Here is a 288,358-nt window from a genome sequence, read left to right on the forward strand (position 1 = left end):
TTGGCTTTTGAAAGCCAATAGAATTAGACTCTATTCAAGAGAGTCTATCCTATTGGCTTTCAAAAGCCATTAGAATAAAAGGGAGTAGCACAGCTAAGAAAAAGGGGAAAAAATGGCAGACTGCGTTGTTTGGTGACCCCCATGAAATGGTCATTTGACCCCAAATGGGGTCCCGACCCACAGGTTGAGAACCACTGGTCTACCTGATCCCCCATATACAGTCTATCCACTCTTGGGATTGGCATGGGGAAAGGACCCCCTGAGGGCACTGGGGAATCAGGATGAAATCCATCCCATGGACCACCCGGAAATGGGTGAATCTAGTGTTACTGTGGACTGCTTTCTTATACGCCATTTCAGCAAATGGCAATTGGTCAACCCAGTTCATCTGCTGGTATGAGACATAACACCACAGTTACCACTCAATCATCACATTGGCTCATTCAGGTGCTCCATTGCTGCTTGGATGGAAAGCTAAGCTGAGCCCCTGGGATGACCCGATTAAGCAAACAAGCTCCCTCCAAAAGCATGTGGTGAATTGCACCCCTTGGTCCAATATTATTTGCCAGGACACCATGTGCAAGTGGTACACATTGCCAATTTATGGGCAGACAGCAACCCGTTGCATGGGATGAAATGGTCTTGTTTCAAGAAGAGGTCAACCACTGTCCATATGACTATGCAACTGTGGCTTTCTGGTAGTTCTACAATGAAGTCTATGGCTATGTCTTCCCATGGTTGTGATGGGTCCACCATGTGCTGCAATAACCCAGTAATGGTGGCTTCCCCATGCAAGGCTTTGTAGTTGCACACACATGGCAGTCTCTTACGTATGTATCTATCTCCGCCTTCATCTGGGGCGACCAAAATTGGCGCTTCACCAGGTGCAGGGTTTTGAGCAACCTGAAATGGCCAGCTTGCTTGACATTGTAGTATTTCTGCAACACCTTCGGTCTTAATGCATGTGGGATGTACAGTCTGCTACCTTTCCATGCTAACCCCTCCCTTTGTGTCAGGAGGGCTCAATGTTCCAGAAGCCAGGAATTGATCTGGCTCTCTCTTTGTAGCTCCTGGACCAAATCATCTGCAGATTTTCGGGCAGTTACATGATCAGCTAATTGTGTGTAGGGAGGCATAATGGCCTGCACGACTTCCTCCCGTTGGCTGTTGTACTGGGGCTCATGTGACATAGCATCAGCCATGAAATTCTTATCCCCCTGGCACAAAACTGGAATCTTTGAAAATACTGCATCCATTGAACCTGCTTTGGGGACAGGCACCATGGTGTCTGTAAGGCCTCTAGGTTCTTGTGATCTGTCCAGACCTCAAACGGTTCTTTGGCTCCTTCTAAGAAACGTCACCAGATTGATAGTGCCCACCATACGGCAAATGCCTCCTTCTCCCATATCGCCCATGCCCGTTTCATTTCTATCAGCTTTCGGGAGGTGTACGCACAGGCTGCAGTATTCCTTGTCCATTCTTCTGTAGCAGAACCACCTCAACCATGACATTGCTAGCATCAGCCTGGACAACGAACAGCTGGTCAGGATTGGGGTGTTTCAAGATAGGGTCTCTTGCAAAGAGGGTCTTCAGGTCATCAAAGGCTCTTTGGCAGGCTACCGTCCACACCAGTAGCTGATCGGGGCATGGTTTGCCTGCCGTGTGTTTAGTTTTGAGCAGGTTCATCAAAGGTAGAGCCACTCTGCTGTCTATAGAAATTAGTAAACCCCAGAAAGTTCTGCAGCTGACGGCAGGTCCATGGTGCCTGCCATTCTAGTATGGCCCTGACTTTGGCAGGGTCCATCTCCACGCCTTCACCCAATATACAGTACCCCAGATAGTCCAGTCGGGTTTGGTGAAATCACACTTGGACAGCTTCATGTATAAGTGCGCCTTCAATAGTTTTTCTAATACTTGTCAGACTAGTTGAATGTGTTCCGCCATGTTGGTTGTGTAAATCAGGATGTCATCCAGGTACGTGAGAACCTCATGGTATAAATGCTCATGCAACACCTCATTAATCAGTTGCATGAACACTGCAGGGGCTCCCTGTAACCCAAACTGCATCACCTAGAATTGATAGTTCCCTAATGGGCAATTAAACACTGTCTTCCATTCATCTCCCTGCTTCACACAAACCCTATAATATGCCTTCCGTAAGTTCAGTTTGGTAAAAACCCTACTCTTCACTAGATGAGCCAACATGTCTTTCATCAGTGGCAGAAGGTACATGTTTTCTACACATACCCCGCTGATGCCACAATAATCCACACACAGGCATAGGGTCCAGTCCCGTCTTTGGTACGAGAGGAAAAAATGACAGAAGACATCAGTAAAAAAAAAAAAAAGGAGGAAAACTATGGAAATGATTACTGAAGTACTTAGAAATAAAATGAATTTGGGATAACCACAAATCAAGCAATGTCAGGTGTTTTCTTTTTTAAAAACTTGTTAATGCAATATTTTAGAAAAGATGTGTAGAAAAATAATACATAATACTAAACAAAAATAAGGGTAGGAATAGCCAACACTTTAATTAATTTTTAAATTATGAGTTGGCTTTTCTGCCAATCCTAGCCTATATACTGGTTTATATTAATTATAAATCTATGTGGTGTATGCCTGATCTGCAAATCTTATAAAAAGTCTTCATAATTGGTATTGATACAGGAGAAGGTATTGTTGCAGATAAGTAAGGTTTTGCTGCTTTACTCTCTTGCAAGTCTTACTGGACATTATTTCATAAAGAGGTAAATATCACATAATGGTATACCAATACTGTGAGAAAACTCTGCTGCACTGTTTCACTAGTTCAGGGCTTTTCAACCACTGGTACGGGTACCACCTGTGGTACATTGGCACCTAGCAGGTGGTACGCAAGCATCTTAGAAAAGTAGTGGAGGAGAGGAATGAGCTGAACCCATGGCAGTGCTGCACAAGCCTGAGTGAAAGATGGCTGGAGCTGCAGGGCTGTCAGGGCTCAGCGGAAGTGCCAGGATTGGCACTTCTTCAGGACTGTCAGGCTCCAGCTGGAGATCGGCGCTGATCATGGTGCTTCTGCTGAGCCCAAAAGAAGCGTCGATCAGCTGGAATGTTACAGCATCTCCAGGGTCTTGTGATTTACATTCAGATGCTTGGCAACTGATTCATATTTATGATGGTCACAGTGTCCCAGGGACATGTAAAGTGACCAAAACCTGCTGCGACCACCCAGCAGATGGGGGGAGTAAAAACCAAACACCCCCACCACACCCCCACTGCCAATCCTCAACAGAAATGCTCACAACAATGAAAATCTCAGACAAGAGGAAGAGCACCGCCGGGTGTCTAGCTCGGCTGTGGCTTGGGGGCACTATTTTCAGTGCTACTGTAACTTCAAACAGTCACTAAGTGAAATGTTGTAAGTCAAGGACTACCTGTACTTTATCACTTTTTTCCTTTTTTTTTTTTTGGTCATCAAGTTTTTGACACCTTGCTAGGCGACTGGTGGTACTTGGATATTGCCATATCCTAAAAGTGGTACAATAGGTGAAAAGGTTGAAAAGCCCTGCACTAGTAAAATGATAAGCTCATAATCCTTAATCAGATATGCAATCCTATCCCAAATTAAGTCCTTCTCCTAGAGGTACTTATGAATGTTATTTATTCATAAAATATATAAATAATAACAAATACACAATTCCCACTATTTTTCTTCCATTACAAATGTGTCCCTTTTTTTGAGTAATCAGAAAGCTTACAAGCCAGTATTGCTTCAATAGCATCTTCCTTGTTTTTAGAATTGGGTTTACTGAAGCAAAAAATACCAATATGTTTGATTTGTTCCAGCAACGGCACCTTATTCAAGAATAATTCCTTAATGCTTACTTTTTAACAGGAACTATTTCAAATTGAGAGTTAAAAACAATCACCCTATCAGATATAAAAGATGGAATGGGATCAATTTATCTCATTTTATATATGCCTTCATGAAATTATTAATCTTACTTAAGCATTCAAATACTGTAGGTCACTTCCAGTAAGCCAATTTTTTAGCTCTTAGGCAGCAAAATAAATTAGTAATATACTAATGGTACTGCTTTAGCAAGCTATTTGTTAGGAATATCTTTATAAATGAACAGTATATAATAGTTATAATAATAATTACTGGGATACATATATACTTCAAAATACACACACGTTTAGTACATTTCAATTGAAAATGCTTGTTATTTCTATTATTTCATGAAATTAACTAACATATGGATAATTTGTATTTTATAAAATTCAATTAGAAACTTAGTTATGCAGGGATACAGGTGTGGGAAAAGTAATCCAATAAATCAAGTTAATAAAATAATAATAATAATTGCTGTAAGATTAAAATCCATTCCAGCAAAATAAAAAGACCATTAATATAGGCAGTACTGACCAATTACAAATTTATTTTTCTATTCTTATTTGCAGATGGATACAGAATGACACAGTTCTTAGAAGAAACTGAAGCAAATTCTTTTGATGTGGGGTTAAAAAAGATCCAGTTGTTAAAACAATGTTCTGGAAGTTAGGTATCTACATTTTTAGAGCCAAATCACTCCATGAATAATGCCAGTTAATTCAGAAGATGAATTCAAATGTGTTTCAATTCATTTAATTCAAAAAGTAATGTAGGCATCTTCTCTCATAAATAAACTTTTAAAACTTTTTTAATGTATGTTTAATCAAATATTTAGTTGGGTTAGGATGATTTAAAACTTCCTGCAACATTGTATTTCTTTATAGGGTGATTGATATGTCATAATGCACTATAATACATTATTCTTTTTAATTTTCAATTTTTACAGTCTTTATGAGAGAAAAGTTCCCCTAATCCAAGGATAATTAATAGGATAGACTGGAATTCTTTCATATCATTGTACTCTTTCTCTCACCTTAATCAGTTTAAAGACCTTAATCTAAGGGCTGTTGACATGGAAAATTGTAGTCCTCCAGGGAAGCTCTTGCATTTTCTAATATGTTGAGGATTACAGTGATTTAGAGGTTATTCATGATTTCTGAATAGTGCATAATACTCATTTAGGAACAAAAGAGTTTGAAGGGAGGGAGGGAGGGAGGGAGGGAAGGAGAAGGAGGGACCATAATATGAGTTTTAATTTTCTTAGCAACACTATTTTATTGGACAAAAATGTATGAATTGAAAAATAGCTTATCTGAATGATCATATGTCTGTTATAGGTAGGAGTATATCATGCCATCTTCATTGTATTCCATTTTGTTTATTTAGCCTGAAGAATTTTCAGCATTCTATTGCAATTATGGTTAATTTTTACCAACTTTAGCACAGAAAATCCTTACTATGCTTATGATTGAGTTATGATTCAGATAACATTTTCTTAACTTGAGCATGTTTCTCCCGTTGCTGTTCATTTTTTTATTAAAGTTTAAACAGAGTATTCCATATTTGTATGTTTTTGAGAAGGCTATTTTAATATCATTACTGCTGTTTCAAAAATAAGATTGTCATGTCTGTTAACTAAATTATAAATTTCCAGTGGATATTTGTCACCTGATTTATTTTATACATTAAAAAGATAATCATCTAATATGTTTCTAAGCTGAAAAGATAGAACTTTACACACCTTAGAGTAAGAAAGAATGATCAGTTGAAGGAATATAATTTTGTCATTATGATGTGCACAATATTGCTAAGGCCTATTCTGCCCCTGTTTAAATGGATGCTTTTTAATTTATTTGTTATATTCTGGATTTTTCCTACCATTGCTTGAATCAATATAAATCAGACTGGACTTATTTTCCTGTCTAATACATTTCAATCAGTCTGATAAAATTTAATAGTTAATATTTTTGTGCAGACTTTTTTCTTAATCCTTCTCAATATTGATTCCTGAAACCTCCTTCCTCACCTCCATCTTCAATTATGAAAAGTGATAATTATCTGAGAATTATACATTCTAATAGTAAACTTTCACCTGATATATAACATACTTAGAAACCTCACCAAAACAGCTGCTATTTGCACAATATGAAAGTAGAGAAATAAGCCACTGGGATTATCTGTGACCATGTACATAGTATATAAAAAAGGTAAAAAGCTAATATTGCCAATCAGAAAACTTTAGAATGCTTAACACTCTACAATTTATAATATATTTCAACATGTAAACTGTTGGAATATTCATGAACAGGAAGAGTCATGTGGTAACTCAGTCAGCCAATGTGAAGAAAGTGCTACTGAGTCTGTGCAAAAGAGTATTGAGTTAGGAGCTGGATTTCCAGTCTCAAGGTTTTGTCTCTGATCTGTCTCTGTAAGAAGTCTTCAATTAAGCTATGTTGCTGTAAAGAAGAATGGTATTGTAAATATTTTTATATAAATATAAAGTTATTTGAATCAGCTAAATGCAGTCAACTGTGAGAGCTTCTGATTTATTTTTCACTAATTAGAGAAATTAAAATTCTCTAACAGGTTATGGGCCCAGAGCTTACTAAGGACTGCATTGTAATTTAAAGCTGGAAGAAATTGCCTGTGTTTAGAAAGTATAAGAACAAGGCAGAATTAGCAGAATGGCTGCAATGGAATTTAAGGAAAGCTGTGTGCCTCGTTTGGGCCAGAAGAATTACATTGTGTGGGCTGCAAAAATGGAATGTTTGCTGAAAGCAAAAGAGCTGTGCTATATTGTTGAAAATCCACCACAAGTATTTGCAGCTGCAGATCAGAAAAGCCATGATAGAGCCCTAGCTTATCTTATCTTGAATTTAGATGATGACCAATTTCTAAATGTTGCAAATTTAAAGATTGCAAAGGAGATGTGGTTGAAATTGAGAGCTGTGCACGTGAATGTTTCTGCTTACAACATAGTGCAATTGTCAAGAAAACTTTACAGAGCCTGTTTGCAACCAGGTGAATCTGTGGAACAGCATTTAAATAAAATGCAAAGTTTATTTTTGGACTTAGAACAACATGGGATTAAATTCCCTGAGTCCCAGAAGGTTTTATTGGTGTTGAACAGTTTAGATAAAACCTGGGACACAGTTTCTGCAATATTTGAGTGCAAAGAAGAGCAAGACTTAAAGTTTGAGGCTTTAAAGCAGTGGTTCTCAACCTTTCTAATGCCGTGACCCCATAATATAGTTGCCCATGTTGTGGTGACCCCAGGGGCGTGCCCAAGTGGGCGTGGCCACCACGTGGGTGTGCCCAAGTGGGTGTGCCCACCAAGTGGGTGTGGCCACCAAGTGGCCGTGGCCACCAAGTGGCCACAACCAAAATAGCTCTCAGAAAAACACATGTGGATATGTTTCTCAGGTGAAGGGATATGTTTCTCAGTTTCTCAGTGTGTAATAATTTCAGAGATATGCTACTTGTTATGAGAACATGTAAGCCAGTGACATTAAGTACCATATCCATGCAATTTGTTTTATGGTCCATTTTATAATCCCTTGTGTTCAGTTGCCAGAAAACTCTCGTGTTTTTTTTTTTTTTTTTTCCTGTACAAGGGATCTTGGAGACTATCCCTCTGGAATAGTTGGAAGGCCTGGAAATGGGAGACACTGTCTTTTGTAGTGTTTCTTCTCTGTCCTAAGCAGGTGGAGAAAGGAGAAGTTGGGTTCTTGGGAGCTCTGCTATAGGATGTCTCCCCAATCTACATGCTGGCTGGGGAATTCTGGGAATTGAAATGCACACATTTAAAGTTGCAGAGACTGAAAAGTACAACTATACATGAAGGGATTGGGAGAGCTCATTTGCCAGCATGAAAGAGTCATCATGATGCCAATGTTACTCTATTATAGATCTTCAACCTGGCCCAAGCAGAAGATGAGGTGGAGACCTGACCCAGATCCTGAAGGTCGAGTTCTGGATGGGGAGAAATAGACTTAAACTGAATCCCAGCAAGGATGCGTTTGTGGTTTGGTTTGGTTTTGTACCACATTGTCTGGACTCTGGTAGAATTCCATCCTAACTAGGCCAGGGGTTTTTTTGTGGTCCCTAGGCAATATTGCTCAGGTACTGCTGTTGCCTGTAAAATCTTTATTTTTTAAAGTGTCCCTTTTGACTTTTTTAGGTACAGGTAGTCCTCATTTAGTGAGGGCCTCATTTAGTGACCATTTGCAATTAAGGTTGTGATAAAAAGTAACTTTATGACCAATCATTGCATTTACAATTTTCACAGATATGCAAAGGAAAGCTGAAGTATGATCATAAGTATAATCACCGTTTCACTTAGCAACTGCTTCCCTTAGTGTACAAGGACTGGAAATATTCCCTGAGTTCCTTTTCTTTCTGATTTTTGATTATAGTCATCTTCCACAGCCTTATTCAAACATTGCCTTTCAGCCAGCAAGAGGCAGGAAGTGTATGTTTAATATTTATTGAGTAAATGGGAGGGGGACAAAGCATGAGAATGTTTATTGTGGTGTTTATTGCTATGCATAAGGGGGGATGGGGCGGGGGGGGGAATATTTTTTTTTCTTAAAGCAACACCACTGTCAAGCCCCACGGGGCTTGCCATTCACGGGGGGGGGTGACACACAACGGAGCCCGCAGCTGCCAACCGCTGTTCCAATGCTGGTCGCCACATCGGAGCAAGGAAGCCGCCAGCACCATCCCAGCCATCATGGTAGGGAGGGGGGATGGGGCTCCTGAGCGCCGACGAGGCAGCGCCCTGAGAGATGACCGGGCCGGGCTCGGCTTTCCCATGGCAAGAGGGGCCGCCAGGAAGAACCAGTTCTGAGAAAAAGAAGCGGAGGACCGAGGCGGCAAGGATGGTGACCATGTCTCTTCAGTCCGCCGCTGCCTCCTCCTCTTCCTCGGAGACTCGGAAGTTCACGCGGGCACTCAGCAAGCCGGGCACAGCTTCCGAGTTGCAGCAAAGTTTTTTGCTGCTTTCAGACAGACCCGCCAGGTGTGCGGGCGGGGCGGGGGTCTGGCCAACAATCTACAAGAGGGACAGGGCTGGGATGAGCGACTCGGGGTGGCTGCTGCCCCCTCATTCCAAGCAAGCAAGGGAGGAAGGGGCGCAGGAGTCTCTGAACCCACCGGAGGTAAGAAAACCACCCGCTCCGCTCGAGGGTCCTCCCGGATTCACCGCCCGCCCTTCACCGTCACTCACCACAAGAACGTAACCCCGCACCACTTCGGAGACAGCCCTCTACGCGGGTTTCCTTCTAGAAAGAGCCCCGCCAGGCACGAGCAACCCGTCCCCTCCCTTCCTTCCACTTTCCGCCCCGCTTCCCTCCGCAGCCCTCAGGGTTAGACCCAGCGCACCCCCTTCACCTCTGACCCTCCGCATTGGCCCTTGGCCCTCTTCCTTCGCCCAACCCCGGCCCAACTTCGGCTGGCTCCAAGCGGAAACTGCGCTGATCCCTTCTTCCCCCCACTCCGCCCCGGCCAGGGCAGCCCGAGAAATGGACCGAGCCTGCTCCAATTGAGCCAAGGTTTTTCTTTCGCCCCTTCTTTTCCCTTCGCTTCCGTAAAACCAGATCTCTCTCTTTCTCCCCCTTCCCTCCCCCGCCCTTCTCTCCCCGTTTCCCCTTTTAAAAAATAATAATTAAAGCAGGGCGAAGAATCAACGTGCTCAAAACTTACCGCTTTTGCTTGTTCTCTTTCTTGCTTTCTGCCACGTGCTCTGAAACCGAAACTTCCTAACTTTATATTGGAAAAAGCTGTGCATGTGCAAAGAGGAGGGAATAAAGAGCACAGCTAGGGAAAAGGGAAAAAAATGGCGGACAGTGCTGTTTGGCGACCCCCGTGAAATGGTCGTTCGACCCCAAATGGGGTCGCGACCCATAGGTTGAGAACCGCTGCTTTAAAGGCATGTTTGCTTAATGAAGAAGGAAAAAAACCATTTTAGAAGCAGCCATGAGGAGGAGAAATTCCTGAGGAGGGGGTCCAGACTGCAAGTCTCCAGAGGAGAAGAAACAAGCAGATCGGACCCGGACCAAATTGCAACAAAGGAGAGATTTTGCAAGAGAGCTTTACCAGTAAAGAATTGCTACATTTGTGGAGCCAGCACACATTTGCAAATGAACTGTTTGCAAAGGAACAATTTGCAGCAAAGGACATTTGTGCACGCAAAAAGGACTGTTTTGCAAAAGGAACATTTTGGTGTTGCAAACGTTTGCAATAGCAACAACAGAGACAAGTGGCTAATTGATAGTGGGGCAAGTCAAACAATTGTTAAAGACTCTGAATTATTTTGCAGGTTTGTTCCAGTAGCACAAGAAGCTGTGGCTTTGGCAAATGGCCAGAAAGCAAAAGTCATTGGAAGAGGCGATGTAAAAATTCCATATTTGGAATCAAAGTTTACCAATGTGCTTTGTGTACCTGAGATGGAACATAATTTGTTAAGTGTGTCTAATTTAGACAAACAAGGTTTTGAGGTCATTTTTGTAAATGGGAAATGTCTCATCAAAAGGAATGGGAATATTTGTGCAGAAGGCATAAAGGAAGATAATCTATATGTATTGCAGGGACAAAAGGTTCAATGTTCCCATATATTTAAGAATGTTGCAGAGCATGATTCATGTGTTCATCTTCTACATAGAAGACTTGGCCATGCAAGCTTTAAAGTTTTGCAGCAAATGCAAGATTTTGCAGAAGGGCTAAATTTGAAGGGATGCAAAACATATTTGGACTGTGCAGTATGCAAAGCATCGAAGTCAAAGGCATTCCCAGTTAGTAAATGTAGCACAAGACAAACAAAAAGAGTTCTAGAGCTGGTCCATGCAGATCTGGTGGGACCTATGCAAGCCAGTTTGGGAGGGGCAAAATATGCACTGGTAATTGTTGATGATTTTAGCAGGTATTCATTTTGCTATTTGCTTAGAGCAAAGACAGAGGTGCTACAACAATTCAAACAGTGGGTAAGTTTTGTAGAGAGAAGGTACAGACAACAAGTGTGTCAGTTGCAAACTGACAGAGGTACTGAATTTATGTCAACTAAATTCCAACAATGGTTGGGGCAGTTGGGGATAAGACACAGACGTACAAATCCTTACACAGCAGCAGAGAACGGTGTAGCTGAAAGAAGGAATGGTGTTTTGCAAACAATGAAAGATTCATTATTGGAGGATTCTGGTATGAGCAGGTCATATTGGGGAGAAGCCATATTGACTGCTAATTATATAGTTAACAGGCTGTGGAGTTCCTCAATTAATAATACTCCATATGCCATTCTATATGGGAGAAAGCCATCACTGGCACATTTGAGAATTTTTGGAAGTACTGCATGGGTACATATTCCAAAAGCAATCAGAATAAAGGGACAGCAAAAGGCAAGAAAGCTCAGGTTTGTGGGCTATGAGCCAGGGTCAAAAGGATATCGTTTTAGCGATGGAAGTAAAAGAATTATAATTTCAAGGTCTGCTAATTTCTCAGAACAAAATTGGGACAGAATTAATGCAAATTCTGGGTATGTCTCACTTAATGACGGTGATCTGTTTAGTGACAATAATTCATCTAATGATAAAAAAATCATTATTGAAGATGTCCATGTTCAGGGAGGAGAGGCTGAACAAGACATAAAGCCAGATACACTTGAGACACAGGAGCAGTTAATACCACGTAGGTCAGAGCGATGTAATAAAGGAATTCTGCCTGACAGGTATTCTGCCAGCAAGGTAAAGGTTTGCAATGTGTGGTATGAGCCAAGAAGTTATAAAGAGGTGTTGGCATTACCAAAAGCTGAACAAGAAAGATGGAAGGAGGCCATGGATAAAGAGATGAAATCCATGGGAGACCATGAAGTATTTAAATCAGTGACTTTGCCACAGGGAACCAAAGCTGTGGGTTGTAAATGGGTATATAAGAAAAAGGTATTGCCAAATAATGATATACAGTATAAGGCCAGGTTAGTGGCACAAGGTTTTTTCACTATTAAAGAATGTATTAAATAGGTCTGATGTCTCTTCCTGTCATGAAGGGAGGAGTGTTGGAATATTCATGAACAGGAAGAGTCATGTGGTAACTCAGTCAGCCAATGTGAAGAAAGTGCTACTGAGTCTGTGCAAAAAGAGTATTGAGTTAGGAGCTGGATTTCCAGTCTCTAGGTTTGTCTGGTCTGTCTCTGTAAGAAGTCTTCAGTTAAGCTATGTTGCTGTAAAGAAGAATGGTATTGTAAATATTTTTATATAAATATAAAGTTATTTGAATCAGCTAAATGCAGTCAACTGTGAGAGCTTCTGATTTATTTTTCACCAATTAGAGAAATTAAAATTCTCTAACATAAACCATATATATTAGGGAAAGCTGAATATAAAATGTGTGTATTAGAAGACCTACATGCAGTACATTAGAAGTGTGTATTAGAAGACCTACATGCAGTACAATTGTGTTATTTCATAGTAAAGTTAAGCAATATAATTCCATTAATATATTTTTCTCTGTTAATGAATGTTCTACTACACTGCACATATATTAAAATAAAAATAAGAACCTTTAAAGAAAATGAAAGTTGAAAGAATATTTTTATTTATCTTGATAATTCTTCAAGCAGAAATTCAACTGATCCAAATATAACGATGATTACTGGAATCATACCTGACAGCTTTCTGCCTGAATTATATTAATTTAGTTATTTTCTATTTGTTCAAGGATATATTTTTGATCTTATTTATTTAATATATGCAAAATATGTCATAAAATGCAGAAGAAATAGAAACTGAAGTAAACAATTATTGAGAGAAACTTCAACAACTTCAGATAATGTACATTGATGAAACCACACTTCTAGTTTGAAGGAAGAATTATTAAACCAATTCACTTCTTCAGGTGAAAGAAGTACAAATTTAGTCTACTACTCAGCATCTCTTTAAAAAAAAAAAAACCTAAGATCTGGGTGACTGTTCAAGTGCAGAGAACAAACCCTTGATATTGTCAAGGCCATAGTTTCCCAGTTGTAAGATATGACTGTGAAAGCTGCATCATTAGAAATGCTGAACAACAACGGCAGCAGCAGCAACCACAGATGCTTTCAATTGTTGTGCTATAGAAAACTGTTGAAAAAAAATTGCATCCAAAAAACCAGACCAACCAATCAACTAAACTGATATTAGAAAAAGCAAAATAAAACTGCTGATTAGAAATTCTTATATAGATATTATATCTTTTGAATATAAGGGCAAACTTGGAAAATTATAAGCTATGGAAAATAAGGTGAACTAGATGGCTTAAAAGTGGCTAGACGTTACTGATGATACAAGCATGCATTTATTTGAAGTCAAAGAAATTCCTAATAGATGAGCCTGATGAAGTGTTGTCCATTAGATTACAAAGAGTTGGAAAGGGATGAACAATAACAACCTTAACTATACTGGGATCATTTAATAAAACTGAATTTCTTACAATACTACAATATGTGATGTTATAATTGCATCACTGGTACATCTATGAAGTGATTAGTATAACCTCATAGCTTCCACCCCACCTAAGCTTATATTTAATTTGAAAAGCCACTTTGTCTGAAAGGAATGATATGTTTAAATCCAGTAGACTGTACAAAGCATTGTACGTTTGCTTGTAGCTAATGTTCTTGGATTTTATGTGCTTAATTTTCAAACTGCTGCTTTTTGAAGCATGATTGCAAATTGGAATTGTTCTAATATGTTTAATATAATCTTAAGCTTATTTTAAGTGAATGTATATTTAGCAATGTTCATATATTTTAAAAAATCCTCAGATGGATGGCTAAATAAAATAAAACAGACTTAAATTAGTTGAAGCAAGAGATGAATGGAAAGCAACTGTAATTTACAAATATATTTGTGCCTACTCCTTTTCAGTTAGCATAAGTGTGTAAGTATGCTTTTTATGCTTAAAAAGTATGTTGTGTAGTATGGTATTAGAATAATTTCTAACGAAGGCTGGCAGCCTGCAGCTTTTAGACAGGACAGAGGTCACAGGAAATAAGGTCACCCCTCACTTTAGAAGAATGCTCAGCATCATTTGACAAAGTTCAGCTTCCATTTCTAAACTAATGATTTTGACTTTCAAGCTGCAGTGTAAAAGTCTATGTGTAGCCACTTAAAATAGCATAATTGCAACTCTGAAAAATTGTATGTCCCAGAGGTTACATAAGTGCTGGTAAGGTATTATAGTGGTTGCTATAGCAATACCTTATATTTTATTGATTAACAGTAAATAGTCTTGAAAATCTGGTGGCAAAGAAGGGAACCTGCTGTTCCATTGTACACCTTGTTATCCAGGTGATGTGTTAATTAGTATTAATTAAAATCATATATTTTGCTAAAAAAAATAAGTTGCAGAATTAATATAAATGATTGTTATGTGAGGTTATTTTAATTGTTTAATAGTTTAATCTGATAGGAATAACATTTAAAAACAAAATTAATAAGATTCCCTTTAGAGTAGGGGATCCCAACCAGGGGTGCTCATACCCCCTGAGGGTGCAAGACGATATTCCAGGGGGTGCAAAAACTTGGGTTTTCAAAATTATAGTGTATATGCATAATTCATTGCCATTATTTTGATCTTTTGTAAGGGATGTGAGAATATATCAGAAGCGCTCTAGGGGTGTGGGGTATAGAAAAGGTTGGGAGCCGCTGTTTTAGAGGATATATTCTATAATATGCTAAAACAACACTGGAACACTGAGAATTTATTAATGGTCAACTAAACCTCTTCTTCACCAAAAACTTTGTAATTGTCATAATAGTAACATCCAAACACCATAAAACTTTAGTGTCATTGCTACTTATATCGGATGTTGAATAAATGTTCTCTTTATTGTTTAATGGTCTTTATATGCTATATTTCAAATGTTTCAGGGTACACTGTTATGCCAAAAGACTTTGCAAAACTCCTATCTGTTAACAGAAGGAAGGGAAATTCAGAAAATTCCTTTTAATCCTCCCCAGGTTCTTTGTTTCCAGTGATTGCAGCCAAACCAAAAGCAACACGATACAGCAAGGTTTATGGAATCATAGCTTGAATAGAGTTATCCCTAAAATACATTTCTTAGCATCAACAGAACTAATGACATACACCTTTCTGGCTAATATGACTTACCCAATTAATGTAAACAGAGAGATAGCAACCACCAATTATGTTATACTTTCTTGCATTGGAAAATAGAAATAGAAAGTGGGTTACAACTGTTGCTGGGTTGTTCTTGGTTATGTAATTTCATGTCTTCCATTAATTAGATTTTGATCTACTCCTAGATTTATGGCATTTTATCATTTGTTTGGTCCACTTTAGCATATTGTTTCACTCTCTATGCTTCTACTGTATGCATAGAAATGAACTATTTACACTTAATTAGATTGGCATATTTACCATAAAGTTTGTTAAACCTAATATCTATCACGATTACTTGTGAAAAGTATTTTCTAGGCAAGCCTGCAAAAAGCTTATATTCTTGTTCAAATATGAACTCTTTCAGGTTCAGCTGGCCCTTAGTTCCATGTTCCCGAAGTACCCTTTCAACAGAACTTGACACAGTATGTGTTCCAGCAATCTATATAAAGCTTCAGTTTGCTTTAAAAACTAGTTTAATATTTAGAATTCTACTATTTTATAAATAAGGGTAAGTCTCAGCCAAGATTTTTCAACAAAAGATTTTTACAATACTTTGTCTGCTGCACCTGTTCCTTTTCTATTGAAGATTCCTGCCTTTTTCTTATGGCTTCCTCTAGCCATAAAATGGGACACCTGAACCAAGATGTAGAAAAGTGGGCAACTCTACTGGACTGTGGCAGCTTATCTTAGATCAGTGGTGGTGAACCTATAGCACGCGTGCCAGAGGCTGCACTCAGAGCCCTCTCTGTGGGCACACATGCCATGCCCCGGAGATAGCAACTGTCTTCAACCAGCCACCTGCTAACTCACTGAGGTCCCATGTGACCATATGCATCCCAGCATGGCTGGTTTCCCTCTCCCCCCCCCATCTCTCCTGGCTTCGCATGCTCTCCTTTTCCCAGGCACGACCCATTGCATTGTCTCCTCAGCTGTTGGCCAGCCCTCCAGCTCAGAGGTGGCTTCTCTGAACTGGCAGTCGGCTGCGGAGCCCCAGAGTGTACTGGTCGAGGGGCCAGCAGGCTGTGGCTGCTGACAGACACTGTGAGCCCCCATGCCTCGCTGGCCTTTATGTGCGGGGCCTGACAATGTCAGGCAGCAGCTGCCCCGGCCCCTGCCTCACCTTGCCCTGTGACAATGGCACCCCTGCCCTGCTTCGCCTTGCCTCACCCCACAGGACGAGCCTCCTGCCCACTGCCCCACCTGTCAGAGACTCCTAGATCTCCCCCAACCCTGCCCTGCCCCCACAGGCATCCTCCCCACGAGCAACATCGAGGTGACCACACCCACCTTGGCCACACCTACCTAGTCTGCCATGACCACCACAGCCATGCCCACTCAGTGGGCCATGCCCACCTGACACCCGGCAATAAATTAGTGGGTTTTGGTTGCAGTTTGGGCACTCGGTCTCTAAAAGGTTCGCCATCACTGTCTTAGATAAATATTTGTTTGCTTTTAAACATATGCCTTTGTAATGCCAATTGTATTGATAGGTAATATAATATGGCCAATATATTACTATTATATGATATAAATGTTAATATGGACAAAATTCAAAATAGCTGCAAAATATATAACATTCAGTCTACGTATATGCAAGAATCAAGTATTCTCTTTAAGGTTGATAATATAAATAAAAAAGAATACCCTTCAGGAATGACAATTTTAATGTTCGAAACAATAATTGCAACATATTCACTCCTAGTTTTTATAATTTGACTTATATGCAAATAAATTATTATTGCCTTCCATCCATGCTTTTCATTGAATATTGAGTTTAAAAATTAAGATCCATGTATACAGTTATAGTTATATAACATCTACTATATGTTAATACACTGACAGAGGTCACTTGGGACCTACATCTCTATTTTTCTTTCTTATTCAGTTCCTATTGAAATACATGAAATCTATTCCAAGATAAAAAATAATAATGAATTCCTTCTATCCTGAGGTAGATTTCATGAAGGCAGATTTCAGTTGAATGTTAGAGGACACAGGAGAAACAATAAGAGCAGTTTGAGTATGGAATTAATTATCTAGAGAGAGTGAGTGCAAGCTCCCATTCACTGAATATGTTCAAGCTGAAGCTAGTCCATTATCTATCTGGATTGCCTTAATGTAGATGCCTGTGCTGATCAGGGAGTTGCATTTGATAGCCAAAAAATTCCTTTCCAAATCTAGGAGCATTAATTGTATTTAATTTAGAAGATTAAATATAAGTCTAAATTAAATTAAATCTATTAAGTTTGTGTCCTGGTTCTATGAACATGTCAATCAACCCTAAAATGTTACCATTGGCCTATACATCCCTGGTATCAAATTCATCATATAGGTGGATAATGTTGCTTTAGCCTTTTCACTTCAGACTACCTGGGTCCTTTATAATTATACTTTCATTTTCTTGTTTTGTTCCAAACCAATTCAATCATCCCATGTACCATACTAACATAATTTTTAAAGGTTTCAGAGCCTCTGATACGTGATGCAGAAAACATCACAATAGCTGAAATCTGTCAATTATTTATCCATGAAAGGCTCTGTAGAATCAGAATTGTTATACTCAGTAAATTTGACAGATAAGCTTCTATCTACCAAATTTTTAAATGAGAATTTAATTATTTGTAATCTGTGTTTTATTTTAATTTTTTAACATTTTATGTAATATACTCTTGAAACTATTACTAAGAAAATGCATTTAGTCATTTTTATTATTAGGATAAATAACAAATATTTTTGAAATAGTTAAAAATGCTTTGGGTTCTGAAAAAGTCTAGAGTTTCACTCTCGTTATTCCAACCTAGTCCTACTCCGCAACACAATGATTTATGCTGAACTAATTTGGGTGTGATCTCTGGGATTGTATTTGCCGAGATCCACCAGCCTTTGCAAACGCTTCAATAAAACTTGTTTTGTTTTCCAATACCTTTGAAGTAGAATTTATTCACTTTGAAAACAGCAACAGAATTTAAAAATATAAAAAGATACCAAATTAATCATTTTCTTCCACAAAAAACTGAGCAGTTATTGAGTGCTTCTGGCAAAATTATAGACAATGTAGCAGAATTCAGTTTGCATTTTGTAAGAAGCATATGCAATAGGAATAATAGTTCTGTTTCAAATATTCAGGCGTAAGAATATAATTTTCAATGAGTGCATGACTCTTATTTCAATGAGGCCCTTAAAACAGGAGGAGGAGGAGGAGGAGGAAGTGGAAGTGGAGGAGGAAGTGGAGGAGGAGGAGGGCCCCAATGCTGTAAATATAATATAGGTTTGAGTGATTTAGGCCTAATACAAGCACTACATCTCTTAGGCATTTGTTACAATAGAACAATTTCTGTAACAAAAGAGATACAATTACTTTAAGAATCACATTAACTTCATTACATTAAAAACTACCACTTTTTTCAGGCTTATATGAAAAGATAAAACACAAATCAGGTTTCATTAGGCGCATTAATATTTGGGTAGTTGTTACATTTAGCTCAAGGTGACAAACATACGATTCTCTCTTCACAACATTTTCCTCACTGTCTTGAGAGAAAATGACTAATGCAAAATCACTGAATGAGTTATCATGCATAAGGATAGACTAGAATATAGGTCTGATCACTTCTAGCTGAACATCCTAAGCCCTACACCAATATGTGTGTCTCTGTGTGTAGATATATTGTGTAAATATGATGACGTAACTATGATGTAAAATATATTATATAAATCAGATAAAATGTTTGTCCAATAAGCTGTGATCCACAGAGCAGCAGTGATATTATCATAAACCTTCTGAAAAGCTAATTAACAATTAGAGTGGAATACAAGTATTACTGCCATGGGCAATGAAAATAAGTATCTGGGAAAGAAAACTGTATGATTTTTATGTTGAACTTTCTTTTAAATATGATAAGTATTAGTTGTTATGTTAGGCCAGACATGTCAAACTCGCGATGTCACATGATGTCACGCAATGTATCTGGACGGTTTTGACATTGCCGGCAATGGGGTGGGCACGGCTTCTGGATGACACATCCAGCCCATGGGCTGGCAGTTTGACACCCCTGTGTTAGGCAATCAATCTTGTTATATTAATCAGAAAGTGTCCATGCAAACACTATGCTAAATATTGTGTTAAGTACCTTAAGATATTTGTTTTAAGTACCTCTCAGAAAATGAAGAGAGACTTGGAAAAGAGGTCATGGAGGAAAATGACTTGTCTTATATATAGGCAGTGTGTGAAACAAAATCCATATTCAAAATTCAAAGTATATTTCCCTTTCCTACAATTAATTTCAATACATAAATATTTTCTCACTTCACAGCTTTATGAACACAGCTCTCTATGAACAAGTGTTATATCAAAACTGTGCATAGTTGTGAGGCTCCTTCTCAAGAAGCCTACCCTGGACCCAGCTGATTTAAATAACTTCCGTCCAGTCTCCAATCTCCCCTTTTTGGGGAAGGTTGTAGAGAGAGTGGTGGCGCTCCAGCTCCGATGGTCTCTGGATAAAGCGGATTACCTAGACCCTTTTCAATCTGGCTTCAGGCCCGGCTTCAGCACAGAAACTGCTTTGGTTGCGCTGATGGATGATCTCTGGCGGGCCCGAGACAGGGATTATTCCTCTGTCTTGGTGCTACTTGACCTCTCAGCGGCTTTTGATGCCATCAATCATGGTATCCTTTTGCGACGACTTGGAGGGGTGGGAGTGGGAGGCACCGTTTTATGGTGGTTCTCCTCCTACCTCTCTGGCTGATCGCAATCGGTACTGGTGGGGGGGCAGAGGTCAATCCCGAGGCCCCTTGAATGCGGGGTGCCGCCGGGGTCGGTCCTCTCCCCCCTCCTATTTAACATTTACATGAAGCTGCTGGGTGAGATCATCAGACAGCACGGGGTGAGGTTTCATCAGTATGCTGATGATACCCAGCTATATATCTCTTCCCCAAGCTCTCTCAGTGAAGCGGCGGATGTGATGGGCTGTTGCCTTGAAGCCGTGAGGGTCTGGTTGGGGGTTAACAGACTCAGGCTCAATCCTGACAAGACCGAGTGGTTTGGATGTTGCCTCCCAAGGATCATGTTAACTGTCCAGTGTTGACTCTAGCAGGGGAAAATATACCCCCTTCAGAGCGGATTCGCAACTTGAGTGTCCTCCTTGATCCACAGCTGAAATTGGAACATCATTTGACGGCAGTGGCTGGGAGGACCTTTGCACAAGTTCGTCTGTTGCACCAGTTGCGACCCTACCTGGACCGGGAGGCTCTCCTTACAGTCACTCATGCCCTTGTCACCTCACGCCTGGACTACTGCAATGCACTCTACATGGGGCTACCCTTGAAAAGTATTCGGAGACTACAGTTGGTCCAGAATGCAACCGCACGAGTGATAGTGGGTGTTCCTCGGTACACCGTTACACCTATCCTCCGCGAGCTGCACTGGTTGCCTATTGGTCTCCGGGTCCAATTCAAGGTGTTGGTTATTACCTTTAAAGCTCTATATGGCTCAGGGTCAGGCTATTTGCGAGACCGCATACTACCTCATAGTTCCCTTCGTCCGGTTAGATCCCACAGGCTGGGCCTCCTTCAGGTCCCGTCGGCCAAGCAACGCCATTTGGCGGGGCCACAGGGGAGGGCTTTCTCTGTGATGGCACCCACGTCTTGGAACTAGCTCCCCCCGGAGATTAGGACCGCTCCCACCCTGTTGGCTTTTCTGGCAGGCCTGGGGTTTATAAAATCTGACCCCTGGATGAATGTTACTGTATTGTTTGTCTTGTTAAGTTATATTGTGTTTTTATTGTTAGCCGCCTGGAGTCCTGCGGGAGTGGGGCGGTCTATAAATTTTAATAAATAAATAAATAAATAAATAAACAAACAAACAAATTAGAGATCAGAATTGAGCTCATATAAAGAGAGTTTATAATGTTTTAGTGGAATTGATTCAGAGACGGAATTAGTTAAAGATTGTATGATAAAATGGGCTCAAAATTTTCAAGAGCCGATTTCATTAGATACATGGGAGGCCATTTGGGTTGGGAATGTGAAGTTTACTCAGGCTCAAAATCTACGAGAAAATTTTTATAAAATGTTTTATAGGTGGCATTTGGATCCACAAAAGTTGTCTCACATGTATCCTAATCTACAGCCTAAGTGTTGGAGATGTGGATTCTTGGATGCAACTTATTATCATATGTGGTGGACGTGCAGAAACATAAAAGCCTTTTGGATTAAGATTTGGTGGAACATTCAGAAGATTTTTAATGAAAGATAAAGTTTTCACCACAATTATTCTTGTTAGGCATTATTGTAGATTGTGATGTTAAAGAAACTATTTTAATGTTGAATCTTATTACGGCGGCAAGGTTATTGGTTGGACAATATTGGAAGAAAGATTCTTTGCCTACTATAGAAGAATGGTTGTTTAAAGTTTCTAATTTAGCAGAAATGACTAAAATTTCTGATTATTTGAAGGATCATTCACAAGAAAGATACATCTCGGTGTGGAGAAGATGGATAAATTTTGTACAGAATAAATATGGGATTAGAAAGTATTATTTAGTTTTTGAATAACTTAAAGCTTAAAGTGGGAATTATTTATATTGTTATTTATGTTTTTGCTTGAAATTTTTCTTTTGTATTTGAGTTAAAGTATTCTAGGGATTTTATTATTTGTATAGTTGGATAAGCTTAGCTAGAATTTGTTTACTTATTTTTTAACCCTGTAATCAGCTCTGGGAAGTGAGGGGGGAAGGGTTAGGGTGGGGGGGAGGTGGGGGGATATTGTATTGTATTAAAAAAAATGTATAAAACTTTTCAATAAAAAAGAAAAAAGAAAGTATTGTGCACAGTTAAAGTAACTGCAGACTTAGAAGATAGTGTCATTTGAGGTGGCAATGTTTTCCTTCCATTTATTCAACTTTATCTCTGACAAATAGCACACATGGGAAGTTCATATCTAGACTATTTTTATTTCTAAGAGAGTTATAGCCTTCTTTTTCTTGACTCCTGAACCAGTACACAGGGAGTGCTTCACGTTTGTCTCAGAACTTCAAGGTCATAGCTACAATTTGAGGAGATAAAAAGTATACAACTGAAACGCTTGCTTGGCATTGCAGAAAAAAAATTTTTTATAGTTTGTAAATGTGTAGCTCAAGTAATAAATGCTAATCATTTGAAGAAAATGCTCCTTAATTGCTTATAAAGCTAAAGCAATTTTAATAGCAGAATTGCATTCAATTCTACTATTTATTGGAGGAGTTTCTACAAGGCATTTTAATTTCCTTATCAAAAGTCATCTCCACCATTTTATATAAAAAAGCAGATTACATATTTAAAATTTTAAAAAGAATATGGAATATCTATAACATAGATAACTTAATGGCCAAAGATTTTAGAAATAACTCTTATTATTGTAAAGGTATGATAAAAGTCTCATTACACTTCATGAATTAACTATGTTATTGAAAAATGCCTATTTTTCTTCATAAACTGATAAAGATCTGAGAATTAAGAGAAACTCAGGGTATGTTTACACAATTTATCTGCTTTGTTACAAATTTTCCATGGCAAAATATATTACCTAATGCAATCAATACATATTTAGATGAATTTTAAGATTAAAAACTATGGTTGGCTTTAGATTAAAAGCCTTTCCCTACTGTTGAGTTGAAATGCTATCCACCATGTTTAAATACCAAAAACATAAACCAGAATAACATCTGTTATTCCTATTATCTGTGTCCTACCTCTGCTGCTTTTACATACTATGACTGCACGAAGATTAAAATTCCAGGAAAGAAGGAACCACACTTTCTCTCTCTTGATGCTGATGAATCAATAATATAATTATGCTTGATCATACTATTAGTTTTCTCACCCTCTGATAAGTTGAAGACAATGAAAAAGGGAAAGTTTAGAGAAAGTCATCATGCAAAAATATTATTGTATATTTTGTTCTGCATGAAATATTAGAAAAGAGGGAAGAACAACTTAAACCAACTTTTGTAATAACTATTTCATTCAAAATAGGAGCTATAATTTGTTTACAGTTTAAACCTAACCATATATGGCTGGATTGCCTTGGGCTTATCAAAATTATTTTAGACATTGTGGTAAGAAACAAGGAAGTTTTCTTTTGGCTTAGTACAACCTGTGAAACAAAGAAGTTTAGAATGTTCAGTAAGCCAGGATCTGATTATAGCCATTGTCTTCATCAGCATCATAAAGACTTTTATAAGTTGTCTACTTATGGAGACGTCCAAAGATGAAATGGCAAACTGAAGACGTCACTGCAAAACAGTGGAGCTGACAACAACAGGTAGTATATTTTATAACTTATTATGCCAGTCCTTATTTCATAGAATGCCTGAAGACTAATGTTTTGTTGGTTTTACTATGGTCTTATATATAAAAACAAGTTTGAATGATGGAATCTTGAATTTGTTTACAGATCTATTATTGTTATTTGCAGGGAAATCATTTTCTAATATGATTAAGATAAACAGAGGGAGAGAAAAGGAGAAGGAGAGATAGAATTCTGTAAGTGATTTATTGGTCTTAAAATTGTTGTTAAGGGCAATTCACGTTATGTGACCAATATCACTGTTTTAAAATATTTGCTTTTAAATTAGACAACTTGCACCTTTTTTATAGAAGTTCTTATTAGAGATAGCTAATTCAAGATGATGTCAGAGTGTATGGCCATTTACAGAGAAGAGGAAAAGAGTCAACTTTTATCATAGACTTCATGGCAATTGTATTTGTGATACATTGTATGCTATTCGTGTTATGATGCAACTGATACAAATTGCATATTTGGGTTATTTTTCTGATGAAATCATAACTCACAAAGTTTCTTTGTGCTATCTGTGTCACCGATCTTAATGGACAGAAGTTCAAATGGTTATATCTAAATAATATTCTTTACAATTAGAGGAACAGAAAGCAGATAAATACTGATTGTTTCCTGTTGCTCAGAGTTTACAAGGGGTTAGTTTCAAATTGCTTTATGAAGGGTTAAGGAATGAAAACTAAGAAGTATGAATGTATTCAGTTTTAGAATACAGTAACACAGGAATAAGATAATGGAGAATTAATTTCTAGTTTCAGGTGGCCATATTACAGTTAAGCTTGGCAGCGCATCCCCAAAATCAACTTCATTCCATCAATAAACTTACTATTTCCAAATTTTGTCTAATAAATTAACATAGGAGATTTTGCATAATCAGATATCATAGCACAGAAGCTATATATCATACATCTGCAACCAATTTATTTCTTAGTGATGAAGAATCTTGATTGTACCAAAGTATGCAAAAATAAATGAAAGAGAAATTGTGAAACCAATCATCTTATGCTGAAAACTGAGGTCATTTTTAAAGTTCAAGAACCTTTTCAAAAAAAAAAAGTGGAGAGGGTAAAATGAGTGTAATCTCTATAGGAAATGTCAATTTTATTCTCAGTAACTGCATTTAAAATATTAGGATTCTGGCAGAAATGGCAAAGAATGGTAAAAATAGAAAACAAAAAGAGGAAAATAGTCATACAGGGAAAAGATTAATATGTTGACATTAAATTATAGTTTGGTAAACTTATTTGCATGTGTTTGCATGTGTATAGGTATAGGATTTACAGTATATGGTCACCCATCTGAAGCAACTCTAGGCAGCTCACATGTGAGTATTTCTTTCTCTCACACACACACATACAAACACACACACACACACACACACACACATGCACACATTTATTTGTCAATATTTTAGTTCAATTATGCTTTTCAAGTATATGAAGCCCTCTGACCAACCTTAAATACCTCTTTTGCCAACACACAAAGCCCATTAAAGCTGATGGATAGCCAAAACTGGCCCTAAGTTCTGCCTTGGTTTACCTTCACAATAAGCAACCAAGTCACAATTTGTTAGGGTACCCTGATAAAGTGGGATCTCTCTATGAAAAGGAGGAAATCCTGAGACCCATGTTACATTCCTTTTTATAGTTAACACAACAAAGAAAAATGAAAGGGGAAAGTTGGTTGGACAAGATAAGAGTAACCCCTCCTAGCACAATAAATCAACTACAAAGCTTGAAGTTAGATAATCAGATTCCAGTTGACACTAAGAAACTTTTTCTTATCAGGAGATAGGATCCAGACATCCTTCTGTAAATTATTTTTTTCAGTTTAGGAATGTTAAAGGCTATCTAATCAATCCATACAAACCATGGGATAAAAGTTTTCCTACATTCCAATCTGTAATGAACTTGAACATTATTTTAAAAGAGAGAAAATAAGTCAAATTAAAATACAAAATAACTGTGTAAGTTAACAAAGTACAAAATCCATGTCATGTGCCCCTTAAAAATAATCAGACAATCAAAAATAGAACATAGGCTCCCATGAAGTTTAAATATATATATATATATATATATATATATATATATGCGCCAAATAGATAATATTAAATGACATAAATACATTATGTTAAAGATTAATGAAATTTCTAGTCTAAAACATATTAAGAATAACAGGTTGGAAATAACAGGTTACATTAATTAAGTGCCTGTATTTCTTATCTCTTCTCTTCAAAGATATTTACTTTATTAAAAGAAGAACGGCTATGGGAATGGGGTACACATTTAAAAATATTTAACTGTATCTAAATATTTATAGGATGATAGTGTCAGGCCAACAAATGTTTGTGATAGTGGTTATGGGAATATGGAGAGCATCAGAAGATAAAATAATTATTTAGCTTTGTTGAAATCTGATATTTTCACTACAACCACTTCATCAAATACACAATTTTGTTGCTAAAGCAATCTCTTTCTCTAATTATTCCTAAACTAGTTTGTGCTATAACCATTTTAAATACATTTAAAATAAGTAAAATTACAAAAGTCATAGAAGTAAATAGCTTTAGTAGACTAATTGAAATTCCAAAATGTTTTTACATAATAGAAGAGGCAGAGAAATGTGCTGGAGCAATATCTCTACTGGGTTATATTGCTAGATGGAATTATAGAGAACTTCCAGATGTACAAATTATATCAGATATTGACTAGTGATAGAGATTGCCCAGTGAGAGTTGGAAAGAAGAGATAGATACCATCTACAGTACAAACCTCTCATTTCGAAAATACAAATTCTAACTGTTAAAGTGAAAACTGTTTTGATCCTATGTGAGATAAAAAGGTTTCTTAGCCAGTAAAAATATGAATATTTGCATTCATTTTATATAATTTCATTTGGCCTAATAGATATATTGCTTTATATCCCTTTGGATTTCTTCATTAAGACTAAACTAAGCTATTGTTGTTTTCTACTAAAAATCAGGATAATGTGAGGTGCTTGTGTGTGTGTGTGTGTGTGTGTGTGTGTGTGTGTGTGTTGACTCCTGATGACTGCCTGAATTAGTCCCTGCAATTTTCTTGGCAAAATTTCAGAAATGTTTGCCATTGCCTCCTTCAGGGGGTTGAGAAAGAGGAACTGGCCCAAGGTCATCTGGGTGGCTTTGTATTTAAGGCAGGACTGGAACTCATGGTTTCTCAGTTTATATCCTGGCATCTACCTAATACGTACAAACAGATGATATGTTTTTCTTCAGTGAGGCAGTTCATATTTTCTCACAAAATCCTCAAGCACTTGCAAAGTTTAGAAGACACCCTCTGCATAGATGCAAGATGTGCCCAGTAGCTGAATAGAAGTAACAGAATAATCTTATTGGCAAGTATAGTGCATACAGTGGTATATGAGGGAGAGGAATGATATATAAAAAAAGATCAAGATGGAGGTTTCAACAGTGGTATAAAAACCCTGTCCTTTTTTGGTTGTTGTTCCTATATCAGCACTGCACGCAGATAGATAGTGCTGGGACTTTGAATGCATTGCCACTACCACTTCTTGACTTTTGCAAGCACTTCCTCATGGACACTGCTGCCTGCACAGAAGCCTTTTCCAGAGTTTCAGGCAAGGTAAGTGAAATAGACATAACAAAGCAATGTGGTTACTTTGCACTTAAAGGGGAGGATAATCATATCGCTATGCAAAACAGTAGAGCGTGCTTCACTCAAATAATTGAAATGAAATACTCCTTCAATTACTTGCACAATCTTGATAAATATATGTCAGTTAATACTATCTAGTACTAATTAATGCCTCTATGAGAGGACAGAGCATTTCTTCAAGTAAGATTACCTTTGCTGTAAAGCATATCCAACTGCCCTAATTCCCTTCACATGGTCATCTGATCACAATCTGGATGCTTGGAAACCTATTTGCACTTATTTGCCAAGGACCCCAAGACCATGTGTTGTCATTTGGAATCTTCCTTGCTGCCTTCCTTGGAAAGTCAATGCTTTCTGGCTGGATTTTAGCAGGGAGGATTTTCAGCCTGTTCCTGCAGGAGTCAGGATGCTGCACTAGATAGACCTTTGCTCTGTTCCCATGGGGCATGTTTCGGAAATTTTTTGTGTGTCTCCAGGTTGAAGTCCCATTGGAGCAGGAAAGAGCCAAGAGGAAAAGTTCAACAAAGCACAATCCACCCGCCTTTCCTTTCCTCCCCTATCCTTTTCTCTTCACACTCTGGTGAAGGCACTTGGCAACCAGCTTGCATTTATGACCATTTGTAGTATCCCATGGTCATGGTCATGCAATTGCAATTTGGGGCATCTTTTTTTTTTTTGCTATTTTCAGCATTTGTTTCCAATTTCTGGCAAAAAAAAAATGGCCATTGAGGAGGTTCACTTAACGGCCGTGGCTTTTGCTTAAGGACTTTAGTAGTCACTTATTAACTGCAGCATTTGCTTAACAACCATCATTAAAAAGGCCATAAAACCAGTTGCAGTCACATGGTGACACACTAACTGCCATGACTTATGACCACCATTCCAAGCTCAGTTATGGTCATAAATTGATGACTACCTGTACTGGTATCTAGAAATGAAGCAAAGATGGAGATTTATTAACATTTTAGAAATAAGGGCATCTTTAGAGATGCTTCACTCAAATACATTTTTGAAGCTTTGCAAACATTATTATGGTATTCAGTTTTTAAAATTTTAATTTATTAAATATAAATTTTCTATTATGTCTTTTCTCATTGAGGTCAAACATGCATATTGAATCACTCATATTCTGTTATAAGAAGAACTCAGTGGCATGCCTTATTTGAGGGGTAATTATTGCTTCTTTGGTCTCCTCTGTTAAATCCAATACCTTGGTTTTTAGAGATTAGTAATTAACTATTTTTTTTTGTTCAGTAATATAGTAATTTATTAGTGTTCCACAGCTCACCTTAAACTAATACAGCAAATCTGTAACATAGGTAGACTTAGTTGAGGGGTAATTATTTCTTCCTTGGTCTCCTCTGGCTGAGTCCAGTACCTTAGCTATTGTACCACATCAATGGATTGAATAGTTTAAACTAAGAAACTTAGGAACATAATTCTTAGTATTCATGAAACAAAATAAGACATAAACATAACAAACCCTAACAGAATTGAAGAGAGATGTCATTTTAAAGGAGCTTTGTCACCTGAATCAATAGGATAACGTCATCCTAATGGGACTTTCATCCTGGCAGCATCTCCTAGACCAGAGGTCCCCAGCCTTTTAGGCACCAGGGATTGGTTACGTGGGGAGCTTTTCCATGGATTGGAGAGAGCATGGTTTTGTGTGTTGACTGATCCCGTGGATGGGGCTTTGCTTGTTTGTGCGGCCTGGTTGCTGGTGTGCGGCAGCCTGGTACTGGTTCACAGATTGGGGGTTGGGGACCCCTGTTCTAGACCACCAGGGGAGATGATATTTTATACTAAAATTTGTTTTCATAGTAATAGTGCACATATGTTTATACTGCTTTGTTGAGGACATCTTTAGCAAGAATTGCATTTGAATTTAATGACCTATTCTGATTTATTTGGTCTTCTGACATATAGATTCTTCAAAATACACAAAAGAAATTTCTTGATTGGATACATCTAGATTTATTAGTAGCAGATATAAAAACTGTCTATGCAACCCAAACAATCAATGTGTCAAGATACAACAGCATTACGTTACATCAAAAGAGAAAGAGCAACATCCTAGTGTTCTATCAGAAAAGTTAGTGTTTGGTCTCAGACTTTATTCCTAATATCTTTATATGAATAAGGTCCATTGAACAAATGCATACTTACTTGCATAGTAATCATGTATAGCATTATGTGAGTTGTCCCACATGGTGATGCTAGGTGGCACATAACAACCAATAAAGTCTAAGATAAAATAGACAAATCCTTCCCAGATCACCTATATTATTAATCCTCTGAGTCAATCTGCTTCAACCCCTTCCTAGCCCAGTAAGGGATATAACAATGCAGTATGAAATAAGGATTTATAACAGGCTGATTTACTTCTAATATCAGAAAAAACATAATGAGGTATATTCTATATATTTTCAATGTCATATTTCAATCAAATAAATATTTTGTAGAATGTTAATGAGTTTTTTCTCCGAGGTTCGTTTTTTTTTCACTACTTTGCACATTTCTTTTACTTTTCTACTAACAGGATTATCTATATGCTACATGCTATCTTCCTTTATTGAATCCAGCAATAAATTGTTTCTATATACTAAGTAAATATCTCTTTCACTTCTGGAATAGAATTGACATAGTATCTACTTAAGAGTGTCCTTGTTTTTCCTGAGTAATCATCGGTGTTATTTCTAGTGGCCTAAAGAGATGTTCCAGATGTTTCATCTATTTCCTTTACAAGCTAATATAGACTTCTGTTTGTTAGCTTCAACTTTAGGAACTGACTGAAAACAGTTCAACTATTCTTTAACATATTCAGGCCAACAGAGATTGGAAGACCATTTGTTTGAAATGGTATAGGGTTTCCTGCTTGAGCATGGGGTTGGACTAGAAGACCTCCAAGGTTCCTTCCAACTCTGTTATTCTGTTTTTCTGTTATTATTATTATTACAAAAGTATTAAATAAATAATTTGGAACAAATGGTATATAATTGTTTAATCCTTAGTAGTAATTATTAGAACATGGTAATTAACTATACAATTCTGAAAAATAAAATCATGACTATTAATACTGTTCTAATTATTTCTTTGTTCAGTAGTGTAGTAATTTATTAGTGTTCCATATCTCATGTCAAACCACCCAACAGAACTGTAATAGAAGTAGACTTCTTTTTTTATTAATTTTTTTTTAATTTTTGATGTAAACATTATAAGAAAAAAAAATATAATACAATTTTGAAATCAGATAAATTCGTAACCATTGGTACGACCTGCCCACTCCCCCCAGGCTGCATCCACCCTCTCTTAAAACATTCCCTACTTCCCTCCTCTTTCTCACCTCCCATCCTACTCTCTTCCCCTCCCCCTCTCCTCTCACTGCCCTACTTCCTCTCTACACTTTCTCACCTCTCATCCCTATCAAACCCATGAGTGCAGCATAAGGGGAGTGCTCAGGCCGCACCCCTATAAGCAACCATTATCTATATAACACTTACCCCCCCACCACATTTCCTCCCTCCCACCCCCAACCCCCCTCCCTTCACTTTCCAGAGCAGAATACAGGGTTAATAATAAGAAAATTTATAATAATAAGAAAAAAGAAAAAAAAAGAAAAAAAGAAAAAAGAAAAAAAATAAATATCATAACTTAACCTTTAACTCCAATAACCTATAAGACAATTCTCTATAATATTTACTATAATATTCATTCATAAAATAAATGAAACTTTTTAGTTCCATACTTTTTCTGAATATAATCTATCCATCTTCTCCATACAGTAATATATCTTTCTTGTGTGTGATCCTTTAAATAAGCAGAAATTTTTGCCATTTCTGCAAAACTAGATACTTTAAATACCCATTCTTCTAAAGTAGGCAAAGAATCTTTCTTCCAGTATAAACCTATCAATAACCTTGCAGCAGTTAATAAATTCAACATCAAAATAGTTTCTTTATCATTTAAGTCCACAAAAATACCCAATAAAAATAGTTGAGGAGTGAACTTTATCTTCCTTCTAAAAATCTGGATTTTTAGAAGGAAGATAAAATGGAATGGGGTCTTAGATTGGAATGGGGTCTTAGATTCAACTATAGACAAAAGGAGCTCTTCTAAAACTTTTACCCAAACTAGATTACCTAAAACTTTTTTTGACTTGAAAGAAGAATTGGAGCTCATTGACATTTGGCAGGAAAGGAATATAAGTGATAGAGATTTCACTTTCTATTCGGATAGACATCAGTCATTTTCAAGAATTGACTTTTTTTTTTTATTACTAGTGACTTTCTTTCTAGAGTGAGGAAGGTGAAAATTTTCCCCAGAACTTTGTCAGATCACAGTCTGGTGTGGATGGAATTACATTTAGAAGATGGGAGCAGAAGACCTGGAGATTGAATGAGAATTTGTTTACTCGGGAAGAGTTTGTACAAAAATGTAAAGAGCATTTAAAGGACTTTTTTGCTATAAATATGAATAAGGGAACATCGATGTCCATGGTTTGGGACGCCAGTAAGGCTTATATGAGGGGAATTTTGATTCAATTGAATAAAGTTTTTAGGGAAAAAGAGTTACAAAGACGTAGAGAAATAGAAGAAGAGATTAAATTAAAAGAACAAGAGTTTGTTCTCAATCCAACTGATAATAATTTAAAGGTATCTATAAAGATGCTTAAGGAACAATTTAATATGCTGATGGCAGATCAGGTGGCTACCAATCTGTCGTATAGGAGACATAATACTTTTTGTAACGCGAATAAGCCTGGGAGGTGGTTGGCTTACCAGTTACGAAAGAAACAGAAAGCTAGAATTATAGAGAAAGTAAAATATAAAGGTATTGAGGTTTTTCAGCAAAATTTGATTAAAAAGAGTTTTTTAGATTTTTATACAAAATTATATTCAAGTGATAACATAAAGGGTGTGGATATAGATAAATATTTACAATCAACGCACTTTCCTAAACTTTCAGAGGAACAACAAAATGGGATGAATAGATTAATTACTGTGGAGGAAATTGGTTTAGCTATTAAGCAGTTAAAGGTTGGAAAGTCTCCGGGAACAGATGGATTGACCTTGAGGTATTATAAGACTTTATCTGAAGAAATGATGGAGCCATTAAAGGAACTTTTTAATAGTATTTTGTTGGGTACACAAGTTCCTCCTTCTTGGAAAAGAGCTTTTATATCACTGATTCCAAAGGAAGATCAGGATCTTACAGAGCCTAAGAATTATAGGCCAATTTCATTATTAAATGTTGATTATAAGATTTTTACAAAAATTTTGGCAAATAGATTAATGCAGGTTATGAAGGACTTGATTCATAGTGATCAAGCAGGATTTATAACAGGGCGATATATGAAATATAATGTTAGACAAATTATAAACTTAATTGAGTATTTGGATAAGAATAATCAGATTCCTGTGGCTTTTATTTTTTGGGACGCTGAAAAAGCCTTTGATCAATTAGATTGGCAATTTTTATTCTCATTGGTAGAGAAAATGAATTTTGGGGACAATTTTTTACATGCACTTAAAGCTATGTATCAGCAACAATCTGCACAAATTGTTGTAAATGGGGGACTGACTGAGAATTTTAGTATTGAAAAAGGGACAAGACAAGGATGCCCATTATCCCCATTGTTATTTGTTTTAACGTTGGAAATTTTATTGATTCAGATTCGAGAATCAAAGGTAGTCAAGGGCGTAAAGATAAGGAAGAATGAGTATCAATTGCGGGCTTTTGCGGATGATTTGGTTTTAATTTTGGAACAACCAAATCAAGCGATTGATTGTTTATTAGAACTTATAACACAGTATGGGAATGTTTCTGGTTTTAAAGTCAACAATTATAAGACTAAGATATTATCTAAGAATATGTTAGTTAAGGATAGGGAAAGTTTGGTTAAAGCTACAGGTTTCCAGGTGGTAAAAAAGGTTAAATATTTGGGAGTATATTTAACTGCTTCAAATGGAAAATTGTATAAGAATAATTATGAACCATTATGGGTAAAAGTACAAAAAGACTTAAAAGACTGGAGAAAATTGCAATTGTCATCGTTGGGGAGAATTTCAGCTGTAAAAATGAATGTTCTACCAAAGTTCCTTTTTTTGTTTCAGATGATACCTATTTTAAAAAAAGAGGCAAATTTGGATGAATGGCAAAAGGGCATCAACAATTTTATATGGGCCGGAAAGAAACCAAGGGTTAAGTTTAAGATATTACAGGATGCTCGAGAAAGAGGAGGACTTAAGGCACCTAACTTGAAATTATATTATGATGCAGCCGCCTTAACTTGGTTAAGTGATTGGCTTAATTTAACAAATAAGGATACTTTTTTTTTTGGAAGGTTGGGATTTAATATATGGTTGGCATGCATACCTGATTTTTAATAAGAAAGTTGATCGGACTTTTAAATCACATATTTTGAGGAATGCCCTACTTCGTGTTTGGAAAAAGTATTATTACAGATTAAATTATAAAATACCTATCTGGGGGATTCCCAGACATGCAATTGAAGGAACTTCTAAGGGGACAAATTTTGATAAAATCTCGTATAAAGAACTGTTAATTTGGTCTGGTTTGAATTGGTATTTGAAATCCCTAGACGTATTAAGGCAGGAAAATATCCTACAGTCATGGTTTCAATATTTACAAATAGTGGATAGATGGACTATAGATAAGAAAGAGGGAATAACATTAGAAGACAAACAATTGGTTATTCAGATTACAAATCAGAGTCAGGCTCATATAAAAAGAATTTATAATGTTTTACCAGAGTTAGACTTGGAAACAGAATTGGTTAAAGACTGTATGATTAAATGGGCTCAAAATATACAGGAACCGATTTCATTGGATTTATGGGAGACAATTTGGACTAGAAATGTTAAATTTACACAAGCTCAAAATTTGAGAGAAATTTTTTATAAAATGTTTTATAGATGGCATTTAGATCCTAAAAAATTATCTTGTATGTATCCTAACATACAGCCCATATGTTGGAGATGTGGCAATAAAGATGCGACATATTTTCATATTTGGTGGAATTGTAAAAAGGTAAAGGCATTTTGGATTATGATTTGGTGGAACATTCAGAAGTAGACTTCTTGAGAGTAATAAAAATAAGTACAGAAAAAGGCAATAGTTGTTATCAAAGACTAGCCATTGGACATATGAAATAATCATGAGGACAAAATTCCATATGCATTTTTCCTCCTTATATACAATAACTAGCTGCCTAAAGAATACTTTGATCTTTACTTTTCATATTTCAGCATTAAGAGTGTGGCAATGACAAAGAATAAAATAAAAACTCCTCTCCCATGGCATCCAGGAATCTGACTCCTCTCTAGAACTTTTTACTATAGGCACTTAATTCTAGGAAATTACAAAACTATTGAGCTATACTGCTTACAAAATTATATGTGAAATGACAACTGTATTAAAATGGGCCTCCAGACAAAAGGGCTTAAAACATTCGGTCAACTATTTATTTGTTTGTTTATTTATATTTCATATTTCTAAACCATCCATCTTCCTCAAGTCTCTGGTTGATGTACAATATAATAAATTATATAAGCATACAACTATGCTTACAAAACTCTTGGAATCCTTCAAGCCAGTGGTGGGATTCAGCTGGTTTGCACCACTTCGGCAGAACTGGTAACTAATTTTTTGTTGCCCAGAATGGACTTCCAGAAGTGGCATACACACAGAGAACCAGTTGTTCACATATTTGAATCCCACCACTGCTTCAAGCTCAATATGTGATGGTCTTTAGAAGTGGGCAGGACAGTTGTTGGTATGTCTAGGTGTATGTCTAGGTGTATTTCATGTGCTTTTGACTCATTTCATCCATATGATGCTAAATGGCATGTATATATCAGTAATCTATACATTATTATACTTAAATTATTATATTAACTTTTATTGTTTGCTATTTCTTTATGGTGGTATTGTTTTATTGTTGTTATATTGTAGATATTTTACTTAGTTTTTATACCTTGTGCAAGCCACTTAGAGTTTCTGGATTGCCTGAAGAGGGGAAACATAGAAATTAAATAAATTCAAGCACAACTTAAATATACCTAATCTGAAATAAAATTAAGAAATAACATCATGATGAATATCAGTAGTCAACATCATTGTGACTAACCATGGCACATGGAAAACTATGACTTGGAATGTAAGACTTAAACTATATATAACATGTATTAACATATGAACTGAATAAAAATAAACATGCTATATGTTATGAATATAAGAAGTAGAAGAATGTAACAGAACTGAATAAAGATTGTATATTATTAATAATGAAATGGCTAAATATAGGTTAAAAGATTAGAAAATTTTTGTGGGTGTTTATGAAAAAAAGAATTCAAAGATAGGTGAAAGCTTGCTTCTTCATTCATTAATTTCTTCAGTTTATAAGGCTGCCCATTCTAATCAGCCTACACAAACTTGAAAGTAATAGATCATGAAATAAATGTAGTTATAACAATAAAAATATTATAAGATTTTTGGAACAACCATCTCAATATTTATCTATACAGAGCAGTACTAACTTATTAATCCTCCAATTTAATTTGTAATTTTCTTCATGCAAAACATGCACCCTAAAACTCATATTTGGATTTCCCTTTGTAGGGTTCTGTAACTGGAACCAGAAAAAGAAATAAATTGTGTAACCTTGCCTAACTATTGCTATCTCGCTTTTGTAATCAACATTTGCTGTCAGGGACAAATTTCATGCAAGTGTGGGAAACATGCACAGATGTGATGCATTGAAGGAGGGAATAAGGAAGTTTACAGGAATGATTGATGTCTTCCTTATATTGTAATAACGCTGTTGCCTGATTTTCTTTGGATAACAAAGTTTATAAAGCAATGCTACTAACTTTCTTAGGTGTGGCAGTTCTGAATGCAACTTCTGCCAGTGTTCAGATTGTGTTCCCACCCAGGACTTATTTCGATCGAAAATAAAGTGCTGTACGTTTAAGAAGCCTCTGCTTGAGTTTTCATGATTGGTTTTTTATGATTTCCCTTGTTTTGCCAAGGGCCAATGACCTTACACCTTATTATTAGATCACAATTTTACATTGCATACTTTCTTATGCTGCCTGCAGCATGTTCTGAAAACTGAAGCATGGGCCTTCCTTTTTTGATTATTGATATATTACACTTATCCTTGCCATCTTAGCCATAAAGGTAGAGTTATCATTCTTCTTTAACATTTGTCTCTAGAATCCTGCAACAGCATGTATTATTTTGCTACTTTCTTGGCTGTTGCCTAGAAATTTCTATTTGTTGTATAGTCTTCCTGTTCTGTTGTTGTTTAATAACCAGCTTAATGATATACTGCAGCTCAGTGCACTATACATAATAAAATCAAATATTTTGGGAAGGAAGGTAATTTATAAAATATTAGTTATCTGTGATACTCATACTTAGACATAGACACATGCATACACACATAGATAGACAAAAACACACACAAAAAAGTCTACAACTTAATGCTACACATATGAATCCATGAATGCCTGGCACTGTACAATGCCAACAAGACACTAAACTCAGTGGCACTGTAGAAAACAGCACTGGAAGTCAACAAGACAACTCATACAAATGACTATTTGCAATAGTGCCAAGATGATCCATTGCTCTTACTGCTGTTCTGCATAAGCTTGAACCTTATCAGCCAGATAATCACAAGGATTGGATACAAGTTCAAGAGTAAAACTACCATCAGTCATCTCCTCTATAAGAATGACACCAAGTTGTATGTTAAGAGTGAACAAAACATTGACTCTCTGATCCACTTGGCATGGTATACAGTGAGGACATTATGATGTCACTGCAAGGAGGACATTGTGATGTCACTGTGTGGAGATGTGGGTGGATAGCAGTCAAGAGAGGAAAAGTAGTTAGCACTGATAAGTGGACTTAGCAGCAGGCAATATAGTAGACATACAAACCAATTATAAGGATCTTGGTATCCTATAGTCAAATGGGAACAATGAAAGCAAGGAAGAACATTTGATCTCGAGATTAGGAACCAGATTAGGCACCAAAAGATTTGAGTTCTAGTTTTCCTTAGGTCTGAAAGCCAGCTGGGTGACTTTGGGTTAGTCACACTCTTTTGGCCCAACCCACTTCACAGGATTGTGGGGAAAACAGTAGAAGTTTTAAGTATACTTGCCACCTTCAATTATTTATCAAAATAAGAAGGTTGGATAAAAATAAATAAAAAATAGCAATATCTCAATACCCAAAGGATAAGACAAGTCCTGAAGAACCAGATCAGTATGCCCTGCCAGTCATCAGAGACTCTGCCAGTATAGTGAACTGACCAAAGAAGGACATGGAAGTTGCCAATATGAAGACCTGGAAGCTCCTCAAATGTATGAAAGTTTCTACCCCAAATCCATCACCTAGAGACAGTACACCAGGTGGAAAGAGAACAGGCTAGATTTAGTGGATATCAAAATCACTGTACTGCACAAAATCCATAGCATCCAGGGTATATCACAAAGATGGCAACCAAAGAGATTAAGCAGAGGAAGTGCCATGAAATACAATATCCTTCATGGTATGCACCATCAACAGAGTTGACGTGGCAGACTTTTGGAAATCCTATCAGTAACTGGAAAAAAAATCTGGACTAAAAGGTAACTAGCCAATCAGCCCAACATCATGGTAGTAGGCAAGGAGCAGAAGACAATAGATGTAGCAGTGCCAAGTGACAGCAATATCAGGAAGAAGCAGTATGAGAAGCTGGAAAAATTACCAGGGCCTGAAGGAGGAGCTGAAGAGGATGTGGAAAGTGGACCAAAATGATCCCAGGTATGGTAAGAGCACTCGGGGCTGGGACAGTGGTTCCGACAGATCCCAGGAATAACATCGGAGGTCTCTGTCCAGAAGAGTGCAGTGCTAGGAACAGCTAAGATACTGCATAGAACCTTCAATCTCCCAGGCCTCTGGTAGAGGACCTGAGATTGAGGAAGACATAAACCACCCATTAGGGTGAGAAGAGGAATTTTTATGCATGCATAAATATACATGCATACATACCGTACATGCATTTATGTATGCATCAAATAGTTGATTTGCTAGATTCTGTTACATCATGCAAGAGTTTATATTTTTGTTTCAGTTGAGAAAGTATGTCTATTTCTTGGTAAGCTCAGGAAAGGAATGCAATTACTATATGCCATTGTGCTCTTTCTTTTGGTCAGCAATATCAGGGAGAAGTGTGAAATGGGGGACAGGTCAGACTGAGGAAAATGTTGTGATGTTGACACAGAAGTCCTATCTCTCTCCTTTGTGTGTCATAACTTTGTACACATGAGGTAGGAGTTGCAGCACATTTTGTTATAACTATTGGAACAGAGGTAGAAGTTTGTGATGTTGTAGAGGTTTTTGTTATGTCAAGCTACAATTAATACTATCAGGCTCAAAGCTGTAGTCCAATAGGTTTCAGAGATCCATTTTTCCGAATCCACTGGGCAAATCTAAATAGAAATAATTTGTTTCACATTCTGTTTTAAGTAGCATCAATTTGAGCTCCGGATAAGGGGAAAAAAAATAAATGTGAAAAAATAAAAGGACAATTGCTAGCTAATTTTTTTGTTTAAAAAGTAAACCACTCATGAGTAACTTTATCAAGGGAGTTAAACTGCACCATCTGGAAGCAACTGAAATTATATTTGCTGAGGAAACAAGTTTACACATAATGTTGAAAGACACCTGGTGTTAAATGCTTAATGTATTTGCTATAGGTAATACATTTTGTTATGTCTAAAATTGTAGATATGGGGAGAGCAGTTCTCTCTCCCTCCCCCCTCTGTGTCTCCTTCTCCTTCTCCCCCCCTTTCCCTAATCCCACAGAGAGGTTAATAACTGAACTTTGAATATTTCTCCTCCCTTCTTGCATGTAAGTAGCTGCTGTTAGGTGGAGGAGGGAGCAAGGTATTGTAGAGTGGCTGGGAAGCTCTCAGGGAACATTGAACTTGAAGATCACATGACCATTGCAGCATGGTAGTTGCACTGAAGTAGTAGTGCCCAGCAGCCCTGGAGTAGCCAGTTTCCCCAAATTTCATTCCCTTGGAAGTGATGGATCCTAGCATTCTGTAGGTTAGCACATTTGAGGTAATTATGTTGATGTATTTTGCTCTATTATGCAATGTTTTTTCCCAAATGAAGGTTACAATGTACCAAACAGACATGAGAGTTTTAGTAGTATATAGACGTTACAGTAATACAAATAGGATTCTAAGCTAAAGCCTCAAAGCAACATATACTGTACATGAAGAAGCACAACACAATACAGGCAAACTTTTCTTTATTATTATCCAGAATATGCTAGTAGAACAAAGACCTAATTCTAGTTTTTGTATTTGTTAAATCACAATATTCAGTTAAAGTGAGGAAAACCAGTCCATGCTTTGAGTCATGCAATCATTCTACCGAGTTGTGAACCAGACTTGTCCTTAAGGTTGTGATAACACTATCAAGGAGACAGAGTTAAAAGGAGAACAACTTCTTTATACATGGTTGCCATTAGCTCTGAAACTGCAAATGGCAATTCACATATTGCAATGAGTTTGGGAAATGATTTAGAAATTTTCTCTTGGCATCATTTGTTAAATAAAGATAATTAAAATTTAAAATAATATATCTCAAAAAGCTGTAATATTAAGACATTACATAGGTTGGTATGTTATGAGAAAAGCCATTGTGACCTCAACATTAAGATAAAAACTGATGTTTAAAGTGCATATTTTCTGTATATACTGGTACAGGAATAAATGAAGTATACAGTAGGAGCAGATTTTACTTCATTTTACCCCCTATAGTAGTCCATGAGAAAAAGGAACAGATGCTTTACTTTTTGATTTAGGTCTTTCTGCATCTTTGCTACAAAACAAATTATTATAGTAAAGATTTGTCCGATCCACTGCCTATCTTCACAAAAGTAATATATAAATGTTAAAATAAGGTGGAACAGGAAGTCTATGAACATTATTCACAGATTCTTGATAGTTTCAAGTCATAAGATTAAATAACTGCTCTCTTGCTTGGAACTCACATAGGAGCATTTAGGTGGGATTTAGTGCCCAGAAAGCCTTCCTCACCTTTTAATTAACTTTTATTATTGAATTTTAATCATATTTGCCTCTTTTTAAATTTTATATACTATTTTTTATGTTTAAATATTTTATTTGTACACTGTCCATAGATCCTCTGTGAAGGAAACGGGAGATTTAAAGTTTGATATATAAATAAATAAAATAAATATTTTAATTACCAAGACATTATGAGACTTGTCTTATAAAAATAAATGAGTGAAGAATAATATATAGAGTTACTGCTGTCCCTATACGAAGCAGACATAAACTGGATGTAATTACAAATTCATTATGTTTTGATCTATTAAAAGAAAAACAACTCCAACTCTGAAGTGAACTCTCTTCAAATATTTACTATATTTTCAGCAATTTGGAGCACTGCTATTTAAGTTATTTTTAGCATCCAACCCACTCAAAAGAAATGGATGGAATGCAATAAACATGGAATCCTCTTAGAAGCAGTGAGTTACATGAATTGATTTTCCTGAAGATCACGATGCTATAATGAGAAGAGATTGTGAAGGTGTTATACAGAGTTCCTTTTTACATGCTAATGCTCATGTTGTGATTACCTTTTCTTCTTCTCCTCCTCTTTTTGACATGGCAGCTTGAGAGGAGTTTAAACATAGCAATGTGCAGAATATTTAATGAGTAATTTAAAGCAAATGAATACAGTAGCAGCCAAAAAGAATGTAAGGTTGCTTTTGATGTCCACACCAGCTGATGACTGGAATTCCTGACAAAGACTTCAATCTATTTTTGCTTAGTAATGCTTCTCAACAGAATCAAGCTACGAACTTATCATTTGGTGAATCAAACTATTTTGGAGTTCATGTTAGGGCATAATTTTAAGCATATTATTTATACAATTAAATGATATGTGCCATTATAAGCTATTTAGTTTTTTTTGTGGGGGGGATGAAGGAAGGAACCTGGACATCATGGAAAGTACTGGAAAAAAGATTCTTTTCTTCAAACAGAATATACAATATATGAAATGGAAATTGTATACTAAAGGAAATAGTTCTCCAGATCACTCTTGTTCATGTTTTTCACATGAAAATATATATCTTTTATTTAATAAGGGATGCTGGCAGATGACTTTTAGCATGAGGGAGGGATTCCATAGATCCTATACAGGGTGACATATTTAAGAGAACTGAATCTAGTTCCAGCAAAATGATAAGAAACAAGGAAGAATATGAAAAGTCTTTTCTAGCTGTACCTGAAGAGCTCTGCAGCTTCAGTTTGGGCTCATTGTATTCAAAGCATATGCTCTGATATTGACTTATGACTCTTCTTCTTGTATTGGAAATATTTATGCCAATCATAAACACCAAAAAGTCATTTTTATCACCAATAGTATATGTGCAGAAAGGGATTTACCAGCCGATATATTACTCACTACTCTCTACATTGTTTGGACCACTTCCACATTTTGCTTAAAAAAACACCTTGGTAACTTTTTTCTAAGGTTTAAAGCAAGGCATTTTGGCTATATTTTCAGCATTATGATTTTGTTGAAGTATAGTAAAAGCTTCATTCATGAAACAATAGGCTACTAATAGGGAATCACAAACATCTAGATTCAATTCTGATTCATGAATAAAAACACTGTCCTTGTTTAATTGTACAGTAGGTCTTACAAATAAGAACATGAAGACAGGATGTATGCTTTTATGAAACAGCTCTATTTTTCCTGTCGTATATTCTATTTTTTCTTCTTAGGATATTTGTTAATTTCTTTGTAACAGTTTGAAATGGCTTGAATTGTCACAAATATAAGTGCTCTTTCTTTCCCCTCTTCTTCTTTTATTGAACATTTTAAAGAAAATACAAAGAAATATAAGAAAAACATGAAAAAGTGTAAAATAGAGATAAATAAATCAGGGATTTTAAAATGGCATAGAGATTATATATAGTATTCTAAAATATACTTCTCTGCTGTTCTCAGATACCTATAACATATATGTGGCTAGGTTTGTGCAGCAGTACTTAAAATATGTCAGATTAGCAACAAATTAACTTTAATGAGCATATAGACCAGTGGTTCTCAACCTGTGGGTCGGGACCCCATTTGGGGTTGAACGACCATTTCACGGGGGTCGCCAAACAACGCAGTCCGCCATTGAAAGCCAATTCTATTGGCTTTCAAAAGCCAATAGGAATTGTCCAGGCTGTCTCTGCCCTGCTGAGCCCACCAAAAGTCCCATTCTGCAAACGGTGCTGCACCAGTTGAGTAGTCCTCGACTTATGACCGGTTGAGTAGTCCTCGACTTATGACTGGTTGGGGGTTGCGGCATTAAAAAGGTTGAGAAACACTGATATAGACTGTTGTTGTAGAGTGTTTTGCGCTAGTTTATATTTTTTAATCCCAATGTATTGCTTTATAAAATTATTTTTAGTTTTTAAAGATTTTTTTAAAGGTTTTTATGGAATTTTAATACTTTTATTTTTTATGTTTTTTAATTTTTTTCTATCCCGCCCTCCTTATGCTGATCTTTGATTTTAATAAAGGTTGATTCATAGAAAGTTCTGTGATAAGGACACAGAATCGTAATGAAATTTAGGACCACTTTATAATGCCTTGGTAAAATCAGATTTGAAATATTTCATCTGGTTTTGGTCACCACAATATTAAAAAAAGGTGTTGAGATTCTAGAAAGAGTGCAGAGAAGAGCAACAAATATGATTAGAAGTCTGGAGGTTAAAACATATGGAGAATGGTTGCAGGAACAGGGTATGTCTAATTTAATGAAAATTAGGATGACAGCAGTATTCCAATTATCTGTCACAAAGAAGAGGGCGTCAACCTATTTTCCAAAGCACCTGAAAGCAGGACAAGAAGAAATCAAGGAGAGAAGCAACCTAGAACTAAGGTTTCTGACAAAACAATTAATCACTGGAATGAGTTGCCTCAGAAGTTGTGGGTGCTCCATCATTGGAGGTTTTTAAGAAGAGACTGGACAGCTACTTGTCTGGAATGGTTTAGGCCATGGGTCCCCAACCACAGGTCTGTGGACTGGTACCAGGCTGCGGCATGCCAGCAACCGGGCCACACAAACAAGCAAAGCCCCATCTGCGGGATGCAGGCAGCACACAAAAACAAGCCCCCTCTGGTCCACGGAAAAACCTCTCTCCCAAAAGGTTGGGGACCTCTGGTATAGGGTCTCCTACCTGAGCAGGGGTTTGGACTGGAAGACCTCCAAGATCCCTTCCTTCTCTCTTATTCTGTTCTGTTTTTCTGTTGTTATTATTATTATTACAAAACCATTAAATAAGGAGCAGTTATTTAATATTTTATAAACATGCATGGCCTACCCATAAAAATTAGAGGCACTTGAGTGAAGGTCAACTAAGTGTGAAACTAATAATCTCACACCTTCTGTTTTTGTTTTTTTCTCTAAAAAGGTAGCTTTTTAGTTACTTGAAAGCATCAACATCTGAAATAAAAGTGTAACTGCCAAAAAGTCAGTTCTCAAAGACATAGGTCATAGATTATTCCAGAAGCTTGACAATTCTAAAAAGCAGAGTTCATGCAAGGTCTAAAAGATATCCAACTTGTAAGTTACTGCTCAGCTGCTTGCCTAGGGCCAATAGCAGTTGGCCCCGAGTGAATACCTAGGTGTAAAAGTATGCAGTACATCAGAAACTGAGCTAGTGAAGTACTGCCCTCGGCTACATGCAGAACAGAAAGAGCAAGAGAAGACAGCAATGAATTTGGAAGGCTGAAGCATTTCTTCTCAATCTGTTTCCTTTTGCTGTTTTTGGTGTAAAGGTGTGCATTGGAAATAGGCAACAAAAATAATAAAAAAGAATAAACTGCAAAAGATTCTCCTTTGTCACCAAAGAAGAATAAAATCAGAGGTGTAGAGAACACATACATATATCTCAATGCTCAGTGAGAAATTGTGGAAAAATTAAATTTTAATAAAAACTAGGTACCATGAAAGAGTTTCCAAAATATGTTATTGTACCTTTTTGAGTTCAAATAACAATGCAGTAGTTTTTCCATGCAAAAAGTTGACTAGTGCAGTCTTTTTGTTATTTAGTTGGCGACATTTAGAATAGTGGTTTCTCCACAGCAGCTCTTATGTGATATTTTATAGACTTCTGTTTAAATTGGATCAAATTTACTACATTTGTTACAAAAAAGGTATTTTAGTAAAACTAGTTCTAAATGGGTGATGTATGACATTATACCTTCATTTCCTAATACAATACTAATATTTTGAGAGCCTCATCAAATAATATGTAGCAAACTGCTTCTTTAGTAGAGGCCCTTTTGGGTTGTGGTCTTATCTGTGAAGCAATTTTATCTGATAAAGGGTATGTCATTTTTGTACCAATGCTAGAGAGAGAGAGGGAGGAAGGGAGAACAAAGAAGGGGGAGGAGAGGTTTCTGCATAAGGAGCTATGTCTTTAAAAAACTATTTTTTACACTAATTTGTTGGAAAACTGGCATTTTCCCTCCTTAAAATAAATACAGAGACATAGTCAGTAAATTTAACTATTAAACAATATGTATGTAATGTAAATAAAATACATAAAATAATGAACTGTGCACATATAGCTGGACTGGGTTTCCTTTCTTATTCTGGACTTGTTCTGGAAGGCAAATATATGTCTATCCTGTTCTTTGAAAGATAATACAGTCTGAAGTACAATTCTTATTCAAATGAAAAAGTGTCAAAGTGAGTAGAACAGTGTGGGAAAGATTGATTCTATCTGAAATATGATGCATGAAATATAAGTAATGGGAAGATTAAAAGTAAGCATCTGGAATATGCAAGGAATTAATTATCTGTTTAAAAAGAGACCAGAATATATAATATTCTTTTACAAGGAACAACTCCCTTGAAGCAGCCTGAAATAGAGTTTTCTTCTTCCATATTTCCACCAGCTACAATTTTAATCACTATGAAACTCAATTTCCATCTAGCTGAAATGAAAATTGGATTGGGCAAAAAAAAAAAGTGCTATAGTGCTAGTATTGATAGATCACAAGCTTTTGTTCCACTTAATGTCCTTTTTTGCAAGTTATTTGCAGTACTAAGCCATCAAATATAACAAGAGAAACAAAGAATTCTGAGATAAACTTAATGATCAACAAAATTATGATGGCATAAATTTGTAGCCCAAGCCCATTTCATCACTGGCTTGGTGATTAATGTAATACCTAGGTATATGTATTTTTAATATAGAGAAAACAAATATGAGATTATACTAAACAAGATAAACTGAGATAGAAGCAGGGACATCGTAGTACCATGCAGAATTCACCTTAATGCAGTACTAAACAAAATAATATGAAATTCAGTATGTAAAATTTAAGGATATTGGGCATGACTAGTTCAATTAAAAATTAATTTTGTTTACTTTTATTATGTTTATTGTAGATGTATTTGTGTTTATTTATACTATTAGTTTTACTATAATTATTATATATATGGTAGTCCTTTGGATTGGAACAAAACAATTGGTTGTGCAGTTTATCTATGAACACCAAGTCTTGAAGCATAAAATCTAGTACAGTGGGGCCCCTGGAGGTCCATTTTTGTAGCCACTGACTGAGTTTCGTTCTGAAACTCAGATCATGGTTTTCTATCAGTTTTTGTTGGTGCCTGCCTTAAAAACTGGTTGAAGCTTCCTAGCACAGAGATCACCAGCAAGTTTTTCAGCTGCTGAAGCTTCTAGTTCCCTTGGCTGGATGTTACAGTGGCATGGTTTTTCACAATGGCTTTGTAAACTTGCATGGTTGACCTTGAGGGCTCTTCCCACAATCCAGTACACCTTAAAGAAATTGATGAGGCATATGGTGCCCATTCATTTTGATGACATGCTCTACTCATCTTATCTGGGATTTGCATAATCTAAGATCTCTAGACTGGAGACATGATCTTGCCAATGAATGTCAAGGATGGAAAAGGGAACGCACACGTGAAATTTCTCGTTGTTTGATATACCTTCAGTATAGAGTCTATGACTCACATATAGACACACATATAAAGAAGGGATAAACATATGTCTGTAAACTTTTAGCTTGTGGAGATATAAATGTGTAGAATGAGTGCACTAGTACAGAGCCACCCTAGTGCCTGGCTGGCCTTGTTGATCCTGGAATAAATTCCATTGCCAAAGACCCATCGCTCAAGATGATGCTTCCCAAGTATTTGAAGCTGTTTACATTTGTCAGTTGGGTGTCATTGAATTGAATATTTTACCTGGCCAAGTGTGATCAATCACACAAGAAATTTGTTTCTAATATAGAAACATTATGTGCATTTACAAAGAAACAGAGAAAATAATAATGATAATATACTAATAAAAGGGAGAAGTAAAGAATATAATACAAAAGATAAATAATAATACCACAGCCATACTGTACGGTTAATATGCATATACTTTGGAAAGAACTGCAAGAATTTGGGTGTTTAACAGAATGATGGCATGAGGGAAAAAACTGTCCTTGTGATTAGTTGTCTTGGCATACAATGCCCTATAGTGTCATCCTGAAGGAAGGCATTGAAACAGATGCTTAAAAGTTTATGAACCTACTTGAATTTTCAGTATTTGTGCATAAATATAACCTAAAATAACTGTTTTCCAACAACCAGAGATTCAGTTAAACAAATGAGTCAAAAACAGTATACTTGATCATTTATTTACTGAGATTGATCCAAGCTACATTCTTACAAATAGAGAAGAAGTGATAGAGGGAATCAAAATTACCAGAACCTTGGGTAAATGTGACCACGTCATACTGGAATTTAATATAATGCAAACACTAGCAATAGAAAACAATCCAACCAATGTCCTAAACTTCAAAAGAGCTGATTTTAACAAACTCGAGAACCTAGGAAACATCCCATGGATGAAAACCCTAAAGGGGAAAACAACCCAAGAAGCATGGGAAATCCTGAAAAATGCGATCACAAAAGCACAGACCAGCACAATACCACTGAGAAAGAAAAACAAGAAATCCAAGAAGAAACCAGCATGGCTGCACAAAGATCTCACTAACAAACTAAAAGACAAAAAAAAAAAAAAAAAAAAAAAAAACAAATACAAAAAATGGAAATGGGCACATAACTAAGGCTGATTATCAGCAGACAACCAGAACATGAAAAGAGGAAGTCAGGAAAGCAAAGGCTCAGAACGAACAAAGACTTGCAACAGAAATCAAGAACAATAAAAAAAGTTTCTTCCAACATATTAACAACAAGAAAAAAGTCATGGAAACTGTAGGCCCACTAAAGAGAGAAGGTGGCAATGAAATTATAGGCAACAGGGAGAAAGCAGAGCTGCTCAACTCATACTTTGTGTCAGTCTTCACACAAAAAGAAATTATAGCCCAACACACCAAAAAAAAAAAAAAACCACTACGAAAGACATAATAGAAACAAAAGTTAAAGTAAGCAAGAAAATGTAAGGGAACACCTATCCAACCTTGACGAATATAAATCACCAGGACCCGACAGACTACATCCCAGGGTTCTGAAAAAGCTGGCAGATGTTATCTCAGAACCATTACACCACATCTTTCATAAATCCTGGAGCACCAGGGAAGTACCTGAGGATTGGAAAAGGGCTGATGTGGTCCCTATCTTCAAGAAAGGAAAAAAAAAAAAAAACGGACCCAGGAAACTACAGACCAATCAGTTTAACATCAATACCTGGGAAGATCTTAGAAAAGATAATTAAAAAACAAATCTGCGAACAACTAGAAGCAAACAAGGTCATAACTAGTAGCCAGCACAGGTTTGTTAAAATCAGATCATGCCAAACCAATCTCATCTCATTCTTCGATAAAGTGACTATACTAGTAAACTAGCAAAACGCAATGGACATAGTATACTTAGATTTCAGTAAGGCATTTGACAAAGTAGACCACAACCTACTCCTTGGTAAGCTAGGAAAAGGTGGAATAGACAACATCACCACCAGATGGATCTGTAGCTGGCTGACAAACCGTACTCAATAAGTAGTCCTCAATGGCACTACATCCACATGGAGAGAAGTGAGCAGTGGTGTACCACAAGGTTCCGTCTTAGGCCCAGTACTCTTCAATATCTTCATAAATGACTTAGATGAGGGAATTGAAGGAGAACTCATTAAATTGCAGATGACATCAAACTGACAGGAATAGCCAACACCCCAGAAGACAAACTCAGGATCCAAAAAGATCTTGATAAACTTGAACAATGGGCCCTATCCAATAAAATGACTTTCAATGTGAAGAAAAGCAAAGTCTTAAATCTAGGCAGGAAAAAACAAAGGTACAAATACGATTGGGCAAGACCTGATCCTGGTGGATGATCACTTGACTATGAGCCAACAGTGTGCAGCAGCAACCAAAAAGCTAATACAATCTTCGGTTGTATAAACAGAGGCATAGAATCAAGATCACACAAAGTATTATTACCACTTTATAAAACCCTAGTAAGACCACACCTGGAATACTGCAGCCAATTTTGGTCACCATACCACAAAAAAGATGTTGAGAGTTTGTAAAAAATTCAGAGAAGAGCAACTAAGATGATCAAAGGCCTGGAGACTAAAACTTACGAAGAATGGCTACAAGAGTTGGGTTTGGCTAGTCTAAAGAAAGGAAGGAATAGGGGAGACATGATAGCATGTTCCAGTATCTGAGGGGCTGCCACAAGGCAGAGAGGATCAGGTTGTTCACCAAAGCACCAGAGAGAAGGAGGAGAAACAATGGTTGGAAACTGATAAGAAAGAAGCAACCTAGAATTAAGGAGAAACTTCCTGAGAGTGAGTACAATTAACAAGTGAAACAGCTTATCCCCAGAAATCTTGGTGGCTCCATCACTGGAAATTTTTAAGAAGAGACTAGACATTCACCTGAGACAGTATAGGTTCTCCTGCTTAAGCGGGGGGCTGGACTAGAAGACCTCCAAAGTCCCTTCCAGCTCTATTCTATTCTACACATTTGTGTGTGACAAAAGTACATGACCCTCTAGAATTATAATTTCATTAAAGAAAAATAATCAGGTGTTCAATCAATAAGATATTATTCAGGAATGAGTGTGGGAGGTCCTATCTCATATAAAGAACATAATTCTTGGTATTTACAATCAAAGTCTGACCTTTACAACACAGATATATGGAATTATATCATGACTTGAACAAAATTGTTGATGCTCACCAGGCAGGATAAACTTATTTCCAAAGAGTTTGGACTCTACCAGTCCACTATTAGGTTGATCCAGTACCAATGGAGGCAATTCAACACCATTATTACCCTCCCTAGGAGCAACTGACCATGATGATTATACCAAAAGCAAGCCATGCTACATTCTGGGAGATCTCAGAGAATACTAGGTAATGTCTAAGGAACTAAAGACCATTTTTGCATTGGTGGATGTCAGTGTTCATGAGACCATCACCAGGAGAACACTGGACAACAATGATGTGCATAGTAGAGTTGGAAGGAGAAAGACACTACTCTCCAAAAGGGACATTGCTGCCCATCTATAGGTTGCAAAATACTGTTTAAGTCAGAAGGTTATTGGAAGAATTGATAGAACTTTTGGAGAGCCCCAGAAAATGGTGTGCTGAACAGTGGCGTATTTTTTTCTCCCTGCCAACAAACAGCTGATTTTCCTGCCAAAGCCAGCTCTCTGGCAGCATGGTCCCCAGATTTGAACAGGAGTAACTAGGAGTGACCCAGAACAATCCTCAGACAATCATGTACTTGCCTATGAAGAGAAATCCAGAGGGCTCCAATTCTCAGGAAGAGTGGCTGGATTGGTTGGGTTGCCATCTTTTCCTGCAGTTGCTTGTATTTTTAGGTGTATCTTCTCCTTTTAATTTCACTTTTGAAGTCTAGTTGTTGATAGCCTGGTTGGATGCTGATTTGCCTTATACCCTTTTGCTTGCTTACAATCATAAACTTTTATTGTTTTATTTGGAGCTTTAAAATACTTTCTCTTTTGCCACAAGGAAGTCAGCAGTGGGAGGATTTTTTTCCTTTTTCTTTGAAGTGAAAGTGACTCAGTATGATCTATGCTGGATTTTTATTCTAAGGATTTCGTACTTTACTAGTTTTCCTAAAAGAACTCCGTTGCTACATTTTATTTTTGTATATATTGTTGCTTTTCATTTTTTTTTAAAGACAGGAATTTGTCCTTTTTAAAAATCTACTCTCTGTTCTGAGAGCTATTACCTCAGGTGTTTTTTTGTTTTGGGGGCTCTTTTTTTTTGGAACATCCATTTTCTTTGTCCTTGAAAGGGAATTGTTTACACATGGATGTGAAAACTTGACTAAGAGAGCAAAGCAACAATAAATTAAGGACTTTAAATATTATATACTATATTTTCTCTATAATATCTACAAAAGAGATATAAAAAAGAGATGGGACTCAGATGATTTTAATGTTAAAGCCTTCTTGGAAACTTTTGAAAAAGAGTTTGCCAACTTACAAGTTCTAAATGAAAAATAGGATAAAAGATTTGATGAATTTGTAACAATTGTAAATCAACCTAAAGAAAACATCCAGATAAAGACAACAGTAGTTAAATCAATCATGCAACTGGTAGGACTAGAGGTTTATTTATTGCTAACAAATATGAAAGAGTTTTGTTTGTAAACTAAAGATTTGTTAGAAAAGTCTGAAGGAGGCATTAATGAACTTGACCTTCTTAGAAAAGCTGATCGAGTTTGCAGAATGGAGACATCATATGCAGCTAGAGCAGAGGTCTCCAACCTTTCCGGGCTTGAGGACCGGAGGGAAGGAGAACAGCTTCAAAATTGGTGCGTGTGTGCCCGTGTGCTCACATGGGGTAACACACACTGGCGTGGCACTAGCAGCCCCGTTCCACATGCGGCATGCACTAGTGCCATGTGCATGCAGGAACGGCCATGCACTCCCATGGTGGCTAGTGGCCTGTTTGTGCATGTGCAAACAGGCCACACAAACCACTCAGGCTAGCGGCGCATGCACAAACAGGCTACAGACACCCACCCTGGGCTAGCATTCCCATTCATGCCCATGCGCAAACAGGCTGCGGGCAGTAGCACGAGTGGGGGGAAATGCACACCCACACGTGTGCACAGCGGCCAGCTGTTTCCATGCCGTGCTGGCCAAGAACCCACAGCCCCGGCCTGGGCCCATAGGTTGGGGACCCCTGAGCTAGAGAAGAGCTGTCAAGATACATTGCGTCCCAATTTGTTGAACAACAAGTATTATGGAAATACTCTTAATGGAAACCTTTTTGGGATAGTGAGAAGCAGTTGTCTGGAAAGATTCCACTCATAGTTTTAAAGAAATGCAAAGATGATATATTGAGGGTTGTTTTTATTATTAAGAATCAATTGATGATATTTGATCCTGGAAAGATCAGAGACAATGACTGTATTGGTTTATGAGAAAATAGAAGCCACTTGTGGACTTTCTGCAAGTTAAATACAATAATAGATTATTAACAGATGGCTTTGAGGTCTAGCTTTGCTGTTGGGACTACCTGTTAACTGTTTTTAAATAGCAGATAGATGGATGGTCAAATTGGTTGATAGGTTTCTTGCATTTGTATGTTTCAATGAAAAGCAAAAGTCAAAAACTATTCCTGCCTACAAACCTTATTCCATCAGATAGTTTTGACAGATGGTTTTGACTGCTTTGCTAGAACAAGTTGCCATCATTGATAGAACTATAAATTCTACATTATACCAGCAAATTCCACTTGAAAAGTCAGGGTATCTGTCAACTGAAATTCAAGTGAAAGTAGGTCATGAAGCAATAAAATGACCCAAAACAGAATAACAGAGTTGAAAGAGACCTTGCAGGTCTTATAGTCCAATCCCCTGCTCAAGCAGGAAACCCTATAACATTTAATGCAAATGTTGTTAATCGCTTCTTAAAAACCTCCAGTGTTGGAGCACCCACAACTTCTGGAGGCAAGTTGTTCCACTGATTAATTGTTCTGTCAGGAAATTTCTCCGTAGTTGTAGGTTGGCTGTCTCCTTGATTAGTTTCCATCCATTTCTTCATAGTTTCCATCCATTGCTTCATATGACCAAAGAGAGGTTAAAGTAGAATTGTTGGCTGAGCTGGGACAAAAATAGCTAGGGAAATGGACCTCTTGTCCATCAACAGGAATGCTGAGTTACCACCAGCTTACCAGGTACTTAGGAGCAGAGGGCACAGCACACAAGGAAACAACAGCCAATGACTTAATAGCCAGCCATCAATACTCCAATTAACAACTAAAAGTCACACATAACCAGACACTACATAAATACCATGCACAGAACAGTCCAGTGCACATGTAGAGAGAGAGAAGTTCCCTGAGGATGGCTTCAGCATGAATCCAAAAGCTTGGAAAACTAACTCTCTGGTCCGGGTGACCAACTCAGATTAGATCCTGCAAACTAGAATAAAGTTAAAATTTTGGAATGACCAAGTCAGAGTCATGACCTTAACCCTATAGAAATATTGTGGATTGATATGAAACTAGCAGTTCCATATGAGGAAGCCTACCATTATGCTTGCGTTGAAGCTTTTCTGTAAGGAGATATGGGCTAAAATTTCGCCAAACCAGAACTGATCAACAGTTACCAGAAATTTTTAGTTAGTTATTGTTGTTCAAGAGCAGGCACACCAGTTAATGAAAGCAAAGGCTCATATATTTTTGACACAAATATATAGTAGGATCCATATCATTAACAATGTTATGGTTGACTTTAGAACAAAGGCATATATTAAATGGTTGCTAATATCACCTCTACAACGTACATCCTCAAAGATTCTATTTTTATTTTGGACCTAATTTTATGAAGGCCATTCATCTTGTTTTTTGATCAATGGCAAATACCCTCTCACTTGAAACTTGGCTATATCTCCCCTGTAATTTTGCTGTTAAATTCTGGCTAAAACAATTACTCTGGAGTAAGTCCTTGACCTAGCTTACTCTCTTGGATAATTCTATTTTATCCTTGAAAGTATGCTATGAATGATAATAGAAATCATGTGAAGACTTGTGCTTTTTACCATATTTAATCCTAATTATTTTGTGAAATTTGCATAAAGTAATGATTAGTTGCAATTAACTTTTGAATTTTCTTGGAACATATTTTATTTATGATACCAGTTTATTTGATGTCATAAGGCACTTTAGAAATAATTAATAGTTAAAACATTTTAAACTTTCATCATTATTTTTTAACAGTTTAACCAATTTTTTAATTAATTTAGGAATGATCTCTGCCATTATGAAACGTGGGGAAAACAAATGAGTTGTAATAACAGTAACAACAATAATAAAACTTTTGATTTGATTACTGAATATGATATAGTTAAATTTAAAACAGACATAGCCCAATCATACTATCAAAAAACATCCTACTGAAATAAATGAAGTTTACGTGTACTAAACAGTATTTTTCGTTCGTCTTTATAAGACAGCAAAAACTTTTAACTACTCCTACATTCCCTAACTATTCTCACATTATCTAAACTGCATTCTCTGCAGTTTACAACTCGGCTCACAATTTTCAAAACATTAAAAATGCCGATGCCCTTCCGTTGGCTTCATATCCTCGATTGCGTTTGCGCACTTCCTAGCAAAGCGCACATCCCGACCGGTAACCCAGAACGCTTTCTTCAAACCCTCACGCAGGACTTCCTCGTTCCTGGACCTCAACACGTGACTGGTAGAGATCCTCCCCGTACAATGTTGCTTTAGTGAGGTGCCTAGGACATCTGACTCGTTTAGCTGAAGGTCAATTTCAAGGGAGCCGGCTCTTGGCGCAGCGAGAAATCAGCGTGACTCATACGTGGGAACGAGGCTTCATTGCTGCAGATCTTCACGTTCCACATGCCAATTGCCGCATCATCCCAGCGACGTCGCAGGAGGCGGGCGATTACCCGGAATGGCCCTGCCCTGCCTTCCCTTTCTTAGCGAATGATTGAATGGAAAGCATCTGTTTACCTCCACTAGAAAAGAGGGAGGAGTGGTGCTCTACCAGCCCACTCTTTGGCTTAACCTATCTTAGTCTTGGTCCGAAGGGAAGGGGGCGCTTCCAGATGACTTGTTTTAGTCAAGTGCCACTACAGTTGCAAAGATGGCTGTGCTAAGTTCGTTTCCGACCGAACTGAAGCGACTGCTGGAGAAAGATCCCTACTTGACTCCTTTTGAGCAAGACTTCCAGCGCAGGTAACTTAATCACCTGGGTCCCTTGCTCCACTGGAGTTCTGCTCGCCATTCCCACACCCCTTTCTAACACCCACCACCACTTTCACATTGTGAAATTTTTCCGTTTTTTGCCTATTGGGAGAAGCAAAAGAGTAACAAACAGTCGATTATCATACTCTGAAAGTTACATAATTGTCACATCTCTGTTGCTCCATAGTAAATTCTAGCCCTACCTTATAAATTAGGGGACTGCTTATTTGCAGCCCTATTGTGTGCATGCTACCAGAATTGATAACTTTTTACCAATCCTTATAATAACAGGCTGTTGTTCCATCTATATAATGTATGCAAGTTATTGCAGCTAGTTAAATGTATTTCCTTAATAGAGGGTGGGCAGTTGCATATGTGCTGCCTATGACAGTAGTACTTTGCATTTTCCTCCACTGAAAATAAGCTCTGTTGGTCACTTGTGGAATAATGTGTTTGACTCATGGCTCCCTGGCAGTTTTAGAAGAAAACAGTACAAAACAAAACTAGTTGTATTGCAGCGTACACTACGAGGATCAACATGGGAATCTTTAATTTTTGGGGTGAGAAGATAAGACCAAAGTCATATTATCAAGGAGTATATTGAGGTACCCTGTGCCCTGTACATACTTGTCCATTATTTACCCTTTTAGGATAGGTAATAGTGTACAGAGACCAGAAAAGGCGTAATCAAACACAATCCAACAAAATTAAATGTGATAGAAAAAAATGCTAACCTAGCTTAAACTTACAAGTGCTATTCAATATTTCATACTTTCCCATACTTTTCTGCTTTTACAAATCATTGTTAAGATATACATTCACTGCTTCATAACCTGACTTTTCTTTAAATTTCTCGTTTCTCTTTTCAAGATTTTGCCGACATTACCCCAAATAGTTTTACTCTAAATTCAAAATTTTTTCATTAATTTATTTTTGCAATTCAGTCCTTATATGACCAAACCACTTAGTATATTTTCATATAATGAAGTTGGCCAAGCCCATCCTAATTTCCACTTCTTTCAACAAACAAACTTCCTAACAGATCACGTGGAAATTAGTCTGCGGTGAGAATAATTTTATATTTTCAAGTAACAATCTTCCAAATTCCACAGAAAGGTCATTGGATACTGATTTCTATTATCTATTATGCTTTTGGTTATTCAAAGCTTGCACATAATACTTTTCAATAAGATAAGGTATAGATTATTTTACTTAATTGTACCTGTAGCACATAGAGCACACTGTCAGTAAAGACTGGTGGGTTTTGGCTAGTATACCATAAGCACATCCACAGTACAGTGTCATCTCATGCTGACAGCCTACTCTAGAGATTACTTTTCAAACCAACAGATTGTTAGCATCCCATCAACTGTGAGGCATGTGTAGTTTCCTGGCATACTGAGAGAATTGTTTTTGTAACATTGTTTAACAAAGAGTTTTAAGAACTCAGAGCTGTATCAATTCAATTGGCCTAAGATCTAGTGCTTCTGGTTCAGAAACCCTAGATCAGGGGTGTTAAACTAACAATATAATGTGACATGTCACGACGTGTTGTGACTTTTTTGCCATTGCCAGCAATGGGGTGGGCATGGTTTTGCTTTGATGCTTCCGGCCAGGCCGGCAGTTTGACACACCTGCCCTAGATCTTACTAATTAACATGAATCAATGATCTTTGAGAGTTTGCTGGGTTACAACTTAAAATAGCCAAATACATTGTGGTCGCTTATTGGATATGTTAGCACTTATAGTTAACCTTTGCTTGGATATGGTTCCTGAATTAAACATCAGATACTTAACTAAAAATTTAAAAAGTGAAGAAAGCTGCTATTTTGATAAACATGTTAGACATATAGTGTTGAATGAATTGTGGATATTTCAAGTCAATTTTCTGCAATTAAATCATAATTATGTTGCTTAGATTGGGTTTAATTAATATAATTATGGCTAGCTAATTTGTAACATGATGTAGGAGGAGGAATGGCAGAACCTGTGGGTGGAGTTTAATGAGAGATCAACCTAGAATCCCTATATAGCCACATGCAGACTAAGTCCAACTTGCTTTGAATGTTGTAATTCCTTATCTTGCTCTAAGCAGTGCTAATTGTTATTGAGAAGATTCCTGTACATAGGCTGTTTAGCAATATATCAATTTAATTGGACTTTGTGTACCTGATCTTTTGTATTTGACACTTGATGTATTTTACCAAAATAACCATGGGGTTTTGTATCTAATTTCATCACCCAAAAGATGATCATTACAAATTTTCCCAGAAACCTGGAGCTAGTGTAAGGGATGAATCTTCTTAAAAAATCAAGAATGGAAGGCTGCTTATCAGGCAAGGGATAAGACACATGTGCTTCTTTAAAACAAATTGGACCCAAGCTTATATTTTTGGGGAAATTTCTTTAAACTAGTATTTTCTAGAAAGTGATCTCTGTTAAAGATTAAAATATGGACTTTTCCCAGACAATAAGATTATAAAAATGGATAAATATTGGTAATAATGTAATATAGATTGTAGATAATAGGGGACTTGGAAGTCTTGATACATGACACTATTCTGTCTGAAAATGTGTTGATCTTCATCTTATAACTTTTCTACAATATGATAATTTTGTGGTGGTTATTTCTTCTGAACAAATGATGGATAAATCTATATGTAAAAACCAAGCATTTTTTTTTGTTATATAGTTGGGATCAAGTAGGGGAAGTAGGGGAATGTAATTGAGGCAGCTTTCTCTAATTTGGAATTCGGATGTGTTGGAATTTTGCATCTTTTAGAACAGAGGTCCCCAACCTATGGGCTGTGGCCCACTACCGGGCTGTGGCACGATCCTGGCATAGGGTGGCAGCACGAACCTTACACGGCAGCGGTGCGATCATTGCACCAGGATGGCATTGCTGCGGGCCGCGGCTCAAGCCTCGCACTGGTGGTAGCATGGCCGCGAGCCTGTCGGCGGTGGTGCTACAAGCCTCACACAGGTGCCGCTGTCATTGAGAGCCTCGCGTGCATACTCACAGCCCCGTTTGCATGGTGTGCATGCTTGCAGCTTGTTTGTACACACATATGCACGTGTGGCCACATTCACATTTGTGCATGTGTGTGTAAGGCCCTGTCCCTCCCTCTCCCACCGGGCCACCAATCCAAAAACTTGGATACTCCTGTTTTAGAGTTTATAGCCAGTATTTAAATGGTAAATAAAATAACATTGCAAAATATTCTAATTACTGGATTATTGACAGTGACAGATGAGCAAGCAATTGGGTTGATTTTCAGATTTAAATTTGATTCCCATTGGTATCTTTAAGTAATTCCCTTTATTTTTTTTTTAAAAATAAAGTATTAGAAGGGATGTATTTTGGAGTAGTGGAGTAGTAAAAATTGTCTCTTTGAGGGAAGTACTATTGTTTGATATGGGAAATTAAGCTAAAAAAGGGCCATATACTTCAAAGAAGGACATTTTTCAAAGAAGGTACTGTGCTAATCTTTTAGCAAAAAGATAAAAATCTTGTAACTTCTCAGAAACTAGATGTGTATTTTAAACAATTGTCTTAAATGAGAATGCTTTTTCCTTCCCTAGTGTGCTCTTTTCAGGCACAGTTGTTCACAATTTCCCATAGTTAATATCAGAGATATTTTAGTAGTACATTGGGATGCTATGTTTTGCAAACGTAGATTGCAGCATGTTTAAATGCAGCATTGAAAGAACTTGTCTTAATTTCTGCTGGTGCTAAACTAAGTGAGGTTTGTTTATTTAGAAAGTATATTTGTAGCTTGATCCTTTTATAGCTTTGGGTGGCTGAAGTTATCAGAGAATTAAAATGGTATTTTCCAGTTATTTGTCTAAAGATTTCACAGAAAAAAGGAGCTGTAGTAAGAAATGCTCAAGGGAAAGATAAGATAAATTTATCTGCAACTTTATACCTGTTCCCCACTCCTCTGATACTTGGGCTGCAGCTTGTGTAGTCTTCAAGTGAACATCTCATTTTTTCAGCTCTGATTCAGCTAAAGGACATTTGTCCTTGGAGAGATTCTGTTGCTGTTCTTAGAGAGATTTTGTTGGTTCTTCTTGATCTCTCAGAACAGTGGGCAATGCTTACTTCTAAATTGGTAGAGATATTTGAGAATACAAGGCATAGCACTCATACTCTTAGATAGATTTCATATGGCAGGGGTCCCCAACCCCTAGGCTGTGGACTAGTCCCAATCTGTAGCATGCCAGAAACTGGTCCGCACAAACAAGTCAAGCTCCATCCATGGGATGCAGGCAGCATGCGAAATCATTGTCCCCCCCCCCCCCCGCAGAAGAACCTTTCTCCACAGAACTGTTCCCTGGTGCCAAAAGGTTGGGGGCCACTGTCATATGGTGTCTCTCTGGAGATAGGTGTTCCTTGAAACAGGTCATTCAGTGGTGTATGTGTATATATAAATGTGTCTGTGTGAGGGGTAGAAAGGATATTATTTCAAAGAGTGATAGTTCTGTCTATTCTGAATTGGATCATTCTATCCAAGAAGGAGCAGGTATATTGTTTTTGAGTGCTTCTGAATTAAAATCTGATTTCCCAGTATGAGGCAACAAACAGGAGTCTTTCTGTGGGTTAATATACAACTGACTTCCTGAAGATAATCTTAAAATAGTAATGCATATGCTAACCTCCAGACTCAGTTATATTAATGGGCTATGCATGGGGAAATTTCTTTGTTTCTAGTCTGGAATCTTTGGGCTGGTACAAAACTCCCCAGCCGAGATGGTAATAGAAAAACAAAAAGACCAGACATCAGTCCATTTCAGATATTTGGATGTTATTCTTAAAACTCTGCATAGCTTAGGTTCAAATTGTTTGAGATAACTCTGACCTTGGGATGAACCTTCATGCTTTTTGAGATCATTTGAGAATGTTCGCATATAGTTTCTGAGAAGTTATCTGTAGCTTCCCCTGTTATAATCTCAGTACATTTTTATTAATGTTTAAAAAGACTATTAAATATTTTTGTGATTTAATGTTGATTTCAACTATTGATTTTAAAATTTACTTGTTAGCTTTAATTGCTTTTTGGCTTGTAATGGCTTAGTTTTAAATTTGTTTTTGTGGGAAAGTTGAGTGGGCAGCAACATTTGTTTAATAAATAAAAAAACATTTTTAAATGCAAAATAATGCAGGACTTTTATGAAATTCTTTATTCAGTGATTTTATATTGCTGTTTTCAGTAAAACAAGCCTAGCTAAAACTCAAAATCCTTTTATATAGCAATTAGTGCTATTAAGAGTGACAGTGGATTTCATTTAAATGGATATAGATATAACATTTATTGTAAAATGAGACATGTCATTTAAAATGTATAAAGAAACCAGTTCAGGCATATAGATATAACTATGTAAAATCCTATAATGAAAAAGTCATAAAACAGAAGGAGTCTCATTTTTGACATATCTGTTTTTATTATATATGGTACTGGTGGTTATTATAAAATATGTTTAGAACAACTCTCTTAAAAACTCCATCATTAAATTATAAAATTGAATTCTCAATTAAAACTGTTTTTCAGGTTTGTGTCTCATACTTGAAATCAGAAAACTAGTGGAAATTTTTTTTGAAAGTAAACTAAACTCTTATTTCATATTGGAAATAATAGGAATGAAATAACGTGCAAACACAATTAAGATATGTATAAGCAAAAATCTATTAATACATGTAACAAAGATGATTTTACTTACCGTATATTCTGGCGTATAAGACGACTGGGCATATAAGACGACCCCCAACTTTTGAGAAGATTTTCAGGGTTTAGAAAGTCGTCTTATACGCAGGAAAATACAGTACAATATTGAATTTCTGTTTATAGATGAGCACAATAGGAGCTCTATTCCTTTGCTGCTAGAAAGCGAGTGTTGCCCACCACTGCTTCCCTAAAGCTTCCTGAACTCAGCTGGTATTTTTTTCCCCATATATTTTATTGATTTTTTAAAACATAAATCACTTAATAGTTGGTAAACAGTGTGTTTGCTGGGTTTACATTTGTAAAGAAAAGTTTAAAAATTTAAATGGGATTTTTGAATGCTTTGTCCTGCTGCCTGTGGAATTCTGGGAGTTGAAGTCCACATGTCTTAAAATTGTCAAGGTTGAGAAACACTGTGTTAGTGCTTATTTCTGTAAAAAAAATAGGGCTGGCCACTAGGGGGCAGATTGATTTTAAATTCAGAGAACAGCTACCCGGCGTATAAGACGACCCCCGACTTTTGAGAAGATTTTCAGGGTTTAGAAAGTCGTCTTATATGCCGTAAAATACGGTAGTAGTTGATAGCAATAAGAACTATATTAGCTCAGTATGAGATAGTAGATATTAAGGGAAAAAGAGAGGAAATATTTGATGTTGTAACTTGAGATTTGTGCTAAAGATTTATGTATGTTATTGAATTATTGACTACCCAGCCACCACATTGCTTTTTAAATGTTTAATTGTAAAATTAGAAAACTAATAAAATATTATATAAAAAAAATAATTGGGATCCATTGTAATCAGGTTTCAGCCCTGAGAAATTAGCTGTACAGGATTTTTTTTAAAGGGGGAGGAATATAACTATGTTCATCTTCTTAGATCACACAACAGTTTTTGAAAACATTGACCATGTTTCCTGTTGAGTTGACTAGAGTAGCAAGTACTGTTCTTTAGTGTTTCAGTTCCTAACTTTAGAGCTGATTATGAAAATGACTTTAGATGGCTGTGCCTGTTCAGGCTTCCTACATTTGGGAACATGGTTCTATTTTGCCATTCTTGTAGTTTAACTTCTGCTTGAAGTAACTAAGTAAATTCTTCCTGAGGTTTGCTGATGAGGTCACAGATATGTCACTAACACTCATTTCTTTCTCATTAGTCTTAAGATTAGGGTAAGCTATACTAATGTGGGAAACTTGTCACAATACATAATGAGGACAGTAAACTGAAGTGGAATAATAACAGTAAGGATACTTGTAGGTAGATATCTGACCTAGATGGGTTGCATGTGCTTTTTACAGTCATAGAGTAGCCAGAAATTATTTTCTTTCTCTGTCAAATGACCCTTTGTTAAACATTATTTGTGTTACCTTGTTTTTTTTTTTTAAGTTTCATTGTTTTATCTTGATGGTGTGGATTGTGACCTACCACAATACATCTCAATTGTAGGCACAATAGTCTATGAATATTTTAAATGAATAAATATATCATAATAGCAAAGGAAACAATGTGATTTTATTGCTTGAACTTGTGTAATTGTATGCATAAATGTAAAATGCAGTGTAAAATTGCAATTTGCACAAACAACCACATGCTTAAATGAGTCATCACATCTTATCTCCTCTAGATGTTGTTTATCAGTGCTTTAAGTGTTGTAGAGAAATATAGATTACTATATTTGGTTTATTGGACATAATAATTATTTGTCTGTATAGTCACCGATAATTGAGCTTAACTTGATGGGCCACTTAACAATGGAAATACTTTTTAAAATAAATCTGTTTTGTTTTGAATGTATATAGTTGAGCTGAGAAGTATTTATGTTTGTCACAAATGATAACCAAGTAAACTGGTTCAAAACCAGAATGAAAAATTTCAAGCTTGTTACTATTTTATTATTGTTGTAGTATAACAGGAAAATATCCTTGCACAATGAATTATTACTGTGTTTTTGCTTTCTTGGTAATATAAATCCTGCTAAGTTCTTTCTGTGACTGATTGGTTGCAACATTATAGTAATTTACCCAAAAATATGCTTGCTTTCTGATTTTACTGAAGGACAGATTTCATGAGACCAATTCTCCTTTTTGTATTTCATAATAGGGTTGTTGTTATGTAATCTGTGATATTTGCAGTGTTGTGAAATTTGCTCTGTGCTGTTTTCCTATTCTCTCCTTGGTTAGCATTGCTTTCTAAAATCTCTATACCTCTTTTCAATTCAGTTCATTCAATCAATCAATATTTATAAAAAGAGACACAGCTGAATGCAAGAATAAACAACCACTTTTAAAGCTAAAACTAAAGAAGCTGCACAAATACCTTATCCCAAGGCCTGGAAGAACAACCATGTTTTAAGTATCTTTTGAAGTGTCATCATGGTGGAAACTGCACAAATCTTTATGGAGATATCATTCTAGGTGACAGGTATTGCAAAAGAATAGACATGCCTCCTGGCTCCTGTAAGATGACACTGATGGACAGGAACTGGAATGAATCAGAGGGCAATGAAGCTGAAGAATATGGGTCTTCATGAACAGTCAAGAATATAGCTATACATGTTTTTGTCCATCTCATTTTGTTGCTTAAAGAGAACCAATTTAAATAAAACCATCATATAAAATACCACATTGTGTGATAAAACTGTTTTTATTTGATTAGAAGAAAATGATCATGCACAATATCAAAAAGTGGCTTGTTTAAATGTTCAGCAATCTCTGGCAATTTAATCAAGGAAAATAGTTAGCATAAAATATGTTGCTGATGATTACAATAGTATTTATATTTTTCCTTTTCTCAAAGACCAGACTCTAGAAAGAGTACAGAGAAGAGCAACAAAGATGATTAGGGGACTGGAGGCTAAAACATATAAGGAACGGTTGCTTGAATTGGGTATGTCTAGTTTAACGAAGAGAAGGATGAGGGGGGACATGATAGCTGTGTTCCAATATCTCAGGGGCTGTCACAAAGAAGAAGGAGTCAAGCTATTTTCCAAAGCACCTGAAGGCAGGACAAGAAGCAATGGGTGGAAACTAACCAAAGAGAGAAGCAACCTAGAACTAAGGAGAAACTTCCTGACAGTTAGAACAATTAACCAGTGGAACAACCTGCCTCCAGAAGCGGTGAATGCTCCAACACTGGAAGTTTTTAAGAAGAAACTGGACAGCCATTTGTCCAAAATGGTATAGGGTTTCCTGCCTGAGCAGGGGTTGGACTAGATGACCTCCAAGGTCCCTTCCAACTTTATTATTATTATTATTAATCATCATCATCATCATCATCATCATCTTGATTGATGGGCAGAAACAGTTGGAGGAAACTGATCCCTCAGATAGCCACAGACTATACTGTCAAGGTGACAACTAGTATCTTGAATTGTACCTGGAAGCCAACTGGCAAACAGTGCATTGTATGAAGAAGTAGGATCACATCCCTGCATCTTCTGAATAGGCTTCAAGGGTAGATCCATGTAGAGCACATTATAGTAATCAAATTGTGAGGAGACTAGGGCATGAGTGGCTGAACAGCCTGTCAATGCTGCTAACATCGGATGTTTTTGCTTTGACAACAGATGGAAATGCATCCATTTTTCTCTGTTGCTTTTAGAATTAATTGATGCTGGGAGGAGGAATGTGGATGAGAGTCCAGCTAGTCATAACAATAATAACTCAGCCATGGGAATCCAAGGTCATTGGGCCCAGAGCTGATAGAGTTTTGGCGGGCTGGAGAGCTGGGGAGAAAGCCTGCGCTTCAAGCTTATTTGGGAATGTGATTTATGACTGTTTATTGGCTGAGGGAATTGTGCTTTGATACTTTGTATCGCGGGGAGGGGAATTCAGTTTTTGGGTTCAACTATTGTATGTAGTGCTGATACTTTGTTTCTCGAATAAAAGATTCTGTAAAGTAAACAATGCCTCGAAGTTCTTTTGAAGAGTTTTATCTGTCGGAACCACGACAATATGCCCTATGTGTGAAGCCAGATAATCTGTTTACACCAGGCTGTTTATGCCAATTGCAATCACACTATTTTCTCCACAACTTTCCCCCAAAAGGGAAGGTTGGAGATGGAATGGGAATTATTGATAACTGTTGGATCCAAGCCAGGCTTTTCAAGAAGTAGGCAGATGAGCACCTCTTTCAGGTCTGCTGGGATCTCATTCTGTCTCAGGTGTTAACTTGAGCCCACGTCCTCCCAATTCTCCCACTAGTTCTCTTCAACAGCCCAGTGAACAGGGATCCAAGCCACATGTCAGAACTGAGATCACAGAAAACTCTGTCCACTTCCTTGGTGTCATATAGGCTCACAAACTTCCTGGATAATCTCACTAGGCATTACTTTTGACATCTCAGTAGGTTCTATCTGGCTTCCTCTTAAACCAAACAAATAGTTAAATAAATGACTACGTACAATGCAATGCACATACTAAATTAAAATATTTTTTGTAGTAAATGTTTATTAATAATCAAGTGTTAAACAACTTATAGTTACATGCAAAGTTTGTGTTTGTCTTTTTTTTTTTTAAGCTACCATAATTTGGTTGGACTCAGTAATGCTTTTAATATACTGCATTCTGCTATATACACAATACATTCTGTTCTCCATATTATTGTTCCACATAATTTTATAATTTATAGCTATATTGCATACATTTATGCATTCCAGAATTGTAATTTATCATTGTGTTTATATAGGAGGAAAAAAAGTCAGTTTAAATTTTTTGGTTTATAATTTGGAATGCTGCAAGCCAGAATAATTTCTCCTCCATTACAGATATTATTCAGATAAACAAAAATAGTGCTATTTTCTTCCCATTAGCTAGCTTGTAGAAGTTCAAATGAAGAATGGATGGAAGTCGCTTAAATAAATTAGTTCAGTATGTGGCTTGTAGGTGAAAACATGAAATATAATTGCTTTTATTAAAATCCTATGTATAGATTACTATGTATTTTTTCATTGCTCTGACACATTTTCTTTAACCCATTGTAGTTTTCATAGGTTTATTTATTCCATATGAAATTTAGGGTCATAGGATTGCTTCATAATCATGTGTAAATCTCCTGACTCTCATTTAACCACTTCTGAAAAAAGACTGAACTTTTTTCTGAGCCTCTGTTTGATATAACTTTTATCTTTTCATCTTTTAATTGCCCGGTATATATTCCACTGGATGATTTGTCTTCATACATTTCATTAAATCATAATATATTTTTATTTGGAACAAGGATGAGTATTCTTTGTTCTAGAAACTGGCTTTTTGTAAGAAAAAGAATGACCAAAGCCAAGGCTGAAAATTTGTGGTACCATGATATCCTAAAATGATAACTTTCTGTAACCATCCACCTATTATGGAAACAGAGTTCAGCAAAAATAAATATACCATTTAGTTTTAATAATAGGATAGAATAGAACAACAGAGTTGGAATGGACCTTGGAGGTCTTCTAGTTCAATCCCCTGCTCAGGCAGGAAACCATATACTATTTCAGACAAATGTTGTCCAATCTCTTCTTAAAAACTTCCAGTGTTGGAGCATTCACAACTTCTGGAGGCAGGTTGTTCCACTGGTTAATTGTTCTAACTGTCAGGAAATTTCTTCTTAGTTCTAGATTGCTTCTCTTCTTGATTAGTTTCCATCCATTGTTTCTTGTCCTGTCCTCAGGTGCTTTGGAGAATAGCTTGACTTCCTCTTTTTTGTAGCAACCCCTGAGATATTGGAACACTGCAATCATGTCACCCCTACTCCTTCTTTTCATTAAAGTAGCCATACCCAATTTGAGCAACTGTTCTTTATATGTTTTAGCCTCCAGTCCCCTTTGTTGCTTTTCTCTGAACTCTTTCTAAAAGTGTCTCAACATCTTTTTTACATCGCGGTGACCAAAACTGGATACAGTATTCCAAGTGTAGCCTTACCAAAGCATTATAAAATGGTATTAACACTTCACGTGATCTTGATTCTATCCCTCTATAATTATATTTTAATATGTATAAAACAATGACCAAACCTTTCACCTTATTACAGTGTAAAATCTTTAGAAATATGCTGACTTTGATGTTAGCTTGTCCAAGCAGAACAGGAATGAGTTCTTCAGCAAGATAGATATGTGTGCGCTGAGCTTGGACACCTAAAGTCAGAGTCTTGTAAAAATTTGGTCCAGAATTTTTGGTACTCTTCCTTGGAAAAGCTGACAGTGGGCACATCCATGTAGAATGGGAATAAATTCTGACAGGTCTCCAGATTTATATTTGCTTTTGATTCTGAAGCAATCAAAGCATAGCAAATAAATAAAAATAAAAATTGAACATGCCTATTTTAGGACTTTTCTTAAAAGGCTTGAATGATTCTTATTTTTATTCTTCTAATATTGTTATTCTGAATATGCCAATTCCTTGATCTAGGTCTCTTAGCAAAATATAATACCTTGTTATCTAGTTGTTAATCTGGTGGTGATTATCAAGGCAATATGGTCTGAGCTTTTGGTACTCTCCTAAGACTACTTTGAGATTGAGAAAGAATCACTGCATGATCAGTATATAACATGAATGGCAGCAACTTATCAGGTTACTTAGGTAAAACAATAATTGTGCAGTGTGGTCCAATACACATTGCACAACACTGCTTATTATTTATCTACATAGGAACAAGTTTTGAAAGGTGCTCCTTGGATTGCATTTTATATTCTGGCCTGTATCTTCATGTAATTTATAAATGAGGCAGGGGTAAACATCTGCCTAGAGCCTGGAGCTTTTCCCATAGGACCTCCCCAGAAATGGAATCAAATAGGTTACTAATTTGCATTATCTGTCTCGCCAGTGTGGCTTGCGGTAGCTTTGCCAACTTTCATCTAATTATCAGATTTTTAATCTTGGCAGCCACAAGGAACTGGCAACTCAGAAGAGGCGCCCTCAGATAAACTTCTGAGTATCATGGGCTTATCTGGAGTGTTATAAAGTGATCAAAGTGGGGGGATTTCCAACATTGTGTCAAGAATATGGAAGAACTGCTATGGTAATGTTGAATCTAAGAACCTGGAACTAGTATGTCAAAAAAGGAATAAATCTTAAATTATGTTAAATTGCTGCTAATAAGCCCTCTCTTTTTAAATTTCATATGAAAATGATAACCTCTCTTCATTTTAGGACATGAGGTGGCTTTGCAATATGCAGTACATGTAAACTGTATAATGGTTTGTAACCTTGTTTGTAAAACTGTAGCTAGTGGTGATGTATTTAATAAATTATGAGTTAACACAATTACATTTTAGCATGAAACTATGTCATATTTTAAAACAGTATTTAATGTCTGAATATTTAAGAGCTATTTTATAGGTAGTCCTCGAGTTACAAATGTAATGGAGCCTGCCCATTCCATTCATAAGTCAAAGACTCATAGGAGTGAATCTCATACCTTGAATGCGATCACTCCCTGCTTTTGCCCATGTATTCGCTAATCGTTAATTGCACATGAGGTATCTCAGGGTGGGGAAGGCCATGGGGGGCGGCTAGTGATGGAATAGGCCACCTGCTTCAGACCATCCAAGGCCTCCCCCAGCCCACTGAGATACCTCATTCTCCCTCCCTGGGGTCCCCACAATTGCTCCCCAACAATCCTGCCATGCCAGGTCACTTACCTTGTGAAGATCTGTCTCTTCTCCAGCCTGTTTCTTTGCCTGCTCGTGGCGAACGGTGAAGGCAGAAGGAGAGCAGGATGAGCATGACTTTTTCAGCTTCTCTGTCTCACAGGGCTGCCTGCCACTTCTGGAGAGGCGGGCAGCCTTGGTGAGTATCCTCCAAAGGCTTCCGGGCTCGGCATGGAAAAGCTTTTGCATGCTGAAGGGAGGTTTGGGGCAGCTTCAAGCCTTCTGTTGGCATGAAAACACTTTTCGCGCAGAGACTGGAAGCTTCTGGATGCCCTGATCTCACAGGAAGTCAGCCACCCATTCTCTGCAAAAGCGGGGGTGGGTGCCTTAGCACAAGATCATGGACCCAAAAGCTTTCAGCCTCTGACCGAAAAGTGTTTATGCGCGTATGGGTGCCATTTCAAAGAGCTCCATAGGTCTTGAGGAGCCCTTTGCCTCCGAAACAGAGCCCTGGGTTGATGCGTGTATCGCCCTGGGCCTCTGTTCTTGGCAGAAAAGTTCTCCTTGAAAACTCTGTTGCCAAAAACGGAGCTCCAGGGTAACATGTGCATCGTTCTGGGACTCCATTCTCAGCAGCAAATACCTCCTCAAGGCCTCTGCCACTAAAAATGGAACCCCGGGTGGACATGTGTGTCACCCCGGGCCTCTGTTTTCAGCAACAAAAGTCTCAGCCACTGAAAACAGCCCCGGGTTGGAGCATGCATCGCCCCCAGCCTCCATTCTCATTGGCAAAGACTTCCTCAAGACCTCTGCCACTGAAAACAAAGTCCTGTGAGTGACGTGCGCAACAACCTTGGCCCCCGTTCTTGGCAGTAAAGGCCTCAGCCACTGAAAATGGAGCTCCGGATCAATGCACGCATTGTTCCGGGTCTCCATTCTTGGCGGCAAAGGCCTTGATGCCTCAGCCACTGTAAACGGAGCCCCAGGTATGACATGCATGTTGCCCTCGCCCTCTGTTTTCAGCAGCCGAGGCCTCGAGGTCTTTGCTGCTGAGAATGAAGTCCAGGGGTGACGTGCATCAACCTAGGGCTCCATTCCCGGCTGCTGAGGCCTTTCCTGAAGGCCTCTGCTGGCGAAACAGAGATGGGGACGACACGTGTGTCAACCTGGGGTTCTGTTCTCAATGGCAGAGGCTTTTTGCAAAGATAGCAAAAGGCTTTGCAAATGGAGGAGAGTCTTCGATGTTTTAGCCCTTACCTCCGTTTGCAAAGCCTTTTGCCACAAATCTCATCTCCATTTGCAGAGAACAGAGGCCTAAAGTACCAAGAGATCACGCGAGATCAGTAGCATGGGATCTCGCACTACTGATCTTGCGGTACTTTAAGCCTCCATTCTCTGTGAATGCACCAAAGGCCTGAAGTACCAAAACAGGCCAAGAAACCAAAGGGACTCTAGATCTTCACAATGTGAGTGTCCATAGGCTTAGTACCTATGGAGATTGGGGGGGGGGAGGGAATAGCCAGGGTTGCAGTGCCTCTGCGGTCATTCTTAAGGGTGAACAACTGCTGTGGTGCGGCAACATTGTAATTTTGGGACTTGTTCATAAACACTAGGGGGTGCTTATCACTTAACTTCGAACATTCACTAAAGGAACATTCATAATTCAGGAATTACCTGTATATGAAAACATTATTCTTCTGTTTGACTTTCAACTGGTATATTTGCAATGTCAAATTATATGAATATGGTTGTTCTACTCAGATTACCAATATTTTTGGGCAATTATTTATTTGATTTATATTCTGCCTTTTTTTGTATGGCGCTCAAGACAGCTTCTTCCTACTTCCCTACAAACCAACTTTGTGAGATAGCTTGGGCTGAGAAGGAGTGACTGAGTCACCCAGTGAACTTCTATGGCTAAGGGTAGATTGGAACCTAAGTCTCCCAACCCTTAGCCCAACATTTTAATCCCCATATTACAATAAGACATGGGTTGTGAAAATATCATAAAAGTGCTTTGAAAAGGAACATCTTACAAGTAGTCCTTAATTTATGATTATTCATTTAACAATGGTTTGAAGTTACAAAAATACAGTACTCTTCAATATTTTCATCAATGACTTAGATGAGGGAATTGAAGGGGAATTTATCAAATTTGCAGATATCACCAAACTGGCAGGAGTAGCCAATACCCCAGAAGACCAACTAAAGATACAAAAAGATCATGACAAACTTGAACAAAATCCAACAAAATGAGTTTCAATGTGGAGAAAAGTAAAGTTTTACATTTAGGCAGGAAAAATCAAAGGTACAAGTACAGATTGGGTGAGACCTGGCTTAAAAACAGTAACTGTTTTTAAGGTACCTTGAAGTCCTAGTGGATGATCACTTGACTATGAGCCAGCAGTGTGCAGCAGCAGCCAAAAAAGCTAATACTATCTTGGGTTATATAAACAGAGGCATAGAATCAAGATCACATAAGGTATTAGTACCACTTTATAAAATCCTAGTAAGACCACACCTGGAATACTGCAGCCAATTTTGGCCACCATATCACAAAAAAGATGTTGAGAGTTTGTAAAAAATTCAGAGAAGAGCAACTAAGATGATCAAAGGCCTGAAGACTAAAACATACGAAGAACGGCTGCAGGACTTGGGTTTGGTTAGTCTAAAGAAAAGAAGAAATAGGAGAAACATGATAGCAGTATTCCAGTATTTGAGGACAAGAAACAATGGTTAGAAACTGATCAGAGAGAAAAGCAACCGGGAATTAAGGAGAAACTTCCTGACAGTGAGTACAATTAACCAGTGGAATAGCTTGCCCCAGAAATCTCCATCACTGGAGATTTTTAAAGAGAGGCTAGACAGTCACTTGTCTGAGATTGTATAGGTTCTCCTGCTTGATCAGGGGGCTGCACTAGAAGACCTCCAAGGTCCCTTCCAGATCTATATGGGTCAGTCAAAAAGGACTCAAATGTTTATACACCATTGTCTAGAGTATGAGGAATAAACAGGGTGAATTAGAAATTCAAGTAAATGAGGGAAGATATGATATTGGTTGCCATTATGGAAACTTGGTGGGATGAAACCCACAACTGGAATGTATAGCTAGAGGGATTTAAATTATTTAAAAAAAACAGACCAAAGAGGAGGAGGTGGAGTACATTATATTTAATAAATAACTACATCTCTACAGAAATAGAGCACAACAATGATGAAAACTGTCTTGAACTCATTGGGGTCAATATAAAAGGGGGAAAAATGACATTGCCATAGACTGTAGACCACCCAACCAGAGGAAATAGATGAACTTTTTGCTAGTCAGTTAACTAAGGTATGTAGGAAGCATATCACAATAGCAATGGGGCACTTTAACTACCCTGACATCAACTGGGAGATAAACTCTGCACCAAGTGGAAGGTCATACGTAGCAGACAACTTGTCTCCCAAAATGTCTCTACATTTTGGAAACTAGGGATCAGCCATACTGGACTTAATTTTCACTAACAGAGATGAAATGATAGAAGGTGTTGAAGCCACAGAAACCCTGCAGTGTTGGAATTGCAAGCACAAGCAATAGAACAAAGTTGAACTAGAGTCTTGGACTTCAAGAGAGCTAATTTCAATAAACTTAGAGCTTGGGAAGGATTCCAGGGATGAGAATCCTCAAGGAGAAAATAACCCAAGAAGCTTGGGAAACTTTGAAAAGTGAGATTATAAAAGCTCAGTCTAGCTCAATACCAATGAAAAAGAAAAATAACAGCTCTCAAAAGAAACTAGCATGGCTGCATAAAGAACTCTGATAAATTGAAAGACAAAAAGGACAAGTATAAAAAGTGGATAGAGAGGCTTATAACTAAGGCAGAATATCAGCAAATAGCCTGAGCCTGCAAAGATAAAGTGAGGAAGGCTGTTCTGTCCCAGCCTATGGCCGTCCTTGTTAAAAAGGACAAAACCCCTTTTGAGAAAGTAGGCTGGAGACTCAGAAGAAAATAAACCCCTTTTAATATGGGTAACAAACCTGCCAAATAATCCAGAAACAAAAGCGCAAAACACAATCCAAATGGAGGAAATTGTCCACACAAAACACAATGCAAAACGGAGAAGTAGTCAACAGCAATACTAACAGAACATGATCCCATGAAGTACTTTGCAACGGTTGCCTTCAGCAACCAGCACCGCCCACACATTCCTCTTTTGTAATTCAGTCCTCAAGGTGTGGCTTCTCAGTGCCTTTTCTGGAGTTGTCCCATTGCCTCTTTCTGGTTTACTCTCCCAGCTTGTCTTCGTTTGCGGGCGTCTCTCATTTCTGCCAGCTGTGCATCCTCTGAGTCCGACCCAGCTTCCCCATCTAGCTGCATCTCATCCTGAACACAAGCGGAAGGGCCAGGCTCCTCACTGGAATGTGAATCTTGGAGCTCATTAGAGCCTTTCCCCGACTCCGATGGCTCCCCAGGCCCCTCCTCCTCAGACTCCCCAGACTCAGCTGTTGGGAACACAGGCTGGCACGGAATCACGACAAAAGCTAAGGCTTGTAACAAAAATAAAAACAATAGTTTTTTTCAACATGTAAAAAGCAAGGAAAAAAGGTCAAGGAAACAATTGATCAATTAATTGGAGAAAATGGCAAGAAAGTGACAAGAAACAGAGAGAAAGCAGAACTGCTTAACTCATTATTTGCATCTGTCTTTACACAGAAATGAAAAAAAGTATTTTAAAAAACAGTACCTTAAAAAACAGATTAGAAACACAAAATAGGCAAGCAAATGGTATGTGAGCACCTGTCCACCCTAGACGAGTTCAAATTACCAGGACTAGATAGATTACACTGAAGGAACTAGCAGACGTGATCTCAAAACCACTGAACTATATCTTTCAAAGACCCTAGAGCACTGGGGAACTACCAGAAGACTGGAAAAGAGCTGATGTAGTTCCCATCTTCAAAAAAGAAAAAAAATACATTTAGGGAACTACAGACCTGTTAGCCTGATCTCAATACCTGGGAAGATTCTGGAAAAGATCATCAAGCAACAAATCAGCGAACACCTAGAGGCAAATACAGTCATAACCAAAAGCCATCATGGGTTTGTCAAACAGACCATGCCAGACAAATCTTATTGCATTCTTTGACAAAGTGACAAAAATAGTGGATCAGAGGAATGCTGTGGATATCATTTACTTGGACTTCAATAAGGCATTTGATAAAGTAGATTACAACCTACTACCTGATAAAATAGAAAAATGTGAGTTAGACAGCATCACCACCACATGGATTCGTAGTTGGCTAACCGGCCATATTCAACGTGTAGTCCTGAAGGAAACTGCATCTACATGCCTCTTAATGATTCTGCAGGACTTGAGAATCCAGATTGATGCTCAAGTTTCAGACCTGTTGTGCAACCCTTTCCCAGAGCAAAATTGGACATAGCGAGATCCTGATGCATGAATAGTTAATTCTGTTCAATTTGGTTTATTCTTTTCTATCCTATTTCCATAGCCTACAGGCAGCAGGACAAGACTCCAACACAACTTCACATCTCTAATATGGCCCACGATCGTGATGTGAGTTGGGTATCATCTACATATTAATGGTACTGAACTCCAAACTATTACATAACCTGTACCACATACAGTAGATGTTACATAATTGGGGAGAGAACTGATCACTATGTCACTCACAATGAAGCAGTCATTTTGTTGATTTCTGCCTCCGAACCACCACTATCTGGAACTGAGAACTGGGAAAGAAGCGGGACTATTTAAAATGGTATCTCCAATCCTAATCTCCACAACTAGGTACAATTGTTGACAGTATTGAAGATCATGGAAAGAGTCAAAAGTACAAGGACAGGAATACTACCTTCATCCAGATCCCAACACAGTTAATCAGCTAGAGCAGGGGTTCCCAACAGGGAGTGTGAGATGATATTCCAAGATATTGTGACAAGATATTCCAGGAGGTGCGAAAACCCGGGTTTAGAAGTTTCAAAATTATAATGTATATGCATAATTCGTTGCCATTATTTTGAACTTTTGTAAGAGGTGCAAGAATATATCAGAAGCGTTCTAGGGGTGCGAGGTATAGAAAAGGTTAGGAACCGCTGGACTAGAGCAACCACTGCTCTATAGCACTGAACAGAAAGGCACCCAGAAGAGGAAATCAAGTAAAGCTATTATGTGGATTATAGATCACAGAAACCAATTGTTAGTGAATGTTTTTTAAATGTAAACCCAGACAACACACTGTTTACCGAATATTAAGGTGACCATGTTAAAAATTAATAAAATATATTATATAAAAAAAGAAAGGCACCCATACCTAGCCAACTCTGGAACTGTAAACTGGCTACTGCTTAGGTGTCATGACAGATCCCACTTCCCTGTCCCTGGTATCCAAGTTGGTGCAGACTTGAAACCCATATGGATATATTTCTGAGAAGGTGATATCACTGATTTTCCTCAGCTAGGTCTCAGTAACATATATCAGGTTTGCACATTTATCAACCACAAAATGGTTGGACCTGGTCTTATTACATACCAATACCATTTTGTGACCAAGTAGCCTAACAGTCCAGTCACTCAATTTCCTGGTAGAAACATCAGAGGAGGAAGAAGGACAGCTTCTTTTGGAGTTTTCTCTTCATATGTTTCTTCTGTTAAAATGAATTTCAGAATGTTAAAATAACATACTGATATATCAGCTAATCTGATATTGAAATTGATTGAGGAACCCTGATTATGATTTCATTGTCTCTTGCATCGCTCAGAAAAATCCACAAAGCAAGAGATGAGGTAAGAAGCACCTTGTGCACAAAAAGAGGAAAGCAAATGTACAAGATGATTGATAAGCTGTCTTTTAAAAAAAGCATGAATGTTTTTCTTTGTTATATATTATAAATCCACAGAAAATTTACATTTTCTTATTAATATGCACAAACTGTCCTACTGAAAATACTTTGTTCCTTCAAACCATGTCAGTGAACTTGGATTTCATTAAAGTTATATAGCTGAATAAACAAATAACTGCATTTTAAAGTTCAGTCACAGTAGTCCTTGGAAATTTAATATAAGCACTATGTAAAGTACAGCAAAGGTCATGTTAATAAGACGTAGGAAATTTCTTGGATTAGTTAGCTTTAGGAGAATTTCACTTTGAATCCAGAATGAAGAGCATCTTGACACATTAATTTTGAGAGAGGAAAAAAAATACAAAATTATAATATGTAACAATATAATATATTATTGTACCATATTAATAATAAGCTATTATTATTGGATGGGGATGCTCCAACATAAATGGTTGTCACTTGAAACTAAAGTATTTGTCTAATTTATTGAATCATTTTAGCTGTAAAACATACTGATTTTTGTATAGTTTATTACTATCAATGTAATCTAATATTTACATAGTCCTCAAATTATAACCATTTTTTAGTGACCATTCAAAGTTATAATGGCACTGAACCAGCTTTCACACTTACACCTATTGCAGTATCCTCACAGTCACCTGATCAAAATTTGGGAACTTAGCAACTGGTATGAATTCATGACAGTTACACTGTCCTGGGATCAGGTGATCACTGTTTGTAACCTTCGCAGCTGGCTTCTAACCAACTAAGTCAATGAGGAAACCATATTATCTTAATAACCTCATGATTCACTTAGCAATTGTAGTGATTTGCTTAACAGCTGTGGCAAAAAAGGTAAAATGGAGCAAAACTCAATTAACTACCTTGCTTAAGCTCAATTGTAGTTGTAAGTTGAGGAATACTTATGTGTTATGCAACTCCCACACTAATTTATTGTTTGTTACTCTTTTGCTCTTCTGATCAGGAAAGTTTAAATATGCTTCAATTTAAACTTTTGTCACAAGTGCTTTAATTTTTCTTTTATAAATATTTTATTAATTTTCTATTTTTACAATCAAGTGCCTAACAGAGAATGTGATGACTGAGTCCATTAATAATTCTGTGGTAAGCTTCTTCAAACTAAATCCAATATTACACCCTCAAATAATCCTCTCTTCTGGTAATAAACATTTTTCCACACTAAGCAAATACAATTCTTATTGTTGTTAGTAAATATACAGTTGTGTATCAACATTTGTTACATTTTTCTAATAGCATCAATAGTATCAATTTAGAATATCTTTTCTAACCAAAACATATCTTAATTGCATTTGCACTCAATATCCAGTTATTCAGTCCATATCGTATTTTTGCTTTTTTCAGTTTTAATTTCCCATCCATGTTCAAACTATCCCAATCATTTATAATTTTAAAACAAGTTATATTTGAGTAACCAAAGTTTTCCCTTATTCAAAGTTCTTAGATTATTCTTATTTCCAGTTTCATACCAAGATATGATATTCTGATTACAAATCCTATCTAATTATAATAATACTTCTATTTCTAACAGTCTATTCTTAACCATATTTGAACATCTAATTAGTGATATAACATCCCCTCTAAGAGGTGAAAGCTTTTGTTTCCTTCAGTCTTACTCTAGCTTTCCTCCTTTACCAACTAACTTTCCAAGTCAGTGCAATTGGATCATTAAATAATTCTTCCTCTGTTTTTGTGTATATTATTTGAAACAAGAGAAACAATTTAGTTAAAGTATTTTTGGAAGAAATAGCCCATTGATATTCATTAAACAGCTTCCTTCCTTCTCCAGTTCCCCACAGTTCTGTTAACGGCTCTGTCTTCCATTCCATCAGCTCTTCTTCCTTATCCTCCAGTATGTTCTGAAATCTTGGTTTGTAGAATGCTTTTTCCATTTCCAACATTATCATTGTGTCTTCTAAGTCTTCGTTTGTCTGAGTCTGGTTGTTAGTTTCTTCCTTTAGATCCTCAATATTTGTGTCAACATTCTCTAGTTTTCCTTCTATTTTCTGGGTTGCTAGTTTCTTCTCTGTAGTTATTTTCTGAGTTGTAGATTTAAATTAGAAAATTGTTCTTTTATCTCCTTTGTGTTATTTTTAATCTCATCAGTAGCTAAAGCAATTGTTTCTTGTATTAATTTCAACATGGAGAGAATTTCTGTGGTTTATCAGTATTTTCTTGGTGGTGTGTCAAATGGAGTATTCTGGAGACACATGTTAAGGATGGTTTTTTACCATTTAGAGCTAAGTATTGAACATCCATTTTATTTTTTTTGTAAGTGGCCTTTATAAATTATCTAGCCAACTAGCCATTCTTAAACCTCCCCTAAGCAAATGTAAGTAAAATTCAAACTTTTCTGTCCAATGAGCAATACATCCTTTCAGTCCAGAGGGAAGAAAGAACCATTAAAGGTTTTTTTATCAATCAATATTTATAATCCAAAATGTTCCATCAATAATGTATGTTTCTTCTACAGGAAAATAGTTCCACAATACAGTTCTGAAAGTCAGTATTTGTGTTCATAGTTCAGTCAGGCCAATTTTAAAATAGTTTTATCGTCTCTGCCACACAGATAAGCAGCCCCCAAGTCAGTTCCTTTTTCTCAGCTACAATTCTCAAAAGTAAAAGCTTCCAAGGCCAGCCAAAGTCTTATCTAATTCTGGGCCTCAAGCCAGGTTTCTTTTAGGCATAATAACTTGTAGTGCCATAATTCACCACTAGATGTCATTAACACAATTTTTCAGTTTTTAAATACAAAACTTATATTGTAAACTTTTGAAGTCTTTTTTTTTTTTTTAAAAAAAAATAGTGGATTAACGTGTGTATTGCGGAGGCATACCAGGCGTGCTCGTTGCCAGTTGCAAGTCTTCTGACAGCATATTCCACACAAAGTGCTTCTACATCTGCTGCTTGGCATACACAGGCATCTATTGTTGACATTTGTAGGGCGGTGACGTGGTCTTCACCTTCCCCCTTTATCCGACATTATAAACTCGATAAATTTGCCTCTGCAGAGGCTTCCTTTGGCCGCCGAGTCTTACAACAGGTGGTTCAGGCTATGTCGACACTGGACCAGCCTGCTTCCCGCCCGTAGGGTCACATTGGCTTTGGTATGTCCCATTAGTGGATTCTCCATTCTTCCATGCTGGAGAAGGGGCGTTGTCTTACCTGAACGCCTTTTCTCAGCATGATGAATGGAGAATCCATCCCTCCCCTTAATCTGCAGTCAGGCCGGTGTCAGTAGTCTGGGAGCCAACACATCATCCAGTCATTTGCTTCGCCCTCTTTGAAACTGGGGCGTGATCTAGTCCAGCACGGGTGTGGCAACTTGACTGATTTGGTCTAATTGGGCTAGAGGACTTGTTTAACCGATTAGTGGATTCGCCATTCATCATGCTGAGAAAAGGCGTTCAGGTAAGACAACGCCCCTTTCATCCACGTTGCTATAAGATTGCTTGTTAGTGCTTGTTGTCTTCCGTTGACAGCAGCTTCTGACTGGCTATGTGAATGTAGCCAATCTTTTGCCCACCAGTTTGGAGGGCTTCCTCAGATCAAACAGGAGGGCTGTGGCCTCCCGGCGATCAACGAGGGTCTCCTCCTTGCTTGTCACCTCTACGGGACACCTTTCGAACCTTTCCAGGGTCCCCACAGTGGGGCAAAATCGAATGTGAAAGATGGAGCTCTGTCTTCCTGCGTCTGCTTCACTATGACGTCAAAACTGGAACCCCTTCTCAGAAGAACTTAGTGACATTTTAATCTCTTCCTTGATTTTCTTCCTCTTCTATGCTGCAGATGATTTTGTGGCATGCTCACCATTTTGTCATGAAATCTTAGCATCAGATTAATACCCATATCTTACATACCTTGGCAAAATTATTTAAAAGGCAATTTCAAAAAGCTTTACAACTGGACCAGAGGAACTATCTCTTCCTTCCTTCCTTCCTGGCTAGCTGGCTGACAGATTGAACTAACCACTTAAATATTTATTGTATTGCATGCTCATGTGTCTGGATCACCACTGATCAATTATGTTGTGGATGGGTGTAAATAATACATCTATTTACTACATACAGTAATTTTTTCTTCTTATTCTTAATGATGACTTAAGCTCCTGTTGGGTTCCAGCAATAGTATTAAAGCATTCAGAAGATATTGGCAGGATTCACTTGGCTGTATTTCCTCTGATTTATCCGTAGGGTAGCAGGAATCCATGGTGATTAATCTTTGTGATACTCCAATCTTTTGTAGGAAAGCAACTTGTTCATTAGCAAAATTAAATTGCAACTAAAAGAATGTTTCATTGTTTTTAACAAAATTTATGATTTTTATCATGATAGCTTATTTTTAACACGTCATATAATTAAATATTACATGGGATTTAGAACTTTTCTTCTCTTAAATCCCCTATTTGTAGAATTCTTGAAATAAGTGAGATAATGTGGAGCAGAAACTGGAAATCACACTAGCAATTTCTTTGGAATCCATTAGCATTAGTTTATTACACCTAATAAGGATAAAAATAGAGAAATTTGGACAATAATGTCAAAATATTCAGTTACATGCGTAGTGATGGTATTTTAAAAGATTTAAATAATACCCTGTAAGATGAGAATTCCAATTTCATTAGATGAAAATTAAATCAAGCTTTAAACTCCATAAAGTTTAAATATGGATCAAAGTTGTATTAATGTGATTTCATTCTAATATACAAGTTGATTTGAGTAGTATGTAATAGATTTCTTGTTGACTTACTTAGATATTAGCTTATATATCTAAAATCAATGTTTCTGCTAGCTTTTGATAGAGATCTAGAGTTAGAAGTGATAAGAAGCTCTTCCTAAGAATAATGTAACAAACCTAGATCCTCAATCAAATAGAATTATGTAAGAGCTTGGCACCCACTCTAACTCAAGGCTTCAGAAAATAGCCAGGTTTTTAAAGACATTTTGAACATCATTAGGGTGGGGTAGTACAAATTTCAGGGGAATGCTGGACGATGTGATGGTCTACATCAGTTGCATTGTTTAATCAAAGGGACCTGAAGTGTACTGACTCCACCTGTTTCTATAGGACAGGAAACAGAATAAAAGAAAAGTATGTTTTAATGAAAAGAGGACAATTGTTGATGGAAAGACAGAAAACAAAAGATTTAAGGCTGTTAGTTTGAATTGCTAGCTTCATTGTGGCTCATTTTCTTTTTTAACAGTTAAAAATAAGAATAGAAGATATAAATAGTAATAATCATTGATAAGAAAGTTTTGTTCTCATATAACTGGATTTTATTTTGCAGGAGGCCAGTTTCTGTTTTGTTTTAAATAAAAGTTGTGTTAAAAACAGGCAAATAGATAAATAACAAAAGAAGTGTTCATAGAAAAAAATAGTCACAGTATGTATTACCTGATGTATTCCTGCCTTAAATTTCTTCAGGAATGATGATGATGATATCACAATCAAAACAAATTTGCAAGTAATATTTGCTTGTATTTTTTTATTTCACTTGATCACTGTCTAATATAATAATGCTTTTTTATTTAGGCAAAGTTGCCCATTTTAGTTGTCAGTGAAATCTGCAAGAACAAATAAAATGGTAAAATTGTGACAAAATATTACGGGTTGCAACTGTCAATATCACTACCTATTGTGACATGGTAATAGCAGTTTATCACAAAACCTAGTATACTGTACTTAGATAAAAATACCAGATGATTGCTTATTCTTCAGCATTCTTTCAGTATAAAAAAGAATTGGTAAATAATGTATGACTGTAAAATTTGATACTAGAAACAGGCATATTCTTCAGTAGAACACAGTAACATTCACCGTGATGATAGAAATAATCAGTTATGTGAATCTGTGATGCGGAGGAGGATAAGGATATTATTTGCTGTAGTTACATTAAAATACATACTGTACTGTATATATTTTCCTTTAATATTGACTACTCATTGGAAACCTATTTATGATAGTTTTATTATCGTCAGCAAAAGATACAAATTCCATATGTGGACCGCCTCATGAGATACACTTTCTTAGATTCAGCTACATCAGGCATGTCAAACTGCCGGCCCATGGACTGGATGTGTCTTGCTGAAACCGCGCCCACCCCATTGCCAGCAATGGGGAAAAAGTCACGATATGTCGTGTGAGGTCACGTGACTTTGCAAGTTTGACATGCCTGAGCTACATAAATACAATAAATACTTAATAACAATCTGAACATATAGGAGGAACAATCCTGTAAACCTTTGAAGTATTCTACAATATCCTGTTATAAGTACAGATTTCTTGAAAAAAATGTTGAACAGTATTGCATCACTGGCCTTAGATGTTTGAATTACTAAGGGCCTTTGGGAATAGATAAACATAACCAGGAACAAAAGGCATTTGCCTGGATTTTATGCTATTCAATAGGGTAATATTGATCGTACCTGTTCCTTTTTTATAGAAAACAAACAACAGTATGCGTAGACAAAAAAAGAAGCATTTATTATAGTCAGGAATAAACAAAAAAGTGGCAACATTCCTGTTAATTATCTGTGCATTGTACAGTTTTTGTTAAAAAAAAAAAAAACCTTGAAATTCTATGGCTTTCATCTTGACCCTGTCAAGATGTCAGTCTAGCAGAATACCATTATTTATGGGATATTTCTCATCTATTTTAAAAGCTACAATGAAATCAAGAATTATAATGCAAATGCAACCTAGTTTCTCCTGTAATTCTTATGCGAAGGAGAAATTATCTATAACCTAGCCCACTTTAACCTCTGAGATTGCTCTAACACTGTTAGTAATTCTTCCTCCACCAGAAATGCCTTTTTTTCACATCCACCTAACTTCTTTTTTATTCATTTATTATGATTTGACTCCCCTCCCCTCCCCTTCCCTCCCTTCCCCTTTTGTATCCTCTCCTCTCCTCACAGTTCTTCCTCAAAGATACTAAGTTCCTTCTTTAACAACTCTGAACCTGATAGATTCTGTTGCCAGATTAATTTGGAGACTCCCATGTTTGTTTGTCATTGGAGACTTTAATTTATTAGATGATATTGAGTTTTCAGTATGTCAGAGGTTCACAGCCTCCATGGCAACTATGGATCAAAGTTTGATATGGTTTCTAGATATGGGATTTTTTGGGGGGAGGGGTAGTGCAATTGCAATAAGATTTTGTTTTAGAGCAGATTATCAATATTCTGTGCACATATCAGTCTCATTGATTTTTGGCTTGCTGAGCCCATCCTGCCATACAGGGTAGTAGAGCCTATTAGATCAATCTGCTCCATTTAATTGAAGTATCCAGATGGGTTTCAGAGACCACTTGGACTTTTCCTCAAAGATTTAGTAGGCAATTCAGCTAAGGCCTTAGTCACTCCTGGGAATGAATGGGAAGCTGGATTGCTCCTCATTGGTCTCTTTTGTACACTACTTCTGGGTTTTCATTGGTTCTCCGAGGAGCTTTGTTTATATGTAGAGTATGTATCAAAAGTCAGGACTCATTGATAATTTATTATATAAATTAATGCTTGTATTGTTTACCATTTTCTTCTCAATAGTTCTTTATTTGCTTGACCTTTAAATATTCCTGAGCACAGTAAAATTTTCTCTTAAAAATAATTCATATAACATATTCTGATTCATCCGTGAGGTCTGACTTTTGATATATCAGTTATGTGTGGATATAGATATAAGTGATATAGAAAAACTGTAACCCATCCAAAGTTATTGGGAGTCAAGCAGCCTGTAAATTGTATGAATGATTTTGTATATAGCTAATACAATGTGTACAATGTGAAAGCTGTGTGATAGGCCAGACAGCTTTGCTTTTTTATCTATGCTCCCATGGTAGGACTCATCATAGAAAAGGTAAAATTAGCTATTTTTGTTAAGTGCATTCATCATAGGATCTGCCAAATATACCCTATTGGAGATCTGAAAGGACAGGGTGTACTATAGGGAGGCAAGCAGACTTGGTAACCAGCACAGCTGTTCCAAATGGGAGATGTAGTTCATCCTGGAATCCAACAACAATCTAAACCAGGGGTTGGGTCATTAATTTTTCCAAGTGGTCACATGGGAAACTGGGACTGTTGTGGAGGGCTGCTGCCACTGCCCTGTCCCTAACCATGCCACTGCCCTCGATGCCCCACCCTGATGCTACCAACACCCCAACCCCAGTGCCCTGCCTTCCACTGACATCCCACCCCCACTGATGCCAACACTGCAGATCATAAAATGCTCAGGTCTGATCTAACCTTCATTCTAGGCCAGTTGTAATTTCTGATCATCTTCAAAATCAGGTACATGGGGCATATTGCAGTAATTCAACCTGAAGGATATCAGAACATGTGCCACTAATGGAAGAGCTCTTGTTACCAGAATTCTATACAAATGAGTGACCAGGCAAGCTGATATATGCCCGCTATGTAATATGCTTCGTCAATACTAATACTGCACCCAGTAGGGACTCTTACAGTATACATATAATTCTTAAATTTTGCACCTAAGTGACTATCAGAAATAGCAACTAGTAAAATCTCTAGGTTACATAGACCAAAAGCTCTCAGTTTCACAGATCAATGTTTTCACTACTAGCAAATGGTTCTATAGTAATCTCTATATCAGTTATAGCTAGTTATAGCCTTGAGGCTTTCATCTTTAAAATAATATTATCATAATTTAATAAGGTTCCTACATGGGATCATCATCCTGAGACTCAGACTAGATTTATGCAAGTGTTTCTCACAACTGAGTCTCATTCCCTTGGAAAACCACCATATGATACTTGGCAATGTCTGGATTGGAAAGCTCAATTGTTTATGCCAATGTCAACATATAACTGAAGGGGAGTAGTAAATTATCAAAATTCGCAATTCTGTACTATCCATAAGAGGAATTTTTTTTAGATTGTGATTTTAACCCATACACCTTCACCTCCTCTGAAGAAATTTTTTCAAAACTCTTGCATTTAGTTCCAAACTAATATTTAATCACAGACATTATATTCAAAAACCTTGATTGCCCTGTTATATTCATTGCCCTATTATATTCATAGCATTCTGATTCTTTTGTGAGATCTTATATCTGTATAGTAGCCAAAGATTGTCCAGTTACATTTTGTAATGCACATTCTAGTTGCATGGTTTGCCCTTTAACACTTGACAGAAAATCATGGACAGTTTTGATATTTTGATGCTAGGGTTTGCTTCCACCCTCTCCGCATTGGTAAAAAAAATATTCCAGAGCTTTAATTTTGCCCATCAGGTACTCTATAATTTCCCAGAGGTTGCCCACTAAAGTCCATATGTGGTAGACTGTAATAAATCCTTTAGCACAGACATGTCAAACACAAGGCCCGGGGGCCGGATGCGGCCCGCGAAGTGGTTTCATGTGGCCTGCGAAGCCATCCTGGAAACAGTGAGGGAATGGCCCCCACTGCCTTGGCCTTGGCCCAGGCCAGCTGGCAGCCAATGTACAATTTTGTGGTGGCATCTATGCTGAAATGCATTCAGTCTTAGCTCCACAGGGCCATCTGGAAACAGTGAGGAACCAGCCCCTGCCGTGTCAGCCTTGCCCCCTGGGTGCATGCTGGGGAGATGTCACCCTTTGTGAGGAATGAAGAAATGCACCATTGCCTGGAAGTGGCCAGCAAATGGCCCTTGCCTACTTCACATATCTGGCTTGATGGGCTCCAGCGGAGGAGTTTCAGCAGGCAGTGAGGCTCCTCCAGTAGACCATGCCTTGGCACTTGCCCCGGTCCCACCCCCTTCTGCCAGAGACCCTCAGAACTGTCCCACTGTTGCCCAGGCTCCCACAGGCACCCTTGACACAAACGATATAGAGCTGGCCATGCCCACCCAATAGGCCACACCCACCCAGTAGGCCACACCCACCCTGGCCACACACTCTCGCCCCCCCCCGAGGGCAACCGCAGTGCTGATACGGCCCTCAATGAAATTGAGTTTGACACCCTGCTTTAGCAATAGAAGAGAATATCTGTAGTTCAGAATTGAATGATGGAGTCCTTGGTGTTCTCTGAGCTTGGTTGTTTGCTTGTAGATGTTTCATTACCCAACTAGTTAACATCATCAGTACTAGGGATGTTGGGTTTGCTTGATGGATGGATGGATAGATAGATAGATATGGATATATGGATACAATATATAGTATCTTGTCTTTGATTAGAATATTGTTTTCTGCTTAAAATTGAAAACAATATCCTAAGCAAGCAGAAAACAATAACCAAGAAGACTGTACCTCCTCCAATATTGGCAGGGCAAGGTACTATAGATATACAGGGAGCAACTCTCACACTCACTGGCACTGATGATGTTATCTAGTTGGGTAATGAAATATCTGCAGGCAAATAACCAATCTCAGAGAGCACCAAAGACTCCATAAATCTTTTAATTGTCATCTTAAACAGAATGCCAATACTCAGTTACAGATTGATTATCTACTGAATTTCAGATTCTGAATTTCCTTTCTTTTCCTTTCCCTTTGCTCAATTCATAACATAACATAATAGAGTTATTCTTCAATTATGCCTCACCCTTTCTACTAAACCATCAAAATTTACCTTCAATAATAACAATAATAAAAAATTGAGCAATGCCAAAATCCATTGCTGCATTTTCATTATAATCCATTAAAATTAGTGATAATTTCTGAACTTTGAAGCCTGTATACCAGAATCAGCAACATCTATTCTGTTCAGCTTCAGTTTCTTTTCCACATCTGTGTTCTATTTCCCAAGAGACACTTGAAATATTCAAACTTTCTAGAGAAGGCAATTGGGTATTGTGGATGCTGATGCTGATTAATTACAAAACCACAGATGATCCTTCATGTAGTTTTATCTACATGGTACATAGCAGATGAGATAAGATAGAGCTTTTGGGGAATTCTAATGATAACTCCCAAGGAACCAAGTAGAATTCTCTCAGTAATACATTCTTATAGTGTCTAGAGATAGATAGAATAGAGTTGTAACACAGTATTTCTCTCCCTGCCCACAGATTTCTCAGCTGGGCCATAGGAATACAGTGAAATGCTCCAGAGAGTTCCAGATAGATCAGCAGTAGAGTAGAGTAGACTAGTATCATTTAGTATCACTTTTCTACTCCAAGTTATCCATCAGGTTGACTAGTATTGTATATATAGAATATTCTTGTCTAAAATTAGATTGGAGACGATCTAGATAATTTATTTCATCGAAAAAGTTTAACAACCCTTGTCTTATCTGCCAACATAGCTAAATATGGCCTTTAACTGAAACCAGTTTAATTGAAACAAGAGGTAATTTTTGAGCCTTTATATAATTTTTGTTTTCAAAGATAGTACAAGCATAACAATTTGCAGTGGATAATAATCAATGATTTTGGAGTAAAAATCTATCTAAATCTAGTTTTCTATTTAAGATTCATTAATAATCTAGTTTATTCAGCATGAAATGGAGCTTAGTTAGGTAGCATGAGGCTGTATATTCTGCAGTATTTGCATTTTTAATAAACTTATTCAGTGAATCTAAGCTCTGCAAGCTGAGATAACATGCACTGCATTGATGCATTCATACAATTTCACAGTAACCGTGAGATAAATCATAAAACAAAGTTCAGGAATATTCCTTTATCCCATTGTTCTGCAAATCTACGTATATTACAAACTGTATGATTGTTTGAAGAGAAATACATCTGTATCAGGCTCTAAGTATTTTAATTAAATAAAAGAATTTGAGTAGTTTTCCAACTATGTGTGATTAACCTGTTAACCTAAAATTGGTTCTGATATTGCTGTTTTACTAACCTGACAGCTTATTATTCTAAATAGGAAACCTTCATTTTGTTTACAAATAATATTAAAGATTCTAACTCCCAACAAGAATGAATCCTTACATTTAAAGAGCACCTGTCATTTCAGATCCATCATGGCAGTGCCTGTTAGTGGGCATCGACTCATCTGCTGCCCGCCACATCCCTCACCTTGTATCACTGCAGCATCACCAGCTGTCCCATTAAAATGAATGGGACTGTCGGTGAGTCAACTGCGGGTCAGAGGAGGGACAGAGATGACAGTTGCTCTTTAAAAATTATGATTTAAATCGAATTGATTTAAATCAAGCCTTTATACTAGTGATTTAAATCATGATTTAAATCGTGATTTAAATCGACTTGATTTAAATCAAATTCACCCTGGTTTGCAGCAGTTTGTTAAAAATTTGATTTCTATAAAACCATTTTAGCTTGACTTCTGACTTATATTTTGTAATTGCCATAGGATTCATTACATCTATATTTTTCCATGCTTGACCTTGATATACAAAATAGCTGACAGGATCAAATGAGAATTGATGTGCCGTTACTAACAGATCAATTTAAAAATAACTTCCAGTAAACAAAACACTTAAGAAGGATGTCTTCTAACAACTCCGTCTCTCTTTCACATACAAAAAACACACAATTATACACACATACATACACGTATAAGGCAATTATTATAGCCTGATTAGAATATGCTCATAATATGAAGAGAACTATGCTTATTTTAAAATGGAAAGGGATTCACAATGGAATCCTAGGTTTTTAAATCTACTCAATGACAGAGAGGTATGGTGTTCAGTTTACTACATACATTGTCAAACAGCAGAATTAATTGTAATAAATGTCTTGTTTTTGACTGTTGCAAACAAATTAATAAACTATAGTGCTTCTGTTGTTCACCTATGGATGTGATTAATGGTCAGCAGTAAAGATTCAGTTATCTTTTTGGCAGTACGAAAACCTGAATGTTTAACAAGAGTACAATTTCAAATTAAAGTAATAAATCAGAATTACTCAAGGTAGGCCTCTTGTGTGATCTCTTCAGATGGTACTAGGAATATAGTATTTTGTCCCATGTAGTGCCTCTTTATCAAGTACTGTCTTTCTAGTCACGGTTGTGTTCACGTCTTTGCTACATGCTCTGCTGATTACCTTGGAAAAGGGCAATGCTGTAACTGTTCCACTGACCTTTCAGTTTATTTTCTCTTGTGTAATATGAAACATGAGCTAGCAAAGTCTTAGTCTAGTGATTTTAGACACAAATATGTCTCTGCATTTCAACAGGTTTCTTCTCAAATTAGAGTATTGCCTACCCGTTCCTGAGCATTAATTTAACATAAAGAAAGTAAAACTATCATGCATAGGAGTTATTTGATGTGTCTAGGAGCAAGGAACATCTTGTATGTCTGTGCTAAGAGGAATGTCTGGGCAGGAAGAGGCAACCCACCAGATTTTATTAAATGCTTGAACAAAGCCCTGGCTTTTTAGAACTTGCACATATGAATGTGTAAAAAATAGCCATGATTTTTAAGTATCTTCAAATCAAATCAAATATTTTATTATAGTGATAGACCAGGATAAGTATCTTATTTTTTTTCTCTTTTAAAAACATAGTACAGTAAGGTAATATGAAAATGTATAGTGTAGTATAGTATACTTAAGAAAAAAAATTCAAATATGTATTTTGGCATAAATGCTTGAAAAATTATGCTTTACATCTTTTTAGATTTCTTACAGGATTACAGTAGTCATGTTGATATACAATCTTATGTAAAATTGAAATTGAAAGTTTTTTTTTTTATAAAACTGCTATATAAATGCAGTTTTAACCTTAGAGTATGTTAGAATATGTTAGTGGTTGTTGTTGTTGTCATTTTTTATCCTCAAAAGGCTAATATGCCCACAAGCAAGGCGTAATGCTACTATTTTTTCAGTAGAAATAATGTGGAAATTGTAATAGTTTAGCTTAATGTAGTTTTAAGAAAATATGTTCTTTCTAAAACTACCAAATAGCATTTTTATTTTATCTTTCTTACTTAAAAAAAACCATATTAACATGCTGCTCACTTACTACATTTTAATTACTTATTAGTATTTACATCTCTAGCAGAATTAACAGCTGCTGACTGGAAATGTCAAGGAAATATTTCATTATTTCTGTTTAATCTTTTCAAATATTCTGTGTGTCTGCATTTTTGATTATTAATTGGAACATATTTTGTATGGTGACTTGCCAACAAAACCCAAGACTGAAGCATGCATGGAACTCTACACTACACTGAAGTTTTTGTAATTCTTTGTATTGTTGAAAATAGGTTGAAAACAAACCAGCTTGTTGATGCTTAAGGGATCTTTTAGAATTCCATTGGGGGGAATTGGGGGCACTACATATTTGGTAATACTACATTACTTATGCTTACATAGATGTACCTATATGAACTATGCACAGAAATGTGCAGAGAGAAAGTTCACAATTGAGCTGGACTCAGCACTTCTTGCTGAGAGGAGCACTTTGCAGAGTTAGATTTAAACTGTTTTGGCCAGTAGCAAGGTAAAGAGATCTTTGTCCTTTTCTATTTGCTACTGTAGTTTTCACCAAGATCCTATTCTCTGTTCCATGACTTTTGCCAAATATTTTTTTCCTGGATTTTAGAATAATGCAAAAAAGGACAGAAGTTTTGCCATTTTTCCATAGAATAGGAAAAAAAATATATCATTGGTAATTCTACATGGATAAATCAATTGTTTACCATCACAAGCAAACAAAAAGTTCTAATATATATTAAGAACTTTATATACTAAGAGGATCAATGCATGTATGTTAGCTGACCTGTCTACTTGATAGTAGAAAAGGTAAAGGTTTTCCAATTGTGTCTGGCACTAGGAGATGGTGGTCATCTCTGTTTCTTAGCCGAGGGAACCAGTGTTGTCCAAAGACATTTCTGTAGTCATGTGGATAGCATGACTATACACTGAGATGCAGAGAATGCTGTTACCTTCATACTGAAGTGGTACCTATTTATTTACTCAAATTTGCAGGCTTTTGAACTCTTAGGTGGACAGGAGCTGGGCAAATAATGGGAGCTCACCCCGTTGTGCGGAACTTAGGTCTCAAACTGGGCTGTCAGCTTTCCAGTTGGCAAGCTCAGCATCTTTTCCAAAACAATTTTTTTTCCAAAACAATTTTTATTAGTTTTCCATTTTACATCAACACAGCTTAAGATCTCATGTGGAAACATGGTGATCCACTTTTTTAAAAAAACAAGCAATAACATAGTACATATATTTCTTAAAAAATTCCCTCTCTATCTATATAGAATATTATAATCAAATTAATACGTTTTCAAATAAATTCATTCATCACTATATCTAACCATCAACTGCATTAATCAATAAAAAATTTAATCTATAAAACTACATTTCTTAAGAACATTATAATCAAGTCAATATCTTTCTAAAACCAATTCATTCACTAATAATAACATTTTATCCAAGTTATATGATTAAAAATAAGCTAACATTCTCTGTCTATTTATGTTATTATAGGCTTATTAAAACATTTCTAAAACAAATTTTCATTGAATATGTCACTCTATATGAATTTCATTAATCAATAAAAGTTTACAAACTCATTATCCATCCCAAAAATTCTGTATTATGCTTTCTTAATTTTACAAATATTTAATCTTAAACTAACACATTCATTTACTATTCAGGTGCCCAAATTGTTTTTTTTTTTATTTAAGCATTATTAACTCCAGAAATAAATTCTTCTCTTTCTCACCAGTCTTCTATTGTTTTTCACTATGTCTCCAAATCTTCAATAATTAATTCCATCATTTCCCATATTTCAGTTTTTTCTCATTATACCATCTCTAATATTAAAAATATATAAAGCCCCTTTAACAAAATCCAAGTCCAACTCAATCCAAATTGCTATAAGGCCTTTACCACATTACTATAATCAGATTTAATATTTGTATCTTATTCTGGGTTTCTTTCTAGTCCAAACAGGTTTCCATAATCGGGCCTCCGCCTGCCACATTATACACTCCAAAAAGAAAGCTCCTCTTATACATTTTGTTAGATCAGTGTGATTAATCTGAATGACTTGTAGCAGAACATCATTTTCCCTTTCTTTTAACAGTAAGTAAATTTCACTTAAAATCCTTTCTTTTATATTGTCCTCTTTATTCACATGATTCTCTTTTTCCCATGTTTTTTCTCTATCTCAAATTCAAATGACGTCTGCAAACCAACTTGCCATTCTGAAACAAGATCGTCCAGTTCCTTCTCATAAGTCCTTTGTCCATTGATATCAAATCTTTTTTCCAAAATCAATTGATTGTCTAACTGTGGATTTACTTCTTCCACCTCAATAAGCAGGGCACAAGCCTCTTGTGTATAAACTGATGTTTCACTTAGTTCTTGTCTTTTGCCTTGTCAAAACAAAGAAATCTCCTTTGAACAGGCAATTATCTTCTTCGTATTTTCCAAAATTTTGGCCAAAATATATTTATAAGTAATATCTACACCGGTTTCTTCCATCTTTATTATCTTTCAAATCTTTATCCTTTTAAAGGAGACTATATGTAAAAAGCGATCACAATATCCATCTCCCAGTTTCCTCGCCTTTTTCCTTTGTACAAAATAAAAGCTTTTCCAGTGAAGAAAAGATAGCAAGTTCAATGAATAAATTTGTCAGAGAGTGTCTCTCAAAAAGTAATCAGATGTTCAATCCTTCCAGACACCATAAAGGTAAAAGCAAACAGTATTCTTGAAATGTTATAAAAAACTTTCTTGAGGCTCCAATCTCCAAAGATAAAATCAACAATAAAACAAAAATAAATTTAATCCTTTGTGCTTCTCTTCCCCCATTTAAAAAGCTGCTTCATCAGAAAAGGGAGTAATTCCAAAGGGAAAAAAAAAATTCTCACAGGCATAAAGAAAATAGAGGTAAAAGGAAAGTCTTACCGAGTTCTCCACGGTGGGTCCATTTGCTTAACTGATCCTGTGGCTTGCGGTTGGCACAGCTAAATGATCGGCCATTTTACTGGCTGATCTTTACCCTGTCGGCCCAAAGGAGATACTCGGTGCACAGAGGACGCTGCCGCTCCTTTGCAACTATCCGAGAGCCTCCTCAACGGAAGATGCTCCTCCAGAGCATCTTTTTGACCCTCTAAGGAGTCTACCGGCAGGGGAAACTCGATGAGCGAAGAGACGATTCTCTTTGCTCGACTGCACAGCCGTGAACCGGAACTGGAAGCCAACAAGCTCAGCATCTTTTAAGTGCTGAGACATCACACCCCCAAACCTGATAGTAGAAGATTATTTAAATTAGAAACTGAAAATTGCCAAACTTCTAGCATTTTCTTTGTTTCCAAGTATACCACTGGTTCGTGTAAAGGGCTAACAGTTATTCTTGGCAGATAAAACTAGTGGAGGACTATTATCATCTCCTTTGTTTGGAACTGTTTCCATTGTCTGTAAAACTCAGGAAAGATTTTAGGAAAAGGATTTCTAAAATATTTAAAAATTTGATAAGATTTATATAGCCACTCATCTCATGTATATATTATTTCAGGGAGCTTACAACAATATATATAAAATACACAATATAAAAAAATAAAAATAAAATATAGAATAGCCAATCATTATCCAACCAATATCCATACAATCAAACACCATGTTTTTAAGGACTTATAGAAGGCCAGTAAGGATGGGGTCAATCTAATCTTGAGGGGCGAACAATTTTCCAAAGGGCAGACATTATAGCAAGAAGGGCTCTCTTCCTGGGCCCTGACATCTAATACTCCTTAAGCTTGATTTAGACTTGTCGGCAACTGCTTGTAATTGTTGACACATACCCATGCTGTGAGGGGATTGATAGGTAAGTGTAGATTACAGATGGTTGTAGACAGGTCAACGTGCACACCTCTTAAATCTCAACTACGTGTTGTATGGAAATGCACATCTTGCATGCTGATTGGTTAGTCTGATTTTCTGTTCTGTTCTTTGTTCTAGTCAGAACATTAACATTTTCAAAAGTATAAATACAACAACTATGGAACTCTAAATGACAGGTGCATATTTTCTCTGACATGCGGTGACGTAGAAGTCTAAATCAGCTCTTAGTTGATGGTACCCAAAGCCTTCCTTTCCTGTCAAATCTGATATGATGGGTAGAGGCAATTGGGGAGAGACAGTTCTGAAACTAACTCAGTTCCAAGCACCTGTTTTGTTTCAGGTTTCAAACACACACATAGAAAGTTGCTAAATTAGAATAGCAATTTTCTCAAGGTTAAGTGAGTAAATGGCAGACAAGCAAAGAAATGTAAATCAAAACAGAAGCTCTTAGAAAGAAAGCTTGCCTGGGTGATTTCGCTCTCAACAGAAAAATGCATAACAGAAATCAAAATCCAATCTGAAGTTCAGAGAACCAAGCTAAATTTTTCAACTAGTCTAAAGGTGAGAGTTTCAGAATGTTTTCATGAGCAGAATACATAGGAACAATATGCCAGAATTTGAGTTCAGATTGTTTCCAAAAGAGAAACACGGCTAAAGATTGCTGCAGTCAGCTATCATAATTAAGACAGTTACTCTCTTGTTTGGCAAGGAGCTTTAATTTTTGCTTTGCTGTCTGCTCCACTCAAGTCCAGGATGTACTTCATTATCTGACTGTTCCAGGTGTTCTGATGGCGCCTGTGTTTAATTAAACCCAGATGATTCCTGACTTGGTATTTCCTAAGGGTGACATTCCACTGGTTTACTTGGAGCAGATTTCAAAATTTTGAATCCTGGAGCATGACAACATCTTAAAATCATCCAAAAGCACACTGGAAGTCACTGCAGCTTACAAAGCAGTGGTGTCACACGTGCTGAGTAATTGACTCCTGTAACTGTTCACACAACTGCATTCCACAATAGTTGAAGGTTCTGAATGCTCTTCAATGGCAGTTCAATGTAATAATCCAGTCTGGAGGTCACAAGGGCATGAGTGACTGTGAGCAGGGTTCCTCAGTCCAGTAATGGGAGCAACTGTTATACAATTTGAAGTTGTGCAAATGTTCTGCTAGCCACAGTTGCCCTCTGCTCCTTGAAAAGGAGCTGTGAGCCTGGAAGAATCTTCAAATTATGTACCAGATCTGCCTGGCGCAGGGTCAACCCTTTCAGAAATAAAGATTGAAGCCTCCCAAATCAGGAGGTCCCAAAACCCATAAGCACTTGGTTTTACTTAGGGTTTCCTGGAGCCTGTTACACTTAACTCAGTCCCCCACAATCTTGACATATTGAGACAGAATTTGCATAGCATCACTCAGGCAGCCTGGATAGCAATATAAAGTATAAATATAATCAGTACACTGATACCTTACTCAAAATCAATGGATGACCTTACCCAGCAGCTTTATGTAGATAATAGCAATAGCACTTAGACTTACAGCCCTCTCTAAGTGGTTTACAGAGTCAGCATATTGCCCCCAACAATCTGGGTCCTCATTTTCCGACCTTAGAAGAATGGAAGGCTGAATCAATGAGCCGGGGAGAATGGAACTGTCAAACTGCTGGCAGCTGGCAATCAGCAGAAGTAGCCTGTACTGCATTCTAACCACTGCACCACCACAGTTCTTATGATGTTAAACAAGAATGAAGAATGGAACCTACTTCCATAGGGTTTCCAAAGATTTCCAAACTCCTGTGTGAACAGGCTCCAGAAAATAAGGCCTTGATGCAATGGGCGCTTCCTCCAATAGGCCACCCTGCAGAAAAGTGGCATGCATCCGATCCTTGGTAATACTGGCTGGAGACCAATAATATCATTCTCCAAGGCTTATGCATATTGGAGAACATGGTAAAGTGAAATTTATAATAATAAATAGCATTGATATAGAAGTCTGGGGCAGTGTCAGTTGGCTGAGACTGCTGAAGGCACTGAGCCTCTACATTGGACCAGCTTCAGCACTGCTGTACAGGTGGGCCAAAATAGAAAGGTGGGAGAGTTGTAATATCCCCCTGTCATGAAGGCAAGCAGACTGCCAAGTACCCAAATTTCATGTGAACATAGGGAAGCTGTATCTTCATGCATGGATTGTAACTCCTTTTGTTCAGCACCGTTGTGATTTTGAACGGTTACTGAATTAACCATTCATTAAGCAAATTTGTACCTATTCTGAATTTCAGAGACACTTCTGCCACAGACACTCAGTAATTTGGGCCAAGAATACCTTTTTCCCAGATATCCACCTATTTCCAGTACCTCCAATCAGACTTCTCTCAGTCAACTAAACATTAGAGGGTAATCTCAGCACTACAAGCCATGCAGCTTCATCTATGGGAAAGGCAGGCACTTCCCCACTCTTTTACAAAATGGCATTTTGTGACTGGCATACTTCTCTGACAAACCATTTCATGAAAATTCCCATGTTTTATAAAATCCAATTGTAATGTTGTTTAGCCTTCTAATTATATGTAAACTGACCTTTGTAAATGCTGGGAAGGTGGCTCATGCTATTCTTACTTCACAACAATTCTGTGAAGAGACACAATGAAATATGACTGACTCGAGTCCCTTCTCAGTGAGCTAAGTTTAGCAGGATCGATTAGTGGTCTCCTTGATACAACCCTGTTCTTCAGCATGATGGATGAAGAATCCACCAATGGGTTATTTCAGTCCTCCTGCCCAATCAGACTAAGTTGTCACGCCCGTCCTTGCCTGGTACCTCCCAGTTTCAACTTAGTCTGTTCACCCATGAGGACATGACAATTTTGACTCCCAAATTCTGACTTCTGACAGGTTTGATTCAGGGGAAATATTTTTTCATCTAACCTATTAGTGGATTCTTGTTTTAGGGGAAAGAAAACAGAAGCCACATAACTCCTGTTCAACTTTCCTCTTAAAATCCTTAGGTTTCTGCCATCTGAACCCCTCCCCCTCCTTAACTGTCAGCTCCACAGTGGGCTGCAGCTTCCATTTTGGGAACGCTGTTCTGCCAAAGTTTTTCAAGGTTTTAGGAATCCATTAGGGATTGCTCTTTGACAGGACAGCCAGAAGCTGTTCGGCTCTCCTCCAGGAGCTTCTGTCCCCTGAAGCCTCCCTTAGCTGTCAACTCTGTAGGTTTGAGCTGCGGCCGCCATTTTGGTGGCCCTTAGTCTGTCAAATGCTTCAGGGACCATTAACAGCATTTGGCCACAGCTAGAAGAGCTAGTTTCAGCGCAAGTGTTAAAATCTTGCTGCTGTTTTCCCCAGCATTCATCCGATTTGATAGTTTCAGCTACTTTCGATTCTGGACTTGCCGCCGCTGCTGGGAGGCGTAGCGGCTGCCGCACCTCTCAGCTGTTCGGCGTGGATTGCTAAATTCTCCTGAGCAATCTATTTAGATCAGGAGGAGAGGGAGACTGCTCTCTGCGCGTCTCCTAGCATTTTTGGAGCAGTGATTGGCCATCTCAAGTTCTTGCTCCTCAGGCTTAAAGGGTTTGCCTTTTCTTGTTCTTGGCTGCGTAGCTGCAATTTTGGCATGCTGCAAGGCGACCGTTTGCTGGCATTGACAATCCTTACCTTTGAAGGCTTGAACCTTGGAGGAGGATTAGTCTGTTACTCGTAGTGCCCATTAAACGGCCACTAGCAATTTTGGTCAGTCAGAGCTGCTTTCCTCGTTTTACAGCTGCTAGCACTATTTGGGATTCCCTCACCAACTGCTCCCTTCCCGTTCGTTGTGGCTGCCATTTTGATCACCTCACACAGCGGTTGGGCCTCACTCCTTATAAATTAGACCAGCGTACAGCTGACAGCTTCCAATCTCACTCGAAATTTATTTTCACAACCTAAATTCAGAGGACCTTTACCTACTCCCTGCTTTCACTATATTTGGCAGCTCTCTTAGCACCAATTCTCCACTGCACATACAATTTTGTGCAGGCCTTTGCCACTTAGCACTTCTTCACCTTAGCCATCTGCCACTCTGCATCTAGTGGTTGCTCACTAGGACCTGACCATCGCCACTAAAGTGAGACACATGAGATCTTGTCACCACACGGGCCACAGGACTGTGCATTACGGACACATTAACTTTGCCTCTTCCCCTGGTGACGAGCGCCTTGATGCGCCCAGCGTGAGTCCTGCTTGGCCGGTGGGCCGGACCACGCTGATCCACGTGCAAGTCAGTCCCATCACAGTGGGTAACTGACGTCTCTTGCAGATCGAGATGGTTCCAGTGCCGCATCAGGAACCCTTCTCGATTAACCATGGCAGACAACACTGAGCCACAGGCTTCTGCTGCTATCAAGCAACCCAGTTGCAAATCTTGTCAAGAAGCCGCAGCTAAGTTGTTAAACAAGTAAAAGATCAAAGACGAACTCATATTAAGAGAATTTATGGGTTGCTAGTAGAATTGGACTCAGAACCAGAATTAATTAAAGAATGTATGATTAAATGGGCACAAAATTTTGGTGAACCAGTTCTACTAGATACCTGGGAAACCATCTGGGTGAGAAATGTTAAATTTACACAAGCCCAGAACTTAAGGGAGAATTTTTATAAAATGTTTTATAGATGGCACCTTGATCCACAAAAAATGTCTCGTATGTATCCCGACTTACAGCCTAAATGTTGGAGATGTGGTTTTTTGGATGCTACTTATTACCATATTTGGTGGTCGTGTAAAAATATAAAAGCCTTTTGGATTAAGATATGGTGGAATATTCAAAGAATTTTTAGAAGGAGGGTAAAATTTACCCCACAATTGTTTTTGCTAAGTATTGTTACCGATTGTGATACTAAGGAGGTTATACTGATGTTAAATTTAATTACAGCCGCAAGGTTGTTAGTAGGGCAATACTGGAAGAAGGAATCTCTGCATACTTTGCAAGGGTGGTTTTTTAAAGTATCCTATCTGGCGGAAATGGCAAAGATTTCGGCTTTTTTAAAGGATCAATCGCAAGAGAAGTTTTTTGTGGTATGGGAAAAATGGATAGATTTTATACAACATAAGTTGGATATAAAAAAAATATTACTTAGTTTATCGATAATTTATATACAAATTTTAATATTTTATAGATTGTATTATTTTTTCTTTTTCTTTATATGTTTTATTATTATTTTACTTTCTTATATTTCTTTTCTTCTTTCTTTTTATTCTTCTTTTTTTTAGGTATTTTCTTTTTTTTCTTTAATATTTATCTCTTTTTTATATATATATTATTGTTAATTATTCTATTAGTAGTTTAAGTAATGTATTTAGACTTATCTATGGTTTATATATATATTTTTTTAAGAATTCAAGAAAATTTAATTAAGCCTATATTCAGCTCTGGGAAAGTTGAGGGAGGGAGTGGGAGGGTTGGGGTGGGTTGGGGAGGGTTGTTTTTTCTTATTTTGTAAAATTTTAAAAATTTTCAATAAAAAAAAAGAAGCCGCAGCTAAGGTAAATGCCAAAGCTAAGTCTAAATCTGGCAAGAGCTCAAGCAAGTCAGCTGACAAGCAGGCCGATCACTCGCACCAGGCCCTGGAGAAGCAATTCTCTTGGCCTCAATGATTGTCAGCTGGGGAAGGGTGCAAATCAACCACTTTCCTTGCTTACAGCTCTCGCAGTGGACTCGCAATCGCTTACTTCAACACGGGCATGGTCCCCAGAGTGAGAGCTTCAGCAAGTCTCAGTACAGACCTTTGGTCAGGGAGGCCCATCCCTCTTTGGGGAGGAACTCGAGCCGCCGGGCCCCTCCACGGAACCTATAGTGGCTTTTACCCCGACTGCAGGAGGGCTTCATTCTTCACAGGATCCTTTCTTTACTGATCAGTTGCAGGCCATGATATCGCAGGCAGTCCTTCAAGCAATGGCCTCCTCAAGTCATCAACGATCTTCTCCCTGCCAAAATCTTCATCAATGCCAACCGTCTCAGTACGACCCACACTGCTTGACCCCCTAGTTCTGTCTTGCCCCCCCCCATTCACCAGGATCTGATTCTTCCAGCTCCTCTGATTATGACTGCACTGCAGACCAGTGGTCAATTTGTGAGGAGCCTCCACAAGATCCTCATCCCATGGCAGGGCTCTTTAACGCTTTGCTTTTTTCATCTTTACTTCACAGGGCATGTGCAGCGGGTAAGATCACTTCCTATTCCCACCCCAGAAACTTCCACTACCCAGGACACGAATCTGCTATTCTCGGAACCAGTAATCTGGCGTCAGCAAATCCCCTGTCCCCCTTTATTCCTTAAAAATATTCAGGGACAATGGGAATCCCCGGCCGCACAACCTTCACAGGGGGGAGTTGAATGCAAGCTAGTAGATATGCCCCCAAATTTAACAGATCTATTAGAGGTGCTTAAAGTGGATGAATCCCTAGCCCCACTATTCTCAGCAGCCAGGCTACCAGCAGATGTCTCTGATGCCCTTAATAAAGGAATAAGTCTTCCTTTCGAAGCAGAGGGGGTCGTCCCTTCTGTTGCTCCAAGTGACTTAGGGGGGACCCCATCTCATTGGCAGCAGACTCGCTCTCTTCATCCACCAATGGGAAAACACAACCACAGACTCCTGGATACTACAGACCATAAGGGAGGGTCTGTCCCTGGAGTTCATAACCAGACCCATAGATCATTTTGTCTCTTGTCCAACCTTGAGAAACCCAATAAAAAGGGGTCTCATGACAGACACCATTCGGCATTTATTAAGCATCAGGGCCATAGAGGAGGTCCCAGCGGACCAGGTAGGAAAGAGATATTACTCCATCCTGTTTGTAGTCCCAAAATCCTCAGGGGGATGGAGGGCAATCCTCAACCTCAAGGGCCTGAACTACCATCTCCAGTATCAGAAGTTCAAGATGCAGACGCTCCATTCCATCTTGGGCAGCGTCAGGCGAGGGGATTTCATGACCTCAATCGATCTCACAGAGGCATATCTACACATCCCCATCCTCCTGGATCATCACCAATTTCTGTGGTTTTGTCATCTCAACCGTCACTTCCAATACAAGGCCCTACCATTTGGTCTGTCCTCTGCCCCCAGGGTTCTCACCAAGATCCTGGCAGTTCTGGCAGCACACTTAAGATTGGCCCCGGTACGCATCCAGTGTTACCTGGACGACATTCTGATCCAATCAACCTCGATCCCGACTGCCCAGTCGGATCTGGCCCTTACGATCAGGACTCTTTAGGACCACGGATTCTCGATAAATTTCCAGAAAAGCCAGACGGTCCCCTTAACTGCCTCTTACACGTGGGCGCGGTAATAGACACAGACTCTTGTCACGTGTTCTTGTCAGAAGACCGTCGAAACAGCATCCGAGACCTGGTCCTCAGGATCTGCAGGGAGTAGGTAGTGACACTAGCTTTGCTTTCCCAGCTACTGGGGAAATTAATATCTTGCATAGCGATAGTGCCTTGGGCCAGATTACATGCCCAGACCCTCCAATAGTTCCTGCTCCCGTTCCAGAGACTGTGCACCAGTTCCTCCAACCAACTGGTAAGGGTTCCCTGTCAGGTCCTCCGCTCCCTCGACTTGTGGACATCCTCAGCCATGCGCAAGGGGACTCTCTTCAAAGAGCCTCACCGAATTCTTCTGACCACGGACGCAAGTCTCTTCAGCTGGAGTGCGCACCTCCAATCTCATTTGTCTCAGGGTCAATGGTCGCGGTTGGACCTGAAGCACAACATCAATTGGTTGGAGCTCAGGGCGATCCATCTGGCTCTCTAACACTTCCGCATCGAGATTGGGGGGCAACATGTGCTGGTCCTCATGGACAAGGTAGCCGCAAAGGCTCATGTGAACCGGCAAGGGGGCACTCGTTCCAGGTCCCTCATGATGGAGGTTCGGGCGTTGGGCTCCTGGGCAGAGACCAACCTGCTTTCCATCAGGGCCGAACACATTTCGGGAGAGGCGAACCGGCAGGCGGACTTCCTCAGCAGGTCAATAGTGGACCATTCAGAATGGTGATTGCACCCGGATCTCTTCATGGAAATCACAGACAGGTTTGGCCATCCAATTGTAAACCTGTTTGCCTCGCCGGAGAAAGCTCAACTTCCCAGATTCTTTTCATGCTTCCCCTCTCGGAGGGCGGAGGGGACGGATGCACTATGCAGCCCATGGCCACAGGGCCTATTGTATGCCTTTTCTCCTCTCCCTCTGCTTCCAGCAGTTGTCAGGAAGATCCTAGAGGAACAGGCAGAGCTAATATTCATGGCACCTCATTGGCTGAAACGACTGTGGTTTGCAGACCTAGTGAACCTTTCCACGACCTCTCTGTGGCAGATTCCTGACAGTTGCATACGTTTAACGCAAGGGGCTCTACAACATCTAGACCCCAATGGCTCCAATTGGCCGCCTGGCGTTTGAACGTCACACCCTGACTCAGGAGTCATACTTGTCAGCAGTGATTGACATGATTCAGGCTGCCAGGAGACCAGCGACTAACCGCATTTACGATCACACTTGGCGGAATTTCTGTCATTGGTGTGACAAGAACCACTTGAGTCTGTCCAAAGTAATCATCCCAAAGGTCTTAGACTACTTGTTGGCGGGCATCAATAAGGGGTTGTCATCCAACACCATTCGAAGGCAGGTAGCAGCTCTTTCCACGGTACTTTCCTGGGACAGATTAGAATCCTTGTCTCAGCATCCCATGGTCCGCTCCTTTCTCAAAGGAGTTACGAATAGCAGACTGCCCGTGGTCCATAGGTATCCCTCCTGGGAACTACCCCAGGTTCTACAGGCCCTAACTGCCTCACCCTTTGAACCCATTAGAACCTGTTCTTTGCGATCCTTGTCACTTAAGTTTGCTTTCCTGATTGCCATTACCTCCTCCAGACGCATCTTGGAGCTGGCCGCTTTATCTATCAGGAAAGACCTGTGCACATTTCACGAGGACAGGGTAGTTCTCAGATTGGATCCTTCCTTTATCCTTAAGATAAACACAGTGTTTCATAGGGCACAGGAGGTTATTCTCCCAAACTTTTGCCCCCGTCCATCACATGACCTGGAATGGCAATGGCACACATTGGATGTATGCAGGGCCCTGTGCTGTTACATCAAGTGCATGGCGGCCTTTTGTCAGAAGCCCTATTTGTCTCATTTCAACCTTCTTCCATGGGGCAGAAGGTATCTGCCTCTACCATAGGCAGGTGAATCAGGTCGTGCACAATAGGGGCGTATGTGTCGCTTTCTCTGCCAGTTCCAAGTCATGTGATGGCACATTCCACTCGCATTGCTGCGACATCTCTGGCATGGGCAACATAAGCATCTATAGAGGATATTTGTAGGGTGGCGACATGGTCTTTGCCTTCCCCTTTTGTTAGGCATTACCGACTGGACAAATTTGCATCTGCTGAGGCTTCCTTTGGTCGACGAATACTGCAACAGGTAGTGCCAAGACCAGGGACACAGGTCCCAACTGACTCCCTCCCATAGGGACAATGGGGGCTTTGGTAAGTCCCATTGGTGGATTCTTCATCCATCATGCTGGAGAAGGAACATTGGCTTACCTGAATGCCTCTTCTCAACATGATGATGAAGAATCCATACCCACCCCTCTAGAGGTCAGTTAGGCCACGTGTCAGGGGGTTGCTTCTTTTTCCCTCTCTTGGGAGTCATCACATCGGACTATTGTCATTGGCTCTGCCGTCGTTGAAACTGGGAGGTACCAGGCAAGGATGGGCGTGACAACTTTGACAACTTAGTCTGATTGGGCAGGAGGACTGAAATAACCCATTGGTGGATTCTTCATCATCATGCTGAGAAGAGGCGTTCAGGTAAGCCAACGCTCCTTTGCTTCACTGCTTGACTGGTATTTTTGAGTTGTTCATAAATGATGTGAAGTAATAACAAGAGTTTTAACTGATATTACTAGATTATTACAGTAGTAAAGCCAAAAGAAATATAGTGAGGGACTGCAAAAGAAATTGTAACCGGAGGAAAGGACAGTAGGCTACAGTGTAAAATGATTAATATTAGAGGAAAAACATCTGAACCACATGCACAGAGATGGAGTCATTAACCAGACAAGGAAATTCAATTGAATTAGCAATAGCATGGAGTGAAAACTTAATTCTAACGTTGGACGTTGTTTAAAAAAAATTATCAAATTGTGTATGTGTATATGTATGCATTTGTTTTATATCTCTATACAGATAGCTTGAAGTGATGATGAAAAAGAAAACAAAGTTGTGGCTGTCGTAGTTCAGGAATGGTCACAGGATTCTGATTTAGGCATTTAGTAACTCCATAATTTTAGACTTTCACAGGGTCTAACAGCAAGCATAGTCAATGGGGAAGCTGGCACAAAATCACATTAAATAATATGATGTCACATTAAATGATTACAAATGACCACAGCCAGAACTGCTGTCGTGAGTCAGCATGGTCTTGTGATATTTAGCTTTACAGCTATGTTACTTAGCAATATGTGGGCATGATGGCTCAACGGTTAAGGATGCTGAACTTGTGAGATAGAAAGCTGACAGTCTGAGCTTGAGATCTGAGCACTGTGTGACGGGGTGAGCTCTTGTTATTTTTCCCAGCTCTTGACCACCTAGCTGTTTGAAAGCATGCAAATGCAAGTAGATAAATAGGTACCACTTTTGGGGGAAGATAACAACATTCCATGTGTCTCAGCATATAGTTATGCTGGCCACAGGACCGCGGAAATATCTTCAGACAATACTGTCCCCCTCAGCTAAGAAATATAGATGAGTACCATCCCCTGGAGTTGGACATTACTAGACGGGAAACCTTTACATTTACCTTTACTTAGCAATGGATTGCCAATTTTAAATATAGTTGTTAAGTGAGATCTACCTGTTTAGTAAATGTACATTGAATATTGTGTACAGTTCTGATTACCAGATTAAGAAATAATTAAAAAGTACAATAATTACAATTGTACTTTTTCTACCAAGAGCCTTGGTTTTACTTCTACAATTTAGTGCAATCTAATTGGAGTAATGGCTACTAATAGCCAAATCAAGTCTAGTTTTCTTCCTTAATAGGCTAGGCATCTGTATATATAACTATTTTGATATCCTAGTTTGATATATCATATGAATTAGGAGACAATCGATATGATATTAAGATACTATTTAGTTTGAATTTCTGTTTTAGGGTGTTATGTGATATAAAATCACATCTCTATACCAATAATACTTGAAAAGCTTTCATGTGTCAAAAAAGCCAATTTTCTATGCTATACCTTCTCTTATGATCTTTATTTCCTTTCTGTATCTTGGTATAAAACATACATAGCAATGTCTCCATGAACCTTTTCAGGAAAATTATACTTGATATTGCTTGGAGCATTGTGTCTGACTAGGTAATCTAATATTTACAGTGTTTGCAAAAAAAAGCAATGCTGAGTTAATACTACTACATTTGTAGTTAAATTTTCATTCAGATACAGATATACATATGATATTCATATATGGAACCCATTCTCAAATTCATTAGAACATTGATTTAATTACTACTGATAATATAGATTTTAGTTTTGTTTGGACAGTCCTTGCCCCGCTGGGTGTCAACTGTGGTAAAAAAAAATTGGGTTCATAACTAAATAATCTATTGATTGATTTGATTTGATTGATTTGATTTATATAGCCAAAAGTGAGTCTGGTCAACTTAACAATTAAAAGCATTAAAAATTAACAGAATAAGTCAATCATTGCGTATTCCATTCAAGATCTGCAGTATTCTATGCCAGGGCTTTTCAACCTTTTCAAAGATTATACCACTTTTAGGACATGACGGCATTCGAGTACCACCAGTGCTTAGCAAGGAGTCAAAAACTTGATGACTGGAAAAAAAAGGGGCAGAATTTTGGGTTTTACTGGTTAAATTCATTTGTTGTTATAGAAATAGCTAGTTTATTACTACTATGTAAAAGTAAAAAATTGAGGTTCGATGTTAATGCTTCATTCTAATGCAACAGAGGAAGTCAGAAGTCAATGTTTTTTCTTTTTCCCTTCTCCCCCTCACTTTTTCCCCTCCTTCCTCCCTACTGTGTCCTACTATCTGCTTTTGTATTTTTGTATTTTATTCCATAATCTAATAAAATGTTACAAACCATAAAAAAAAGGAAAAACGTACCGGTTTTAATTTCTTAGGTGGCGGTTCCTTTGCTCTCAGGCCACATGGAGGACCTCCGGAAGTGCAGGCTCAGCCCAGCCTTTCTCAAGGGGTGCCTGGCTGAGCTTACCTTCTTCTCAAGGCTGCTGCTGCTTGGCTCGCTCTCCTTGTGCGAGAGAGCAAAATGTGGGTCAGAGGGAGGCCACTCCCTCTCCATGCGAGGAGACCCGTTTTTTTAACCAAAGCATCCTCAGCCAAAGGATGGGAGAGTTAGGAGGAGGGGACAAGGGGATGGCAAAAGGACAGCAGGGCTGGTCATGGCCAAGTGCTATGGCAGGACTTCCCTCAGACCCTCCCTCCCTCTCATTATAATCTACTTTCCTACCTTCCTTCCTTCCTTCCTTTCTTCCCTCCCCCTTTTCTTTTTCCTTCCCTCTTCAGTCTCCTTTCTTTTTTCTTCCTTCCCCTCTTCTTTTTTCCTTCCTTGCTCTCTTCCCTTTTTCCTTTTTCTCTTTCTTTCCTCTTTCCCTTTCTCCTTTCCTGTCCTTTCTTGGATGCTCAAATGCAAAAGGGGAAACATTTCTCAATGCCTCCTTGCCTTGTGATCAAATGCCACTTTTGCTGGTAGTTTGTGGCCACTTAAAAGATAGAGAACAAACCAGGCTCAGTTTATACCGTGCTTGCATTTAGTGGGGGCGTCCATAGACAACACTACAGCAAAATTATCAAAATGGTGGCTCTTCTGTTTTTTATGTGCAACAGCTTTAGGATTTAGGAATAGAGGTAAGTTAGTTGCTTTTCTATTAATACATAATCCTTAAAAGGGCTCTCTTGTAAGGATCCTGCCTTGGTCTAATTCAGACTGGAAATATAGCAAAGGAAAATATTTTCCCCACTCTGCTTTGTCCTGTTTTCTCCACTGGAAATGGCTGTTAGGAACTCACCAGGAGGAGATACTTTCCTAAGAACTCACAATTCAAGAATACCAATGTTAACTTGGATTGCCAACAAAGTTCTGTCTGTAACAAAATAGAACACAAAATTGCTTTCTCCTTTGAACTGGGGCATTTCCAACCAAGTTGCCTCTCCTCCCTCCCTCCCTCCTTCCCTCCCTCCTTCCCTGACTCCTTCCTTCCCTCCCTCCCTCTCTCCCTCTCCTGCTTTTTTTTTAAACTGCCAGCAGGCAGGCAGTGGTGGGCAGAGGCTTCACATTTTGACCCTCCCTCCGTCGTTGCTTCTGCGTGGTGCTCAGCTCACCTCTCCCAGACCTCCGCATATGTTTGTGTGTGTGTGTGTGCGGGCAGGTGAGTAGGGTCTCGCCCCTTGCCGCCCCACGGCCTCAACAATGACCTTCTGCGATGGCAGGCTGCAAACTAATGAAAACTGGGTGGTTTTTTTTTGAGTACTTGTTTCTTTTTCTCAATGTACCGCCGATCACATTGCACCCTGCCCCGTGGAAGGCTGCAAAAAGCTCCCATCGCAGCTTCTCTTATTTCTCCTATTATTTTCCTCCCCAATGTCACAGTGTGGAGCTGTAAGGAGTATGATGCCCTCCACATGCGTGCACATTCGCATGCACGCACACACACATACACACATACATATACACACATGAACACATGCATGAGTCTGGGAGAGGTGAACTGATAGCCACACAGAGGCTTTATATAGCTTTATAGCTAATTGACCAATTTTGCTGTTGTGTTTTGACCTTTCTCCTCCTAAACATGTATAACTTGTCTTTTCCTGTCTTTTTGGTTTGATTTATATTTTATACATTCAAATTAAACTAAAAGAAACTTCAGAATTCCATCACCTGTCACACATTTGTTCACAAAGCAAATTTATATTTAGAGCTTTTCTTTTGGGAGAGGAATGGGTTCTGCCTTGCATATTGAAAAAAACTGATGATGGAACTCAAAGAAATCCTTACATACTTTTACTACTTAGCAGTAAAGTTCATATTTTTAATATGTAAAGTAAGTAACTTTAGCAAGTCACCTTCTTTGATCATGCACTGCAGTCCGTATTGCACTTCATAAGGGTGTTTATTCCCCGCTTGCCTCCCTTTCCTGAATTGAGAGGTTTCTAAGCCTAAATATACAAATATATTCCTTTTTTCCCCATATATTTTATTGATTTTTTAAAATATAAATCACTTAATAGTTGGTAAACTAGGTTTGCTAGGTTTACATTTGTAAAGAAAAATCATTAACAATTGGTTTCTATAATCCATAATCTACATAGTACATTTAGTTTATTTCCCCAAAATGTCTTCTTTGCAAACCTTGAAATAATACAGTTCTTATTATTTTGATAAATAAGTTACATATATGATTTTTTCCCCAATATTCGTAGAAATAATGATCACATCAATATAATATTTCTTTTCTACCTAATCATTCTGGTTGCCTCATCTTATATCCTGTTACAGTCCTTATTTAGATTTATTTCTCCCATAAAGTTCAAAGTATTCTTGCTGGTTAAATTTTTCTCAACAGTTAATTACATTTAAAGATTTAAATCCATTTTTCCCACATAAACCATCTCAACACTTTTACATTTCTTAAAGAATAGATAAAAACAGTAAAGAAATGGAAAAGAGAGCAAGAGTAAAGAAACATAAAAAGTAAAATACTACTTAAAATATATATTCCTCCTAAGCTAATATATATTCATTCCCAAAATTTCTTATTCTTTTTAACCATGATTAAAAATATATTTAATCTTTAAATATTCCATTTAATGTGCCTAGTCATCTAATGCTTTAGCTCTTATTCAAAACATTTTTTATTTTTTATACATTATAATTTCCCTAAATTCAGACACATTTAATTATCTAAAACATTTCCTTCATCTAGGCCAGACATGTCAAACTCGTGATGTCATGTGATGTCACACGATGTATTGGGACTGTTTTGCCATTCCATGTGACGCGTCCAGCCCGCAGGTCGGCAGTTTGTCACCCCTGATCTAGGCCATTTCAGCAGTATTATATTACTTATATCAAGAAATAAAATAAAAAAGGGGGGAAAAGCATACAATATTATTTAAGGAATTCATCTCTCTTAGAATAGAAAAGGGAAAATCAGATTCCTCATCCAGTTTCAAGCATGCTGTTTACTGTAGTGCTGGTTAGTTCTTTTGGACTCTGGTTGCAAGTAGCTTGGGCTGATCGATGAAATACAGCCTTTCTCCTGTCGGGTTAGAAGGCTTTCCCCAAAACGAATGGAACAACCGCCATCATTCCAGAGTCACCGGGGCACCCTTCTTTCTTTGCCGCCTCTCCAGGGCGGCTTGGACCCATTAGGGTCTCCAGGCAGGACGAAGGTTGGCCATCGGGGTACGGCAGTCTGCATGCCCGCAACCAGTTGCTACCACACAGGACTGGAAGTCCCACAAATATATTCCTTTCCCCTCCTGGAGTTCTAACAGGTGGTGACATTATCTTTTCTTCCACATGTTGACCTCTGGTCTCTGAGATCTATTTTGAAATATAAACAAAAAAGTCACTTTTTGTCTCTTTTCTTCTTCATATAAAAGGATCACATTATGCCAGAAATATATGAAACAAGAATGAAGAAATGGCCATCTAGACTTGTACTTAACTGTACTGAGAATGGTTCAGAAAACTGTATTTCACATATGGAAATATTCAGAAATGTTTTTCCTAGCACCATCAAAGTCAACCTAGAGGAAATAACCTTTTAAGATGATTGCCATCAGGATGGGAAAAAACAAAACACCTACATTTTCTTCACCGAGTCAGACTACCAGTTCAATAATGGCATCAATAGATCTATCATTGACAAAATTGCCATACATGGATATTTTGCTCTGCTATTAATAAATCTGAAGCTATTCTCTTTGGATTCTGCAGTAGGCAGAACAGTGTTTCCAAGGATCCTCAACAGAAGAGGGAAAACAGAAATATAATATCTTTCTACTTACAGTTCTCTTAGACAAGCAACTTCCTCTCAGCATTCCATTCCAGTGGCTTTCCATTAGAGAAAATTGCCATCTATTCTTGCTTTGATCTGTCATATCAAATAAGATACCAATATCTGCATGATCACTACTCCTATTTTTCCTGCTTTGCCAGTGTGAGTGTGACATTGATTGACAGAGGGGAGCTGAAAATTTTCTGACCCCAAAATCTAGTATTGTGATCCATACCCGAAGCAAAAGGAATATATGCCTGTAAATATGATTTCCCATCACCATGCTGCATAGGTCAGTACTGACTTATGTTATTTAGGGGCCACTGATGCCAAAACTACTACAGAAGACCAATTTATAGTATTAACATACCAACGGGGAATAACCTACAATGTCTCAACACCAGATAATCCCAGTGAATCATACATCTCATTTGTCCCAAATACAAGACTTAGATTAGTTACTAAGATCTGCACAAGAGACTGCAGGATAGGCATTGAAAAATCACTGAGAACTTGGTTCTCAGAAGAGATGACTTTTCAAAACAATTCTGTAATTAAAAATAAAAATCAGTTAACAATAAAAAGGGAGAATCTAAATAACTCTGGTAAGAAAATGCAAGATCTTTTTGTAGCATATTTTTCTAAATTTATTTATGGTAGGTACAGGCAAAGAAAGATCTGGGGTCTGGGGACATCATTTAGCATCAGTTGTGAGCCTGGTTACCAGTACAGACCTTAATGTACCATGCCTGGTGATATTATTATTATTATTATTATTATTATTATTATTATTATTATTATTATTATTATTACTACTACTACTACTACTACTACTACTACTACTACTACTACTACTACTACTATAGAGAGAGGCTTCTTTTTCCTTATTTCATGATGAAATTAAATATAAGCAAAACATTTTCCATGTCAATATTTCAGCATTTGGGTTGGTTGTTGGTTGTTTATTTCTAACTATGTTACTATTTTCCTTTATTTCAAAGAAATCAAGGCAGATTACATAGAAAAAAGATAAAATCATAATAAAATAAAAAATGTAAAATAATGTCACAGTAGCAATTGCAGACCAAGTCCACCATCTATTCAAAAGTCTGTCAAAGCAGAATGTTTTGGGTAATGTGAATGAGAAAATGGTTTCCCATAACTCAAAGAATGAGGTATTTCATAAAGTGGTCATGACCAAGGACATCACCCAGTCCATTTACCTTACATTGAGCAGTCCCTTTGATTTCAGCTGATTGTGGTGAAGAGAGGCAAACCAGTAAGTGCATAGATTCTAAACCATATAGGGATTGAAACATAAAATCAATACCTTGATTTGAGTCTGGAAGCAAATAGTTTGAGTTATTGCCATTTCTTTTTCTAAGTATTTCTGTACTTGTTTGATGCATGGTTTTTGAATGTTCCTAAGTCCAGTAACATTGTCATGGGAAGAATATTCTCCCAGCATCCTTTTGATCATATGGCATTATTCTTAGCTAATATATCTCTTGCTTGGCCTGTATCAGCACCAGCTCACAGCAAAGTGATCAGACTTAGTACACACCGCTAGACAGCAAGCCATGAATTGGTTATGGAACGGCATTTTTTTTACTACTTCCATCTGTCATCAGAGATGACTTTCAAATGAGAAGGAGAGTGTGTTCAGTGTAAGTACCAATCTGAGGCCATTGGAACTGGCAAGACAATAAATCTTGGCATATGAGGAGGAGGTTTGTTTTTTAATCTTTTAACTATTACTGAGGTGCAGTATAATACAGACTAATAATAATGACTAATTTACACAATTGAGCAACAAACAAAACAAAAAAATAGCAAATAAAAATCACATATAGATTTAATGGAGTGAAACATTTCACACTATATAGCACCAATAGCTAGAGATCTGCCGGGGACAATCAGAGTATGATAGTGGTGCTGGGTCAAAACTCCAGAGTTACTTTCAAATAGATTGGTGAGTCATTTGGAAATGATTTGTGTCTTATTCACTGCTGGGGAAACCAACACCAGATCTCTTTGCTCTAACATTAAAACTGTCAATTAGAATTCCTATGTAGGAATAATTATGTCTATGTCTCTAAGGAGCTTCCTTTCATAGAAATAGATAGAGGGTTTTTTTTTGTTTTGTTTTTGTAAAATGGTCAAAAGCACATAACAAATACTAAAAATATTATAGTTGGAGTAGAATTATTTTTTTTCTCCTTTCTGCATGGAACAGAATTTTTACTATAGCAAGATAGTTTAGGAACTAGGGTATTTAGTAGCAATTTTTCCTTCCTTCTGTTTAGTATTATAGCACTGTTTGACTTGTGATATTGCTAACTTGTTCTGAGATCAACTAGAGTAAAGATGACTACATGGCTAACTTCAAAATATTTTGAAGGGTTGGTAAGTAGAAATGGTTTAACCTTGCATGTAAAATGTTAACATAATCAGGTGGAATAAACAGTAAATGAAACTCAAGGAGCTTCTTAAAATATCTAAACCTATAGCATTGCTTTAAATAAGTCTAAATTGTTTCCTAGCAATGACATTTTCCCCATAGCTGTAATATCTTAGTTGTCACTATGACAGATGTTTTCTTTGAGCAAATGACCCTTTTAAGTTAGATAATGTGAACCATAGCATGGTTGCTCTGCTATAGATTTTGTTTTCTGAAGAAAAACTTTTTAAAGAAAGTTTGGGATACTGTTGTTTTTTAAAAAAGTTTTAATAACTGGGCTTAGTAAGATACAATAGAACAGACGATTTGAACAATTGCCTCTATAAATTTAAATATACTGCTCACAAAAATAAAAGGAACACAAACGTACACGATCCTATACGTTTGTGTTCCCTTTATTTTTTGGAGCAGTATATATTAATATTTAAAGCAGTTAACTGGAATGAATGTGATATGACAAAACATGAATTTAATTGGATATTTTATGTATGTATATATATATGTATATATATGTGTGTGTGTTGTGTATGTATGTATGTATGTATGTATGTATGTGTGTAGCAACTCCATAAACCACTTCTTTTTTTATTGAAGGTACGATACATTTCATCGCATATTAAAGAAGAGTGAAGAAAATGAAGGCGGTCTCAACAAATTCACAAAGAGTTACCAAACATTTGGAATCAACAGATTCAGTGATGGAGGATTATACTGTAAAGAATGGGCTCCTGGTGCAGAAGCAGTATTTCTTACTGGTGATTTTAGTAAGTATTTTCCAGCACATATGAGCTTCTTTTATTGTTATGGTGCCTCTAAAATCAGTCTTAATGTCATGAGTTTGCTTTCCATTTTGTAATAAAACCAGAAGATAACACTTTAACTTAAAAATATATCTGATGTGTGTTTGTACTCAGCATAAGACAAGATCATTGAACTATAGTTACTTAAATAAGTTTGGTAGGTATCAATTCTTGATCTTTGCATCTGGAGACTTACTTTTATCCAAAATACTATGAAATGTACTGGGTACCCTTATGATAGTTACCATGTTACAGTCTGAATGGGTAGTGTCATGTACTGTATACAGTTGTGTGTAAAAGTTGCAGGCACTTCTGAAAAATACTGAATGTTTCAATGAATTCCAGAGTGATCAAAAGCTGACTCAGCCGCTAAAAAGCAAACAAGAGTTGAATGCATAGATGTTATTTACAGACAGAGAAAAAGAAAATAGTATGTCAGGTGGAAAAAATTAATTTCCTTTTCAGTCAATACTTTTTAATATTCCCTTTGAGATAAATAACACTTTTCAAACATTTTCTGTAGCATTCATCTTTTTTTTTTCATGTAAGTACTTCATGGATGGCTTAGAATGGCCTTTAAAATTCCCTGACTTGAATCACTGAAAATCTGTGGGGATATCTCAAATATTCAGTGCATGTAAGGAAGCCAGTGAATATCTCTGAACTGAAAGAGTTCTGCAAGGAACTCTGTTTCACTATAGAGGTTATGTCATCTGTTCATGAGGAATTCATTGAGACATACTGTTTGGCCAAGGTATCTAAACTTCTATATGCAACTATATTTAATTATAAATATGCTAGCCATTTTTGCTTTTTGTAAAGAATCATTTATATTTCACAGCATAGAAGTTATCTATATGACTGGGAATTTAAATCTGGAAAGTATGCAGCAATGGCAAAACTAATAGTATATATACATAATAAAGATTTAAATAAATATAAGCAAGAATGATTCTCATACATGCAATGTATCATACAGCATGGTAAATATAATCACAATGTGGCTTCTAAGAGGACTTAAATATCTACATTATGTACAATTTGGAAAATTGGCAGATGTACCAAAAGTTTAGGGCCTCAATAGTTTTCCCCCTTTTATTTATTGGTGGTTTTGCTAAATTGATTTTTTCATATTTCATAAATATTTCATATTTTTCCTTTTATTAACATTTATACATCATATACACACACTACACATTCACAAGAAAAAGAGAGAGACTTCAGTATCAAGTAATTAGCTGAAGATTAAAACCTTTTATTGTGCAACAAATAATTTTATGTAATCTGCTACAGTTTCTTTTTAATGTTATACTCTATGCCATGGAGTATAAAGTTGCCAAGGCTGGGGACTCCTGCTCTATGCTATATATATCAGCTGCTATATGTGGCAGAGTATGAAGAAGCCAAAGCATAAAGTTACTTCACTTTTTCATATTGTACCACATATAGCATAGAAACATAGATTAAGATAGCATTAGCTTGGTACAGTGGATAAGATAGAATTAGTTCGGTATAATGGTTAAGGTATCAGGCTAGAAACTGGGAAACACTTTGGTCTAAGTGTCAGGCACCTTGGACCAATCATTCTTTCAACCCTAGGAAGAAACTGTCAATGGCAGACCACTTCTGAAATCTTGTCAAGAAAGATGTAGGGACTAGTGTAGCCCCCAAGCATCAAAAGAACAACAAATTGTAATTAATCTGATACAATATTTCTTTGACTTTCCTGTATTTCTAATACTCTACATTATATAAACCAGAGGCCCACAACCTTTTGGGCACCAGGGACCAGTTCTATGGAAAAATATTTTTCCATGGACCAGAGTGGGCATGGTTTCGTGTGCTGCCTGCATCCCACGGATGGGGCTTTGCTTGTTTGCGTGGCCCAGTTGCTGGCATGCTACAGCCTGGTGCCAGTCCATGGACCAGGGGTTGGGGACCCTGATTTAAACAATAGAACATCAATACATGTACAATATGATTGTATTGAAGCAATATAATGTATTCAGATTTCAATATAATATTGAAATACAATCTAATTATTCAATTATTCAATATAATAAAAAGGATATAGATAAGATATACAGACATATCCATCCATCATCCATCTCATGATTTGATGAGATTGTAGGCTTCTTAACCAAGAATTGGGAAAGCATGCCAAAAAGGGCTCCAGCTTTTGAACTACAGTTTTTTTAATAGATCTACAGATCATTATTATTAAGGTTGGCCGACATGAGGGTTGATCAGCAATTCTGTAGACTGTACTCTGCCAGAACTCTCTTTATCTTTTGTTCAACTGTAAGATCCATTTGCTGGAGAGAATGAAAAAATGAAGCAAGCCACCTAGTGTATCTGCTAAATGGGAGCTATTTATGTATCTTTTGGAATAACTTCATTTTCTTTATATCATAATTACATTGGGCTTTGATTTACTGATTTTTAAGTCCATATTCCTTGTTGCATCATATAATCTACTTTATATTTGCTGCAAGTTATGTTTGTTCTCATTTAGCAACAGGACATGTTTTCAAACAAAAATCTATGTACATTTATGCCCTCAACTACAATGCTTCCAACTGTATTTTTGCTCTCTACCCCAGAGATACTCATAGTATTAAGAGAGCTTTCACAGTATTGCAGTTGGACAATTAACACTGTTAAAAGTTTAGTAAATCATAAATATGAGGCAATTGGTAATCAAAAGCTCTAATAAAGAGACGGTATTGACATTGTAGCTACTTGAAAAGCTTAAAGAAAATTACTTTTTACACATATTTTCTTATTAATTAAATATAGAATTTAACATCAATCACTTTAATTTCTTGAAAAATATAGCGATTGTAGGTATAGTGGAATAACATGACTTTCCTAAGATGTCACAGTTCCTGGAGTGGTTCCTATAATTCCTGGAGTCAGAGGATTTAAACATAGGAACCTCCTTTTGACACTAATAAGCTGTCATTTGTCAAATAGTTAAAGATTAATCAAGCAGCTTATTTTATTTATTTATGCATTTATATCCTTGACATACTAAAAATGATTAAATCACTTGAGCTTTTGATTCAAATCAAAAGCTGTCTGAGTTGGGACATCAATTGTAATTATTTTATGTAGACTCATTGCACCTACTTTTTCTTCCCTAATTGCCAAGCTACATGATGGATGAATTACACATTCAGCAAACTAGGGTCCAAAAGTTATCTAAAAACTGAAGGATTTTTAATTGAAGCACAAGGTCTTCAGAGAATCTCCAAGAGACAGAGTAGAAAATGTGGAAAGGATATGAAGATTTAATGTCAAAAATTCTTTATTTCCCAAATAACGATTTAGGGAATTGTGGATTGTATTATTTCATTTTTTTCATAATTTAACTTTTAGCTTAAAATTAAATTTAACTCTTGTTCTGCTTTGGAACTGCACTACAAATATTAAAATAACTCCTCATATATGCAGAAAGGTCCCAAAGTAATGAGTTGTACAGGAAAAAAAAGCATTGTCAACTTCTCTGATCCTGTTTTTATATATGAATATTTACTATTTAATTTTTTTTAAATTATTATAGATAACTGGAATCCATTTTCCCATCCATACAAGAAAATGGATTTTGGGAAATGGGAATTGTTCATTCCACCTGGACCAGATGGGTTTCGCCCTGTTTCTCATGGATCCAAACTGAAGGTGTGTGTTTCAAAAAGATACTTCATTGTTGTATCGATGTTTATTGTCAAATTTCATAATTGAAGTTTTCTAGTGTTCAGTTATGTACCACTTAATATTTCAAAGTGAAAATAAGACCTGCAAACCCATTTTCTTCACCTCCATGGATTGCTATCAAAATAATATAAAACAAAATTACTATACATTACCAAAATTACTGTATAATGAACAAAATAATTATATGAGGGCAATTCGGAAATAAACCTCCATTTAGTTATCAATGATAGACACTCACAGATACAGAACGTTTATTATACACATTAGAAAACTACAACATTACGTTACTTTTCGACACAATTGCCATTCATATTGAGGCACTTGTCATAACGTCTTATAAGGTTTGAAATTCCTTGGTAGTAGTCGCTCAGTGCTAAATCTGGGCTATGGGGGAAGATGATCAAAAACATCCCAACAGAACTGCTTCAAAAGTTCTTGAGTGCATCTAGCAGTGTGCGGGTGAGCATTATCATGAACCAACACCACACCAGAAGTGGTGCCATAGAAAATCCCACCAAATGTGAAGATGCTAAAGGAATACTGCTATGAAATTCATGGAGCATGGTTCAACCATCAGTTTTCTACTGTGGAAAACTCAGACGAGCCATAACAAGTGTCAGGGCATGTGACTTCCAGTGTGGTATTGGTTCACCATTCATTCATTCATATTTATATAGCTGCCTTTCTCACAATCAAGTGACTTTGAACAGCATATATAGTGACCATAATTTCTATTAGTCAGACCAGGCACAAAGTATTGCACCCAGTATATAGCACTATATTTTGAGAAGGGCACTGACAAATAGGAGTATGTCTAGAGGGGAGTAACAAAGATTATAAGAAGCCTGGATTGAAACACTTGTGTAAATATGGTAGCTTGTATTCAAGTATTTGAAAGACCATTAAGTAGAAGATGGACAAAATTGTTCAAAGGTTTTCCAGAAGGCAGGATATTTAGCAATGGCTTGAAATGACAAAATAAATTTCATTGTACTTCATAAAAAATGTCTTAGCCACTAAGATTGCTCAGTAATGGAACAGTCTTGGGTGGGAGAAAGCTTCCATCCTTTACTATAGGAATTTAAACAGAGACTGGATGATTATACAGTATGTTGGGGATCCATTAGTGATGTATTCATGAATTAGGCATAGAGTTGGACAAATTATCTTCAAGATCTCTTTTAGTTTCTACATTGTATGATTCAAAAAGTGTAGTGGCCACATTGGAAGCAAAAACCGTTTGTTTTTACCTCATTAAATACAATGCAAGATTTTCCTAAATAAGCTCTAGCTTATTATGCTCTATACAGGAGACAGGGACAAGAAATGTTCCTTTCTCCAGCTTGGAAAAGAACGGAGAATCCACGAATGGGTTAAAGAAGTCCTCTAGCCCAATCAGACCAAATCAATCAAGTTGCCACGCCCCTGCTGGACTGGACCTTGCCCCAGTTTTGATTTGGATGTGGAAATTTGGCTCCCAAAGCAAACTTTTAGGAGGACAGGTCGTATTTCTTTTTGTTTGATTCCCATTCATGGATTTGTCATTCTCTTGCCATCTGGTCAGCGCTGGGATCAGTGCTGTCCCAGTTCGGCAAGTGTTCCAAAAAAGGTTTCTTAGCTTCCCTGAGGCAGTATTCTCCCCGCTTTGTCAGCTGCCATTTTAAATGAGGCTTTTTTCCCTCCGGATTCATACTGCCTTACTAAGCTTCCTTCTCTTGCAATTTGTCTTTCTCTCTTACTATTTACCAGCCAGGAAAAATTGTTTTTTCAATTACTCCTTTTAGTTATTTGCCGGTAGAAGATTGTTCCTTCTGTTTTCAATTACTACTTCTTTCTCTTCTCTCTTACGTAAGGCCCGCGCCACCAGGAAGATCAAACCGGAAAAGACTCTGGTCCCCAATCAGACACCTGGCCAGGTTACCAGCCCACTGTTCTCAGAACCTGTAGTGAAACATCAACAGATTCCTTGTCCTCCCATGTTTCTGAAATCGGTGTGGGATCAATGGGGTTCACCAGGCATCTTTTCCGCCCTCAGGGGGATTGACCATAAACTCATTGATACAGTTTCGACCCTGAATGAGGCGTTGGAGGTTCCAGGAGTAGACGAGTTCCTTACTCCCATCCTTTCAGAATCCAAGATTCCATGTCGGAGGCGCTGAAGGCCGAGGAAAAAAAATCAGAGGTTTCTTTCTGTAGGACACACCAGACCTCGGCATGGGCGGTGAGAGCTTCCACATCGAATTCCTTTTTCGCCAGGATCTCTCTGATCTGGCTACATGAACTCCAGTCCAGAATCTCCCCAGAGGAGATTCAATCCATCTTGGCCAGCGTATGGCAGGGGGACTTCCTGACATCAGTAGACCTTACAGAGGCATACTTTTTTTTTTATTGAAAATTTTTAAAATTTTTACAAGAAAAAAAAACAACCCTCCCCAACCCACCCCAACCCTCCCACTCCCTCCCTCAGCCTTCCCAGAGCTGAATATAGGCTTAATTAAAGTTTCTTAAATACTTAAAAAAAATATAAGCCATAGATAAGTCTAAATACATTACTTAAACAACTAATAAAATGATTAACAATAATATATATATATATAAAAAAACACAAATATTAAAAAAAGAAAAAAAAAAGAAAATACTTAAAAGGAATAAAAAGAAAGAAAGAAGAAAAGAGATATAAAAAAGTAGAGTAATAATAAAAAAATATAAAGAAAAAAAAGAATAATACAGTCTATAAAATATTAAAATTTATATATAAGTTATTGAAGAACTAAGTAGTATTTTTTTATATCCAACTTATGTTGTATAAAATCTATCCATTTTTCCCATACCACAAAAAACTTCTCTTGCGATTGATCCTTTAAAAAAGCCGAAATCTTTGCCATTTCTGCCAGATAGGATACTTTAAAAAAACCACCCTTGCAAAGTATGCAGAGATTCCTTCTTCCAGTATTGCCCTACTAACAACCTTGCGGCTGTAATTAAATTTAACATCAGTATAACCTCCTTAGTATCACAATCGGTAACAATACCTAGCAAAAACAATTGTGGGGTAAATTTTACCCTCCTTCTAAAAATTCTTTGAATATTCCACCATATCTTAATCCAAAACGCTTTTATATTTTTACAGGACCACCAAATATGGTAATAAGTAGCATCCAAACAACCACATCTCCAACATTTGGGCTGTAAGTCAGGATACATACGAGACATTTTTTGTGGATCAAGGTGCCATCTATAAAACATTTTATAAAAATTCTCCCTTAAGTTCTGGGCTTGTGTAAATTTAACATTTCTCACCCAGATGGTTTCCCAGGTATCTAGTAGAACTGGTTCACCAAAATTTTGTGCCCATTTAATCATACATTCTTTAATTAATTCTGGTTCTGAATCCAATTCTACTAGCACCCCATAAATTCTCTTAATGTGAGTTCGTCTTTGATCTTTTACTTGTTTAACAAAATTTTCATCTTCTCTAAGCAAGCCCATATTACGATCTATCTTCCATCTATCCGCTATTTGTCTGTACTGAAACCATGAATATATAATATTTTCTTGTGCTAAATCTTCCAAAGATTTTAACTGCCAATTTTTACCATCCCATCTGAGCAATTGTGCATAAGAAACACTATCCTTCCTAACTCCTCTCTTTATCCCCTCTATCGCATGCCAAGGTATAGCCCATAATGGTATTTTAAAATCACTTCTATAATATTTCCTCCAAACCCGAAGTAAAGAAATCCTTATAATATGAGATTTAAAAACCCAGTCAACTTTTTTATTAAAAATTAAATAGGCATGCCATCCAAAAAGTAAATCCCAACCCTCCAGGAGGAGTATTTCTACATTTGTTAAATTAACCCAATCACTAATTAATGTTAAGGCCACAGCATCATAATACAATTTCAAATTCGGTACCTTGAGTCCACCTCTCTCACGAATATCTTGTGTAATTTTAAGCTTTACTCTTGGTTTTTTCCCTGCCCAAATAAATTTATTGATACCTTTCTGCCATTCATTTAAATTAACCTCATTCTTTAAAATAGGTATCATTTGAAATAAAAAAAGGAATTTAGGCAGGACATTCATTTTAATCGCCGCAGTTCTTCCCAAAAAAGATAATTGCAACTTCTCCCAATTTTTCAAGTCTCTTTGTATCCTGACCCACAACCTTTCATAATTATTTTTATACAATTTTACATTAGAGACAGATAAAGTAACCCCCAGATATTTTACCTTATCAACAACCTCAAAATCTGTCAAATTAACCAAAGTCTGCTTATCCATATTAGTCATATTTTTGGGTAATATTTTGGTCTTATTATTATTAATTTTAAAACCTGAAACCCGTCCATATTGGTATATCAATTGTAATAACTCTACTACGGAGTGAGTAGGTTGGGACAGGGTAACCACCAAGTCATCTGCAAAAGCTCTTAGTTTATATTCTTTTTTATTAACTTCTATTCCTTTTATTTGCTGTGATTCTCGGATTTTAATCAGCAATATTTCCAAAGTTAAAACAAACAGCAAAGGTGACAATGGACATCCCTGTCTAGTCCCCTTTTCTATTGTAAAGACCTCTGACAAACCCCCATTAACTATAAGTTGTGCCATTTGTTTTTGATAAATAGCACCAAGAGCTTGTAAAATTTTTTCTCCAAAGTTCATTTTATCAATTAGTCTTAACATAAATTGCCAATTCAATTGGTCAAAAGCTTTCTCAGCATCTAGAAATATCAATCCTGCAGAGACTTGATTATTTTTATCTAAATATTCTAATAAGTTAATAATTTGTCTGACATTATTCTTCATATACCTTCCAGTTATAAAACCCATTTGATCCTTATGTATAATCTGACACAAAGCCCTTATAAGCCTATTAGCTAGTATTTTTGCAAAAATCTTATAATCTACATTTAGGTCTATAATTCTTTGGTAGAGTAAGATCTTGGTCTTCTTTTGGAATTAAAGATATAAAGGCTCTGCCCCATGACGGGGGAATCTCTAAACCCTGTAATATATTATTAAAAAGCTGTCTTAAAGGTTGAATCATCTCTTGTACCAAAGTTTTATAATAAATAGATGTCAAACCATCCGTACCCGGTGCTTTACCTAATTTTAATTCTTTAATCACTATCTCAATTTCCTCACTAGTAATTGAACCATTAATTTCTTGTTTCTGATCTTCTGTTAATTTAGGGAAGTTGGCTTCATTTAGATAATTATCTATATCTGAAACCTGTATTTTAGTACTCTTATATAATTTTTGATAATAATCTAGAAAAGATTTCTTAATCAACTCCTTCTGATATACCAATTTACCGTTATAATTTATTTTATCTATAATTCTCTGTCTCTGTTGCTTTCTGAGTTGGTAAGCCAACCATCTCCCTGGTTTATTAGCATTACAAAATGTATTTTGTCTCATATACAGTAGGTTAGTTGCAGTTTGATCAGCCATCAACATATTAAATTGTGATTTAAGCAATTTTATAGATTCTTTAACCTTTTCATCTGTAGGATTTGAAATCAAAATTTTTTCTTTTAATTTAATCTCATCTTCCAAATCCTTACGTTTCTGAATCTGCTTTTGTCTATGAGTATTATTCATTTGTATCAAGATCCCACGCATGAAGGCTTTACCTGCATCCCATACCATTGACATTGATGTTCCCTTATGCATATTTAAAACAAAATAATCCTTTAAATGCTCCTTTAATTTTTGAACATTCTTTTCTTGTCTAAATAAGTTCTCATTAATTCTCCACGATCTCCTCTCCTCTTTTTCATCAGCCAACTCCATCCAGACTGGACTGTGGTCCGTCAATGTCCTAGGAAAAATCTTAACATTCTTTACCCTAAAATATAAATCAGTTGTAATCAAGAAAAAGTCAATTCTTGAAAAGGATTGGTGTCTGTCTGAAAAGAAAGTAAATCTCTCTCCTCCTGATTGCGTTCACGCCAGTAGTCTCGCAGCTCCCAGTCCTATTTCAAATCAAAAAAGGCTTTAGGTAGTTTAGCCTGTTTAAAAAAAGTGGAAGATCCTTTTTTGTCTCTTTGTGTATCTAACACACCATTCCAGTCACCCATTAATATCACAGATCTATAATCCAACAAGGTTAATTTCTGATGTAACAATCTGTAAAATTGTTCCTGTTGTTGGTTTGGTGCATACAACCCCACTATAAGTATTTTCTTCCCATATAAACCAACTTCAATCATAACATATCTCCCTTGAAGATCAGATTCTACCAAACAGGCTGATAGGTTTTGCTTAACATAAATGACTACACCCCTTTTTTTCCCAGGAGCAGAAGATACAAAATGAGATCCCAAACGAGCATTGGCTAAATATTTTTGGTCTTTAGATAAAATATGTGTTTCCTGCAAACAAATAATATCATTATTATGTTGCTTTAAGTAATGAAAGATTTTCTTTCTCTTTTGGGGGGAATTAAGGCCATTAGCATTCCAGGTCAGGAGCTTTACCATCTCCCTTAACCAAGAGCCTGGAGAAGACTGCTTGAAGATCTGCCATTGAAGAATGTGCTGCAGAGCTCTTGGGTCTTGCTCCTCCCACCGGCAATGAAGCAATTTCTTGAAGAGATTCTTTAACTTCTTTCTTCTGTTGTTCCTTTTCCTTGTGTCTATGTGCTGCACAGGTCATTCTTTGCTCTTTGATCTCTGTTTGTCGCGACCACTCCGCCTGTAGCTTTCCAGCAACCATCACACCTTGTCCTTCAGACTGTTGTTCCACCTCTTTACCATCCAAAACTTTCTGCATCATAGATGATGGTGAACCTGCTCCCAGGACCGAACTGTAAAACTCCTTTGCTTTAGTAACTATATTGAGTCTATAACGCATCCCCGCATGGCTCACGACAATACCCGTCGGAATCTCCCATCTGAATGGCATCATTCTTGTTTTAAGTTCATTAGCTAGAAAAGCAAAATCTTTTCTCTTTCTTAAAATTTTAGATGGGATCTCCTTTAAGATAATGACATCTTGAGCAGCAATCTGAAACCTCTTATTATAGAAAGCTTGTATAATTTCATTACGCAGAGATCTCTTTGCAAAATAAATCACCACATCTCTTGGTAAATTCTTCTGTTTTGCGACCCAGGAGTTAACTCTGTAAACTTTTTCCACTTCTCTAAGTATTCCATCTTTCTCCCTATTCAGAATAACGGCAAAGTCATTTGCCACAATTTCTGCCAGATCTTGTTGCATATCCTCTTTCAGACCCCTGATTCTTAAAGCATATTCCATTTCCCTGTACTGAGACATAACAATGTCATCTTGTGAAATTTCCATCTTTTTTTCCATGCCTTCAAATTTATCTTCCAGAATATCGACCTTATCTGCGACCTCTTCAACCCTGGAATCAAGCTTCTCAACCACAGAAGCAAGTCCTGATAGAGCCATAACTATATCTTGCCTCAGAATAGTGTTATTCTGCTCTAACAGGTTCTTCATTTCTCCTCTGATTTGAGTTTTATTCTGATCTAAAAGCTCCTTCATTTCCCCTCTAATTTCAGTTTTGTTCTGATCTAAAAGGTCCTTCATTTCCCCTCTGATTTGAGATACAGCATTTCCCATTATATCTTTCATGTCTTGTACAGATAATACTGGCAGAGGAGGAGAAGATGGTGGTGTAACTTTAGGTTGTTGTGCCGGTGTAGCTTTAGGTTGTTGTACCGGTAAGATCGCAGGGGAAGAAGCCACCTTAGGAACTGTAGAAGCTGCTTGCCTCTTTGAAGCCATTTTTAAAAAAGGAAAAATCTTATTTCCTCTTCTTCCTTCTTAAAGAAAATACAATAAAAAATCCTCCAAAAAAATAAAAAGCAAAGGAGAGTTTAAAAACTATTTCAAAAACACAAAACCACCTTCAGAAAAAAAAGAAAAGTTTAAAAAGTTTAAATAGAAAAAACTATATAGTCCATAACATTCCATTTGACTCGCTTTCTTCTGAAAAAAAAGCACTTTCAAATCGCCATTTTACTTTCACTCTCCACACAAGCAGAGAACAAAGAAAAAGAAAAGAAAATCAGCCTAAACTAAAAAGCAAATAAAAAATCGATAAGTCCAATCCTTTATCCAGCTCTGTCCGCTTTTAAAAATCACTCACCCGGTCCTTTTAAGCGTGCGGAGATGGTAGCGGCGTTTCGCTTTGTTCCCGAAGCAACAGAGACAGCTGGGAGGCGGAGGCAACCCGAACTCCGAGGGAGCTCTCTTTCTGCCCCCCAGAAAAAAAATTCCTGGGGGGTTTAAGAGGCTCTACCTCTATTCGGGTGATTCTCTACCCCCTCCCTTCACCCGGGAGGGGGATTTCGAGCTGCGGGACAGCTGATCTCTGCTGTGCTCCGCGGTTCTCACACCGTCCCAGGAGGACGGCTACAATGTAGCCGCCATCATCGACACTATCCACCGGAAGTTCCCACAGAGGCATACCTTCACATCCCCATTCATCCGAATCACAGAAAATTCCTCAGGTTCAGGTACTCCAACCATCACTTCCAATACAAGGCTCTCCCGTTCGGCCTATCATCAGCCCCCAGGGTTTTCACCAAGGTCCTGGCGGTACTAGCTGCACATCTCAGGTTGGTCCCAATTCGTGTTCAGTGCTACTTGGACGACATCCTAATCCAGTTGTCCTCTGCACCGAACGCACTGACGGACCTGGAGCTAACCATAGGGACGCTTCAAGGTCATGGTTTCTTAATCAATTTTCAAAAGACCCACTTGATTCCAGACACTCGTCTATTGCACTTAGGCGCTATAATAGACACAACCCTTTGTCATGTATTCCTATCGCAGGAGTGCCAAGTCAGCATCTGTACTCTGGTCATCAAGGTCTGCAGGGAACAATGGGTGATCCTAGCCCTGCTCTCCCAACTGTTAATTTCCTGCATTGCCATAGTTCCTTGGGCCAGACTTCACACAAGACAGCTCCAGTGGTTCTTACTTCCCTACCAAAGGCGGGGCATAAGCTCCTTTCCCCAGAGGATAAGAGTTCCAGCACAGACGCTCAGATCCCTTCTCTGGTGGCTCTCCCCAGCTTTTCCAAGGTGTCCCTTTTCAGAAAACCCATTCGTGTGACCTTGACCACGGACGCCAGTCTATTCGGCTAAGGGATAGACCTCCAACTTCAATTCGCCCAGGGCCAGTGGTCCCAGCAAGACCTCAGACAAAACATTAACTGGCTGGAACTCAGGGCTATACTCCTGGCACTTTGCCACTTCCGCAGAATGATCATGAGGTGCCACATGTTGGTCCTGATGGACAATGTGGCGGCAAAAGCCCATGTCAAGCGATACTCGATCACGGGCCCTGATGTCTGAGGCCAGGTTACTGGGATCATGGGCCAAGCGGAATCTTCTTTCCCTGAAGGCGGAGCACATCTCAGGGGAGGCAAACCAGCAAGCAGATTATCTGAGTCGCTCTACGGTAGACCATTCAGAATGGAGTCTGCATCCATGTATCTTCAGAAAGATCACACAGCGATTCGGTCAACTCTGTGTCGACCTATTCGCCTCCCCGGTGAACGCTCAGGTCCAGCGGTTCTTCTCCCATTTCCCCTCCCAGGGGTTGGAGGGAGTAGACGCTCTCCAGCAGGCCTGGGGGACTGCTATACTCCTTCCCACCGTTTCCCCTGATTCCGGCAGTCATCAGAAAACTGTTACAGGAACAAGTGGAGCTGATATTTGTGGCCCCACACTGGCTGAGGCGACCATGGTCCGCGGATCTCGTGAACCTCGCCGTAGTTCCTCTGTTGAGGATTCCACCAGAGTGGATAATCCTACTACAAGGGGTCATACGACACCCAGACCCGCAGTGGCTCCAGTTGACTGCCTGGCATCTGAACGCCAGTTCCTGACACAGGGTTCAGACTCTTCAAGAGTGATCTCAATGATCCAGGCCTCTCGGCAGCTGGTGACAAATTGGATCTATGATGCCACCTGGCAGAACTTCTGTCACTGGTGTGACCAAAATAGTTTGTCCATATCTTCTGTTACTACTCCGAGGATACTCGAATATCTTTTGGAAGGCGCAGATAAGGGCCTAGCACCCAACACTATCCATAGGCAAGTGATGGCTCTCTCCACAGTTTTCACCTGTGCCAATTCCGCGCCGTTGTCTCAACACCTGAGGGTTCGATTCTTTATCAAGGGGGTTACAAACAGTAACCCCCCTGTAGTCCATCGTTACCCCACTTGGGAGTTACCACAGGTTCTACAGGCTCTTACAGGAACTCCTTTTGAACCCATCAGATCTTGCACTCTGCGACACTTGTCCCTTAAAGTGGCCTTCTTAATAGCAGTGACATCAGCAAGGCGCATCTCGGAATTAGCAGCTTTTTCCATGAGGGAAGACCTATGCATCTTTCATCAGGACAGAGTGGTCCTACAGTTGGACCCTTCGTTCATTCCCAAGGTTAACACCTTATTCCACAGGGCATAGGAGGTTGTATTACTGGACTTTTGTCCTAACCCATCACACGACTTAGAGAGGCAATGGCATACTCTAGATGTCCACAGGGTCCTGCGATATTATGTTAAACAGACAGCTGCCTTTCGTAGATCGGAGGCGCTTTTTGTCTCTTTCCATCCAGTTTCTAAAGGTCAGAAGGTCTCTTCCTCTACTATTGCCAGGTGGATCAAGACCTGCATTGCGGAGTCGTACCGGGTACACTCCCTGCCTGTTCCAAGCCATCTGACAGCGCACTCCACACGCAGTGCCTCCACATCAGCTGCGTGGCACACTCAGGCTTCTATTATTGACATTTGTAGGGTGACGACGTGGTCTTCGCCTTCCCCCTTTATCCGTCATTACAGGCTTGATAAATTTGCCTCTGCAGAGGCCTCCTTCAACCAACATGTTTTACAGCAGATAGTTCAGTCAGCGTTGACACTTGACCAGCCTGTTTCCCATCCGTAGGGTCATATAGACTTTGGTATGTCCCATTCGTGGATTCTCCATTCTTTTCCATGCTGGAGAAGGGGCGTTGTCTTACCTGAACGCCTTTTCTCAGCATGAAGAATGGAGAATTCACCCCCTCCTCTTTTTGAAATTCACAGTCAGGTCAGTGTCAGTAGCTGAGAGCCAACACATCACACAGTTTAGCTTCGCTCTTCTCAAAACTGGGGAAAGGTCCAGTCCAGCAAGGGCGTGGCAACTTGATTGATTTGGTATGATTGGGCTAAAGGACTTCTTTAACCCATTTGTGGATTCTCCATTCTTCATGCTGAGAAAAAGCGTTCAGGTAAGACAACGCCCCATTTATGTGCATGGAATTTGTCCATTTCTATTTTCAGTCTTGTTGAGAAAAAAATAGAATTATCTTTTTTCATGGTTTGCCAGTTTCTGAATGCAGGAATAGAAAAAAAGAGGAAGGATAGTTCTGAAATCTTTGGAGGATTATAGTGGTGGACAGCCTGTTATCTACCCCTTGTCTTTAAAAGCTATTAGAAGCTGAAATTTGTATCACTGCTAATTATTGCCATGATTGATATATCTCATATTAGTCATATATATTCATATGCATTTTGTTTTTTATATTTCTGAATAGAGTTTTCATTTTGGTTAACGTGGCCTAGATGAAACTAGGATTGGATTTGTGTTTTCAATGGATATACCAGTAATGATACATAAAATGACATTTAATGCAGAAGTAAAATGAGAGAAGATACTGTTTTTTAATAAGTCACTAGAATATATTTCATATGCTTTTTTTTCAAATGGAAAGCTTCCATTTATTTTTATGAATAGAGTTACATCTCCCTCTTTTGGAAAATCAAGGCATGACTTCTTTCAGAGACAAGACTTTGTTACTTGATACAAACTCTTTGTCTGTCTGTCTGTCTGTCTAATCTATTTATCTACCTCTATCTATCTATCTATCTATCTATCTATCTATCTATCTATCTATCTATCTATCTATCATTTTAATATGTCTCTCTTTTTTCAGTAACATTTAAGAAACACTAATCAACCAGCAACAAAAACTAATCTTTAGTAAATATATATATTGAATATTAGCAGTAAAGGAATTATGTAAATATTTATGATGACTTTAAAAAGATTGGTGTCATTAATGCAATTATCCAGCTTTTTAAATTACTAGTAGTCAGAATAGGATTTTGTTAACCATGTGGAAATTGCACAATATTACATAAGAGAAAGTTCTCACATGCAGCTTTAAAGGTGCAACTATATATCTTGTTTTTAGTAGGCATTTAGTGAAATCCATGTATTACTAGAGTAACATTATTTAACCATATATATGAACTCAGTCAAGAAGGAATTTCTCACAAAGTGTATAGTTATTCAAAGAAATTATCTTTTATATAAATAGCAACATTTTAATCACAGTTTTTTTTAAAAAATACAGTCTAATTAATGAAATAATCATGTCTGATTAAAAAAATAAAATGTGGCATTCAGATGATATGTTATCATGACATAAGCACATGGGAGCACCTACTGCTACCTTTTTTTATTTGTTTTGTTTTTGCATCATATGACACAAGAGTTTGAGAGGTTACAAAGACTGAAAGCTATTTACCACTGAAAGTACAGAATATTTGACCAAAGATATAATTTTAATGTTTGAAAAGACTAAAATAAATTCATGTAGGAAACAAGGAAATGTTCTCATTCATTGAAATATCTGTTCACAGCAGAATGTGTTATCAAAAGCAGTACTCATTTATTCTCTTGACAGAAAAGAGAGCTTTATAATTAAATAAATACTCAAGAGTTATTCAGACAATAGTTTACAGGACAAAAAGAGAAGTTCTTTTTCTTCTCTTTTGAGATATTTTCTGGATTTTCTGAAAAAAATAAATCAACAGATTTGGCATTCACTGCTCAACACTGTTCGTATATACAGTCGAGATATTACAATGGAATTTGGACTGGAGAATTGTGCTACCATCACCATTCAATAGGGGGACTATATGGTTCTTTTTCTCTCTTTCATCTAGATGAGATGGGTAACACATACATCTAATAAATAAATAAAATAAAAAGAGTGAAAACTGCAGAAATCAAGATGCCCAATAACATTAGGAGTCTGGATGAAGACTATCACTACAAATACCTGGGCATCCTACATGCTGACAATGTAATTAACACTGACAAGGCAATTAATATAAATAAATATTGCTTAATTTTAGAAGTTTTAATGGTGCTCATTTCACTGGCTCCGAACGTGCTAGGCAGAGCCTGGAACAGCTCTTCTGCTAATGGAAATTGTGTAATAGTGGTATAAGAAAAAATATGCTTTCATATGTTGACAGTTCATTAAAAATGATAAACATTAATAAATAGACCTTTTTTAAAAAAATTGAAGAAATATGCACAGTCTACTGTTCCAAAAACTTGTAGAAAACTGTGCGTTATAATTTACTTGTTCTTATGGGTGAAGATTGGCCAAGTAAACTGATGATATCAAACTATTTAGCATAAGATAATCAGAAAGGTTTTGTGAAGGATTCTAATACAATCTTGAAAGTGAGTGAATAAGCCTTGCTATTGACAATAGTACAATTGCAATGTGAATCTCAGTGGCTCTAAAATTACGAACTTTACATATATATCTGTGAGATCTGAGCTGGAAGAGATTGATCAGAAAAATGATTTTGGAGTCATGATGGATAACTCAGTGAAAATGTCAACCCAACTGCAACTGCCATAAACAAGCAAATTTGATGCTTGGAATCATTGGGAATTGAAAATAAAGCTGTGACTATAGTAATGTCTTTATATAAATCCATTGTAAGTGCACTTGGAGCAGTATGAATAGTTTTAGTCATATGTCAACAGAGATCTGTTAAAAATGCAACATGTATACAACTATTATTAGGATATTGTTTAAAAATAAAGCTTATGCAACTAACTTTTTAACTTAGTATGAAGGAGAGCATAGAGAAACATAGTTGTTTATCAGTTGTGGTAATGACCTTCATTTGTTATTCAAAAGAAATGTACATGAATCAGTCAGAGGCTACTACTTTTAGTAGCTTTTGAATGCAAAAATCTATTAAATAGCAACTACAATGGAGAAAGCATTAATTTATTTCATATTAATTGGTAAAACAATCATTTCCTTTTAAATTAGCAACAGCCCAATGATATAACACTTTATGTTCCCCAAAGCATGTCAAAAGAGACCTTTCTTGATGGAATATGTGGAATAAAATGATGCTTGATGGAATAGAACTAGTATATTCTGTTAAGTATCAGTGGTTAACAAAGCACAATCATGATCTTAAGGACCACAATGTTCCATAGAGTTTGGGCAGCCACTGAAAAAAACTGCTTCCAATCATTGAGTGTCCCAACATACCACATTCTATTGTGTAGAATGATCATATTATAAGTGAAAACAGTATGAAAAAATGAGGGAATTTTTTAGGAACTCTTATCACTAATTGTTTCATATATTTGTATGCTGTGCCTGACATATTCTTAGTATGAAACTATTTGCAAGCAAGTGTTGGCAAATGTGACTGTTCAGTAAATGAGTTAAAATACAACCGGACATTTTATATTATTTTTATTCAGTATGGGTCAAGTTATCGAGACTTTTATTAATAATACATTCAGGTTTTTTTTGATATTTTTATGCATACAACAAATAGGCAAGTTAGTGACTATAAAAATGTGTAACTATTTTTTTCTAATTAATAGTCTCTGTAACTACATTCATGCTGAACTGTGTGTGTGTGGCTTGATTTTAGTGTAGAATAACCTGCATCAAAAATATTTTCAACTGTAAAACACTATAATAGTGAGAAAAAGAGTATTTAAATATGGGACTGATCTTTATAATCACGGCTACATCTAATTTATACTTCCAATCCTAATTTAATTTCCATACTTTCTCACTGCATTGAATTTTTTAGTTGGTGATAAGAACCAAAACTGGAGAGGTCCTTTATCGCATTTCTCCTTGGGCTAGATATGTAGTTCGTGAGGGTACCAATGTGAATTATGATTGGATACACTGGGAGTCATCAACTCCATATAAAGTAAGTTACTAAATTAATTGTGATTTATTTCTTATAAATTTTAAATTTGATATTTTTATACATGTCAGTGGGCTTTTTTCTTACAGCTTGTAAACTCTCTTAGTTACATGGAGAAAGAATTATACTCTTTACATGTAGAATATTGCTTATTAGAGGGGCAAACTATGTGCACTTTCCTATTAACATACTTAATGTAATATAATATACACACACATACCAACACACACATTTATGTTTGCAAATTGTTAAAGGTATTTTATATGTATATCAATCAAAGGTAGTCCTTAGGTTATCTTAATTTGTGCTCAAAAATTAAGGCTGGCCAGATCTAGATGGAAGACATTCAGATTGTAGGTTGTTTTCTTTAAAAATCCTAGATGAAAGTAATGGCAAATTACTTCCATACTGTTGTCAAGAAAGCATTTCCAGGAACTAAATTCAATTGAAGGCAGCTTTAATGAGCGCTCACTTGCTTCAGTATATTGCCTGGTAGAAGATACCCACTTAGAAATGGTAGTGATGCCTATATCAAACTGGAAGGAGTGTTTTCATGCCATATTGCAAATCTAATTCTGTATGAAAAGTTAATCTGATGAATCCACAGGGATAGTGTCACTTCTTTTTCCTCATAAATGAAGGCACATAGTATCTCAGTAATAGTCCTGTATTTGAAATGCAGTTTCAGTCTTTCCCCAATAAGATGATAGATGTTGTTGAAGGACTTAGGTCAACTGAAGAACTATAGGGAATATTAAAGTGAGTGAGCTTTATTACTGTGATTATTCTGAAGAATCTAAATTTCCAGAAATCCATTCAAAGAACTTTAAATATAATTTTATTCATTATTTATATGCAGTGTAACATAGATTATAAAAGGAAAACACTTTCTTTACAAAATTAAATTTATAACAGTACACAGAGCACCTGTATCTGTTTTTTGTCCTTTTCAAAAAACAAATAAAAATTGTCAAAATATACTTAAGCCTTTCTGTGATTTGCTGTCAGCCTTTAATTTTACAAACTCTGTGAACTTTCACATTTCAAAAAGCATTCCATATTTCAGTAATTTAGCTCTGTATGATAAGCAATACTGATTTATGCAACATGCATGCAATTACAACTTGTTTAGCAGTCCAGAGACTTGTTATTAATTTTGTATGTTCTTTCTACAATATTCCTGCTACTAGGCTCAGTAAATTAATCTTTCATTTATTGATAGGAAAGAGAGATGAGAACTGAGAACTGGGATGCAATGGAATGGAAAGGACAATATAAAACATTCAGTGGATAATGTTTCCAATATGAATAGTACAGGAACCGATAAACTTTAAAATATGCCCTAGTTTTCAAACTGTCTTCTCAGGAACCTAGGACTTTCCTAAAAGCATTATTTGATGTCAAAAATAGTAATGATAAATAATGCCATTATAATTCTACACTGGAAGAGAATTCTCTCTATTCTGTGTGATGTTCTCTATCTTCAAGTTAATGATGAAATCTAATCTCTTGTGACTTTTGAAAACAAGTTTGCCTACAAATTGTATGGTACAGTAGTCAAATTGAGATAGTATGAATGTTCTGACCAAAGGAATTTTAATAAATTATTCATAAAAAATTTACTGACCTTAAAAAAAAAACATTAGGAATTAAGTGGACAATGTATATTTTGCCTTTGCGATGTCTGCCTGGCCGCAGATAGAGGCAGGAGCATCTACAGCAGTGGTTCTCAACCTTTTTAATGCCGCGACCCCCAACCAGTCGTAAGTCGAGGACTACTCAACCGGTCGTAAGTCAAGGACTACTTAATTGGTGCAGCACCATTTGCAGAATGGGACTTTTGGCAGGCTCAGCAAGGCAGAGACAAGCCTGGACAATTCCTATTGGCTTTTGAAAGCCAATAGAATTAGACTCTATTCAAGAGAGTCTATTCTATTGGCTTTCAAAAGCCAATAGAATAAAAGGGAGTAGCACAGCTAAGGAAAAGGGGAAAAAAATGGCGGACTGCGTTGTTTGGCGACCCCCGTGAAATGGTCGTTCGACCCCAAATGGGGTCCCGACCCACAGGTTGAGAACCACTGATCTACAGCAATAGTTTCATCCAGATGATCAAATACGTGCCCCCTTTTAATATGCATTGCAAACATGTAAAAAGGGGCAGACTTTTGCTTAGCTGTACCTACAATTTTGAAACCAGCAACTTTTCCTGTGGATGTGCCTTGATTAAATTATGTCTCATGGGAACTTTGGACAAAGGAATTTATGCACAATAAATTGCTGTCAGTAATGGAATAAGATTCTTTCCAACTTCAAAATGTACATGATGTACTCCATAACTTCTGTTTATATAAAACTGAGTGTGCTGGTTTAGATTTTAACATCATGACCATTCTTGCCTAATAAAACTAACAGCTTCATATTTTTATTCTTAAACGTTTTTTTTTCTTGTGTAGTGGAAACATCCCATTCCTAAGAAACCCAAAAGTATGAGAATCTATGAATCACATGTGGGAATTGCTTCCCCTGAAGGGAAAATAGCTTCATATAAAAACTTTACATACAATGTTCTTCCAAAAATCAAAGATCTTGGTAAGTGATATCTGTGGCTTCTTTTGAGATATTTTTTAATGACTCCTGTGCTTTTATTAGAAGTTTCATTTCAAAAGTCTCCATATTGCTTTTAATGCATCACCTCAGTGCATTTTAGTGTGTGGTACATGTAGTTTTTTTTAGAAAGCTGCTAAAGTCAAGATACCATTGGGAATATATTTATGTAAAGAACCACATCCAAAAATAAATTGCTAATTCAATTTACTAATCGAGTTGTATGTAATTTCCAGCATCTGTGAGTAGCCATGCTTTGAGAAATACTGAAGCACAGGGGAAGTGCCAGAAGATTGGAGAAGAGCCAACATTGTGACGATATTTTAAAAAAAGTGGGGAAAAGAGGAACTTGAAAATGAATAACCAATCAACTTGATATCAACACCTGGGAACATTCTAGAAAAAATAAGTTGTGGGTTTGCAAGCACTTTGAAGAGTGTTTATCAAAAGCCAGCATAGATCATACCAGACAATTAGTGGATCTAGGGAATGCTGTGAATATAGTGTACTTAGATTTTAGTAACACATTTGATAAAGTAGATCACAGCCTCCTTTTTGATAAATAGGATCAGTGTGGTATGGATTACCAGATGGATTCATAATTGACTGAACAACCATAGGCAACACATAGTCCTTTGTGCCCACATAGAGGAAAGTCTGTGGTTTCTTATCTAAGAGTTTAGTTCTGGGTTCAGGACTCTTTAATATCTTTATAAATGACCTAGAAAAGGAAATAAAAAGGATATTTATAAAATTTGTTGATAGCATAAAGCTGGATGACAGAGTTAGTTCCTCTGTGAATTACAAAAAAAGGTTCAACATTCAAAATATCTTGATAGATTTGCATATTTGAACTGTTCTCTGGTTACTTTATATTTTTAATTTAAAGAAGAGATTGTTAAGAGCCATGACAGTGGCTTTCCAAAACATAAAAAGATGTCATCAGAAACATGGTGTGGACTTCCGGTTTAATGTTGCGGTATTATGGGCCCAGGAAGACGGGGCTTCGTCTTCCACATTCAATTTCACCCTGCTGGGGCCCCTAAAAAGGGTCAAAAATTGCCCCAAAAAGGTGACAGAAAAGGAGGAGACCCTTATTGATCGTGGGTGCCCTCCAAACTGGCAGGGAAAAGATTGGCTACATTCGTGTGACCAGTCAGAAGCTGCTGACAACCGAAGAAAATAAGCATTAACCAGCAGGTTAATGAGCAACATGGATGGAACTGGGTGAGACCCTATGCTCTCTTTATGACTTTAAGACTTTTTCCTGGGAAAAAGCCACCCAAAGCAAAGAATCCTCCCCGATGAGAGAGGGAAGGGAAATTTCCACCCCATTCCCTCAGAAAAAGAAACACGGCGAATTAGTTGCTTGGGGGTGGGGGGAAACAGAGAAAATTACAAGATTAATTTGGAATCAATACACATATATAACTTTAAAATTTGGGGACTAAAAGTGCTTTTGAGATTTTTTTTTTTAAAAAAAGAGACGTAAAAAGCTTGTAATATAAGTTGGGATATAAAAAGCTGGTAGAGTGTTCTAAAGGGACAGGGCCATGGTGGAAAAGGCTCTTCTCCTTAACCTCACCTGCCAGAATTCCTGAGCATATGGGATCCGTAGCAGGCCTCTTTCACTGGCACAAATGGGATGGGCTAGTCCCACTGGGGTGAGATGGCTCCTCAGATACTCCTCAGATCCATGCTATATAGGGCTTTAAAGGTAATAACCAATACCTTGAATTGGACTTGAAAGCAACTGGTAACTAATGCAGCTTGGACAACAATGGTGTTATATGTGCCACTAGGGCTCCCATAACTGTGCACTGCTGCGTTCTGCATGTCGAGCATGTTGCAATAAACCAACTGAAAAATGACTAAGGCAGCAGTGACCATATGCAGGGCCTCATGATCTAGGTAAGGACTCAGCTAGCACAACACAAAGTTGTGCAAAGACTCTTCTAACCATAAATGTCATTTACTCTTCAAGCAGGAGTCACAGGTTCAGGAGAACCCCAAGGTTGCACATCAGGTCTGTCTGAAATAGTGCAACCCCATCTAGAACTAATGATAAATAACCACACTCATAGCCACTTTGTCTTGCCAGGGCTCAGCTGAAGCCTGTTGTTTCCCCATCCAGACCTCTACAGCCTCTAGGCATTGAGAAAGAGCAGCTACAGCATCACTTGGACCACCAGGGATGGAGCTATAAAGCTGTATGTCAACAGCATACAGATGATATGCCATCCCATGGTGTCATATGATCTCACCCAGTTGTTTCATACAGATGTTAAAAAAGAGTGGAGAAAGTACTGAATCCTGTGGCACCCCACAGAGAAGTGGCCGTGGTCTGGACCTTTCACTCCATGTTAACACCAGTTGGGACTTGCCTTGAAGAAAGCTGAACCAATGCAATTCTATGCCACCCAGCCCCAAATCCTGTTGCCAACCAAAAAGGATTCCATGGTATTGAAAACTGCTGAGAGGTCAAGGAGAGCAAGGAGTATGCACTACCCACTCCGTTCTTGCCAGAGATCATTCACAAGCGTGACCAATGCCATTTCTGTGCCATAGCCCAGCCTGAAACCCAACTGAAAGGGGTCCAGTTAATCTGTTTCATGCAGGACTTCTGGAGCTGCAACACATCAACTTTTTCCACCACCTACTCTAGAATGGGAACTGGGAAACTGGATGAAAATTGTCCAGACAAGTTGGGTCCAATGTTGGTTTCTTGAGGAGGGGGAAGACCAAAGAGGCAGACCAATTTAAAATTTAGCATGATTCTACTAGAAGCATCAATAACTGATTGAAAAAAAATCTGTAATTTAATGCTACAGTTAGTTGTGACCATTGCATTTTAAAAGAAAACAATACAGATTCAAAAACATTTTTTCACAGAATTAATTTTTAAAATTAAGGCTAGGTGAAATACTTTTAATCAAAGATTATAATTAATGCTAATGCTAAGTGCTAATACAATAAGTAATATAAAATGGTTATGTCCACCGACTTTCAAGTTTGACCTGTAATTTATTCTTTGCCAATAATCCTTGTTTGGTTGCTAAGGGGGGATTTATATACATTGGCTTCATTGCCTTAGTAAGAGTTTTCTTTTAAATATGTGTGGTTTCATCATTAAATTATACTTTTCCCTTCAGATTTACTTAATTAACATCAAAAAAAATATATTTTGAGTTGGATAAGGGACAAATAGAAAGATTTTTCTTCTTTGGTGCTCTGAACTTTCAATACATTTCAGATCAAACTTCTGCTTCTTTAATGTTTGTTTTTTAAAGAGATTCCTTGAGGAAATAAATTTGGAGGAAAAATGTCAATTAGAAATGGAAATGTTTGAAACATTAAGAAAAGCACAAAGTTTAATATATGTATAGTCAGTTACTTTTATGATTAACACTGTAAATATCAAAAAATGCAGTTTTAAGTTCAAAACATGCACATTGGGATACTTAATGTTCTAAAGTCAAATTATAATTATATTTACATATTATATATTTCTTAGTAAAAGACCAATATTTCAATGCACTTAAAGGGTTGCTTCAAATGTCGGCTTTCCCAGTTGTGATAATAAAAAAAAAAATGATTCTTTTGGGCTTAACTTGTTAGATTTCCTGTTAGTGTATTTCTAACTTATATTTTGATAAACATAGATGATCTTGACCAATAATTGTAATATTGGCCATTGTTTTCTTTAAAAAGCACTGTTGAAATCACTAATTTTCTTCTAAAAACAGGATATAACTGTATTCAGTTGATGGCTGTGATGGAACATGCTTACTATGCAAGTTTTGGTTACCAGATCACAAGTTTTTTTGCAGCATCAAGGTATGCTTTATTATTTTTATTATTTTTTCCTCTTCATAAGAAGTAATCTATCAGAAAGACTTAAACCAATGAAAAGACAAAATTGACTAACTTAATCAGGGAATATTATATGATAGACTGTGTTTATAACTTCAGCAGTTGTAGCCACCAATTGACTTGTAGCCCAAAATGGAACAATATTTCAATGATTTGTCATCCTTACATATTACAGATAATAGGAATATGGTCCGATATTGATTCATTTGTATCAAAAAGCTTGATAAAAGGCATCTTCTGCAGTTTTAATTTTTTCTTATAAAGCCATTTGATTAATAAATAAATATTACTGTACACAAGAAAGAAGCCAAAGAAAGTAGTAGTAAACTGAAAGTATTTTAAAGGCTTGAGTTTTTCAATCCTATACCTCAATAATTGCCCATTTCAGTTGAAAGAATGTATATTCTCCACTCTCACATTTCAAAATCTCTGTGGATGATAGCAGTGTCCAAATAAAACCTCAAAGTTGAGAACGAGGCAGTCTGAGGGAATGTATATAGAATAACTAAATTATTTTAAATAAATGAATATTTTTATTAATCTGTTTTGATATGTTTCCTTTGTTGGGACCAGGGTCAAGATAATATACAATAAAGCAATAGATTTTATTTTTAATTCATTATCCATATAAATTTCTTCAAAGATATGGAATAATTTGTTTCTCTGTCAGAAGTCTTGTTCTTTTCAGAAATGAAAGATAAATGGGGAAACCTGCACAAAATACATTTGGTTTTAGATTAATTGAACAAAGCCACTGTAATTTGAAAAAAACAACAACCCTATATAATGCAGATTAATTTATAACTATAATTAATTCTAATAATGTTATAAACTAAATCTATTTTAGATTTAGAAATATTAAAGAGTTTTAAAATAAATATTCAAGTTTAAAGCCTTTCACATTAGGTAAAATTGGGTAAAATTACATTGCTAATTGCTTGAGTATTATCGTAGATTCAAAGCTATCTGAAATCTAATGGCTGCCAACTCTGCATTTATGATCAAGAGTTCTACCACAAGACACTGTATTTGAGATTAGAACAAATTATCTTTGTAGCTACAGTTTGTCCTTCCAACTTTTTTTATCACTGCAATTCCATTTCTAGATACATTCAACATACACTGCATATGCTGCTGAAATTAAAGCTGCTAAAAATGTACTCTTCTAAAAGTCAGTTTGAATGTGAACTAAGTTATAATTTCTTTTTGAAATGACTGAAAAGTGATGCAAATTAAAATTTCACTCTTTTATTTCTACGGTACTTTTACTTGGAAAGTGCTTAGAGTCTATATCTCGTATGTTCTTCACAGCATTCATATGAGAGAGATTGAACTTACTTTTTTCGTATGACTTCAGAAAGTATCTAATGATTTGCTTAAGGCCTCCCAGTGAGTTATTTTTTCACCTTCTTTCTTTCATTCTGGGAGTCAAATCACTATACCAGCATATAAATAAAGAAAATGTTAATTTTATTGAGTTAGTACTCTGTATAGGTTAAACTGTTGTTTGTTTAGCCTAGGATTATATCACATAATTGATGTGCCTTTTATAATCATCTCAGTCTTATCACTTGATTTTCCTAAGCTTAAATATATAAAATATCTTCTATGCCTCCCTAATGTGCTGTCATTAAATAACAGTTACAGTTCTAGTGAATCGCAATAATAGTAATCATGCTGAATTAAAAAATCAAAGTTGTAAAGAATTAATTCTAAATATTTATGCATTTTAGTCGATACGGCCCTCCAGATGACTTGAAGGAACTGATTGATGTTGCCCACTCAATGGGAATCACAGTTCTATTAGATGTTGTGCACAGTCATGCATCAAAGAATTCTGAAGATGGCCTGAACAATTTTGATGGTACAGATTCAGCATTTTTCCATTCTGCTGCTAGAGGAACACACGTTCTTTGGGATAGTCGACTTTTTGACTATGCAAAGTAAGTATAAATAATGTGATAAGTGCCATTGCATCTAATTAATTTCCAAACCCATAACCTATAGGTCATTTGTTTTCATCCAATTATTAACATGTTATTATGGCTCTTTAAGAGCAGCAACATTAAGAGCTTGTGAAAGATGCTGCATGACTTATCCAAGAAAATTTAGTAGTTGGGCATTGACAAGCAATTTAAACAATTTGATTCACTGATGAATGTTTGATTGATTGTGAAAATTAAAGTATCAAATAAAACTATTTACTTTGCAAAATTCCTCTGGTAATTTGACAAACCAATAGAGTTCATGATAAATAACTTTTTTTTCAAAAATCTTATCTATATCATTGAATAATATTTATGGAAAATTATTGGAGTAGCTATCAAATAGAATTTTATATGTCTAACCTGGACAAATAAATATAAATACAAATACAAATGTTTTGTTATTGTTTTAGTTGCCTTTCATAATATTCCACTCCATTTTTCTCCATGTTACTTTTCTTTCTTTTTTCCTCTGCCCCCCTCCCCGCCCCTCCCATCAGTTCAGTTACTGCTTCAATTGCCCAGGCAGGTATTTTTCATCTTTGGGTGTGGAAAATCATTGCTATTTTTCTTCTTTCATTTGTAAGTTTATTTCATTTGTAAGTAAATAAATACACACACACACACACACACACACACACATGTATGTGTGTATCTCTATGTATGTAAACATAAAGCCATTTTAGTGTAATGGTTTAAGGCACTTGATTAGAAATTGGGAGACCATGATTTTTAGTTACACTTTAGGCATGAAGCCAACTGGGTGTCTTTGAGCCAGTCACTTATACTCAACCTTAAGATGACAGGTTTGCTGGATAAGTAATATTTTGAACAAATTTAGATACATATTTCTACTGCTGTGTAAATTATATACTTACATAAGAGAAGTAAAATAAAAAAATAAATAAATGTAACATTACTTTTATCCCATCATTATAAGTAACAGTAATAATATATTTGTGATTTTATATAAAGAAAGAATAGTGTTTCTGGAAATGTAGCATATTAAATTTTCAATATTCCCTCATATCCAAACCCTTAACATAAGATTTATAGTATATGCAAATAAGACATGCTACAAAAGAATAACTTTAATTTATAATAAACATTCTTGATGGGTAGAATTCTTTTTTTCCCTCTTTTTAAGTTTAAATTGGTATGGTATAATAGGAGACTTTAAATCACGATGCCACTTTAGTTAGAAAATTTTCAAATAACATATAATTTCCCTTGAAGAATTCTGTTTCTTTTATTATCTACATTCAAACACAGCTGTGTGCAAAATCTTTAAAATGTAACTATGCTGGGGGGGATGAGATTATAATTACGCTATATACTGGGATATTTATGAAGGACACTAAAAGTAATTGTTAGTTTTCATACATTTTTATTGGTATACTTTAAAACTCATTAAGTGGTCACTCAAAATATATGAAAGAAAGGACTCTTTTTTTAACATCTAGCAAAACCATCTAGACCAATTTGTGAATGAAGCTAAATGTCCCAGGATAAAGCTGCAGGATCCAATCTGAATCAATCATCGGGACAAAAGGTTTATTCTTCCAAACTTTCAGTTCATGCTGGAGTCTGTCCTCAAAGAACTTGTCTCTCTCTCCAGAATAAGTGAACTGGGATGTTCTAAATGTTGTATTTGTGCCTGATTGTGTGTAGCTTTTAGTTGTTAGTTAGGTTGTTGATGGCTGGCTATGAAGTCAATATTGTTGTTTCCTTGTGCCACTGCATGCTCAACTCCTAAGTACCTAGTAGGCTGTTGGTAAATAGCACTCCTATTGACTGACAAGACACCTGTTTCCCAGGCTTCAATCATTTTTCTGGCTATCTTGTCCCTGCTTGGCCAACAATCATAGTAGTTGAAAAATTGAATCCATGTTCTTATTCATTGCAGTGTGAGGCTATCAATGAGTTTGGATCTCTCTGTCTAACCTCTCACTTGTGTTCTCACAATCTGGTGGTTAGCTTCCTCTCTGTTTGTCCTACATAGTCATAGGGGCAATCCATGCAGGAAATCTGATAATTTACATTCAAAGTTTCTCCCACCTCCAAATAATCTTTGTAGTGCATGATTTGTTCTCACATGATAGCCTCTGGACAGTGGGTGATGCCCACTTGCAGATCCCGAAGTTTTGTTATACTGCTTCTGAAATGTTCTTAAAATATGACAGGTTGTGCCATATAGTTGTCTTGTACCTTCTTTCTTCCTTTCTCTCCCCTGCATATTGTGCAAGCATCTTGTGGGTACCCATTCTGCCTGAATTATTCATGTAGGAACCTGCTCTCCAGCTGCTTTGCTTGCTGGGTACTACATATGTTCTCACTCTGCTATATGGTATTCTGATGCAACTCTTTTCATGTGACAGTGAGTGGTTACTCTTGAAGCTCAGAATGCATGGAGTGTTGGTAGCCTTGCAATGCAGCTTGGTTTCTAGGCTTCCATCTTCTCGTCTGTTGATAAACATGTCTAAAAATGGCAATTGTCTAGTTGTTTCTTCCTCCACTGTGAATTGTATATCCAAGAAAGTGGAGGTTTTTTTATTTGCTGAAAATGTGGTGAGAGAAAAAGAAGGTAAAGTCATTAACTTATTCATTTTTTAAACTAAAAAACAGGAAAGCGGGAAAGAAAATCCAAGCATCTATTAATTTTATCATCAGAGAGGAATTTCAAATACAAACCAAATACAAAATTGTAGGTCAGGGGATAGAAATGGTAAATATGAGGTTAACACTATTTTAGAGATCACTAAACAACCATTATTTTGTTGTATCATTATTTCAGTTATATTTCCTTATTAAACCTACAAAATATCCATGGGCGGGAAAAAAGCAGTGGGAGTGAGGGCGACTTCAGATTTCCTGCAGGCTTCCCTATTGATTTTCCTTGTGGGAAGTTGGCAGTAATAAGAAATCCCTTCTTCCTTCCTTCATTCATTCATTCCCTCCCCCCTTCCCTCCCCCTCCCTCCCTCCCTCCCTCCAATTCCTACCACGTTGCTATCCCATTTAATTTGCTTGTGAGATATTTTCAGGTAGAAACTGGCCTAATGAGAAAACCAAATTATAGTTGAAAAGTAAATGGCTACTGCTAAGTGAGGGTGGAAGAGGATGGGGTGGGGGAAGATATGTGGGAGTACGCAAGAGAGGCTACATGGGTTGGAAAAGGCATGCAAGCAGTGGCACAGGTCAGGAAGCATGTGTGGGGTACACAAGAGTTCCTGCACTGGTTATGGAAGGTATACCAGGGACTGGTGTGAATCAGATGATGCATGTGGTATGCAATATGTGCTGCAAGAATTGCAAAAGATATGCTGGCTGTAGTGCAGATTGGGGAAGATGCATGTGAGGCAACTAAGATAAGGAACCATGAGGAGTATGACATGGGCCTTGAAGGCTACTTGGGGAGAGTTCCTTCCTTCCCTGTTCCTTTCTTTCCTTCCTTGATCACTGGGGAGCTAAGTGGCTGCTGCTGAATGGGGGAAGAGTGAGGGATTGTGAGGGCTGGGAAATTGTCACAGAATGACTGCAGTAGCAGCCCAGCAACAGCCAATAGCAGTGAAGGAGTCACAACTCCACAACTAGAAGACCAAGGTCCCTTCCAGCTCTATTCTATTCTAAAATTCCCACTGATGATTCCTATTGATGCATGTAAAGTCAAATGATATTGTGAAGAAGAGCCAGATACTCATAATTTCAGCAGTCTAGAGCTTCAGGTGATCTGATCAATTTCAATTTTATAAAAGAGAACAAGTAAGGGAATAATAATTACATAAAATAAGGGAAATCAGTAACTAGAAATATAAATGGTGTTGGTGGCAGAACTTTATGATCATGGTCTGAGTTAGCTGGAAGATGAGCAGTTGACATGATACGTGTAGCATCTCACAAAGATTGGTAAAAATGGATTTGGCCAAAATTAGGAGTATTTTAAATTGAATCCTATAAAGGTTGGACGTCCTCTAAAGAGTTGTACATAGTATAACATTGGCTAATGACCTTCATGGCTTCATTGTTTATACTATATATTAACGCTCATAGTATCAGCATCAACAAGATCATTAGTACAGAAGGCTAAACTATATCACATTTCTTGTTCTGTTCTATGCTTTTTTTTTTCAACCCTTTTTACAACATTCACTTTCTGAGGTAAAAGAACTCCATTATATCTCCTTTCTTGTCTTTAACATTCTATATTGTAAAATTAGAAATATATACATTCTTTCTTAATTAGATTATAATTGAAATGGTTTGGTTTCTTTTAGGGTTTGTTTTGTTTTATTTAGTTTTTCTTGTAGGTCAGCCTACAGACCACATGGTTTTCAATATTCAGCAGAGATTTGCCGTAGCTTGATTGCTAAGTCAATCTCTCTCATCTCTCTCTCTCTCTCTCTCTCTCTCTCTCTCTCTCTCTCTCTCTCTCTCTCTCTCTCTCTCTCTCTCTCTCTCTCTCTCTCTCTCTCGTGTGTGTGTCTGTGTGTGTTTGAATGTGCAAGTATATGTATGTGTGTGTATACATATTTTTATTGCTTTTGAAATAATAACAAAGAAAAAAGCAAAAGGAACAATACATAAAAATTATAAAAAACATGAGTGGAATATTAGAATTACTTCCTAGCATATACTTTGCACAAGTGTAAATAACATGGTAATGGTTCAGTTATTGCACTAATAAACACATACACTCACAATTGTTAGTGGAAGCCTGGATTCTATACCATTTTAAGAACCTATAGTCTTGAATGGGAAAGGCAGGTTCTATCAAATTCCTGTTGGAGATTTTGCAGATAAGATCATTTATCAGGATTGATATTATATGCATTATTTCACCTGACTTGTTCCTAGTTTCCAAGTCACTTCCAAATTCATAAACATAACTCTAGCTTCTTAGGGTAGTTCTGTGTTCTACACCCATCCCAGGTAGAATACTATATTTACTCTTCTTTTGAAAATTTATGCTCATCCTCCCGATATTATTTTTGTACTACAAAATAGGTAAAGAGTGTCCTGGCATTTAAAACCATTTTTCTCAATATTTTAATATTAATTTGTAAATGTCACCATATTTCCTATTGATAAAAATGCTGCTGGAGCTCTTGGGAAAATGTTCAGACTTCTGATACAGTTGTTGTGTGGCATCTTAAAAAAATGTATTGCCTAATCCCCTGAATCTCTAGATATTATACATACAAATTTGTCCATATAGACTTTGAATATAGGGTCCAACAACTGTCTGCCTATAGAAATACAATTCTTCATATTCATGGTATAATATTAGAGAACTGAAATTTTAACTGTTGGCTATTGGGAAATCTGTCTGAGTAGTTTGTTCAAGCGTACAACCATGAATTTAAAATAATGTGTTTGTTATTCTGCTACCCATGTACCAATTATGATTTCCAGATCTGTTTTCTAAAAAGAACTGTTATGTTTAAGGAAAGAAGAACTATATTATGCACACATATCAAAAGGAAGAAACAAAAAATATAACATTACTACTAATAGTTCTGGCTTTTCTTATGCATTCTAGAAAAGGATTCAATTTTTATTTTTCAACATATGATTTATTTTCATAGAGATCTTTCTTGGACTCTGTATTTTCTTTATCAAGAAAGGTACTAAAATGGCATACTTTCTGGATTTGGTTTGGTATCATAAAGTTTGACTTTAAGACGGGAGTATAGTTTAGGTTTTGCAGAATATATTTTGGTTTCAGTTCAACATTTTTTTTTTGTACAAATGAGAGAGTTCTAATACATATGAAAATATGTTCTCCATAGACTTGTTCAATTCACAAGAATATCATCTTTTTTGTCTTAATTTGTCTTAATTTTGTAAAAATATACAATATATTTTGTATGTTAAATGTCTATGTATTTATGAATTATATATATTTTCAGCAAACATTAGAAAATATATTTGCTGACTTTTTATTCATGTAATTTCCTGAATTATTTTGAGAAATAAATATTTGAAATAAGTTACCCATAATCTTTTTTTAAATAGTTTTTCCGATATAACATTGTAGTGATAGCAACTTCAGAAATTTGAAAATATTTTGTACTATCCATAGTTTTCAAATCCTCAGATTACTATTTTAAATCTGCATACTTCTTTTAATTTAATCCCAAAAGGTCTGTATCTGAAGAAAGATCTTTGAAGGAAGATCTATGTAGGATGTTGTTTGGAAAGAAATAAATCCATACACATTGATTTTTCTTTGTTCAGTTGTTCAGTAATTTATAGTAAGGTATGACGTCTGTGTGTGTGTGAATATTTTTAACACCAAAAAAAAAAATTATAGAAACACTAGGAGTAGATTAATATTGTACATTAATACTTGGGATATGTTATTTATATTTCAGCTGGGAAGTCCTGAGATTTCTTCTCTCCAATTTAAGATGGTGGATAGAAGAGTATGCCTTTGATGGGTTTCGATTTGATGGGGTATCATCTATGCTATATCACCATCATGGGATTGGTAAGTTTAATTTGTATATCAGTGACCATACCACAATTCAAATAATTAGGAGTTTCAACTGAAAAACCTACAGTAAATCTATAACTTGCACTTATGGCACTTGACACTGTTATTATTTATCATATTAGGTGAAGGCTTTAGTGGAGATTACAATGAATATTTTGGTATGCATGTTGATGAAGATGCGGTGGCCTACCTAATGATGGCAAACTACATGATACATATTTTGCATCCAGAATGTATAACTATAGCAGAGGTAAATCTTAGATTACATTAACAAAATTACTTTGACTTATTTATTTGAATGAATGAATCATTATTCAATTACAGCTATATTTAAGTTTATTAATCCTTAAGCATGATGCAGGATTTGTTAAATATTTGTTAAATATTTTACTGGTTTCAGTTGCAAAATTATATATATGCTCTAAAGTATATTCCTGTACATGTGTATTCCAAGACAAATGCCACTGAGTTTAGATATGCATCAACAAGTATTTCGAAGATGCAGCCTAACTATAATATGATCATTAGAATTGTCCCAAAGGTGCTTTTTCAGTTTCTGACAGAGCTGAAGAAGCTTCTTGCATAAGAAGTAAGATGACTTCAATGAAAAACAAAGTTATCTTTACCAGTTACCTTTTGAAAAAGCACATTTGGGACCACCATGACCTGGATGACTGAGACTCTCCATAGAGATCTTTAGAATTATAGTTCTTTTAAACAATGAACTTTCTCATGACTTTTCTATAATGTATTTATGACTTTAGAAACTCACTATACTGCCAAAGCAGCTTAATTTTCTTATGCATTTGTCTTTGTAACTACAACCTTTATGAGGATCTTATGTTCCTCCTATTTCAAATTCATTATGACTATTTTTTGGTAAGTTTAATTCTTTGTCAATAAATTAGAAAAAATATATTTGCCAAATTTATTTTTAGAAGATATTGCTAGAATTGCTATTACTATAAGTAAACAGTATTTCTAGAAATCTTTATACATTTTTACCTCTTAATATTTAGCATTTTTAACTCTTTAATATTGTACTGGTCTTAGTTTTGAAGAAGTAATTACAGTGCATTTTAAACAAAAGTGGTGAAATGAAACAACTATGGGATGTATTAAACTTAAAATTGTTTTATTGATTTTGAGGTTCTTTTCAAACAAAATGAGTCCATCATCCAGAGAGCCATAATTCCTACCTTAACTCTTTTTGCATTTTCTCATATCCATTTTTGTTAAACAAGATGTTGCTTCAATTTATTCTAGTTAAACTGAAAATTACTTCAATTTTATTTTTGGGTGGGAGCCTCTGTACAAAATGTGGAATTGATTCACTTGCTTGTGGCAGAAATAAATTGAGAGAGAAGAACTATTGATATCCTTCTAAATTACAAGAGGCTAGCATGAATTTGATCTTACATGCAATGATAGTGGAGTGAATGCTAAAGAAAATGAACACATATTGTCTAGGGCAGGATTGGTTATAATACTATTCCTTAAAGGTTTGAATCATAATTTACATAATTTTTTAAAACTGCTGTGAGTATTTTTAACAAAAGCGATCTGATCCAATTTCCTATTCATTGAAAAAAAAAAGATAAGTAACAGTATTGTTAAAATTTCCAAATCTGGAATGGAACTACTCACTGTGGTCAACTCACCCCAGCCAATTCACTGCAGCCAACTCACTGCGGAACAAATTGCTGTAGCCAACTTGCCACAGGACAATTCAATGGCGGTAACTCAAGAGAGAGACAAGTAGAATTCACCCCAGCCTCAAGGACTTCTAACTTGAGAAGGTTCAAATCTAAAGCAAGATAAGGCCTGCTGCAATTAATTTGTCCCTTTCTTGAGTTATCCTGCATTGAATTGTGCCAGGGTGAATTGTTCCGGGGTGAATCAACCGGGGCAAGATGCTGGGGAGAGTCGGCTAGGGTGAGTTGTCCTAGACCTTCCAAATCTACTTATCTTATACTAGTATGCAATTAATTATTAGCAAGTACTAATAAATACTGCATAGACATCAAATCATTGTTTTTCATTAGTATGTATTTCAAGTACATATATGTACCGGCTAATATTCACAGCATTTTGCAGCATGAGAAAAATAAGAATAGAAAACAACTTGCTTTCATAATATTTATGCCATAGGAATTGCAGATTAATGAATTGTGATTCTTTAATATTGAATGAGATTGAAAATATTTTCATTATTTATGATTGAATAGTAATTATTCTGGTGGATCTCTGTCCTTATTTTCAGTTCTTATTTTATGATATTTCAGGATGTGTCTGGAATGCCAGCACTTTGTTGTCCAATAATTGAAGGAGGATGTGGATTTGATTACCGGATGGCCATGGCAATTCCTGACAAATGGATTCAGGTGAGAATAGATCCTTCCACACTTTGCCACATTCTTTACTCATGCTTCCCTTGGTAAAAGTAAATGTAAAGGTTTCTCCTGCCCAATCATATCTTGACTCTAGGAGGCAGTGCTCCTCTCTGTGTCTTAGCCAAGGGAACCAGCATTGTCCAGAGATACTTTCATGGTTATGTGACCAGCAGGACTATATGTTGAGGCGCATGGAATAATGTTACCTTCCCACCAAAGTGGTACTTATTTATCTATTATATTTGCATACTTTCAAACTGCTAGGTTGGCAGGAGCTGGGGCAAGTAATGGGAACTCATTCCATCCTGTGGTGTTTGGGTCTTGACAGCCCAGCATCTTACGTAACTGTTAGGCCCCATTTTCCCACACATGTAATTAATAATATCAAGTAATTATAATATGACACATGTGAACTGGGTTTCCATAATTTAGAGACGCAAAATGTTGTCATAATTACTCACTCGCTCCTATTCTCTGTTCTAATTTTTTACCAAAGAAAGGACAAAATGCCTTATATTTATTTAGCCAAATTTTCCCAATTTGTGTTTTCAGCATCTAATTAAAACTCCCCCGTGTATTGGAATTTCAGCTCCTATCATTCTCAGCCAGTAGTCTGAAAAATAATCTGAAATCTCCAGAAAGTTATGCTTGCATAGGATACTAAGCTTTGTCTCTCCAAAGTTCAATGTAACATATGACTAATTATTCTACAATTATATTTGATTGTTTGGATTTTATTTTTGTGGTTTTGTGGACAGAATTTTGATAATCCTTACAGCAAGCTTAACTCCTAACAAAATGGAGATTAAAAATGTATCTGTTATGCACATGAAATTGTACAATGATTTTATAATACATTAATTGCATATTTATGAATCTAGTGCCTTAACTATTGCTAAACATGTTTGTACGAAAAGCTTGCCAATGTCGCACTCTAGTGATAAAGACTAAGACCAAATATTTTTAATTTCTTTAGGAACAAAAGCAAAAAAGAAATAATTGAATGTTGGAAAAAAAATTCAGAAGCATTACTATAAATTAATACATTGCACCTTTGTACAGATCTATGCTTATAAGCTTAACATAATAATTGAAAATATCTTGAGTCAGGCCTATATTTAAGAGTGTATTAAAACATTAATATATTTCATCCTTGTGAAATATGCAGTTATGTATATTTTGAAATATGTATATTATTCTAGAGCACAATTCATTTTTAGGTCTTTAAAAACATACTTTTGAAACAAATTTGATCTATTTCCCTGTATACAGAATATTTATTAATGTTGCTTCAAGGTATATTTTCCCTATTATTAGCTAATTTTTTTTTTCATATTCTAAAAGTGTTATCAGATGGCATCAAAGGCATATTGCTAGTACAGATATTCTATTAATTGTAAAAAGACTCTCTCATTCTTGTGCAATTGTAAATATATAAACCATAAACCACAGGACAAAAATTTTCATAATGTAATATGTCTTCATTATATTAGCTGATGTTTGGGTTTATTATCAACTAATTCTTGCAGAATAGTGGAAAAAGAAATATTTGTCTTTCTTCTCTTTATGTTAGATGCAGCTTAAAGTTTTGGCATTGTTTTTTTTCCAGAATATGCACGAACTCTTATTTGTTTGTCTGTCATTTAATTTCTTCAAAATTACATGAGATATAGATACTATTGTTTATAAAATAATTTTAAAGGGTAAAAAAGGAAAAAATAAAAATAATAAAAGTCAGATGTGACATAAGCAAATTGTCATATTACTTCTCAATAAATAAATCCTATATGATTCATACAGGATACTGTAAATTAAAGATATATAGTACATGTCAGTACTATGGGATGATAAAACAGAAAAAATATAAAGTTTTGTTTCCTTTAGTAATTAAAACTGAAGATTGGGAAGGTGTGTTTGTATTTGCCATGTGTCCTTTCCAGTCTTGATTTGCATTTTTAATTAACATATTTCATATTTTAGCAGAATTTATATTCTATGTTTGTCTTCATTTGGATAGAATTTCTTTTTTTACGTTTTGGTTTTAATAGAAAATCTGATTGCTGCTTGGGATTAACATGAGCATTCACAATGATGCTCATTGTGTTCAGTGATGTGGTTTCTATTTTATAGGATTTTGTGCTTTCTTTAACATACAGAATAACTCCATTCCTATTATCTATTTCCATATCTTAGTTCACAGTTTATATTTGTAAAAATCATAACTCGCTGATTATTCAATTTCCATCAAAAATCTGTAATACTCACTACATTTAACAATTTAACTCCCATTTTGGCACAGAATTTGCTGGCACTATGGTTCCACCCAAGTATATTAAGACAGTTCAGCTTTCTCTGTCTAACTAGCCAAGAAACTATCTGTCCCACATTCAAATTCTTTCATCATCTTTGTATTCTTGACTAATCATGGCTTCCAGTTATTCAAGAATAAAAGAATAACAGAGTTAAAAGGGACCTTGGAGATCTTCTAGTCCAGGGGTCCCCAACCCCCGGTCTGTGGACCAGTACCGGGCCACAGCATACCAGCAACTGGGCCACGTAAATAAGCAATGCCCCATCTGCAGGATGCAGCAGCACACAAAACCATGCCCTCTCCGGTCCACAGAAAAATCTCTCTCCATGTAACCAGTCCCTGGTGCCCAAAAGGTTGGGGACCTCTGTTCTAGTCCAGCCCCCTGCTCAAGCAGGAAACCCTATATCATTTCAGGGAAATGGTTGTCCAATCCTTCTTAAAAACCTCCAGTGATGGAGCACCCACAACCTCTGGAGGCAAGTCATTCCACTGATTTATAGTTCTAACTGTCAGGAAATTTCTCCTTAGCTCTAGGTTGCTTCTCTCCTTGATTAGTTTCCATCCATTGTTTCTTGTCTTGCCTTCTGGTGCTTTGAAAAATAGGTTGACCCCTTCTTCTTTGTGGCAGCTCCTTAGATAGGGGACACTGCTATCATGTCACCTTTAGTCCTTCTTTTCATTAAACTAGACATACCCAATTACTGCAACTTTCATACATTTTAGCCTTCAATCCCCTAATCATCTTTGTTGCTCTTCTCTGCACTCTTTCTAGAATCTCAACGTGTGTGTGTGTGTGTGTGTGTGTGTGTGTGTGTGTGAAGATCCTTCTGGATCTTAAGGTTGACTATTCCTGGCAGCTTGTTATCACCTGCAAATTTGTGAGTTCCCCTTCTATCCCCTAGTCTAAATACTTTGGGGTACCCATGTAGATGCAATTCCATTAAGGACTACTAGGGCAGTAGGCCACACAGGAGGTGATCAATGCATAAGTGACTTTGCACAGTAAAGTTAAATGCATAATTAGCAATATCTAAAATTCTCTGCCATCATTTTGACACTGTAATATCAGATTACTGTCATGGTTCCAACTGATGAACCCAACCAAACATCTTCAAGGCATTCCAGTGTCTTAATGTAAAACTTTATTGAGTACACCATTTTGGCACACATGAAAGCATTTCTTCTTTCTCATTTCTCTACTTAAGGGGTGCTAGCTTTTGAGGATATTTGCTTGGTTTGGTTCATCAGTTGGAACCATGACATTAAAGCAGCTCTGGCAAACCCCCATCCCTGAACAGGTCACATTGCCCAATTAGGAGCAAGTATATTGTTATGAGAAAACGTTGTTAACACCTGGTACCTCATTCTTGAATCTCATGGTCTGCCTTCTTTATCTTTGAGCCAGCATTCCATTTCCCCATCCTCCCCCCAAGTTCATTGGCAAGGTAAGAAGCAATAATAATTGCACCAGCAAAGCGAACTTCAAGCTTAACAATTACTTCATTGTGGTATTTATTGTTATTTTTTTAATTTGCACAACTCTTCCTATATTGAATGGAGGCATATATATGTGTCCTAGAATAATGTTGCAAGATCCAATCGGGGTCAGTCACCAGGACCAGAAGTTTACTCTTCCAAGTTTTCAGACTCATGCTAGAATCCATCCTCAGGGCACTTCTTTCTAGCAGAGTATGTGTTGTGGGCTAATCTATGTGTCATATTTATATGATGCCTAGTTGTGTGTGGCTTTTTAGTTGTTGATTAGGATGTTGATGGCTGGCTAAGTCATTGTCTATTATTTCCTTTTGCTGCCAAGCCCTGGCCCCTGAGTACTGATAAGCTGGTGATAAATCAGCCCTCCTGTTGATCAACTCTTCCTATATTGTATGGCATAAAATTAAATACACAGAAATAATTTACCTTATTTCAATTAGAGCTAATACATTAATCAAAGGATCATGCAGCATTGCATAATAAGAAACAGGCAGATAGAGTGGTGAAATTGGTGTTTAATCAGCCATAAAAGTGATGGCATATAGCCCCTACTGTTTTACAGAAATAGAAAGAAAATGAATTTAAGATATGCATAGTTAATAAGATGTTGGCAGACATTTTGTAAGAAAAATAATGCTTTACTTCAATTATGTATATTAAAAGGTAAACTTTCTCAAGGCAAGCACAACTTTACTGGTAACTTCATGAAAAAGTCCTTGTTATTTTCTTGGCTATGTTAGAGGCATAATTTTCTTTCTTTCTTTCTTTCTTTCTTTCTTTCTTTCTTTCTTTCTTTCTTTCTTTCTTTCTTTCTTTCTTTCTTTCTTCCTTCCTTCCTTCCTTCCTTCCTTCCTTCCTTTCTTTCTTTTTTTCTTTTTGGTTTATATTTTTTTTACTTTTGATTTTAGTTTACAGCCTTGCAATTTCCTAAAAACTTCCTATTCAAACATTTAGGTCTGACTTTGTTTGAATTCTTTCAAGATAAACCAAGATAAGTCATTAGAATTGTTAATTGTTGTGTGCTATATTAGTTGTGCTATAATGTGAAGGTGGATCAGAATCACATCCCACAGACAGTAACTTAACCTTTCAAAATTTATGAAAGAGACATTGCTCATGAACAGTTTAATAGGATAAATTGAAAAATAATGATAAAAAAATAATTCAAAATTATTCATGTTCATTTTCAGATAATTAAGGAGCGTAAGGATGAGGACTGGGACATGGGAAACATTGTGTTTACTTTAACAAACAGGCGACATGGAGAGAAGTACATTGCCTACGCAGAGAGTCATGATCAGGTACTGTAACAACTTAGCAGTTCATTTCCACAACAACTAGAATTAGATTGCGGCCATCCATCTTTAAAAGATAAAAGAGAAAAAAAAGAAACTGAAAATCTGGAATGACACTCTGTTGTTTTTTTATTATAAAAGAGTTATATGTTTTTCTATGCCCCGTGCTTGACAGATATATAATTCTTCAAATAATAATATACTCCAGATTATTTATATGTAGTTCAAAGTCAATTTTAGTCCATATTATTCTTCCAAAAAATGCTATTAAGGAATTATGAATACTAACTCAATGGGACAATACTGAGATGAACCCAATGAACCCATTTCATTGTCCTCAAATACTCAATATCCCCAAATATTAATTTTCATCAATAACTTACTTCCTTGCTTTTGACCATTATTGATCACCAGGAAGCAGTATATGATTGATTTCATCCTCCATAGAACTCAGAAGATACATGCAACCATTATAGTTAGCTTTAGCTCTTATGTGGTTCAGACTCTCCTATTCCTGATTTTATATACAGAGAAATACATACATGCATACATAAACAGAGTTGTTAGAAAATGGTAAGCAATTTATTAATGGCTAAACAGAGAAACAAAGGAACAGAAATTAGAGTTTGATTTCAAACCCAAAATCTCTTGAGATAAAACTTGCCTGAGTAGTTTCATACGATAAGACCTACAAGATCCCATCCAGTTCTATAATTCTATGAATCTATATTTCACAGAAACATGCAAAACAGTAGTTAAGATTCAATATTCAGTTCAATGTTCAGAGAGCCAAGCAAGGTTCATCAGCCAGTCCAACAATCAAAGTGTCATGTTTCTTACACAAGCAGAAGGCAATAATTCTTCAGAAATAAGAAATCAGATGAATGTTTCAAATAAGGTTACGTGAATCAGAGGTGCCTCAAACAAGGCTGCAACCAGCTTTTTTTAAAACTTTGCCAAGCAGAGCAGAGAATAGAGCAAAGACATTTAATGAGACTCTTTGCCAAGCAAGTGTGCCTTACTGATTGTAAAAAAAAAAAAAATTGACACAAACTGTTCTAACAAGAATGGATGAAAATCATGTGACTATAGAATGAAAAAGTACCCCTTTGGACAGGAAGAGGTAATGAGTGAGGGCATAATAGAAGACAACAATTATATCTCTCTAGTGTGAGAATTCAAAGTAAAAACATATATATTACCGATAAATATAGCATACCATATACTATAAGATGTCTTTAATTTATGTCCTATAAAACATTAATATCATAAAAAGATTTTTCCCTGTCTCATTTATTTATTTACTAAGGCCCTTGTTGGTGATAAGACTTTGGCTTTTTGGCTGATGGATGCAGAGATGTATAACTATATGAGTGTTCTGTCACCTTTCACACCGGTTATTGATCGAGGAATACAGCTTCATAAAATGATACGACTCATTACTCATTCTCTTGGAGGAGAAGGCTACCTCAATTTCATGGGTAAGTCATCTGCGATATTTAACCTTCTTATTTCCTTCAGCATAGTACACCTTGTGATGACATTTTCTTTTTACAAATTGGACATTTTATTGAACTTAAAGCCTAAAGCATACTATGATCTTCTACATGTATAATGATGATTTCCATGGATCTTGCTTCCATTTGAGGACATAGTAACAACCTAAGTATGATTATAATTCATAGACGGTTGATTATGCTGCATAATTGATCTTGAAAGAGCCTTGTGAATTGTCTATTGAATAATTACTGATCTATTATAATATTTTATTAGTTTATACAAATATGAGGCAAATTAATTTAGAGATTTTTGTAACTCTCTTACCAAAGGCATATGGCTCTGGAATCTTTGTCTTTATAGTAGGTAAATAAAAATGTTCTCTTTTTATGACTGGATAAGTATAATAGTGTCAAACTTGAAATAGATGTATTAAATTATATTTTATCCAGAACAATATGTGGGCTAATATTAATAACTTATAAAAATAACTAGTAACCTAGTAATCTCATTATTCTCCTTCATGTTGGCTAACTATATTTGGTTATGAAACTGAACATATTGTATGTGCTTGACTTTTTCTGCTATTTCTGGCACTGCTTATATTAAAATTTGTGCTGAAAAAAGCACAACATTCAGACTATTCTGTAGTCTGTCAGAGATAAACAAGTTCTTCAGAAACAAAGTTATAAACTGAAGGCATTTCTTCTGCCTTCTACCTGTCTAAAAATATTAATTTATATAAACATAAAGCAATAATTGTTTTATTTTTTGTTTTCTTATATTGTGTAATTCATTCTTAGGTCCTGTGACTTCTTATCAGCTTCAAGAATAAATTTCTATATGGCTAGTTGCAGATTAGGCAGAAAAATATATTTATCCTCACAAAGTATGTTGCATCTCAACTACTCAAGTAGATAAGTAGTAATTTATGAGTTTTATCTCTCTTTTTCCTAGTAAAAACAGTCTGATTGCCCAAACCTTTTTGGGGAAGGTAGTCACTATTTTGTAGTCATTCAGATAATGCATGTGATATATGTTGGGGTACTAATGCTATTCAGTTAAATAACTTGAAATAATTGTTCTCAAGATGGCAGTAAAATGACTTGTTGTTGCCTTTTAAATGAAACTTGTACTAGATGATTACAAGAAAGCATTTTCACTATTTGTTCCAGTTGCTTACTTGATTAATATTGGAATGCTGCTAAGGACAACTTTGATTTTATTGTGGCAGAAGTTTAATTTTATATACCTGTGTAATAGATGGGAACCAAATTCTTGAAAACTATGTTTGATACCAGTTGGGGAAATACAGTTTTTGAAAATACCTTGCCTTTCAATCTCAGCACAGCCAGATGATCCCCAAAGAGACTGTTATGAATGGTATTTAAATCAACTGACTAGTCTAGAAAAAACAACTTAGTCAATATATCAAAAATATTTTGTTGGCATAAGTTGTTCTCTAGAGTGAGCAATACTCTTTCTAAATTAAGAAACAAAAAAAAGTTGTTTTTTTTTAAAAAGGCATACAGGATCATATAACAGAATGAAAACTGCAAGGATAGGGTTAGTGATACTAAAGATCAATATGTTTTGCTATGAGAGTAAAAAATAACAAGAATGGTCTTTTTGGTCATAATTCAAACTAAAGAAAAATCAAGAAAGCATGTCATAACTGATAAGCTAAATTATGCTAGAAATGGTTAGTGGACAAAGAAGAAGGGGCAAGCAAAGAACATGCTGGCTTGATAACTTCAAATCTGATGCAAAATTGAACATCTATCAATTGAAAGAAGCTGTGCTTGACAGGATAGCATGGAGACCACTTGCCTATAAAGTTACCAAGAGTTGGAGACAATTAAATGGTTAAAAACAACAAAATAAAGTATGTGATGCAGTACCATGCTGATTATGGACAGAGTTTGAAGAAAGTAAAGAGGATCATTATTTGTAAATATTTTGACATTTTATTGTGTTTTTCTTATTGTACTAGTGACAGTTCAGCTCTGCAAAGTGATCAAATTTAAAGAACAAAGTAAATAGAGGAAAGTGAACTGGGAGATGAATTGAACAATTTTATTTTCCTGGCATAAAGTGCTAATTCATTACTTTCATCACACATATCCAATTTTAAAGGAGTATTTTTTTCTGTTATTGTGTATTACACATATCATAGTTTCATATCTGAGTACTTCTCCCTGCTTTTTATTTCTTGAAATTGCAGTTTGTATTTTTTGAAAAGGAAATAATGATCATTTTGTTGTTCAATGAGCCATTAAATATGTAACAATCTAGAATATATAATGTCTTATGTAGTTAAGTTGATTGCTAGAAATTTTATTCAAAATATCAGTTTATATAATTATGGTGTACTTTAAAAGCTATGTTTTATAAATCAACTTTTCTGAACCTACTCATATTGGGAAAAACAATATGCAATGAAACACATTTACTACCTGTAAGCATTTTTTGAAGCCCTGAAATGAGTCTTTATAATAAGTTTATTCTTTGCTTTTGTATGTATTACTGACTTTGTTTATAATACATACTGAAGGATACAAAGCTATTTATCTCAAGCACAAAGAACCTTTCAGGATAGGCATCCTGCCTAGATTTTGATATCAATTTATGATCTCAGATTTATGTTCAGAAGAGGATTTTTTTTATAGAGGTCCAACTTTTCATTTCAACTGTGAGTGTTCTAAATAGTGTCTTGATATTTTGGAATATACAATGTAAGTAAGTCTAATGAAACAAAATGTGACTTTTTCATAGTCAGAATCATATGTAATCACTAATTATTTACTCCAGTACCATTGAGCATTTTCCAGTCTTCTCATCTTTTTCTCTATCCAGCGGTTGGTTCTAATCCACATATTTAGTTTTACACAGTACTGACTATCCATAAAGAGTAGTCACTTGGTAATAGTAGTAGAAATAGAATTAATATACTCATTACTGTATTTTAAAATTGTTTTAATTAAAAAAAAAAGCTTAAGGTGAAATTGGATCTTTTTTCTCCCTATGTTATTATCAAATTACATAACAATTTGTTTCATTTTTAAAATTCCAAAATCAGTAGTTCTGTACTAATTAACTACAGGTAGTTCTCAACTTACAACCACAATTGAGCCCAAAATTATGTTAAGTGAGAAATTTGTAAAGTGAGTTTTGCTCCATTTTACGACTCTTCTTAGTACATTTGTTAAATGAATCACTGAAGTTTTTAAATTAATAACATGGTTGTTAAGTGAATCTGGCTTCCCCATTGTCTTTGCTTGCCAGAAGGTTGCAAAAGGTGATCATGTGAACATGGGATGCTGCAGCCATCATAAATATGAACCAGCTGTCAAACATCCAAATGTAAATCACTTGACCATAGGGATGCTGCAACCTCATAAAAATAGTGCTGTTAAACTTCAAATAGTCACTAAACAAACTGTTGTAAGTTGAGGACCATCTGTATATTCCTCACAATGATCTCATGTTTTGCATGTTGTTATTGTCTCTCACCAATTGACCTTACTATTCCAAAGGGAGTCCATTTTCATAGCAACTTCGGAGGTAAATGTTGTACACTATCCAAAAATGGTAGATTTATGCATACCTGCTTTTAATCGTAGAACTTAATTATATTTTTTCTATATTTTTAGCTTAGAGAAGAATCAGGTTAAAAACATACAGTATATTGTTGAACGGTATCCATACTGAATATGAACAGAGTCAGAGACAGCAAATGAATTTTATAAATAAATAAACAAATTCAGTTATTTTATATTGTGCCATTGTTACAATGGTAATATTTGTGGTGGCTTATTACATAACTTTTATACTGTTTGGTAGTGTTAGCCAATTAATTTTACCTCTCATAACATTTAAAAAATGCAGTTTGAACATATGAAAAGGCAACTGCTATCTGAAGCAGGAATTCAGGTAGTCCTCACTTAACAATCATTTGTTTAGTGACCATTTAAAATTATGACAGTGCTGAAAGAAGACATAGTTGGTGCTCACATGATTGCAATAAAACTCTGGTGATTCCTTCTGGTTTCTTGGGATCTGGCTGATAAAGGTGATTCGGGATCTATTATCAGATGGACCTTTTTCAGTCAATTTCTTTGAAAGTGAAGTGCTGCCTGCTAGACTGATTTCACCCCACACCAGGCAGAATCTCTCCACCAAGCAGCCCGGTAACTCCCAAGGATACTGGCTGAAAGTGTCCATAGTAAAAGCCAGCTGGCATTTTGGCATGGGGCACTTGCAGCATGGGGTATTTGGAGTCATCCAGGTTGCAAATGACTTGCTGTAAGAGCTAAGTGCCAAAACTCCCACTTTAAGCACAGACCTTTTCATCCAGCATCTTTGAGAGTGGAAGGGCTGCCTATCAGGTGGATTTCACCCCCAAAATCAATCTGGCTGTGTGCACACAGAAAGGAAGGGAACTGCAGCTCTGTGCTGGAGAAAAGAAGCTGGAATCACAAAGATCTGAGCTTCTTTTTGGCAGCCAAGTGCTGGAGTTCTCTTCTGAACAAAGAGGAGAGGGGAACTACAGTGCTAGCTGAAGAAAAGTCTGGGATCATGAAGATCTAACTTCTTTTCCACAGCCCAGTGCTACAGTTTCCTTCTGCACATAGAAGGCAGCTCTTTTGGCCCATCTACTTAACCTGCATATTTGCTTAACAACCACGATGGGGAGAGTCATCATTGAGCTAGAGGGTCACATGGACCTAACAACCATAATGACATAATTAAAAATTCTGGGCTCAATTGAGATCTTAAATTAAGGAGTAGCTTTCCTAGTATTCCATTTTTAAAAAATGGTTAATAGACAATTTATAATATATTTTTCTAAAAGCAATAAGGAATGATAAGATCAAGCATGTTTTTATAACATTAGTATTAAGCATTTATTTTTTTTATTATTGTAATTTGCTAATCTACACTATAAATATATGTATTTGTTCTGTGACCCAACTTGATGTAATTTTAGAAAATGTATTTTCAAATGAAAACTTAAGTGAGCTATGTTTGGGTAAATTTAATTTGCTCAGTAAAAACATGCAATCACATTAATTTCATTGTTCATGTTGTGTCAAATGAATATATCTGTTACTACTGAAGATCAATCATTGTTTAGGAACAGAGCCAGGGCCACATGCCTTCTGTATATAAAATGCCGAACACTCTTAAGATATACAAAAAAAAATATAAACTTATTTGTCCATGTATTAATTTGTAGATTTGAAACTTTTTTTTAACTTTTGGAACCTGATCCAGATTTGATAACATAGATATAATTAGTTTGGGGGGGGACCAATCATGTTATTTGATGATGTAGGAAAAACTAATGCAAATTTGGATCAGGCTAGCATTTTTGATGTTGGGATACTGCCTTTAGAATATTCTTGATGCTTGCAGAGCAACATTTATAAAGATTCATCATTTTGTACAAGCTACAGTGGAAATCATGCATCTTCATGATAAATAGGTTGCAAATTATTAATATGAAAATATATAACTCTAAAGAAGATACTCTTTTAAAGTCAATATATTCCTCACGCAAGAAACCTATTTTCTAAAGGAGTACAGTATATTAATGTCTGCTTGGAAATATACTTCTGGTGAATTTTATGTTTTGGGGCTTTATTTCCTGTGTGTTTTCTGTTATAATGGTATTTTAGACAACTCTAATCTGTTTTATAATAAATGTGCAGCATAGACCTAGATAAAATTTTGAACTTAGTCATTTATATGTTTACACTTGGTGTTTGTATGTGTGTAATAGTAGCCTATAAGGATATAAATAATCAAGTATTATAATTTTGCATGTCTGTTGCCTCATACATATTAATTTATTCATGAAGCTTGACAGCTGTCATTTGGGAAGTTCATTTTTTCATATTTTTAAATGACAATTTTAATGGCTCTTTTTAGAGCTAGTCTGTCTGGAGGAGTCTCCAAAAATATCTTGACAGGGTTATTTTGCATATTTTTGCACTACGCTATGAAGGTACCAGATAGCTTTGTTGCTTGTCAATTTTGACACCTCTTTCAGTTTTCTTTGCAGTATAATTAAGTATCTAGTGGATCACCCAGGTTTTGTAGGCATGCTGATAACATTTCTAGATAATGTTATCAGTGGTAACTGCAAGTGAGTTTTGAATTACCTGAAGAATTCTAATAGCAGTCTTCATTTAAATGTACTTTGTACTGATTTTGTACTGACAAAGAACTATATGAAATCATTTCAGTTCTGGATTACAATTATTTCTGTGGATTTTGTGTTGTAATTTTGTAAATAAATCTATTACTTTGAAAACCTGATCACAAAATAAATCCTTTATTGAATCTCCAAATATTCATTTCCTCTCAGGTATCCTTTTATAATAAAACAAACACGTTCTAGCTTTGAAAATCTTAAGATATTACTACCTTTCTTATTTTACTGTAGGTTCAGTGTATTGAATTCAATTACAAAAAAATAATTGTAGACTTCAGTATTTGTAGTAGTTTTACTACACATATTTTTGCAGAACAACGTGAGTACGTCATATCTGTCAAATTGTCACCCTTAGAACAGGAAAAAAATATGGAAATTATTATTGTCTTCCCTAATCTTCAGGTGACTAGGACATTTTTAAAAACATTCATTTCTGAATTCCTTGTCCCTTTCTTTCTGGTTATCAAATCTGCATCTAAATGGAAACTTTAGAAAGCTAGGAGAAAGTTTCAGTAATGTAGAACACTAATTAAATTTCTAGACAAAATCAAAACAACCTTAGATTATGATCATGTTACCATTAGAGAACTACATAATAAGAGCATAAGAGTTTCCTTTTATTTTACTGTTCCTTTTACTGTTTTTTCTATAGGTATGTAGACTTATTCTTGTTAATATGTACAGTATATTAAATTATCATATAAAATCTTTACCATTTACTCTATGGCCTAAACGGAAACACAAATTAATGTTTTGTTTTTGCTACAATCAAGTGGCAAATGATACCGTTGTGATGTCATTTTACTTAAAGTTTACTTAAAGTTATTATCATGTTATAGCTAAGGCCAGAGATGCTATGCTACCATTTTGAAAAAAATATGCAAAATATATTAACAGAAAAACATATAAATCCATGTTTTGTAGCCTGTCAACACAATGATTAGGATAATAGTATATGACTCCCCTTGAGAGTCAATTTGGTGTAGTGATTAAGGCATCAGCCTACAAACTGGGAGACCATGAGTTCTAATCCCACCTTAAGAAATAAAGCCAGCTGGCTTACCTTGGCCAGTCACTTTTCCTCAGCCCTAGGAAGGAGGCAAAACCACTCTTGAAAATCCTTTTTATATCAACTGTATTTGGAATTTCATTCCCTACCTCTTCTAGCCTACAGGTCTAAAGTTTTCAACTAGAAAGAATTGCAAAAGACAATATCTGAGCAAATGCTGCTTTCCTTTTTTCATCAAATAGGTGGGGTGATTTTGAGAGTAATAATTAGTTCAAACATGTCATGGTCTGCTCAATTTCTTCTATAATCCATTATATTTTGTAACAAGTCATTTTGATTGATTTACTTCAATTCTACTTTCCTCAAAAAATCTAATATATAATGACAAATAAGGTGGAGTAATAATTTTAAAATTACTAGTCATTAAGTTGTTATGATTTTTAAACAGTACATGGTAATTGAGCAGTACAAACTTGCTCAATCTGTTTAGTATCTAGGAACACAATTTTTTACAATAAGTATATCATAGATAGTTTAAAGATTTCAACATTTACATTGTAAAAACAGCTTTAAACATTGTTTCAGGTTTTGTTTTGCAACTGTATTTAAATAAGTTTTCCAAGGATATTTACCAAAGATCCATTTATTTTTCATGTCTTTCCATGTTTTTTTAAAAAAAATTAGGTAATGAATTTGGACATCCAGAATGGTTAGACTTTCCTAGACAAGGCAATAATGAAAGCTACCATTATGCAAGGAGACAGTTTAATTTAGCTGATGATCAACTTCTTCGCTATAGATTCCTAAATGTGTTTGACAGAGATATGAATAAATTGGAAGAAAAGTTCGGCTGGCTTGCATCACCTCCGGTAAAGTATATATAATTTTTAAATGTTATATAGTAATTTTCAGCTCTTTGTACATTCAGCACTTTAATCCGAAAGAAATTACATTTTTAAAAAATTAAGAAACTTTATTAGATATTGCATATTTAAGACAGTTTCAGACACATTATTTGTCTTGATTCTAAAATTTTATATTCAAGATAACATTTTCCTCAATTTGATTTATTTGAAAACATGCCCTTAAAAAGCTATCTAGAGCTAAATCTGTTCATATTTTTCAACAGGTTTATTGGTTAGCTACAACAATTTCCTTCTCAATAAAAGCAAATGTGAAATACAAAAGTGTTTCACTTTTTGATACATTATTGCTTCTTGTGATCATCAAGAATCTTGTTAACTTTAAACTAAACCATATGCTTACTTGTTCCAGTTAGTAAATGTAATGAATGTTTAATTCAATACAAAAACTTATTAAACTTAAGTAATTTAAATTAATGGCACAATGAAGTGTGTTAATGCCTTCTGTTTGCATGATACGCAGAGAGAAACAAAAAGTTCTTCAAGGACACTCACAGAGAGGTTTCCTGGCAAATATTTTTTTGTCTGTATCAAGTTTATGTTCAAATTAAACAGTATATAATATTCCTTTTTTTATTATTCCTTGCAGGCCTATGTGAGTGAAAAGCATGAATTAAACAAAATTATTGCTTATGAAAGGGCAAATCTCCTATTTATATTTAATTTTCATCCATCCCAAAGTTACACGGATTACCGTGTAGGTGTAGAAACACCAGGAAAATATCCTTTTTTCTGCATCTCATTATATTCTGTTTCACATATTTCAGTGAATGATAATTTATGGAAAAGAGAATGACATCACTCTCTGTTGTTTTTACATTTATTTTGTCATACAGATAGATCTCAATTAGTTTTTATAATGAATCCCACAAAATAGTCACATTATTCTAGTACACACTATTCAAAGTGATATTTCAGTGGAAGACGAGATTGGTTTCAACTTAATGAAAACAGTCAATGACCATTTTTAAACACTTATGTATAATTGTATATGTATATGTGTGTGTGTGTGTGTGTGTGTAATATAACTGTAAAGCATTAAAAGAGTATACTACAACTTAAATTTATTTTTTTAAAAAATCACTGGGTAGTTATAGAACCAAATATAAATGTCATTCTTAAAAGTAAGCTTACACTAAAAAAAACCATCTATATTCTATTTCAAAATATTGTTTAAATCAAATATAGCTAGAAAATAAAGAGAGAAATAGTTGATATATAGATTGAAATAGTCTAGTGGTCTAATCCCGGCTGGTACCTAACATATCAGTAGAGGTTCTTGGACAAGAGACCCTTTAGGCATCATCTACCTATCTCAAATATGAGAATAACTTGAACTAGGAGAAGTCATACTGATTTGGACATTATCCAAATTAACCAGTTCCACATCAAATGTTAGGCAACCAAAATAATCTGAGAAAAAGTAAACTACTGAAACAAGAGAACCTAGAATTCATCAACCATTGTCCACAGTTTTGTGTTATGCTTACAGTAAGTTATAAGATTAAACAAGATTCAAAAAGCAAAAAACTGTTTCAAAGGGCACAGCGGCATAAAAGTAGCATCTGTAGTTAGTTCCTTGATTAGGCTGATGCTTAGTGCTTGATTGTCTATCTGAGCATGCAGTTCCTTAATTAGGATATTATTTAGCGATAGCACTTGGACTTACAATATATACCTCCCCATAATGCTTTATATAGCACTCTCTGACCCGTTTACAATGTCAGTATGTTGCCCCCAACAATCTGGGTCCTCATTTTATCACCCTGAAGGATGGAAGGGCTAAGTCAACTTTGAGCACTGTCAGGATGAACTCCAGGCTGTGGGCAGAGTTTGTCTGCAATACTGCATTCTAACTATCACTCCACCAGGGCACCTCCTTATTTACTGCTAGATTGTTTGGCAGTCCTGTTCCAAAGATGCTTTTTCACAAGGCAACTGGACTTTCTTTTTCTCTTTGAAGATGTTTTGCTTCTTATCCAAGAAGCTTCTTCAGCTCTGACTGGATGGTGGGAAATGGAAGGATTTATACTTCTTGCAGACAGCTGGTTATTTGCATTCTTTTAGAGAATCATTGATGCCACCTGGAGGCTTATCTGTATCATCAGGGTCACCTGAGTGATGCAAATGGGTGTGGAGCCTTCTTGGAACTATTGAAAGGACTGTGTTGTAGACTGAAGATAGATGATGTCGTATCCCTCCCCCTCTGTTGAGAGAGGCTGTTCAATTTTGATACAGATGGCCTCTTTGGCCACTCTTTCGAAGACAGCAAAGTCCACAGTTTGGACAGAGAGGACCGCTGGTTTGGAGAGAGATCAAAGAGGCCATCTATATCAAAATTGAACAGTTCCAAGAAGGTTCCACACCCATTTGCACTACTACTTCCATTCTCTACCATCCAATCAGAGCTGAAGAAGCTTCTTGGATGAGAAGCAAAACATCTTCAAAGGGGGGGGGAGAAAGTCCAGTTGCCTCATGAAAAAGCACCTTTGGGACAACCATTACCTGGATGACTGAGAATCTCCATAGATATTTGTCAATCCTGGTGTTAATCCCTACTTATCTGGATGTTGATTGCAGGTGAGCTTATGTTCTCTTTTTGTTGTTGCTTTTGTTTTGTTTTTAGTTTATTGTCTCTTTTGAAAGGTATGTAAATGTTGCTTATGTGCCTGTTGATTCCTAACTTATCTGAATGTTCAGTTTCCAGGAATTATTTCATATGTTTTTAAATTTAGTTTAGTCTATGCTGGTACTAGCCAGAAGGATGGAAGTTGCTAAGTCTGAATCCAAAGAGGACTCAAAGAGTAGGTGAGGTTTAGGAATCCTATTGTACCCCAAAGTCCTCGTGCTGTTGATTAAGAAGACTAGCAGCTACTCTTGCCTTGTTGATTTTCAAGTCTGGTAGCTATTTATGGGACTAGGAAAGGAGTTTTCCATGTGTCCAGACCAAACTTCTTTTGTCCGGTTCATGTGACATTTTTTCATTTGTTTCCTTAGCTACTTGGTTCCTTCTTAACTACCTCCTCTAAGAGACCTTTTTAAACAAGATCCCTGGCTTTTGTTTGCCCTCCTTATGTGCCAGCTTTATTTTTAGGTATGGCAGCTTCAGCCTAGTCTCACAGAAGCAACTAAATAGCAGTAGTAGCCAAAGGCTAAATATAATTGAGGTAAACTTGTTGGAGACCCATGATAGTTGGCGGAACTATAAGTTAATGATACCACCTACCACATATATAAAACTTAAATTCTTGTTCCTACATATACCAGCCATTCATGCATACCCTTTAAAAATCAAATTTTAAAAGAGTATTTATTGGGAAATGTGGTACTGGAATATGATGACACTGTGAAACAAATGTTTCAAAAATCCAGAGGAAAGAGCCCTTCCTATCAGTTATAAATAAACAATATAAATGCCATGTTCATATAGTTCTTAAAATAATTTCTATTATCGGTGGAGATTGTTAGCCTAGATCTGCATTAGAATGATTTAATTGAGATGAATTGAGTATTAGGAGTGGATAACTAGTATCATTTCTCTCTATCTTTAATACCGATATGTATGTCTCATAAATAACAAGTGGGACTTTAAAAAAAGGTTATGTGGACAGCAATGGAGGATAGAACATAGCATATGGAATAATAGGTTGGAAGGGACCTTGGAAGTCTTCTACAGTAGTCTAAGTCCCTGTCCAAGCAGGAGGCTCTATACTATTCTGGAAAAACACTGTTCTTGAAAACCTCCAGTAATGGAGTACCCACATCTTTCAGAGCTGAGCCGTTCCACTGATTAATTGTTCTCATGGTTAGGAATTTTATTCTTAGTTCTAGGTTGGATATTTTAAGATATTTGTAAATATTTAAGGATATTTTAAGATATTGCTGGAACAGAGTAAAGTGCTATTCTTTAATAGCCTGGGCAAATGAAAGGTGGAAAGCACTAAAAGGACTCAATAATGAGGACTAGAAAAGAAAAATATGTTGAGTTTATGCAATTGGTAATCCATTTATAGTGTCCTGTTGTTGACAAATCAACAACAAAAGTATATAGTTCAGTATGATTCTGTCTGATTTATATACATCAAACCGCGATGTTTACATTGGCTGATAATTCAGAAGAATGCCCAGTGAAATGTGTAAGTAAGTTATTCATTGACTACTAGGTAGACTCTTTTCTTTTATCCTAATATGTGTAAAGATGCAATATGCTTAGATTTGCATATTGTATATAAGGCATGAAAACAATTTAAAAGGTTGAGCAAAGATGTACTAATGCAGATTCACACAAGAATGGAAGAATATGTGAGTTCAATAGCAATGTAAATAGGGATTGATATGCCTTGAAATCTTGGGAAGATTAACATCAACATTCAGATAACATCTGTCTTTAAAAAAGAAAATTAAAGTTCCCTGACATTTGTAAGATGCATCTAGAGCTTCTAATGAGCAAACAAGGTCACTTGGAATGAGTCACTAGAGAGTGATTGCCCACGGCAAAAATGTCTCTTTGAGCTGCTTGCTTGTTCGTGCTTTGAAGTGCACTTATGTAAGTGTCCTGGTTATTAGAATTCAATCTTTACATAAAATGGAGACAAATAATTTAGGATCACAAAATGCCAACTTTCATCAAGATGCTTAATCTGTTACAGCTAATACTATTAAAATGTGAATGTTTTTGCAGTATTATTCAAATACCCTTCCTTCTCTTTTTTTAAAAGGAAAATTATTATTATTATTATTTTGGTAGTGGGTTGAACACTGATTATTAGTTTGTAATTCCTTATGTACAATCACAAGTACAAAATTATACAAATATAAGAGTAAGCCTTAGGACTTTCTGAAAAGTGCAATATTTGCATGCTTTCTTTGAACAATATTTTCATCTCCTCCTCCGTCTCATAATCCAATATATATGATTCTCCAGAAAACACATTAAACATTATAGGCTCCTGTGGCTTCAACATAAAGTTGAGGCAACTTCATATAAATTTCTCCAATACTTACAAATTGATAGAGATATAATTGTAAGCAAAATATTTTATACTTCTTTGTATATTGCTACAGTATTAGTCAATATTGCTGTTATATCAGTCAGACTGATATAACAGCAATATTCTCTTTGCTCTTTACTCCATTCTCTTTGCTACAAAACTCTAAACATTTTATGCTTGCAAAAGACAAGAAGATATACTGTACATGAAAACTGGGAGCTGCTGGAGAAATCCTTAAGTAATTAATCTTCAATTTCATAGAGCAAAAGCAAATTAATATAAATCAAATAAAATTGATTAAACTCATTTAGGGTTTTTTTTTTGGTTCAGTTTTTGTTTGTCACAATCAGTTCAGCCTTTGACTGTTTAAAAACAATGATAAAAAGTTTTTCTTCAACTTTCCTTTAGCTATCCAAGAAAAGTTTATATAGAAGAAAAAAGGTAACTATTTTTTCCCAGAAATTAGGTAGCAGCCTAGGGAGAAAAAACTAGAGTAATTATGTATTTTTCTACATACATAAGCAATTGAATATATATACATAAATAGCCTTTATTCACACTTCAAACCATAATTGTGTGAAACAATAGGTTTCTAGTGCCATTGTATGCATGCTAGTTATGATTTTATCTTCTTCATATATTGAAGCCTAACTTTTGTTTTCTTTTCAGAACTTTAACTTGTTCACAAGAAGCTGGTTTTAATTTAATGTTTTAATTTAATTAAGGAAAATTATTTTTTAAATCTAAAATTTAGTTTGAATTTACAGTCACAGACCAGCAATTAAATCATTACTCCAGTAGCTGATGATAAAAGTTGTTTTACCCTCTCATATAACTTGTAAAATGAAAATATCAGGCTGGCTCTTCCCAGAGAAATAACATTGCCATTTAGTTGTTACTGAAGCACCTTTAACTACTCTTGCTTCACTGAGTAACAAGAATTTTCTTTTATGTAGAAAAATGAATGGCTGGGCATATCATTGAGTATCATGATTAGAACATAAGCTGATGTCATTTCATGTATTGTGTTGCAGGTAGTTTGGCTTAGAATAGGGGTGTCAAACTGCTGCCCGCAGGCCAGATGCATCACACAGAAGCCGCACCCACCCCAGTTCTGGCAAGGGGAAAAAGTCACAATACTTTGTGACATGTCACGTGATGCGGCGAGTTTAACACCCCTGGCTTAGAAATAGGACTACTTTATCTGTAATAGACAAGAGCAATTGCTTTTTAAATATCCTGATAAATTATATAAACCAGTCCATAGAACATGGATAGTAGCTTATTTTTTCACAAAATCTTTGATAAATGCTATTGCTTTTGTAATAATCCTCCTCAGAATTTCTAAAATAATCATGCCACATCATGATCTTCATGAATAATTATTACTCATGAATATAATTATTATATTTGATATGTGAGAAGTTGGTTTTGAGTTCTTTTTCTATGGTCTAAATATATCTAGAGATGCTTCATGTGACATTAAGTCTGCATCAATTCTTTTTAAAAATAAGAATTTGTTCAGAAATATACTAAAAATATAGTAATTAAGTGTGAGATATGATAAATACCGTATTTTCCAGCATATTGGACGACTTGGCGTATAATACGACCCCCGACTTTGGAGCCGATTTGAATGCTTAGAAAGTTGTCTTATATGCCAGAAACTACCATAATTTCCGGCGTATAAGACGACTTGGTGTATAAGACGACCCCCAACTTCGGAGCTGATTTGCATGCTTTAGAAAGTCGTCTTATACGCCGGAAAATACAGTAATCCCAGATTCTCACTTTAGTATCACTCTGCATTTGCTATCTTGGTAGTGACAACAATACAGCTAACACATTTGCTTCCAAACTGATCACCATTAATATAAATTTTGTTGTTTGAGCTAACACAGGAGGTTAAAATATCCAAGTTATAAAAGTAATAATGACGTTAAAATAATGACATTCTCAAGAGTCATTTTTTCGCTTTCAGCAACTATTTTTAATGCTGCTTTAAGTAAGGTTAAATAAGGCTGAAAAAAAATGCAGAGCATTTTGGCAAAAAAGGCCTTTGAGCCTAGCAGATACTTTTTAGCATAACAGCTTCTATATTTTGTATATATCCTTTTCCTGAGGCTTTCCATAATTTGAATGTGGAGATACCTGGCAACAAAATAATTGGTTTATAATTGGCTATAATTTTTAATTGCTTTATAGCTTCTATATCACTTGGTCTAATTTAGATGCTGGTATCTAATTTTTGCTTCTGTACCTTTGACAGACTGATTTTCTTACAGTTTTGCTCAGCCTTCATTATAAAATAATACAAAGAAGGTTGAGCAAAACTGTAAGAAAATCAGTCTGTCAAAGGTACAGAAGCAAAATATTGCTAGTGACTTAACAGGTCCAGCTTCCATCAACACTTCACATACTTGTTTTACCTCTATAAATACATAATGAATCATTTCAGCAATGTGCTGGCAATGTGCAGGCACCTGCTGAAATCATATTTCAATGGAGAAGCAGCCATAAAGTAATCCAAACAGTATTTTGATCTCTTCTTTCTGGTAGGCAAGGAGGAACTAAAGATGATTGTCAGTATAAACAATTACTGGAAGAAAGTTTCTGCATGCTGTTTTAGGAGTTTTTCTGGATCAATCCTCTGTGAAACATGCTGACTTAAGCATCAGCTTTGAACACACTATAATACGTTTGCAGAGATTTAGGTCAAGCAAAGGCTGCCCTAAGTAATTTACATCATTTAATTTTTCAGGAACAGTTACTAATGTAAGAGCGATATTAAATAGTTTCTGTAAACCATAGTTGATCAGAATCTTGTAGCATTCTGGGGGGAAATTAGTCCCATTAAGGGAAAGTGGTAATCTCTTGAGCATTAAAATAGTTACACCTTGTGGTGGGAGAATAGTTTGCCATTGCCGCAGTGAGAATTTATCAACACATGTGATATAGATTCAATCTCTATATTGGAATATATGCATGTGCAGTATTTTCAGGTGGTGTTATATCTGTCCGTCATCATTCTAATAAGAAATATATTGCTCTAAGCTAGGGATAAAAATGGGAGACTGTTAGTCCTTTCGGGTAGGCCAAGTCAGGAAACTGTATCCACAATCTGGCTGGTATTCTGTTGATACAGGCTTACTAATAGAATCTTGAAAATCTGACTTTTTGCTTCTCCCCTTGTACATTCAAGCGAATTAGGGAAAAATCAGTCTAAGTTTGTTCCTCATGCCTTCTGTTTTCTAGCTTAATACACATTTTTGCAACCTTCGTTTCTCCAAAATCTTTTTCTCTCAACACACACACACACACACACACACACACACCTGGCTCTCTACAGACATGAAGAATTTTGGAACAATACCTGTCCCAAAGAAAATGCAGACTGATTCTAGCTGTGTGACATGTTGTGTGACATGTGACTATGTTGTTAGGGGAAGGCTAACAACATATCATACCTTCTAGTGACACAACTTCAAGGTCAGATAGCTGGGAAAGGCATGCACCTTTGCACCGCCTACTCTACAAATGAAGAGACTGTTCCAAAACATTTTATTTGAATTGATTGGACAATGAGAGATCAAAAATGGGAAGGGACAAATGGGAAAAGGTTATTTATGAAAATTTGGTGCACTAACCTCAGTTCTGGCTTTGCTATACTGGAATCCATTTGACCTTTAGTAAAGTAAAACTTTTACATTGAATGGAGTTGAGGGTTGTTCTTGCTTAAGGGATCTTGCTTGGGGCAGGATTGTCAAGTCCAGACTTTTCTTGAATATATTTATGTGTGTTTGTTTGTGGATACATGAATGGTATTTGACATTTCTTTGTAAATAAATTTCATAACTTTTCATTTTTCAAAGTTCCTTTTGTATTAAATTTTATAATAATCCTCTGTGTTTCCACTTGAAACATTTTGATAATTATGACTTAAGTCACATTGAGTTAATGGTGGTAAACCATGAGTAAATTAAGTGGGACCAAAGTTCATAAATTAAGTAATTTTTCTTTATATTTAATTCATGATTACTGGAAGTCTTACACACGTTTACGCCAAAATAAATTCAATTTTCCTACAAGCAGGTTATTACTAAATAACTGGGTATAGACTAAATGTATTCCTTCATGTAAAATAGGTAAATATATTTTATACTGAATAATAAACAGATACTTGAATAGTAGTATGTATAACCTTTGTTCATGTAGATTAGAGAGCAATTTGATTCCTTATAACAACCTATTTCCCTAAACTGTCTTCAAAATTTGTTCCCTAATTATAATTATATAGAAGAAGAAAATTGCTAAACATAGTAAGAGTCATCTGTTTTTTGTATATTGAAAGATAATTACATCTAATTATTTTATTTAGGTCTAATTACATTTATCTAAAAAAGATTAAGCAAATGAAATTTATTTTTTGACTGCTTTGATTTTTTTTAATGTGACCCCAGCATGCTAATGGAAGGTTATGTGTATTCAGCTCATGACATACAAAACAGAGAATATCTAAACGTTATAGACGTGTATTATTTTTTATTTTAAATGATGTAAATCTGCTATAGAAATCCTTAATTTTTGCCATACATATAAAATTGCCTTGGATTCTGATGCTCCAGAGTATGGAGGACATAATAGACTGGATCATACTACAGAATTTTTTTCTCAGCAGTATTCACATAACCATCGATCTAATTCTCTTTTGGTAAGTACACTTTTCTACTTTAATTTCTCTAAAGTACATCTTCAGAGAGATAGTTAATATTTAAAATTTTGTACTAAATCCCTGCGTATTGCCTTCATCCTTTCCCTTTATAAAATATAGTAATTGATCTTGCATGAACAATTATAAAAGTAAATGTTATAAAAATGTTTATATGGCAGAAAGAAAGGCCAGCTAAACTATTTCTCAATATTTTAAACTTTATGTAACAATTCTGACCTTCCAAATATGCATGTAATAAACTTAACAACATTTTCATGATTTCCTGGTTTTTTAATGTTCAATTAAATGTTCATTATACCAATAATTTTTGTGTTTAATTCTTTGCATGTATGCATCCTATGATTTTCATTACTAATATTTTAATCAACAGGAATCATCTATTAAAACCTCTAGTTTTTCTTTTATACAATATGAGAATTTAAGTATTAGAAGTATTTAACTTAGTAATGCAAGCATAATATTTTTTATTTCCTTTTTAAGGTTTAATTTAAAAACAAAAAAAAAAGAATATGGAGTAAACTTGCATTTGATGCACTGTTTCATGTTTTTTTTTATTTTACATGTGGGGATTCTTTTATTCAGTGCAAAATTTTGATCATGTTAAACACAAACTGCAGTCCAAAGGAAAAATGTAAGCAGAATATAATAATGTTGGACTCCTTTTCTTTCCTTCCTTTTCTTTTATTCACTGGGAAAGTGTTTTCACAGTTTAGACCAGTGGTTCTCAACCTGTGGGTCGGGACCCCATTTGGGGTCGAATTACCATTTCACGGGGGTCGCCAAACAAGGCTGTCCGCCATTTTTTTCCCCTTTTCTTTGGCCACGCCCCTGGCACCCAGTGATGTATAAGTGGTTGGGGGTCATCACAACATGGGGAACTGTATTATGGGGTCACGGCATTAGAAAGGTTGAAACCACTGGTTTAGACTATCTTTAAATTCAGGATAAGCAACATTAAATAGAGCACTAAAAGGATTAAAAGATGATCTTAATACATGAGATAATAAAAGAAAGTACAGCTAATGTACTTCAGTAGAACTCATAATTCTAGTTTAGTTCATATATTTCAATTCTTGCAAACATTCTTTCATCCATCATGTCCAATTAATATGTTGCCATTTCTTTTTTAATCTTCTCATTTCCCTCTTTTTTTCAGGAAATTACCAATTTCCTCCAACCAAAATTTCTTAGTTTTCTTTTTCCTCTTATTCATCTGTTCATTCTCCCTTCATACATTTGTTTTGAAATGTACTTCTGTGTATTTCTTTTGTACTAATCACTCACTTTTGTATTCAATGAATGTTCATTCATCACTACTAGAGTATTCTACTGCCATTAGTGTAGCTTAACATTTGTTCACTCTGCGTTTTCCTTTAGCATCAAAAAATCTTGGTTTATATATATGGATTATCATATCCATTTCCCTCATATACTGTTATTCAGTCATACTAGCATTTACTGCAAATCATTTTGTGTTCTCATTCAAATAGTGTGGCTTCAACTGCATACAAAGTATACATACACTTATATCCCCAAATAAAATAGCTCTTATAGTACAAGTATGCTCATAAATTTGTCCAAACACACATCATTACCTTGTTCTACGCAACCATTTGCTAAGTATTCCACATTTTTATGCCTGCTTTACTTTCATCATAGACCATCCTGTAATATCTACAAGTCCAATACTGTGTTTGTGCATATAAAATTACATAATTCAATTCCAAATTATGTTCTTTCTTTAAATCAGCAGTTGTGTTGTAAACCTTTTTCACATTTGTAGATTTCTCAGTGACTTACTAAAGTGACTTACTAAAATATCTGATCTATACACTCAATGTTTGCCACAAACTATCACTGTACTTCCCAAATAATACTTTTCTCTATCTTGTTGTTTTTTGTTCTTCCTATTTTTTCTCTTGTATAACTGGACAATAGTAGCATTCTTTCATCATCATGCACAGATGCAGTATTCATAAACAGATTAAACAAATTATCTAGCAATTGCTGTAAGCAAACCATATCTATATGTCATTATCTATGTTTTACCATCAATATCAATATGTAATTTATTTTGCCTAGTTTAGGTGCTGATGAAAAAAGGGCAGTAAAGGAACAACTTTGTGGGCCAAATCCAAACACAGTGAATTTTTTATAGAACAAAAATCAAAACTGTTTAACTCAACTCTAAATCAGTTAAGGCATTTTCAGGTCCAATCATTTATAGACTACATATTTTTTATTGTACATACTTGAACCAGTTTTGTCTAGTGGTTAAGTCATCATGCTAGAAACTGGGGGACCCTGAGTTCTAGTGTCACTTTAGCTATGAAAACTAGGTGGGTGAAATTCTCTCAGCCCAACTCATCTCACAGGGCTGTTGTGGGGAAAATAGGAAGGAGTATTAGCTATGTTCACCACTTGGAGTTGCTTTTGTTAAAAAAAAAAAAAGGCATGATGTAAATAAAATACATAAATAAAATAAATATTATACAGTATCAGAAACCAACTATGGTCATATTTATATTCATAAACAATCATCTCAGTGACCTTAGAATATGTGCCAGTAAACAACAGTCACTTTAATATCCTCGATCATTCTGTATATACCTTTTTGCATATATTGTCTGCATATATGTATATTCTTGTTCTGTACTTTATACATTACAGTGAATGAAACCCCAGTGTGGGAAAGTGATTTCAATGCAGTTCTGAAGAGTGGTTTCCTGCAAATTTTACTATTCTACCAATGTAATGAAAAATTAATATACAGCAGATAGCCTCAGATAATTATTATGATCTTATTAACCATAACATATTATCAACATGACAAGCATAGTGCAGATGCAAAATACAATTAATGTATACAAAGGTTGGAATAACTGTAAAAATCAATTTAACAAATGCATGTGAAAAAAGCATGATAAAAAACTGAATAACCAAGCATTTAATATAGTTTGAATCTAGCTACAGGCTAATGGCATGATATTGGCACTACAATATAAGTTTGAACCCTGAGTGTGGGTCATCCTTTCCTTTGTGTTCCTTAGCAACCCAATGCACTGAATGAAAGTGATGGCCAAAGCCGTGGACACCAGCACACACACTACTTGAAGGTAAAGTTGCAGACAGGTGTGTAGGCAAAATAGTAGCATGACAAAAAAGCGAGATCCTCATCACCAGGCCTAAACCAACAGGTGCAAAACAAACCACACCTCACCAAACATTAATATATGTTACAAACTGAAAGTAGAGTTACTTAAAACATCTTAAGACATCTGTTCAGTATTGTGTTTCACATTTTTTTTTCAGTTGGTAGACTTCAGAATTGAATGGACAAAGAGTGTTATGACATATTTACGCATTATCATCTTTTAAGATTACAGACCATTTCCTTCACTTTGTCAGTATGAAGAGCAGAATCTAAAGACTCCCCCTGCATTAGCAGAACATGTTTCTAGTGAGCAAATATCTCCAATTTCTACTGATTTCTTTACTCTAGAATTGATGTTTTGGACAACCCTTGATATTCCAAATAACCATGCAGCCATGGTTTCTGCATATTACCTTTGAAACAGCATTGCAGCAAATAAAAACAAACAAACCCTGTTTTGGATAATATATATATCTTAATATATGTATACTAAGACTTCTCAAAGCAGAAAAGAAACCCTCCTAATAGTAAATATTAATGATATTTATTTTTCCCATAAACTAGTAGATTTCAATTAAGCTTGTTTTTTTTACTGGTTTGAAGCTATTTTATCAGATATATTATTTGTGGAAGAGCCTTCATAATTTTGTCAGAAGAAGAAAATAAATGTGGCTTATGGGAAATAAACAGTTCCTGATTTCAGTAATATACTCTTCTGCTTTGATACTGTTCATAATAAAAATAAAAAATATATAGATCAATAAATACAAAGAGATCTGGAGTATAAGTTGGAAATTTTTTAATCTCATTGCCTACAATCAATGTGACCCGTTAATGGAAATGGGTTTTATATATATATAAATAGCATGGTAATATTTAATTTTGATTAAAATACAGCTTCATGCTTAACCTGAATTCTTATTGAGAATTAAGAAGATAACCACTGTAAACATTCCCAGTTAAAAATTAAATAAATTAAAAATCCACATTGTAACAGGTTGCATTCATAAAAATACCTATATCTCTATTCACTATGCACCTTCAGGTAAAGCTCATCTATTTCAAACATATTTGTGTTGGATTTCTGGATGGAGAAAATGGTAAACTGCTCCAATAACTGACGACAATACTGAGGTAGAAATTTGTGACCTGGTTATGAGGCCAGATCTGTAGAGTTTCTACAGATATAGGAGAATCCAAGAGATCACCCACATGTGCTCCAGAAGGTTGCTTTTCACAAGAAAACTCACAAGATCTGAATGGAAACTTTAAGCACATTGGATAGAACACCAGAAACCAATGAAGGAATATCAAGCTCTCAGCCTCATGCAGAGTCTACTTTAAGGGCATTGGGCTCAAATAAAATTTTGTTTTCTAAAGCATATTTAGATATACCGTAAATGCCGGCATATAAGGCGACTTCCGCGAGCGCTGAAATCGGCGCCAAAGACGGGGGTCGTCTTATACGCCGAGTCGTCTTATACGCCGGAAATACTGGTAGTTTCCGGCGTATAAGATGACGTTCTAGGAATGCGGCCCGGCTATAAAGACGGGGGTCGTCTTATATGCCGGGTCGCCTTGTATGCCGGCATTTACGGTAAATACTTTGACACTTATAGAGATCTTTCAAACAGCAAAGCAACTAGACATCTGTTGACTGCCTTTTCAACCTGGGATATAATCAAGAAGAAAAATAAAGAACTAATCATAAGGTTTAAAATTAATCAAAAGAAAGTTCTCCTTAGTAAAAAAAAATACATATTAAGAATTTGAATTATAAAAACTAAAACAGAAGGGGCCAGTTAATTTTTAAATTTTCTGCTCTTAATTTAATTAAATTAATAATGCATACCTCTGTGGGAAAGAAGATTTTCTTAAGGAGACTCAATGGCTAAGTCTTTTAAATGAAGAGATAAGGGGCATTTGAGAAAGACCATGTGACTGTAAACCTATGAAGTGCTGAATTGAACTAAAAAGTTAAGGACTAAAAGAATTTTTTAAAGGATCTTTTTGATGCTATATCTATATGGATTATAAATTAAAAACAGAAATGACTACAACCTGAAAAGTAACGAAAATAGGGAAGAGAACATTATTAACAGAGCAGATAGGGATTACAACAGATATATTCCAAAGGATATTTGAACAACTGGATAGCCAGTTAGAAAAGGCACATAGAAAATTGGTTTTATATATAGTAACTTCAATGAAGCTATTGTATGTGCAAAGGTGGAAAAATAACGAACTACTATAATGGAGGATTGTACTATGAAGATGATAGAATTAACAGAAATGGCAAAATTGACCTGTTTGATCAAGGAAAAAATAATAAGTATTTTCTTAAAAGACTGGAAAACATGTATAGATTTTTTTTGATGAAAATAGATAAAAATAATATGATTCATGGATTTGTTGATTGAAAAGAGTTGAATGTGGGAAGAAGTGAACTATGTGATGAAGTCCTGAAGAGGGAAGAGAGACATTAAGTATTGTTTATAACTGATGGGGATCTTTATTCATGTTATTAGATGACAGCACTATAAGACTCAAAGAAAATGAATGACCCATTACTTTGTGAGGTAAATTGGGAATAGTAACTTCTGCTGCACTGGTTCTTGCTGTAGAAGTTTAAGCAGAGATTCACATATACAGTATATATAGTAGAATAAATTAGATCAATTAGTTGCAGTGAAAAGAAAAAAAAAATCCCAAAACAGCATGTGATAAAGAGACGGATAAATTGAAAGCATAATTTATCCTAGGTTTCTTTACAAGGAAACAGCTTTTTAAACTATTCAAGCTTGAATTCTGTACTTTGCTGGGAACAAGCCCATTAATTCATACATGCACTTGCACACATACATAGATACACACATACTGTATACACACAAGCCAATAGCTGCTTCCCAAGTGCTTGCACACACGCCAGGAGAATAACAATGACTGGGGGCGAGACCAACTTCAAAAACTGACAATACTGACGAGTATCGCCCCTTTAAGAACAGAACGTCCGGTGTTAATGGGTGGACCAATGACCTGATCAACGGGCTAGATCCAGTTACATAAACAAACTCCCAGATCTGGTGTTTTACGCTCTGACAATGTTGGCAGTTTGGCTGACGAAAGCTCAGCATTTTTGTAGATTAAACAGTTTTTCTTTATATTTTATCCTGGTGTTCGGATTTATTTATCATTTTCATGACATGTGTATACCCGGGATTCATGTTTTTAATATAATTAAGGACAACAGTGTTTGTATAAATTTCAGCTATTTTAAACCCCCATAGTAACTACCATCCATAATATTGTAAATGATCAAAGTCTTTCGTTATCAACTTAAATGTAAATAGTATTTACTTTGGTAATTTTGCTTCTTTCCAGACTCATCTCTTTTGAAGTCATTTGTTATTACTTCAGTAATGTTAATACTATACCAGTATCAAACAATTGATAATTGTTTGTAATTATAACATTGGGTTTTGGTGATGTAAGTTTGGCTTCTTTTTGCTTGTTGTTTTATTTGTTGTTTCAATTTGGTTTTGGTATTTCTTAATCCACAATCAACTTTATTCTGGCTAACTACAGAAATGGGTAGTAGTAGAATGATGGCTTATTCTGTATTTTTTACTTTATGCTGCTGCATTTTTCTATAGAAATCTATACTCTTTTTAAATGACAGTGAATCACAAAACAATTGTGCTAATATTTTCAAAAGGAAATTCCACTTAAGCCAATTCAAGTTGAGCATAAGTATGGTTTGCACTTTTGGATATTTAGTAGAAACCACAAAACTTAGTGTACTGTGTATTTACATGTTATTCTCGATGGAGCGAAGAAATTCAGCTTGACTCTCTCTTATATATTTTCAGCTGCAAGCATGACGTGTATTTGCTTTTGCCCAATATGATATGACAACTTGACACATTCTCAATTAGCTATTGTTTTATTAATTATTCAGTAATAATTGACATTTTTCTACAAAATGTACATTATAGTTTAAACATAAATTAAAATTCAAATTAAGTATGTTCCAGAATAAATGTTGGCAGATATATTTATGTTGATATTCCATTAATGCTATTTGAATCTGCATTCAATTAAATTGATGTGGCAGACATGTGGATATTCCCAAACAGGCAGAATAAGGATGGCTGAGTCAGAGATTCACTGACCTTGTACTAGCAAATCAGTTTTTTTGGATGGAATGGTGCATCTATTAATATTGATGCACTTCTAAATTTAACACCATGTTTAGTCTTTCAACAATGTTAAAGGAATTCTTTTTCACTATGTTTTCATATGTTATTTGTAGCTTTCCTTCTTTTTCCACATTATAGATTTCTCATTTTTTAAAATTTGGTATTTATTTAATTAAACTCACGTGTGCAATAGAAAAGTAGTCTGCATTTAAATGGAACAAGTTTTCACTGAGTTCTTGAGGGTGGAAGACATTATCCACATAACCATAATACTTGGATTAAAATATTCTAGGAAAAATCCTAATAATAACAATAAGCCTGTGTTCTAAAAAAGTTGGGTTTTTTTCAAAAATTTGGGGCTTGAAGGAAATTCACATCCTTTCATTATTAGTTAATTATATTAAAAAAAGGAAGTGCAGTCATTGAGATCTCTTTGCCTACTTGTACCAGTGATCTATTTGAGGGTTAGCATTTGAGAAGGGGAAGGTTAATACTATAACCCTTTGGAATTCTTTTACTTTCTGAGGTAAGAATGCTGCCCTCTTTAACAGTGTAACCTAGAAGTATGAAAAATATTATTTTTAGCATATATCTGGGGAATAAATTGATGAAATATTGGCTATTTGGGATAAATATATTTTTAATCATCAAATATCTGGCTCTATATTTTGTGCTGATTTTATTTTGAAAATATATTTTATTGATTTTTATTGTTGTGAGTCTCTTGATGGTAACATATAAGTAAAGTTAAATAGATTTTAAAAGTTCCCATAACAACTGTTAAGTTTTAACATATTTCTATTTTTAGTGGCAGGGGGAGAAAGAGAGAAATCAATTATGGGCTTTTTGGCTAATTATATACTGCTCACAAAAATAAAGGGAACACAAACGTATAGGATCCTATACATTTGTGTTCCCTTTATTTTTTTGAGCAGTATATTTTGGTATAATATAAGGACAAGTTTCCAGAAAAGGAAAAAAAGACAGCAAAGATATGAAAATGCCATCCCAACCTATTCATATTTTGGTTGATTCTGTGGCCCTCTGGCAGAGCAGAAAAGGAAGGAATTTCCCTTTAACCCACTCTGGTTAATGGGATGGATAGTCCCCAAATTGGGGGGAAGGGGTTGCAATCCTTTCTGCTGGAAAAAAAGGTAAGGGTAAAGATTTGTCTGCAGCAAAACTTTGTAAAATCAAGGCAGGCAAAGAGAAAAGGGTTGGTTTTTTTTGTGTGTGTTTTTCCCCCAAATCTTTGCCCTCAAGCTGCTTTCAGTGGCATTGGAAAGAACAAGAAAATATGATGTGGAAAGTGAAATAGTGCTAGTAGTTAATAATGGCAGGAAATTCATATCCAATTTCCTCCTTCAAATGCTAAAATATAATTTAATCCAGGTTTCTCTACAAATGAAAAAAAAAAGGTGGAACTTTTTCAGGAAGTTCTCTTATACAGGGGCATAAATAAGACTTTCAACTGATGACTATGATCAAGAGAAATGAAAATTTATTTTACTTTACGGATATATTAACATGTTTGCTTTCTTAATATTGTTTTAATTTTTTAAAGTACAGTATTATCAAAAACACATTAAAATATCTCTTTTGGTATGTTGATTCTTTGGACTGTAGATAGTATTGGGTAGCTTAATACGTACTTTTTTCCATATTAAATGTCATTTTCTAAATGTAAGTGGAATCCATATAGTCTAAGAAGGCAGAAATAATAATAGTTGGGATTATAGAAGGGGTGAAGAACACATGCTTATCTAGCTATTGCTAAGTTAAAAAAAAAGACATCAGCCTACATCCTTTTGTCAGTGAGAATTTTCATTAATAGATTGTCTTCCCTTAACTAATAACTGTCTCTTACTTATTTCTCATTAATGTTGAACATGGGATTTTCTCTACTGAACTATTTGAAGTATCAGCAAATGTATGGTTTTGTTTGCTAAAATATTTGGAAATAAACCCCTCATCACATATTTTGCAATAACCAAGTATCAACCACTTCACTGACTTTTTATTTTTTTTTCCATAAATTTCAGAGTACAGGATTCTAGGTATATGTCAAATGTCCTTACCTGCTGAGCAGATTTGTGGGAGTTATTTGTCACAAAACACTCTGATCACTGACAAATAGCTATGATCCATTGGACATGTTACTGTCTGATTCAGTGAAGATTTCTATCCCCCCTTCCCCCCCCCCTCTCTCCATTATTTATTCTGGTTGCTGACTATAAAGTCACTTTATGCTATGAGTTAGCTCTTAACAGGTATGGAAATAGTATTATACTAGAAATGCCAAGTGGCGCTAAAAGCATTGTCAAAAAGCTAGGCAACAATCTTCAGTTAGCAACTTACATTTTTCTGATTGCATTTTTTATTGAGGTCAGCTTACATGATCAGTTACACTCTGCAGTCTGTAAAGAACATATATCAGTTGGTTAAAAACAACAACTCAGAATATGATCTGTGAAAGGATTATAAAATCCACTGTTACAGAGTTCTTTTTTTCTTACCTAAAAATGAGTTCAGATTCAGAGTTTCTCTGAAAGAATAAAAGAACTATCTTAATCATAATGTTGAAAGAATATTATCATTGTTCAGTAAATTTGTTCAACATATATATATCACAGTGAGACCCATTTCAGCCCTCTGACTTAATGCTTTACTATTTCTAAATGCTTTACTATTTCTTCTGCTGTATTTACTTCCACTGAATGACATCTCGGCCAAAGTACAAATTCAGTCCATGATACAATGGCGATCAAATTAAATAGTAAGAGTTTGTCATTTACTAGTGGACGTCCTCAAACATTCAGACTCAATCAGTTTAAATCACATGTGTCTTCTAGTTCCAATTTCATTTAAACCTGTTACCCAATCCAGCATTGTTTATCATTTCTATTAATTAGTCTTAAGACCAAATACGCAAGTACAGAATTTCATTCTATATCCATGCTATATTTAATAAGTGTTTGATTCTTCAGTGACATTAAATAATGTAACATTATAAGTAATTTATTTAAGTCATTTAGATTTATGCCTCCCATATCACAAAGGTGTTTTTATGGCTCAATAATAAGATTGTTTTTATTCTCCCTTTAGGTATACATTCCAAGCAGAGTGGCAATAGTGCTTCAAAACATGGATGTTCAGATGTAAAGACTTGCAACTGGCTCCATTACTTTGAAGGCCAAGTAATATTTGATGATAATGGCATCCAAAATACTGTTTTTTTCTGCATAAGTGTGTGTTCATACTAAGAAATTCAAATGAACATTTATTTATTCATAATTACAAATATACTATAAAATGTTTATTCAAAGAGATGATCTATAATCATGAAAGAACAAATGTATTATGAACAATTTGTATTACAGAACTGAATTTCAGAAACAGTTTGTTCTCACATAAAGATTGAAGTATGTTACAAGGCATGTTCAAAAATTGATTGCTGTATTTCCAGATTTATTCTAATCACATGTAGGTGTATTTTTCTCATTAGATTCCATTTTGTTTTAGAAATAAGTAGCCATGTGATGCACTAACACTGGATTCCAGATCTAAGTTGTACTGTGTTTTCCTGAGATTATTACAAGGAAAATAACGGTTTGTTGAAAAACTAATAAACCCTTTTTATGGAAAGACCCCAAGAATAAAGGAACCTCATTGAAAGTACGATATTGAGCTCATAAATTTAGGTCTGTAAAAATAAAAAACTATAGAATGTCTTTTAAAATGTGCCTATTTTAAAAAAACTGTTACAAAATAAAGTTATTAATTTATGTATTCTATCTAGAGTGTTAGGACTCATTCATTATTTATTGCCCAAGTATGATTGGACACACAAGGAATTTGTCTCAGGTGCATAAACTCTCAGTGTACGTACAAGCAACAAATAATAAATCGTGGTCATAATCATAAAATACAATCATCATAAATCATAAGCTACAAACCCAGTGATAGTCATAGGATACTAAATAAGCAAACAACAAATAAAGACAATCAACATAAACCATGAGATACAAATAACGAAGTTATGGTCATGAGAAGCTAAGGAAATAGATAATAGGAAAAATGAAAAGATGAGAAGGATAATAAGTAATATAGCCCTACTAGGTGGTTTGACATCCTAGGGATAGACAGTGTTGTGAGAATTAGTTGTTTAGCAGAGTGATAGCATGGGGGGGAACTGTCTTTGTGTCGGTTGTTTTGTCGTGCAGTGCCCTTCTTGAGGGAAGAAGTTGAAGCAGTTTATGTCCAGGATGTAAGAGGTCTATAGATATTTTCATAGCTCTCTTTCTGGTTCGTGCAGTGTAAAGCTCCTCAATGGAAGGCAGGTTGATTGCAATTATTTTTTCTGCAGTCCTAACTATCCATTGAAGTCTGTGTCTGTCTAGTTTGGTTGTTGTGCTAAATCAGATAGCTATAGAGGTAAAGAAATAAACATTTAACTTTTAACTCTGTAAAATTTTAAAAACAAATTAAACCATATTCACTTTCGTAATTTTTTTTACCATGTAGACATTTTTAAAAGTCCTAACAATTTCAAATGTTTTTTCAATGAAAATTCATATTCATTTGTATTAAAGACTGTCACTGGCGTTGTGCCATCTGCATTATCAGTTTAGTTACACTGCTGACTAGTTACGACTTAATATCTTTTGAAACCAAACTATGTCAGTTATCACTGAACAACGATAGAGAATTATTTTTATAAAGCTAAAAATGTGGTATTTAATGTTACCTGTAAAAAAGTTAATACCAGTAGCAGGTATAAAAGATTGAATTCTGAATTTCCAGAACTGTAAAAATATCTTGTATAAAAAGTAACTTCAGTTCTGTTTTACAGTCAGTATTGATATGTAAATATCAAAAATATTCAGGACAGAATTTGTGAGTTGTTATTTTGCTGTTTTTGTCAAGACCATATCACCAGTGCCTTCCCAACTTTCCCTTATGATAGCTACTATAGATCAAGTTTCTTAGTATCATGTCTAATTGGCATGCTCTGCTTCAAAACTATCTGGAAACATTTTAATGCATCTCCAAACCATTCATTTTAGATAAATGAATTTTAAATAAAAATTGCAGAATTTATTCCTACCAACCCTAAAACCTAGGTAATATTTGTCATCCTGCCCACATATTTACACAAACATTATCAGACAAGAATAGGTGAGACGTTTGAAATAAACATCTCATAAACCTAGTGAATAAGATTGCTCCTATTAATAATGTTACTGGAATACAGAGGTACAGTATATACCAGGAATGTCAAACTGCCGGCCCATGGGCCAGATGTGTCATGGCAAAACCATGCCCACCCCATTGCTGGCAATGGAAAGAAATTGGCGATACGTTGCAACGTCATACGACATTGCGAGTTTAACACCCCTGATATATATAAATGCTATAACACCTGATGTATTCAATTCTCTGAAAATCATAAATTATAAGGTTTAGATTAATTACCTGTTCAACAGTTTGCAGTTTCCTGAAGAAAATTCAGATAGTTATATAAAAGTTATAAAATTCAGATAAGTCTTTCAGCCTAGAGATAAAATAAACAGTCCCATAAATTCAGGTGCACTTTTATTAAATTTACACATTGCACATAATATAATAAACATGCTATTGTTTCTAGATTTCCATATGTATGTAAGGATATTGTCCATATCAGACTTTTGTGTAAGAAAATAGTACGTGTAATGAGATGTTATAGAATGATGTGCAAATAAAGAAATGTAAAATTGGTGTTTGTACATTTTGATATTGTAAAGTAACTTATCTATGCACATTAAAAGCTTTCACGAAAAAAAAATTGGTTCAAACAGAAGAAATTTAGGATTGTAATTTTGTTAAATAGTTTTTTCTGCTAAATGCACAGCAATGGAAAAAATACAGAAACTTTTCATCCAATTTACATACATAATCTTCCCTTAATGCCAAAGCTTTATTAAAATCAAAGGGATTTGTGTGGGCATGAGTGTGCGTATGTATATGTATTCCATATACAATACAGATGCTTGCAAAGCAACAACTGGGAATCCTAAAAAATGAGGAAAGTATTTGCAAGTACAAGTACATATTATTCTTGATGGCCTGAATACATATTTCATGTTTAAAATGCATTTCAATTTACCTGCTGTTTATTTAGACTGCAACATAAGCAAGTTTTGTTACATATAGCAAAATTAGTTTCTTGTTACATAAATGTGCTAAGCAACACTTTTCAAAAAAGGACATGTATTTGAAAATTCATCAATGTTAACGGTAAAGTTTGTTTTAACTTTTGTGGCAGCAACTCATCCAGGATTACAATATTCAGTTAATAATCTCTATCCAAGTTTATGTGTCTGCAAGGAGAGCTGGCACAACAGAACAGTTTAATGAACAGTCTATTTGTGTAAGCAGTTTAATCACAGATGAACATTTAACAAACATTCCTTTTTTCAACTTCTCTTTGCAATTTTCCCCACAGATATTAGTTGTAATTAAATTGTACTTGTCATAAAAGCTGTAGCTTGTAAGCTACTTTGTAAGGCTATGTTCCAACTTGATACAAGTTGTACTGTATCGATGTTGCTTTAAACATGATGCAGAATAGGGTAATTTGGAATATAGTTAGTTCTCAATCAAATGAGAATGAAAATATCTGACTCACCCTATTTCCAATTCTCTGTGGACCTCTGCTTCATTTCAACTGGATTGAGGTTTCCAAAGAATAGGGGAAAAACTAAGAAAAAATGTAGACATATTTACACATTTTTGTCCTTCTTAATATAACACTGCAGTAGAAAGGGGATTATTGGAATCAGATAGTAATAGGTTTGTCCTCAAATCAGTGACTCTTGAAATTAGTCTCTTCAATTGGAATTTTAGGAAGAAAACCAGATTATGGAGGCAAAGAGAGAAACTATTTATTTATAAATATTGTTATTGCAATCTCTTACAATTCTCATTCTGCATGTTTTTGTTTATTTGTGTATGTGGTTTTATTCCTTAATAGCCACTATTTTCTTTAAAAAATGTCTTCCAATATTCATTATATACTTATTTTTTCATCCTGTTTTCAGTTCCTCTCTTTATACATATCTTCCCTTCTTCCTTTTTTTCACTATTTTAAACTGCATAAATAATTGATAATAATGTTACCTTGTTGGGTAATTAGGATGTTACCTAATTCAATAATGAAACATCTGAAAGAAAGCAACCAAGCTCAGAGAGCATCAAGGATTCCACAACTAATAATATATTGTGCCTTTTTTTTCTTTTTCTTGTAAACAATATTCCCCATTCTTCCCATCTTATTTTGACCCAGTAGATCAGACATGTTAAACTTGTGATGTCACGTGACATTGTGCAACGTATCGGAGCTTTTTCGCCATTGACAGCAATGGAGTGGGCGTGGTTCCCCGATGACACGTCCAGCCCATGGGCCAGCAGTTTGACATCCCTGCAGTAGATGCATTTGTATATGGTACTCTAAGAAGTAGTTTTGAGGCTACCCCTCCTTCCCCATCTTCAAATTGTATTGGAAAGTTGCAATTCAAAATATGACTTATTGTAACTACAAACACTAATGATTATGAAAAATGATGTGCTTAATCCCCTCTTAATAATTTTACTTTGAATAATAATAATTTTGGATAATAATTAGAATTGAATTTCAATCCAAATTCTATATGTCATTGAAACATTACAGCAATTTTTAAAAAGCCATTATAGTATTTTGTATCAGAACCAGCCTAGAAAAACCATAAACCCATTTAGTAAAGAACTAAACCTAACCCCCATGATATGATTGTTATAAGAATTTAATATTTTAGTGTATTCATGTAATTGAAAACATTCAGATGCATCATCAAGTTATGTATAATTTAATCTTCTAAATAAGTCAGCATTATTGGGTCGTACTATGCTGCATCCTGTTTGGAACCCAGCTGCCTTCTGTATGAAAGATAAATCTCACTACACATTGTATTTTTTTTACTAAAAATATTGAATGTTTGGAAGACACAGAATATAATAAGGTATCAGCAATCTAATATCAAAAATTTATTTTAATAGGCAACAAAGATTGGGAGACAAGCAAGTCTCCCTTTCCAATACACATACACACAGACCATTCTAGTGGTTGTGGAAAGAAACAAAACAGCTCTATGCTACCCAGAATATGGGCTCTTTCCTCTATATAATAGCATTCAAAATCTCTCATTTGGTAGATTGAGAAAACGTGAGGCTGAGAGAAAATAGTTTTTTCACTAAGCAGAGACAACTTGGTAACTTGGTAACAGAATTTGCCACCAGAAAACAATGATGGCCATTAAAGTGAGGATTTTCATGCAGGCAACAAAGTTAATTAAATGCATGGAGGATAAACCTGTGAATGGCTATTATGATTGCTGCATATGTAGAGATTATGTCTATATATAGGAGAAACAAATAAGAGGATAGAGAAACAAATAAGAGAGTGTCCTGGCAACTAGTAAATGTTCATGTCATGGCAACTAGTGAACTGCTGTGGAAACAATAATAGATCAATGTCCAAAATAAGGTAATTCATACGTCAAAGCACAGGTTAGCTACTATGCTACAAAAATACTCCTTGAAAGAAAAGGTGGCACACAACTATACAGCTATTTGAACATCTTATTTCAATCTATCATGGAAGAAAAAATATATCAATGGCATATTTAAAATTTATTCAGGCATTCTTGAAGCATGGAATATTCATCTGTTTGAAGGGCGGCAGTGCTTTTCATATACTGGTTCCACTGCTGATAATCAGCAGGATGTACTGATTGTCTCCTGTGTATAACAGCATGGGAATTTCAATGGAGCAGAATTGTAAGTTGCTCAACTCAACTATAGTTGCTGTCTAGGCAAAATTTCAGAAGGTATAACCAATATAGTTATAGAGTTAACAGTTTAGTTGACTCTGCATGCTTCAAATATAGCTCCACAGTTTGGAGAATTCTTAAATAATGTTACAGGCCTGAATAGATGTCTAATATATATCAATGCTTTATATGCTTAGCTCGTAAGTATAATTACTATAGAATCAGTATAATTACTTTAAGAATCAGCTTGTAAAAATGTATTTCTTACATAATTCTGAGTTACAATTCAGAATAGCTAAGCATATGTATTATAAATCATTTCCCAAGATATAGTATCAAAGTTTTTTCCTTGTTGGACAGTCTCAAAATATATGGACTTCAATTTCCAATTTTTTAAAAGTCATTTCTAAAAATTCACACATTTGCAGAGTGAAGAATGGGTTAAAAACATAAAAAGCAAAAGTGAGTTGAGATTAAAGATGCACAAGAGTAAGTCAATTTATTGCCTGGTTGACACATACTAATCAACATGCAAAACCTTTCAAGTCAAAGCACATTATTTTGGGCTGAAGGCCACAAGGTCATCAATGACAGCAGGACAAATATTGAATTAATACTTTATTTGGCCAAGTATGACACACAATTAGACACACAAGGAATTTGTGTCTTGTACAGAAGCTCTCAGTGTACATGCAAAGCAACGGAATAATCATAATCACATCAATAAGAGGAGAATAAAGATAATAAGAAGGATAAATAACAGTATAGAATTACAGCCATACCACATGGGTAAATAACCCATAAGCTGGGGGAAATAGGTGTTCAGCAGAATAATGGCGGGGGGGGGGGGGACTGTGCCTGTGTCTATTCCATTTGGATACAATGCCCTATAACGCCATCCCATGGGAAGGAGCTGAAACAGTTTATTTTCAGGATGTGAGGGTCTGCAGATATCTTCTCAGTCCTCTTGATATTAAAAATATTATTTATATTGAAACTTTATTTTCTTTAGTTATTGATGCTTAATAATTAAATATAATTAGATTAAAATATAGATGGTGTGATTATGCATTTCCCCATCTTTCTGCGAATTTGCAATCTGTTAACATTTTGAAGAGTTGAAACATTTTGGAGCTACAGGTAGTGACAGCTGTAGGTTGTGCAAACTGCTAAGTCATGTTGTGCTTTATTTGGCTTTGGCTTAGCATTTTGTATTAACTCAGTCACTGGGGTTTGTAAGCTATAATTTATAGTTTAATATGTTGTACAAATCCATTCAGTTGTGATTTACTCAGCTGTGGTTAACCAAACTATGATTTAGTACAATGTGCTCTATCCATTTTTTGGTTGGGTTGATGACTTTTTGCTCCTGAAGTTGATTATCACCATCTGTGACAAAAGCAGTAAGTATTTTAAGATGGTTTCACCTGCATTTTTTTCCTGAGCTTCTATAAAGCAAAGCATTTGTCATGCTGTCTATGACTTACTGACATGATTTTCAGCCAAGCAGATTGCCAAGTTAATTACAGAACTCATTTCTTTTGGTTGTAAGCCTGGCTTTAGGGCAGCCTGCCTTACTTTAATGCATATTTCTCCTGGCCACACTTTTAAAAAGAGAGGACTCAATTGCAGAAAACTTGAAATGTTGGGTTTCCTTCACTTTATTGAGTCTTATATGCATATTCATATTTTTTGACCCTTGGCTATTTAAGCCCTAGAGTGAGTAGCATAAAATATGCACAACTTGCAACTGTTGAAATACAATGAATAATATTGAATTATATTGCATGTTAAATAAAGCAAATATACTTTTTTTTTCAGCTAGTATACTGAGTCCTCATTCAAACTACAGTACATTCTATGATATGGAGACACTGAATCTTTCTGTTCTACACAATGAAACTACTGTTGCATTTAGGAAAAGTTCCCTTGGTATCCTAGGGAAGTAATGTACTATGGTGTAAGCTAAGATATCATGCATTTACTTTTAACTGCTTTAAAACATGCATCTAACCCCACATTTAATAGAACATAAAATTGGATCCTAAAAGCATTTGATCAAGTTATCACTTTCCATTCTCCCACCAGATCAGCATGCAGAATTTTACCAAAACAAAATCCATTCTTTTTCATTTAGATTCAGTTCAGTCCCCATCTACAGGGAGGAGGCCTAATGGAATTGTTTAAACAGTGTTTTATGTGCCATTTACAAGTCAAGATTTAATAAATGAGAAATATTTTGTGCATTCCAAGTGTTTGATAAATGTCAAGCATTACTGTGTGTTTTCATAAATTCTGATATTGCTGTCCTTCAAATCTTGAGCTCCATTATGCACAGTGGTCATAAATTCTCACCAAATTATTTGCTGTTACTATCCTGAAATGAATAATTTGATTATATGGAATGTTTTCAACCTTGAATCTAGCAAATATCTTATATTAACTATTCTTTTTTTACTAAAACAGTCTTTTTTCATAAAAGGATATGGGAATGTCAAGCATGTGTAAATATTTCAAAATATTCATGCTTTTAATAACTTTATAGAAATGTAAGAAAATTATTTGTCAAAATAAAATAAAGGAATTTGACATAGCAATTAATAGTTTCCAGGAAGCAAAACATAATAAAAGTGAATCCTATTAAATAGTTGCTTTTACTCATTCAATCTATTTAGGTAGGATGGGAAAGTTTATGATATTATCAGATTCTTTCAGGCTAGGACATGTTTGTTTTCTGTCTGTTTGAATTCTAAAGTCCCAGAGCCATTTAGCTTTTTCATTTGTTATGACTTTCTGTATTTTATGGTCCCACCAGTTCTTGCTTGCAGGCAAATGATATTCTTGCAGATTTTCCAGTGCACCATTGTTGCTTCTTTGTCATGCCAGTGCTTCTGGTCAGTTTCTGTGATCTGTGAAGTCAATCTGTGTTGTTGTTGCTATTATTATTAACAACTTTATGGTGATTCTCTGATTGTGTGCCATTGGCACACTTAGGTATTTTCCTTGAAAAGCTATCATTAGCTCCAAAGATCACCTGGTTTTCAAGCATAAACCATCCATAGAATGGTTACTGTATGTCTCAACATGTTTTGTAGTCCCTTGTTTTGAATTACAACTTTTTTTTTCATGAGATCTTGAACCCAAAATATTTGGACACTAATTAGCAGAAGACTACAAAGTCCCTTGGAAATCTGGAGGGGCTTTGAGTTGTTCATGGACAATGTGGATTTTAAGTCTCAGTTTTAAATGATGTAATAATGTTCTAGAAACTTTTAAATATACAATGCAGCCTACAGAGTTTTATACGGTATTAATTTTAATTAGGTTGCCATGGTTTAACTAAAAATAAAAATAAAAAATAAAAATCCTCTGAAATATTTAGGTTCCCTACCTTGTTTAGTCAACTTTACTTTCAGTGGCGCAGGTGCTAGAGATAACTGCAACAATCATTGGAGCCATCTGTCCATTGGTTCTTTTTAACAATGTCTTCTATTTCCAATGATTCTATAATGATTCCCCAATTCCTCATTACAGGTAGTCCTTGACTTAGAACAGTTCATTTAGTGACTGTTCAAACTTACAACACTGAAAAAAGTGAGTTATGACCGTTTTTCACACTTACAACTTTGCAGCATCCCCAGGATCACGTGATTAAAATACAGACACTTGGCAAGTGACTCATATTTATGATGGTTGCAGTGTCCTGGGGTCACGTGATCCTCTTTTGTGACTTTCTGACAAGCATAGTAAAAGGGAAGCCAGATTCACTTCACAACTGAGTTACCAACTTAACAATTGTAATGATTCACTTAACAACTGTGGGAAGAAAGGTTGTAAAATGGGTGGCAAAATTCATTTAACAAATGTCTCAGCAACAGAAATGTTGGGCTCAATTGTGGACATAAGTAGAGGACTACCTGTACTTAGCTAGAAAAACTCTCATCTTCTTCTTGCATAAATATTGTTAATTGTATTTCATCATAGCTTCTGATATGTTAAAACTATCCTTAAAGGAAAAAAGATACGATATAATTCAAAACCATAAAAAATGAATGTTAATTAGTTTTATGTAGCATCTTACTACCATAATCTCTGCTGCTTTTTCTCTTGTCAGTTGTGTTAGTCTGAACCAGTGGTTTCTTTTGCACAGTTGCTGACCTTCAGCAATACATGCAAGTTGCCAGTATCAGAAACATGTAAATCTTTGAAAAAATCTAAAATACTTGATGGTATCAATGAATTACAGCTTTTTTTCTATCATATAGTGGATTATAATTTACAGAATTTACTCATTAATTGCCTTAAAGCTTAACCAGTTCACTAGTTACTTCATTATCAATACAACCTGGAACTGTTTCTATAAGAAAGAAATAGTGATCATTACCTTATTTTAATGTTTTAATATGTTTAATATGTTTCCATTATTTCATAATATTTTAGCTTATGACTCCTATCTCTTCTGAAAATATGTCAGTTTGTTGTAGGCTAACCACAGGAGTTTATTACTCACTGGCAGTGAATGGCATCTTCAATTGAACTGTAGCTAGAAAGCTGCTGGTTTGAAAGTTCCCAGCACTCACTAAACACAAGAATACGAAGAAATAGGAAACCCAGAAGGAAAAATATATTTTAAAATTTTCATCAATCAGTAACATTCTACTTACAAAATCTATTATGATGATGTTATAACAGCATTCGGGAAAAGGTGGATCTATCATTCTTTACATAGACCATAACAGTAAAGCACAAACAGTAATACACTTTGTAGAAAAAACTGTTTGCCTGCATGCATATGCATTTTGATGCTTTAAGTCAGGGGTGTTAAAACTGCTGGTCCACGGGGCTGATGCATCATAACGAAACCGCGCCCATCTCATTGCTGGCAATGGCAAAAAAGTCACGATATGTTGCGATACGTCATGTGACGTTGCGAGTTTGACACCCCTGCTTTAAGTATATAAATTCCTAACATGTATACATGTGGGTACATACACACAAAAATGTAACTATACACACACACACACATATATATAAACATATAACAATAAAGATTTCCCATTCATTCCATGAGTCATTCAAAAGCATTATTAAGAATGGAAGTGATAGGGCTACATGTGTTCTGTCCTAACCTACATGAGTACTTGCTCAACCCTTTACTCACAAGAAGAAATCCCTCTTCATGGAACTAGGCAGGGCCCTCAAAGAAAAACAAAGCCCTTTTATTTTTACATACCTGACTCAATGTCAGAGGCAACACAATCCACAAAAACACAATCCTCAGCACGAACGGTTGCCTTCAGCAACCAGCCCCTCCCACACCTTCCCCCTTTATAATCCAGCCAGGGCGTAGCTTCTTAATGGCTTTTCCTTTGCCTCTCGAGCTCTCCCGCTGCCTTCTACTGTCTTGCTCATCTCTCTTCTCTGCAATTGGTGCATCCAGGATTGGCCCCAGCTGTTCCTCTTCATCACCCAACTCAGGCTCCCAAAACAGCTGTGTCTCTGCCCGAGTGTGAGTAGAGGGGCCGGCCTCCTCGTCTGACTGTGAGTCTTGGTGCTCCTCAGAGCCTTCCTCTGACTCCAATGTCACTCCAGGCCCCTCCTCTTCATCTGAGTCCTCAGACTCAGCTGCCAGATCCACTGGCTGGCAAGGAATCACAACAACATGTGAACATTTCCTATGTATACAAAACTAATGCATTATGTCATCACAAGGGTTAAAGAGTTTGCTGTACGTCTCCAAACAGAAAATGATGTAGATTCTCCACTGCCTGCTTAAACTCCTATAACCTATATGCTATCTGTCATGTTTCAGAGATTTTGAGATACTTTAAGAATAGATTTGGTGGTTTAAGGAGTAATGTAACTTAGCTTGAACAACAATGGTTGAAATTGAAGGTTTGGAGAATGTCTATAATGTAAGGAATACCAACTGAAACATGAGAATCCATTGGAAGAATTCAGGCTTCGTCGATCAATTTTTTTCAATGAGTTAACCATGTCATTTTACATTGGTTGCATACAGCTAAGAAGAAAGCAATACTCAATAGTCATTAGTTTTATGTTTAAAAAATTATTTCTCATTTCCCAAAGAGAATGACAAATAAAGCACACTGAACAAGAACAGATAGTACCGATATCCTTTCCCTGTCATTAAGGAAAGTTTGAGAGAGAAAATCACACAGTGTTCATTTAACATCAGCCTAAAACTGGACAGACTAGTGCCACAAAGTGAATTCACCTTGATAAAGTCAGAGAAATTCTTCTTCATCCCTAGGAAGTTCTGTTACTATTTGCATCAAAAAGAAGAAATTGATAGTACAGAAGGACTGATACATAAGAACATAAAGAGAAAGGCTTCAGCACCCAACCCTGCCTGTCAGAGCAGGAGATCTTGGTGGATTTTGCTTTCATGCTTCTTTTAGAAAGCCCTGGTTTTGTTACAACAGAGCATTCAAAATCCTTATAATAACTCTGTCTGCATATAAAATTAGAGTGCCATTATCACTCACATATGTTCTGCTGACACCCCCAAGTGGCTGTTTCATGAACAATATTACCAGTATTGTGATCTTACAAAGTTTGTGTTCTTTTTAAATAGTCCAGTATCTAAAGGTAGATGAAAAACAATAATTCAAAAAGATTAAAATATGTTCATTGTTTAGTTTATAGGAATCATATTTTGCTTTTCAAAATAATTGAGGGCAATTAGTCATGATTTTTAAACTAAGACCTGTGGAACAAATAGTGTCTAAGGTTATAATTCAGTATACTTCAAAAAGAGTTTAATTTAATTTATGAGGACTTCTAAGTATGTACACAGAAGCCTGTCCTCTAACATTTATAAGCTTAGAATTTGTTGATGAGATGGAAATTAAATAAATCATGAGGAATGTTTATCAATTCAGATTTTTTTTCCCAATGATTTATTACTATATAAAATGCAGCACTATCCAATTGTGTTTTAGATGAGGAAAAGCATGCAGTTCAAAATTCAAACAAAACATAAAATGTAAATTAAACCTCAAAATGTGTTTAATTTGAACATATTTCATGTCTGAGGTTTTTTATTTCATCTTTATGGGATCATCAGAGTGTAACTATGGGTTGTTGTTATTTGTTTGTTTTTTAGGAAGATGAATTTTACACAGATTGGGGGAGAGGAGTAATATATTTGAAAATTAAAGTACAGTGATAATGAAAGAAAATCTGAAAGAAAAACTAAGCATTTTGGACTCATCTAAGCATTATTTGACATAAAACAATTTTCACAGGTCTTTCTGGAATCATAGCTATTTCACAATGAAGGGGTCTACTCCTGGGCTTGGAGGGCTTTTGTACAGCTTTGGGTGCAATGCCAGTAATAATCCTTTATGGAGAAGAGGGTCTATTTACTCAAATATTCATCATTTGTCATTGGGCTGTTGTAAATTTACTACATGGGGCTGCACTTACCTCAAATGTCAAGAATAATAACACAAGTTGTCCCCTTACACTTTTAACAAAGCAGACGGCAGTTTGTTACTTTTAATTTTATATACGCTGTTTTTCTTTCTATTTTTCTTGGTGTCTTGTTTGTAGTTCTTGATTTGTTGTTTTTAATTCTGTATTTTGTATTTTATTTTCAGGAAAAAAATTAAAAAACTGTATTAAAAAAACACAGAGTAGAAATATGAATATGTATATATCCCATGTTTCAAAACATCAACCTTCTATTTACAAGACAAGAGTTATAGCCACTATGCTATGATAACATTCATGTAAAATATCACCTCAAAAGATATTGGAAATTTGGTTTCCACTTAGTTGAAAGGCTCTTCCTGCCTCTGTATAGCAGTCAATGAACAAACTGAAGCACACTGTTTGCAATGGATATACATTCCCTAGGGACCATACATGGGAAAGTATACTTTGGAAATAGATTAGGGGGGGAAAGGCACTGAAATGACTTTATAGTTGAGATTAATAGAAGTGACACTGTCCATTTATACAATCCAATTGTGATTGAGCAACTATGCAATAGATAACTTGCTTTTTGCTCTAGTTTGATTTTTATTTAAATGTTTATCACCACTCATGTATTTTATGCATCCCTTTATTTGTAGAAATGTTCACAAACAAGGAGATGAAGAAAATGCCAAAGAGCTCCCTGCATCCCTGGCATACTGAGATATGCATAGTTTTTTTATTTTAACTCAAATAAAATGAATATCTGCTACTATTCATTGATAGCCAGCTTAAATTCTGCATCCAAGACAGCTATCTTCTAATGAGCATTCCTGCTGAATTAAAGTATCCAACAAAGCTTCTTCAGTTGATTTGTTGCTGCATCAGTAACTATTGCAGATGACTTTACAATGCTATGTTGTGAATTGGAAAAATGAGGATAAAAATACTTTAAAGGGGTCTCTTATTTTGCTTATGCTTAGATGTAGACAAGAAAATAAAAGAGACATTTCAGATACTGTATATAAAATAGTAACCATTTAAGAACTCTGATCACAGATAATTTCATGTATCTCAGTATTCGAGGTTTCTTCTCCTGAGGCACCTTTCAGCTCTTTGCCTTTTTAAATTTTGAAAAGTTTCTCAATTTAAACTTCATAAACCATAATTCTAGTTCAATCTCCAAAGCAGTAGGTCCTGATAATGCAAAGTTTTGGAGGCTGATATGCTGCATCTAATAAATGAACTTTCACTTGTTAACTGTGGTACTTTACTTCAACTATAGCCTCAACCTTTGGACTTTTTGTACTGAGGTACACGACTGAAATTTTAATAACCTTTTGCAATGATGCTTAAAATTTTTATATAAACTTGAAGTAAACCTTCAATTATTTTTATAGCGTCCTTAATAGCATTCTTTCTTCATAGTGGTGTTTACTCGCTGCTGTTCTGCTTGCTAAGGCAAATGAGGTAATTGTCCAATGTGACTGAAATTGCAAACAAAAGCAAAATCTATAGTATCTCACATGCCAATTCTAAGTTTGCACCTTTTCATATGAAATGCAGATTTTATCAGTTAAAGGCACAGATATAAACATTTCTCATAAGATAGCTGGAGAGATAGTTATTTTCAATTTCCATAGGTAAGAAGTTTTTCAACAAGTTTTTGGTTTGTGTGTGTGTGTGTGTGTGTGTAAATAGGTTTATACAGTCCATATATGTGTAAATTAGTACACAAGAAAGGAGAATATTTGTAGCTCAGGGTTGAAATGAGGTGCTCTCTGAACTTGGTTATTTTCTTGCAGACATTTCATTACCCAAAGTAGATAATAACATCAGTGCATTGATGATGTTACCTAGTTTGGGTAATGGAATGTTTGCAAGAAAACAACTGAGCTCAGAGAGCATCAAAGACCCCTCAATGCATATTGTTTACAAAAAAAAAAAAATCCATTTGGATGCACAAATATATTGTTTTCAAATTCAGTCAATATGTACAATGCAACTGAGATAAACTATTTGGGATAACACATTTTAATGTTTGCATTACTAAAAATTCCTTTAAAAATAATAAATACCTGCTTCTTTCCCCACTGTATCAGGGAACCTGTATTTTGTGAAAATATGTGACAATCTTTCTAAAGAGGTGGCTTGAAGATTTGTATTTGTTTTTTCACCTACATGTGCCCTCCACCATAGTTTTAAATCTCTTTAGCTGGTATTTTCCCTTTGAATAAAAAACCAGATCTATATTTAGCATTTTGAATATACATGATTGGCATCTTTCCCATATTCAAAACTTGAAGTTTGTTTGATTATTAAAGACACGTTACCTATTGTACTGATTTTCCATTGGGTAATAGACCTAATAACAGGACACAAGAGACTATATATACTGTAAAATAAATATAATGGTTCGTATAAACATTTGCAAGTCTGAAAAAATGCAGATTTTTTAAAGTCAAGCTTAATACTGGAAGCTGGATTCCTAATTTCTGCTTTATTTGTGATACCCACAGTGACAATACACCTGAAGTATATTATGTGATACTTAGAAAAGGCTTTTTCAAATTTAATGGTGAGGTCTGGATGTTTCCCCTTCATAAAATGATCTGAAACTTTAGCTGAACAACAGTTAATGTAAGGTTAAACAGCAATATAAAAAAGTCCAATTTGAGCTGAGTCTGTGCCCCTATTGGCAAGGGGATGTTGAAACCACAGCTCATGTCCTTTTACATAATTACATAGCTCCCTTAGACTTGTTTTATAACTCCTCATCTGATAAAATATCTGGGAAATTCTAATTTATTTTATGTACTGCTGTCACTATCAGATCGGTATGATACACTTTTTTTGAATACAGTTAAATTCTGCTGTACTGTCTGTAAAATTAGGCACCACTAACTGTAACATAATAATCTGTCTTGTTCCATTTTGTCCTATTTTATTTTAATATTTTAATTTTTTAGGTCTGGTCCATGACCATAATAAAAGAACAATTGATACATTAGCAATATCAATGTCATAAAAATGTTCAGTCTTAGGATGTTTCTTTACAGTGTAAAGCCTCAGTCTCTGGATAATTTCTACTTCTGTTCCTTCTTCATTTTTTTCCTATCCTGTAAAATTTTGGTACCTTCTTTCCTAATTATGCATTTCATTGTTTTTACCCTTCTTTCATTGTAATGTTTTACATTACAAATAATCAGGACTTTTTTTCTCATAGAACGCTCAGAACGGAGTTCTGGCACCTTTTTGGGATGGAACCTTGTAGGGCAGGCAAGGTGGTCTGTATGACGTGTGTGAGTTCCGGCACTTTTTTTTTTTTTTAAAGAAAAAAAGCGCTGCAAATAATGCATAATCCAGAAAAATAAACCCAGCTAATAACATTGAAGTTTTTAGTTTCCTAACTGTAATGTATTGAGGTGAAGTACTTGGAATTGTTGAAAAAACAGTCATAAGACTCTGTCAGTTAAGAGCCAGACTTGCTGTCTACATGCTAATTATCTTGTGTTAAAGTGGGAACTAATACTTGAATCTAATTGGCTGCCACCTAGTTGTTGAGTGTATAAATAGGGGTGGAGCGGCAGTTATCCAGGCTTCTGTTTAAACCTTTAAAAAAGAGTTGTTTATTCACCTGCTGCCTCGTCGATGCCTCACAGAACACCAAACATAACACTAACTCTGACATATTCTGCTGTTATAATAATAATAATAGTAAAGTTGGAAGGAACCTAGTCCAACCCCCTGCTCAGGCAGGAAACCCTATACCATTTCTTAAAAACCTCCAGTGTTGGAGCATTCACCGCTTCTGGAGGCAGGTTGTTCCACTGCTTAATTGTTCTAACTGTCAGGAAGTTTCTCCTTAGTTCTAGGTTGCTTCTCTCCTTGCTTAGTTTCCACCCATTGCTTCTTGTCCTGCCTTCAGGCACCTTGGAAAATAGCTTGACACCCTCTTCTTTGTGGTAGCCCCTGAGATATTGGAACACTGCTATCATGTCCCCCCTTATCCTTCTCTTCATTAAAGTAGTACTTGTTACCTAAAGAAACTAGTCTCTATAACAAATAAGCTCCCATATCACTCTAACCCTAGATTTTATGCTTGAAGAAGGTGAACATATTAACTGAATCTCAAAATGTTGGTCTATGAGCAAATATTTTATCTTTAACTGTCCTTTCCTACTGAACCATATTCCTAAATTTAAATTATATTTTGTTTAATGTTTACACAGTTCTAAAATTATAGTATGGTTGATAGATTTAAAACATTGTCTGTGGGGAAAGTGTTTATGTAGTATATATTGTATTTTATTTTTAAAAAATTGCACAAAGGCACACAGACACATTTTTCTAGTAAAGCTCATATCCTTACACATTAGAAGGGGGGTAGCTGGTATATCAGGATAGCAAAAGATCTCAAGCGGAAGGAAAACAGAATGTCTTCATTAGCACCTCAAAATTGCAGTAATGCAGGAATAGGAGTTCTGCTCACTGTCAAGGATCTCTAAGAGTTCACAGTGGTTTAAACTTATGCTGAAAAACACTGTTCATTATTATTTCTTATAGAACGGCACAGTTTTAGTTGAATAAAAATAACTTAGTTATTTACAATAGCAACACTATGTACAGTAAATTGCTTGCAGTCTATTCTTTTTTCGAGAAGTCAAAAACCTCACACATGCACACCACCCAGCAACATTCTGAGTCTTTCTGAGTTCTTTATTGATGTATGAAGCATTGACTTTTCTTATCCAATTTTGTTGCTTAGGAACATATATCACTATACAAGTAGTACTATCTAGTTTGCCCTGGATACCAGAACAAACACTGATGTTTTCACTGTGGTCATACCTAAACAAGTAAAATGAAATGAAATTGCAAATTTTCAAAGTTTGCTGGGCTTAACTTTTCTAAGATAGATAGATAGATAGATAGATAGATAGATAGATAGATAGGCAGGCAGGCAGGCAGGCAGATAGATATTTTTTACAAAAGCAAAATATTTTTTAATAAATCAATGTTCAGTAATATTTTTGGTGTTTCTTGACTCTTCTCTCCCAGCAGGTGAAAGACGTGTATAAAATTACCACATGGAAGAAAATCAACTCTGTTTTGTGCAGTGACTTTATATTATTCCCAGCTGTCAGTTTTGTTACTGAGACAGAGCACATTTCCTCCAATATCCAGCATTTCTCTCTAGAGAGGATGTGCTCAGCAGCTGTGCAAAAGGCAATTCCACTTTGGTGTATTCCTTTCATAAAAAGATAAATAGTATTGCCTACTATACATGCCTGGGTTGGATATTTATGGGCATGTTATTGCTTGTTCATAGCATTGTTGTGAGCTCTAGTGAAAAACCAGTCTAAGGACATTAAGTGGCATATTCAGGAAACTGCTAGTCTCATAACATCACCTTCTTATAGTTATCCCTTCTTCTGACCTCAGTTTTAAATCTGTTTATTCCTTCATCATTACAGCAGACTTGTCTTTTTCTTTGTTGTTCCTCCTGTATAAGGAATGGGCAACAGTGGGCTTCTAAGGAAAATAGAAAAAAGAATTAAGATCCATTTCAATGAATATATAAGAAGACTTTAAAACTAAAAAAAAAAAAAATGGGGGGGGGAGGAATCATGAAGAATTGAAATATAGGCTGAGTGGCCTTGCATATGCTGGCAGTCTAATTGACTCAGTTCATGATCTTTACTTTTTTTAATAAACCAAAATTGTCTAGTTTTCCACAACATGTTAAGTCATAATAAAAGTTTAAAAATTGCAAAAGTTAAATTTGTAGAACAAAAACCATGATGAGAATGAAAACTGTACACAGCAAGAGTTACAAAGGCCTAGGCTGACATCCTAGTTTGTGCCAGAGTGTGAATTGTGTAACACTCCAGATAGTGCCTTGTTAATCTGATAAAAATGAAATATGTTAAGATTTGTAGTTCATTAACATTTAAAACCAATAGATTCTCCTTGTCTAGTATCTACAGTGTGCTAACATTGATTCCATTAATCCCAGGCATTGAACCAGGTACCATTTTGTACTAAAGCATTTACTGTGTCACTTAGTTATGGTCCTCCATATTATGCAAATATGGCATAGAAAATAACAGAAGCATTCTTAAAAGAAAATCAATTCATTTTAACTTCTTAAGGTTCTATCCTCACTAATAGATGTAATATAGGAAAGTTGATGAATTACATGTTATAATTCCTCTGACCTGAAAAAGTAAGAGCTTAAATGCTTGTCATTAAGTAATTCATTTTTGTCTTGACAAATTGGAATTCCAGCTTTCTTCTAATTTTGATCATTTTCCCCAAGTTAGAAATTGATTTATTAGTTCACTTTGCTTCAGGGCTATGGCAAAACTGTATTGTTCCCCAGACATTATTTCCCAGTGCTTTGCTTTATATATTTTTAAAGAGATCAAGTGGTGAGTTTTCATCACCGAAACTACTATTTCCCAAGGAAGCCTGACATTAATATTAAATAGTTACCTTTACTTTCTTTTTAAAATATGTGCCAAAGCTATGACTGCTTGTTTTGAAGTCATGCTAGTAAACATGATTACATTTGGTTTGCCTAGTAGATTAATACATTTATTTGGGCAGGGCTGGGGAAAGAGACCTATAATCTTCCAGAAGTTGCTGAATTATAACTGCCAACAGTTCCAATCAGCACAGCTGATGGAATGAGTTGGTTAGGAATAGTATTTTAGCACTAACTGGAGAACTATCAGTTTTTTTACTGGAAAACTATAAAGTTTTGTCCACAAGGATTCTATGCAAGCTTTGAAATAATTCTGAATAAGTGCATAAATTTGCAATTAAAGCAATTTTTAAGATTCATGAATGAACTTTGCAAGAACATCAGAAAAATGTTGTAGTCAGGTGTGGTGATTTGTCCATATAAAATCTAAAGTATTTCTTTTGAATCATTTTTCTTTGTGGACTGGAAAGGAAAAATCTAATATTCATACCTTCCTTTAATTGTAATATCTCTAAGAAATAAGAAGAGCAGGGCAAATTTAGAAGGGTCCCACATAAACCTGAAAGTCATCAACTGCTTTAATAAGTAGAAAAGAGTTCCATCTGCATGTAACTCAACAGAGGAAAAAGTTAACTTAATATAATTTAGAATGTGTTAGATCTAGCTTAAAATGCCAACTACAATTCCAAAACAAAGCTGAAAATGCTTAATTTAGGATAATTTACACTTTTTTATGTACACAGGTATAGATATTTAATGACAATAGCAATAGCAACAACACTTAGACTTATATATTGCTTCATAGTGCTTTATAGCCATCTCTAAGCAGTTTATAAAATCAGCATATTGCCCCCAACAATCTGGGTCCTCATTTTACTGGCCTTGAAGGGATGGAAGGCTAAGACAACCTTGAGCTGGTCAGGATCAAACTCCTGGCATTCTAATCGCTGTTCCATCACGGTCTAGATGTTATGTATAACTGAACCACTGCTCTATAAGATTGTATCTTAAATGTTACTTTATTTTTTAAATATTCAACATAAGTATTTACAACAAAAAGTGTTATTTACAGCACCTATTAATTATGTATATGTTCATAATGAATATAATTTGCAGCAGTGGTATGCAGATCAGCTAAGATATGATTGAAAATCAAAATGTGAAGGTGACAAGATTATACCCAAATTAAGAACTTGAAAGCAGAAATAATCAATTAAATCTATTTTGATTCAGTAAAAATGTTTCTGTTGGTTATATCAATATGTTTGCAACCGTTTCACTTTTGGCAGAAGACTGTGAAAATAATGCAGATGATAAATGCACTAGATTAGAAGATTGAAATCCTAAAAATGTTTCAACCAAATATCTTCCAGGATTGCACATTAATACATTTTTTAAATATTTCCTCTATCTTTTAAAGCAGTGATAGCATACAGCAATACAGGAAACTATAGCAACCTCTCATTCAATTTATAATCTGCAGAGAATTTGCCCTGACGTAGAAAATATCCTATTCCAATTTAGAAGTAGTTTCAAAAACTGTTTAAAAAGTAAATTCTAATTGAAGATTAGAGACTACTTCTCTTTAACTATTTATTTTTGGGACTAGTAGAATAGTTATTATGTCTTATGGATTGACTATTAGATAATGTTCAATTTTCTTCAAGTTTGCCATTTTTGAAAGAAAAGTCACAACAAAGCTTAAGAGTCTACAAAGCCAGAAATTATACGGAAATCCACTGCATGCCTCCCAGTGTTACTTGCTTGAGATGGGTGGATAAACAAATTGAACAAACAAACAAACAAACAAACAAATGAAACTGCCTTTGAATCTGTTTGAAACAATTTCAAAGAACCTGATTTGATTTGACGGCTTGGATCATCCTGGAGATGCAAACAGAATATTTTGTTTGAAGAGATGATTTGTGCAAACTTCCTTCACAAAATGAATCATACTGTCAAAGCTTCAGTACTATTTCCAAGTATTTTTAATGGGTATTAGTCTAAAATCCATAATAGATCATTCCAAATCTTGCGAAGAAAAATTGTAGTTAACTAATATATAGGTATAAATTGAATATTCAGAACTTACTAATTTTCAGTTCAACAGTTACTTCCATTAAAAAAAACGTTGTTTAACCTGATGAGAAATTGCCATATCAAACAGTTAATTTATATCAAATTATTCAAGTGTGATTGGCACTTCAGTAGTAATTTCATAAATATGCATTTTCTCAGTGCATACTCTAGCCTATAAGACAATAGTACTGTGGAAAACATAATGTAATGCAATGTATAGTACTGTGTCATATATGCTGAACATAGGTAATTAGTTTATCTTTATCATCAGAGGAAGCAGTTTAGTATATATCATCTATTTTTAACAAGATTTCATTGAAAATTTGCAGATATTTTGTTTTTAAAGCATTTTTCCCACTGGAGTGTCTAAAAGTGTACAGGATTTATTTACTTTTAGAGGGGAATTTAAAGAAATTGCTGAAATATAAAAAGAAACCAATTTAATAAAACCCAGTGCAACATTACGAATGCATAAACCCACTGCACTCAATTAAATGTGGATGACTCTGAATCTGCATAGGATCATCTTGTACATGCTGAATATGCAGCAGTTAATTTCAAGTATACTTATTTTAATAATACTTTAATAATATAATAATAATGCAGATGCAATGCTTCTTTAATCTGATTTCCTGTATGACATTTTATTTTTTCTGTATTTCAGTATAAGCATAATAAACTTGTGATAGCCTAATGCATATTGAGCTTTTAATATTTCAGACATGCTATATCTGCTAATTTTTAAGCTAGAAGAGGAGCTCATGCTTCAAAGAAGATATTCCAAATGCTAAATGTATGTGTATATTTGTTTGCATTGCTACAATTAAATTCTCAATTTATAAAGTATGCTTATGCCAAATTAAGTGCTATGAAAGGTGTATCTGACAATATGTCCTTTCTCTTGACAAAAACATTCCATTGGATGCAAGTTATGCATCAATGTGTTAGGTTCCAATTAATTCTTAAATCTTAAAACTTAATTTTCTTATTTGACAATTAGTAGAGGCCTGATTTTGCAGAATAAAGTGAGCTCAAAAGATCTAAGTATACTTACTAAACCTTTTTTTTCCAATCCAGACCTCTAAACCTCTGAATATTAATGAATGCTCACATTATTTCCCCTCATCTTCCAATAATTAGTTTCATTATCTACTTTCTTTAAAATTTGTGTTCCCTTCAAGTAACAGTCCTTGCCTATGTTTGCAAAATATTACAATTTAGATAGGAAACTAAATACTTTGATTATGCATGAAAATAAGTTGAAACAGACAGATAGAGCAAAGCCCATTTCATTGTTAGAATCACAGCCTCAAGAGTAAAATGCTTAGAAAAAGCAACGCATTCTAAAATCTCCTTGGTGGCTTTCACATTTCAACAATCTCATATACACAAAGAAGGGACAGTAAAACCCAACGGTTCAGGACCATTCATGAAGAACACCTTGCCAACATTTTGTTCTCTGACAAAGTTGTTTTGCTTGATTGACTTTACTGATTGCACAGGGGGAAAAGGTAGTCTTTCAGATATGCAGGTCAGACCACTAAGGGTTTCTATACTATGGCCAACTGCAGATCTTTACTTTCCCCTTGAAAACCTATTGAATTCTGCAGCCAGGAGCAGTAAAGTTCCATTTATCAAGCGAATGGGTGCTATACTGTATACCTTGCCTGAACTCTTTTTGACAATACTAAGCTGGAAACAGCACATTCCTTTGCGTGAAAGGTACTGTTCATTAGTCATTGAAGCCTAAGTTTTGAAATCTCAACATCCAACTGGTCATCTCAGATCAATCATGTAAAACATAATCTCTGTCCACTCTGCCACCAGCATTCTTCTGCCTCAGCTGCTCCTTTCTGCTACTCTCTATAGCAGTGGTTCTCAACCTGTGGGTCGGGACCCCATTTGGGGTCGAACAACCATTTCACGGGGGTCGCCAAACAACGCAGTCCGCCATTTTTTCCCCCTTTTCCTTAGCTGTGCTACTCCCTTTTATTCTATTGGCTTTTGAAAGCCAATAGGATAGACTCTCTTGAATAGAGACTAATTCTATTGGCTTTCAAAAGCCAATAGGAATTGTCCAGGCTGTCTCTGCCCTGCTGAGCCACCAAAAGTCCCATTCTGCAAACGGTGCTGCACCAGCTGAGTAGTCCTCGACTTACAACTGGTTGAGTAGTCCTCGACTCATGACCGGTTGGGGGTCGCGGCATTAAAAAGGTTGAGAACCACTTAATAGAACCATTTAATAGAAATATTAAATCTTCTGCCATTATTCTATGTGTGAAAGATTTTCTCAGAAACTTTCTTCTTTCATACATCCCAACCCTTAGTAGAAATGTAAAAAAGACTAATATTTTCTGGAGCTGATGAAAGTTTTTTTTATGCAGCAAATATTTTGAAGAGGAGATCCACTAAGTATCCTTGTGTTGTTTAAGCTGGAAAATCAGTGTGAAAAAAATCTTAAAGCTAAATATAATAATCTTTACTGGTGATTTTTAAACTAATTTAAAATAATCAAAGACAAAATGATTTTTTCTCCTATTATTATCATTTTGTCTATTATTTGGGGGCAGATTATTATTTAAGAAAAAGAAAATACTTTGGATACATTTTGCACTTCATAAGATAAATGCTATTAAGTTCTTATGTCCTTAATGATTTTCCTGTCAATATTTACAATTAGCCAATCCTATTAATATATTTACTAGCCACAATTTAAATTTAAATTGTTTAAGTGCAAAGCAGTTAATTTTGCCATAACAACCAAAAGTGGCAGATAGAATGAACCCTGATCATTTAAAATGCTTCACAAGTACTTCTAACAAAATTATTTGCCAAATATCGTCTTTTGGTTGTTTATTTCATATTTGCTTGTCTCCTTGAATGTTAATCAAAACTGTTTCTTTGTTTTTTAAAAAAAGCTCTAAGTGTTTTTGCCACTTCATTTTATTGATGATCCTCACTAAGTCATATTGAAGGGGTGAAAAATAGATGCTCCTAAATCTCTGCTTTTATTTCTTTATGCTACAATACATTTGAATTTTAATGGGATACGTATCCATATCTAGAGAAAGGGAAAGGACAAAGACAGATTCGTACTTTCTGCTTACCCCATTCATATGTAATTTATTGACCACTTCTTCAATCCAGGAATGATCAGTATTGACCTCCACCGACTGAGACTATCACCAATGTACTCCATCCATATTTTGGAGATCCGTTAAAAAAGAGGAGTCCATTATCACATCATCCCTAGTTTTGATTGACTATACTACTTAGAGACAAACTTCTCCGGGGGCTGATCACTGCCTTATACTTTCATCCTAGGTACATGGGCTGATATATTTTCAGCTGCTCGGTAATTCCCCCAACACCCTCAACCTTTTCTTTTCTTTTTATTTTTAGATTGATTTAACAGTGGCCATTAAAGACCTCAGAATTTATTTTAAAAAATTCCTAACTTTTCTAGCACACAGCTTTCTGTCCTATGTTTCCCAGTGAGCATCATTTTAGTTTCTGGCCTAGATGGATAAAACATATTTTATTTCTTTCTACTTTATGTCTGTTGTACAGAAATTATTCTTTTTTCTTTTGAGATAATTTTTTTAAGTTGTTACAATCTATCTATCTGTCTGTCTATCTATCTATCTATCTATCTATCTATCTATCTATCTATCTATCTATCTATCTAACCATCCATCACATTTTGGAACCATCCATCTCCCTCAGAGAGTTGAATACCCTTAATACCCTTAAATATTCACCCATTGATTACTAAATTTAAAACTAAGTATTAAATGAATGACAAATGCAATAAAATAAAATAAAATTAAAATTAAAAAGCAAGGATTAATCTTAAGATTTTATAAAACTTGAAAGACTAGATTGGCAGAATTGAATTTTAAATTATATTATCACAGATTGGAGCCAACTGAACCCCTTAAAACTGGGTTATTTCTATCAAGAGTAACCCCCAAAGGGATTGTATAAATATTATTGTCAGTGAAAGTACAAATGCATATATGATTATTCAGCCATAATTATTATGTAATAAACAGAAAAATAAACTCAGACTTAAATATTAATTTTCATGAAAATAAATACAAAAAATTAACAATGGACAAGTAATAATTTGAACAAACTGAAAATTAATTCTTAATAAAATGAACATGAAATCTTTTTATATTCTTTCCTCAGAATGCTTTGAAACGTCATAATTTTCAATATATCATATCAGCAGTGTAGTTCAAAATGAATTAAAAAAAACAGGACAAAATACTTACAGATTTGATTGTTTGAAAAACATAAAGCTCAAAACATCTCTGGGGTATTATGTAGAGATTCATTCATTCGTTCGTTCGTTCGTTCATTTATTAAATTTATTGGCCGCCAAAGTTCTTCAAAAAACAAGATGTTACTTTATTTAGAGTTCAAAAGCACCAGCAACTTAAATTGTATAGAAATTAACAAAAATAAGAACTGAAACAGGGTGAATCAGAAGATATTAGAGTCACAAGAACCAAACTATCCTAGACATGAACAAATAGGTGGCAAGTAGAATCCAAAATTATTTCAATACTCATGTAGCAATCTACCAAACACATCAGTTAACTATTTAGTTGTTCCTGAAATGAATTTTAAATAAACTCTTTTTGAACATTAATTTTAGTAATATTAATATTAATAAAATTATATAATATTAACATAATGGTAATACAATTATATTAGATTATATTAATTATGTTGTATTAATACTATTTATCTATTAATATTAATTAATCTAATAAACTTGATTATCCATTAATAAGAGCTCTCAAGTTTGGAACCCATAAAAGACATCTATAAGTCCTGAAAAGCTAAAGTGGCAAGTAAGAGGTAGGAGAAAAAACAATACACTTGTTCCAAATGCATTTTAAGCTGTGAAAATTCATCCAACTGAAAGTCCCAATTGGCATTTAAGGAATACCATGTCAAGGTTAAGGAGAAGGATAAACATGAATATCATCAGCAAACATATGATAGTTAAAACAAAAGTAAAAAATAAAAGAACCCTGTAGCAAGGTTTACCAAGAAAACAAAGTAGATCTAAGATCTAACAATAGATAATTGAGAGTAGACACTTCCATTTAACCAAAATTGTGGAATGAAAAATGTAAGACTGAAAAACTTTATCACTGAATATAATATAGTGATTAAAGATCACAAGCCTAATAGCACTAATACTGCTGACTGGTGATTTGTCTTATCCTGGGATTCTTAGTTAAATAGACTCTCATGAAATCCTGATTTAAGCAGGTCAGTAAAATTGCTGGTAAATAGGAAAAATTTGGTGAGAACCCGTTGCTCACTAATATTGGACTAGAATGAAGGGGAGGAATCTGGGTAATTACTAGAATAATCTGAAGTAATCAAATGATTTTTTCCCTTTGCCTGAAGGTACAAATAAGCATTATTTTTAAAAAGTGGAAAAGTAGGAAAAGCATCTGCTGTAAAACAACCAATTTAGACTAGAACATCAGAAAAGGAAAAATAAAAGTGTAGTAGAGAGAAGGAAAAATATATGGATGACACATGGTACACAGAGATTCTGAGGCTTTTAGATACTACTTCTCAGTAACTGCAAAAGAAGGGGGCAGGCAGGAGAAAGATTAAGAATAAAGCTAAAGTTAAGGAAACCTAAGCAGATCTGATAAGAACAGTCTGCTTTTTCTTCCAGCAAATGAGTTGAACAAATACTTTGTAGATGGCAAAGAGATGAGAAATGGGAGATTCTCCAGCATGATTGGATGGAGAATCCACAAATGGGTTGTCTTAATCTTCCTGCTCCAATAAGACTAAGTCTGAAGTATAGATATGCCTCTGCAGTGCCATCGCACCCCGGTTTTAGACTTAGTCTCTTGCTCTAATAGATGTTTCTTCAGACTACATTAGGATTAATCAATTTAACTTTAGAAACAATTAATTCGTTTCTTCTTAATTGGGAAGTTCTTACCTGGTCTTCCCTGCCATCTTCGATCGTTTTCCTGGCTGCCTTGCATCCTGCAGGTTTGCCCCAAATGATCATGTTAGGCTCACTGTGAGCCGACGAGGCTTCTCCTGACAGACCGGCGATCTGCAGCACCGCCAGCCAGCTGACAGTCGGAGACCGGTTAAATTGTCTGGAGAGTTGCCAGAAGGCTCAAATCTCCGGGAAACGTGGCCCCGACACCCAGCTGATTGTCGGAGGCTAGAAAGACTCACTGTGAGCTGACTAGGCTTCTCCTGAGTGCTGCCAGCCAGCTGATAGTCTGAAGCCAGCTAAATCATCTGGATAATGTTTTGAGCCAGCTGGCTCAAATCCTCGGAAAACGCAGCTCCGACAACCATCTGATCGTTGAAAAGGTGGACTGAAAAGGCGGACGGAGGCTTCCTGACAGGTCAGAAAGGACAAGCTTGCCTTCTGAGGAGCCAGGAGCTTCCTTTCAGGAACCAAGGCTCATTTGTAGAGGCCTCAGCTAGGCTGATCCCAGTCTCAGAGGCATAGTGACAGTTATTTTTGGCACGCTTCAGTTGCGGCCACCATTTTGTTTCAGCCTCCATCTTGGTTTTTTTGGCAGTTTCAACCTGGGGAAGGCAAGCTCATCCCACAAGGACACATGCCTATTCAATTGACCCCTACCCCCCCTCGCCTGGGTGCTAATCATCATCCGATTGGGTTCTTTCAGTGGTTATTCACAACGCTTGAGGGGGGTGTTTCACCACTGAATTGATCCCTCAGAGACTGTTACCTCAGCCATTTGACCAGTACATAGTGGAATTTTAACAGTTTCAATAGTTATGGCAGATAATTCCTTTCCCTCGTCCTTACAGGATGCTACCAAGAAAAACAAGGCCTCCATTGAGGAAGTGGGGAAGAACATATTGAAGGTCAAGGCACAGTCCTCCAAGAGACCTAGAATAACTAACAGAGAAATCACTAGTCATCAACAAACCTTGGAGGAGGACTCCTCCAGGGCAAGGTTAATTACTCCAGGCCAAACAGCCACCACTACACCTGGAGGGTCCATATTTGAGCCCCTGTCTGCCCATTGTAATTTAGCCCCAAGGGTCTGGTCCCAACCTAGGGAAGTGGCACAGACACAACCTATCATGTCAGGGCTAGATCTAGGAATACGGAGTTACTGCGCAAGGCACCACCCTATCTGAGCCTCAGGCCACCTTTACGCCTACTGCAGCAGGCTTTCGCCCCCTCCTGAATCACAGACACTAGGGCCTGAGCAATTTCAGGCCATGATAGCTCATGCCTTTGCCCAATTCATGGCCTTTTCTGTCTCCCAACATTCTTCTCAAGAATCACCAGACCTCACAGAAGACGTTCCTCGGAATCGGAATCTGCAGATTACGACACTTCAGGCCTGATCCTATCGGATGACGAAGGTACCTCGGAGAGCCATAGTGGTGCAGTGGTTAGAATGCAATATTGTAGGCTAATTCCGTCCGCTGGTCTTTTTGACCATTTTCCTTTTAACTCCTTACTTCTCAAGGCCTGCACCATGGCCATCATCACTCCAGAACAGGAGACCCCAGCTCCTTCTACATCAAGGGGCCCCAATCCACTGTATGCTGAACCAGTGGTACCACATAAACATGTCCCTTGCCCCCCGTTCTTCCGCAACACAGTGCGAAAGCAGTGGGGTAACCTGGGTTTCCCAATCTGGGATCTGCAGAGAAGAATTTGTTCAATGTGGCTTCTTCTTTTGCCTCCTTGTTAGAGGTCCCTCAAATTGATGAGCCTCTGTATTCTCTGTTTTACAACACAAATATCCCAAGGAACATACCCGAGGCACTTAAGGCAGAGGACACACACACAAACAAAAAGGAAGATCACATCAGGCATCAGCCTGGGCAATCAAGGCCTCCACATCTATGGCCTCTTTCGCTCGGGCTTCAGTACTGTGATTGCGAGACCTCCAGGACATGGTTCCCCCTGACCAGGTTCATGTTCACCAAAATCTGGGTAAGTTGGTGGCCACATCCCAGTACATGGCTGACGCCCCCTACATGCCGCCAGATACTCTTCACGGGCCATAGCGGCAGACATTTCAGCTGTAGACTTCTGTGGCTTAAGAACTGGAGGGTAGACCTCAGCAAGGTGGTGCCTCACTACCAAGCCTTATATGGGAGGGCATCTTTTTGGTGCGGCCCTAGATCCTTACCTGCTAGAGGGCAAGGAAAAGCACAAGACTCTCATTAATACCACTAAAAAGGGAGATAAGTGCTCAGGGGCTGGGTCATCACAGAACTACTATTGTAGGCAGTCCTTTCGGCTGGCTTCAACTGGGACTGGGGCCAGGCATCTCGTCCCTTCTACCACGGAGCACCAGCAGGACTGTTCTGCATCCAAATCCCGTCCACAATTCCAGGCCAAGTGGCCCTTTCAAGGCTTGAAAGGGGGTTCCTTCAAATGAGGCAAGTGACTCCATGGGCACACCTCCCATAGGAGGCCGGCTGTCCCTTTATTCTGACATATGGGCAGCCACCACCATGGACTCATGGGTCTTAAACACCATATCTCTGGTTCTAATGCTGGAATTTCGGTCCAGACCACCGGATCAATTCCGGACTTGCCCCATCCCCACGAACAAGAACAGGGCGGCCCTCATGTTAGAGGACATATCTCACCTGTTGCAGATACGGGCCATAGAACCAGTGCCGCAGGACCAGGAATGATGGGGGTTCTACTCAACTCTATTCATCGTTCCCAAGTCTTCGGGGGGTTGGAGGGCAATCCTAGATTTAAAAGGTCTAAATTACTATCTGATGTACAGGAAGTTCAAGGTGCAGTCGTTACAATCGATCTTGGCCAGCATCAAAAAAGGGGGACTTCCTGACATCAATAGACTTGACAGAGGCATGTTTACATATCCATATTCTCCCTGGGCACTGCAAATTCCTCAGATTTTGTTACGCCCACCAACACTACTAGTACAGGGCCTTACCATTCGGCCTCTCAGCAGCACCCAGGGTATTTACCAAGATACTGGCAGTGCTGGCCGCCCACCTGAGACAGACCCCAATCAAAGTTCAGTGTTATCTGGATGATATACTGATACAGTCCTCCTCCTTCCAGAGGGCTTGATCAGACCTCGTCCTTGCCATCAGAACCTTACAAGAGCACGGGTTTTCTGTCAATTTTCAGAAAAGCCATACTGTGCCCTCAACCCAGCTCCTACACTTAGGAGCAATCATAGACACAAGCAATTGCATGGTCTATTTGTCAGGGGCCGATGGGACAGCATTCGGGCCCTTGTCCATTGAATCCGGAGAAACAAGGTGGTCACCTTAGCCTTGTTGTCACAACTCCTGGGAAAGATGGTATCCTGTGTACAAATTATTCCGGGAACTGCAGTGGCTTCTTCTTCCATTTCAGAGGCTACACATCAGCGCTTCCAATCAGAAAGTTCGAGTTCCGCAGCTGGCGTTGAACTCCCTTCGATGATGGGCTTCCCCAGCAATGTCACGGGGCACAGAATTCAGAGAACCAGTGAGAATCACCCTCACCACAGATGCCAGCCTATTCGGCTGGGGAGCACACCTCCAGTTGCATTGGGCTCAGGGTCGGTGGTCCCAGGAGGATTTGAAAAACAATATAAACTGGCTGGAACTCAGGGCCATACATCTGGCTCTACAACATTTCAGCAACATAGTAGCTGGGCAGCATGTCCTTGTGCTTACTGACAACATTGCTGTCAAGGCCCACATCAACAGATGGGGGGGGGACAGGGCCCAGGCCTCTCATGCAGGAGGCCCAGTTGTTGGGGTCTTGGGTGGAATTGAATCTTGCTTCCATCAGGGCGGAGCATATATCCAGAGTGACCAATCAACAGGCGGACTCATTAAGCAGGGCCACTGTGGACCATGCTGAATGGTGAATGGACCCAGGATTATTCAGGGAGATCATGGACAGGTTTGGTTCCCCAACCTTAGACCTTTTTGCTTCCCCAACCAACTCCCAACTCCCAAGATTTTTTTCCAGGTTCCCTTCTCCGACAGCAGAAGGGACAGATGCCCTCCACAGCCCCTGGCCCAGGGAACTGCTTTACGCATTTCCTCCCTTGCCACTCCTTCCCGCTATGATCCGCAAGACCTTACACGAACAGGCGGAGATCCTCCTGATTGCACCACATTGGCTGAGACGTCTGTGGTTCGCCAACCTGATGGAGTTCTCTGTCTCCCCTCCATGGAGGATCCCAGCAGGTCATATTTCCCTCACTCAGAGGGAACTCCAGCACCCGGACCAGCAGTAGCTCCAGCTAACCGTTTGGCACATGAGAGGCAGACCTTGAGCCGACACTCATATTCGTCCAGGGTGATAGCCATGATTCAACAATCCAGGCGCCCTTCGACGAATAGGATATATGATGGCTCATAAAAAAGTTTCTGCACTTGGTGCTCAGGTCATAAGGTGGAGCTCTCAGGTATCTCTGTTCTGATTGTGTTGGAATTTCTGATGGATGGTTGGACAAGGGACTATCCCCAAACACCATCTGTAGACAGCTTGCAGCTCTGGCTACAGTTCTCACGTGTGACGATGCTGCTCCCTTGACACACCATCCTACAGTTCGTTCCTTTTTAAAAGGAACAACCAATGCCAAGCCACCGACAGTGCATTGTTACCCTTCGTGGGACCTGCACCAAGTCTTACAGGCCCTCGATTCACCGTCCTTCGAACCTATTGCCACATGTTCACTTAAACTATTATCTATCAAGGTGACATTCCTTGTGGCGGTCACATCGGCCAGGCGAATTTCAGAACTGGCCATTCTTTCCATCAGAGAGGACCTGTGCATTTTCCACGCAGACAGGGTAACCCTCAGACTAGACCCTTCCTTTATTCCCAGGGTAAATTCCTTGTACTATAGATCCCAGGAGGTGGGTTTACCAAATTTCTGTCCTAACCCGTCCCATGACCTTGAGAAGCAGTGGCACACGCTTGACGTTTGCAGGGCTCTGCAAGGTTACATAAAACGGACTTCGGCTTTCTGTAGATCCACAGCATTGTTTGTATCCTTTCAACCTTCATCTATGTGCCAGAAGGTCTCTTCCTCGACAATAGGGAGATGGATTAGGCTATGCATCACCCTAGCATACAAAACACAATCACTCAAGGTTCCTAGACATATCACGGCCCATTCTACCGGAGCGCCGCTACTTCGGCGGCTTGGGCGACCCAGGCATCAATAGGGGAGATTTGCAGGGTGGCTATATGGTCCTCGCCCTCATCCTTTGTCTGTCACTATAAGATTGACAAATATGCCTCTTCAGATGCCTCCTTTGGTAGCTGGGTGTTGCAACACGTGTTGTCATCTAGCGGGACCCAGGCCCAAACTGATTCCCCCCCTTAGGGACATAGGGCTTTGGTATGTCCCATTTGTGGATTCTCCATCCAATCAAGCTGGAGAAGGGGCATCATCTTACCTGAACGCCTTTTATCAGCATGGTGATGGAGAATCCACTCCCTCCCATTTAGGGACAGTTTGTCCCTGGTTCTGATATTAGGGAAAGCACACACGTTGGATTAACATCTGTGTATCGCTTTAGTCTCAAACTGGGGTGCGATGGCACTGCAGAGGCATATCTATACTTCAGACTTAGTCTTATTGGAGCAAGAAGATTAAGACAACCCATTTGTGGATTCTCCATCATCATGCTGAGAAAAGGCTTTCAGGTAAGACAACGCCCCTTTCTATTGGAAAGTACAATTGGGTTGAGAGAGGATTGCCTCTTTCAGTGCTTCCATGTTAAAAAAATAAAAGATTTTGATTTTGCAAAGATAATAATAATGTACATTTCAAGCTGTATCCTGCAGCCCGTGCTTCCTATTTCACTATTCTATAAAGCACACACATACACACACACACACACACACACACACACACACACACACACACACACACAGAGAGAGAGAGAGAGAGAGAGAAAGAGAAGAAAAACAGAAATGAAAATATGTGTCTTGGCCATTCAGTTATCTCTGTGGAATGCTGCACCAAATATAGTGAGAATTTTGTCAAAATAAATGTAAAGCAATGGAAAATAATTTGATAATACTAAAATAAATGTTTAGAGAAGAAATAATATAATGCTGCAGAAAATATTATATGGATGAACAATTTTAAATTATTTTCTTTCACAAATTGGCCTTTTTTTGAATGAAAAGAATGTCCATGACTGGTCTTCAAATAACAAAAAATTGTATACATTAAAATATACCCATACTCAGTGCTTTTTTCTAAAAAAAAAAAAAAAGGTGCAGGAACTCACATATGTCATACAACCTGCCTTGCCTACCCTACAAGGTTCCATCCAACAAAGGTACCAGAACTCCATTCTGGGCATTTTATGAGAAAAAAAGCCCTACCCCTACTGCCATACATCAATTGAAAATCAAGTGTGTATCCTAACATACATTCTATAAATGGACAAAGAAAACACAACCTACTACAATTAGAAGAGGTTAATAGAAAAGAAAATTGTATCGCTTTTATGTAGGCTTTTTGCCTACTTCTTGATTATCATCTACTCATATTCTTTATAAACTTTGGCTGATGATACTTGAAATGCTGCATGAATAAGTTAACTAGAAAAAGGATGATTTATCTGAGAATTATGCAGCAATCTCATTGAGCACTAATAAATTGTATCCCAATGTGCACACTCAAAACTCATTTAAGACAAGCAATTAGAAACTGTTGTACAGAACGTTGGCTATAAAGCCATGCTACCTATTGTGCCATTTCTTGCTCTCCTACTGACAAAACCCTGAAGTTGCAGAAGTAGGTTCAGTACCCCAAAATAATAAATTGCAAATAATTTCCATCAAATAATCTCAGAAGGTAAATGTGCATAACAGAAGCACTGCTATCTCACAGCAGTGCACTTATTAAAAATAAGCAAGGAGAAAAATGCCTTTCAGCATTGTGAATAATTTGGAGAAAGTGATAGATTCTTAGACAGGAAAAAGTCATGCTATGCAATACATTTGCTATAGTATATTTATTCTAAAACCTGGAATGTTTACCTTATTTTCATGAGAAACATCTCTCTGGGTAGTATCATATTATCTTGCTGTGGGTTCAGATACCTCATGTGCTTCCATTCAAAAATAAAATTTTAATACCATCAATATCCAGCCACACCTATGATATGAAATACACTGTTGTAATTATTAACTGGATGCAAATTTGATAGTTTGGACCCAAAAAACAAGAAAATTGATAGCTATTCATTGTGCATAACATCCTTCTATCAATCAGAACAGAGTTGGAAGGGACCTTGGAGATCTTCTAGCCCAGAAGTCTTCAAATGTGGCCCTTTTATGACTTGTGGACTTCAACTTCCAGAATTCCTCAGCCAGCATGCCTGGCTGAGGAATTCTGGGAGTTGAAGTCCACAAGGGCCAAGTTTGAAGACCCCTGTTCTAGCCCAACCCCCTGCTCAGGCAAATGACTGCCCAGTCTCTTCTTAAAGTCTCTTCTAGTGATGAAGAACCCACAGCTTCTGATGGCAAGCTGTTCCACTGGTTAATTGTCCTCACTATTAGAAGGTTTCTTTTTAATTCCAGGTTGCTTCTATCCTTGATTAATTTCCATCCATTGTTTCTTGTCCTGCCCTCTGGTGCTTTGGAAAATAAGTTGACCCCCTCCTTTTTGTGGCAGAACTTTCAAATACTAGAATACTGCTATCATGTCCCCTCTATCCTTCTTTCCTATAGACTAGTCAAACCCAAATCCTGCAACCATTCTTCAAATGTTTTAGTCTCCAGACCTTTAATCATCTTAGTTGCTCTTCTTTGCACTTTTTCCGAAGTCTCAACATCTTTTTTGTAATGTGATGATCAAAACTGGATGCAGTATTCCAGGTGTGGCCTTACTAAAGCTTTATAAAGCAGTTATTAATACTTCATGTGATTTTGATTCTATCCCTCTGTTTATATAGGCAAGGATTTATTAGCTTTTTTGGCTGCTGCAACACTCTGATGGCTCATATTTAAGTGATTGTCCACTAGGACTTCAAGGTCCCTCTTATAGTTACTGTTTTTGAGCCAGGTTTCAGTTAATCTGTACTTGTATCTTTGTTTTTCTTGTCTAAGTGTAAAATGTTGTTTTTCTCCACATTAAATTTCATTTTGTTCAATAGGGCCCATTGTTTAAGTCTGTCAGGATCTTTTTGGATCCCGAGCTTGTCTTCCGGGTTGTTGGCTATTCATGCCACTTTAATGAGTTCCCCTTCTATTCCCTCATCTGCAGGTAAGTCATTTATGAAGATATTGAAGAGTACTGGGCCTAATATGGAACCTTGTGATACCCCTCTGCTTATTTTCCTCCATGTAGATGTAGTGCCATTAAGGATGACATGTTGAGTACAGTTTGTCAGCCAGTTACAAATACATCTGGTAGTGATGCTGTCTATCCCACATTTTTCTAGCTTACCAAGAAATAGATTGTGGTCTACTTTATCGAATGTCTTGCTGAAGTCTAAGTATATTATGTCCATAGCATTTCACTGATCTACTAATTTAGTCACTTTGTCAAAGAATGAAATAAGATTGGTTTGGCATGATCTGTTTTTAACAAACCCATACTAGCTTTTAGTTATAACTTTATTTGTTTCTAGATGTTTGCAGATCTGTTTTTTGATTATCTTTTCCTGTATCTTGCCAGGAATTAAGGTTAGGCTGATTGGTCTGTAGTTTCCTGGATATGGTTCCCTCCCCACCTTTTTGTAGATATTACTATTGGTATTAATAGATGATTTCTATTAGAAAGAAATGGAGGCATAGATTTATTTCAAGGCAAATAAACTATCAAAGAAGAAAAACATATATTACATAAAAGACAGAACAAGCACTGATACAAGTTTAAAACTGGTATTTACATGGACATATAAATATTTAACCCAGTGAAATATGAAATGAAACAACTTCAGATCGACTTCTTAGGCATCAGAAAATTGAGATGGATTGGGTTAAGATACCTTCAGTCAGAAGATCATATTGTTTATTACTTAGGACATGAAAAATGAAGAAGAAATGGTTTTTATAATTAAGAAAGGTATAGCAAGAACAGTACTTGGCTACAATGCAATCAATGACCAAATAATATTAATTAGACAGTGTGAACAATCCTTTGATACAACTGTCATTCAAGTTTATGTACCAATCACTGATGCATAAAGAGAAGAGGTTGATGACTTCGATGTTTAATTTGAAATTCACAGAACATGCAAGATATGTACTTGTGATTAGAGAATGGAATGTCAAAAATGGAAACATAAAAGAGAAAAATGTAGCTTAGGAAACAGAAATGGAGCAGCAGACCAATTCATCAATATCTGCCACTCCAATAATTTGTTCATAGTTAGTAGTCTATATATGGACATCACCATATAGCATATACCAAAGTTCTGTTTATCCAGATTCATGGAGGTATTATCTCTCAAGTCTTCCTGTTTTGGCCTTTAAGGACAGCTGACAGAAGGGCATATTTTGCCAGTGTTAAAGGCTCCTGGCATTTAAGTACTTTGAATATTGTTAACTATGTCAGAGGGGAAGCAGAATATCTATTGGATTCACTAGCAATATAGCTTGTGATCCTAGCGAAATCAATTTTTGCTCTGTGTCTGCTGCACAGTGTTTAATAAGTGCTTTGGTCTGATATCCCATGCTGAGAAGAAGACCCAGAGAAAAGCCTAAGGATGAGATTTTAGTTGCCATTGCCTGTTTCCATGCGTACTGAAAAAAAATAAAGGCCAAGGGAAACTAATAGGAGCTCAAGGGGATAGCACCAGACAAAACTGAAAACAAACTCAGAGAACTGTTAAAGAGATAGTATCATTCTGCATCAGGACCACCTTACAACTTATAGCAATCTCACCCATATCTAAACTTTCTGTGATATGCTTGTCTTGGCCAAAAATAGTTGTAGTATTTTTCCTCCTTATTTTCATTCTGGATAAGTTTCAGTGAAGGAATAGGAATATCCAATTTTCTTATTGTCTTTGTTGAAAGCACCACATCTCATTTGCCTTTCAGGTTATTGAAGTGATGAGTACACTTTGTTGTTGTTGTTAATTGTGAAGTCGTGCCTGACCCATCACGACCCCATGGACAACGTTCCTCCTGGTCTTCCTGTCCTTACCATCTTCTGGAGTCCATTTAAGTTCACACCTACTGCTTCAGTGACTCCATCCAGCCATCTCATTCTCTGTCGTCCCTTTCTTCTATTGCTCTCAATCTTTCCCAGCATTAGGCCCTTCTCCAGTGAGTCTAACGCAGATAAATATATAGAGGCATTAAAGTAGTTGTAGAAAAAAAGTACCCACTAACTATTGTAAATGATTCGTGGGATTGCTTTAGTTTTACTTTCTTCCAGGCAGCCATCCCCAGGAAGCCTCAAAGTAATAAAATGATCAGTCGAGCCAAACTTTTTGAACATGGAATGAATGTAAAACCATGCAGAAACTCAAGGTACAAATGTCTATAAAGGAGCAAATCCATCAATGTAAGAATGTATATATGTAGAGCAGAAGCAATTAATTTGTTCATTTGAGATGCATGAAGTCATTTCCAGCAGGAGGACCATGTGGCTGGAAGCCAGTAGCTGCTTTCCACAGAAAATGGAGGTTGCTTTTGTGCTTGGCAGGTCTGCCCCTTTTCCTCTACCCTAGCAATCTAGTGTGTTAAAACTGGCACATTGCTCCATTGACATTCAACCTGCTTTTATTTTACAAAACATTTTAATAAAGCTAGCAGATAATAAGGAATAATTATAGCTATGCAGCCCCAGACCTGTAATTAAGGCTACATAGAAAAGTTGTCTTAAATAGAATGTAGAAAGCTTCCCTGCTGTCCGCCAACACTATTCTCCTCCCACAATTTAGAATACTCCAACTATTACAATTGCATAAAAACAAGTATAAAATCAAATCAAATGAATAAAGGGAACACAAATTGATCTGTTCTTGCAGGAAAAAAGGTACTTCTTACATTATAGTTCTTCCATCCAGACTGCTAGCAAGTTCGAAAGTGCTTTTGAAACATTTAATTAGCACTATAGCTCGCATCATCTACTGACCTTTTTGTCAAATCAATTTGGTATCTATCTATCTATCTATCTATCTTTCTATCTATCTATCTATCTATCTATCTATCTATCTATCTATCTATCTATCTATCTATCTATATCTGGGCTGTACCTTTTTCAATAGAGGGGGGAGGGATATGACATCATCTATCTCCAGTCTACAACACAGTCCTTTCAGGAGTTTCAAGAAGACTCCATACCCATTTGTACTACTCAAGTGACCCTGAGGACATAGGTAAACCTCCAAGTGGCCTCAACAACTCTCTAAACGAATGCAAATGATCAGCTGTCTGCAAGGAATTTAAATCCTTCTATTCCCCATTTTCCAGTCAAAGCTGAAGAAGCTTCTTGGGTGAGAAGTGAAATGTCTTCAAAGAAAAACAAGAAAGTCCAGTTGCCTCTTGAAAAAATACGCTTGGGACAATCCATGATCTGGATGACTCAGAATCTCCATAGACACTTTGATTGCTTAGCTCAACACATGATATTGAAAAAGCCACTGTAAGCTTGCACACATTTTCATGCAATAATCTGCCCAACACAATCATTTTAAAGGACCAAAAACTACATAATGGTCAAAGTATTTTCTTTCTTTTTTTTTATTAAAAAGTTTTACAAAAATTACAAAATATACCCCGAAACCTACCCCTCCCCCCACTTCCCAGAGCTGAATACAGGGTAACAAATATAATAATCATAATCAAACTAACATTAACCAACTATATAGATCAGGGGTTCTCAACCTGTGGGTCGGGACCCCATTTGGGGTCGAACGACCATTTCACAGGGGTCGCCAAACAACGCAGTCCACCATTTCCCCCCCCCTTTTCCTTAGCTGTGCTACTCCCTTTTATTCTATTGGCTTTTGAAAGCCAATAGAACAGACTCTCTTGAATAGAGTCTAATTCTATTGGCTTTCAAAAGCCAATAGGAATTGTCCAGGCTGTCTCTACCTTGCTGAGCCCGCCAAAAGTCCCATTCTGCAAACGGTGCTGCACCAGTTGAGTAGTCCTTGAATGACAACCGGTTGAGTAGTCCTCGACTTACGACCGGTTGGGGGCCGCGGCATTAAAAAGGTTGAGAACCACTGATATAGATAAACAAATATAATGTGCTTTAACTCCCCTTTAACACCGAATAAACAATTTGTAAATAAACTTGATCATATGAACAAATTAAAATCCTAATTCATAAACAATACAATATAATAAAACAATATAATTCATAAACAATACAATATAAAAAACAATATAATAAAAATTTCATTATAATAAACTATTAATAATAATAATAACAATAATAATATTCTAAAATTTATTCATAAACTAAATGGAAATTTTTAGTCCCATATTTATTCTGAATATAATCTATCCATCTTCTCCAAACCAAAATATCTCTCTCTTGTGAATGATCCTTCAAATAAGCCGAAATTTTTACCATTTCTGCTAAATTTGAGAGCTTAAGGGTCCATTCTTCTATAGTCAGCAAGGAATCTTTCTTCCGATATTGCCCTACCAACAACCTTGCTGCTGTTATTAAATTCAACATCAAATTAATTTCTTTAACATCAAAATCTACAATAATACCCAACAAAAATAGTTGAGGAGTAAACTTTATCTTTCTTTTAAAAATATTTTGAATGTTCCACTAAATTTTAATCCAAAAAGCTTTTATATTTCTACAAGTCCACCAAATATGAAAATAAGTTGCATCCAAACTACCACATCTCCAACATTTGGGCTGCAAATTAGGATACATATAAGACAACTTTTAGGTGTCCAAATGCCACCTATAAAACATTTTATAAAAATTTTCTCTCAAATTTTGAGCTTGAGTAAATTTTACATTTCTAATCCAAATTGTCTCCCATGTATCCAATAGAATCAGCTCTTGAATATTTTGTGCCCATTTTACCATACAGTCTTTAACTAACTCCGTTTCAGAATCCAACTCTATTAAAACATTATAAATTCTCTTTATATGGGCTTGAGTTTGATCTTTAATCTGTTTTACCAAATTCACCTCATCTAAAGTAATACCAACCTTTGGATCTAGACTCCACCTAACTAGCAATTGATTATACTGAAACCAAGAGTAAACAATATTTTCTTGCTTCAACTCAGCTAAAGTTTTTAATTGCCAATCCTTCCCTACCAAATTGAGTAATTCCTTATAAGAAATCCAATCCAGATTCACACCCCTAGATACCTCTTCTATCACGTGTCCAGGAATCCCCCAAATTGGAATTTTATAATTTAACCTATAATAATACTTCTTCCAGACAGGTAATAAAGCATTTCTCAAAATATGAGATTTAAAAACCTGATCTACTTTTTTATTATAAATTAAATATGCATGCCATCCATATAATAAATCCCATCCCTCAAAAAAAAGTATATTCTTATTTGTTAAATTAAGCCAATCACTAACCAATGTTAAGGCCACCGCATCATAATACAATTTTAGATTAGGCGCCTTAAGTCCTCCTCTTTCACGTGCATCTTGTATAATCTTAAACTTAACTCTTGGTTTTTTCCATGCCCAAATAAATTTGTTAATACCCTTCTGCCATTCGTCTAAATTAGCATTTTTTAAAAAAATAGGTATCATTTGAAACAAAAACAAAGAAATTTTGGTAGAACATTCATTTTAATCACTGAAATTCTCCCCAGCAAAGATAATTGTAACTTTTTCCAATCATTTAAGTCCTTTTGCACTTTTGCCCATAATGTCTCATAATTATTCTGATACAATTTTACATTAGAAGCTGTAATATATACTCCCAAATATTTAACTTTTTTCACTATTTCAAAACCTGTTAACTTAGTTAATGGTCAAAGTATTTTCAGCTAACACAATAAGAACTTGGAAGGGTTCTTGCTAATATGAAGTAATCAAATTACCAGATGACTTTTACAGATTTTTTAAAAAAATATTGTTTAAAGATTGTGCTCTGTGCCATTTCAGCTTCCGAAATTACACAAAAGTGATCATGGTACAGTATTTGCAGTCAGATTCTTGAAAGTAGTTGTTAATATCTTTAAAGAACTACACAAACCTGTGGCTAGAAAGATTAAAACTAACTTTTACCTTCTCTCATGTTAGCACCTAGACTTATATACTGTTCCACAGTACTTTACAATACTCTTTGAGCAATTTACAATGTCAGCATATTGCCCCAACAAGCTGGGTCCTCATTACACTGACCTTGGAAAGATGACAGGCTGTGCCAACCTTGAGTTGGTCAGGATCAAACTTCTGGCAAAAGGCAGAGTTAGTCTGCAATACTGCATTCTAACCACTGTACTACCATGGCTCATAGGGGGTGCAGTGGCACAGTGGCTTAATTACACTGGAACTGTGGCTAGAATTGTTATGCACTCCAGTGGTTCAAGCCTGGCTCTATGACATTGAGTGAACTCCTGTCACTTGATTCCCTACCCAGCAGTGCAAAAGCACACAATATTGTGACTAGATAAATGGGTACCATTTTGGTGGGAAAATACTATCTGCATTTGTGTGCGCAGAGAGCAGAAGGCAGCACTGGTCCTGGCTGGATGTGAGACATCATAGACACAAAGTGAGACAAGACCAGTGGAGGAACATGGAAGAGCCAGCAACCTAAGGGCCACTAACTAATTGGTATAAAGCTAATTTCCCCCATACCCTGCAGTGCATGAAAGATAGACATGCGAGCTTCCGGTGGCTAGCGACGATGATGGCAGCTACTTTGTAGCCGTCCTCCTGGGACAGTGTTAGATCTGCGGAGCACAGCAGACATCAGCTGGCCCGCGGTTCAAAATCCCCTTCCCGGGCGAAGGGAAGGGGCAGAGACTACACGAATAGAGGTAGAACCTCTTAGCCCCCCCTGGATTTCTTTTTTTGGGGGTAGAAAGAGTGTTCCCTCGGAGTTCGTGTTTCTCCGCCTCCCAGCTGTTTTTGTTTCTTCGGAAACAAAGTGAAACGCCGCTATCATCTCCGCGCTTAAGGTTTCTGGTGAGTGCCTTTCAAAGAGGACAGAGCTGTCTAAAGGATTTTATTTGGAGTAGTGTTTTATTTCTTCTTTAGTTTATGTTGATTTCTTTTTCTTCTGTTTTTTTTTTTTGGGGTGGAGAGTGAAAGTAAGATGGCGCTTTGAAAGTGCTTTTTTTTTTTCCGGAAAGAAAGAACGGAGTTAAATGTAATGTATGGATTGTATAGCTTTTTTTTCTTTTAAGCTTCTCTTTTCTTTTAAAGCGTTTTGGAGGTTTTGAAGTGTTTTTTTTTTTTTGCACTCTCCCTGGTCTTTTTTTTAATCTTAAGGATTTTAGTATTTTTCTTTTTTTTTTAAGAAGAAAGAAAGAGAGAATAAGATTTTCTAAAATGGCTTCAAAGAGACAACCAGCTTCTATAGTTTCTAAGGTGGTTTCCTCTCCTGCAATTGCAACAGTACAACAACAACTTAAAGCTACACTACCAGTACTGCAACCTAAAGTTACACCTCCACCTTCTCCTCCTTTGCCAGGCTTATCTGCACAAGACATTAAAGATATAATGGGAAATGCTGTATCCCAAATCAGAGAGGAAATGAAGCAACTTTTTGAACAGAGCAAGTCTGAAAGTAAAGAGGAAATGAAGGACCTTCTTAAACAGAATAAATCTGAAAGTAAAGAGGAAATGAAAGTTCTTCTTAAAGAGGAAATGAAGGAGCTTCTAGAGGAGAACAATATTATTTTGAGACAAGATATAGTTGCAGCTTTATCAGGATTGGCTTCTGTGGTCGTGAAGTTGGATTCTAGATTGGAAGAGGTCGCAGATAAAGTAGACCTCCTTGAAGATAAATTCCAAGATATGGAAAAAAAGGTGGAAAATTCACAAGAGGATATTCTTATGTCTCAGTATAGGGAAATGGAATATGCTTTGAGAATTAGGGGTCTCAAAGAAGATATGAATCAAGATCTGATAGAAATGGTGATTAATGACCTAGCTGTTGTTCTGAATAGGGATAAAAATGGATTACGTAGAGAAGTGGAAAAAATTTACAGAGTTAACTCCTGGATTGCGAAACAAAAGAATTTGCCAAGAGATGTGGTGATCTACTTTGCAAAGAGATCTCTGCGTAATGAAATCATACAAGCTTTTTACAACAAGATATTTCAGATTGCTGCCCAAGATGTTATTATTTTAAAGGAAATTCCATCTAAAATTTTAAAAAATAGAAAAGACTTTGCCTTTCTAGCTAATGAACTTAAAACAAGATTGATGCCATTCAGATGGGAGATCCCGACGGGTATTGTTTTGAGCCATGCAGGGACACGTTACAGACTTAATACAGTTGTTAAAGCCAAAGAGTTCTACAATACGGTCCTGGGAGCAGGCTCATCTTCATCTATGACTCAGAAAGCTCTGGGCGGCAAAGAGGTGGAACAGCAGTCTGAAGGATTAGATTTGATGGTTGCTGGAAAATCACAGGTTGAATGGCTGCGCCAAACAGAGGTCAAAGAGCAAAGAATGACTCGTGCAGCACATAGACGCAAGGAAAAGGAACAACAGAAAAAAGAAGTTAAAGAATCTTCTCATGAAAGTGTCTCATTGCCGGTGGGAGGAGCAAGACCCAAGAGTTCTGCAACACATTCTTCAATGGCAGAGCTTCAGGCAGTCTTCTCCAGGCTCCTGGTCAAGGGAGATGGCAAAGTTCCTGACCTGGAATGTTAACGGCCTTAACTCCCCCCAGAAAAGAAAGAAATTTTTTTACTACTTAAAGCAACATAATAATGATATTATTTGTTTGCAGGAAACTCATATTCAACTTAAAGATCAAAAATATTTAGTCAATGCTCGGTTGGGATCTCACTTTGTATCTCCTGCCCCCGGGAAAAAGGGGTGTGTGGTTATTTATGTCAAGCAAAGTCTACCAGTCTGTCTGGTAGAATCAGGCCCTCAAGGAAGATATGTTATGATTGAACTTGGTTTATATGGTAAGAAAATACTTATAGTGGGATTGTACGCACTAAACCAACAACAGGAACAATTTTACAGATTGTTACACCAGAAAATAACTTCGCTGGACTATAGGTCTGTGATATTAATGGGAGATTGGAATGGTGTTTTAGACACACAAAGGGACAAAAAAGGTTCTTCCACTTTTTTTAAACAGGCTAAATTACCTAAAGCTTTTTTTGATCTGAAAGAGGACTGGGAGCTGAGGGACTATTGGCGTGAACGTAACCAAGAGGAGAGAGACTTTACCTTTTTTTCAGATAGACATCAATCTTTTTCAAGAATTGACTTTTTTTTTATTACAACTGATTTATATAATAGGGTAAAGAATGTAAAAATCTTTCCTAGGTCACTGACGGATCATAGTCCAGTCTGGATGGAACTGGCTGATGAAAAAAAGGAGAGGAGATCCTGGAGGGTGAATGAGAATTTATTTAGACAAGAAAGGAATGTTCAAAAATTAAAGGAGTGTTTAAAGGATTATTTTGCTTTAAATATGTATAAGGGAACATCAATACCAATGGTATGGGATGCAGGTAAAGCTTTCATGCATGGGATTCTGATAAAAATGAATAATGTCTATAGACAAAAGCAGATCCAGAAATGTAAGGAATTGGAAGATGAGATTAAATTAAAAGAAAAGTCTTTGATTCTAAATCCTACAGATGAAAAGGTTAAAGAATCTATAAAGTTGTTAAAAACACAATTTAACATGTTGATGGCTGATCAAACTGCAACTAACTTACTGTTTATGAAACAAAATACATTTTGTAATGCTAATAAACCAGGGAGATGGTTGGCCTATCAATTAAGAAAGAAACAGAGGCAGAGAACTATAGATAAAATAAATTATAATGGTAAATTAGTGTATAAGAGTACCAATGTACAAATTCTAGATATAAATAATTATTTAAGTGAGGCTAACTTTCCTAAACTAACAGAAGATCAGAAACAACAAATTAATGATTTAATTACCAATGAGGAAATTGTGACAGTTATTAAGCAATTAAAATTAGGTAAAGCGCCGGGTATGGATGGTTTGACATCCATTTATTATAAAACTTTAGTAGAAGAGATGACTCAACCTCTATGTGAGCTTTTTAATAATATATTACAGAGTTCAGAGATCCCTCCGTCATGGCGCAGTGCTTTTATATCTTTGATTCCTAAAGAGGACCAAGATCTTACTTTACCTAAGAATTATAGGCCTATATCTCTCTTAAATGTAGATTATAAGATTTTTGCAAAAATTTTAGCTAATAGGCTTATGAGGGTTTTGCACCAGCTTCTACATAAGGATCAATCGGGTTTTATAACTGGTAGGTATATGAAAAATAATGCTAGACAAATTATTAATTTATTAGAATATTTAGATAAGAACAACCAAATTCCTGCAGGGCTGATATTTTTAGACGCTGAAAAAGCTTTTGATCAACTGAATTGGCAGTTTATGTTAAGAGTAATCGAGGAGATGAACTTTGGAGAAAAAATATTACAAGCTTTTGCTTCTATATATCAAAAACAAACGGCACAACTTATTGTTAATGGGGGTTTGTCAGAGGTTTTTACAATAGAAAAAGGTACAAGACAGGGATGTCCATTATCACCGTTACTGTTTGTTTTAACATTGGAAATTTTGTTGATTAAAATTCGAGAGTCGCAGGAAATAAAAGGAATAGAAGTCAACAAAAAAGAATATAAGTTAAGAGCCTTTCCAGATGATTTGGTGGTTACTTTGTCTCAACCTACCAATTCTGTAGTAAAGCTATTACAATTGATTTACCAATATGGACGGATTTCGGGTTTTAGAATTAATAATAATAAGACTAAAATATTATCTAAAAATATGACTAATTTGGATAAGCAGATTTCGGTTAATCTGACTGATTTTGAGGTTGTAGACAAGATAAAATATTTGGGGGTCACCTTATCTGTTTCCAATGCAAAATTGTATAAAAATAATTATGAAAGGCTGTGGGTCAGGGTATAGAAAGATTTGAAGAATTGGGAGAAGTTACAGTTATCTCTTATGGGAAGAATTGCAGTGATTAAAATGAATGTTTTAAAAACAAGGGTAACGTTTAAAATTATGCAAGATTTCCGTGAGAGAGGTGGACTCAAGGTACCGAATTTGAAATTATATTATGATGCTGTGGTTCTAACACTAATTAGTGATTGGGTAAATTTAACAAATGTAGAAATACTCCATTTGGAGGGATGGGATCTACTTTTTGGATGGCATGCCTATTTAATTTTTAACAAAAAAGTGGATCGTGTATTTAAATCTCATATTATAAGGATTTCTTTACTTCGGGTTTGGAGGCAATATTATAAAAGTGATTTTAAAATACCATTATGGGCTATACCTGGGCATGCGATAGAGGGGATAAGGAGAGGAATTAAAATGGACAGGGTCTCTTATACACAATTACTTAGATGGGACGGTCAAAACTGGCAGTTAAGATCTTTGAAAGATTTAGTACATGAAAATATTACTTATTCTTGGTTTCAATATAGACAAATAGTGGATAGGTGGAAGATGGATCGCAATATGGGCCTGCTTAGAGAAGATGAAAATCTTGTTAAACAAGTAAAGGATCAAAGGCGAACTCACATTAAGAGAATTTATGGGGTTCTAGTGGAACTGGATTCAGAATCAGAACTAATCAAAGACTGTATGATTAAATGGGCACAAAATTTTGGTGAACCAGTTCTACTGGATACCTGGGAAATTATCTGGGTGAGGAATGTTAAATTTACACAAGCCCAGAACTTAAGGGAAAATTTTCATAAAATGTTTTATAGATGGCACCTTGATCCACAAAAAATGTCTCTTATGTATCCTGACTTACAGCCTAAATGTTGGAGATGTGGTTGTCTGGATGCTACTTATTATCATATTTGGTGGTCGTGTAAAAATATAAAAGCTTTTTGGATTAAGATATGGTGGAATATTCAAAGAATTTTTAGAAAGAGGGTAAAATTTATAAATTTCGCACAATATAAATTGGATATAAAAATATCATTTAGCTTTTTTATAACTTGTATACAAATTTTGATATTTCATAAACTGTATTTTTCTCTTTTTTTCTTCTTTTTTATTTCTTTTCTCTTTTCTTTTTTCTTCTTTTTTAAGTATCTTTTTTAATGTTTATGCTTTTTTTGTTATATATATTTTATTGTTAACTAGCTTATAAGTTGTTTAATCTTTCTTAGGATTTTTATAATTGTAGTTAAGCCTATATTCAGCTTTGGGAAGCTCGGGGGGGGGGATAGGTGGGGTGGTTTGGGAGGGGTTGAGGGTTGTTTTACTTTTTGTTGTTGTTCTTTTTGTTTTTTGTAAAAACTTTTTAAAAAATTCTTAATAAAAAAAAATTAAAAAAGACAGGTTTATAGGCTGCGAAAGATAGACATGCAAGTGCCAAACAGAATGAACTAACAATCTAGGCCAGGGGTAGGCAACCTCGGCTCTTTTATGACTCATGGACCTCAACTCCCAGAATTTCTGAGTCAGCATAGCTGACTCCCAGAATTCAGGAATTTTGGGAGTTGAAGTCCATGAGTCATAAAAGAGCCGAGGTTGCTTACCCTTGATCTAGGCTGTCAGGACTGCTTTGTATGTCTAGCATGAATAGATTTCCCTGACATTGTATGCCATATGCTAAATAAATAAGTCCCGTGTTATAACTTCAGTCGGCTTTGTGCTTCAGGAGTTTCTTTTTTGTAAAGCAAACACAAAACTAAGTTTTGTCTCAAATGTTATTTCTTTGTTTGTTATGTCTGTACTCTGCCACAGTCAAAAAGTCTGCACTCTGCCATTCACATACATCAATAGAAAAGTAATTAAACATCACCAATAAAAGAATCTAAAAACAATTAGTCAAAAACAGCACAATAATCAATAAGTTAGATAATTAGTCAAAAAGAACACAATAATTAATCAGTCAGTTCATTTTCCAAAGACTATTTCAAATAACTCTATTTTAATAGTTTGTGGAAAGCCAATAAAGTAGGGGCAATCTGTGTTTATGAAGCAAGGCTATTCTAAAGTATACATGCATCCACAGAAAATGTATGCCTATAAGCATACCTCCATTTCCCTTACCTCATGAAAATGGGGATTCCTGAAAAGGTTCTCTGTGGACATCTGAATCCATTGAACCAAAATTGGGTGAGGAATATATTGCTGCAAGTACTCCAGAGTCAAACCAGGCAGTAACTGTAAAAACAGCACTTTGAATTGTACTTGGAAGCTAACACGGAGCCAATGGAGGCCCTGAAGCATAGAGGTAATGTGTTGTTGTTGTTGTGGTTAATTGCGAAGTCGTGTCCGACCCATCGCGACCCCATGGACAAAGTTCCTCCAGGTCTTCCTGTCCTCCACCATCTTCTGGAGTCCATTTAAGTTCACACCTACTGCTTCAGTGACTCCATCCAGCCATCTCATTCTCTGTCGTCCCCTTCTTCTATTGCCCTCAATCTTTCCCAGCATTAGGCCCTTTTCCAGTGAGTCCTTCCTTCTCATTAGGTGGCCAAAGTATTTGAGTTTCAACTTCAGGATCTGGCCTTCTAAAGAGCAGTCAGGGTTGATTTCTTTTAGGACTGACCGGTTTGAACGCCTTGCAGGCCAAGGGACTCACAGGAGTCTTCTCCAGCACCATAATTCAAAGGCCTCAATTCTTTTGTGCTCAGCCTTTCTTATGGTCCAACTTTCACAGCCATACATTGCAACTGGGAAAACCATGGCTTGGACTATACGCACTTTTGTTGGCAGGGTGATGTCTCTGCTTTTTAGTATGCTGTCTAGATTTGCCATAGCTTTCCTCCCCAGGAGCAAGCATCTTTTAATTTCTTGGCTGCAGTCCCCATCTGAGGTGATCTTTGAGCCCAGAAAAATAAAATCTGTCACTACCTCCATTTCTTCCCCATCTATTTGCCAGGAATTGAGAGAGCCGGATGCCATGATTTTGATTTTCTTAATGTTGAGTTTCAAGCCAACTTTTGCAGTCTCCTTCTTCACCCGCATCAAGAGGCTCTTTAGTTCCTCTTCACTTTCTGCCATTAGAGTGGTATCATCTGCATATCTTAGGTTGTTGATATTTCTCCCGGCAATCTTAATTCCAACTTTTGATTCATCTAGCTCTGCCTTTCTCATGATGTGCTCTGCATATAAGTTAAATAGGCAGGGCGACAGTATACAGCCTTGCCGGACTCCTTTTCCAATTTTGAACCAATCAGTGGTTCCGTGTCCAGTTCTCACTGTTGCTTCTTGACCCGCATATAGATTTCTCAAGAGACAAATGAGATGGTCTGGTACTCCCATCTCTTTAAGAACTTGCCACAATTTGTTGTGATCCACACAATCAAAGGCTTTTGCATAGTCAATGAAGCAGAAGTAGATGTTTTTCTGGAACTCCCTAGCTTTCTCCATGATCCAGCGTATGTTGGCAATTTGATCTCTAGTTCCTCTGCCTCTTCGAAATCCTGCCTGTACTTCTGGTAGTTCTCGATCCACATACTGCTGGAGTCTAGCTTGTAGGATTTTAAGCATAACTTTACTAGCATGTGAAATGAGTGCAATGGTGCGATAGTTTGAACATTCTTTGGCATTGCCTTTCTTTGGAATTGGAATGTAAACTGACCTTTTCCAATCCTGTGCCACTGTTGAGTTTTCCAAATTTGCTGGCAAATTGAGTGTAGCACTTTTACTGCATCGTCTTTTAAGATTTTGAATAGCTCAGCTGGAATACTGTCACCTCCACTAGCTTTGTTGTTGCTCAGATTTTCTAAGGCCCATTTCACTTCACATTCTAGGATGTCTGGTTCAAGGTCAGTGACCATCTCATTGTGGTTATCTGGGATGTTAAGCTCATTCTTGTATAGTTCTTCTGTGTAGTTTTGCCATCTCTTCTTAATCTCTTCTGCCTCTGTTAGGTCTCTGCCATTTTGGTCCTTTATCATGCCCATCTTTGCATGAAACGTTCCCTTCATATCTCCAATTTTCTTGAAGAGATCTCTGGTCCTCCCTATTCTGTTGTTTTCTTCTATTTCTTTGCACTGTTCATTTAAGAAGGCATTCTTATCTCTTCTAGCTACTCTCTGGAATTCTGCATTCAATTGGGTGTATCTTTCTCTTTCTCCTTTGCCTTTCGCTTCCCTTCTTTCCTCAGCTATTTGCAAAGCTTCCTCAGACAGCCATTTTGCTTTCTTGCATTTCTTTTTCTTTGGGATGGTTTTAGTTGCTATCTCTTGTACAATGTTGCGAACTTCCATCCATAGTTCTTCAGGCACTCGGTCTATCAGATCTAATTCCTTAAATCTATTTGTCACCTCTACTGTATATTCACCAGGAATATGATTTAGTTCATACCTGAGTGGCCTAGTGCTTTTCCCTACTTTTTTCAATTTAAGCCTAAATTTTGCAACGAGAAGCTCATGATCTGAGCCACAGTCAGCTCCTGGTCTTGTTTTTACTGACTGTATAGAGCTTCTCCATCTTTGGCTGCAGAGCATATAGTCAATCTGATTTCTATGTTGACCATCTGGTGATGTCCATGTGTAGAGCCGTCTCTTGGGTTGTTGGAAAAGAGTGTTTGTTATGACCATCATATTCTCTTGACAAAATTGGTAATGTACTCAAGTCTTCTAGCATCCCCTGATAAGCATGTTGATGAATTATAGACCAATTGAAGCTTCCAAGTGGTTTTTAAAGACAAACCCTTGCAGAGCACATTACAGTAATCTGCAATCACCGAATGTGTCGGGATCCCATCATGTGTTCTAATAGCATTATAACATTTTCTTCAGTTTTCTTTTATGTATTTGTTAAAGAGGAAAGAGTCATTTTCTATCTTTTTTATTTCATTTGAGTTTGGTCATCTATGATGTGAAAATGCTTAAAACAACTATAAAACATTTAAGCAACAAGGTATAGCGTGTTACTTTGGTTTAAAAGGTTTTTAAATATTGGAAACAAATTATTGGAGAAAACTTCATATTATTGGGATGATTTCATGAATTTAACAAGAAAAAAAATCAAAGCACATTTTTATCATTAGTATAATGTTTGGAAGATCAAGTCTTTCAATTATCTTGTTATTTATTTCAGACTAGCCATATAAGAAAAGTTCTAAATAAGTAGTAAAGTATATGCATTGTTTGCATTTTTTTTCTAGGTTCAATCAATTAAAGTGTTCAGAAGGACAAATGATATGAAAGGTAGCCTTAATCCAATTCAGCAACTTGATTTTATTTTACATTTAAAACAGAACAATTGGACATTGTGGTCATAGATCTCTTATATTAATCCTCACTGATAGTTTTTTCCTTTAATTTTCAGTAATCTATAATGTAGTTCACAGATAAAAAATAACATTTCAAGAAAAGTTATTCTATAAAATATGGCTGAATAATTTATTTATTTATTTATTTTTGCATTACCTAGTGGAAATGTATGAATGTCATGTTAACAATTCATTAAATGAAGTCATCATTATTGTATATAAATTAAACAGTGCTAATAAACAGGAGATAATGATGAATCTTAGGGTATGATAAACTGTCATATAAGTTTAGTAAAGTATGACACCTATAGGTCTTCTGCAAAAAACAACAACAACAACAACTTCTCATTCTAACCAATACAACTGAACTTTGTGTGGGTAAGAGAGAAGATTCAGTTCTTAATCTAGGAAAGCTATTTCATGTTGAATTGTTGTCTTTTATCTTACAATTTAATCTTCAATTTAAGTCCTGGCTTTAAGTTTCTCCTTGTCTAATCTTTTTGGTACAATGGATAAGGAAACTCTTAAGACATAAAATGTAACATATTTCTCAGATAACTTTGTAAAATAAAAGGATTCTGAAGTCATAAATAAACATTTTTATGTGAACATTGGGACTAAATTTGACAAGATAGTTCAGAATGATACTTATGAGTCATTTATATTTCTCAATGGCTTGGGTTCAGTAAAGAGAAATCAAATATGTTAAGTAAAACTGGACTAGCCTGGGACACAGAGGGGCAATACTATTTTTTTAGAGAACATTTGTTGTGGATGTGAGTATGCATGTAGATGAATGGTGGCCCTGTTATGTGTAAATTTTATTATTGTATTTAGGGCGTATGAATGTGAATATTTTTATTTTTATGTATATTAATTGAGTGTGAATGTGTATTGAGTGTTTGGGGTATGAGAATGGTGGAGTCGGGGGTGGAGCCTGGTACTCCCTCTGCTGAGTGCAATAGCAAAAGTAGGGGGGGCAGGACTTACCCTTGGGCTTGGTTTGTATGGAAAGCGAGTCCGGTCAGGAAGGGAGAAGGCTGGTGAGGGTGGGGGTACTCCGGGGAGGGGAGAAGGTCGGAGCATCCCGGTCATGACTGGGATGGGCAGATATGGCGGGAGCCGAGGGGCAGGCCATCTTTGGGGAACAAGGACTCGCTATGTTAGAGCGATTCCTTGTTCCGGCCCCTCAAAAGGCTCATCCTGTAGTACTGGTGACAGGGGAGTACAGGGCCCTAATTTAGGCTGCTGTTGCTTAATGCCAGGTCTGTTGTCAGCAAAGCCCCCCCTTGTCCGTGATTTAATATTGGACAGTGGGGCGGACCTGGCATGTATAACCGAAACCTGGCTGGGCCCTGAGGGGGGTGTTTCCCTCTTGGAGATGTGCCTGGACGGGTTTGTGGTGCTTCATCAGCCTCGACATCAGGGCAGGGGTGGGGGAGTGGCAGTCATCGCTCGGAAGTCCTTGAGTCCTCATGGGATTCCTGCCCCGGATGTTGTTGGGTGTGAGTCCCTCCTATTGAAGTTGGGTTCACGGGTTCAGTTGGGCTTGCTGCTGACATATCTACCTCCCAGCTGCGTTGCAACAGCCCTGCCTGCATTGCTGGAGTCAGTAGCCAGGTTGGCGGTGGAGTTCCCCAGACTTATAGTACTGGGGGACTTTAACCTACCATCACTTGGCGATCGCTCAGAGGCGGCGCAGGAGTTCATGGCTTCCATGGCAACCATGGACCTGACCCAGGTAATTCAGGATCCGACCCATAGGGGTGGTCACACACTCGACCTTGTGTTTCTCTCGGGGCAATGGAGACATGATCTGGAATTAAGGGGAATAGAGATCTCACCCTTGTCATGGACAGATCATTTCCTATTGAGGCTGGACTTCAGAGCATCACTCCCCCATCGCAGGGAGAGGGAACCGACTAGGTGGTTCCGCCCCAGGCACCTAATGGACCCAGATCGGTTCCAGGAGGAGCTTGGGGAAATACCTGACTCCCTTGTCCACAACTCGTCCGGGTCCCTGGTTGCGGCCTGGAATGAGGCGGCGTCCGGGGCCCTGGATCGAATTGCGCCTTTGCGACGTCTCTGTGGTGGTGGTCCCCAGAGGGCGCCTTGGTTTACTGAGGAGCTCCGGGAGATGAAGTGCCACAAGAGACATCTAGAGCGACGTTGGAGGGCCAGTAACTCTGAATCTGACCGATCACTATTAAGAGCCTATCTTAGGACTTATTTAGTGGCGATAAGAGCGGCAAAGCGTGTTCACTTTTCCGCACTTATTGCGTCCGCAGAATCTTGCCTGGCCGCCTTGTTTAGGGTGACCCGCTCCCTTCTTAAAGTGGAGGAGGCGGAGGAACCCTTGCAGGGGAGAGCTGAGGAGTTTGTTCAGTTTCTTTCGGACAAAATCGCTCAGATTCAGAGGGACCTGGACTCTGACTGGGCAGTGCCAGCCGAGTTGCCAGGGGCTGGTCTTAGTCATATTATCTGGAGCGAGTTTGAGCCTGTGACCCCTGATGAAGTGGACAAGGCCGTGAGGGCAATGAATGCCGCCACCTGTTTATTGGACCCGTGCCCCTCCTGGCTGGTTTCGGCCAGTAGGGAGGTGACACGAGGCTGGCTCCAGGCGATAATCAATGCTTCCTTGATGGAGGGGTCTTTCCCGCAACCTTTAAAGGAAGCGGTGGTGAGGCCCCTCCTCAAGAAGCCTTCCCTGGATCCAGCTGTTTTGAAGAACTTTCGTCCCGTCTCCAACCTCCCCTTTGTGGGGAAGGTTGTAGAGAAGGTGGTGGCATCTCAACTCTTGCGATCCTTGGATGAAACCAATTATCTGGACCCTTTTCAATCTGGTTTCAGGCCCGGCTACAGCACTGAGACTGCTTTGGTCGCACTGATCAATGACCTCTGGCGAGCCCAGGATAGGGGTCATTCCTTTATCCTGGTGCTTCATGACCTCTCAGCGGCTTTCGATACCATCGACCATGGTATCCTTCTGCGTCGTCTCGGAGAGGTGGGGGTGGGCGGCACCCTATTGCGGTGGTTCTCCTCCTACCTCTCTGACAGGTCACAGTCGGTGTTGGCGGGCGGACAGAGATCGACCCCTAGGCGCCTCGATTATGGGGTACCTCAGGGCTCGGTCCTGTCCCCCCTCCTTTTTAACATCTACATGAAACCGCTGGGTGAGATCATTTGGCGACACGGGGTGAGGTATCATCAGTATGCGGATGATACCCAATTATATATCTCCACCCCGTGTCCTTTCAGTGAAGCAGTCGACGTGATGTGCCAGTGCCTGGAAGATGTGAGGGTCTGGATGGGGGTGAACAAGCTTAGACTCAACCCTGACAAGACCGAGTGGCTCTGGGTCTTGCCTCCCAAAGGCCAACTGGATGGTCCATCTTTAGTCCTGGGGGGGGCAAATTTACCTCCCTCAGTGCAGGCACGCAACTTGGGTGTCCTCCTGGACTCACAGCTAAATCTGGAACAACATCTATCGGCTGTGGCCAGGGGGACCCTTGCACAGGTTCGCCTAGTGCATCAGTTGCGGCCTTATTTGGACCGGGAGGCTTTACTCACAGTCACTCATGCCCTTGTCACCTCAAGACTGGATTACTGTAATGCGCTCTACATGGGGCTACCCTTGAAGAGCGTTTGGAGGCTGCAGTTGGTTCAGAACGCAGCCGCGAGAGCGATTGTGGGCGCGCCAAGGTACGCCCACGTGTCACCTATCCTCCGCGAGCTGCACTGGCTTCCTGTGGGTCTCCGGACGCAATTCAAGGTGTTGGTTATCACCTTTAAAGCCCTTCATGGCATAGGGCCAGGTTACTTACAGGACCGCATTCTGCCGCATAGCTCCCAGAGACCGGTGAGGTCCCATAGATTGGGCCTCCTTCAGGTCCCGTCGGCCAGACAATGTCGGCTGGCGGGCCCTCGGGGAAGGGCCTTTTCTGTGGTGGCTCCGACCTGGTGGAATCAGCTTCCCCCCGAGGTTCGAACTGCTCCCACCCTGCCGGCCTTTAAGAAGGCCGTTAAAACCCTCCTGTTCCGGCAGGCCTGGGGCTGATCTCCCCGGGGGGCCGGGATATGATCGGACTCGTGGTATGACTGCTTTATTTTATTGTTTTATCATTGTTTTAACTTTGTACGCCGCCCTGAGACCTTTGGGATTGGGCGGCATATAAATACTGAAAATAAAATAAATAAATAAATAAAACAAAACTCTAACCTGTAAAATATTCCATTAAAGAAAGGGGAGGAGGCAAGAGACACAGATAACATAATTAGATATTCTGTGATTCTACTTTTGAATAAAATTAATTTTGAGAGACTTGAAATAATAGCAGGTGGCCTTTGGTTCCCTGAGGGCTACATTTATATTTAGGTCTACAGTTCTCATTATGATTAATCACTGTTATGGTGGTTGGGAGTAAAGGATTTTAGAATTCACAGATTTCCCAGATGTGTTCACTCAGTCCTGAAAAAGCAAAAAAGAAAATAAATCCTATTTTGTATATTCAGAATGGGCAACATAATAATGTGGCTTTAGCAAGAAAAGCATATGTACTTTGCTCCATTTACCCACTTTCTTTGATGAGCAGAGGAACACACTAGCAGGATCCTCATTACTTACTAAAAGTATTTTCAAATACTAAAAGTATTTTCAAAGTATTTTAACTTTTTATCTAATGAAATGGATCCCGATTACCATTGTATTCCGGACGTATCTCAGCTTAATCATGAGTTATTGAAGAGAATTTCTGTGAATTAAAGTAATCCTTTTTTGATCTGTTCATTTGAGTAACTTCTGCTTGTCTCACGTGGATAGTGAAGCATTTAATCTGTGTGAGCAGGACAATAAAAAGTTAATGGTTCTTTGCCATCCTGCATACAAATCACATATCTGTAGAACATAGCCTCCAACCCATGAGGCTGGAAGCCATGAGAAGAGATGATACGAAAGGCACAAAGCCAGGAAGTACCATCATAAACTTTGAAACTCCTCCCACACAGCATTAACTAACAGCTAACACTATATTACCCATAAGCCATCTCTTAAGGAAACAGCATTTAATAATAATAATAATAAACTTTATTGTCATTGTATGTGTACACATACAACGAAATTTACATGACACTCAAAGACCAGGTCCCACACACATAATCCCCAAACACACTCCCACCCACCACAATTCCCCACCCCTAAAACTGCCCAAACATCCACCCAACAGATCAAGTAATACTATCCAACAGTTCATTGATGGTGGCCCTTTAGTTCATTATTAAGTGCAATTATAGCTCTGGGATAAAAACTATTCAGAAAACGTGTGGTCCAAGTTTTAAATGTTCTGTATCTTCTGCCAGAAGGCAACAGTCCAAAGAGATTGTAAGCAGGATGGGAAGAGTCTCTGAGAAAGTTATGCAACTTCCTCAAACAGTGAAATTTGAAGATGTTGTCCAGGGCTGGTAACTGGAGTCCGATAATATTCTGGGCAGTTTTAATAATTCTCTGTAGAGCTTTTTTCTCCACTACAGAGCTGCTCCCATACCATGCAAGAATTCCGTAAGTCAGGACACTCTCAATGGTGCTGTGATAGTAGAACAGAAATAGATGCTGAGATAGATTTATCTTCCTGAGCATTCTCAGGAAGTACAGCCTCTTCTGTGCCTTCTTCACAAGCATGTTAACATTCATAGTCCATGAGAGGTCCTCCAAGATATAAGTGCCCAGAAATTTAAAACTACCCACCTTCTCCACCTCCTCACCATTTATGTACAATGGTAGATGTACATCTCTCTTCCTCCTGAAGTCAATTATAAGTTCTTCAGTTTTTGTGGTGTTAAGTGTGAGATTATTTTCATTACACCACAATGTCAGCCCTTGTACCTCCTTCCTGTAAGCAGACTCATTGTTCTTATTAATGAGCCCCACCACTGTTGTATCATCTACAAATTTAATAATTGCGTTGGTCTTATACAGTGGGGTGCAGTCATGTGTATACAAGGAATAAAGGAAAGGGCTTAGCACACAACCCTGGGGGGCTCCTGTGCTTAATATCAGAGTAGTGGAATGGTGAGATCCTATCCTTACTGACTGGGGCCTACCTGTCAGAAAGTCCCTTATCCACAAGCAAATCCTCTGATTTATACCCAAATTGGACATTTTAAGAAACAACCTGTTGGGTAAAATGGTATTAAAGGCAGAGCTATAATCCACAAATAACAGCCTTGCATATGTCCCCTGTTGTTCCAAATGGTTCAATACGGTATGGACAACAAGAGACATAACGTCATCAGTTGATCTATTACCCCTATATGCAAATTGGTATGGGTCCAAAGTAGATGGAAAACTAGCCTTAATATACAGTAGTTCAACACCAGCCTCTCAAAACAGTTCATGACAACAGATGTTAAAGCTACTGGTCTATAATCATTAAGAGATACCACTACTGTCTGCTTAGGAACTGGCACTATAATAGGTGTCTTCAGGCAGGTAGGGATAGAGCACTGCGACAGAGATAGATTGAAAATATCTGTGAACACTTTAGCTAGCTCTGCAGCGCAGTCCCTGACAACTCATCCCAGAATTCCATCTGACCCAGCTGCCTTCCGGATATTAACATTCTGGAAAGTGCGTCTCACATCACAGATCTGCAGTAGAAGTGGTTGTCTATCGATAGTAGATGTTAATGATGCACCATCGGTGGTAAATGCTGGAATGATGGTCGTTCCTGTGTCCACCTCAAAACGGCTGAAAAATTGATTTAACTGCTCAGCCAAAGAGTCACTACTCCCAGGCAAACTATTTTTATTGCTTTGTCCTGTGATTTGTCTCAGTCTGAGTTCTCAAAAAGATGTTCAACCCTATAAATGCTAAACATTCTAACACAATTCTCAAGTATATACTCTGGCCAGGGTTATACTGGTCCAGCACAATTATTATACTTGTATAATCTAGATGTCATCACTAATTAGGATACTGATACCAAGAGAGTGAAATAAAGAGACATTAATGCTGAAAAAAGAAATGGCTAATGCCAAGAAAGTGATATGAGTTCACGTGGTAACTATGAATTTACACCTATCAATTCTGAATTTCAGTTCTGAGTGTGAGATAAGAACATGGTGGAATGCTTAAACTACAGCTTTTTAGAGATCATTTATATCAGATTTGTATTCTTCACAAACAACACACTATTTATTTTTGGACCTCTTAATGTTTCTGAACTAAAACTCCCAACAGCTTCACCCATGATGAAAGATGCTGGTATTTGTACTATTTCCTGAGGGTGATAATGTTCTTCACTTCCCAGGGATTCTCTTCTGTTCCATTAGAAAACTTTCAGTGTTTACTTAGCTAAGTAACTTGACACATTCCAATCCAGCTTCTGATCTAACAAAGCCCTGCGACTTTAAAATATGTTTAAGTAATTCTCCAGGAGACATATTTTCTAGCAATAATGAAATGTGTTGAAAATATACAGGTAATATTTTAAGTCAGATATTTTTTAAAAAGAGACTTAATAGTTGATGTCAGTACAAAGTTTAGTTAATTATAGCTAATGTCAGGTCCCCAAAGAAATGTATTTTAACCCTATGCCTATGTTCCTTTTCTGAAGCCTTTCTTTGTGGCCTGCCATTCTGTTGGCAGGGGGGAGATTTTGGGATTGTTTACACTGTCTGCAGGATGTCTCTCCCTTATCTAAGATATGCTTTGTGCTTGGAGCCAGGAGAAATCGAAAGTGAGAAAGACCTTGAAGAACCCACCAAAAAGACCAGTTATCAAAACATGATGCAACCTGTGGATTGGTTAGGATTCAAATGAACAGTGAGACTCTGGGGAGGAGGAGTATTGAATGTTGCTTTTAATATATTGCTTTGCGGGTTTTCCTCTCAGATTCCGCCTTGATTCTCTAATGGCACTAGCCCCTAATAAAAATTCCTTTTGAGACAATGCCTGTTTCAAGAGTTCTGTTTTCTTGTGAGGTCCTTCCAGTTAACTAATCCATTAACTGAATAATTCTCTAAAAGTTGAGTTTTTAAAATTCATTGTATATGTTGTTTCACCTGACTGAATTTATATTTAATTGTTATTAAACAATTGATAGATTAGTAGAAAAAACAATTAACAGACAAAATCACTATTGCAGAGTACAGAAATGGATAAAATTGAGCAAAGGAACATGTAAAGGTATATTTTTAGTTTTCAAGAAAAGGAAGAAGACTTACTGAAGTTTAACCAATTATTAAGCAAAGTATTGATGATATTGGGTATTATATAAGGGTGATACTGACTATTCCCTAAGATTATCTTTAGGATGCTTTTATTCCCTTATTCCCTTTTATTCCCTGATGAGATAGCATTTGATTTAGAATATCTTATGGTATATTAATAGTATATAAAATAACATTTACAGTTCTAATCAATTACAAATTAAAAAGATATTGGTAAAGAGTCTGTCTTCTGGGTTGGAAACTTGCTGGTTCTTCAAATAGCCAGATATATATGTAGGCACCCAAGCAAAACAGTTTACCTCCACTTGTTGATAGAGTGTGAAAAACGTGTTAACTTGGATTTTTTGTAGAATATAGTTCCAATAGAAAAGGAAGGGCAGCTGCAATAGCTAAAATTAATTTAAAGGTTTGTGAATAGGGACTGTTGGTTCAATCCAGAGAAAGGATGACTCTTGATCATAAGTTTTGAAATGGAAAAAGATTGGCAGTAGATGTGACCTACTTATTGCAAAAGATTCTTCTAGGGTTGAAGATGGTAGGACAAAAGAAGATAAAAGTACTTTCTAAAGGTTCACTAACTAGATTTAGACCAGTGCCAGTTTGTGTTACTAAAAGAAAGGAGGTATGGGTACTAATATTTGTAAGATCTTTCTTAATTCTACAGATTAGGACCTGTATGGGAATAGGAATAACTAGCATTAGACATTTTACATATAATTTGTATTTTCTGCTCAGAATTGCTCTGAACCTGAAGGCTGGTGTTTAGAAGAAGAACGAAAAAAAGGTCAAAGCACAAGTCCCAGCTTCAGCTGGGAAACTTATCAATAAATAAGAAGGGAGACATTGCTCAAAATTGAATGATGGGCAATTATCAGACTTTCAATTGTACCTGTAAAGATTAGCTGTAAATGCTTTGTAGTTTGTCATCATTTTTTTCTGGGAAAAAGTGAAGAAATGTTATTTAATTTCATTTTTTCTCCATACATTTTGGTTTGTCATCACCTCTCCTGGTCTTTACATCGACAGTGATTTCCTGCTTGAATTGCATCTGACACTAGGCATATTACTTTCCCTTAAGCACTGCCATTTCCCCTGCTTTGTGTTTTTCACTTGCTTGATATTTTTAATACTCATTTCCTGTCAATGGTCTCTGAACTTTGCTATTCTCACCAAGCTGCACCTGTCACAGTAAATATATATATATATATATATATATTACCTGGTTCTTTTTTGAATTTTTTTTTACAATACATCAAGATAAGAAGGTCCAGGAATACAAACAATCTCTGAAATATTGTGAGATTAGCTAAATATAATTAGAATACAGAATGCTGATTATATTCTGTCATTTTGTACAGTATGAATTTAATCATGTCAGACATACAAAGAATGTATGTCATTCTTTAAAATAAACCTTCCCACAAATAAATATAAATAATGAGCTTTCTTTCAAACAGAAAAAGTATACTTTCCTACTAAAATGAACAAAATTAGTGTACTGTTATTTTAATTATTACTATACATCTAGTTATTCTGAATGTTCCTGCACTTTTTTGTAGGAAGGTAAATGAAATATTGCCTTCTGACATGTTTTCCAAAATTGTTCTTTCCAAGAAGTAATGGATGATATAGACCATATATCCAAACCCCATTTCAGTATATGGAGAGCCACACAGAGCTTCAAGAATGCTGAACTTTAAGTAGAAATGGGGAAAAAATACATTGACAAAATGTGAACAGTGGATAAGAAGAGGGTGAAAAGGAGAACATATGAACTCTTTTTTTTATAATACAAGTTTTATTAGTTTTTTTCTTTTTACAACCAAGTGCTTGAGAAACAATGTGGTGACAGGGTAATCAATTATACAAAAGCAAAATCATTCATATATGATTCAAATTCAATCGTTAAAGTCTCCCTCTCCATTCCCTCAAATAATATAATATATTCAAATTAATGTATTTTTCAATAAAATTCAATTAATGAAAACAATCATCAATAACATTTTATTTATATAAATCAAAATCCTGTATTTGGCTTTACTGTTTACAATTACCATATTCCAGTTTAGCTTAAATAACCATATTATTAAGATTTCAGGTGTCTTTCCTTTCCCTTTTCCTTAACATTATCAATAACTCGTTTATTAATGTTATTCTTTTACCAAGAATCCCTCTTATTCTCCTTCCTTTGCAAAGTAACTTTCCTTCTTAAAAAACAAAAATATTAGTCCCAAAAATACATTTCTAATCTATTTTGAATCTATAATATATCAATCAATCAAAATCTATATAATACTCTTTTAATCCATTCAATAACACTTAGATCCAAGTCTCACCTGTTTCAACCACGGTGGTTCTTGCGCTTAGATGTTCTTCTGACTTCTGGTTACAGCGGCAAAGTGATCGGCCATTTTACTGGGCGATCTTTTCTCCATCGGCCTTAAGGAGCAATCTCGGACTGCAGAAGCTGCTGACGAGGACCTCCTTAATGGTAGCCGCCTCTCCAGGGCAGCTTTTCGACCCGATTAAGGGCCTACCGGCAGAGGGAAATCAGCCGGTGAAGAGAGCAGTCTCTTAGAGTGGCTGCAAACGCTGCGATCCATAACCGGAAGCCAGAACATCTGAACTCTTAATCCATTAAAAAAACACTATAATCAATATTTCCTATATATTACAAATTTTCTTTCTTTCTAAATGGTTTGAAGACAAAGTCATCCAACAAAAGCTACTATTGCTCAGAACTTTAGGGAATCCAGCAACACCTAGCTCATTGCAAATGACTGCAAAAACTTTGGTTCCTGTTATCTATTCACCAAAAACACATATTCAGAATGTATATGGGTCATATGGGAGAGATACTTAATGATGCTATAGTGTAGAAGGTCTGTGCTCCAGCACTTTGAGCCCTAACATTGTGTGAGCTTCTGCCACATGTCTCAGCTTCTGCCAATCTAGCAGTACAAAAACACATTACCTGCAAATATATAAATAATAAATACCACTTAAGTGGGAAAATAACAGCTTTTTGTATGGTAATTTGAATTCAGCCAGTGCCAGAACTTCCCCAAGCGTGAGGCGACATTGGTGGAAGGAGAAGCCCCACATATCTCTGTAGAATGCTGTCGAACCTTTCTGAGTGTGGAGCTAGTCTGCCCCCTGGGTGGCATGCAACTGTGAACTGCACAGACTAGAAATCATTGGCAGCCAAACAATTACCTTGTACTCATACTCTAGTCTCTGGCTAATGTAACATTGCCATATGCTAAAAGAATTTTAAAAAGAGTAATCACAGGGTCTCGTCATCTGGAAATAAATTTCAGCAGTTCAAATCCAATATCAAGGTGTCTTTCAATGTAATGTCTCTCGCTGTCTGTGGAATGTGAATTTGCCATTTCCTACCAGAAGTCAATGGTTGCTATAATAAAATTTTGATATAGAATTTGAAACATATTGTTATTCTAATTACCAGATTTAACTAGCTTTTTAATCGCCACCCAAAGAACATAATCTAAAAAATAAAGTTGAAGGTAAAGGTTAAGGATAAGATTTCCACTGTCCAGTAATGTCCGACTCCTAGGGGCTCATTTTCATTTCTTACTCAAGGGAGCCAGCATTATACAAAGACATTTTTGTGGTCATGTAGCCAGCATGACTGTATGCCAAGGTGTATGGAACACTGTTACCTTCCCACTGAACTATTTATCTATTCACAGTTGCATGCTTTCAAACTACTATGTGGGCAGGAGCTGGGTGAGGATGGGAGCTGTCACATGGCACTCAGCATCTTTAACCACTGAGCTATGGTCCCCCCTACTCTAAGAATACTTTCCTGCCATCTCATATATTTAGAATGTAGTGGCTAATTATTATTAAGAGTGAAAATTACATTTTTATTTTGTATCATTTTCCAGATAAAATTTTAGTAAAAAATTTAAAAAGAACATAAAAACTAATGTAGAATAAGAAAAAATCAGAAAAAGAGGGCTTTAATAAAGATGGGAAGAGTTTTATGTATATGTTTGTGTACGTGTAAAATATTTTGGGGATGTTCTTCCCTTTTTAATTTTTATTTTTTTAATGCATGTGTGTATTTGGAGTATTTCTGTATTAGGTTTGTATTATTCTTATTTGTTCAATATAATTCTTAAGAAAGTTATTGAAAAAAAGTTATTGTAGCTATGGTATACAATTTTTGCTATAGACAAGACACTAGTAGCTGTATCTTTCATTAGCAAAAGTGAAGATAATAATAGTCAAAGGTCAGTGACCTGACATAAATATAATAGTGACTACAACCCTGTAATTAGAACAGTAGCTGTGGATAGCAGTCATGGAACATGCTTGGGACAGTGAAACTTTAACTGTAATGAGAAACAACAATAATATGTACTAGGAATTAAAATTAAGGCATTTCAATGAGAATATACTGAAGGACAGCCTGGTGTTACCTTTTCAACTATATATTAATGGAGATGCAGAAGGGAGCAGAAAAGAAGGGAACAGAAAAAAAAATCTGATGGTTAACAAGAACTCTGCCATTAGTCTCAATCACAGTAGACAGACAAAGATTGGTGGAAGACAAGCAAAGACACATATCCTTAGTAAAACATTCTCCCAAATCTATAATTCTATTATGGAACTGAGCAGACAGGCAGTTAGTTACAGTAAATGAAACTATGTCCATTGCTGGACAAAGTATAGAAAAAATTATTCTGCTAATCATTTTTTCTTCCTAATGATTTTCATGTTATGTTTAAAAAGTACTTTAGAGCAAATAACATAGGATTGGGACCAGCCCAATGTAGGATCTGTGTTACACATTAAGGTTCACTTATTAGCACACAAAGGCAAATAGATGTATTTAAATGAGTGCTGGTTGAGATTCTTACATCAAAATTAGTAGACATTGGTTGTTTCTAGACTTGTTTAGTTAAAATGTATTAGGAGATGTTCAGTGCCATCTATCTGTAACATTTCATGGTGTCCCCACTGCCTTTTTCATTTTTTCTTCTTCTTTCAATAAAGAAATCCATGAAGAAAAGAAAAATGGAATGGATGCACAGTACTTTTTGAATATCAAGTGCTAGGAAATTTCTACCCTGAAGCAGCAAGTTATGGCAACAGTTGAGCATGGCAACTGTGCTACTAGTGTAATGTCATTATGGCTATATATCCCCTGAGCAATAAAACAATTTAGAAAGGTCCTTTATCAGAAATTTTATATTTCTCTTAACACCGAAATAACCTAATTTGTGCAAATCTACTTTGTTTCCTCGGTCAGATTTATACAGTGGAATGTAGTAGTATTTTAAGACAATGTGAATCACAGATTTATGCACAGTAGATGATTTAGCACAATTAATTTTACTTATGAGGTTTATATGCCAAAGGATAAATCCTCATATAGCATATTACCTTAATCAGTACTTAACAGCCCGTCACTTTATCTTCTGATCTGAAGTCATCACTGCTTAAAACTTTTCTATATCTCCACCTATTCCATAAGCATTTTATAAGCCCATTATGATTAAAAGGAATTTGATCTCTAGACATTCACCAAACCACCAAAGTAAAATGAATTAACCCTATGTATATATATTTTAAAAGTCAGTAATTTTTATTATAGTTCCATAGCCAATTGCCTGAAGGAAATGCCATAACTTTATGAAAATAAAATTTAGCTTATGTCAGAATCAATGTCACCTGATGAGAATATTTGCACCCTTTTGCAATAATCTAACACAGTTTTCTTTCCTTATTGCTTGAATATTAAAGGAAATGAAAAAAGGCCCCTCTCTTTTTATTTCTATTATTTACTTGAGTCAGATTTGTAGGAAATAAAGTTAATAAGACAGAAAAGCAATTCCAGGTTAGAGGAAACTATTTTGTACCCATAGACCAGTATTCTCTTAAAATCAAAGGCACGAAAGCCCTAGCATTTCATTTTGAGAGCATTTCCCTATATACAGGCTTTGACTTCTATGTACTAGAATAAAAGATCTTTATGTATGTGACTTAATCCTTGTTTGCAGTAAATAAAGAAATTTATACTTGGTGATTGTGAGTCAAGCTGAGTATACTAGCTCCTGCATAACTTTAAGTGTCCGGAGAATTGAAAATTCCTTCCCTATCTTTGAAATACCTTAGACGTAATCTATATTGAAGGTCTGTTGGGGCATTCCATTATGTAATCAGTTCATTTGTTAATGTTTAAAATTGTTGAAGGGAAAAAAGTAATTCTTTCTAATAACCAAAAGCTACTTTTAAAAAGAGGGTGGGAGAATCTTTTTTTAATCACAACATTTCTGATGCTACAAGCCCCACATCTATTTCAGCTCTAGGCAGGATTACCAGGACTATATTAGATATCCTCCATCTCATTTTCAGCTCTAATGCACCAGTTATGCAGCCTGGAGGCTTATGTGGGCTTATGTGAAGTTTCAGCTAGATTGGAAGAAATAGCCTATATTTTCATTGATAAGAATAGGCATTAATTGCTTATTCTTATAAAGTACTTAAAATATTTCTTAATGTAATAATATCATCACGTTAACCTACACTACAATGAAGAACCAACTGTAAGACAAAAAAAAATGGTTTGATAATATTCTTTAATTGTTTGAATACAGAATTGGAGATATCTACAGGGAAAGGCTTAAGTGCTCCAAAATGAACTTTCTTTTCAGAGTGTTTATTGCTTTCTTTCTGCAAAATTGATTAAAAAGTTGATGTTTAAGTCTTATAACAGGTTCAATGGTATAATCAAATGTCTGCTTTAATCTGTTCAGTGATGTGATTTGAGATAAGCATAAAAACACTTCAAGTTGCTAAAAATGTTTACAAGCAATATAAGAAGTAAAGAGTAGAAGAAAAGCAATTAAATGTAAAAAATTCCAAAAAGTCAGAGGAAACAAAAAAGTTATGTTATTTGTAAACACAAATATCAGAACATCAATCTATTAGAGGTCATTCACCCATAAAATAAAGTTTGGAATAATATTTTGAAGATAATGGATACTTTCTAAATCATCTATAAATTAAGTAATGTAATTACTTAAATATGCTTCAGAAAAAGCTTCAATTTTTTTTGAAAAAAATGCTCTTTTTTACATACACATTTTATTTGCATATGGAAATATTGTTTACCTGAACATAAACATCTGATGAATATATTTTCCATTCATCTCATTTTGGATCTCAGGTATATAAATAAAGATGATTTAACAGAAGATACTTAATAATCCACACTGTAAAATACAAATATAATTGGGTAAAATAGCTTTTAAAAAAGGAAAAGCTGAGTGATCTTTTTTTCTTTCAGATTTAAGATAGAAAGTTCAGGAGTCGTGGTTTCGTCTAATATATTGCTGTCTAGATCTTTAAGAATTTTTGATCAATTTATTGAAAATAGCTCCAATTTAGTTGTAATAAACAGTTCAATAAACCAATAAAGCTTGAATGAATGCAACAGCTATTTTGCCTTTCACAGTTCATAGCCAGGTGTTTCCTAGAGGACTAGAAGTATGATAGAAAAATGAAAAATAAGACCGTGCATTCTCAAATGGTATATATTTTTGTCACTTTGGCTTAATTACTCTTTTTAAATCAAAAATAAACAATACAAACCACCTATACTTCATGAAAAATCAACACACATGATATATACAGATATGCAAACCATTTTGTAATTTTGTAGGAAGTTTGAAAAGAAATGTAGGAAGTGTGAAGTGTGTAGGAAGTGTGAAAAGTAAATACATCTTCCTGAAATTTAACAATATATAAAGTTCATACATAAGTCTTAAATACATACTAGGTATTTTTATTCATCCCTCCATTCTTTTAAGTTTAAGACCCATAATAGCTTGAGACTATTTTGAAATGTTCTCTTGAAATTCAGCAATACAGTTGATGCTGAAATCTTGAAGGATATGGGATGCTCCAGTGATCATGATAAATCTAAAACGGTCTTTGGTTTTACAGGTAAAATGTTGCTTGGCTGCACTATAACTCTCAAATAACCATTGTTCAGTGGGAAAAAATATTTTTATAAATTTATAAATATAGAGGCTAAGCAGTTTCCTTTTGATTTTACTTCTAAAACTTTTTTTTATAGTATACTTTGGCCATATCTAACAGCATAATTCCCTAAACCTTTCTGCTTTGGTGGGGGTAATGCATGCTGTGACAAAATAGCTATGGTACCTTGCTGATTTACTAATGAAATTTGGGATACTATCTGGAATAGTATGACTACGAAAAAGTTACAAGAAATCAAACTGCTAGAGTTCTTTAACAATTATTTTGCCAAAGAACCTAACACCATGAGTTGCAGAAGACTCCCTTCCCCCCAAGTTTTTTTCACACAGAAGGCAAACTAATGATAATGAAAAAATTATAGATTTGCAAAATATGCATACAAATATTCCTCTTCGTGAGTGGTCCCCTCCTTCTCTCTCTCACACACACAGACCCATCTCTTCTCTTCTCTTCTCTTCTCTTCTCTTCTCTTCTCTTCTCTTCTCTTCTCTTCTCTTCTCTTCTCTTCTCTTCTCTTCTCTTCTCTTCTCCCCATATCTCCAAGTTAAATGTTGGTTTTATTTTGGTAGATAAACCCAATTTTGAGCATGGAGTGCAACAACAAGCATTTCTATTTTCTAAGATTTCCTTTACAGCTCATGAAACTCCAGTGATATAATGGAAATGAAGATGATGGCAGAGAGTGGTCTTTTCCTTTGCAGCAGACCATTTTTTTCCAGTAGAAAAGAAAAGAAAAAGCTAAATAGTCTTCAACAAGACAAGCAAGGCAGGAATCTTTGAGGAAACTCTCTGTGGTATCATGCAGCTACAAAAGATACAAAAGATACCTGGGAAGAAAAATCAGCCCAGTTCCAAGTTAGGGGAAAGATGCTGAAAACAAAATGGAGGCTGTGGGAAAGAAGGTCTCTGTTTATTTGGTAGCCAGAAACTAAAATAGCAGCACACTTCAAGTGATCTTGATTCTATCCCTCTGTTAATGCAGTCTAGCACTGTGTTGGCTTTTTTGGCAGCTGCAGCACACTGGTGGCTCATATTTAAGTGATTGTCCACTAGGAGTTCGAGATCCCTCTCACAGTTGCTACTATTGAGCAAGGTACCACCTATACTATACTTGCGCATTTGATTTTTCTTGCCTTACTTTTTTCACCATTGAATTTCATTTTGTTAGGTAGCATCCAATGTTCAAGTCTGTCAAGATCCTTCTGTATCTTAAGCATATCTTCTGGAGTGTTGGCTATTCCTGATATTTGATGGGTTCCCCATCTATCCCCTCATCCAAATCATTGATGAAGATGTTGAAGAGCACTGGGCCCAGAACAGAGCCCTGGGGCACCCTACTACACACTTCCCTCCATGTAGATGCAGTCATCTCTGATAGTGAGAATTAAGTCCAATATGGCTGATCTTCTAGTTCCCTTCTCTACTTTTTGGGAGACAAAGTTGTCTGCTAGGTTTGTCAGGAATCTGTTTGATCTTCTACTTGGTGCAGAGTTTGTCTTCCAGTTGATATCAGGGTAATTAAAGTCCCCCATTACTATTGTGATCTGCTTCCTACATACCTTAGTTAACTGTCTAGCAAAAAGTTTATCTATTTCCTCTGTTTAGTTGGGTGGCCTATAGCATACACCTATGACAATGTCATTCCCTCCCTTTTATATTGACCCAAATGCATTCAAGATAGTTTTCATCATTGCTGTGCTCTATTTCTGTAGAGATGTAATTATTGTTTATAGAGAGAGCAACTCCTCTTTTATTTGGTCTGTTTCTTTTAAATAATTTAATTCCCTCCAGCTGTGTGTTCCATTTGTGGGTTTCATCCCACCAACTTTCCGTAATGGCAGCAATATCATATCTGCCCTCATTTACCTGAATTTCTAATTCACCCTGTTTATTGCTCATACTCCATGCATATTTTTTTACCTGTCTTGCAAAGACTTGTGATGGCCTTAAGTAATGGCTTCCCTTGGTCTTAATCCTGTCAAGCAATTGTGATTGGTTTTATCCTGTTATCTATAGGCTGTCTATTACCTTTAGCATGTCTCTTTTAATAAATAGGCAGGCTTGAGACAATGTTTCCACTTTTCTCAATGGCTAGGGATTATTTAAGTTCGTGAATGAAACATTATTTCTGTATTTCTTTTCCTGAGCTTTATTCTTGTGATTTAGGGGGCATAGTAAAAAAAAAATGTTTGTGTGTGTGTGTGGGGGGGGGCATTCTTACCACAATACCTAACTCAGCTGCTTGTCTTACTTCTCATTAAAAAGAAAAGAAAAGGCTCACATTTATTTATTTACAAGATATATATGACTGCCTAGCTTATATAATGATTATAGGCAGGTCTCAACATTCATTAAATCATGAAACATGATTCTGTATATTTTTAATGTTATAAACGCTAAAGAATACCAAATTTAATCCTCCAGAGTAATAGCTCAAATCTTTCCATACAGAATAGCGCTTCAAATCTTATAGAACTTTATATCTATTGTATGCAGGTGGCATTGAGGGAGACAATTAATTGTCCCCAAAGCGAGTTTTCAAAAGGCAACTGGACCTTGTTTTTTTCCTTGAAGGTGTTTTGTTTCTCATCCAAGAAGCTTTTTCTTCAGAGCTGACGAAGCTTCTTGGATGAAAAGAGAAACGTCTTCAAGGTAAAAACAAAGTCCAGTTACCTTTTGAAAAAGCACTTTTGGGACAATCATGACCTAGATGACTGAGAATCTCCATAGACATCGAGGAAATTGATTGTTTTCAGAGTACAATCTATTTTGTATATTTATATAAAGAGATGAATACAAATTAAAAGCTAACTTTTAAAACAGATCAAATGCTGTTGCTTGATTCATATTTGTGAAAGTGACATGGTTGCTATTAGAGTATATTTACTCAAGTTTTGGTTATGTATGTATCTTGCTATATTGCATTCTCACAAATGACAGAGTTTCTAAGGGTGAACACAAGCTGTGTTCACAAAACAGTTTAAGCATATTTAAATTTATTTAATCATTTACACTTTGTTTTAGGTTTGCACAATACATCATACCATAAACTAGCCATAAAGACAACACATTAAATCACAAAAATCTAATCAAAATTACAAAGTTTAACAAGTAATGTATATGCAGCAGTTGCCTTTATAACTGACTTGGATATATGCACACAAAAATTCTCTGTTTCCAAGTAAAATTGGGATATTATGGAAAATATCTAAGACTAATCTTAATCTTAATTCTATTCCTACAAAATATCTAAATGTCTTAGTATGTGAGAATTTAAAATTCTGAAATTATTATAAAGAATTAATTAAGAAAATATGATTATTTGGTATTAAATTAAATTTAAATTAATATAAACTTAAACTAAACCCATTTTATTCACCAATGTGTGGGAACACTTACATCTATTTCATTGACAGTTTGCATGCATTTTTTATTTTGTTACATTTATAATTTTCCTGCTTTACAGAAAATCAAGGAGTAGTTCAAAAAACGAAAGATGGAGATCACAACCATATTGAAGCTACCATATATTCCTTTTTTACATAAATATGATGCATATACAAAAGGGATAGTACTTCAATCACATGGCCATTACTGCCATCTTGATTCAGAAAGTACTTCTTTATCTCATGTTAGTCCCCCAAACAAATAGCTGAAAAGTTTAAAAACATTTTTTTTTTCAATTATAGGACACAGTGCCAAGCCATGGCAGCATAGAACATTGACTGCAAGGACCAATTCTTTGATTGGCAAAGAATGGAGCACAAGTTTGAGAAGGAAAATAATATTAAAGCAGCAAATGTTGCATTTTAGCTTATAAAAGAAGAGAGCAATAAAAAGGAGAGAATATTTACAGCAATGAAGCAGAAAATTCTTTTTCTTTTTACAAAATTTTATTTATAATACAATTAAAAAACATTGGATGTAACGTGACATTCCAGTATATACATTCTTATCAAGTTGTTCCACATTTTACAATCGATTATTCATCTATAATTATACATTTAAGGTTTTTATGCAGTACTTATTCTAAAATAACATATATTTCTATCTTAACACTAATCTTTTATCCCAACCGTCCTCCTCGAATCCCTCCAGCAGTAAAATTTATCCCAGGTTTCAAAATAAATTGATCCACATTTGTCTTTCAATACCATTGTGAGCCTGTCCATTTCCGCACTCTTCCTCCATGGGGATTTCTTTGCTTTTCCATTTTTGCACAAACACAAGCCTAGCTGCAGTCAAGATGTGTAACAGCAAATAGATTGTTCCCTTATTGTATTTCTCTGTAGTTATTCCCAATAAGAAGAGTTCAGGTTTTAACTCTAAGTCCAATATTAATATATCTTTCAGCCAACTTCATATCCTATTCCAATACTCATGGGCCTTTGAGCATTCCTACCACATATGGTAATATGATCCAATTGCTATTTTATATTTCCAGCATAAAGGTGAGATATTTGAACCCATTTTAGCTAGCCTATAGAAGCGCCATCTATAGAACATCTTGTAAAGATTTTCCTTGTACGAGGTAGCTAGAGTGAGTTTCCTATTTCTTTCCCACAGTTCTTGCCAAATCTGCAGGTCAATACTGAAACCAAAATCTCTACTCCAAATTAGCATAGTCTCCTTGACCTGTTCTTCATACATTGCCTGGTCTAAGAGAAAGTGATATATTTTTTAAATCATTTTATCCTCTGGACCTAAAAATATTTTATCTAGTTCTGTTGGTTCTATTTTTATATCCCACTCTTTTTTGTCTTTCCTATATCTATATCTTGCTTGTAGTTGGAGATATGCCCACCATTCTAATTCTATCCCTGCTTCTTGAAGATTTTTCCTCGATTTTAATTCTCCTCTCTCATCTAATATGTTTTTGCAGGTTATTATTTTCCCCAACTGAATGAACCTTGGGTGTATATACATTTCTAGTGTCGAGATCCAATTGGGAACTTGCCTATAATACTGTCGCTGGATTTTGGTCCAAACATCTATTAACGCCCGTCTGATGTCATGCCTCCGGAAGTACTGGTAAACTTTATGTTTCTTGTTCCATAACATGGCATGCCATCCAGTCGAAGCAGAAAATTCTAACGCTCTGATTTCCTTACAGGCTTTTTAGTCAGAAAACCTATATAAATAGAATTGATTTTGTTAAGAATGACTCCACTTTTATGAAGTGGCAGAAGTTGTGGAAAGTGGTCATGTTTCTATATTAATAAGTGGTGTAAATTGATGAAAATTAGGTATATGTCTTTAATTAAGGAAGGAAACACCTATGGCTTTTGCCTAGTTACTTGGTTACTTGGTTACACTTTCCTTATGAGGTCTGCCATTGGGAAATTAAATGGCCTGACTTTCTGTTGCCTTTTATCAGTTTCTCCCCATTTTGTTACAGTGAGTAATATTCTTTTCTTTTTCTTTTTTTAAAGGAGTTTCAATAGTGCCTTTGGATTTAAGAGGATTATGTAAAGTGGGAGACTCAACATATTCCCTGTCACACTTACAAGGGAAGGGAGAAATATCCTAGAAATAAACCATTTTGTTTCTAACATCAAATCATGCATATTCCTGCCTCCCTGTCCAGTTAACACCTACCAATAGTCAGAATTAGGAAGAATTTCCTTGAAAAAAAAATAATGGGAAGATTTAGCACCCGGATGCTAAATTTGGCCCAGTTGATGTGATTGTGTGCTACCAGAAACATAAAGAAATTTTCCTTTTGGCAATTTAAATTTGATCTTGAAATGGTTTAGTTATACAAAATCACAAGAGCCATGATAGAATAGGTAGATTTTACATGTAGCAAATTTGGGGATGAATAGGTAAATGTTTCCATGAGTGCTTGTAAAATTAACATGTAGTGAATGGTGACCAAGTTAATATTTTACATTTAACAGGACAAATTATTGGCTTTGTGATATTATAGATCCGTGAACATTATTTCAGAAACAACTAATTGCTGTGCTTTAGAATCAAACTATAACTTTCATCAGCAGACTTTTTCTTATTATACAGTAATGGTCAATCTGATAAATAGCCTCTTCTGTCACACATTCATCATCACTTATGTAAAAGCAGTGCTCAATTGCACATGTTCACATTATTTTTTTATATAAAAGCTTTCAAAATCTGACAGTGTAAGATTATCAGAATGTCAATATTATACTGCTCTTGGCAACATACACAAATTTCTCATCAAAGAATTGAAGGAACACTAGAAACTAAGATTCTTGGAATAACACAAAGTATCATGCCAGTTAATAAACAGAACTAAAACTATTAATAACTTTGCATTCAAATATTAAAATTATAAATAAAAACATGTGCATGCAGGAAAATGATCTGGCAACTTATTCCAAATTAGTTGTATATCCATTACTGTCTTTTTTTATTGGAAAAACTATGCCCACCCCATTGCCAGCAATGGCAAAACAGTCATGATACGTTGTGACATGTCACATGACGTTTGCGAATTTGACACCCCTGGTCTATAGCTAACAATGTTGGGCTGAAATGTTGTCATTATGTTCATTGATAAATAGCTGGTTAAAGTTAAAGTGCTAAACTGGATAAATACTGGTTGCTTCTTTTATTTCAACAACAAATTATTTTCAAATTAAGCCAAATACTCAAGTTTATGAAGCCAAAGTTGGGTATTGCCTTCAAGCATTCATAAATCCATAGTATAGAAAAGACCTACATACCAATTTAAGACATAATCTTATAATCAGTCAACGGAAATAATCTCATTGAACACAATGTACCTTAGTTTAGATTAGATTACTAGACTTCTAGCTTTCATCTAATTTTGGAATATAGATGGTTTTTGAAGAGCTATATCTCCAGGACAGATAGCAGTTTTGAAATGAACAGAGTTCTTTTCTTTTAACTCAGTTCTGTATTTGATGGTGTTAAATATCAGTGGCCTCAAACTAATTTAATATGTCACGTGCACATTTTTTTCTTCTCTATTGCTTTGCTTTTGGATTCTCCAGGAACTTTAATTAAGATATCCTTAGGCTTGTGACCTTGGCTAACTTTTTAAAATATAGTGAGTGCTCATGCAGGATGAATGTTTCCCAATGTCACATAGCTCTTCTGAAAATACATTAGGTTTGTTTGCTTTTTCCTAGGCAATCTATTATTAATATCAATACTGATTATCAATATGACCAAAACAGCTCTAAATGTTCTTCATTGTCTCATATTTAAGCTATTATTTTATTTGTCACACAATATGCTTTGACATTCATATCTGACCAAATAGGCTTTACAACTGTTGATTAAACACATTTTTAATGGAAAACATGTCTTAAAAACATAATTTTTAGAGTAACCATTAACATAATTTTGATCTTAATATTTCCCTGAATAAAATATCAGCAAATAGCCTTGAAGAAGTAGTAGTTCCCAATTTAATTTATAGTTGTATATGGAGTATGGGTAGTCCTCAACAGTGTTTTTAGTGACTGTTTAAAGTTACAGTGGCACTAAAAAAATTACTTATGACCGTTTTTCACACTAATGATGGTTGCAGCATCCCCATGGTCGCATGATCTAAACTTAGATGCTTGACAAATGATTCATGTTTTGATGGTTGCAATGACCTGGGTCATGTCATCACCTTCTGTGACCTTCTGACAAGCAAAGTTAATGGGGAAGCCAGATTCACTTAACAACTGTGTTACTAACTTAACAAGTGCAGTGATTCACTTAAACAAGTAGCAAGAAAAGTCGTAAAATGGGGGAAAGCTCACTTAACAACAGAAATTTGGGCTAAATTGTGGTCAGAAGTTGAGGGCTATCTGTTTAGTTTAGTTTAGTTTCACAATTTGGTTTGAACCAAATGCCAGAAATCAAAAGAGATATTTGAAAAAGAAAAAAAAGGATAAAAAGAGCAAAATAATGTGTGTGTGTGTGTGTGTGTGTGTGTGTGTGTGTGTGTGTAATTGTGTGTGTGTGTCAGGCAGGACATAAATAGTGTTGTACCCTTTTTCATTTTAAAGCTCTTTTTTTTTTTTTTTTAGAAAAGTCCACTTTAATCAAAGTTCATCACTGAAACTTTATTTGCAGTTAAATCTCTTTGTATCTTAACCTAAAACTGTGTCTAACAGGACTTTAAATAAAAGTGCAGTATTATAAATAACAGCAGGATAATTTTGCCGGGACCAATGTTACAGTTATGAAGTGATTAAGAAGTCTATGTAAAATACTGTTTCAAATGTTCAACAAGTCTGTGTGAAATAATCTGAGGTTATAATTATTAAACGATGTGTGACTGCAATTATGGATTTGGAATGCATGAAAGATACAACACAGGAACATTGCATTTTAACACTTTCTGCAGGGTAACCCATACAATAAAAGGCATAGAAGATTTACAATCAACACAATGGCTGCATTTTCATATTGCTGAGGCTGTGAACCTTTGAACCTGCAAAGTATTAAAAAAACCTGGCCAAAATAACTATGGTTTAGCCCTACTTGTAAATCCAGTTTGTTTTAGAAAAAACAAAACATGACACTCCACTTTCTTTGTTTTTATTTCCAATGCATCTTAGTATAGCAATAAAAAAATGGAAACTTGGACCATAAATGTATATGTCTTGTGAACTTTAGGTATTTGTTTTTTAAACTTTTAAGTCATATTTCTGTGATAAATTGGCTGATGCAGGCAAAATGTTAGAGACCAAACTGAATAAAAATCTACTAAAACTTTTAGGATGAAAACATCATATTATATTAGATAACAAGGACTATAGAAGAAACACCAAAGAGATTGGGGCTCTTAGAATGAGATTTTCATTGAAAAATCATCAATTACACTTGGAGTTGATATGTTTAATATTCCTTCATCTTGATCTATTGTGGGAAAGAAAGTTAGTTCATTTGCCTGCGGGTTTTACCACATGACAATTTCTGCTCACTTGATGTTGCAAAGTTGTACAAACAGCTCCTAATAAACAAAGAAGTGTCCTTTATCGTGTTGGAATTAATTCATAGGTACTGTTCATGGAATAACAGCCAGAAGCTCTCTTTGTGTTGTAAAAATGTTTAAAGTTTTTCTAAGTTTATCAAAAGATGAATGACAAGTCCATGAATCAGTATTTGAGTTCATAATCCATAAGATAATAATGGGGCAACTGTCATGGTATTTTAGATAGGTACCTTATCTTCAGAAAATTTCAAAGCAGTTTTTTTAATATTATTTCTGTGTCGGCTCAAAATTTCTTACATATATCTGCATCACTTTAATCATTCATCTTAACAATTATTTCTTCAGTCCAACTGATCGAGAATTGTAAACAACTTCCCATCTGGGTGTCTTTGCCAATCATTTTTTTCTAAACTCAATTTATCTCACAGAAGAAATCATCATATATGCAATCTCAAAGAAAAGTTAGAAAGTTAAATCATCAAGTTTTCCCAGTTTCACTGTTTTAAATAAAAGTACATATGATGCATTTTAATATAAACACAGAGAACTACACAATTGGAATGAAAAAAAATGGAAATACAATTCAATTTGAAAAAAATAAAAATAGCTAAAATTAGCCTGTATATTAAATTCTGTTCACATGTTCGGTATCCACAGTGCTCAATACTTTGAACTATGAATAATCTAAACCACTCCTCATTGTATATTTCATATGATATGGAGACTATTTAATGTAGTGACTGAGGTGCTAAGCTAGAAAGGAGATTGTGAGTTGAGGAGTACGTGAATATGATCCAACTTTTCTTAAGCTTCCAGGTAGAGATGTGGACATTGCATTATACAATGTCTTTATGTATGAGGCTTTACTCTACTGACTTACTTGAAGGGGGGATTTGTTAAAAAATATACATTATACAGTAAATATTGTGATATTTTCAATTATATTGGCCACCAGGACACAGTATGACTGGTTTTATCTGCAGTAGGGCTTATAAGGTATACATAGCGAGACTGTTTTCATGAGATTCAAAACCTCTACTGAAAATTGAAGTCATGGACCGTTGCATTTTAGATGATTATATACAGTCATTAGGTTCAGCAGCTATGTAGTTTCTGGTGCTCAGTTATACTGTAGAAAGGGAAATACAGAATCTAGCAAAACCTACATAAGGAAATACATCCATGTAACATCTATACCTCCCTACTCTGGTTGGTGGATTGTATATAACTTTCTGATAAATTGTGAATCAATTTACAAACAATATTTGAGCAAGGATAAGACATGGATTAATTTGATTAAACTTTGAATTATAATATGAGATTGAAAAAAATCTATTATGTATCCATTGTGAATTTCACATCTGTATAAATATTATTGCTTCTAAATTACACTTGTGTAGTGTCGATATTTGCTAACATCTTCAAGGGAAATATTTCTCTTTTATTTTACCATTGTCACATTTTACTGTATTATAAAAGAGTTTTACTTCTAGGTATTTAATTTATAGAAAAGAACTTTTACTTTTTCAGCTATTACTTGTCAAGTTAATTGTTTGTTGTTTTTTATTATTTACTTCTTTGACTATGGGTTAAATTTAATCATACACGGTATGGCTGAAAAAATTCAAATGGTTAATATCAGAAAATAAAATAGAACATCCATGACAAAACAAAATGAAGGATTTTTGCCTGTGTAGACTGGAGATCAACTGATATGAGGTTAATTACATGACTATGTAGTATAAATGCTTGGTTTTTCCTCTGAAATGGAATAGATGATCATGTGTGAGATATTATTATTCTTGTGCATCAAAATAAAGAAATAGAATAAATCTGTTCATTTATAAGAAATAAATAAAATTATAATTTTAAAAAAGCTTCCCCTGTCCTAGGCAATGTAGAAATTTGTAAAAGAGATATGAATATTTACTTGGAATACTTAGGGGACCAAGTGATAATTGCACAATTTATGTAATTTCTTTCCTTAAAAAGTTGGCTTAGTAATAGAACATTTCCAATCTTAAAGGCATTTGGTCTACAATTACTACTAGAAAGGCCAAAAGGAAGTACCCATATTAATATTACTTCTTAGCAATTTGGGGAAAATTGATCACTAACAGGAGCATTTCTATTTTTTTAGCTGATTAATTAAACAGTTTCCAGATGGAAGATGGCATATTCCAGGTGGTAGCCAGGTGGGAATACTGATGAAAGAAATAGGTTGAAATAAAAAGCCAGCTGGGATAGCCTATATTGTTCACTGAGAACTCTTCCCACTGAGAACTCTTTAGATGTAATCTCAGCTTCTAGTGAAATAAATTTATTAATTGTGGACCACACAATTATCTGCAAAAAAGAATGAGACATCTGTCTCTTGTGACTTGAAAAACTCAGTCCCAGTTAATATACACAATTTTTTGTTTATTTCCTTTTATATATTATAATAAATTCCCCTTTCTAGTCATGTCCAACTCTAGGGGCAGTATTCATCTCCACTTCTTAGCCAAGAGAGCTAGCATTTTCCAAAGACACTTCTATGGTCATGTAGCCAGCATTACTATATGCCAAGGCACACGGAATTCTGTTACCTTCCCACCAAAGTGGTACCTATTTATCTACTTGCATGTTCGGTGGGCAGGAGCTGGGGCAAGAAACAGAAGCTCACCCTGTCTCGAAACCAGGTTGTCTATTTAGGGTCTCCTTTTCTTTTTCTCCTGTCTAAACTATAAATAGAGCAAAAATCATGGATTTCCAAGACCAAAGAGTTTTTTTTTTAAAGTTACAGAGTTTTTTTATTTTCAGTTTACCTGCACTGAGAGTCTAATCATTTTTATCTTCTCAATGAACAAGAGGGAACAGGCAATAAAATTCCCAGTAAAATACTATATTTAAAATCTCTATCAAACTAACTTTACCACTTTCTATTAAAAAAAAAAAGTTCCACTTTTTCAGTGGATAAGACACTGGAACTAAAAAACCAAAACAAATATTCTGTGTATCCAGATCCTTGAAGCGAAAGTAACAAGGATGATTATTTGCAGTAATGTTTGCTGCCAAAAGTGTTCAAGTAGAAAATGAGTAGACTAGCATTTAAAAGTGATATGCAAGATTGGGAATGAAAGTGCATGTGTGAGATAGTAAGAGAATGAAAGTAGAGACATTTGGAAAATGGCAAGATCAGTAGTATTGATCTTTGGAACAATCACTGGTAGTAGAAATGCTGTAAGCAAAAACTGTCAAATGATATATATGTGACATAAGCAAAAAAGGATGCAGTGACATGTTTTATAAAACAGTTCCTGTTGCTTTAGTTTAGTGAAGTAAACACATCATTTTGTTAGCAGTATTTGTGACATTGCATATAGTACATACAAAACATGATGAACTTAAAAGAGGTGTGTAAAGGTTTATTAATTTCATCAAAATCACAAAAGCAGTAATGCTGTAGCATGGCAATTGTTTTATTTCTTTTGCATATGTATGTCACAGCACAATGCATAAACAAAACTCAGTCACACATGCTGTGGAATTTGTCATTTTCCTTCTTGAAGACACTGCTGCCAAAAGTTTTCCCTATAGAACAGTGGTTCTCAACCTGTGGGTCGGGACCCCATTTGGGGTCGAACGACCATTTCACGGGGGTTGCCAAACAAGGCTGTCCGCCATTTTTTCCCCCTTTTCTTTGGCCACACCCCTGGCACCCAGTGATGTATAAGTGGTTGGGGGTCACCACAACATGGGGAACTGTATTATGGGGTCGCGGCATTAGAAACGTTGAGAACCACTGCTATAGAAGCTTTAGGCTGATTACTTTCTGAAATTTTTCACCAATCAGTGGTGCATTATTGTAACTGAGAAGGTATTCCTGATTTGAGACTGGAATGACCTACAATTTAACACCAGATGTTTGCAGTATTCAATCCTTTCAGTCATGTTAGTGCTTCTGATGAATTATAATACTGAAAGTAGTTTAATTTATCTGGTAATGTTAATCACAATTTAATAAAAAAAAAAGGAGTGAAGGATGACATTTGTCTGAAGATGACACTTTTCTTAAATTCTCTGAAAATCTTCTAATTAGTTAAATTCTGTCTTCTATCCCTAATTTAGAGCTTCTGGGTGTAAATAAACAGCAAATGAAAGCAACATCTCTTGTGGAGTCACAATATTTTGAATTGTGAAGAAATATTAAGTCATCATTACAGTTGTTGTGAAAACATGTCCATTCACAAAATACTTGCCACTAACATACGGCTATTACACAAAGGGAAAAAAATAAATTTTACTTGGAAGCAGTCTGTAAAATCAGACAATAAATTATATTTGTCTTTGTCCTATTTCTGTTTGTTTAGTTTACTATGGCACTGCTTTTGTCAGAATATTGCTGTTTAACTGCTCCCCACCCTTCCTTTCCAGGCTAAAGTTTCATACCTTTCTTACTGTATTATTCAATATTACGAAAAGGCAAAGTGAGTTGTATGCCTATAACATATATTTAACAGTATTTATTTAACAGCATTCAAATTGCTTCTTCAGGAATTTAGGGGAATGCTTTGATTTGTTTGCAGACCATTTGATAGCTAGCTTCTGTTTCAAATCTTCCTTTTGCTCTCTGATAATATATAAGAAACACAAAATGAATAGTTGCATTGTAAGCTATTTGTGAAATTTCAGAGGTACCTAGTTAAAATTCTGGGGTTTGATCCATAGTACTTGTGCCTATGTTTTTTGCAATAAATAATGCTGTTGGTAGCTGTATGCTTTATATGTAAACAATAGTAAATCAAGAAGAAATAGCCTGATGTACAATGTTATTTGGGATTGTGTGTCCAGCCATTGAATTACAAATAAATGTATGTATTTATTTGTGGATTTATGTGTGCAATATACAGATAAAGTTAAATACATTAATACAATAAAAATAACAAAACCATATAATCATGAGATATAAGCAAACAAGACAACAAATATTATAGATGAAAACCACTAGTTAAAGTGCCTTAGTAAACAAAAAAGCCTTTGGGCCAATGACAAATCACTTGCAACATTGCTACTTTTTGTATCTTCATAAGGTACAAAAGTAAAAATACTTGCTTGATACTCAAGTTATTTAGAATTTAAAAATGATCATTAGTAACTTGAATTTGTTTGAAGTAACATAAACAGCTTCTTTATAATCACTGTAGTGTGATTGCTCTGAATCCCACTCAAGCTACTAGGGAGTTCTTGATGTCTTCAATGATAGGCATGCATGCACTGAATTACTTAATTTAGTCAAGGAGCTACCAGGTCATGAACTAAATTATCTATACCCAGGAGTAATTATAAATGGCAATCTACCGCTAAATACTCTTTATGGTGAAACAGAAAATGTTGGATCAAATCTCAAGGTGAATACCAGAATAAAATGCACATTCAGATTCTAAACCACATGGATTTCAGATTCAATTTATCAGTGTTATCCAACCCATTATTAGTTGAGGGAGTCTCTGCACAGATGGTTCAGTACCACCAGAGTTTAACCTGACATAGATTTCAAAGAGAAACAACGGGATGCCATCAATGTATTGTTGATTACCTTTTCATCTCAGAAGTTTCATATAGTTATTAAAGAAAATGGGAATGAAATAAACTTCTGTATAATCTTACAGTGCTTGGGGATTGAGTTAATCTTTCTGACACTATTTCTGAAAATAACCAAATATAAAAGCAGAACGATGGAAAATTTGGCTTCTAACACAAAGCCATTAAAATCAACCCATAGTTAATATTATCAAAATTTATAAAGTCAATTTACCCATCTTTCCTTGACTAAAGTTATTCATCAACATAGAATACAACATTTCAATACATTTTTAAGCTACTGTACATGGAACTGGTATAGATAAATCCCAAGTTAAAATATTGTTAAATTTGAAGTTTAAACTTTTGAAGGAACTATTGTGCTATACTTGCTTTATCTCAATATGCATTGATTGCAATGGTGGAAAAACAATGGTGGACATTTGTAAAAATAAAAGTTATCAGGTCTAAATGTTGCAGTTTCAAAGACAGACTCTTTCTCCTTTTCAGTCTTAAGAACCTGGTAAATATGTAAACACAGAGCCCTGGGACACAGTAAGATTCTTTCCCCAACCAATGGGCTCAGGTGTCATCATATACATTCTGGCATCGATATATCTCTCTTAGGGGACTTCACCTTTTATTGAGCTTTAATTAGTATTAATTGAGCTATTGTTTAAATGAAATTCTCTGTTTTAATTTTGTTCACTGCCCAAAGTTTCATGCATAGATGGGTGGCAATATATATGGAATAAATAAATAATCAGATAAACAAAATTTCACAGACTAGAGGTAAAAATAGACTGTCTGAATTCTAATTCCTAGTTTGATACACAAATGAAAGAATGCAGCACATAAAAATAAAATAAAATAAAATATCAGATGCAATTTAAAATAAGGCATGGTATCTACTAATGAAAAATTATGAAGCTTAGCTAACTAATTGCCAATTGTTTTTATATTGCTTTAAAAACTGTTTTCAGTGTTTAGGTCAGGGCTTCCACATGGTATTTTGTAGGGCAGAGAGTGTAGCTTCTAAGGAGAGAAGTAAGAGTGGCCTTATAAAATATTTTGCAGGTAGTAGTAGAAATCCTTATTTGGGATAAGTTTGAGTCAAATGAAAATCAGCCTAGGGTGTGCATTCAATAAGTCTTTGGTTGGGATTTGAGAGGCACAATGATTGTTTATTTGTTTATTTAATTATATTCCATCTTTATTTTTTATAAACAACTCAAAGTGGCAATCATATCTACTATTCCCTCCTTCTCATATTTTTCCCACAACAACAGCTCTGTCAGGTCAGTTGGGCTGAGAAAGAGTGACTGGCCCGAGGTCACCCAACTGACTTTCATGAAACTAGGAGACTATAATTCATGATCTCTTAGTTTCTATTCTGGTGACTTAATCACTGGACCAAACTGGCATTTCCTCAGCAATACTTCCCAACCTGGACCAATTCCTGAGGTTTAAGAATTCCCATCCAGCATAGCCATTATTGAAAAGTTGCCAAAGCTGGGAACACTGGTGAAGAGAATTGGTCTAGTAAATCTATATCCATCAGAAAACATTAACTATTTGAACCAGAAACTCTCCAAAGTTTTAAAACATCTCTTGGATTGCACAAATTTTAAGGCATACAAATTAATTGGATTAATTAAAGCAGTAATTACACAAGTTCAACTGATGCAATTTACAGTTAACAGTGCTGATTATATAGCATCACTAAACTATTACAAAATAGTGGCTGAATAAGGCAGGGAGGAAGGAAGTAACATTAGTTTCTGGGATTAGATAGAACCTGTTATGTCCCGAGCCTTGCAAACGGCTCGGGCGTTTGCAGGCAGTCCCGGGCAGGTGCAAAGCTGCCCGGGACCAGACAGGCTGTCACCAGCGCCGTGCGCATGCGCGGGTGCTGGCGCGGGAAAAGTAACCCATTTACCCGGGAGTTGCCTATATAAGAGGCTGCGAGGCGTTTGGGCGAGGCTGAAGCCATCTTCCTGTAAGCTGAACGCTGAATAAAAGAAACTGAGAACTCCAGCTGCTTCTCGTGTCTGTTTCCCGCCACGGACTCAACACTGGCGACGAGGATGGGATGCCTTGCACTACCTGGAAAGGAAGAAGTGTAAGCTTACCCAAGGAGTCCTGAGCGGCGGAAGAGGAACGGCGTCGACTCGGCAGCTGCCCGCCAATCCGGTGCGCATTCGGGGGTAGGCTGGCTGATAGACCTGTCTCCTGAAGATCCGAAGATGGCGAAAATCGGAAGGCTTTCGGAATTCGACGTCTCACATCCAGAGCGGTGGGAGTCCTACGTATCCAGAATGGAGAACTACTTCAAGGCAAACCAAGTGAGGGAAGATAGCTTGAAGGCTGCCACCCTGCTTTGCGTTTGCGGCCAAGACGCCTTCGAAATCGCAGAAAACCTTGCAGCACCTGTTCCAGTAGAGTCTGTAAGCTACGCAGACCTGAAGAAGCTGCTGAAGGAGCACTTCCACCCCAAGGTGTCCGTTATCTCATGGCGCCACACCTTCGAGCAGAGGGATCAACGGTCCGGGGAGTCAGCCAAGGAGTACATCGCCGCGTTACGGAAGGCCGCCAAGCCCTGCGAGTTCAAGGACCTCGAGGAACGACTGAGGGACCGATTCGTGTGCGGGTTGAGGCATCGAGAGCTACAACAGAGACTTTTCGCTAAGGAAGAATTATCCTTCCAAGACGCCTTAAGGGAAGTCACCGCAGAAGAAGCAGCAGGCGGCGCCGTCAAGAACATGCGGCCGATCAGAAGCAGTGCAGAGGGTGCGTCCGTGCACCAGGAAGACGTCCGACGAAACTCCGAGGAGGATCCGGACGAGGAAGTCGACCGTCTACACCCCGCGAAGGAAGAAAACCAGAAGGGAAGCTCTTCGGCTCCACTCAAGTGCATCGGCTGTGGAGGTCGCCACAGGAGAACCGACTGCAAGTTCCGCTCCGCTACCTGCCGGGCATGCGGCAAACAAGGGCACATTGCAGCTGTGTGTCTGGGCCGACGAAAGGCACAACCCCAAGAAGAACGCCTGAAGGGTACCAGACTCCCCAGCCAGAATAGGGTAGGTTTTTGCGCTTCGCGAAGAAGCATCTGTAGGACAGGCACACACAAGCCCATGAAGAAAAAGCTGTCACTCAACGTGAAGCTACAAGGGGTTCCATTATCTATGGAACTAGACACAGGGTCTGCCCTTTCCATCATTTCATTGCATACATTTAGGAAGATTTGTTCCAGTAGTGGGACTAAGGCCAAGTTAAGGCCTTCTGATATTGTATTAACAGATTTTCAGAACTCAAGAGTGTGTGTTAAGGGGGAGGCCACCCTTAACGTGCAATACAAGAGTTTTGAAGGTCCACTAGACTTATTAGTAGTAGGGGGTGAACGAACGAGTCTCATAGGACTCGATTGGTTTGAGGCCCTGGGGATACACGTCACAGGACTCAACAGCTTACAAACACTCGACCTACAGGAAGTCTGCAAAGAATTTGCAGATGTTTTCAGCCCCCAGCTGGGCACATTCAAAGGACCACCTGTGTCCTTAAAGCTAGACCCCACTGTCACTCCCATTAGGATTAAAGCAAGAAGGGTCCCTTTTGCTTTAAAAAGTAAGATTGACACTGAATTAGACAAACTAATCCAACAGGGAATCCTAGAACCTGTTGATTCCAGCCCGTGGGAGACCCCCATTGTCACGCCTCTAAAGGCAAATGGGGACATTCGCATTTGTGCTGATTACAAATGCACACTCAATAAGGCATTGCAGCAACATGCCTATCCTGTTCCTGTGGTCAGTCACATCCTGGCCTCTCTCAAGGGGGGGCATGTTTTTGCAAAGCTTGACCTAGCTCAAGCATATCAACAGCTGCCTGTTGATGATGATGCTGCTATAGCTCAGACCATTGTGACCCACAGGGGAGCCTTTAAGGTAAAAAGGCTACAGTTTGGAGTGAATGTCGCTCCTGGGATTTTCCAAAGCGTAATGGAAAACACACTACGAGGTATACCAGGGGTCTGCCCCTACTTTGACGATGTCTTGATTGCAGGAGACTCCACACACATTCTAGCTGAAAGGCTTAGGGCTGTCCTGTTAAGATTCAGGAAATCAGGCCTCAAGCTCAGAAAAGACAAATGCAAGATTGGGGTGCCTTCTACTGAATTTCTGGGATTCAAAATTGATGCTGCTGGGATTCATCCTGCTGAATCCAAACTAACTGCTATTTTAGAAGCACCCAGGCCAAAGTCTAAGGCCGAACTTCAGGCCTTCTTAGGCCTCCTGAATTTCTACAATTCTTTTCTTCCACATAAAGCTAGTGTAGCTGAGCCTCTTCACAGGCTACTAGACAAACAAGCTGTGTGGCTGTGGTCACAAGCACATGAGGCTTGCTTTAAAGAAGTCAAGGCCTTGCTCACTTCTAACAGTGTTCTTGCACATTTCAACGAGTCTCTTCCTGTGTGCATCGCTTGTGATGCGTCCCCCTACGGGGTTGGAGCTGTCCTGAGTCACCTCAGGTCTGATGGAACTCAGGTTCCTATTGCATACTACTCCAGAACACTGTCTTCTGCCGAGCGCAACTACGCTCAGATAGACAGGGAGGCTCTGGCTGTTGTTGCTGGAATTAAAAAATTCCACGATTTTCTATATGGCAGGCATTTCACGGTCTTCACTGACCATAAGCCTCTGCTGGGACTGTTTACCACACGTAAGCAGACTCCCCACATCATTTCCCCTAGAATGCTTAGGTGGTCTATTTTTTTGTCTGCATATGATTTTTCATTACTCCACAAGCCTGGGAAAGAAATGGGCCATGCTGATGGCCTCAGTAGGTTGCCTCTGCCAGTAGTAGAAGCTGACCCCGCGCCAGCTGTCAACATTCTATCAATCCAAGCCTTGCCCGAGCTCCCTCTTAGTGCCAGGGATGTTACCGCTGAAACAGGTACAGATCACACACTTTCACGTGTCCGCTCCTGGGTCCTGTCCGGGTGGCCTGAGCACTGCCCTAGTCCTGAGTTTCAGAGTTTCTGGTCCAAAAGGAACGAACTGTCCCTTTCTCAGGGTTGTCTGCTTTGGGGAAACAGAGTTGTCATTCCCACCTCAATGAGGACTAGGGTCTTAGAATCCCTCCACGAGGGTCATCCTGGCATTGTTCATATGAAGGCTCTTGCACGAAGCCACTTGTGGTGGCCTGGTTTAGATAAAGGTATTGAGGCTAAGGTACACGCATGCCACCTGTGCCAACGATCTCGCCCAGAGATGCCCCAAGCTCCTGTGCATAGATGGGAGGAAACACAGTCCCCATGGTCTAGGGTGCACATTGACTACGCTGGGCCCTTTCAGGGCCAGTTCTTCTTGGTCCTTGTTGACAGCCATTCAAAATGGCTTGAGGTTGTGCCTGTCTCATCCACCACCACTGCAAAGACTATTCAGGTACTGAGGGGGATTTTTGCTGCACACGGGCTGCCAGATGTCATTGTGTCCGACAACGGCCCTCAATTCACCTCCTCCGAATTCCAAGCTTTCTTACAGGCAAACCTGATTCGTCATGCCACGTCTGCGCCTTTTCACCCGTCCACCAACGGTATGGCTGAACGCATGGTGCGCATCGCAAAGGACGCCTTGAAGAGACTCACCTACGGGGACTGGCATCACAGGTTGGCTGACTTTCTCCTTTCTTATCGCACCACACCGTCCACTTCTACAGGGAGAAGTCCAGCTGAACTTCGTTGGGGGCGCCAACTTACTACTAGACTTGACCGGTTGCATCCGGACAGACTGCCTTCATCTACCTCACATCCTAGGGCACCTAGACAACTACTTGTGGGTGCCCCGGTTTGGGCTCGCAATTACGGGCCTGGTCATACATGGGTCCCCGCTTCTGTGTCCAGGATCACAGGTCCTCTCTCCTACGAGGTTGCCCTGGACAACGGTCGTGTCCTGCGTCGGCACATCGACCAACTTCGCTCTAGGCGAGACTTTTCTGCTGAGACTCCTGGGTCTTTTCCAGGGGGGGAGGGGGACCCTTTGGAGCAAAGGGAAGGGCAAGAGCTACTGCCCATCTCCACTGAGGGAGCCACAAACGGCCCATCCCAGGGTTCTGCAATTGCTCCGAAAAGAAAGTCATGGAGCTTACCCACACAACAGGCACTCACGCCTACTCCAGCCAGGGAGTCACCCCGGGGGCATACTCACTTTCCACACACATCACACAGCACTCCAGCAACGGAGGATACCCGGGGGCATCCCAACAAATCATTCCCTGCAAGAGAGCTGGCACACAATTCCCAAGGTTGGCCTGACCTTACCCCAAATCCTACAGGGGGTCAAACATACACAGAGCTAGTCGAGGAACCAAGTCCCGACTACAACACCCCTAGCACAAATCAGGGAACACCTGAGTTTTGGGAAAGTACAGAAACCCACATGAGCCCAAGCACAGAATGGGGTTCAGGGAATGGACAGCCTCCTGACAGGTCTTGGACTGACCTAGGAGGTTCTACAGAGACGCCCAGCAGTGGCTATCACTTCAAGGGGCCTGAGGGTCTACAGCTAGGTAGGACAACCAGGTCACAAAGCAACAGAAGCCCTGGCCTGACGAGCCCGGTGGGCAAGCAAGCAGGCCAGGCATCGGGGCACAGTCCTTGGAAGACACCAGGGCACAATAGAGAGAACAGGCTCACGCCTCCCTCCAGTCAGGGGACTTATGCCAGTAACCCAGAGCTAAGAAGGTCACAGAGAGCAAAGAAATCTCCTAAGTACCTAGAAGATTACATAACATTGCTGGCAAGGCAAAAGCCAGTAAACAGTGGGAGCACTGGGGAGCAAATTGTCGTATAAAATAAATGTTGTATGTTGGTAGTAGTTTTAGCCCGGGGGAAAGGGGTGTTATGTCCCGAGCCTTGCAAACGGCTCGGGCGTTTGCAGGCAGTCCCGGGCAGGTGCAAAGCTGCCCGGGACCAGACAGGCTGTCGCCAGCGCCGTGCGCATGCGCGGGTGCTGGCGCGGGAAAAGTAACCCATTTACCCGGGAGTTGCCTATATAAGAGGCTGCGAGGCATTTGGGCGAGGCTGAAGTCATCTTCCTGTAAGCTGAACGCTGAATAAAAGAAACTGAGAACTCCAGCTGCTTCTCGTGTCTGTTTCCCGCCACGGACTCAACAGAACCCACTTGGTTTTTCTCCATGACAAAGAAAGAAAGAAAGAAAGAAAGAAAGAAAGAAAGAAAGAAAGAAAGAAAGAAGAAAGGAAGGAAGGAAGGAAGGAAGGAAGGAAGGAAGGAAAGAAAGAAAGAAAGAAAGAAAGAAAGAAAGAAAGAAAGAAAGAAAGAAAGAAAGAAAGAAAGAAAGAAAGAAAGAAAGAAAGAAGAGGAGAAGAGAGGAGAGGAGAGGAGAGAAGAGGAGAGGAGGAAAAAATCTACCTGCCTTCCCTTTTAAGGCATTGAAAGCATCTGGAATACAGTTTCATTGCAGGGAAACATAGACGTGGGTTTCAGTTCTTAGACCAACACTGTGTTTTCTCCAAAACAAGCAATCCCTATCCCCAATGTTTTACCTTTCATCTATCTATCTAATATATATATTCTCTCTCTCTCTCTCTCTCTCTCTCTCTCTCTCTCTCTCTCTCTCTCTCTCTCTCTCTCTCACACACACACACACACACACACACACATGCACGCGCACACACACAATATATATATTTTAGAAATGATAATTGTCAAAATGTCACCTGCCCTTCTAACAGCATAGAATATCTCCCCCTCCTCCCATCTCAGTCTTCATTGTCACATTGCTGAGTACATCATGTTGAGTGTATGAGTTGCCAATAGCATTGGGGTCATGATTTTTGGGAGTTATCCCTATGATAACAACTGTGCTACCTAAGATGAGTCCAGCAGGAACATTGAAAGTGAATTAAAATGTGTATTCATGCACTGAAAATTTATTGTAGTGGGTTAGACTTGTTCCAGAACATAAACTATAGTGAATTTGCTCAATTGAAAGCCATATATTCACTTTTTCCCTTTGTAACTCTCTCCAAAAAGTGATTTATTGTGCATTAAGATTCTTTTTCTTTAAATCCTACTTCAAAATACATCTTATCACTCATTTTTTTTACTAAGTCTTTTTAATCCTCTTTCCAGCTATATCCAAGTTTTATTTATATATAACAACATTTTACACATTCATTTCTCTATAACTTTTTTAAAATGTATGTGTATATACTTCCCTTGGTCATTCCTACTACCGGTCATGTAAAAATAATGAATTCTTTGAGAGCAGGGTTATTATTACTGTCCAATTTAATTGTGTAAAGTTCAATATAAATTGATATGTGCATGTAAATACGTTCTCTTTCTTCATCCTGATCACCTACATTAGACAATGTGGTAAGTCTGCTATTCTAATTATGACAATATGGTTGCTTTGGCGATACATATACTAAATTATAACAATCACTTTATTTTAACACACTTTTAATGAGAATATCAAATCCTGTGTATTTGCTCTGTATATCTGGTATGTTAGTTTTGTCCTTCAAATCTTCAGTGTATAAAATCAGTTTTTACTTTTCAAACATGGGGAAAAACAAACAAAATCTATGTTAATGATTTATTTGTTTTTATTGATGCTTGATCTCATAGAAAAAAATGAAACTTTAATTAATATTGATTTTCTTATTTTTAAAAAATCTTAAGTGCATAAACTGGAGAAAGTTGAATTTTACAGGTTCTTGTAACATCTTACATGAGTTCTTCAACCAAAAAGAGTTCAAAGGCATTGCTAATTAAACTCCGGAGAATTTTTTTTAAAGACATCTTTATGTAGAGAATATTCAAAATCTCCTCTAAGGATCCATATTAAACAGAACATGACAGAACATAAAAAGGAACAAGCTCCTTAGGCAAACAAATTATAGGTACGGGGCATGTCCAAGTGACCTCTTGGTCAAACTAATTATTCTAACATCCAAGAAGAAAAAGAATTAATAAAAAAAGAGCATTACTATGAACAGAATAGCTTAGAGAGTTATTTTAAAGGGTTTATATCTAGTTATTGCCTGGAGCAGAAATGACCTAGTTATCATGTTCCAGCTATCTATATTAGCAGTCAACACTAACTTTAGGAAAACAGGCAGTTCCCATTTACTAATCATATAAATTTTTGACAGCACTGCAGTACCTGCTGGATTTCTTAGTTCTGTAGCAGCGTTAGCAGGGAGTCATGTGGGACTTCTGAAAATGTCTGATACCGTGTGAATTTGGCTTTTATGTGACATCTAAAAAATGAAGTAGACTTTTCTAACAATTTTCACTTTCAGCTTGCTCTTTGCTTGCACATTAATTCCCTTTCCCCCTTGCCTCCATTCATATCTTCTACTTTTTAAGCATACACAAAGTAAATGATATATCTGTCATTGCTGGAAAATATGCTTTGCAAAGCACTTATTTGGGTCACATACAATATAATGTCAAGGAACATTTTCAGATGAGGAATTAAGCAAAAAGTTACAATATTATTGCTGACTTTTGAAAATGAATATTGTTAAAAGAACAGATGAATTATGTTCTTGGAAGTAGACATTACACCTAACATTATCTTTTTTCTGTTGCTATTTCTGTTCAGATAGTAATACCAATGTACAGATAGATGTAAGGTCTGTATATGGAAAGCGACTGCTCTTGTTGAAAATTTAGTAAGGTCTTATAAAGACACAACATAAGAAATGATTGGCTATAGTTGGTTTACTATAGTCATTTTCCTTTTCTGATGTTTTACAATTAAAAATATCATCAATATATTGCATTAATTTCTAGAGTTGCTTATGAAAGAATATATCTGAGCAAACTAGGGCAATAATGGTAGCAAGATTTTTGGTACAAGGTGTAATACCATATATTTGAATTAATATTCAGCAATGATATAACTGACAATGGCATGCCTATTTGCCAAATATCTCCAACTAGTAGGATATTACAATTTACTCACTTTTATATCAGCCACTTATGAGCATAGGTTTATTCCATAGTAGACATCTTGGGTAAACAAGACATCATAACTCATTGCCCTGGCATACAAGATTTTTGATCCAGGCAATTTGATTCAGGCCCAGATTGTTTATCCAAAGCTACCTTTTTGTCATGCATAGAAACATGGTAAGGAGAAAAAAATGTTTTCCTTGCCCTCAGGTTCACTCAGGCTTTTAAAAACTACTGTTGGTGCAACATGAAATTTTGTAAGACCCACTTTCCATAGTTAAGTGCAGTGGACAGTAATTAATACCAATAGCATTTTGACTTATATGCCCCATAGTGCTTTACAGCACTCTCTGAGTTGTTTACAAATGTTAGCAGATTGCCCCCAACAATCTGGGTCCTCATTTTACTGACCTTGAAAGGCTGGAAAACTGAGTCAACCTTGAGCTGTTAGGACTGAACTCCTGGCATTGGGCAGGGTCAGGCTGCAATGTTGTATTCTAACCACTGTGCCACCACAGCTCCCAATTAATGGATGGGGAAGGACAACGTTTCTATGGTTTTCAGTATTTTTTTTTTAGTCCAGCTGTTCTGTCATGAGTATTTAAATTACCTGAAAGAGCTAATGACATATTCTTGCTTATATCCAAAGTGCAAAATACAAAATAAGGGATTCCAACTGAATGTTACAAAGAACAATTTCTTAACAGTAAAAGCACTTTAACAGTAGAGCAGTTGTAGGCTGTCCCTTTCTTAATAGATTTAAAAAAGGTGTTCGACATAATGGTCTCAATGGACCTTTCTAAATAAATAATTTTATGTTATTTGGTATACATCTGATTGGAGGCTTTACAAAATAGTTTTATAATAATTTCTTAACAACTAGATTATAAGCTAAAGGAAACTCTATCATTACACTGAGATGTCTAACTTTATGAAGAAGTAATGCGAATACTAAAATAAAACCACAAAAAATAAGAGCATCCAACATTAATGAAGTAGTAAGCTACCAGTAGAGTGACACCTTTAGTTTCCCCACAAATAGATATGTATGACCTCATTGCTGCTTCCCAATAAGCCTGATGCAAACAATAGGAACACTGTCACACACTTGAGTTTATGCTAAAGAATGTAGGCTAATTGTACCAGAAAATCTAAGACACTGATAAGAAAGAATAATCCTTCCTCTTTTGTCTTGCAAAATCTAAGATATGTTAATAGTTATTTCTTAATAACATAAAGTTAACTATCTTGATCAGAACCATTAAGAGAAATCATAGTTTGCCACATCTTAGCTAATTTTATGGACATCACTGTTTTCTCCTTGGAAAAGGTAGAAGACATCACTGGGAAAAGAGGGGAAAAGGTTAAAATTGTAGTAAATAAACACAGAGAAAAATAGAAAAATAATCACAGAGAAAAATAGAAAATAAAGAAAAATAGCTTCATAACTTTTTCATGTTTGTATGCGTGTATAAATATATATACAAGTATGCTCATGTATCATATCACATCATATCAATGTATCACATTCATCTAAAAAGTAATTCCTATCAGGAAAACAATTTGCAATTTCTGCAAAGAACCAAAACTGGTAAAGGGCTTGCATGCTTGGACATATAACACATATAACCTTGTCCAGAAAACAAAACTGAACAGTTTAATCTTATTACAGTCTTTTTCTATATAAAAGCAAATAATGACTCTTCATGTAAACTCCTAGTAGATTTGCAATAGATTGTAAATGCTTTTATGTTTCAAGTGCTTTCAGTAATGTTCCATGATTTCTTTTAAATGACTTTTTGCTATAGGAGTTGAAATAAGTAGCTTCAAGCATTTTTTAGAATAGTCTAAAGGTTCTGTTGTAACTGAAACTAGTGTGAACTAAATTCAGGATGACAAAGAACTGCAAGAGTAATGTTGCATTTGAGATGTTCTTTGGTGAGCAGATTGCCTTTAAATGAACAAGTACTTTTATTTTAACTTTTCTATTTCTTTACCACTTATTGCTCCTTATTTTACCTAGCCTCTGGCTGCTAGCTGAAAGTTTGGAACAGTGAAAAGCATCACTTAGCAGCTTGCTTTATTATATAACAGTTTTATAAAGAACACTAGAAAAATTCTAAATCCTTGAGAATTAATACTTAACAGTGTGATAAAGTATCATAACAATTTACTGCATAGATCAAATCCAAACATTTTTTTTATAAATATTTTATTAATTTTCTAGTTTTACAATCGTAAGTACTTAATAACAACGTGTTGTCCTGGGTCCATTAGTAATTCAGTGGTACGTATTAACTTCTTTAATCTAGGCCCAATATTACACCATCCAATGGTTCCTCTCTTCTTCCCACATTAGGAAAATACAATTCTTATTGTTGTTAATACATATACAATTGAATATCAACATCTTTGTTACATTTTCCTAATAATATCAATAATGTTGGTTTAAAATATATTTTCTAACCAAAATATATCTTAATTGCATTTGCACTTAATATCCATTTGTTCAATTAATATCCCGTTTTTCCTGCTTTTTTAATTTTAATTTCCCATCAATGTTCAAAATGTCTCTATCACTTATATTTTCTCATAATAAGTTACATTTGGGTAACCAAAAGCTTCCCTTATTCAAACCCTCTTAGCTTTTTCATATTTCCCTTCTCATAAAATATAATATTCTAGTTATAAATCCTTTCTAGTTATAATAATACTTCTATTTCTAACAATTATCTATTCTCATCCATGTTCAAATATTTGATTAATAGTGTAATATCCCATCTAATGGGTCAAAACCTCTGTTTTCTTCAGTCTTATTCTAGCTTTCTTCCTTTGCCAAATAACTTTCCAAGTCAATGCATTTGAATCATCAAGTAATTCTTCCTCTATTTTTGTATATATTGTTTGAAGTAAGAGACAATTTGATTAAAGTATTTTTGAAAGGACGCTCAGCCCACTGATATTCATTAAACAGCCTCCCTCCTTCTCCAATTTCTCCCAATTCTCCTAACAGCTCTAACTTCCATTCAATCAGCTCTTCTTTCTTATCCTCAAATGTGTTCTGAGATCGTGACAGGTAAGATATCTTTTCCATTTCTGATATCATCACTACATCTTCTAATTCTTCATTTGTCTGAGTCTGTCTGTTAGTTCTTTTCTTTAGGTCCTCCATCTTTGGATTTGCTTCCTCTGATTTTCCTTCTATTTTCTGGGTTGCTAGTTCCTTCTTTGTACTCATTTTCTGAGTTTGTAGGTTTAGATTAAAGAATTGTTCTTTTATCTCCTTTGTGTTATTTTTAGTCTCATCAAGAGCTAAGCCATTGTCTCTTGTATTGATTTTAACAGAAAGAATTTCTTTCCGAAATTCATCAACATTTTCTTGTTGGTATGTCAACAAGACATTGGGGACAGGTGTTAGGGATGGCTTTTTACCATTTGAAGCTAAGTATGGAACATCCATTTTGTCTTTGTACGTAGTCTTTATAGTCCAATCTATTTAGGGATTTAAAATGTTTTAGTCAATTTTCATTTGAACTCCTAATTATCCAGCCAGCCTATCAGTCCATCATTAAGTGTCCCCTCAGCAAATATAAGTAAAGTTCTAATTTTTCTGTCCAATGAAAAACACATCCTTTCTGTCCAGAGAGAGAAGAGCAATTAAAAATTGTTCATCAATCAAAGGTTTATAGTCCAAAATATTCTATCATCTAAAAGTCAGTTAGTATTTACTGTATATTCATAGTCCAGGCAGGCCAGTTTCAAAATTGTTTATTTTCTCTGACACACAGATAAGCAGCCCAAGAAGGTTTTTTCCCCCCTTTTCCCAGCTGCAGTCTTCAAAAGTGAAAGTTTCTGAAAACAACAAGAGTGTTATCTGAGTCTGGGCTTCCAGTCAAGTTTCCTTTAGGCATAATAAATTGTAGTGCTGTAGTTCACCACTAGATGTTGTTGATGCCATCTTCCAGCTTTTTACATCCAAACTTATATTACAAGCTTTTTAAGTCTCTTTTTTTAAAAAAAAAAAAATCTCAAAAGCACTTTTAGTCCCCAAATTTCAAAGTTATAGATGTGTATTGCTTCCAAATTAATCTTGTAATTTTCTCTATTTTCCCCCAAGCAATTAATTTGACACTTTTCTTGTCCTGGAGGAATGGACAAGGTAAAAGTATTAAAGTCATAAAGAGAGATAGGGTCTCACCCAGTTCCATCCATGTTGCTCGAAAGTTGCTGGTTAATGTTTATTTTCTTTGGTTGTCAGCAGCTTCTGACTGGTCACACGATTGTAGCCAGTCTTTCCCCCACCAGTTTGGAGGGCTTCCTTGAATCAAATGGAAGGGCTGTGACCTTCCCGTGATCAACAAGAGTCCCCTCCTTCTCTGTCACCTCTCCAGGGTGACTTTTGACCCTTTTTAGGGTCCTCAGTGGGGTGAAATCAAACGTGGAAGACAGAGCCCCATCTTCCTGTGCCCATAACATCGCGATGTCAAACCCGAAGTCCACAATCCAAACATTTTTATGCATATGTTAAAGATTTCACAGTAAGATCTATGTTATGCAATATTTTGTATATAGTAATTTTTTTTATTGAAAATTTTTTAAAAGTTTTACAAATAAACGACCAACCCTCACCCATCCCTCCCAACCCCCCCTCCCCCCTCCCCGAGCTTCCCAGAACTGGATACAGGCTTATTTAAAATTTTAAAAAACCTAAACAAATTTTTACAACTTATAAAATAATTAATAATAAAATATATATAACATAAGCATTAAAAAAATACTTAAAAAAGAAAGAAAAAAAGAGAGGAAGAGAGAGAGAAAGAAAAAGAAAAAGGGATAAAAAAGATAGAAGAAAAAAAAGAGAGAAGAAAACAAAAGACGGGAAAAAAAAGAAACAATCTGTAAAATATCCCAAAAAATTTTTATACAATTTATAAAAAAGCTAAATGATATTTTTCCATATCCAAATTATATTGTATAAAATTTATCCATTTTTCCCATACAACAAAAAATTTCTCTTGAGATTGCTCCTTTAAGAAAGCCAAAATCTTTGCCATTTCCGCCAAATAAGAAACTTTATAAAACCACTCTTGTAGGGTAGGCAAAGATTCCTTCTTCCAATATTGTCCTACTAGCAGCCTTGCGGCTGTGATCAAATTTAACATCAATATAACTTCCTTAGCATCACAATCCGTAACAATACCTAATAAAAATAATTGCGGGGTAAATTTTACCCTCCTTCTAAAAATTCTTTGAATATTCCACCATATCTTAATCCAGAAAGCTTTTATATTTTTACACGACCACCAAATATGATAATAGGTAGCATCCAAACAACCACATCTCCAACATTTAGGCTGTAGATCAGGGTACATAATAGACAATTTTTGTGGGTCAAGGTGCCATCTATAAAACAGTTTATAAAAATTCTCTCTTAAATTCTGCGCTTGTGTGAATTTAACATTCCTTACCCATATAAGTTCCCAAGTATCCAGTGGGATTGGTTCACCAATATTTTGTGCCCATTTAATCATACAATCTTTGATTAATTCAGATTCTGAATCCATTTCCACTAAAATCCCATAAACCCTCTTAATATGAGTTGGTCTTTGATCCGTTACTTGTTTAAAAAGATTTTCATCTTCTCTAAGCCAACCCATATTGCGATCCATCTTCCATCTCTCCACTATTTGTCTATATTGAAACCATGAATAAGTAATATTTTCATGTATTAGATCTTCCAAAGATTTTAACTGCCAATTTTGACCATCCCATCTAAGTAGTTGTATATAGGAAACCGTATCCATCTTAACTCCTCTTTTTATCCCCTCTATCACATGCCAAGGTATAGCCCATAATGGTATTTTAAAATCACTTTTATAATATTTCCTCCATACCCTAAGCAAAGAAGTCCTTATAATATGAGATTTAAAAACCCGATCCACTTTTTTATTAAAAATTAAATAGGCATGTCATCCAAAAAGTAAATCCCAACCCTCCAAATGGAGTATTTCTACATTTGTTAAATTCACCCAATCACTAATCAATGTTAAAACCACAGCATCATAATATATTTTCAAATTTGGTACCTTGAGTCCACCTCTCTCACGGAAATCTTGCATAATTTTAAGTTTTACCCTTGGTTTTTTCCCTGCCCAAATAAATTTGTTAATACCTTTCTGCCATTCATTTAAGTTAAGTTCATTCTTTAAGATAGGTAACATTTGAAACAAAAAAAGAAATTTGGGTAGAACATTCATTTTGATAACTGCAATTCTACCCATAAGAGATAACTGTAAGTTATCCCAATTCTTTAAATCCGTCTGTACCCCAATCCACAACTTTTCATAATTATTTTTGTACAATTTTACATTAGAAACAGATAATATGACCCCCAAATATTTTACCTTATCAACAACTTCAAAATCTGTTAATTTAACCAAGGTCTGTTTGTCACAATTAGTCATATTTTTAGATAATATTTTAGTCTTATTATTATTAATTTTAAAACCCGAAACACACCCATATTGATGAATTAATTGTAATAATTTTACTACCGAGTAAGTAGGTTGAGACAAAGTAACAACCAAGTCATCTGCAAAAGCTCTTAACTTATATTCTTTTTGTTGATTTCTATTCCTTTTATTTCTTGCGATTCCCGAATTTTAATCAACAAAATTTCCAATGTTAAAACAAACAGTAACGGAGATAATGGACATCCCTGTCTTGTGCCTTTTTCTATTGTGAAAACCTCTGACAAGCCCCCATTAACAATAAGTTGAGCAGTCTGTTTTTGATATATATTGGATAAAGCTTGTAATATGTTTTGACCAAAATTCATCTCCTTAATTAAGCTTAACATAAACTGCCAATTCAATTGGTCAAAGGCTTTTTCGGCATCCAAAAATATCAGCCCTGCAGAGACTTGGTTGTTTTTATCTAAATATTCTAATAAGTTAATAATTTGTCTAACATTATTTTTCATATACCTTCCAGTTATAAAACCCGATTGATCCTTATGTATAAGCTGTTGCAAGACCCCCATAAGCCTATTAGCTAAAATTTTTGCAAAAATTTTATAATCCACATTTAAGAGAGATATAGGCCTATCATTCTTAGGCAAGGTGAGATCTTGATCCTCTTTTGGAATCAGAGATATAAAAGCATTGTGCCATGACGGAGGAATCTCTAAACCTTGTAATATATTATTAAAAAGCTCACATAAAGGTTGAGTCATCTCTTCTACTAGAGTTTTGTAATAAATAGATGTCAGACCATCCGTACCCGGCGCTTTACCTAATTTTAACTGCTTAATAGCTGTCACAATTTCCTCATTGGTAATTAAACCATTAATCTCTTTTTTCTGATCTTCTGTTAATTTAGGAAGATTAACTTTACTGAAATAATTATTTATATCTGTAGTTTGTACATTAGTACTCTTATATAATTTCTGATAATATTCTAAAAAAGATTTCTTAATCAACTCTTTCTGATAAACCAGTTTACCATTATAGTTTATTTTATCTATGACTCTGTGTCTCTGTTTCTTTCTTAACTGATAAGCCAACCATCTTCCTGGCTTGTTAGCATTACAAAATGTGTTTTGTTTCATAAACATTAAATTAGTTGCAGCTTGATCAGCCATCAACATATTAAATTGTGTTTTTAACAATTTTATGGCTCCTTTCACCTTTTCATCTAAAGGATTTGAGATTAAAAGCTTCTCTTTTAATTTAATCTCATCTTCCAATTCTTTATGTTTCTGAGTCTGCTTTTGTCTATAAAAATTATTCATTTTTATCAAGATCCCACGCATAAAAGCTTTACTTGCATCCCATACCATTGACATTGATGTTCCCTTATACATATTTAAATCAAAATAGTCCTTTAAACATTCCTTTAATTTTTGAACATTTTTTTCTTGTTTAAATAAATTCTCATTCAACCTCCAGGATCTCCTCTCCTCTTTCTCAGCAACCAGTTCCATCCAAACTGGACTATGATCTGTCAATGACCTAGGAAAATTTTTTACATTCTTCACCCTGTTATATAAATCTGTTGTAATCAGGAAGAAGTCAATCCTTGAGAAAGATTGGTGTCTATCTGAGAAAAAAGTGAAGTCTCTTTCCTCTTGATTACGTTCACGCCAATAGTCTCTCAATTCCCAATCTTCTTTCAAATCAAAAAAAGCTTTAGGTAATTTAGCCTGTTTGAAAAAGGTAGAAAAACCTTTTTTGTCCTTTTGTGTATCTAAAACACCATTCCAGTCTCCCATTAATATCACAGACCTATAATCCAACAGAGTTATTTTCTGATGTAGCAATCTATAAAATTGTTCCTGTTGCTGGTTTGGTGCATACAGTCCCACTATAAGTATTTTTTTACCATATAAGCCAAGTTCAATCATAACATATCTTCCTTGAGGATCTGATTCTACCAGACAAGTTGGTAGATTTTGCTTAACATAAATTACCACACCCCCTTTTTTTCCAGGGGCAGGAGATACAAAATGAGATCCCAAGCGAGCATTAGCTAAATATTTTTGATCTTTAAGTAAGATATGAGTTTCCTGCAAACAAATAATGTCATTATTATGTTGCTTTAAGTAGTGAAAGATTTTCTTTCTCTTCTGAGGAAAATTTAAACCGTTAACATTCCAGGTCAGGAACTTTGCCATCTCCCTCAACCAGGAGCCTGGAGAAGATTCCCTCAAGATCTGCTACTGAAGAATGTGTTGCAGAGCTTTTGGGTCTTGCTCCTCCCACCGGCATTGAAACAATCTGATGAGAAGATTCTTTAGCTTCTTTCTTCTGTTGTTCCTTTTCCTTACGTTTATGTGCTGCACGAGTCATTCTCTGTTCTTTAACTTCTGCTTGACGCATCCATTCCACCTGCCCAGCAGCCATCAAACCTAGTCCTTCAGACTGCTGTTCCACCTCTTTGTCACTCAAGGCTCTCTGAGTCATGGATGAAGATGAGCCTGCTCCCAGGACCGTATTGTAAAATTCTTTAGCTTTAGCAACCGTATTAAGTCTATAACGTGTCCCCGCATGGCTCAAAACAATACCCATCGGAATCTCCCATCTAAATGGCATCAATCTTGTTTTGAGTTCATTTGCTAAAAAAGCAATATCTTTTCTACTTCTTAAAATTTTGGATGGGATTTCCTTTAAAATAATAATATCTTGGGCAGCAATCTGGAATCTCTTATCATAAAAAGCTTGTAAGATCTAATTACGCAGAGACTTCTTAGCAAAATAAATCACCACATCTCTTGGCAAATTCTTCTGTTTCGTAATCCAAGAATTAACTCTGTAGATTTTTTCCACTTCTCCACGTAATTCATCTTTATCTATATTCAAAACAACAGCTAAATCATTGATTACCATCTCCATCAAATCTTGATTCATATCTTCTTTAAGACCCCTAATTCTCAGGGCATATTCCATCTGTCTATACTGAAACATAAGAATATCATCTTGTGAAGTTTCCACCTTTTTTTCCATATCTTGGAATTTATACTCAAGAAAATCTACTTTTTCTGCGACTTCTTCCACTCTGGAGTCCAGCTTCACGACCACAGAAGCCAATCCAGATAAAGCTGTGACTATATCTTGCCTCAAAATAGTATTATTCTGTTCAAAAAGGTGCTTCATTTCTTTCTTTATTTCCTCCTTACTTTCAGACTTGCTCTGTTCCAGAAGTTGCTTCACTTCCTCCCTAAATTGAGACACAGCATTTCCCATTATATCTTTAATGTCTTGTGCAGACGGACCTGATGGGGGAGGAGAAGGTGGAGATGTAGCCTTAGGTTGCTGCACCGGTGGTGTTACTTTAAGTTGTTGTTGAACAGTTGCAATGACAGGAGAAGAAATCACCTTAGAAACTATGGAAGCTGGTTGTCTCTTTGAAGCCATTTTAAAGTTAATCTCTCTTTCTTTCTTCTTAAAAAAAAAATGCTTAAATCTTTACAAATAAAAAAGACCAGGAAAAATGCAATAAAAATAAGAACTTCCAAAGCACTTTAAAAGAAAAAAGAAAGAGAAACTTGAAAAAGAAGAAAAAAAAAAAAGAAAGCAATGCTAAATATACATTTCATTCAGTCCGTCTTTTCTTTCTGGAGATAAAAAAAAAGCAACACTTTCAAAGCGCCATTTTACTTTCACTTTCACTTTCCGCTCGAAAAAAAAATCACAAAAAAAGAATCAGCATAAGCTAAGAAAGAAATAAAAAAAGAAATAAATCTCTAACTCTAAGAAAAATCCTTTAAACAGTTCTGTCCGCTTTAAAAGTCACTCACCAGAAAACTTTAAGTGCGGAGATGGTAGCGGCGTTTCACTTTGTTTCCAAAGAAACAAAGACAGCTGAAAGGCGGAGAAGGCACGAACTCCGAGGGAGCACTCTTTCTACCCCCCTAAAAAAAAAAATCAGGGAAGGTTAAGAGGTTCTACCTCTATTCATGCAGTCTCTACCCCTTCCCTTCGCCCGGGAAGGGGATTTCGAACCACGGGCCAGCTGATGTACGCTGTGCTCTGCAGATCTGACACCATCTCAGGAGGACGGCTACAAGGTAGCCGCCATCACCGTCGCTCACCACCGGAATTTTAGTAATTTAGTAATTTTAGGATTCAGTATGATCTGTTAGTTTTCCTAAGGTTAAAATGTTATAGAAATGCACATGAAAGTTGTTTTGATATTTGAACCTGTTTTGAAGTTTAGTTGGAAGCTAATATGAACACTTAATTTTTGAGGGGAGGGTAGTGATGTCACCAAAAGCTTTGAAAAAAATCTTGATAAAATGCATTTCACCTAGATTTTTGAGGTAGCTGAGAAACAAAGGAAAAGTAGTAGCTCTACATTTTAAAGTTAGATTGACATAATCTTGCAATATTGAAAGTATTTCTCTCCTTTCCTTTTATTCTCTGAACAACTAGAACCAGTCTCTTCTGAAATGTTTTTCATGCTCTCTCTCTTTCTGTGGGCTGAGTTATTTTTTAGATGCCAGTTTTCTAGTCTGTGGCTCTCTCCTTGTCTCCCAAGTTCATTCTCACATGCTAATACAATTCCACAATTGGGGAAGAAGTCTTCAAAACATATCTTTAATTTTGTTTGAGCCTTAAGTATGAATATAATACAACATAGGTCAAGGAGCTATACACACTAGCCCAATTCTCTCCATCTCTTATTTTTCCATTTAAGAATAAAGGTGTGAAGGTTGCTTCTACAGCAGCGGTTCTCAACCTTTGGGTCGCAACCCCATTTGGGGTCGAACAACCATTTTACGAGGGTCGCCAAACAACAAGATCTGCCATTTTTCCCCTCAGGGGGCACCGCCGTGCATGCATGCAGCGCGTGGGGGTGCCACCGCGCATGTGCACCATGCCTAGGTGCGACAGCACGCATGCACGCCGTGCATGGGGTGCCGCGCATGCGCGTCGCGCATGGGGGGCGTCGCGCATGGGGGCGCATCCTTATGATCAGGGGTCGCCGTATAAAAAGATTGAGAACCACTGTTCTACAGAAAGCATGAATATTTAGTTCCTTTTTTGAAAAATGCTGAATGCTCAGTTACTTTTGCTCTGTCACTTTAGATTTCACAATCATAAAGTTCATCACTCAATCCTGTTTTGAGTATCTTTGATACCATTAAGTCTTAAATTTCCATTCATCATAATTTCCAATAATTCTTAAATGTGTAGACATCTTGCTTCGGACACTGATATAATGTATATATATTGCATATATATTGTCATTCTTCTAATAAACAAGTTGGAGGCTTTGTTTACACAAGAATTCCTGCTATTATCTTCCTGAAATATTCCCAATTGGAAGTGAGCCCCACATAAAATTGACTCAAATCAAATTCCTTGGACTTATATACTCCTAGTTATCACTTACTTTCAAATACATATGAATAGAATATTCAACTATTTTTATTCAACAAAGAAAGACTGAGGACTGAATTCTGTTAGAAAATTACTGTAAGTAAATTCCAGTTTTATTTTCACCCAACACATTTGCAAACAATCCTTATTATTTAAATGAGAACAAACAGACATGCCACTTGAAATCATTAGCAAAAATATAGCTTGATGTTATTTATGAAACATCAGCAAATAGTAAAACAGTTAAATTGAGGTAAAACATAGGGAGAAAGAGACAATAACACAGAAAACAATGTATTTATTTGGAAACATCACTGTAGGTAGTTAATATGGACAGTTCCATGGGAAGTGGCATTTGGTTACTTTGGCTTTGGTTGTTCCCTTTTATGTGCATAACAGTAGCAATATAATGATAAAAAGTTGGACAGTAAATTATGGCTCTTCTATCTACATCAAGAAGAAAACTGATAGACATGAATGGTATATCCAACATGAAACAATACATATTTAGTGCCATGCCTCTTCTCTTCCAGACACAATTCTGATGCAATCAAACCTGGGAAAAGGCCACAACTGACCATCATCAGATTCCTAGGAATTACTTTATAAAATCAAAGCATCTTTGCCACAAAGGGAACAATTATTTTGAAAAATAAGTCATGCAGCAAATGATGGAAGCACTCTGAGCTTGCCAGAGGGAATGAGATGATTTAAATCTACTCCCTTGTTAATAAAGGATGGAAGCATGCAAACCTTTTACAGGTGTAGTCAGATGGTGTGCAGTGCACAATTAAGCATTATATTTTCTCGTGGAGTCTGGCTCACTTTGTTCTTTGTTGTGGAAAATTAAGGAAAAAAGGTATGAAAGCAAACATCACCTGGGAGTCATCTTAAAGAAGTAAACAATAGACCCTTGCTTAGTCAGCAACTAGAACCTTAATAAACAACACAAGTTACAAAGGAGTCTGAGCCATTTGCTTGATTCATAAAATGCTCTTT

At 36.4% G+C, this 288,358-nt stretch overlaps 1 protein-coding gene across 3 annotated transcripts; it reads left to right on the forward strand.

The window, feature by feature from the left end:
• Positions 1–53,283: 53,283 nt before the first annotated feature.
• Positions 53,284–185,240, forward strand: GBE1 (1,4-alpha-glucan branching enzyme 1). 3 transcript variants are annotated; one of them, XM_039321303.1, is made up of 17 exons: positions 53,284–54,318; positions 111,352–111,521; positions 115,123–115,238; positions 130,188–130,313; positions 132,764–132,899; positions 136,661–136,751; positions 138,521–138,730; positions 145,146–145,261; positions 145,390–145,517; positions 147,553–147,651; positions 152,656–152,766; positions 154,070–154,241; positions 162,171–162,355; positions 162,999–163,129; positions 171,994–172,111; positions 172,715–172,763; positions 182,591–185,240. In XM_039321303.1, exons 1-17 carry the CDS (start codon positions 54,227–54,229, stop codon positions 182,746–182,748), a joined length of 2,208 nt encoding a protein of 735 aa, XP_039177237.1. In that variant the 5' UTR covers positions 53,284–54,226; the 3' UTR covers positions 182,749–185,240. The 3 variants fall into 3 exon arrangements, with proteins under 3 accessions (XP_039177237.1, XP_039177238.1, XP_039177239.1); XM_039321304.1 differs by lacking the exon at positions 172,715–172,763 and adding an exon at positions 175,183–175,248 and having other exon boundaries at positions 53,288–54,318; XM_039321305.1 differs by lacking the exon at positions 172,715–172,763 and having other exon boundaries at positions 53,293–54,318.
• Positions 185,241–288,358: the final 103,118 nt, after the last annotated feature.

Source organism: Crotalus tigris, unplaced genomic scaffold (assembly GCF_016545835.1).
Source record: "Crotalus tigris isolate CLP2741 ecotype Arizona unplaced genomic scaffold, ASM1654583v1 scf7180000023726.963151, whole genome shotgun sequence".
Classification (NCBI taxonomy): Eukaryota; Metazoa; Chordata; class Lepidosauria; order Squamata; family Viperidae; genus Crotalus; species Crotalus tigris.

What these genes read in the sequence shown, in the direction of transcription:
- GBE1 (XM_039321303.1), top strand. Translation starts at nt 54,227, where the DNA reads ATGGCTGTGCTAAGTTCGTTTCCGACCGAACTGAAGCGACTGCTGGAG. An exon ending in ATATCACCATCATGGGATTG is followed by an intron (nt 145,262 to 145,389) that starts GTAAGTTTAATT and finishes TTATCATATTAG; the next exon opens with GTGAAGGCTTTAGTGGAGAT. An exon ending in AATGTATAACTATAGCAGAG is followed by an intron (nt 145,518 to 147,552) that starts GTAAATCTTAGA and finishes ATGATATTTCAG; the next exon opens with GATGTGTCTGGAATGCCAGC.